At 42.5% G+C, this 234,104-nt stretch overlaps 1 protein-coding gene, 2 long non-coding RNA genes and 1 pseudogene across 11 annotated transcripts; 1 reads left to right on the top strand and 3 right to left on the bottom strand.

Moving 5' to 3' along the window:
- Positions 1-3,218: 3,218 nt before the first annotated feature.
- On the bottom strand, positions 3,219-16,857 carry LOC137764958 (5-hydroxytryptamine receptor 5B-like; annotated as a pseudogene).
- A 14,886-nt stretch (positions 16,858-31,743) lies between these two features.
- Positions 31,744-36,784, bottom strand: LOC137764959 (uncharacterized). The gene is made up of 3 exons (XR_011074088.1): positions 36,485-36,784; positions 34,133-34,239; positions 31,744-32,980 (listed from the first exon to the last, which is right to left on the bottom strand). It is a non-coding gene; the product is annotated as an uncharacterized lncRNA (long non-coding RNA).
- Positions 36,785-40,480: 3,696 nt separating this feature from the next.
- Positions 40,481-56,931, bottom strand: DDX18 (DEAD-box helicase 18). Its single transcript, XM_068545260.1, has 14 exons — positions 56,775-56,931; positions 54,906-55,289; positions 52,257-52,397; positions 50,684-50,819; positions 50,224-50,324; positions 49,904-50,103; positions 49,696-49,810; positions 47,411-47,550; positions 46,496-46,657; positions 46,012-46,164; positions 45,251-45,364; positions 43,739-43,795; positions 43,238-43,415; positions 40,481-42,183 (listed from the first exon to the last, which is right to left on the bottom strand). Exons 1-14 carry the CDS (start codon positions 56,857-56,859, stop codon positions 42,041-42,043), a joined length of 2,109 nt encoding a protein of 702 aa, XP_068401361.1. The 5' UTR covers positions 56,860-56,931; the 3' UTR covers positions 40,481-42,040.
- A 138-nt stretch (positions 56,932-57,069) lies between these two features.
- LOC137765427 (uncharacterized) lies at positions 57,070-152,046 on the top strand. 9 transcript variants are annotated; one of them, XR_011074156.1, is made up of 12 exons: positions 57,070-57,259; positions 58,574-58,697; positions 61,328-61,393; positions 79,015-79,160; positions 97,442-97,659; positions 107,566-107,672; positions 112,652-112,810; positions 127,544-127,863; positions 129,661-129,731; positions 130,284-130,845; positions 150,506-150,687; positions 151,951-152,046. It is a non-coding gene; the product is annotated as an uncharacterized lncRNA (long non-coding RNA). The 9 variants fall into 9 exon arrangements; XR_011074159.1 differs by lacking the exons at positions 79,015-79,160; positions 97,442-97,659 and adding an exon at positions 69,561-69,610 and having other exon boundaries at positions 58,584-58,697; XR_011074161.1 differs by lacking the exons at positions 79,015-79,160; positions 97,442-97,659 and adding an exon at positions 69,561-69,610 and having other exon boundaries at positions 107,598-107,672.
- Positions 152,047-234,104: the final 82,058 nt, after the last annotated feature.

The following is a 234,104-nucleotide window of genomic DNA, read 5'->3' as shown; positions in this document are numbered from 1 at the left end:
TACAGCCTCCCAACCCTGTCTCCCTCATGTCCTATAGGCAGAGAGATTTGAGGCAGAACAGAGACATTAGGCTTAAGGGAGTTCCTGCAATGTTTATTGTAAATCCATTAGTTTGTCTATAGATTTCTATTTCTGATACTCTGTATTGAAAGGAATTACAAGTACATCCTTACATAAAGTTAGTCATCAACTGCTCTGTCTCAGAAACTGAGCATTTTGTAATTATAGTGAGTAGTCAGGGAAGGCCTCACTAACTGAAGAAAAAGTTCAACTCTGAAAGGTCCAACAGAAATTGCCATCAAGTTAGCCGGCCAACAGCTCCCTTTCAAGAAGAACATAACATAAATGATTCCTGCTGCCTGGGATGCTTCCATAATGATCCTGCATTAAGTCAAAGCCCAGGCCAAATGAACACAGTGATAAAGCATCCTATCTAATAGTGAGAGTAAACCAAAAACTTGCATTCCCCTCCCCACCCCCCAACCTTACCTAGGCTCTTCCTCTAAGGCTCCTGCCTGAAATCCAGCCAGAACAATGCAAGTGGGGCCACTACACCAGGTGTGGGTCCCGTGCTGCGGAATGCAAGCCAACATTGAAACGTGGAGTCCAGTCAGATTTCTGTTGTGTCCCCTTCACTTTCCCATGTTTGGATTCAGGCAGACTTGAGTCCAGGTACTGTTCTACCATGTGCTGTGTGACCACAGGCAAGCTTCTCACCCTCTTGGAACATGATTAAATGAGGACAGTACCTACCTTGTAGGATAGACGTAGGATTAAACGAGTATTTGTATATGAAACCTAGTACAGCAGCTGCACGCGGTGGGTGCTCAATAAAGAGTACTGTTAAATGTATTCCTGGTTGTGTGTTTTATGAAGGGAGGGACGGGGAGCAGACCATTAACACCACCTAGCGTCTTTCAACCAAGAGGGGAGGATCCTCACTAGCCCCAAGCTTGAGCTATAGCCCTTAAAACCCACCGGTGACGATGTTTGAGGACGCCATTTGATCAGTAATGATGTGCCCACCTTTTCCACTGCATCCGGCTTGTCAGTCATCTCCCGGTCCTTTCTTCCCTGTCTCAGTTCACAGAGGATTTGAGGCAGCCTGTAGGAAATACACAGAATATGATGGTAAAGTACAAATAAGACATAAAACGCTAGAATAGGGAGAACCTAAATAAGAATTGGGATTATAGACTGGCTAGGAACATCAAACACAAGTAGGTTACCCCTTCCTACATAGATTCCAAAGTTAAGCCATAAATTTGGTTCTGCCTCCTGATCAGAATAAAAACGGAAACGTGGTCAATTAAAAGTTCCCATTATCATAAGAAAACATGCCTTCACAAAGAGTGTAATCAGATGACTTCAACTACAGCTTTATGTGAAAGGCATTGATAAGTGTCATAAGACTATTTCTTGAAACACCTTCAATGAAAGAGAAGAACATATTTCCAAACTACGACTCCAAGAAGGCTGTCCTAGGGGCCATGTCCCGTCCTCTAGCAACAAAGGAATGGTTGGACCACGTACTCTTCCCAGACTCCCTGCAGAATCCCTCCTCTCAGCAGGGCTGAGCAAGTTTGGGACTTCAGATGGCTTGAGGTTATACGGGTCCTCAATAGCAAAGCACAGAAAGCTCAGGAAACAAAGGTTGTTTCTAACTCATTTGATGATAAAAATCTGATCTGACCCAGTGTGAGGTTATTTTTAGTTCACAGTGTAAATGTTCATGCATTTTACTGCAGAAGTACCCATGTGTTTGATTAGAGGCTGCTGGCCCAGAGGAGCTGGGGGTATTAATTAATCTATGGATTACACACCATATTGCATTTTCTAAAACTTAAAAAGAGATTCTATCTGTCCCAAAGATTTTGGAAAAGGCCCAGTGGACCTATATTCTGATAAACTCCAAAGTACAGATACTCTGTACTGTAAGTTGAAAGATGGTCTGCATACCTCAGACATCAAGTGAGCCAATGGTGGGGTGAACTGTTTCATGTAAATTAAAACATCTAATCAATAGGCAGCCAGCCACCTCCAAAATCAGGTAGACTCTGGCCAAGATGACTTAGTCCAGGCACCCCCCCTCATCAAGGTCCTTGGATTCCTCCATACCTGGGCCACAGTTAATATTTTCGGGAAGGCCAAGATTCACTGTGGCAGTTTTGGGGGGAGGGGTCGGTGGTGGTGTTTGTGTTTTAGTTTCACAGCAGACATTTTCCCCATCGCAGTGACGTACACGTGAGTGTATGTACATACGAACATGTATCCGTGTGTGTGACCAATCACGTGTGAATGATTCTGAACCCAGAAATGAATGCTTCAGAAGTACTTTATTACGTCTACAAGTCAGAATGTTGAAGTAATGGAAGCATTTCGCACAGCTGCTCTCCCTTGCACAGAAGCAGAGGAAAGGCCTCACCAGGGGTTCCCAGTGCTGGCTGCACAGTGGAATCACCCAGGGAGCTTTAAAAAGCACTACTGCCCGGATGGTACCCCCCAGAAATGCCAATTTAATTGCTCTAAAGAACAGCCTAAGCATCCAGCAGTGTCTCTCACTGATTTAAAAAAAGATCATCTAGAGAACTTAATAAAATATAAATTACCAGACCTCTTTGCAAGTCTGATTCAGTAGATGTGGGTTGAACTGGACAAATTTTTTAGAAAACAAAAGTTCAGATGCTCCTTGTCACCCAAATTGGGATACACTGCCTTGGAATTTGGGAAAGATAAGTTGAATTGGGTGGATAAGGGTGAGGGGAGGGCTGTTTCACAAAGAAGACAGGCTCCTGAGTGGGCCACCAAACAGGCCACTGGGGCCCTGTGCTGAGGAATATGCTAATTAGATAAAGGAAGGGCAAATCAGCTTTGACTCTTGTATGAATTCTAGCCAGTTTGCAGTAACCGCCTGATGTGCTGTCTGAAGAGGATTCTGAGGCCAGGTTCCTCCTCAGTGGGGAGATGTGCCGAGATCAATTAGCAATGTCTGCCACATACACAGCAAGAGGACATAGCTGCACGCTTGCCAACCATTTGCTGTTTTTCTGGAGAACCTTTGGCACTGCTGCTCCTATAGTCCAGGCCCAAGTGGTATGGTTCCCAAACGTCATTAATACTCAGCTGTGGGGAAGGCTCCCACCCAGATCTCGGGTGAAGGGGAGAGATCCCAGTTCCCTCCCCACGACCCTACCTGCGTGTCTCTCCAAGCCCTGGCTTTACCTCTGCTTGGTGAGAAGTTTCCTGAAGGCATTGTTGTAGTTCTTGTTCAATGCCGTGTAAATCAGGGGATTGAAGAAAGAGTTGGAGTAGCCAAGCCACAGGAATACACTTTTCCAGATGGGGGGCAGGCTGCAGGCACAGAGGGGGCTGATGAGCTCCGTCAGGAAGAAGGGGCTGCGGCACAGCACGAACACGCCGATGAGAACGCCCACCATCACGGCCGCCCGCTTCTCCTCATGCTTCCGCCACGAGGCTCTGTTCATCTGAAAGGCCACCCGCGTGAACACCATCTCAGCCTCGGGAGGGGCCTCCTTCACCTGGGAACAAAGGAAACGTGGAATTCAGAAATAAAACGTATCATCGGATGGTACAGCGACATGAGGCCGCTCCAGCCTTGGCCGACCCCTCCCCTCCAGCCTCACTCAAGACGCATTGATCCCATGCTCCATCAGTAAATATTAGGCGGAAAAAGTCCTTGAAACCGTAGGTTAAAATAAATTCTGAAGGCTCTTCAGGGAGTGAGAGTGGTGGTCCCTACAATGTCAGATAATATGATCTAAAAAGCAGGGGACGGGGAGACGGTTAAGAGCCGGCCCCTTGGTGTCACACCCTGGCTTGAGCCCCCGCCCCGCCGGCCGAGGCATTCCCCGACCTGCGAAGCCGGGCGACCAAGTCCCCATGGTCGGGAACTGGGAACGCGTTGGGTGCACAGCACTCACCATTCAATACTCGTGGAGGCGGGCGGGGCTGGGACTAGGGCCCCGGAGAGAGCAAACCCAGGCCTGCCCCTCACAAAGTTCCCGGGAGAGGCAGCCTGTAAACATCAATAGTGCAAGAAATTATACGCTCCTGTGCTAAAGGGATTCACTTTAAATTGGGAGATAATTTTGTATTGCTTAGCTTAAAATAAACAAGCTGTGAGTGCCTTTGTGGTGATAATTAGCTACCATTTCAGGAGCCTCAAGCACACTATCCACCCTCTCACCCCCATTCTTTTTTTTTTTTTTTTTTTAGCATCTTTACTGGAGTATAATTGCTTTGCAATGGTGTGTCAGTTTCTGCTTCATAACAAAGTGAATCAGCTATACATATACATATATCCCCATATCTCCTCCCTCTTGCGTCTCCCTGCCTCCCACCCTCCCTATCCCACCCTTCTAGGTGGTCACAAAACACAGAGCTGATCTCCCTGTGCTATGCGGTTGCTTCCCACTAGCTATCTATTTTACGTTTGGTAGCGTATATACGTCCATGCCACTCTCTCACTTCGTCCCAGCTTACCCTTCCCCCTCCCCATATCCTCAAGTCCATTCTCTAGGAGGTCTGTGTCTTTATTCCCGTCTTGCTACTAGGTTCTTCGTGACCTTTTTTTTTTTTTTTTTCCTTAGATTCCATATATATGTGTTAGCATACGGTATTTGTTTCTCTCTTTCTGACTTACTTCACTCGGTATGACAGACTCTAGGTCCATCCACCTCACTACAAATAACTCAATTTCGTTTCTTTTTATGGCTGAGTAATATTCCATTGTACCCCCATTCTTTGATGAGTCTCAGCTTAAAGGCCACCAGCCCTCTCAGAGTGGCCTTCCTGCCCCTACAAACTGGCACTTGCCATCTACCTCTACAAGGATTAAATCATGAGCCGCTGCAGCGGCTGACCTTCAACACCCCCTGAAAGGCGTTCAGGGTGGAGAGCAGGAATGAGGCCGTCTTTGCTCTGGGAAAAACTGGCGGAACAGGTCTTCAGATAGTTAGATATTTTCAGGAGAGGATTTTATGAGCCCAGTTCTCGCATTGCCTCATATATAGAAAAGCACTAGAATCCTTCGTGGTGACGAGTGCTCCTCGTGACTAGCAGAAACCTTCTGCAAAACTATATGTGCTTGATTGTATGTACTCCCCCTTCACCAAAATCACATACATACTGCCCTCCCCCCCTGCCTCTTTGGAGCAGTTTCTCAGAGCTCTCTGAAATGCTGTCTCCCAGGCTACAGTCCTCATTTTGCCCCAAATACAACTTAAGAAGTCACAAGTCCCACGTTGTACTTTTTTTTTCAGTCAGCACCCCTCTAAACTCAATCACATCTCCCTGTGATTCGGTATCATGTTCCCCTCCTTTGTAGCAATGTGTGTGATCATGGGTGTTATGTGTGGCACCCCTCTGGGCCAAGCTGAACAAGGGCACGCCTGGGTCTTCCTTGTACGGCACCTGCCTGGCAACACCACCTGGCACCTGACAGGTGCCCAGGAAACAGCTGCTAAGTTGACATTTCAACAGCATGGTCTGCACCTGCAGTTCTCTTCCTTCCCGGAATGCTGCCAGTCATGATGCTGGAGAAAACTCAGAGGCAAGGGGCTCCCAGGCAAGGACTGCATCTAGTTTCCCTCCCAGACACAACTGGAAGCAGGCATCAGGAGAGCCACCCAACCGCGGGGCACTTCACAGTGTCCACAGAGGGAAGAGCCCTGTCTCCTCTCGCCTGGGGCAGGACGGTGGGAGCCAAGAAGGCGACCACGTGGTCTGACCTGGCAAACCTGGGGCTCCTCATCCTCAGCTCTACCTTCAAATTCTTGGTCTCTGCTACTCCTCCCCACCCTCATCTCTATTTATTCAGAAAATCACTAGGTCAGCCTGAAACAGATCATGGCGATATGGACAAAGTTGAGTCCTTTCCTTTGTTAGTGTAAACCTAGCATCTTCCCGCTGCCACTTGGAGAGGGAGAAGGAAAAGGTCTCTAGTGGAGACCAACCAGCACTTCCCTCCTCTCCATCCCTCTGCCCCTTACAAAGGCCTGTCTTGGCAAACACACACCCTCTGGGGGCCAGCGGGCACCCCCTCTTTAATGAGCCGCCCCAAGGTTTCTGGTCCCCCCAAGACAGGTGGGAGTTGCAGGTCACCTCTCCCCTTTAAAAGAGATAACACTGACCAATTCCCTCATAGTAGACCACCATCATCCACCAAAGGAAGCCTGGGGGATAAAACGTGTCACCCTGAAATCACCCCGTGAATCGTAGCAGTCCATGTTCCGGAGGGAAAAGTAGTGTCAGAGCACAAGAGGAAGTGTCAGGTGATGTTTGTCTTTCTCCCACTCAGCTCATTAATGGGCACTTTCCCAGCCATTTCTCCGCTGACCTCAATGACCTCCCAGGCACTCGAGTTCCTCCCTGGGTTGATGCAATTCCAAATCCTTGTTATGCTACAGAAGTAAAGACATGGGGTCAGTTCAGTTCAAAGGGATCCTGGGGGAAGAGAAACAGAAAAGGCAGTAGAAAGAAAAGGCGGTCCCCCTGGTTTGCTAGGAGACTGACAAGGTTGGCTTTTTTCATTTGAAATGTAATATCCGACAGTAAACCAAAAGACACTAAGAACAACTCCAGAAAAGCCACTGTAAAACAGAGACTATGCTAAACACTTGTAACGAATGACTTTGATTCATCCTCACACCAATCCATCGAGGGATTATCTCCATTTTACAGTTGAGAAAACACAGAACCTATCTTAGGATCACATTTGTGCTTGGGATGCTTTCAGAATGGACATCTACGGCTTCCTAGGAAATGTCTAGGAGCTCTAGCAACCAGCTCTGGGGCCATCCCTGAGCTTCTCCGTCTTTCCTCTCTGGCTGGGTGTCTCCTCAGCCTCTTCGCCCTGACTTTCCTCTGTACACCTGTGGGAAAACTGACCATTCAGGTTTAAGAAGCCTCTGACGCTGGCTTAGAATCCACTAATCTGAAGGCAAAAATACGGACTGTTGAAGGCACACAACCAGTAGCACCTGCCACTTCTTGGTCCTGCTGTAAAAGGACAGGTGCTCTGGACACACAGAAATTTGGAGACATCAGATGTCATGGCCAAGGCCACACAAGCAGGGCAAAGCAGAACCAAGGTGCCTGCCCAGCCTGTTTGGTTCCAGGCCTGTATGGTTGCTTTCTGCCAGGGAAGGGAAGGGAAGGGGAAGGGGACATGACCTAAAAGATGCGTTCACCTAAACATCTCCATAGAGTCTGAGGCTTTTCCACCTAAAATTAATTAAGGACCAAATCAGCCAGACAATATATTCTCAGAGATTTATGAATCACCTACTGTGGATATAGGGACTACATACCGGAATTCCCCATCAAGTCCCAATTTCAAATATTCTGTCCCACCATTCCCATAAGCACTCTGATATCAGGGCATGGATTCTGAATCATCATTCTGAATATTGTGTCACGATCAACACTCCGGGAGGTCAGGGACCACGTGTGTCCCGTCCACTGAAAAGTCCCCAGCACCTTGTTAATATATGGCCTACAGTAAAATCTCAATAAACACTTACTGACTAAATAGATATTTGGGGGAGAAAACTCTAAGTCTCTTGCATTTCTGCACATTTTGCTAGCAAAGACACTGACAGCCCTTGTTTTGGACTAGCTTGTCAAGGACGTTTGAAGAGCAAAGAGCCTTGGAAGATAGAGGTAGTGTCTCCCAGTAGAAAAGAAGGCAGGTTTACTTGCAACCCATCATAAAAGATTCATGTTTCCTAAGAGCAAAGGGCAGGTTTACTTATTGGCCAACCCTGGTCAATACAGACTTGGGCTCCCTAATCTGGGAGTTTCTCTACTATTTGTGATGCCAATCCAGTGGGCCACTCCACGTGACTCCCATGGAACTTTGAAGGAAAGGGGAACAGACGCACACATGAAGCTTGTGCTGCCTGTGTACCATGAGTAATAAAGGCCTTTGACTCTGATCTGGGGGTCTCCTGCCTTCTTCCAGGGTCCAGTAAACTAGGGTAGGCCGACTTGTTTGCTTGCAAACAGGCTAAAATCTCAGACCTTCACAGTTCCTGAGAGTCATTTAGTATTTGCCATGTGGTTCCACACACCATCTTCCTCAGTTAAAACAGCAGCCAGTAAAGAAGGAATGAGGAAACCAAGGCTCAGAGCAAGTTAGTGATTAGATAGGATTCCAGTCGGAGCCCCCATTTCCACATCTCCAACCACGAAGAACCTTATCTATACGCTGGGCTTCCTGAAGGATGACAGTGAGACAGTAGTACATGGCAGGACCTCAGAAATGTCAGCTTCATATCCCCTTGTCCCTTCCCCCCCCACCCCCATTAAAACAACAAAAATTCCAGCTGCCACATATGTAAACCTCTAATGTTGTCGGATGAACAACCTAATGCGAACTAGAAAAGGAAAGCAGAAAGAAGGAAGGTTACTAATCGCTTCTGGGACCAACCAGTTTGCATTGTGATGCATGGTCAGGCACCCAGTACAGGGAGGCTTTTCACAAGGCTGGTGTGAGGAGACACACTAACCCTAGTGACTAATCAAGCCCTGCAACATCTGAGAGAGGGCAGAGGGCAGAGGGCAGAGGGCACTGAGACGTTTCCGATTTTGGTTGAAGACAATCTGGATTATCACTGGAATCCCCCATTTCTAACCAGAGCTCGGAGGGTCAGGAGTTGGAATATCCAGAGCTCCATTCTCCCTGCCCAAGGTGCACTGAGATAACCAAGCTCCAAGCTGCATTTCTAAAGGCATCTTGAAGAGATAACTAACCAAGATAGCCCCTCAAAGTAAACAGGAGCTGTCTAGCTAGTCTGACAAACTAGACCAGGAAATCTTCTCAGCTGCTTCTCTTGTGCAAAAGAAGCCAGAAAATAAATTAAGGACGTTTTCTTGTAAAAAAAAAAATAAAAGCAGAGCACTGCTGGGCTTGAAAAAGATTAATTTTCCCTTGAGGGTAATTATATACACCACAGAGTACAGTTTTGCTAAACTTTTGGGTATGATGATAATATAAAGTACAATTACTATTATTCTTATATTTGGAAAACATGGATTTGGCGGGGCTGTCAGTCACCCTGGAATGGCTAAGGCACCACTGGAGTTAATGCTGAGAAGGGGAAATTGTAATCAAGTGTGTTAATTAAAGTTACATGACATTTGTTTGTGCTCTTATGTCCTCTGATCTAGTCACCCCCCCTTTATGGGTGGAGGCCAATGGAAGGTCGTCTGTTGAGGCAAGAGCTCTTACCCCGAGGTGCCTAGACTCCCAGGCCAGAGAGTCTGTGCACAGAAGGAGGGTGTCATGGAGAGAGGGGAGGTTTTGCCTTTTGCACACGCATCGTCCAGCCTCAGTGTTCTGACCGGCCTTCTTAGGGGGCCATGGCTCCCCTGACCACCACGGCCCTGCCTCAGAGAGGCCCAGTTCCTGCTGCACTGGGGGTTCCATCCCTTGGGAGAGCCAGTAGGAGGAAAGGCTGAGCGTCACTCTCCAGAGATGGGCTTCAGGGAGTGCCCTAGGCACGCTGGGCAAGCAAGTGCCTACATGCCTTTCTGGACAGCAAGTCCAAAGGTTTGTTCAATCTTCAACGAATTCTGTGACTTACCAAAGGGTTAATAACCATGGAGTCTGGATGTCATTCTACCACTGAGAAGCTCAATCTCTTCCAAGGACTACATGGATTTAAAGGTCATCGGTGAAAACACATGATCCCTGCACCATGCCATCTACATCCCCCTTCGTTTCCCCTGCCCTTTCCACTCTTCCCCAACAGTCCAATCAGAGAAAAGAGAAACGGAAGCAGATGTAAAGAGACAGAATGAGCATAATGATGTAAGAGAACAAGGGAGACGTTTATAGAGAGGGGAAAGCCAGGGATGTTTCTAAAAGTATAGAGAAAACGCTCCTTCACCCACCCAAGTAGTTCTGGAAACTCTCAGTGCCAATCTTAAAAGAATCAAACCATAAGCCAGATGTATTGTTACCACTGATACAATTTGATTAATACAATTTATTTTTCTAAAGTTAAAATAACCCTGAAGTCTGGCATGGGAATGTGTTTCAGTCATATTTCTTTTAATAGATGGAATCAGAACAAGGGTGATGATTTTCCAGCATCCTCTTCCCATATCTGAGCTCTGACTGAAGCCAGGTCCCACACATGGTTCTGTACACAAGCCCACCAGCCGCTGGTCTTTGGAGAGGAACAGATGACAACTAAACATTGGAAAAGTGGGAAAAACGTCAAGGGCTCTGTACAGATTTCAGGTCACTTAGGGCTTATATACTGTATGCTCGCAACACAGATCTACTAATGTGGAGAAGTGGGCTGGAGAGCCAAATATTTTGTAATATGACATTATCTAAAATTCAGATCCAAGTCATCGTAAATGCTCTAGCTCAATACTACAAATGTATTTTGACCTTTACAGGTTCCAAAGTGCTTTCCCATACACTATCATCAGTCTTTTGGGATCACTGCCGTCTGGACAGACTTCTAGAAAAGCACCTATAAGAATTTATTATTAATTCTGTAATTGTGGCTTACTAAAATTAATCCCTTGAGAGCAGAGACCACTTCTATGAAACCTCAAAGGCTACTACACTGTCTGATGCATAGGTCACTACAAGTCAGCCAAGTAACCTTGAACCCATCTGCGTGTCCTTTTGAAGGGGTTTTAAAATACGTCCACGGGTTCATTGACACGTTTCCCAAAGGCGGAGCCTAATTCCCCCTCCCTTGAGTATGGACTGGAGTTAGTGACTCACTTCTAAGGGATAGAATATAAGGGAAGTGATGGAATATAACTTCTGAGACCAGATCATAAAAGGCACTGACTGCAGTTTCCTCCTTGCTTCACTGTCTCAGACTAGGAGAAGCCAGCAACCATGTTGTGATGACACTCAAGCAGCCTTGTGGAGACGTCCTGCTAACAGACATGCAAACAAGCCACAGCTACAACCACAAGAGACCTTGTGCCAGAACCGCCCAGCTAAGCCATTCCCAATGCCTGCCCCACGGAAACTGTGAGTTCATATGTGTTTGTTGTCTTAAGACACTAAGCTTTGCACTAATGGTTAAGAAATAAATAACAAACCCACCTATAATGGTAAGAGGTATAAAATAATAGTTTATTACTTATAATTTATAAGAAGAATTTCAAAAAATAATAATGAAGATAGTGCAGCAGCTATCATTTAGGGTTTTACTATTTTAGTCACTCCATATACACTATTATCTCGTCTACTCTTCACAAGAATTTTAAGAGGCAGATGGCAATATTTCCATTTTACCTACAGGGGAATGCAGATGGAGATGAACTCACTCGGCTGAAGTGCTAATAAGTGGCACAAAAAGAATTGAAACCCAGGTCTCCTTGCTTCTAAATCCCATGCTCTTAACCACTGTGCACACTGTCTCCCAACACATGTTTATTGATTGAGTGAATGAGTGGAGGGTATCAACCAGGGCCACGTTATAACCTTCACGAGCCCGAGGCATCCTTGCCTCTGTGGGTCCTTCCTCCATTAAGAAATATTAAAAATTATATTTTATGACCATATTACTATAAAGACTAATATAATCGAGGCTGGGCTCATTATTACATATTCATTAACAATTATATTCATTTTTTCCTCTAAAAGAAATTAAAATTAAACTATTTCCACAGGCCCCTATAAGGATGCTGGCTCTCGGTAGTGTACCCATCGTGCCTAATGAATAAAATGGCCCCAGTATCAACTTGCGCACGGATATCAGATAATTAAAAAGAACAAAATGTTTGATGTTGCATTTTAAAAGCCAAACACATCATCTCTATTGGCTTTGCTTGCTTCTTCTTCTGAGCAGTAAAAGGCACAGGGCAGAAGGAAACAGTCATAACCCATGGGAGGTGCGGGCAGAATATACTCTATGTGTCCTGCTCAGTCTATGAGGCTGAAAAAAAGGATGCAGGTGGGAATTAAGCCCATCTCCCAAGAGAAGCTGGCAGTACCTCTGGGCTCAGCTGTGTTCAGCTCTCCTGGAAAGGTGTTCACGGGCATAGTTTTGAGATCCTGCTCTCTGTGCATGAAGAACGTCGCCGGCCATATCAGTAAACAGAGGATATTGCGGCCCTCAAGCCATCAGCCACTGAACTGTGCACCCTGAGGGGATTCAGGACAAAGAAAAGCAGGAGACAGGCCCCAGATAGCTAGCGTGCAAATCAAAGGGATGATTTCAGGGAGCCCAGACTCTTGCATCTTCCCATACATAGACAAGCGCTAAATTCATTAGCTTAAGATATCTGGGGCTTCCCTGGTGGCCCAGTGGTTAGGAATCGCCTGTCAAGGCAGGCGACACGGGTTCGAACCCTGGTCCGGGAAGATCCCACATGCCGCGCAGCAACTAGGCCCATGCGCCACAGCTGCTGGACCTGCGCTCTAGGGCCCGCGAGCCACAGCTGCTGAAGCCCACGCGCCTAGAGCCCGTGTTCCGCAACGAGAGAAGCCACCACAATGAGAAGCCCGTGCACCGCAGCAAAGGGTGGCCCCTGCTTGCCGCGACTGGAGAAGGCCTGTGCGCAGCAACAAGGACCCAACATGGCCAAAGATGGATAAATAAATGAATAAATTTATAAAAAAACAAACTTAAGATATCAGGTTTTCTTTAATTAACAGTAATCTTTTGAAGTTCCGACTACCTGCTTTCTCTATATATCCTGGCTCCTTTCTTACCTCTTTGGAGCCATCCCTCAGAGCAACCTGAGAGGCTGTCTTTGGGTTTAAGTCCTCAGAAAGTCCACTGAATAAAACATAATTCTCATCTTTTAGGTTGTGCTTTTTTTTTTAATTTTTTAAATTTATTTATTATTTTTTATTTTTTGGCTGTGTTGGGTCTTCGTTTCTGTGCGAGGGCTTTCTCTGGTTGCGGCGAGCGGGGGCCACTCTTCATCGCGGTGCGCGGGCCTCTCACCATCTCGGCCTCTCCCGCTGCGGAGCACAGGCTCCAGACACGCAGGCTCAGTAACTGTGGCTCACGGGCCCAGCCGCTCCGCGGCATGTGGGATCCTCCCAGACCAGGGCTCGAACCCGTGTCCCCTGCATTGGCAGGCAGACCCTCAACCACTGCGCCACCAGGGAAGCCCTGTGCTTTTTTTTTTTAGTTGACATCCCCATGACCCACCTTGACTGCGATATGACTGCCTCTCTCCCATGCAGGTCTAGATGCTTGTGAGATGCTTGTGACAGTGCTCAGAAGTTAAGTTCCTGGAGAGAGCATGGCATACTGAAAAAGGAGTAAAAAAGAACAGTGACCTTTAGATCCAGGACAAACTTCAGCTTTTCCACCCCATAACTGTGTGGTTGTAGATGAACTCACCTTATGGCACTTGAGTTTGGTCATCTGTAAAATGAGAGCTGTGTGGCGAAGACCGTTAGTGTTCACCAAATAGCCAGAGGCTCCCCAAGTTTTCACCGTGTCTGGCCAACGGACTGTGACCTGAAGGGCCACTTCAGGGTAAAGCAGGTAAAAGTTGCTGTATCTGCACGTCTTGCTTCCCCTTCCACAGCAACCTTGGAAGCCACATGTTCAGGACAGCATAGCTAAAGGATGACAAGGAGCCTGGATCCATGAGTTACCGCCTGGAGGAGAGCTGAGCAGGAGGAGGGCCGGCAGACCCACACTGAACTTTGAATGAGAGTGAGATAAACCGTTAGTCTGGGGGTTCTATGTTACGCAGCGTATCTTAGCTTATCCTGACGAACAGAGACTGTAGTGCCAATTTGTCTGGACCCTGAGGATTAAATAAGAGGATGTAGGTAAAGTGGCACAGTGCCTGAAAGAGGGAACTCAGTCAGCATTGCTTTCCTTCTCTACTTTAAAAACTTGAGGCACTGTTGCAGATCCCTTTCTGATACTATTTTAGTGTTGGGACCTAGTCACAGAATCCTGAAAATAGATGAAGGGTGTGCACAGCCTCATGACCAGAGGCCTTCTGCCTTCCTAAGTGCTTCCATCACCCGCAGAAAGCAGTAAAGACACTTTGCAGGACCTAAATGCAACTTGACTCATTTCCCCGGAGGGCAGACAAAAGCAGGTGGGGGAACGCATGGAGAGAGTACTCCCGGCACATTATTTTAAATTTCTGTCTGGATGTCCTGTGGTCAGCAAGCTTGCAAATGCTGACTCAGCAACAGTACCCAGGAGTTTGAGTGACAGCTTGCTGGAGCCTAAAGAAGCAGGGTGTTCTCGAGCCCCGTCTCATCTGTAGATGTATCTCAGCATCATATGAGTAAGGACTCAGCCTGACTTAGACGAATGCTGTGTCCTAGAGCAGAGACTTGCAGCACAAGGTGCGGAAGGGGCTCGCCCCAGCAGGTGGCGCCAGCGGGTGGCTAAATCAGGGCACCACGCTGCCCCGCCTCCTACATACAGCTCTTTCTCCCTGCCAGTGGCCTCCCCATTGGCCAGGCTCCCGACCAGGCACATCTGCTTTGTATCACCTGCCTGAATGGGTTCTGTCAAAAATGAACACTCAACTCAGGCTTGGCAAGCCTTTCTGGCATCCGTTTCACCAGGATTTCTCTGGGTGTGCACCGGATTGATGTAGCCAGTAAAAGTCAGCCCTACCTCGGCCAGCAGAGAGAAAAGCGATGATCACCCCAGGATTTCCGAGGGACCTTTCAAAGGACGTCATTAATTCTGAATAAAGCTCTCCCCTACCAACACTTTCCAGTTGACATTCCTATTTTATCCTACAAAACTCCTCTGCCATTTAATGAAGGGCGTGCGGGTTGGCGAGACGCCTGCTTTTAAAAATACACACGTTTGAATAACCTAAGTATCGGAGTTAACTTTCAAAAGTAAAACAAAACTAACAACAGAAGAACGTACCCCGTCTCTTTCCCTCCCCCCTCATGCCCCCTTTCCCTGGTCCATATATTGTATTAGGAAAGGGGCAATAAGTCCTGTTATTCTCTAGGACTGAGAGCCTGAAACCCCCATTCACTCAAAAGGAGAGTTTGGGGCTTCCAGGGTGAGGAGGGAACTGTCATCTGTTAGGGTCTGGCCAAAAGGCAGAAGAAAGCCCCGACTCTAAATACAATGGAGAGAAGTTCTGCCAAATGCAGGTTCCTCCATCTCATTCATTTCCAGGCTTATGCGCGGGCCCATTGTAGATTGCCAGGCAACGCGCTGTGGATCTCCTTCCTCCAGCCAGCTCTGCCCCCCATTACCCGTTTGCCAGGCACTGTGCTAGGTGCCTCGCATGCTTCATCTCACGTAAACCAACAGCCCTATGAAGTAGGAATTCTCTTATTTAAAGTTGAGGAAACAAAGCCCACAGAGATTAAGCAACTGCCCCAACGTCCCCAGCTGGCATTTCAACCCACGGTTCTATCTCGTTCCGAAGTCGCTGAAAGATAGCACTGAGGTTGGGACAGTGAAAGCGAAGTGACACTTGGATTCATTTTTATCCTCACTTCCCCCTTGGCAGGGAGCCGGCCGATAGGGTTGGGGAATCGTCTCTGGACAGCAGGGTGTGGACGGGGGCGCAGTGGAGACACTAAATAAGGGGCGAACGGTCACAGGAATTCGCTCCTCTGCAGGACGTATTCCCAGCCCCCTGCAGTCGCGCTTGGTCTAGCCGGGACTAGGAAGTTGGCGGCGGAAGACTCGAATGGACACAATAGCTCCAGGGGAAAAGCAACAGAGGGCGCAGCGAAATCAGACGTGCCCTCACCGCTACCGAGCAACGCTGCCCCTGTCGCCCCCTTCAGCCGCGTGGTGCAGCGGTGCCGGGTCCAGCTCCAGCCCCAGTGTGCACGTGCTGGAACCCCTTCTCCCGCGCGCACCAGCTACGCAGCTGGCGGACCCTTCGCGTGCGCGCCAGGCGCAGGTGATGCGCCCCTCGGTGTGCGCTGCAGGAGAGCAGATAGCAAACTCCCCGGCCGCTCCGGCTCCGCTGGGGGCCAACCTTTTCGCGCGTGCGCCAAGTGCGCAGACTTTCACCGCCAGCTCTCCCTTTCGCCAAGCTTCCTCCTCCCGCAGCGACCCGCTTCCCCAAAGCCCCATTGCTCAACCCGCGCCTCACCTGCACGGTGGCGGGCAACGGCTGCACAGCCCTGCGGCGGCGACCGACGCGAAACTTGGCCGCCTTGTATATCTTCCAGTAGACAGATAGCACCACGCCCAGAGGCAGGTAGAAGGCGCCACAGGTGGAGAAGACGGCGTAGGAGGGTTCCTGGCTCACCTAGCAGCGCCGGAGCCGAGCGTCGTTCGCCTCGCCCCAGCCGAAGAGCAGCGGCGCGAGGGCGATGAGCGCGGAGAGGGCCCAGGTGAGCGCGATCACGAGCACCGAGGCTCGGCGGCGGGTGCGCGGCGTGTACGGCAGGTGGCGCGTGATGGTCCAGTATCGGGCCAGGGCGATGGCCGCCACGTTCCAGATGCTGGCGGGGCAGCGCAGCACGTCGAAGGAGATCCACACGTGGCACAAGCTCCGGCCCAGCCGCCACCGTCGCCCGGCCGACAGCTCGCTCGCCAGGCTCAGGGGCGTGATGCACCAGCGCTGCCACGAGCTCGTCCGACACGGCCGTCGAGGTCACCACGTTATGCGGCACACGGTGGAGGGCGCGGACGCGCAGGATGGTGACCAAGACCATCAGGTTCCACAGGAAAGTGGCCGCGACCAGCCGCACCAGCTGCGTCACCACCGGCGCCGTGAAGACAGAGAAGGGCGGCTCTCGACCAGGCAGGGCGGCGCCGCCTAGGGTCAACTGGACGACCCCGCCGGGGCTTGGGCTGCTGCTCTAGGCTTCGGGTCCCAGGCGAAGGGCGCGACCCCGGTGGAGGCCAACGAGAGGTTAGCTGCTTCCATGGCGCGCGGGATCCCGGCTCCTCGGCGGGGACGCATGCGCCCCTGGCGCTCAGCGTGGACAGGGAGGGCGCGGGCGTCGGAGGGGGGCCCCGTGTGCCCGGGGAGGGCAGAGGGGGTCCAGTTCGTCCTACCACGGTCCCTCATTGTGCCGCAGCCCTCCTTTGGCGCCTCTGCTTGGAGCCCTCGTGGACCTCTTTTCCAGTGGAGGAAAAAAAAAAAAAAAAAAAAACAGAGTGGGACCCCTCAGGAGTCCAGCTGCGCCGGGCGCGCCGGTGCTTCCCGCGTCTCCTCGCCGTCCCCGGGGCAGCGGGCTGTCGTAGGGCTGGGAATCCGCGAGCACGCGGTGTCCGCGCGCAGGGCGGGCTTGGAGAGTGGACACCACCACGAGCCGGCGGCCCCTGGAGCCGAGCTGCGCCCGGGGTGCGCGGGGGCGGGTGGTCCGGAGAGCCCGCCGACTGGAGCCGGGCCTTCAGGCCGTCCCGCGAGTCTCCCCGCCCCCGCCGCGCCGAGAGAACCGTAACGCGGGAGTCCGCAGAGAAGGTTCACAGTCGCCGAGGAATCCCGTGGCCGCCACCTTCGCGGATCCCTGGGACCAGCCTGGGGCACAGTTTGACATCCGGAAACGGAGGGACCGGCCCTCTCCCGGACCGAGAGATTCTGGTTTCCTCGATCCCCATCCTAGGTGAACTAGGAGACTCAGGTGTTGGGTATGTCAAACGGGAAGCTCCTCAACCCGGCTCCATCCTGCCTGCCGCACCTCGGCCCGGCGAGGCTTCTGGCTGCCTTGAGAAGTTCCCTCGCTGGCTCTGTGCAGAAAGAAGGCGGCTTCTAGGCAGTCTGGCAGCGGCTCTGACGCGGGAGGGTTCGCCACCTCCTCGCCATCGCTAACCCGTCCCATCACATCCCACCTCGCATTCCCACCCCGCCCTCCCTTTGCGGTTGCGGAAGTTCCTGACCCGAGTGTATGTCTTCCAGTTTTTCACATCCAGGGTGAGGATCGGCTTATATTTTGTGGACCCCTGGGCAAAGGTGGAAACCAGTGAGAAGAGAAATTCCCCTAACCCGCCGCCCAGCCCCCATTTTCAGTCTCTTACACTTTAAAAAATAGTTCAGTCAATTAAATCGGCCTAAAGCTGCAATACTTCTGTGCCTGGGAGTAGACTAGAAACCTAACGAACACAGAGCCCAAACCGCCCCTTCTCTTGTCAGGGCAGCCGGACTGGCGGCCATTCACTGGCTTTTTACTAACACCCCGGGAACAGCCTCAGGCTGAGCAGGGCGCCCAGAAGAGGCTCTTTCTGGAAAGGTTCCCTGGGCTGCAGCGGGGGGAAGTGTTTCTTCCCTGGTCCTCTGCGCGTCCCACCCTTGGCATCTGGGGCAATCCTTGGGGATCTGGACCCTGCAGGAGGGACACAGAGAATGTCTGTCCTCCTTACTCTCCCTTCCTCGTCCATTCACAGAGTGGGGACTCTTGCCTTCTGCATCCTGTGTGGGACTGGCCTTGCTTACACACACAGACTCACCCCTGGGGCATAAGGAGAAACAGGCAAAGGAGTCAAGATAAAAATACTTGGGCTTGGGCTTCCCTGGTGGCGCAGTGGTTGAGAATCTGCCTGCCAATGCAGGGGACACGGGTTCGAGCCCTGGTCCGGGAAGATCCCACATGCCGCGGAGCAACTAAGCCCGTGAGCCACAACTACTGAGCCTCTGCGCGTCTGGAGCCTGTGCTCCGCAACAAGAGAGAGGCCGCGACAGTGAGAGGCCCGCGCACCGCGACGAAGAGTGGCCCCCGCTCGCCGCCACTAGAGAAAGCCCTCGCACAGAAAGGAAGACCCAACACAGCCAAAAAAAAAAAAAAAAAAAATACTTGGACTTGCAGGCGTACGTGTCAAGTGGTTGACAAAAAAATCTCAGAAATGATAGGTTGTTCAGGGATCACAGAGATGGGGGGAGCTGTGGTCGGAGAAGCCCTTGGGCTTACTGAACTGTCAGGAAGGCATTTAGATGTTGGATGAGATGAATGGAGGGTGGGACCTGGCCAGACTGTGAGTAGCTGGGGCAAAGCCACCAGGAGATGGACATGCAGAGTGCAAATGCCAAGCAGCAGGGTTTGCACTCGATCGTGGAAAACGCTGGATTTGGGATGAAAATTGACATGACAAAGACCATCCTTTAGAAGGAAATGGTGACTAGCGTTTGAAATAGTTTCACAAGAATTTCCTCCCTAGTTTATTGGGCAAACATTGTAACGAGAGCAAAGAATATCAAAAATGTAAAAGCATTCATCTTGCCCCAGTCGGATGCAGGACATGCTTTTATTTTCCCGTCTTTGCTTCTATCCACATACATTTTTCATGCCTAAAGTCAATTTTTTATTTTCCAGATTTCTCTGAACATGTTTCGTGTTGCTATATACTCTCTTCATAGTTACACTTTTTATATTGTTCCATGTATTAGGTGAGAAACTTTGAGCAGCTTCAGCTTTCTAAGACTCAGTTTCCTCATTTTAGAAATGAGGATAATTAACACCTGTCAGGAGATTATTGTAAAAGTATGGTTTCATAGTTGACTAAGTGTTCAATAAATGATGACAATTGCTACTATTTTTAACTTCTAGTTCAGAGCTTAGATTCCATTCTCTTGTGACGTTTGATGCAGATCGAGTTATTACAGTTTTACTCTCTCAAATATTTGTAACTACAAAATACATTCACACATTTTATTTCACTTGATCGTACCCGCAAGCTTTTTCGGCATTTTTCCTATTTGCAGATGGAGAAACAACGAGAGGTTTGTCGCCTGGTGACTGATGCGGGGTGGGGGGGGTGCTTAGCTCTTCCGACCCCCATCCCCCATTTGTCCATGACACCAAGTGGCCCTCCATTCACTGGACTGGGGCTTCAGTCTGATGGTTTTCATTGACTTCTTCTGTATAAATTGTTTTATGTAAAAAGTCTGTTTGTCACTTTAGAAAATTATATTGTCTCCATTACAAGTCGTTTTGGGCTTTTCTACTCTCATCTCAGACCACTCTCCCCTGCTCACCACACCTCAGCTGCGCGGCCTCCCATTCCTCGAACGTGACAAGCACATCCCATTCTCAGGGCTTTGGGGTGTGCCTGGGATGCTCTTCCCTCAGGTGGGCGTGTGGCTTATTCACTTCCTTCTGGTCTCTGGTCCAGTGTCACCATCTCAGGCCTTCCCTGACCATCGGATCTATAGTCCATCGGTCTGTCTGAAGACGGCTCTATCCCCCTCCTCCGCTTTATTTTTCTTCACAACAGTTCGCAGAGTGCCATCATGTTATTTAATTCCTTTTGGATACCTCCGTCCCCTACTATATAAGCTCTTCTCAGGCAGGAAATTTATTCACCGCTGTATCCTTAACCTCTACAGTTGACCCTCGAGCAATGCCGAGGATTAGGGGTGCCGTGCTGTGGAAAATCTACCTATAACTTTAGTCAGCCCCTCCTATATGTGATTCTGCATCTGCTGATTCAACCAACTGCGGAGCACGCGGTACTGTAGTAGGTATTTATAGAAAAAAAGAATCCGTGTATAAGTGGACCTGCACAGTTCAAGGGTCAACTGTATTTCAGTGCAAGGCATATAGAAGGTGACGATAAATTTGAATGGATATGTTGAATGAGTAAGTGAGTCACTATTGGGAGAGGTGATCCGGAAGCCCCGAGCCCCCCTGCACATTCATGTAGGGCAGGCCAAGGTTACAAGGCCCTGACTCATTATCTAGGCCATCTCTCAGAGTTGTGTGTGCAGCAAGCCACCTTAAAGGATGAAGTAACCTCTCCCCCTGGGCAAAAGGCAAGCTTGCTTCCATTACTATAGCCGTGGTGAGCCCCCCAAGCTCAGTGTTCCTCTCCTGTAACAGAGACCCCTGCCTGTGCAGGATCCAGCCCAGGCCCTTTCCGTAACCCCCATGGGACTTGGGAAACGCGGGGAGCCGGCATACATGAACCTGGAGCTCTGGCTACAGCTTTTCCCCAGAGGAATAAAGTCCTCTGTCTCTGACCTGGGGGTCTCCTGTCTTCTGACAGCATCTTGGAAACAGTTACAGGGTAGCTTGTTAGCTTGCAGGCCAGGTAAACTCCCAGGCCCTGCACAGTACTTGCCAGGCCTTTTTGGTTTGCTGATTTTTAAATTACAATTCGCAAAATTCTTTCGCCCCTTTGAGATTATTTCCTTGATACATTTTCTCCCAAACCTAATAACTGAGTTGAACTGTAGGAACTGCGTGATTGTTCTTTTTACATACTTTCAAACTTTACCTTAGAGAGATTTACTGGATTCACTGTTGTGTTGGCCCTGGCTTTGGAGAAACAAGAGAGAGACTGACAGCCTTGACAAAATCAATTTTTTTATTCGAAAAAAAGTTTAATTGGTGTATAATGATCTATTTTAATTGTTTTAATTTGCATTTCTTCAATGGCTAAAAAAGGCCCTGATTTTTCCACATGGTGATTTATTGTCTATATATTCTTGTGTAGAAACCGTTCATCTCCTTTTAACTACTTTATACAGGAATCTGGGTACCGACCTTATGACTATTGATCAATTTCAGTGTAATTATAGAGCAGATTTTCATCTGTGTTGTTGTCACATACTTTTTTCTGTCATTCCTGTGTTCATATTTATAATTTTATTACATTTTGTTGAATAATTTATTTGCTTTACATAATAGGACTCATTGATCTTGTCTCCACCAATGTCTGCAATTTACTTTGCAATTGTAAGTTGCTTTGCTGCCCTTTATTTCTGTTTCTCAAGTTTATGGATGGATTTGGGAATTCAACTCCTTGATTCCTCTGGAGTCGTTGTGTGTGGTGCAGCAGGAGATGGTGATCAGCCTTCTCATCCCCAGGCCCTGTGTGATCGTCTGCAGCGAAGCCCAGCCCTGACTGTTGAGGGCAAGACATTGAGGTGGTACAGATGCAGGTGAGATGTTGTCCTGGCCCGAAGACCCTTCATCCATCTGTTGCATGACCGAAACGCAGCAAAATGTGCCAACCGCTGATTAGAAGTAGAAACAAAGGTGTCTGATCTTGCTGGGGGAGAGGAGTCACCTCCCATGGGAAGGAGCAGAGGGGGAGGCAGCCTTTGACCTGGACATTAAAAGATGGAGGACTTTCCCTGATGGAGGTGAAGGAGGAGGGAGGCATAGCCGGCTGGGGGAAGAGGGTGAGCAAAGGCTTGGAGGCCAAAGAAGAAGAACAAAAACAACAACAAACCCAAGGCACCGGCAGAGAATAATCAGGAAGTGCCTGACATTGACTGAACAGCAGTTCATTGCCTTCTGGTTTGTCAGGTCTTGCTTTTAAAGAAAACAGAGGTAGAACATTTCAATCATCTTTAGTCAGCTGATCCCGCTATTTCTCTTTAGTGTTTCCATGCATCTCCCATGATTACCTTCTGCTGCTGTTATTAAAAAAGCATTTGTTCTTTGATATTATTGCCCTTGTGTTCTCCCAGATGATTTTTAATGTTATTTTATTGGGCTCTTTTCCTATTTGTTCATCGTCTCAGACCAAGTGTAAGTGTCACCTGCTTTGAGAAGCTGGTCCTGGTCCCCACCTCTGCCCCACCCCCAGCCTCAGCAGTACTCTTGCTCTGGCTGGACCCTGAGGCCAGTCCTGGGACAGGGCAAGTTTCTGCCTCTCCCATGGAAGGCAGCAGGATCCCTGAGGTTATGGCTGGGTCGCTCCCTGCCCTTCCTCCCAGCATCTGCACAGTGCTGGGTATGGCTCAGTGAGCATGCATGCATGCATGAATGAATGAGTGAATGAATGAATGAACGAATGAGTGAGTGAATGAATGAATGAGCGAATAAGTGCATGAATGAGTGAGTGAGTGAGTGAATGAATGAGTGAGTGAGTGAATGAATGAATGAAGGGAGCCAAGAACCAGCTAACTGAAGGTAGAGAGCAGTTGAGGGTGTGGAAGGGTATCAGGGAAGATATCTGGTCGTGGAAGGTGAGGAGAAGGGATCGGTTAAGCATGAAGCCAAGCAAAAGTAAAGAAACAGCAAAAGAGAAGGGAGGAAATATAGAGTTTCAAAAAAAACTGCAAAAAAAAATAAAAGTTTGTAGTTGGGGAGGAAGTTAGGATCTAGTGGGGAAGCACCCCCGTATCACAGCCCAAACACCACCGCCTCAGACGGGTCTCATGCATTAGTTCTGAAACCTCAGCGTGCATCAGAGTCACCCAGAGAGCGTATTAAACCCAGATGGCTGGGGCCCAGCCCCAGAGTTAGGCCTGAGCTGAGGGCCAAGAGTCTGCATTTCTAATGAGCTCCCAGATGTAACTGCTGATCCTGGGTCCACACTTTGAGGACCACTGGTCTAAAGCAGGTTTTCAGCTATTCTCTCTCTACTTTCCACTTTCCTTATACGACTTATTAACCCTCACTCTGTGCAAGCGCTTTCTATCACTCGACACACTTAATTTTCACAAAAACCTTCTGTGATACTTTTATTATCTCCATTCTACACATAAAGGAAGAAGCAAGAGAAATTAAATTATGGTACCAAAATCATATAGCTAGTGAAGCTCTAAAGTCTGTTTGACAGTAAGAGCAATTTTAAATGCTGTCAAGATTGGGACTCACTGTCAGTGGTGGGACCCTGGACAAGGTGCTTACAGTCTAAGGCCTCAGTGTCTTTTTAAATGAGGTTATTATAGTAGCACATATTTCACTATGGGTTGTTGGGAGAACTCAATGTGTTAATTCACAAGAGCTGATAGCATAATTATGATCTGAAGTGTACCCGATTCTTAGGGGCCTGCCCTCCCAACTAGAATATAAATTCCATGAGGACAAGATGTTTGTCCTGTTGGTTTCTGGGACCCCAGAACACATAACAAAACCTAACACACACTAGACCCTCAATAAACACATCTCGTTGTCTTGTTTTTGGCCAGACAACTACTGAAGTCCGTGTGCCTAGAGCCCATGCTCCGCAACAAGAGAAGCCACCACAATGAGAAGCCCGTGCACCACAACGAAGAGTAGCCCCCGCTCGCCACAGCTAGAGAAAGCCCATGCGCAGCAACGAAGACCCAACACAGCCAGAAAGAAATAAACTAATTTAAAAAAAAAACAAAAACCTTTTCTTTTAAAACCAACATTACTAGTACCCTTGAGACAGAGCTTTTAGTATATTTGCATATGAACATCTAAGTGCATTTACTATGTCCATCTAGGTCAGAGTTCCTCAACCTAAGCACTGTTGACATTTTGGGCTAGATATTCTTGCTGTGGGAGAGGAGAAGTCTGTTGCCGTAGGATGTTTAGCCGCATCTTTGACCCCCACCCACTAGATGCCAGCAGCACCTCCCCAGGGCTGACAACGAAAAAACGTCTCCAGAAACTGCCGGATGTTTCCTGGGGGTCAAAGCCCCTGAAGTTGAGAACCAGTGACTTAGGTATTTCAGACATGTCTCTCTGGCTGGCCTCTCCCCTCTCAAATGTCCTGCTTGACCACAGAAGGCTTAGTCCTACTAGTTTCCCTTCCTACGGCTTCCCAGAGAAAGTTCCTCCACATTGGCATGGCCCCTGCCTTAGCTCCTCAGGAATCAGACAACAGCACTGGGGGCTGGATATGGCTGTTCCAAATCACCATATTGTAGGTGATAAGGTCCCTCCAAGGGTGGGCCCCTGAGGAGTTCTCACCCGTCTGGAGTGCCAGCCTCAATCCCTCAGTCCTCACGGCCCCACCCATTTCTGGGGTGTCTGGCCCTTGGAAGGTCCCATCAGAAACAGATGTTCCTCCTAAGGCCTTTCCTTAGTCGCTCCCCTCACCTAGACAATACCAAAACCCAAAGAGGTACCTTCCCTGACAGCAGAGTTATTTAATCTGCACTGACGCCTGGTGTGAAGCTTTACAAAGCAAGTGTGAAATGAAGACATGTCACTGCATCCTTCCAGCTACCATCCCAGCTCCTTTTTGCTCCTAATACAGACGGTTAAATTCCTGAACAAGAATGCTTCTGCGTGAACGTGCACACACGCACACACACACAAGAACAAAGAAATTTTAAGAACAGTATGGTCCAAATCCACATTTGGAGGAATTTTTTTCCCCTAAAGGAAATGTGACCCGTATTTCACACCCAGTGAACATGCCCTTTTATGGAGCCGTGTGGACCAGTTTCCTTCCTTGTGGTTCCTGAACATCTCTATTCCAGAAAGGACTGCACCCCTGCCTTGGCATAACCAAAATGCTCAAAGGAACTGCCTGCCGGCAAAGGTGAAATTCAGGTGTCCACCTCCAGAGAAAGCAATAGCTGCCTGTGACTTTAAAATAGCCATCTCTCCTCCTCACACCCACTGCTTGTCTTTATCAAGGTTTTAAAAAGCACAAGGACTAGCCTCAGGCAGGTACCCCATTGCATCCATAGTTAGAAATAAATCTAGAAATGCATCCTCTATACATTAACATATGTCATAGTGTCATCTGCCTTTATAAAACGATTTTTAGCCACATTTCCTCAATTATGATTTACATCGAAATTTAACAGTTAAAGCATATTCCTCTCCTACGCTATGAATGTCTATAATTAGCCCTCAGCCACCCAGAGATTTGTGTTCTATCTGGAGTGGAAGAAGGTGGTCTTTTTCTCACCTCACACACAGGAAGGAATTGATCTGGGTTTGGTGTTGGTCCCAGCCTCCCCACTCCTGTGACTCTGCTTTAGAATAAAAGTGGGCAAAAATAATTTTTCCAGATAAGCAACGAGCTTATCTGCAACTCACTCTCAAGTAACATTAATGTTCAGGTGGTGACGGGGAAGAGGAAACACGTTCAAGGAAACATCCAGGCATGACTGGCGTTTGTTTATCCACGGTGTGGGTGTTGAGGCCAATTTGTTTGCAGGAATGTGGGAGAGATAGTGCCTTAGAGTAATCGTTCCTCCTACAACTCTTGGAGTTTTAATTAGCAGATGGGTTCCATTTTTCTCCCCAGCTACTTTCTTTTCCAGGACCAAAGGTAATTTTTTTTTTCCATGCATTCAAACCTCAACCCTTGAAAATCCCTCCATTCTTACTAAAGCAAAGACCTCTAGCAAAGACTCTTGGCCTACAGCTGAAAGTTCTCCAATGTCAATGATGATAATAAAGCCTATCCAAGAGCCGCCAAGACCCTGCATCAATAGGTTACATCCCAGGGTGGCTCCACTGAACGGAGGGCCCTGCCTAGTTCAGTGTTTCCCACGCTCAGTGGTCTCTTCCCACCAGTCAGGGAATTAGCCAGTCTAATTACCTCTGGCTCATCTTCCCACATGTTGCTTCCCAGCATCAGAAGGGGTTAGAAACAGAATAAGGAAGACGAGGGGGTGCATGGAAGAGAAGGGGTGTCTCAGTGGACTTTTCCCGCATTTTAAGCAGTTCACAGGAAGGCAAAATTGGAAAGCACGGCTGTAATGAGATCTGGAATTACCCACATTCCCCCTGCAGGCTAATTTGCACCCTGAACCCTATCTGAGCTGTTGATTTAGCCCCAGATCCTGTAACTGAAACATCAGCCCTAGAATGACTAATAGTTGCAATTTCTAACTCCAGAGGAGCAAAAGAGAGAAGTGCTTAGAAAACAGAATAAATCCAAGATCTCTTAAGTCTCTTAATTTGGAGAGGTCAATTAGGAAACACCTCACTGAGAGAAGTACAGATTAGAAAAATCGATCAAGACCAGATGATACTTGGTATATTTAATGTATAGATTTATAGGATGAATACAGAGAGCCATAAAGAAATATCCTACCAATCTGTTGCTTGTTGGTGAATTTTAGCGATAAGGTGTTAGAGAAAAGCATTAAATATTTTGAAAAAGGCATGGATTTAAGTACGGATTCAAGGAAAAATTCCTCACTCACTGTCTTGCCTCACAGTCTTGGATGAAAACCCCAGTTTGGCCCAAGATCCTTGGGGGCAGAAGGTATTATGATTTCTAGAAGCCTTGGACTTTCATTCCTCCTGGGGGGAGGGAGGGTGTTCTGAGATGACTTCAGATTCTTGAGCTGCAGGAAAGGCCTCGGTGGTTCCTATTTCCCTGCTGTGATAACTGGTTGCTAAATGAGCTTCAGAAGTTGGAAGCGGGAATAATACCTTCAAGTCGCCCAAGCCATGCCAGTTGGGCTCACCTCTGCCTCCGCTTCTCCTCCCTGCCTCTATCGTTTTGATCTTTCTCTTTCCTGGAATTTGATTTTCTGCGGGTTGTAAGAGGGAGTCACTATCATGCCTGCGCCGTGGACTTTCTTTAACGTTTATAATTTCAGATTCCAACACATTCCAGGCACACTCTTTTATCTCCAAAAGTTTGAATTCCTTTTTGGGCTTTACAGAAAGTCTGGTCTCTGGATACTCTTTACTTTAGGCAAACTTAACTTTTACCTTAAAAAAAAAAAACCTTTATTGTGCACGGAATTATTTTCCTTCTATGAAATTTTTCTTTCAGTCTCTAAGGATTACAGAGAAAGCAGAGGGCTTTCAAAATTCTCTTTCTTGGTTTTGAGCCCGCTTTTCCTTCAACATCTCCAGATGCTTCCCAAACGATGACGTGACCAGAGGCTCAGTTTGCCAACTGAGAGGACAATGAAGGGGGACCCTGGAGCCTGACACGCGTGGGTGCAAACCCCAGCTCAACCGGCGGCCAGCAGAGCCCCTTGGTCAGGACACCACTGCTCTGCATGGCCGTCCTCTTGTCTCCTTGTAGCTTGTCGCCCTAATAAGGGAGTGACTATCTTGTCACATCCCGCTCCAAACAAGACCCAGGGTAACACGATGGACCCCTCCCCTTCTTCCCTCTTTTCCATCTCCCCCTTTCTTTCCTCACTTCCTTTCAAGCCCTCAGAGTTGACAACCAGCTCCCCCTTTAGGATCAAAGGACTTGGTCCCCTGGCAGCTGGGGGAGCTGCCACAGAGAGTCCTCCACCCCTGGCTTATTCTGGAATTGCCTCTGCTGAAGGGAGCCCCTGGCCCAGGTCGCAGCCCCTCCCAGGACCGCTCAGCCATGACCAACACAGAGTATAAAGTCTCAGCCCCCCTTTCCAACTTGAGAGTCAGAAGGATCATCTCAGCTTCAGAGCCCCCAGTGGGCTTAGCTGTGAATTTTTGGTGACTGTGTCCCAGCTCAGCTTCTCCCTCAGCCCCTGAAGGTGATGTTTTCCCCTGAGCCACACCCCAATAAACTTCCTGCACACTAATCTCCATCCCAGCATCTGTGTCCTAGGGAATTCCACCTGCAACAGCTGTGATGAGGTAGGATACCGAAGACACAATTTGATGGATGAGGAAGTGCACATTAAATAGGTTGAGAGCAATACAAGGTGACGGCTAACGAAGAGTCGTTAAGTTACCATTCAAAAAACACATTCACAGGAAAACTTCAATGCGGTGAAAATAGTGAGGGGGGCTTCCTGGAGGAGGTGTTGTAAGTGTTGGGGCTTCTTGATGGGTAGGACTTGAAAAGAGGAAAGAACAACACAGGATGCTTTTGACAGAGGCAATCACTCAAGCAATTTGAGACTGAACATCCCTAGTTTGTGAAACAGGAGTTCTAGGAAGGCAAAGCAAACACCATTTGCTGGGGGGTGGGAGGGAGCTAGATATAGGGTATGCTAGACTGTGGTTAAATATTAGATTTGGAAGAACTTTGACAGCCAGGCTGTGACATCCAATACCCACAAGCAGTGAGGAGCAATTAGGCATATTGGAGCAGATGAGGACACAAGGAAGCTTATCTAGGTATTGGTGACACTGATTCATTGTTGGGGCCAGGTGGGCAGAGATTTCATAGTAATACTTGATGCCAGTTATTGAAAATCACTCCTAATTTTACTTATTTTAACAAAAATCCACTATTTTTTACTTGGTTGTAAATGACAACCTGGATCCAAATTTCACTACATGTGTAGCTGTTTTATCAACCTTTGACTGTTCCATTGCAATTACACTTTCCCCCCTCCTGGGATGTTGGCACATAGCGTAGGGAGTTTGAGAGAGGTACCAGGGCGTGTACTGCCATGATTTCCCCCTCCTGGGTTTCTGTGCTTAGGAGTATTATTGATATTTTGCCAGCAGTTTTTATGACGGGTTAGCATTGGGACTAAATTGGAGGAAGGAAAGCAGGTGGGTGAAAATTCCACTGATGCAAGTGGCGTGTGAAGGGAGCTTGGCATCTGGGCAGGAACAACGTGTAGCATGTATCAACATCTCATTCCTTTTTATGGCTGAATAATATTGGACTGAAGTGTATAAACTACATTTTGTTTAACCATGTATCTGTTGATGGGCACTTGGGTTGTTTCTACCTTTTGGCTATTGTGAATAATGCTGTGATGAACATAGGCATGCAAGTAACTGAGTCCATGTTTTTGATTCCTTTGGGTATGTACCTAGGAGTGGAATTGCCGGGTCATATGGCAACTCTATGTTTAACTTACTGGGGAGCCACCCCACTGTTTTCCACAGCAGCTGCACCATTTTACATTTCACCAGCAATGTGTGAGAGTTACAATTTCTCTACGGCCTCACCAACACTTGTTATTTTCCATTTTTAAAACTATAGACATCCTAGTAGATGTGAAGTGGTATATCATTGTGGTTCATATTTCATTCTTAATTGCAGAAATTATTTTTGTGTATTTCTTTTTTCTTACTTTGCAACAATTTTAATAACCTAGCTCTATATTGATTTTTATTGTAAGCCTTTTAGAAATAGATACACTGGACTTAAGCTGCCTTAAAAGAGCTCACGTTTTGTGTTACGAAGCTCTCCATTCAAATTGCTTTTCACTTCCTAGATGATCTTGTCATGGAGGATTTTCTTTCTCTGTGTTTCTTTGTCAAGTCTCTAGTGTTATGCCTGTACGGTCCAGTGGAGATTCTTCTGTTTCCTGAGCAATTTGACAGTTGAACTCATCTAGTCAAAAGAGCTGATAGTCCTTGCTGTCTCTTTTGAGTAACATTTATATTCTGTTGGCAAGATACGAAACTCCCAGTATCAGAGTGTTCTTTATTGAGGGTGAACTGATACAGGACTATGGAAGTAGCTACAACCAGACCCACCCCTTACCCTGCCATGATTGACTTCATGACAAATTCTGAAATCCTCAGAATGTCTTTCTTTAAAAACTTCCCCAGCCAAATACTAGCCATTATTTTCATTAATGACTTTGAGAAGGGCTAATGGCAGTCAATCACAAAGGAAAATAAAACTCTCTTTTCTTTCTTTTCCTTATATGTTTTGAACATGAAATAGAGGAAAAGTATAAGGTAATCTTTGGGTATTGTTTCCAAATCTTTAAAAATTATGCCTGCATGTGAAAAAGCATTTGAGGAATCTATCACCCTTTGAAGATAAAGCACTAGATAAACTCGGAGTAGAAGGGAACTTTCTCAACCTAATAAAGGATATAAATGAAAAACCTATATAGCTAATATCATGTTCAGTAGTGAAAGTCTGAAAGCTAAGATTAAGAACAAGACAAGGATACCCACTTTCATCACTTCTGTTCACCATGTTTATAGCCACAGCAATTAGGCAAGAAAAGAAATAAAAGGCATCCAAATTGGAAAGAAGGTACTAAGACATGTCACAGGTGACATGATGTTATATGAAGAAAACCCTAAAGATTCCACAAAAAACTGTTAGAGCTAATAAACAAATTCATTAAAGTTGCAGGCTATAAGATCAACATGCAAAAATGAATATTTCCATACACAAGCAGTGACTAACCCAAAAAGGCAATTAAAAACAATTTCATTTACAATATCATTAAAAAGAATAAAATACTTAGGAATAAAATCAACCAAAGAGGTTCAGGACTTGTAAATTAAAACTATAAAATATTGCTGAAAGAAATTTTAAAAGACTTCAAGAAACAGAAAGACATCCTGTGTTCATGCATTGGAAGACAATATTGTTAAGACTGAAATACTCCCCAAAGTGATCTATAGATTCAATGTAATCCCTATCAAAATCACAATGGCCTTCTTGCAGAATAAAAAACCTGATCCTAAAATTTATACAGAGTCTCAAGGGACCCCCCAATAGCCAAAACAATTGTGCAAAAGAAGAGCAAAGTTGTAGGACTCATAATTCCCAAATTCAAAAGTTACTACAAAGTCACAGTAATCAAAATAGTGTGGTGCCGGCATAAAGACAGACACAATAGACCTCTGGAATAGAGAGTCCAAAAATAACCCCATATATTCATGGTCAGTTGATATTGACATTGATACCAAGACCATTCAATGGGGGAAAGAACATCCTTTTCAAAAAATGGTGCTGGGACAACTGGATATCCACACGTAAAGAAATTATGTTAGACCCTTACCTCACACCATATACACAAATTAACTAAAATAGATCAAAGACCAAAATGTAAGAGCTGCAACTGTAAAATTCTTAGAAGACAACATGGAGGAAAATCTTCATGACATCATTAGTTATCAGAGAAATGAAAATCAAAACCACAATGAGATATCAGTTCACACTTACTAGGATGGCTACAAGCCACAGTCAGACAATAACCAGTGTCACTGAGGATGTGAGAAATTAGAACCTTCATACACTGCTGTTAAAAATGCAAATGGTGCAGACACTTTGGAAAACAGCCTGGCAGTCCCTCCAAAAAGTTAAACATGAGTTACTATTTGGCCCAACAATTCCACTCCTAGGTATGTTCCCAAGCGAAATGAAAATATGTGTCCACACAAAAACTTGTACACAGATGTTCATAGCAGCATTGTTCATAACACCCCCAAACAGAAACAATCCAAATGCCTGTCAATGGACAAATGTTTAAATAAAATGTGGTATATTCATACAATGGATTATTATTTGGCCATAAAAAGGGATGAAGTACTAGTTCACGTGACAACATGGATAAATCTTGAAAACATGCTAAGTGAAAGAAGCCAGGCACAAAAGGCTTCATACTGTATGATTCCATTTATGTGAAAGATACAGAATAGGCATATTTATAAAAACAGAGAGTAGATTAGTGACTGCCAGAGGCTGGAGGCAGGGGGTAGGGGCTGCTAATGGGTACAGGCTTTCTTTTTGAGGCGGTGGAAATGTTCTAAAATTGATTGTGGTGATGGTTGCAGAACTCCCTGAATATGTGAAAAAAACTTTCAGTGGGTGAATTGTATGGTACATGAATGGTATAATAATATATATTATATCTCATTAGAGCTACCAAAAAAGGGTTCAAAGGGATTGGACTCCTCCAGCCCTTCCAACCTTGCCCTCACTCACGATAGAGTGGGAAAACCTCCAGTTTCAGCTGCTGGTCTCAAATTGGCCCCCTGTTTGTTCTTTTTGGGCTTCTCCTGTTCTTAGATCCATCAGCTGCTGCATTATTTCCCACTGTTTCCTCCTGCACTTTGCCAATAACCAGCAGGTCTGTGGCTGTTTGCTGCTTTGTCCCACTCACCTGTGCTTTGGGATTCAACGGGACACTCTGCAACCTACGTTTTGTTGTAATTATTGTCTGTGGTTTTTTTGTTTTGCTCTCTGGCTGCTCTGTTTTGATGTAATTATTGTCTGTGGTTTTTTGTTTTGCTCTCTGGCTGCTCTGTTTTTAGGTGGGGATTCAGAAAAATCAAAAACTTATTCTGTCAGGGTGACCACCATCTTCCTAGGAGCCCTGTAGGAGAGCTTTGTCAAGTACCCCTTTTTGATATGAATTTCAAAGATTCCTCCCCCCAACCTGTTTAATTCGTCTTTTGTCATTTGAGCTTCGTGGATGGGTCACTTGGAGATGAGGAGGTGGGAGTTCTGAGGGTGACCCGTAGCTGCCCACACTGCACTTTAGATGACCTGGGGGTCGCACCTTTCTGATCCATCACTAGGGAATCCATTGAGCCCCTTGTTTTAACAGCCTCGAGGCTCTGTAGCACGCTGGACTTTCCCAGGTTGTTATTCCTATTTTCTCTTGAGCTTCTCCAATAGTGCAATTCAGCCCATCTATTGCTTAGAAAATATTGCTATGGTAACCTATTCCGGCATGTAAAGCTGTTACTTAGAGTTGAGGGAAATGAAGGTGGACGAAAAAACTGAGTACTCCAACCGTTCCAGCACCGCTTATTCCCCAAAGGCACCTGAAAGAGTTAAGGGAAACAAACATGTAGGTATTGAATACATTGCGGCACTCTGTCCATCACAGATGCGGAAGGGTTCAATCCAGCTGGCGTTCGCAGAGGACACTTCTCTGAAGCAGAGAATGTTGGTGAATTTAATTCCTTGCCACACTGGGGTTTGCAGAAGAGTCTGTAATAAGACCGCCAGATGTCTAATTTGGGGTCAAAAGATAGCCTGTTTTAAAGCGTCTTAAATTCCTGTGGAGTTCTATTAAGATTTAAACTCCAGTTTCCACAGCTGTGAAAGTTGTTCCAAGGCTGAATGCAGAAGTCCAGTGTTTTACAGCCTGTGTCTTCCAAATGGTTGCCAAGGATCCCGGGAAATGTGCACAGGTACAAAGAAGTCTTTCAACTCGAAATGGGGGAAAGGTGCTATATTAGTTTCCTACGGCTGCTGTAATGAATTACCACACACTTAGTGGTGTAAAGCAACACAAATTTATTATCTTACAGTAATCGGAAGTCCAAAGTGGGCCTCCCTGAACTAAAGTCAAAGTCTCAGCAGAGCCTTTTGGAGGCTCCAGGGAGAATGTTTCCTTGCTTTTCCAGCTTCTAGCGTCTGCCTGCATTCCTTGACTCACAGCCCTTCCTCTGTCTTCAAAGCTGGCCAGGTAGTATCTTCAAATCTCTCCCTGACTCTCTGATCTCTGCTCCTGTTGTCACATCACCTTCTTTGAGTCTGACCCTCTTGCCTTTCTCTTATAAGGACCCCTGTGATCACAGTGAGCCCATTTGGGCAATCGAAGATATCTTTCCATCTCAAGATTATCACTTAATCACATCCACAAAGTCCCTTTTGTCACGTAAGGTAGTGTATTCATGGTTTCTGGGGATTAGGACATGGGCATTATTGGGGGGGGGCATTATTTTGGCTGCCACAGATCCCAACATATCCGAGGTACTCCTGCTCTAACCAGAACCTGGTCTTTTCACCTGGGTCCCTATTGAGCTGAAACCCTCCAGGCTCTGGTGCCAGGGGAGCTAGAAGGTCACCTTACACCTCAAAGCCAAGGATGCCCAGGGATGCTGTTAGGAAACAGACACTTCTTAAGTTTTACTTAGAGTGGGGAAGACATCAAACAGGAAAGTGTCCTGCTTAAATCAATTACTCACCTGCCAGCCTTCTCGGAGACTCTGTTTCTTCGACTACCCTCACTTTCTCTTTTCCATCTTCAATGTCTCGCTCCTTTGCCCAAGGATATGTTTAAGCCTCTTCTATCCTAAAAAAGCAAACAGCATTACCTTCCCAGGACACCACAGCGGCTCTTGACCTAGGCAAGGTGGCAGTTCAAGAACCCTTTTACTTAACAGGAAATGAGAGCTTATTACACAGGACACCGTGTAGCTGCTGTACAGGACTCTTCACCACCCTCTGTCTTTGTGTCCACCTACAAATGCTTCCTACTCTTCTCCAAATACAGAGCCCTGGCTCACCTGCTATTCCCCACCACACATCACTCCTCACCATCCTCTCATGCAGCCCTGCCCCCGGCGTTGCCACCAATTTCGCTTGGCACGAGCAGTTCCCACCACCCGGAATATCTTCCAGTCCTTGCTCTTCTTCTTTACCCAAGAGATCTCTCCCGGGCCCTCCTGTCTCTGGTCAATGCTCGCGTCATCCATGAATCCCCAGGCAGCATTAGCGGCCCATCCTCAGGGCTCACACGAGGCTCTGCTCATGATGGATTTACTTCCGAGTGTCTCCTCCTCCCGTGGACCACAAGCTCCTAATGAGTAGGGATGGAGTTGCTCCCCTCTGCTGCTGCAGCGTCTAGCACAGCGCCTCATCCAAAGTAGTTACTCAGTACAGTTCTCATGGGTGACGGAATGACTCCAAATGTCCTGCTGCAAGTTCTCTTCTGACTTCTGGTCCTTCTTGCCTCTTCCCTTGGAGATCCTGCTGAATTCTCCACGTTGACTTGCTCCGAAGTCCCTCTTCTTCCCCAGAAATCAGCACCTCTTCCTGATTTCTTTTCTGTTCAAGCCCTGTTTATTAAACTCTTAAGTCTGTGTGCTAGACACAAGGGGTACAAAGAGAAATAAGGCCCAGAGCCATGCCCTCAAGGAGGGTCTAGATCAGGGTTTCCCATTCTTGATGCCGCTGACGTTTGGGGCTGGATCATCCTCTGTTGTGAGGGCCCGTCCTGCGCCCTGTAGATTGTTTAGCGGCATCTCTGGCCTCTACCCGATAAGTGCTGGGTACGCATCCGCCTCCCAATCATGACGACCAAAAACGTCTGCAGACATTGTCAAATGTCCCCTGTGAGACAAACCTGACCTCCGTTGAGAACCACTGGTCTAGATGCAGAGACATCAAGAAACAGAGAGAGAAAAATTTCCAAATGAGGTAGATGTAAGCACAAAGTACAAAAATGATCTGTAAGAAAATTAAATCGGAGACTTGGAAAATACTTGTATGTGCACTGATGAACTGGCCAAGAATCTAAAGCTTCGTCACATGAAATAATTAAAAGGCAACACAAGACAGCATTTTCATGATGGGAGACGAGGGGGTTAAAACTTGTTCAGTCCTTGCTATGCAGAAGCTGCTTTGCATTTGTTGACTCATTTCATTCTCACGACAATCCTGCGAGGCAGGGATGGTTTTCCATTAGTTAGAGGAGGAAAGTGAGTTAATGAGTTAAGGTTACATGCTCAAGGCAACACCTCGGCTTCTTTGTATTTGCTAATGGCACCACATTCCTCTCCGCCCCCCGCCCCCCCCCCCCCCGTCTTTGTGGTCAGCACACTGTCTTCTTCGAGCCACCCCAGTGTCACCCCCGAATCCATCAGTGTCATGTCTGGAGGACTGCAGCATCACAATGTCTCATATCTGCTCTTGTTTCCTTCTCTAATTCCCAGCTTTCCCCACCTCCAGTTTCACCCTGGTCCTCTCCACCCTAAACATTAGCCAGCATGATTCCTAATGCACAATCTGACACTGCACCCGCTTTCTTTCCACTGAGAACCAAATTAAAGTCCAAGCTTCATGGCTTGGCTTTCTAGCCTCCTTTCTCTGAGTTCCACCTAGGTTCCTAGCCCCGTCTCTCACTGCCTCCTAAAGTACACGTCCTGCTCGGCTAAGAAAGAGCAGCTAGTATATCTCAAGTGCTTATATTGGTTCATAGACCCTTACAGCAGCCCAGTGAGGTAGACAGTACTGTTCTTGTTTTACCCAAGCTGCTTCATTTTTGCCTTTGCTCAGGCTGTTCACATCGTTGCCTGGACACCTGGTTCCTCCCTTCCGTCACCCCCTTCGCTCCAGGTAAAGCCTCCTGCAAGACTCCGCTCCTTCCCAAAGCTACTCTCTATCATTTAACCCTCGGAGATGGTTATTCTCTCTGTATAGTACATTGTCCCTGTATTAATGTCATATCCCTCTCACAGTAAGCTTCTAGAATGGCATCAGAACCGCCCCTACACTCCTGGGGTTCCACCCTTAGTAGATGCTCAAACACTCGTTACCTGAACAAAGTTGAGGCCCAGCGCTCACGTGGTTTCTGACCTTTAACATTTTTCCTCTATCACAGCCGCCCTGGTAGCCCTGTTGACCGGAACATCAGGGCTACGAGGCACGGCTCCTGAGCCCTCGGCCAGCATCGCCCGCTCTGTCAGGGCTCAGGGGCTCGGTGTCCCGTCTGCATCTGGGGACACCCGCGCCAGCCCCGAGCAGGATGGAGCCTGGCGAGCGGGCGCCCCTGCTCTCCCCCTACTCGCCCCGCCCCCTTTCCTCTAGCCTGGGGCCGGGGGAAGGAGCTCCCTAGGTCCCTCCTCTGCCAACAAAAGGAAGACCGATCAGCCCGCGGATTCTGCGCGGAGGGGCCGCGGGAGCGCAGACGCAGCCGCAGACGCCGGTCGCTCCCGCTCGGCTGCCGCGCCCCCTGCTGGCGAGATGCGGAATCACAGAAAGCGCACGACACCTCCCGGGCTTTAATGGCCTAGGTCCGAAACCATGACGTTTTGATGGTGGGGAGAGGGTGTGAGAAAGCAGGTACGTCCGAGGAAACATTGTTTTGTTTCTGACCCACCCTAACCCTTTTCTGATATTCTCGGTAGTAGCTTCAATAGCTGTCATTTCCAAGAGCTGACTCGGCTCCACTCGGTGCTCAAGTTTTCCTTTGCTCTAATGCGTTTAATCCTGCGGATGCCGTGACTTCCTCCCTTTCTGTGGATGAGGAAACTGAGGCACAGAGAGGGAAGTCGCTGTTCAAAGCCTCACGGTCCGTGGTGGAGTCGGGATTCACACAGGTTGTGACTCCAGAAGCTGCGGCCCTGGAAGGTTCGATGAGGGCAGCCCGGTCCGTTGCCAGCGCCAATGCTCCACACGAGGCTCTGAGAAATGCGAAGGCCCCACGTTCTCCCGCCCCGCAGGCCCCCAGATCCAGAGCAGTACTCCATGATCTTTCCCTGGAGGTGGTGAACTTGCCGCTTGTTCCTCCTTTGATGCGTCCTTGCCTCAAGGATGTTTGCATGTTTCAAGTCCTGGCTTTGCTCCACATCAGCCATTTTCCCTGTGTAGGAGGCAGGAGTCTGCGCGGGGAGAGCCTGGATGGTGGGAAGCAACCTGGACTTTCTACCCTCCCCCAACAGAGGGAGAGAGAAACCAAATCTGAGAGTCCCTTGAGTGTTGGAGGGGCCTTAGAGGTTATTTCTTTAGGTTCTTTCTTATAAGCAACAAAGAGCCACTCAATGATCTAAACTGAAAGGAATTAATGAAAATGACAGTGGATGGCTGGAGACCCCGGCTTGGAGAAGAGGCAGAAATAGGGGTTAGGTCGATAATGGGCAGGACCACAGCCAAAGTCACGTCCCACAGTCAATCTGGCGTTAAGTCCTGCTGCTGCCTGGACGCCACAGCTGGAGGCACCTCTGCTCCTGACGCAGCTGCCTCTGGAAGATGGATGAGGAACCCGCCACTTGCTTCTGCTTCTTTTTTAGTACCTGATTCAGCATTCTGATGCCTTCAGGTTACACCTAGGTCACAGCCCTCCTGACTACAGGGGAGGCTTTCTGCTTTCCGATGGGAAGTGATCCTACCTGCACACCAGGACTAACATGCCTCGGTCTCTGAACCCAGGAAGGAGATTAGATGCTGGGCAGCCCCACAAACCAAAGATGCCCACTACAGCGGTCATCTAGTTAAAATTTGTTTGCATCCCCTCCCCTCCCCCTGCCTTAAATTACAGATGAGATGCTGAGTCCTAGAGGGGAGAATGCCTTTCTTAATGACATCTCCTGTGCTAACGCCAACCAACTGGATCCCAGTTGAACGGAGCACTGTTGGGGGATCTCGGGGCTTTGGCTGGCTGGGGCAGGAATGGGGGCCAAGGTTGCTGTGCTGTCCTGCACTGTGCTTTCCCACGTAAGGCATTCAGACAAAGGCACAGCTGTTTCTTGCTGGAAAGCCTGAGTCTTAGGTGTCTCCTCTGGCCACCCTGCTTTGTGGATGGCTAAACACACTAACGCCATTTCCTGTGTCTGGTAATTTTACTTCACAGGATGAGAACATTACAAGGTTTAGCAAGAGACTGTGTTTGTACTCTAGACTGGATGTTCCCACACCTAGCCTTGCTGAGAATCATCCAGAGTCCTCTGCCCTGCTAAAGGCCTATATGGACAATCTCCTGGGCATGGGCAAGAAAAATCTTAAAAAAAAAAATCTCGGGGTTTCTTGTGTGGCACATTTCTTGTGTGGCATTTGGGAACCCACTTCCCAGAACAGAAGGCTGTCTTCCATAGGTAGAGAAGGTTCCAACAGCTCTTTATCAGCTGAAGTCCACCCGAACCCAAGGATGCAGAATTTCCAGGCTTAGAAATAGCTGGGACATTTCTCTATATATCATCTGCATGTCACATGACTTGGAAAACAATATTACAATTGCTTACGACATCTATCTTCTCTAGACCTACCAGGCTCCTAAGAGGAGCTCAGCCACACGCATCTGTGTCCTCTGCAGTTCCTGGCACCTAGCAGGCTCTTGATTCATGAACATTTAGCATTATCCAAAGTCATTGTTCCCTCCACCAAACCCCCCGATACAAATCAGCCTTGACAACTGCATGAATCACCTTGACAGTTGCCTTAGGAAGGTACTGCAGGATTGGAGCACTTCCCAAAACCTGGGTCTGATCAGAATTCCAGGGGACCTGGGCTGTCAGAAATCCTTGGCCTGTTCTCCAGAAGGCCCAAGATAGCTCAGGCTTCTCAGTGAGTCCTTGTGCCCGATTCCGCTGGGCAGCAGGCTTTTGGCGTAGGATTTAGGTATTCATAAAGACCGCTAACAGGTACTTCGTACTGTCCTAGCACCTTACATGTTAGTGCATTCAATTCTTACCACCTTACAAAGTAGGTTTTATTACTTCCTTTGTTCTACTCACTTCACAGGCCCAGAAAAGAGGCAGAGCTGGAATTTGAACCCAGGCATTTTGGTTCCAGAGCACTCATTTTTAACCACTACGATTTTTTTTTTCTTAATATAAATTTATTTTTGGCTGCGTTGGGTCCTCGTTGCTGCACGCGGACTTTCTCTAGTTGCGGTGGGTGGGGTCTACTCTTCTTTGTGGTGCGCAGGCTTCTCACTGCGGTGGCTTCTCTTGTTGTGGAGCACGGGCTCTAGGCGTGTGGGTTTCAGTAGTTATGGCACTCGGGCTCAGTAGTTGTGCCTCGTGGGCTCTAGAGCGCAGGCTCAGTAGTTGTGGCGCACGGGCTTAGTTGCTCCGCGGCATGTGGGATCTTCCCGGCCCAGGGCTTGAACCCACGTCCCCTGCATTGGCAGGCGGATTCTTAACCACTGCGCCACCAGGGAAGTCCCACCACTATGTATTTTTGAATAAACAAATCCTTTTTTGGATATCCCAAATTCAGCTTTAGCTTGGGCAGCTAAGACCAAAATGAATTTAGAAATAGCAGTGACACACGTGCAGCCCAGAGGACCCAAAGGTCTCTACTTGCTGGCAGTGATCTGCGTGGCTTCAAGTCCACGCTGCCTGGCCTTCCTGGCTGAAGGCACTTAATCCCATTTGTCAAGTTAGTGGCCGCACACATGCCGCCAGCAGCTGCGTTCTTAGCACAGGAACCTAAGGGGGCCTTCTCTCTGTGCAAACGAGCCTTGCAGATGGTGCTGCCCTGCCCTCGTATCTGGTTCTAGTTACCGCTCCCTCACATGTGAATCCTGGCCAGGTTGGTCAAGTGTGGTTGCCTGGATGTCCCGAGGCTGGACCAGCCTGCCAGCACAATTTCACATAGGACTCCCAGCAAGTCCTGAAGTAAGCCGTTATCATAGTAAGAACAATCTTTCCACCTCCTGTTTATATACTTTTCTCACAAATGACAAAACAGGCACTAGACACACTGAGACAAGGAGAGCCAGTGTGGGACATGCAGGCATCCAGAACTCAAATCCAGGCAGACCAGGCAAGGTTAAAGCATAGTAATAAATGAGATACAAAGTTGATGTAATTATTTAATGACACAGGAAAATAATGTTATGCAACAAGATGGTTACAAATAGTGGGTAAGGATGACTTACTACACCTTTGATAAAAAAAATGAAAAAGTATGTGTACAAAACACTGGAGGGTTATGTATCAAAATATTGGCAGTATTTACTTCTGTTCAGTGATTAAATATTCTCTTTGCTTTTGTGTACTTTCTGAAACATGATTATTTCTGAAACAAAAAAGAATAGTTACTGGAAAGAGAAACAGTTATTAAATGCCAGAAGTCCAGCAGTCAAGGTCTGAAACCCAGGACATGTCTAGCTAGGGGGACAATGGTCGAGCCCAGGTGTGGAACAGTGTATCATTCTTTTCTTTTCCTACTGCAGTGCTGTTTACCAGACTGTTTCTTCTACATTTGATACTTATATTTAATAGGAATCTATGAACATGAACTGGTACAACAGCAAAATGATGCTGGCAACTTTGGTTTTAAATAACTACAAAATGTAATAACCATTCTGTAGTTACAAAACACACTAGAAATAAAACATAAAACACACCAGAAATCAAAAGTTCCTACAACAAAAAACCGCATCTGACTAAACCACTGACTTTGTTGCTCATTCTGATGTGTGTTCATTTTCAATTTTCACCATAAATCTATTTTTGTTTCATGGATCTGGAAGAGGCAATTTTTCTCAAAAAGATGCTTTGCCTTCTAAGTACTATGAAGAGTTGGAAGGGCTCACCAAAATCCAAACCACTTCAAACAAACAAGTTTGACTGAGGAGTGTCACCATTCTCTGTGCCTTAAAAACAAAAGTCTGCTAAGTTACCAAATGGAGAACAGCAGAGTATTACACCTGTAAATGAGGCTCAAAACTCTCAGCTCTCATCCCCACCCTGCCCTCCATGTCAGGACTGCTGGGGCACTTTATTCAAATAACAACGACAACCCGTATTTCTTACCCTTAAAAAAGTAAAATGGAGAAAGGATCGTTGTTTTAAAATCCAACACATAAAAAACACAGCGCCACCTCTAACCGGAGGTGCGTCTTAGGTATTTCCCAAAGCTCTCTGCCCTTTTACGTGGCAGCATTTTCAGGAGGGGTCAGAAAACTACTGAAGTAAGGTCCAAGAAACAACGAAAGGTCCAAGAAACAACCAAAACCAAAAAAATAAACTGAGATAATTTCAGCTGTCCAGTGTCAGCTGCCCTGTGTGGCACCTGCCCCGTGTGGCAGGCTGACACGGCACCCTAAGCCATACACATCTTCAGACGCCAGGAAGGAAAGGTGCCAAAGGAGTTACACTACAACACTAACCAGTCTGGGGAAGAAAAGATTTAAACTTAAAAACATTCTATCACCACACAGACTAAGAAGGTCCCCTGCTTCGTCCTTGGCCAGTCAAGAAATACCGAACTGTTTCATATCCCCAGAGAGGAGACCCACTGGAAATGTCAGTGCCGGCACCCCAAGTCCATTCATACTCGTTAGATGAGTCCCAAATCCTACGGCAACAATTCCTTTGTTAGAGCAAGAAAAAAAAAAAAATCCGTTTCAGGACAAAGGCGTGTCTTCAGTGAGAGAACTGCCTGCTGTCAGATGGTTTCCTGCTTATGTGCTTGAAGATCTTGGACTTCTCGACTTTTCTGGCTTTCTGGTAGCCGAAGCCACCGCCGCCGCCCCTTTTTTTAAGTTTGCCGTCGTTGCTGTTCACGTCTAAAGGGGGACGTTAAGGAAATCAAGCAACACAAAGACAAGGACTCCAGTCTACCGTCTGCAGAAGAACCAGCCAGCTGTACCCCAGGGGCCCCACCACCCCTCCCCAGGCCACGAACACACGCGAACATTCCAGACAATCAGGAGTGGCCACGTGACTATGGAATAAAACTAGCAGGATAGATTTTTAAGGCCAGTGTAATACCTGCATTATTTTTCCACGCAATGAAGCCAAAGAGGTAAATCGGTAAGTGTGTAGGAACATTAAAAAATACTCCCAGTGTCAAAACAAAATGACTTTCACCTCTGTTGGGAGCTGATTCAGAGGTGCCTGACCGAGTGGAGCTGCTCTTCCTGTCACACGGGGACTCAACATGTGTTCACAACAGCAGACACTGACTCGATGCCCACGATGCAGACGGCCACCCAAAGGTGGTCCTCCAAGTCCCCGTGGGAGTTACTACCACGGTGTTAGCGAGCAGGCCTCACTCCAGCTGGCTGCTGCTTCTGTTGAAAGCGTGTAATAAAACACATATTACATATCACAACAGAAGCAACTGGACGTGTTCCCTTTGCCTTTTATCTTGAGTAGCACTTAGGCTATTTTCTTTCGCTGGTCTTGCCGTTTCCTTGCACGAAATGCTTCAATGACTGAGAGGATGAAAGCCCTCTGAGAGGTTCCATCTTGTCTGCAGCTTCTTCAAGGTATCCCGCTCCTCTGTGTACCCTGTACAGTGAAGTCACACACCGCCAAGCCCCGCCTCTCTGAGCTTCTCCCCACAACGTACAACTCCCCCTGCTGTCTGCCACTCAAATTCGGCTATCTTTTTTAAAGCCATGAACTGTCTCGCTTCTGTAGTCTCCACCCTGACAATTAACCCCTGCCCAACCCACGTGAGCACTGACAAGAGGTCAGTGACCAGCCTGAAGGCCTGGGCCCTGCAGGCCTCAGCCAGAGCAGACACACCAGCCCAAGTGCTAAGCCCCAAGGCCCCCGGTCACGCTTCTGTCCCATAGTGCCTGGACGAATTCATAACCACAAAGAAAAGGATACTCAAATCAACAAAAGGAGGCACCTTGAAACCAAATGACAGAGCAACCTGAGGCAAGTTTAAGTTATTAACATTAAAGATCTGTTTCAGCGAATGGGAATCATACGCTCGAATGTATGACTTATATGCTTCCTGGGCTGACTTATGAAGGAAGTAGTTCTTTTCAATCAGTTTTTCAAGCTGAAACAGAAAGAAATATTGCTTTTAATGAAATAAAAAAGCACGTCATATAAAACATTTGTTCCACTACACTTGCTCCAAGCTTTGTAATATCTGCAAAATCAGGCTGCAGTTATGAATGACGACAAAATTCTTGTAAGATACGGACGGAAACAAGGTAGAGAGCTCTGGAATGTGGTCACCAGCACAACAAGACACGGAAACAATCGCTTGGTCCGAACTTCTCACTTTATGAACAGGGAGACTCGGAGGACAGTGAGTGTCAGTGAGACGCTACGAAGGTGGTGCTGGGATGACCCTTCCTCCCCCTCTGCCCTGCATACCTGAGACTGAATGTCAGAAATTTTGGACCAGGAAAACTCAAATTCACTTAAAGGAACCTAGAAAACAAAAGCATGCAGGTTAGTAAACCAGGATGGCTCTGATGCAGCTCATCAGGCACTGAAGAGATGGAAGGGGAACAGGCCTGTGGAATTCCCACGGGCCAGACATCTGCTCCCTTGTCTCCCAATGCCAATGGGAAAGGCTTAACCTCCCTCTGCTGACTGCACATGAATCATGCTATGGAATCCTCTTGAAAGAAAAGGCGAGAAACTGGCAGGGGCAATGAATCACTGAAGCCCTTTTCTCTAAATAAAGATCTCGGTGGATGCAACGTGATGAAGCAGCTTGAAGCTTCCAGCTGAAAGAACCACTAGCCCTTCTCTCCAACACCACACTGCCCTGTGACTGGGGTCTGTGACACTAGGTCACAGTGATCACAACCTCCTACAGGAAGGATATTTCTTACCAGTCGTAACTTATTAGATGACTGGGAAAGTGCGAGACCGGTGCTAGATGCTGGGGGAAAAGAACAGCTGCCCGAGTCACAGGCCCTGCCGTCAGGGAGCCTGCCGCCTTGGGGGGAGACAGGTAAGTGATGAGACAACTTGCCGAGCACCTGTGCTGGGGGGACATGAGGAGAGCAGGGCCTCCCAGAGGAGACAGCAGCTAGCGGAAGCAGAGGCTCTCTGAGAGCCAGCAAACAGGCATCTGGAGAGAAAGTGCGAGGGCTGATGGCAATCCCTAGGAACTGCTCCACGATGGGGGAGTGGGGGAAGGAAAATCCACCAGGCGACACTGTGCCGTGAAGAGGCAAATGTTAGGCAAGACAAGGCCCGACAAGCATTCTCACGACCTGGCAACAGAGAGGCCAAAGCCAGATGAGGGCGGACTGGAGACCAAAATCAGGAGTTGAAATATAACCCACTTTTCAAAACGGCAGACTGAGGAAAGGCGACAGGCAGTAGCCACGCTGGACCTAGTGAGAGGAGAGCGGGTTTAGGGTTGAAGTTATTTTTTGGTCAGAGACTTGAGATGGTAAAGAGCTAAGTGCCAGGGAGGGACGGAGTCAATGAAGAAGGGCCCGAAGGAGGAAGAGGTAGGAGGGAATGGGCTCCCTGGGCTTGGGGCGAGGTGCAGACACGTGGAGAAGGGCTGCAGCGGGGGAGCAGGGGCAGAGATGACCAGCGTGAGGCAGCTCGCTCACAAGGAGTGGAGACGGTTTCAAACAGGGCTGCGGGGATGAGAGCGGAGACTGGGGACAGGGACGCACCCTGCGCGACACAGAGCTCAAGGACGGGGCCTCGGGGACAGTCTCCCACTCACAGTTCCTGGGGGCGACCACATAAATCTCATCCACTAAGCTGCTCTAACAACTGTCCGAACAGCATGGCGACATGCAGGAGTCCTCGGACACACCGAGAAATGGTGCTTAAGGCCATGTGCACCGGTAACCAGTTCCTCCCGAGAGCAATCTGTCCCCAGCTTAAGGTTTTCCAAGTGAAGGGCTTTACCTTGGATTGCTTCAAGTAGCGAAGGAAACCCAATTCTTCAGGGCGCAAAATGAGCAAGGCATGCCCTCTGCCGTTCAGGCCTCTGGCTGTTCTACCCACACGATGAATGTATTCCTTTGATGGAGAGAGAAAACCTGAGGTAACACACTGGTTTCCATGGCAACCTGTGGCGATCTGCACGTCCAGAACCTGCACGGTAGTGGACGGCAGTGTGCCAGCACAGCAGTGTGAGACGGCCCCCACCTCCACCTAGTGGCGCCACACAGCCCGTGACCAAGCTCCCCAAAGCTGGCCCCCCATTCCTTCTGCAGGGAGCGTCCCCACAGAGGTAACACAGCTATGCCCGGGGCCAAGGAAAGCTAGACAGAACATTCACATTAATTCTATGACCTAATCAGATGACTATTAAGTGTGCTTCAACTTCAAAAGGGCTTTGGGAAACACATTTAAATGCTGGCTGATAATTTATATAATCTATTGTTTGTTGAAATACCCAATAAAACTTATTTTACTACGTATAGTAAAGAATGGTATCTATCTCTGTAAGCACATTTTATTTCCTTCTGACATCTACTGCTCTTAACCGATCCTTCCAAGCGTGTAACATGCCTAACGTAAGTCCCACTGACACCTGTCGAATCTCCCTGCACACACCCTCTCTGGGTCCTGCAAAAGCCCTGAACACTATCAGCCTCAGAGAAGTCCTGCAGTCACTGCACACTAGAGGGGTATTCTGTGGAATGCGGTATTTCTCAGGGAACCTTGGGGTCATCCGGAGGGTCATACTGAACAATCCAGTCCACTTCAGGAATGTCCAGCCCTCTAGCTGCCACGTCTGTACACAACAAGATCCCCGAATCTGCATTGCAGAACTGGAAGAACGTGGTCGTACGCTTGTTTTGTTTCTGCCTTCCCTAGAATCAAAACAGAACATCCATTGGAACAGAAAACTTGAAGTTGCTTGTGGGAGGTCTCGATATAGAATCCCCAAACTGTGGAACTATTACCCTGCTTTACTTCAAGTTCATAACCTGTCCTATTTCCTCAAGGGATGGCGTCCGCTCCTCCTTTCTGGTCCCCGCCCCTCCACCCCCAGCAAAGCTCCCTCCACACAGGACCAGTCACCCACTATTGCCCAAACGACTCAGAACTATGTTTGGAGGAGACAGCAATACCTCAATCCCCATGATCTATATAACTTGATGAGTGTAACCTGTTTTTAATAAATCCATCATAATCACTTACATGAATGGCCAAGACAGGCAAATCGATGTAGTTCAGCAACTCATAGTGGTATTTCACGGACTTACAGGACGAAAAGAAGACCATCAGTTTCTTCTTCCGGTTCTTCTTAAGGAATGTAAAGAGGAGGAGGAATCTCTTTTCGGAAGGACAGACAACGTATCCCTAGGAGAGGTGCAAGTGGACAGACACAGAAGAATCAAATGGACATTTTCAGCTTCGTCAACTAATATAATTTGATGGATAGCACAGATTAATACAGCATATACACGGTTATGCCTCACAGCAAAATTACTGCCTTCATTATAACAATGCATTCCTAAAATAAGACTAATTTTAACTCTTTTGATTCCTTTTATTGGCTACAATCACTGGATACGAAATACTTCCCATATTTCTGAGACTACTGGTTATTAAGTTCTTGTAATCATAATGTACCAATACCTCCATTAACTGGAACCCTCAAAGTGTATCAATGTTTCATTTTTAGAAGGTCCTTAACAGCAAGACCTCAAATAACCACAGCTTAAGTGCACTGTCCTAAACATGATAACAAAGCTGGGTGAATATATTTTTAAAAACTCAGCAACCAATGAAAGGTTTTTAAGCTGAAGTGTTACAGGAAACATATCATTCAGCGAAAGACTCAACCTTACAGCTGCTCTATTTTTAATCAACCTAGTCTGGATCTCTGTCACCTCATTTCCACAGTGAGGCGCCTGAAACCAGCCTCTCCGCCTTCCAGCTCACCTCACATCTTAGCGCAAAAGATTATTACACAGCAAAATGTTTTTTACTCCTCTAAAATTGGCAGTGATATATTCAGTTCGTTAACCCATTTGCTTTCTAGATGATCCTCCAAACACTTGCAAGGAAACACCAACGATCCTTAAAATTGAAGGTACTGACAAAAAGTACCTGCTCAAGACCGTCCACGGTTGCATGAGCTTTATCGTCATCAACACCAACATACAAGGGCTCCTTTTTCAGAGAAATCCTTGCCAGGTCTTCAACTTTTCGAGTTTGTGTGGCAGAAAAGAGCATGGTCTGTCTGCGGGCTGAAACACACCCACATAAACATGACCCAGATCCTTCAGGGAACCCTTAGAATTGCTTCACAACTAAAAATGCTCTCAGTGGAACTATCAGAAATGAGAGACATGGTATCACTATAAATAGTAAGAAAGGAACATCATGGACAACTTTAGACATTTGACAACTAAGATGAAATGGACAGTTTCCTTGAAAAAGAAACTGCTAAAGCTTGCTCAAGAAGAAATAGAAAACCTGAATAGCCTTGTATCTATTAAGGAAATTATAGTTAAAATCTTCATGTAAAGAAGACTCCAGCCCCCAATGGCCTCTGCTGTTGAAGTCTATCAGACACTTATGAAAGAAATATTATCAATATTTCATAAACTCTCCAGGACATTGAAGAGAGCTTACTTCCCAACTCACACCTTTCACAAAGTTTTAGCAAAGTGAATCCAGAAATATATATGAAGGATAATGCATCATGACCAAGTGGGGTTTATTCTAGGAATGCAGGGTTGGTTAACACTTGAAAATTAACCAATATAATTTACCATATTAACAGACTGAAGAAAAAACATCTGATCATTTCAACAGACACAGAAAAAACATGTCAGAATTTAACATTTATTTCTAATTTAAGAAAAATCTTAGCAAACTAGGAACAAAAGGGATCACCCTCAGTCTGATATAGGGCATATAGATCTAGAGCATCTACAGCTAACATCATACTTAATGGTGAAAGACTGAATGCTTTCCCACCTAAGATCAGGAGTAAGACAAAGATGTCTTCTCTTGCCAGTTCCATTCAGGATTATACTGGAGGTTCTGGCCAGCTCAATCAGGCAAGAAAACAATTAAGTGAAAAATCTTATCTCACAAAAGATATGAAAAAACCTGTACACTGAACTCTGAAACACTGCTGAGAGAAATTAAATGAAGATCTACCTCATTCACGTGTTGAATGACTCAACATTGTCTTCCACCAATGATCACTATTCAGTACAACCCCAAGATCCCCGGAGATTAACAAACTGATTCTAACATTCATATAGAAATGCCAAGGACAAGACCAGCCAAAACAATTTTGAAAACGAACAAAGTTGGAGGGTTAACACTACCTAATTTCAAGACTTAACAGGAGGAACTGGAAATCCATACACTGCTGATGGGGATGTAAACTGGTACAAATTAAACATTCACCAGCCACTCCATTCCGAGGTAATCACCCAACAGAAAAGGAGAAATATGGCCACAAAAAGAGTTGCAGATGGATGTTCATAGCAACTTTTTTTGTAGTAGACCGAAACTGTTAACAACACAGTGGTCCATCAACAGTTAAATGGATAAACAGGTTGTGGCATATTTATACACTAGAACGTCACTGAGGAATAAAGCAAAGAACTACTGATATGTGTAACGGCACAGACGAATCACAGAAGCATTTGCTGAGCACAAGAAACCAGACAAAAAGAGAGTTACACTGCATATGAGTTCATATGAATCCCTGGAAAATGCAAACCGATCTACAGTGACAGAAAGCAGATCCACAGTCACCTGTGAGAGAGAGGTGCGTGGCAGCTGTTGGAAGCGGGGGACAGTGAGAGGGAGGGATTACAAAGGCGCACAAAGAAAGTTCTGAGGGTTATGGAAATGTTCACTGTATGGATTGTGGTGATGGTTTCGAGGTGTAAACAGGACAAAAACGTATCAAAGCATACATTTAAAATATGTAGATTATGTTAATTATACCTCAATGAAGCATTAAAAAACTAATTGTATAATGCACTGAACCATGGTGTTTTTATAGATATAAGCAGTTTATAATGTTTCAAGTACTATAACCAAGGTATGTACCACTCAAACATAACACAGAAGGCAGCAAGTCGATGGCTACCCAGGAGCTGTGAGATGGGGTGGCGGGGACGGACGGGAACGAGACGTACGTTAAGACTGTTCAGCTCGCGCGGCAGCCTCTCAAATGGCAAAACCACTGCGTTAAGTCACTAGTGAGAGTGATGCTTATGTTGCAAACTACATCTGAGGGTGACCGGCACAACCACTTCACTCGCTAAATTAAAATTCTGACATTAGTAGTTTTCACACAGGAAAAACTCTCATCTACTTCCAACAGCTACTCGGCAAACCACACGCAGATGCTACCTACTTACTTGGCAGAAGTTTAATAATTTGCTTTAATTCTTCTTCAAACCCAACATCCAAGATACGATCAGCCTCATCAATAACCAGACACTGTAGGTTTTTATACATAAACCCTGGGGTATTCTGACAAGACAAAGGACAAAGAAAAACTGTTAGCTGTCAAGTTTATGTTTCACACAGACAAAAGATGGGGACCACACAATAGTGTTCTCTTACCTGCATATGGTCCAGGAGACGGCCTGGTGTGGCCACAATGACGTTGATCCCATTGGCAAGCTTCTGTGCTTCAGCAGATCTGTTACTGCCCCCCATTATTAACCCATACGTGTGAACATGGTGTGTCATCAGCTCCTTAAGGACACCAAAAGTCTGCATGGCCAGTTCCCTAGTAGGTGAGAGAATAAGGACTCCTGTTCCTAAAAAGCAAAACAGGATATACAGTGAAAGTCCAACTGTAGTTATCACCAGGAGTCCACCAACAGCTACAACAGACTTCCAGTGAGATACTGGCAGAAACAGTGGGACCACAGACTTACCATTCCTGGGCATGAACTTTAACTTAACAACGAGTTCAACTGCAGGAATGAGAAATGCCAGGGTTTTGCCACTGCCTGTTTTTGCAGCTGCTAGAAGATCCCTAGAAAATAGAAAGGAAAAGGAGAGACGTTTAGTCTACTCATTCAACAAGTACTATGTACTATCACACATGTTGTTTTAGGCACTGAGGCTAGATCATAACAAGAAAAAAGTCCCCACCTTCTCTATCACTGAAATCAATCATGTGGGTTAAATACTTAACTCAAAAATAAGAATTGTGCTAAAAACAGAAGTGAACAATTTTCTCCAAACCTAAGTAAATAAGCTAAAGCCTTTAACGAAGGTTGGGTATGTTACCCAACACGGCGCAAGATCAATAGAACACACTGGTATTTTCTTTCCAAACTACTAGCACTAAAAATAGAGATAATAATGCCCAAACCTCAATGTTAATCATACCTGCCTTCCAGAAGTGGTCTGATACTTTTATGCTGAATTTCAGTCATGTTTGTAAAGCCCATTTCTTTTATTGCCTTCAGAGTGTTCTCATTGACAAGATTAGTCAGAGAATCAAACAAAGTATCCTCAAAAGCTCCTAAGGAGAAGACAGTTTATCATTAGCAAATTTATCTTTTCTTAATAGTTAATATTGTTAGTTTCCTAAATTAGTTTTGCTGATTGAAAACATTACTGGGTTGGTGTCAAGCTTAGAAGAGCTTCTTCCAATAAGAACAAACCCCAACCATTCCTATAGAATATCAAGAAAAAAACCTTATACTTTTGAAGTTTCTCCACTGCTAATGGCTGTGTGATGTAAAGTCCAGAGCCTATACTGTAACAAAATAACAGACGGAGAGGTGGTACAGTCAAGGGACTTGTATGAAATGAAAATGCCAAGGTGGCGGGAAGGGGAGAGGGAGAGACGGGGGTGGTTTGCGGAGGGAGAGTCCAGAGGGAAATGAAATGTTTAAGAAATGTGAAATAAAAACTGAATATGAAATCAATCAAAATAGTAACTCTCACTCCAAAAAGACAACTGGGAAGAGTCAGATGTAGCCACAGATGGTTAGACTGTACCCACAGATCAGGTGTGCTGTGGCTCTCCAGCAGGGGGAGGCATCAGGATCACCCGGGAGCTCCCCGCCCCACACGTGCCCTGGCTATAACCCAAGTTTTGGCAACCTTGACAACACTGACATTTTGGGATGGATAATTTTTTGTTGTGAGAGGCTGTCCTATGCATTATAGGATGTCCTGCAGCATCACTGACCTCTGCCTACTGGATGCCTGTAGCCTGCCCCCAGTTCTGACAACCAAACATATTGGTGGCCAACCCTCATGGTTTGCCTGGGACAGAGGTTTAAGGGATGCAGGACTTTGAATGGGAAAACTGGGATGAGCTGGTCACCCTACCTGGGAGGTAAAATTACCCTGTTTGAGAACCACTGCCATAACCTTTGCAATTTTGATTATGGAGATTGGGTGCTGGGCCTCAATTATTTTAATAAACAAAAAAACCTTAACCAAACAACCCAAGCAACTGCTAGATATTTCTGGTTAGGAGCAACTGATTCTAGCCTAAACGCTTGACTTTACAGGTAAAGAAATAGAGGCTAAAGGAGGTGACTCTGGCACAAGCCCCTCTATAATGTTAATTTCACACTTCTCTTTTAGTAATGGAGCCAGTATTGAACCTCTGGGCTCCAGACTTCCGGGCCAATGATTTTCCTACTACAACATGCAGTGAGCTTTAGAAAGTGACAAACCAAAGGAACAGAGGACCCCAAGAGCTATTCGTGTGCATGTCAAAATATTTAGTGTTAGAAATAAAGAAAAGGGAAAAACAGAGAAAGAAACAACAGGAACTAAGGCACACAACGTGGATGATAAAAATAGTTAGCTATAAATCCATTTCTTGTCAATACTTATCTTTTCCAGGTAAATTAAATGCCACAACTGAACCTTTAGATACTATAATCCAAGGAGGCATGACATTTTAGAGAAGACCTATCTGGAAAGCACTGATAGCTACCTGTCAGTCCCAGGGGCAGGCTGGGCACCATGCTGTCATCGTCCTCATTGTCTGGCTTCTCCACACTGTCTCCTGTTTCTTCAGGAGCCTGGGCACCATCTTCAGAGTCTCCTTTGTCTTCAGTTTTTGCTTTTTTGGAATCTTTGTATTAAAGGACAAACCCCCCACAAATTTTTTTCTTAAAATAAGAATACCAAATGAGACCACAAAATAAAAGATGTGTGATGCAAAAAGGCGTATTTTCAAAAGCTTAACATATTTTCAGTTTTAATTTGCTAAGAATCTCTTTTTCCTGATTAAAAAATCTGGCTATATTAAAAAACCCAGTGGGACACACAGATTTGCCAACAAACTTTATGTTTTAGGCTTCTTCATACATATTCTTTTACTGAAGTATAGTTGATTTACAATATTGTGTTGGTTTCAGGTACATAGCAAAGTGATTCAGTTCTACATACATATATGTATATATTGACATTCTTTTTAAAAATGCTTTTTCATTATATGGACTACAGTTCCCTGTGCTATACAGTAAATCCTTGTTCTTTGTTTTATGTATGGTAGCATGCATCTGTTAACCCCATACTCCCAATTCAGCCACCCCCCTTTCCCCTTTGGTAACCGTAAGCTTGTTTTCTGTCCGTGAGTCTGTTTCTGTTTTGTAAGTTCATATGTACTATTTTTCAGATTCCACATATATGTGATATCATATAGTATTTCTTTCTCTGACTTACTACTTATATATTATACCATCTTAAGTGAGCAAGAAATTTTTTATAAGCTGAACTAAACAATTTAAGTATGTTAATCACACCCAGTTCTATAAACTTCACTGAGAAAAACAAGGGCAAGTCATTAACGTTTTTTAAAAAAACTTATAACAAGCGTGGTCTTTCCTCCTATGCCATTAAACATAAATTTTCTATAAAAGCTAATTTTGTTTTAAAGGGGAACAGAAACACAAAAGGCTCTTCATGGTACTAGAGGCAGACTACAAAGCAAGAGCAACAATCTACTTAGCTGGGCGACAGAAACTGGCCCGTTCCTTGAATGTAAGTGGTGAGGGGAGGAGAGGGAAGGCCTCCTGGCTTTTCATTTCTACATCCACAACTTTCGTAACATAGCCCCCTAAACTACCTTCCCAGTCTCACCTCCCATCATGCTCTTAAATGTTCCACTCTGGGCCAAATGGGTTGACTACCATGCTGGGCTTTTACAAGTTTATGGCAGTTAGTGATGCTAATTAGAACAGAATTGACCTAAACCAGAACTCAGGACTCTTTGTAGCCCAGGACTGGCCTCTTCTTTGGACCTTACTACCACCCTTCTGGGAAATGGTCAACACTGCAGGACCCACACGTTCAAAGGCCATGGATATTATCAGCTGGTCTTCAAGGCTTATTACTTCTGTTTTCCTTAAAACAGTTCTTAAAGGTTACCAATAGGATTTAAACTCCCAGCCCTGTGATTCAATGCTTGAGAGAAGAAATAATATCACTTCCTTAGGCATACTCAGAACAAGAATCCTAAGGGCACTAATAATTTTAGAATAGGATTACAATCACTTTAAATCAAAACTGTAACGTCTAATCCTCATGCTTTTCTCTATCTTATTTCACTTTCTGTTTAAACGATTTCCCATAACTTACAAATGTATTATAGCCTGTAGGTAGTAAAAAGACAGCCATGCGTGTTTGGAAAATTCAAAGTGTCCTTCTAAATGAAACCTTTATTTCAGACAAAAGATGAATAGGATATGCTAACACAAGTGCTGGCAAACTTCTATAAAGGGCCAGACTGTAAACATTTTAGGCTTTGCAGGCCATATGGTCTCTATCACCACAAAGGCCAAGTAAAAAAATGGGCATCTCAGTGTTCCAATTAAGCTGTATTTGCAAAAATAGGCAGAAGGCTGAAAAGTTTGCTGACACCTGTTCTATCCTGTCTTGAAATCTCTGCTTGCTCACATTTCAATTAAAATGCCTATTCTTTCACCTAAGCTTATTCAATCCAAGAATCTTGCAAAAGAAAATAACCCTGCCTCCCCAATCCTGGCCATTCTACTCACTTGGAAATTAACATTCCATTTATTCAGAAGTTTCCTAACTGCTATTTTATATACTTTGCGTATCCAAATTATCACTAAGTTGCCTTTCGAAGGTAGGAATTTATTGTAGGAAAAAGGAATGGGGCAAAAAAGACGTAAATGAAAAGAATCACTAATGCAAAGTCCTTGACACATAAAGACCCAAGAAGATAGATTATACTACCAGCCCAGATTTCTTTAGTGTCAGTAATTCCATAATTCTCTTTGGAAACAGGTAAACCTAAAATATTTTCCATAAGATCTTATGGAAAAACCCGAATGAACTTTTTGGCCAGCCCAATACTATGTCATAGTACGTTCTGTTTATCATAAAAAGCTCAGATAGTTAACTGCCAAAGAAGAGCAGTATTTTGAGAAACGTTAAACTGCAGCCCCCACCCCCCCGCCCCACCACCAACGTTTGCTTTAGCTACCAGGCTAGTTTCTCGTATGCCAGTAAGTACAGAGGAGTCTTGCATGTCATGTGGACATAAGAAGAAGAGAGGAAAAGCAGAATGAGAACTTGAAAACCTGAAGAGCTTAAGTTCAAAGAAAATACATACCAGGCCCAGCATCATCCACTATTTTTCTCTTTTTCTTCTTCTTCTTCTTCTTCTTCTTTGATTCTGAATTGGGAGACTGCAATGCTGCTTCCCCACTGGTCAGTGTGGTAGATTTCTTGGAGGATTTTTTAACTTTTACATTTTCCACTGTTTCTTTAGGTAAGTCTCCATTTTGGGCTTCTGACCAGCCTGCATTCATAGACTGTTTCAGGAATTTTTTAACTTTTCCACCTACTACTGCTTCTTCAGAGATGTCTCCATTTTGGGTTTCTGACAAGCCCACAGTCACAGACTGTTTTAGGGACTTTTTAATTTTTCCACCTCCCACTGTTCCTTCAGACACATCTCCGTTTTGAGCTTCTGACAAGCTCACAGCTGAGGCCCCTGTTTAAAAACAGAGCACACACAGTGACAAAGAAGGAGAGGTTTACTTAGAAACGCTCGTATCCCAAATGAGAAATGTCACGGCTTCCAGGACTGAAATGATTTAGCTTCTACTTCCCTGTCATGTATATTAAAACAGCTTCCAATTTTACAGTGTTCTACTGCAGGACAAATAAATTTAAAAAAAAAAAAAAAAAAAAAAAGGGAAAGCTGCATTGATTTTTTAACTTCAAAAACCACATCTCTGTCTGTAAGAAGTTAAAAGTCTGGATCAGGAAAACTTCAGTGAGGTTAAATAAACAAATGGGGCCAATGTTACTTACAAAATATACATTCTAATATTAGGTATTTGATATACTTTCCTAGACATCAGTGAATTGAAAACTCTGTTGATATAACCACTTATTTGTCTTGATATTTATCATATATACATGCCTAAGACTGTCTTTACAAAAGTTTCTGTTTATACACAGAAGCACCATCTTTTTTTTACCTTTAACTAAGAAGTAGTTAGCAATGCTTTGTTATTCTATAGGAAATGGAAATATAAGGGAACTTCAAAAACATTATTCCTAAAACCCACACACCTCTTCTCTCCTCCAGGATTTCTTTCAATCAACTAATCTCTACAGAAAACCAGCTAGTGTAAGGCATTATGCCTCCAACACTGCCCTAGGGGGCTTCCGTATTATACAGGACCGAAAAACGTTATCATAACTTCAGGATGCCTCACCCACTGTCAGGAAGTTAGGACTGCAAATGAGGTAGGTAAAGAAAAGTGACATTCAGGGAAAATGCTTTTCATGGAAGTCTTTAAGGATGCAAATATGTAGAAGCTCTTAAGAAATTTATAACCTAAAGTTAGGGGTGACAGGAAGACAGGGCACGAGATTACGCACATGCGTATGATATGTGCAAAAAGACATTCTGGGAGCCGAAAATGATGAAGTTCTTCAAGAGTCGAAACAGAGGGCAGGTGGGTAGGGGAAGGCAAGGGTATCAGGAATGTTCTGTGAAGAGTGACACCCAGCTTGTTCTGAAGCGACAGAGACATGAGATACATGATGTGAAAGGAAAATGCGTGGAGATGAGAAAGTCCCACGTGCCTGATTGGAAACGGGGGTTGGGGATGACCCTAGAGGTAGTGAGGAAGTCAGAAAGGGAGGGTGGAAGTGGGGCAGGCTGGAAACGAACTCTAGAGGCCTACTGCACGAACTCTGTAGGGACAAACTGCTGCTCAGAAAGGGCAGATCTGGGGCCACGCGCAGAGTCGGCATCTGCGCGGGGCCCGACGGGAGGCCGCCCCGGGTGGCCTTTCCACGCTCCGCAAGCACGCGCGCTCTACGGGGACGCTGCCAGCGCTACATCGGGGCCGCAGGGCCTCCCCACCAGCGCCGCTCGGCCCCGCGGCCGCCGCAGGGCGCCACGGCCCACGTGCTGGCTCCCTCCGCAACCCAGGCCGCCGCGAAGCTCAGCGCATCTCACCCTGGAGCTTTAGGTTTCGCTGTCGCAATTTGAGGTTCCGCTTCTCGATCTTCTTGCGTAAAAGTTTCATCGGTAAATGAGACATGTTGTCGGTGAAGCGCCTTCACGGCCGCGCCGCAACCCGGCTTCTCTGCTCTCCCCGGTGACGTTACTTCCTTTCCGGCCACACGAGCTCAGTTCAGCCAGCCGGAAATACGTCACAGGAGCGCTCGCGGTCGGCGGAGCGGAAGTGGGTCCGTAGCGGAAATGCTTCCGGGCGCGTGCGCCGTCTTACCCTTGGAGAACGGATTCTCTGCAGCGCCTTCTAGGGGAACGTAGGCCTGGCTCTGCGCTGTGTTCCTTCCCGTTGTGCCCGAGCCAGCAGAGCACTGGGGACATTTGGTAGTTTGAGCTTCTCCGGGGGAAGTGGGAAAAATCAAGGCCGAGGAGAGGGCCTTAGGGAGTCTCCATTCTTATGTTCCTACCCTCTTTGGATCCTGGACGATGTAAGTTGAGTAGTACCTGAATTTCGTATATGTGTGTTTTCAAACTTGTTTGATCGCTCTCCTTAGTGAGAAATACACTTTCCATGTCACTTGCTACCCAGTAATCCACACATAAATATAACATTTCTCAAAGCAATACCTTAACTCTTGTTTCACTTTGATGTTTTTCCTTCGATACCATTCATCCCATCCTAAATTCTGAGTCTGTTAAATATTCTGATTAGAATGCATTTAAATTGATTTTACTACTCTATTAAAGGATTGGCTGCAGTTTGAAAAATGAAGGTTTATAATCCCCAAAGCTCATACCCACAGACCCTTCAGAAGTCAGGACAGAAATTACAATCTGGCTGGCCAGTAGACATTTTTGTGTGCGTGGAAGAGGGTACGTTAAAAAAAAAAAATGTTACCAACATTAAAAATTTGGGATAGTTCTTGTAGAAATTCACATTTTTCTTTAAAAATTGGTCCTAATGGGCTCAAATTCCCCTTGGCAATAATCAGTTTGAGCTGAACGATAATTGGAAGGGTTAATGAAATCTAGAATAATTTGTTCACTTGGAGTGGCAGAGCATGAGCTCATAGGGATTAGACATAATCATAGGGAAGAAGAGAGAGGGAGAAAACTTGGGAGGGAGTTTAAACAGAATGTAAATAAACTGACTGAGAAATCACATTGAATTGGACTAGAAATTGAGACAAACCGTGATGTGCTTAAGTTGTTACTAATTCGGTGGGTTAACGGATGAGTCAGAAATTTAAACTGGCACACACGCACAGACACACACACAGACACACACACATAGACACACACACCCACAGACACACAGACACACACAGGCACACAGACACACACACACACACACAGACACACAGATATACATACATGCATACATACACACATATCTCTGTTTAAATATATATGTGGCAGTTTTAATTGATATATATCAGTTTATATATTTGTCTGTATACATTGTATTTTTTATATTTAAAAATGTTTTTGTATATTGTGAAGTTTTGACATCTTAAAAAACTCTGGCTGGAGAGAGATTGCTCCTCCAGGGACTAGCCAGTTTTTAGAGAGAGCAAAAGACTCAGCCAGGAGCATGCCTTTAATATGCAAACTAAGTAATGCGGAGCCATACCTCCTCCATCTGGCCCGTGTACCCCAAGAGGCAATATTCCTCTGCCTTAATCATCCCAGGGCCAGGTACCAAGCAACTATGGACCACTCCTATGGTTTACAGCCCACCTAAATTATTTAAACCAGTCAACTGCAAACTGTTTATTTTGCCTTGCTTTGCTTTTCCTGAGGAACCTCCAGTAAAGGCTGTGGCCTAGGCTCTCCCTTTGGTCCTGCCGCTTCTGCCTGTATGGGATGCTGGTGCTTTCCCATGTGGCCCTGCATGGTGTGGCATGCCTCCTCCTTCTAGTACCTGTGAGTATAATAAACTTTGTTTTCTTGAGCCTCTCCTGTGTCTCCTCTTGTGGTCATACCTGACGATCACATGAAAGAGCACAGAATATACATACATATCTAATTCTCTCTCTATATACATAAACATATATTCACATGATTACACACCTGAATATTGGGTCTGTGACTTTGAAATTCACATCCATCACTCTTAGGTGCAACAACTAATATCTTCCATATTTTCTTAAGGTACATGGAAGTGCTTAATTTTAGGGATTGGCAACCTTTCAGTAGCCATATATAAGGCTATTGATGCCATTTTTTCTAGACTTTTAGGAAAGGGATGAGAGGTGATAACCTTGCATCAACTCTCAAAATTGGGGGTAGGAGTTTTAACAGAGTGAATTTCCAAGACCAGGTCTGGTAAACAAATAAGTATCACTGGATTGGACTTCAGAAAATATCTGTGAGGTTTGGAGAGGTGGCAATTAAAAACATGTGCCTCTGAAAATCCTTTTGTCTCTCACTGCTAGAGCCTATCTTAATATCTATTTAGTATATGTTTGTAAATGTCTTTAGAACTTTTTGCCTTGGTTCCCCATCCCAGATGTCTGTCTCCCCAGAATATATTCATTTCTCAATTATTAACTCATTTAGCAATTATTTTCCGAGCATATCTGTGCTATGAGTATGTGATTGGTGTGTGCTAAGTTCTGAGAATAGAACTGTGGGTAAGATCGATGTGGCTCGCCTTTGTGGAGCTTACAGAACGTACATGGAAAACAACCATGGTAAACTGTGCAGTGAGAAGGGAAGTACATGACAGGAAAAACACCCTAGTCTGGGAGTGGAGTTCTTCATTCAGTACCCACTGTGCATGTGCACTGGGCTAGAGGCAGGCAGAACAGGGCGTGGAGATGATGTCTTTTACCTGCCTACTATAAATATTTAAATTTAATATGGACCATATTCCTTACCCATACCATTCTTTCAATTTCATTTGAGATCCTTAAAGCTTAGACAAGTGTTTGTATAATAAAAAGCAGATTTGTCCGTGCAAAATTTCTTCTCATTCAAAAAAAAAAAAAAAAAGCCTCACTTCACTGGGAAAAGAAATCAGTCTATTTCACAAATCCCTTAGAATTTGTCAGAAATAACTGACTCACTCTCTAATCACTGCATTTGGATGCTTGAAACGTTTTCCTAGGGACTTTCAAATGCTATTTTCTATAAGGTTAACCACCCTTTAGTGTGTAGGAAAGTGCTACATTGCTGTAAGTAAGTGGGGTGTTGCACCCTTCATGTGGCTTGACCCTGGTTCTCGGTATTGTCTTAAGCAGATGGCAGGTGCTTGAGAAATGTCTTCTTCAATGAACTGACAGATACGAAAATGAGAGAGCATTTTAGGGAGCATTGCCACAATTCTCCAAGTCATGATTATTGCAGTGGTTCTAGGGACTAGAGTATATAACCTTTCTCTAAGTGTATTCATTTGTTATTTAAAAAAATCTACTCTATTCCAGGTACTGTTTCGGGCCCTGGGAATCAGCAGTGAACAAGACAGACAAGGTCTTTGTTTCCAGGGAGCTTAGTGCCTAGAGAGGGACTAAGTGCCTAGAGAGGTACTACTGTACAGTAGTACAGTAGAACAGATATTAATCAGTTAAATAAGTGAGCGAACAAGGTAACTTTACATGGAGCTAAATGCTGGAGAGACATTAAAACAAGATGATGTCATATAATAGAGAGAGACGGATAGGAGGCCAGGGCAGCATGCTACTCAGGGTGGGAGGTATTTTTGTGGAGCCAAAGTCAGCCATGCAAAGATCTGAGGCCAGAGAAAAGGCTGGCAAAGACAAGCCTTAGTATTTCATTAAATAACAGTACAGGACCACAAGAGCAGCTGTGCAGGGGAGAGTCCAGGGCTTGGGCCAGGCTTGGGGAGGGAGGCTTGAAAAGGTATAGGGATTGGTGGGGGAAAGTGAGAACTTCAAAAAGACACCTTCCTTTGACTACCTGCCCCCTGAGCCCTCCAATCTGACCACTGATGACAGAATCATAGACTGACCTTTGCTCATCCAGTACCTTGTGGAAATAAGAGTTCAGAATTGGGATTTACTTTAATACACTTTTTATTTGGCATGACTTTATTTATTTATTTTTAAATTTTATTTACTTATTTATTTATTTATTTATTTATGGCTGCATTGGGTCTTCGTTGCTGCGCAGGGGCTACTCTTCGTTGCGGTGCGCAGGCTCTAGATGCGTGGGCTTCAGTAGTTGTGGCTTGCAGGCTCAGCAGTTGTGGCTCGCGGGCTCTAGAGTGCAGGCTCAGTAGTTGTGGTGCATGGGCTTAGTTGCTCCGCGGCATGTGGGATCTTCCTGGACCAGGGCTCGAACCCGTGTCCCCTGCATTGGCAGGCGGATTCTTAACCACTGCACCACCAGGGAAGTCCTGGCATGACTTTAGACTTACAAAAATTTTGCAGTGATAGTACCCACCACTCAGCTTCCCCTTATGTTAACAGCTCATGTAGCTGTAAGACATTTGTCAAAATTAAGACATTGAGACTGGCAAATTACTATTAACTGAATTACAGATTTATTCAGATTTCACCAGTCTTTCCACTAATGTCTGTTTTCTGTCCCAGGATTTTTGCCATTTTCTAAATAATCCATGTGAATAAATGAGGATAGTGGCTACCAGCCAGAACCTGGTAAGTTCTACATCTTATTTCCTAACATGTCATTTTTACTGGTTCTTTATTTTACAACCGAAGATCTCTCCTCCTCCCATGCTTACTTACCCTATCATTCCCAGAGTAGTGTTGTCATAGTAATTTTAACAACCACCAGGTCACCTTATTTCCTTAAAAAAATTTTGAAAATGGGCCACTTTCAGGGAATGAGTTTAGGGAAGCAACTGCTACCCCCCAACCTTCTACCTAGCTGCTTTACTACAGTGAGAACTATGAGAAGTCTGACCCTTCACCAACTGATTTCATGCAATTTATCAAACTACCTTCCTATATTACACCTATTGTCTGGGTCTTTACTTCACAGTTAATTTTCCTTTCTTGAAGACAGGAGTGTTGTTTCATTCATCTTTAGAGACCACCGACATTTAGAACTTTCCATTCATTCACTGATTCTTTCAAACTAGCATCTATGAATCCATGATGATGTGACAGGTAATTGACTATATGCTGGCAATATAAAGTTAAATTAGCCAAAGCTCCCTCTGTCAACATGCTCACACTTTTGGAGGAAGTCAAAGAAGTCTCCCTTCCCATTTAGACTTCCCATGCCAGCACAGTGCCTGGATTTATGTAGGCCCTCAATAAATGTTTGACACCCTGTTTTGAGAAGACTTCTCTGACAGCAGTGGAGAGAATAGAGGTGAGATGATCAATCAGGTGGTGTTGCAATGGTTCAGTAGGGACATTATGAAGATCATGGGGCTGGAACAGAGTGAGTTTTAATATATTTTCTGAGAAAGAATTAACGTAACTGGGTGACCAGTTGGATGAGGGAGTTAGGCGAGAGGGAGGAGTAGAGGATGCTTCTGAATTTTCCAGCTTGAGATGTGCTGTATAGAATACAGGAAGAGAAGAAAGCTTGGAGGACAGTGGTGGAGAGGAGGAAGGGGAAAGGGAAAATGAGCTTAGTGGGAACATTTAGTTTGAGAAGAAGTACATATAATAGAGGGCCCACAAATACCTCTTGAATGAGTGAAGGTAGGGATGGATTGCTGCTTGAATGTCAACGGAAAGATGGGGAAGATGGACTAAATGGGGCGAATGTTTTTTCTGTATAGAATTCTGAGTCTGTGATGCCAATTGCCCAGTATTTTTGGCAGCCGGAGCAGGTAAAGGAGGAACAAGAACAGGTGGCACAGGACCTGGGTCCTAAGCATGGATAGAATTTGGTTGTGGAATGGCATAACAGAGGTCTAAGGTGGAGTTGAACCGCCTGTCGGCAAAGGAGTAGAGTCATTAGAAGTTTTTGAGGGCATTTGGGTAAGTAATAGGGAAGATAAGGACATGTGGAAACAGATCGTAAGGTCCTTAACTAAGAGCCTGAAGTTTAGGCATAATGTATGACAATATAGGCTCTTAAGAAGGGCAGTGGGGATGACCAAAGTTACGCTCTTGGAGGACTTTTTTGTCAGCAATGTTCAGGAGGAATTGGATACGGGAGAGAATTGAGACTGGCTGGTGGCTGTTTTGCTAGTCCAGGAATAAAGTGATGGGATTTCATGGTGCTTGTTTCATGCCCCCATGTGGTCTCCATTGCTTGGCACACCTTCCCCTCCTTCCCTGCCTCCACTTAGTTTTGCCCCCCCCCCCCAGTCAGCTACCTTCTCATCATCCTTCAAGACTCTGCTTCAGCACAGCCCCCCTCTGGGGAGCTCCCCCAAACCCCTGTGGGCTGAGCTGCTCACTCCCTCCTCCTCACTGCCTGTGTATTGTGTTTCTACTGATGCTCCTAGATGGTAATGTGTTCTCTGGAATATCTTTCTTTCTAGTACCCTGTGAGCTACTTAAAGACAGAGATACTATCCTTCGGTTCCAGAACTCTGCCTAGCACATAGTAGGCACTCAGTGAATTGAATTAAATTATGTTGGATAAATTAATGACAGGGAAAATGGAAAGAAAAGTATGGATCAAGGGTAAATTTGGAGGATAAAACTGGAGAAATTTACTGATTAATCAAAAGAAGAACTGTCACCTATAGAGTTGATGTATTCATTGAGGGTAGAGCGGGGGTGGTGATCTGTAATGGGAGTAATAAATTCAGTCTGGAACATACTTATTGCCATATACAGTAAGTCCCCTGCATACTGACCTCCAAGTTGCGAACTTTCAAAGATACGGACGTGAACTCGCATGTCCAATTACGCAAGTTAGTTCACATGTCTGGCGTACATTGTCATGTGTGTGCATCCACTACAAGTGGTTGTGCTTTTGTGTACTTTACAGTACTGTATAGAGTACGTAGTACAGCATCTTTATTTCAAGCCCAGGATGTCCAGAAGCAAGGGTAAAAGCAGCGATAATGTAGCTGGTACTGCTAAGAAGCACCAAGCAATAAGGATGGAAACAAAAGTGAAAATAGAGAGTGGAGCAAGGCAAAAAGATGGTAGACATCGCTCGTTCTTATAACATGAATTGTTCAACCATCGGCACGGTTCTAAAGAACAAGGACAAGATTGTGGAACATGTGAAGTCTGCTGCGCCGATGATGTCAACAATAATATCGAAGAAGCGTGGAAAAGTGAGGGAGGAGACGGAGAAACTTCTCAGTGTGTGGATGCAGGATCAGCATCAGCATCGAGTCCCCCTCAGCTTAATGCTGATTCAAGAGAAAGCTAAAAGCCTTTATGAAGACTTGAAAAAGAAACATGGCAAAGAATCAAAGGGTGCATCTTTTAATGCCAACCATGGCTGGTTTCATTAGTTCAAGGCTAGAGCCAACCTTCACAAGGTAAAAGTAAGTGGGAGGGAGCGAGTGTAGGTACGGTAGCTGCCCGGGAATATCCTGAAACACTTTGAGAAATTACTGATGAAGGCGCGTACTTACCTGAGCAGGTTTTTAATGTGGATGAGACAGGACTGTACTGGAAGAGGATGCCAGACCAAAGTTACATCAGTAAGGAGGAAAAGTTGATGCCAGGCTATAAAGCAGCAAAGGATAGGCCAACTCTGTTGTTTGGTAGCAATGCTTTGGCCATATGAAGCTGAAGCCTCTCTTAGTTCATCATTCAGAGAACCCAAGAGCCCTTAAAAATATAGCCAAGGGTTCTCTTCCTGTTGTGTGGAAGAGTAACCCCAAAGCCTGGGTTACACAGACCATTTTCCAGGTTTTTCCACCACTTTATCCTGGAGGTAGAGAAATATTGCTTGGAGAAGGACGTCCCATTCAACAGTCTTTTGCTGTTCGACAGTGTTCAGGGCCACCTCCCATTCATGGATGACTTGCATCCCAACGTCAAAGTAGTGCATCTGCTATCGAATACTACGTTGCTCATCCAACTTATGGACCAGGGGGTTATAGCGACTTTCAAGAAATATTATTTATGTCATACTTTTTGTCAGGCAGTAAAGGCAAGTGACAAAACAGGAACAACCTTGCAACAATTTCGGAAGGAGTATTGTTGCTCATCCAGAAGGCCATAAAAAACATTGACTTTGCTTGGCGTGAGGTTATGGCCATCACCATGAATAGGGTTTGGAAGAACCTTTGCCTGCAGTTTATTCATGAATTTGGTGGATTTGAGAAGGTGGATGAGGAGTCCAAAGAGGTCTTCAGCAGCTTTAGTGACCCTTGCCAGAAGCTGGAGCTAGATTTGCAAGAGGATGACTTCATTGAACTCCTTGCTGTGCAACATGAGGAGCTTACTAATGAAGACCTGATTGAATTGGAGGCCCAGAGAAAGGACGAAGAGAGACAAGAGGAAGAAGAAGTAACTGAAGAACCAAAGAGATTCACGACACAGGAAATGGCAAGGGGATTTTCTTTATCTGAGGAGGCCCTGTTAGTTTTTGAGTCACAGTACCCAAACATAGAATGGTACCTGAAGGTTGCAACAGCTGTTCAGAATGCAATCCAGTGCTACCGTGTCATCTGTGACGAGAAAAAAAAGCTGCCACCCAGACATCACTGGATCGTTTTTTCAAGAGCGTAGATAGAAGTGAATCTAGCAAGGAACCAGAACCTGTGCCATCCACGTCAGGCGTGAGTGACATTACAGCTTGCCCTCTGTCTCCTATTGCTGATGATCCTTCAGCTCTACCATCTCCCACCTCCTCTCCCTCCTCCAGTCAGTAACTCTTCTTGCATGTTCACTCGATGCCAGCCCCTGGATGCCAGCTGTTGTACTGTACAACTGTACTTTTCTTGATTTTCCATGGTGAGTTGGTTCTCCTTTTGTTGTTGTTGTTGTTACTTGGAAGTTCTTTCTTCTTAGGCAAACAATCACATATTGGCAATGGGGACGTTACTCTACCTATTTTTCTAGTCACCATCCCTTGTCTAGCTCCTTACCACAATGCCGGCACAGGGGGAGGCAAACTGCCCCAGCAGCTTCCATGGACAAGGAACTCCCTAAAAAGTTCCCATAGGCATTGGTGGTCCTTCTGTGATGCACGCGTATCTTCCAGTTGACCCCTAGGTGGCAGCCTCTGAGTATCTTCCTGTCAGGCGCATGCCCCATTCATTGTCCCATGCAGTAAACCTCTCCAGAACATCTACAGCATCAATCTCATCTACGTTTTGTGGACCCTTTAGTCCCTGCATTGGTTTATCTTCCATCAATTTTCTTAGATAAGGCATTGCAATGGAGCTAAAAGTGCTAGAAAAGTATACATGGTTAGTTATTTTCCCTTGTGCTCTACATTTTTTTCCTCTTCCTTCTCCTCACTGTAATACCAAAGGAACAAGCACAAGAAAGAGGAGGGAAGAAGAATGTAGCAGACAAAGGCCTCATTCCTCCTCTTCAAATCTTTGGAGAGGAACACCTAGACTGCTCTAGAGGGAGGTGAGAGATTTGAATTGAATAAGAGGTTGACATATTCAAGAGCTAGATTTTTAAATAACTGAAGATGAAAAGTTATAGAATCAAACTGAAATATTTTTAAGAGACCTCACAACACAACAGATACAGGGATCTGACAGGACAGGGTAAGAGTTTAAAAAGTCAAACTCAAAAAAAAAATTAAAAAAATTTAAAAAAATAAAAAAAAAAGTCAAACTCTGCAATGTTTACACCCCAATGAGCCTGGAGAGTACAAGCTTAACTTCATAATTCTTAAGGAAAAATGTATTAAATGTAACAGATGTTATGGACTGAATGCTTGTGTCACCCCCCAATTCTTATGTTGAAGCTCTACCACCTCAATATGATGGTTTTAGGAGATGGGGCCTTTGGGAGGCCATTGGGAATAGATGAGGTCACGAGGGTGGAGCCCTTGTGAATGGGATTAGTGCCCTCATAAGAGTCACTGGAGAGCTTTCTTTGCTTTTTGCTCTCTGCCATGTGAGGCTACAATGAGACATCCTCTATCTTCAACAAGAAGAGGGTCCTCACAATGCTAGCAACCTGACTTAGACTTTCAGCCCCTAGAACTGTAAAAAATAAATTTCCATTGTTTATAAGCCACCTAGTCTATGGAATTTTGTTATAGCAAACTGATCTAAGACAACAGGAAGCATACACATGAACTCTAATAATCAAGGCAATAGTCCTGTTGGCTGTTCTGGACTCCCATTAGTGCCTTTTCTGACTCTAGTACACAGCCATGCATGGAGCTGTCTGCTCTGTCAGCACTCAGCACCAGAGGAATCATGTTCAATCATTCATTCAGCAAAATTGATTGAGTGCCCACTGTGTGCTGGCACCGTGCAAAGCACTAGGAACACAATGGTGAGCAAAATGCAGACACAGTCGCTGTTCTCTTGGTGCCCTGAGTATGAAGGTGTCAGACATTAAGCAAATATTTACATGTGGCTGTATCATTATAAAGGAAAAGCAGGGTTCTATGAGTGCACACGGCGTGTGTAAGTACTAAAGCCAAAGGCTGTATTACCTGCCTCTTGTGGGGGCAGTGCTGCCACCTAGGAGGCTCTTTGGAAATCTGTGGGAGCATTTTTGTTTGTACCCCAAAATAGTTGGAGGCGTTTAGTGGGAGAGGAACAGAGGGTTTGCCTACAGCTCACAGGACAGTCTTCTATACAAGGTATTATCTCACTTCACACATGACTTTCATATATACTTATGTGTTTAATTATCTGAGCTTGGCACTGAACTCCATTTCACATAGAAATACAAAGTATTTTTGCATGATTTTAACATATGTAGAATTTTCCAACAATGTAACTTTAATGTAAATTGCGGTAAGATTATGCTTTATTTTGTTTGCAACTTGAATGAGAGAAATGACCCTTTGTAGTCTGGACTCAGCCACAGACAGACATGGGTGCAGCCTGACTGACTGCCTAGCTTAGAGCCCCTAGGAATAGTGCAGTGCTTCTCAGCTCTGACTGTCCTTAAGAGTGACCCGGGGAGCTTTTATAAAGTACTCACGTCCAGACCTCACTCCAAACCAATTAAATCAGAATCTCTGGGAGTAGACTGGCTTCCTCATTATAAAAGATTTCTCAGTTGATTATAATATTTGGCCAAGTGTTGAACACCTTGTGCAGGTTCTTTGGTGAATTCTGTTTCTACCAATAGGACCATCTATCTCTCTGGTAGATTTAGAGGACTGGTTTATTGGATCAACCTCACCTGGCCAGGTAGAGCATTCCAGACTTTATAGGCCATTGATTAGCTCCTTTTTTTGGGTTGTAGTTCCTGGTGAAAATCAGTTATATACTCCTTTCTATCCTGTTAAATCCACCGCTCTTAACAACATATTGACACTTAAAAGATTTAAGCCGACAGTAATTCATTTGCCAGTGCTGAGAATAAGTAGATTCCATGCAGATTTATGAGTTTGTATTGCACAACACTTAAGCACAGTGTTGTACAATATGCTTTTTGTTAAAATTATCTAAAGAGGGAGACAGGGAGGGTTATTTGTGTCAGGGTACTAAATGTTCTTTTATTTAAGTTGTAGCAAATTGAGAGGAATGAAAAAACATTTTTCTTGTGGTAGGCTACATGTAGAGAGATTGAATCAACTCTGGCTGGGATAGACAAACTATGCACACAAAAATGCTAAGCGTCATGTAGAGGAGATACTAGTTTGTAGAACCTGGTCTTGGGCCCTGGCTGCTTTGGTTTATTTGATTCAGGGTCATTTGTACCTGATGCCGGAGGTCTATAAATCACCACCAGGGGGCCCTGAAAGCGTTTCTATCTGATTTCTAGGACCGTAGTCTCTTTCAATGAGCAGAGCTGATAAAATATCCCTGGTGCAAATTGGAGGGGTGCCTTGGACCCTATTTAAAGTTTGGCTTTCTCCCATGGATATTTTTGCCCAGAATGTAGCAGCAGCTGCTGAAATAGCTTTGATGTACTCTGCGTTTTATCAATTTTTTACTGTAATGTTGAATAATCTTTTATACCTTGGCTTCTATTTGATGAGCTAAGGTTTTGTGTAAATTTGATATTCGCTGTGGTAAGAAAAAAAGGTTTATTTCTTTTTAAATTAGAAGCAAAAAAGAAAACAGCTAACTTTTTTGTCCGTCTTTTTACTGAGCTAAAATAACTGGGGGTTTGCAAAGTCTGTTCTGAGTGTATGGTGAGTTTTCTTAACACCCCATCCTTTGCATCAGATCTATGCTGAATTTTCCTTTAGATCTATTTCAAGAACCTTGAATTATTTTCAAATGAATACTTAATTGTGTTACCTGAAAGATAACTGTTAATTGCTCAAAAGGGATATGATTTGTAGCCTTAAAGTAATTTTATTAATCTGGGCAATCCATTTAAATTTTTAGAGAAATATTTCTCACATTCAGATAGTTATCAGCAGACTTTGCATCATTTCAAAATATTGCTATTTTTATTTAAATAATCTCCTTTGGGGAGGAGGGATTCATACCACTAAAAACGAGATACAGGAAGTAGGGCTTTATTATTGTGAAGAAATGAAAGATTATCTGTTTAGTCTGCTTATGTTTTGAACTGACTTTTGCAGGTTTAGCATTACGTATCTGAAGTATGAGTATTCTCAAGTATTAGAAAGAATTTTATAGTTTTAATGAAACCTACATCGAATTCAAAATTAAAGTTGTACCAAATACAACTATTTAATAATAAATGAATATATTCTAGTAATAAATATATAAATAATAATGAATAATTTATAAATATAAATGAATAAATATAGAACTAATCCAGAAAGTTCTCTGGCCCTGTATTCAACGATAAACAGATAACCACTTGCCAAGAATCAGAAGGAGAGATTCAAGTATCACAAATCTGGTGAGTAGAGATGTCCTTTAAGACATTATTCACATTTTAGATTTTATACATATGTGAAATCAGATACTACATTCAGTTCTATTAAAACTGTTGTTTCCTCAAACTCCACAGTTTCTATATAGACCAAATGTTTTTGTGATATGAAATAAAGTTGAAGGTGAATTTGCAGGATGCTTAAGGCCCATAGAGAAACATATATTCAGGGTTAAGTTATTGAACTGAATTTGTTTCTGTAACTGGTCATTGGATATAACTGAGTCTGTGTGCCTTTATGGTGTGCTTGCTCTTTGTCAACTTGTATGTTTTAGATTTTCACCTTATAAATCCATTTGATGCGTTCTTTTACCCAGTGCTCTCATAATACCAAGAAATTATGTCAGTTTGCTAAGACAGCTGCCGTTAGTAGGGCTCCAAAATGCCAGGGGTGAGCATATCATCCTAGAATGAATTTAACAGTTTATTTCTGGCAACAACTTCTTTCATTCAGTGAACTCCAAGACTGTTGGGTTAAATGAAGGGCACAGATTTTGTGTTTATGTACGTGTGTGGTGCGGAGAATAATTTCTTCCCCAGTTCTTATAGATAAGTATTTTATATAAGTAAATTTAAATGTACAGGAGTCAATCCAAATATTTGCATTTGAAAGTTACTAGTAGACATGGTTCTTAGAGATTCTAGAAACATTCCTCAATTGAGAAAATGGAATTACTATCTACAATGCTAATTCAGTCTCATTGAATTGATGGTAGAGAATTTCCTTACTTAACTAAAGGTCACTTATCTTCTTTTTTTATTGAGGCATGGTTGATGTACAATATTATATAAGTTTCAGGTTTACAGCATCGTGATTCACAATTTTTAAAGATTATATTCCATTTATAGTTCTTATAAAATATTGGCTATATTCCCTGTTTTGTACAATATATCCTTGTAGCTTATTTATTTTATACCTAGTAGTTTGTACCTCATAATCCCCTACCGCATATTACCCCTGTCCTCTTCCCTCTCCCCACTGGTAACCACTAGTTTGTTCTCTATATCTGTGAGTCTGTTTCTTTTTTGTTATATTCACTAGTTTGTTTTACTTTTTAGATTCCACATATAAGTAATATCTGTTTTTTAAAATATTTATTTATTTTAATTATTTCTTTTCTTTTTTTTTTTTTGGCTGCGTTGGGTCTTAGTTGCGGCATGCGGGGTCTTCATTGAGGCGTACGGGATCTTTCATTGAGGCGTGGGCTCCTCGTTGTGGCGCTCGGGCTTCTCTCTAGTTGTGGTGCGAGGGCTCCAGGATGTGTGGGCTCTGTAGTTGTGGTGCATGGGGTCCAGAGTGCATGGGCTCTGTAGTTTGTGGCACGCAGGCTTTCTAGTTGAGGCGCACGAGCTCAGTAGTTGTGGCGCATAGGCTTAGTTGCCCCACGGCATGTGGGATCTTAGTTCCCCGACCAGGGATTGAACCCGCGTCCCCTGCATTGGAAGGCGGATTCTTTACCACTGGACCACCAGGGAAGTCCCATAAGTCATATCATACAGCAGCAGTCCCCAACCTTTTTGGCACCAGGGACTGGTTTCATGGAAGACAGTTTTTCCATGGACGGGGGTGGCGGGATGGTTCAGGTGGTAATGCGAGTGATGGGGAGCAGCAAATGAAGTTTCGCTCGTTTGCCCACTGCTCACCTCCTGCTGTGTGGCCCGGTTCCTACCAGGCCGCGGACCACTACCGGTGGTTGTGGACCCCTGTCATACAGTATTTGTCTTTCTGTGTCTCACTTATTTCATTTAGCATAATACCCTCCAAGTCTATCCACGTTGTTGCAAATGGCAAAATTTTATTCTTTTTTATGGCTAAGTAATATTCCATTGTATTTTATATATATATATATATATATATATATATATATATATATATACACACACACACACACAGAATATATATATATATACACAGAATATATATATATAAAGAAGATGTGGTATATATTGGGTTGGCCAAAAAGTTCATTCAGGTTTCCCATTGCGGAAAAACCCGAATGAACTTTTTGGCCAACCCAATGTATATGTGTATATATATATTCGTCTGTTGATGGGCACTTAGGTTCCTTCCATATTTTGGCAATTATAAATAATGCTGATATGAACATTAGGGTGCATGTATCTTTTTGAATTAGTGCTTCTTTTTTTTTTTTTTTCCAGATAAATACCCAGGAGTGGAATTGCTGGGTCATATGGTAGTTCTATTTTTAGTTTTTTGAGGAACCTCCATTCTGTTTTCCATAGTGGCTGCACCAATTTACATTCCCACCAACAGTGTATGAGGGTTCCTTTTTCTCCACATCCTCACCAAAAACTTGTTATTTGTGGTCTTTTTGATGATAGCCATTCTGACAGGTGTGAGGTGATAACGCATCTTGGTTCTAATTTACATTTTTCTGATGATTTCATGTACCTGTTGGCCGTCTGTATCTCTTCCTTGGAAAAATGTGTATTCAGGTCTTCTGCCCATTTTTTTAATTGGGTTATTTGTTTTTTTGATGTTGAATTATATGAGCTGTTTATATATTTTGGATATTAACCCCTTATTGGTCATATCATTTGTGAATATTTTCTCCTATTCATTAAGTTGTCTCTTTGTTTTCTCGATGGTTTCCTTTTGCTGTGAAAAAGCTTTTAAGTTTAATTAGGTCCCATTTATTTATTTTTGCTTTTATTTCCTTGCTTTTATTTCCTTTGCTTTAGGAGACAGATCTAAAAAAATACTGCTACAGTTTATGTCAAAGAGTGTTTTGCCTATGTTTTCTTCTAGGGGTTTTATGGTTTCCAGTCTTACGTTTCCATTTTTTTTTTTTTTTAATTATTTAATTATTTATTTATTTATTTTTGGCTGTGTTGGGTCTTCGTTTCTGTGCGAGGGCTTTCTCCAGTTGTGGCAAGCGGGGGCCACTCTTCATCGCGGTGCGCGGGCCTCTCGCTATCGTGGCCTCCTTGTTGCGGAGCACAGGCTCCAGACACTCAGGCTCAGTAGTTGTGGCTCACGGGCCCAGCCGCTCCACGGCATGTGGGATCTTCCCAGACCAGGGCTCGAACCCATGTGCACTGCATTGGCAGGCAGATTCTCAACCACTGCGCCACCAGGGAAGCCCACGTTTCCATTTTTAATCCATTTTGAGTTTATTTTTGTATATGGTGTTAGAGAATGCTATGATTTCATTAAAGGTTACTTATCTTCAAGTATATATTTGGCAATCTGGAAATTAGAAGAACAGATGTGTGACTGTCAAAATAGATCGCTCAAGGTCCAAAATGTAAAGCCCATGTCTTTTATTCAAGAAAGAGCCTCTCAAGTCCTACTAGTCTCTGGACTCTTGATCTACCCACATTCCTATGAAGATTGGTGACTTTGATTTCTCATCTGCAGAAACCACAAACGTTGGGGGTGGGTGGGCGGAGGAGAACAGATACAGAGCGCCATGCTGATAGGCAGCAAGAAGCGATTGCTGACATTGAGAAGGACACTATAAAACACATTCAAACTTAAAAAAACGACAGAAATTTTGGATCGTACTTTAGGATTATTGAGCATAGGAGTAGCCTTCTATCTTTCAGCAGCCTTTGAGAGTGTTACTATGTGGCACCGGAAGTTTCTAATGATGATTCCTGGAGTCTTAGTTTTCTGTGTTGTCCCAGAAATACCAAGTGGGTGGGATTCTGCCACACCCCTATTTCTCACTTCAACCGTTCTTTTTATCTATTTCATATGTTAGAATTGTATAATGAGGCTTCTCGCTTAAAATGTATAGTATTTGAAAGCCAACAGTTTAGAGTATAGTTTGGTTCCATGGTGAGGCTGAATCATTAAGAAAAGATTAAATTATGCTCAGCCTTCTTTGTGTAAAAGGCAGAGAAAGATATAAAATATTTCAGAAATATTTGCATTAAAATGGTGAAAATAAAAGTTTTGGCATGGTAATCTCTAAGTAAATATTTGTTGAATGGATGAATTACTAAATGCAAAAGAGAGAAACTCAATGTATCATAAAAGTTGCCTTCCCTCACATCACTGAATAAATAAGGCAGGACTGAATGTGGCTCCTTTATTGAATTTTGTTGTGTTTATGGATACCTGGGTTCAGTCTTCTAAGAACAGCTCAAATAGAGAGGTGACAACATTTGGCAAGGCACTTGTCGGAAGTGCCTTCAGGTATCATCTGGAATCTTTAAAATGTCTTTGAGAAATACATCATCGTGGGGCTTCCCTGGTGGTACAGTGGTTAAGAATCCGCCTGCCAATGCAGGGGACACGGGTTCGAGCCCTGGTCTGGGAAGATCCCACATGCCACGGAGCAACTAAGCCCGTGTGCCACAACTACTGAGTCCGCGCGCCTAGAGCCCATGTTCCGCAACAAGAGAAGCCACCGCAATGAGAAGCCCGTGCACCACAATGAAGAGTAGCCCCCCGCTTGCTGCAACTAGAGAAAGACCATGCGCAGCAATGAAGACCCAACGCAGCCAAAAATAAATAAATAAATACATCATCGAAGTATTTGGAGTGAAAGCTGATGAGCCATTCTCTTGCAGATGTGGAAACTGCGACTGACATCAGCTCTAGAGGAAGTACAATTTATTTTATTTATGTAATCAATATAGTTAATTAAAGAGAAAGGTACTTACTTTCTTAAAGGTAATTGATTCATTTGTTATTTTGTGCATTGAGTATCTAGTGCCAAGAATGAGGCAGAGCTAAACATGAAATATATATATATATATGAATATATGTATTTTACAATTTTAACTATATATATATATACACACACATATATATAAAACTAAAATTGTAAAATACAACATGTATGTATGTAAGCACCACATATACATACATGTATGTGTATATATCCTTGGTTTTATCTCTTGACTGCACAGCCTAAAAATTTTAGCATCTGGCACTTTATAAGGAGGGTTTGCCAACTCCTGTTCTATAGTCTCACCAACCAACACTTGGATGTTGCCAGTCTTTAACTTCAGCTATTCTGATGGGTCTGTAATCGTATTACACTGTCATTTTAACCTTTATTTCTCTAATTTCTAAATTTACTGGGTACCTGGCGATTTGGATGTTATCTTCTAATGAATGTCTATTCAGGTCTCTTGCCCATTTTTCTTTTAGGTTGTCTGCCTTTTTCTTACTGATAGATAGTTCTTTACATGTTCTGGATGTAAGACTTTGTCAGTTTTGTGTTGCAAGTTTCTTCTTCCACTGCATAGTTTGCCTTTTAACTTTCTTTGCGGTCTCGTTTGATGAACAGAAGGTCTGCATTTTTATTTACCCATCTTTTTCTTTATAGTTATGTTTTGTTTAGGAAGCCGTTTCTTACCTTGATCATGCAACTAGTCCCCTAACTTAGCATCTGAAACAGTGACTCTCACACTTTCCTGTGCATCAGAGTCACCTGAAAGGCTTGGCTGAGACCCACTGCCACACTTTCTGGCTGAGCACATCTTGGGCGAGGCTGGAGAGTTTGCATTTCTATCAAGTTCCCGGGTGGTGCTGATACTGCTGGTCTGGGGTCTTTATACCTATGATCCACCAGAAGTTATGAAGGGTCAGTTTTCATTTCTTTCCTATGGAAATCCAAGTACCATTTGTTGACAAGATTCTGTAAACCAAGTGTCAAAAAGTACATGTATTTGTTTCTGGGCTCTCCAGTCTACAGTGGTCTCTTTGCCTGGCCTGGGCCAGTACCACTGTCTTGATACTACTGTAGCACTATCTTGAGTCTTGATATACGGTAAACTGCCCATCCTTCCTTTCCCTTCAATATACATTTATGACCAGCTTGTCAATTTACTGTCTCTCTCTCTCTCTCGGAGTTTTCATTAGAAGTGAATTAAATCTATGAATTGGTTTGGAAGAATTGATACATTTACAATATTGAATCTCCTAATTCAGGCTTCTCAACCTTTTTTTCCCTAATATTCCTCCAAGGAGTCTTTTTTAGACTTTTTCCCTCTAATTACCCCCCTACCTCCATGAAATGTTAATGCCACAGAGATACCGTATATCTGTGCCTTACACACAGATAAGGACAGTAAGATTTTTCATCCCCCCAGAACCAATTTTTATTCCTTCTGGGGGAGATTTCAGTCCTGTTGTGAATATGTATCCCAATCCATAGTATAGCTTTCCATTTATTTAGATATACTTTGACTTCTCTTAATAATGTTTCTAATTTTCTATGTAGCAGTCAAACACACTTATTTTTAGATTGATTCCTAGGTATTTTGGAATGTAGGGTTCATGCCCTCCTGGGTTGGCTGTGCAGCTCCCAGGCAGGCTCAGGTGAACAGGTGTGGTCACTGCTGTGCAGGGCCTCCTGGCTCCCCACCTCATTAAATCTTGATTTGAGGCACCATTTTTCAAGACCTATGGTTGAAAGTCCTAGTGTAATTCCAAACTCATTTGTCATTTGCACTATAAAAGAAAATAATATATATGGTTATAAGTGCAGAACAGACATTTGGAAAGGAGGGCGACATCTTGGAAAGCGTTCATAATTAAGTTGTAAACAACAGTGATTATTTGTTTCATGGTTTATATGAACAGTGTGAGAATGTATCAGTAGATGGCACTGTTTCTTAATAGATAAAGAAAGCCCTAAACTGGTGGAATAGGTTTGAGGAAACTATTTTTTTGTTAAATCGGAATTAAGAATAAGATAAATAAAACTAAAGAAAGTTCTGCAGAATCCCCTGTGATCTACTTCTCTGGTGAGCTTAATTGAAGTCAATGAAGACGCTTAAAGCTCTTTCACCCCCTCATTTGTGGTGGGCGGTTGCTCTAATTGTGTCTTTTCCCAGGCCAGGAGAAGTAAGTGACAGCGTATTGTGCAGTTGGTGTGGCCAGAATAAGATCACCCAGACGGAAGCGCCACGTGCCTTGCTGTGTGTGGCCCTGTGTTCTGCACAGAAGGCAATGCCGGTTTTCGTTTTCAGAACGATCTGTGTGGAAGACAGCATGAAACATGAAAGGAATAAAACCCAAGCCTCCCATCACTGTGGTTTCTGTGCAGCAGAGTGGAAGATCTGGTTGCAGACCCTGCCTCTGCCACGTACTAGTTATTTGACCTTAGCAAACCATTTAATCGCTCTGACCTCAGTTTCATTACCTGAAAAACGGAGGTAATACCTACACGACACAGGGTGTTGTGAGGAGTAAATGAGGCAACATCTGTAGAGCACTTAGCCTGGCACCAGAGAGTGACAGTGTGCTATTGGGATTAGTCCATGCTCTTTGGAGCTTTGAAAGTGGCACAGAAAGTAGACCTCGTGGGATGTCAGTGATAACTGTCGTGTGCCCGGGTGACAAACATCATCGAACCTGGCTACTTGCATCGGTCTCAGGTTTGAGCTCTGTGACCCAGGCGAATGGACTTAAGCAGTAGAACCCAAACCTGTTTGCTTCCTGGTTCCCCTGAGGAGCTTCCAGAAAGCAGCAGTGCCTCGGCCCTAGAGATTCTGACTTAACTGGTCCAGGGGGGTCAGGTCTGAGGACACTTCAGTGGGCAGCTGCGTTGAGATGCCGGTTTACAGTGAGCCATCTTTACGTGGTGTCACCTACAGAGGGTCTCAGGCCTGGGGTGTGGCCGCAGGTTCGTATGTGAGTATCCGGGAGGTGCCGGAGCCATTCCTCTCCTCCCGGGCGCTGTGCGGTCCGCTCAGGCAGCTGGCTCACAGGCATCTTTGACAGCTGGTTCTGACTGGGCAGAGGGGCAGTTAAGATATAAGGGGCATGTTTCCCCCTCAGATGTACTCCCGGAAATAGAGAAATAAAGCTCCGTGAGCGAATCAGAGAGAACATACTGAGGTATTGTATTTTTTCTCACCTTTTTCTTATCTTTGTACTTCTGTGCCTATGTATGTCTGTGTGCATACCTTCCTGCTTTCTTTCTGTCATGTGTGTTTGTTCTGTTTCTTTCTATCTGCCTCTATCTGTGTGTCTCTGCTCTGTACCTGTCTGCATCTGTTTGTCTCTCTCTTGATTCCTCTGTTGGGGCAGGGTCTGATTTATGCACCCCGTGGTTACCAAGTATATTAGTCAGGGTTCGGCAGAGAAACAGAACCATTAGAAGATGATGTATGATTATATACATATAGTTATATATGTGTGTCATATAATGACATACATATATAAAGAGGTTTATTATGAGGGATTGGCACACACGATGATGGAAGCTGACAGGTCCCAAGATCTGCAGAGGCAAGCCTGAGACCCAGGAGTGCCGATGGTGTGAGTTTCACTTTCAGTCCACGTCCAAAGTCAGGAGAAGACTAATGTCCCAGTTTGAAGATAGTCAGGGAGAGAGATATTCTACCTTACTCAACCTTTCTGTTCTATTCAAGCCTTCAACAGATTAGATGGGACCCACTCACACTGGGGAGGGCAATCTGCTTTAGTCAGTCTACAGATTCAAATGTTAATCTCACCCAGAAACAGATACACCTAGAAAAATGTTTGACCAAATATATGGACACCCCGTGGCCTGGTCAAGTTGACACATAAAATTAACTGTCATACCATAGAAGTCCGTATGTCCACCATCCTAGAATTTCTGGGTCAGAAAAGTCTTAAACCAGATGACTAAGGGTCAAATCAGGCATGTCTTGTTGGTCTCCCACCCTCATGCCTATGTTACATCCGATGATAATACACCCAGGAAGCTTCACTCTGTATGTTACCTACGTGACCACTTTTTCTAGGTCATGACAAGGTATGAGGTCACTGAACATGAGACCCCTTTTCTATCTATTCTAATAGAGTATAACAGAACTAGGTTAAACATGGTTTATTTACATCACTGAGAAAATCTAAACACATTTCCTACTTGCACTGGCGATATTACTCAACTGAAAGAATTCAGCAGTTTGACTATGCAACTGCCTGAACTCACTTCTTTTTTTTTTTTTTTTTTAAATTTATTTATTTATTTATTTATGGCTGTGTTGGGTCTTTGTTTCTGTGAGAGGGCTTTCTCTAGTTGCAGCAAGTGGGGGCCACTCTTCATCGCAGTGCGCGGGCCTCTCACTATGACGGCCTCTCTTGTTGCGGAGCACAGGCTCCAGACGCGCAGGCTCAGTAGTTGTGGCGCACGGGCCTAGTCGCTCCGCGGCATGTGGGATCTTCCCAGACCAGGGCTCGAACCCGTGTCCCCTGCATTGGCAGGCAGATTCTCAACCACTGTGCCACCAGGGAAGCCCCTGAACTCACTTCTTGATTAACATCTCTGGAAAAAAAAGAGTTTCAGTCATTCGCACCTTGTTTGCCAGGGTGAACCCCAGGGCGTTTTAGTTGTCTATCAGGAAAGAAGGTTTTCCCCAAACTCACTGTCTCCCATCCTGACTTCTTTTTTTAGGTTATCTCATGCTCCTTCCTCACTGGAATTTTGCCTGACATCCCCAAACATCTAAATGCTTTATCAACCAGAACATATACCCCCAGGCTGCTCCAGATATAAACTGTCTTGTGGAAATACCTCGGAGTTTGAATATGTCAATACAGGTTTGTCAGTATATAAATTTTATGGCGTTTAAAACAGAACTTTTAAAAAAAGGTTTTAAAGCAAACTGTTCTGTCCAATGGGAATAAAACAAAAGGCAGGTCCATAACTATATAATAGAAATATAATACCCTGAGCTAAAGACTATGTAATTATGCCAGTGTTTTATATTCTTTTCTGAAAATCTTTGGGACAAATTATTACAATTTTCTTGTTTTACGTGGAACATTAAAATATTTCCAACAGTGCTGTGTTTTGGAAAGTGTAGGGAAAAAAGCAGTTTCAAATATTAAAAATTGAAAACAATAAATGATAATTTCTGTGCTCTTGCCAGAGGCTAGAGGCAGAGGTGAGGCTCTGGCACAGAGAAGGCTGAAAGAGATGCAAGTGTAAGAACTGATGGTGGAGGAAGCAGAGAGGGCGAGGCGTGGACCCCAGGAACCTCTCGAGGCTTCTTCCCTCAGGATCCTCTTGGCAATACTGGTCAGCGCTTAAACTATCCCAGAAAGCAACTGTGTGCCTCCAATCTCTAGGAGCAACTTCAGAATCATTCCGGGCCATTTCCAGTCAATCTGGCAGTATATCCAGGTCTGCGATGGGAACTGGGATAAACCGGGGCCGTTAATTCTGCTGGAGTTCTTAAAGCCTCCCAATCAGTTTAGGGGCAGATTCTTTTTGCCCTGCAAAGGAATCCAGCTTTTAAAATAAAAGTTGAACCAAGAGGCAAGGATGATCCAGTAACATTCTGTGTTTTCAGTCTGGCTGAGCACAAGTCAGGAATTTGGTTAGTGGCACCAAGGAAATAGATGAGAAGGAAAACCAAAGACTGTGTCACGGAGAAACGACTGATTTGCTCTGAGGAAACCTGTGTAGGAGGCCTCTAGGGATAACCTGCTTTTTGAAGCTATTGAGTGTCAAAAATAAGTGGAGCCTGGTCCGTGGTTGAGATCACTTCCAAGTGCTTCTAACTTCTGTGAAGCAGCGTCTCACAGTCGTGGCATCTCTGGCTTGGCTTCAACAGGGGCACACACAGCACCTCCTGCACTTTTCTCTGCCAGTTTCAAAACCAGAGTATATAGGTGCAAATACTTATTTCTGAGAACTGGAGGAAGCCTAGTGATTTGCGTGGTAAGAGATCCACAGAGTTATCTTGCCACACGGCAACTGCTGACTGGCGTCTTTCTCTTCATTGAACTGTAAACTCCTTGCAAGCAGGGTAGCAAAGACTCTCTCCTTGACCTGACTTTAGTCAGGGTCCTCTGAGCCCTCTTCTTGACTAGATCCTGATTTGGATGCTGTCCTTAGCCCGCTTAGTCCAATTTAAGCAAAAATCCTGCTGGGTCAGTTTATCAAAAAATCCCCTACCCTTGATATCTAATCAAATCCCTCACCCTCAATATCTTATCACCCTTGTCTGCCTTCAGCAAGAATACTGTTGAGTTGGTCTAGCAAGAATTCTCCTTATTCCTACTGTTTCCTCCTAGTAATTTTTCATCCACCGTAATAATTTTTCATCCACTGACCTTCACCGTGCTCTTTGGCTGTAAACCCCCCCTTGTCCTTGTTGTATTCAGGGTTGAGCCTGACCTCTCTCCCTTATTGCACCCTCCCCCCCCCACCCCAAATTGTGGTAGTTCCTTGAATAAAGTCTTTCTTACTGTCTTAACAGGTGTCAGAATACTTTTTTTTCTGCAGCTTGACTTTGCATCTCTAGGATCAAACACAGGACCTGGATCATAATGGGTGCTCAATAATTTTTGAAGGGACAAAGGAATGAATGAAAGAAATAGGTAGCTTGGTTTAGCATTGCAAGCAGGGGCTTTGAAGACCACAGACCTGTGTTCAAATTCGTGTTCTGATATTTCCCAGCTATGAGGTCATGGATAAACTATTGAACTTTCTTATGTTCAGCTTCCTCAGCTATAAGAATGAAGAAAATAGAACCTATTTTATAGAGTTGTTTTGAGGAGCAAATGTGATAATGTGAAATGTTGGGTACTTGGTTTTTGATCAATAACGATTGTCATTGTTATTGTTATTAGTAACAGTGATGGCAAAATGACCATCCAGCCTGGGGCATGTAGGGAAGGTGTAATTCTCCATTTTTTCCAAGGATTTCCCATTTTGTTATAGATGAAAGTGTGTCCCCCTCCCTGCCCCCCCGCCCAATTCATCTGTTGAAGTCTTCACTTACAATGTGACTATATGTGGAGATAGGGCCTTTAAGGAAGTAATTAAGGTTAAATGAGGTCATAAGGATTGGGGGCTGATCTGATAGGAATGATGTCCTTATAAGAAGAGAAAGAGACATCAGAGCTCTCTCTCCCCCAGCGTGCACAGAGGAAAGACCATGTGTAGATATAGCGAGAACGTAGCTATCTACAAGCCAAGAAGAGAGGTCTCACCAGAAACCTTCGCACCTTGATCTTGGACTACCAGCTTCCAGAACTGCGAGAAAACAAATTTCTGTTGTTTAAGCCAGCCAAGTCTGGTATTTTCTTATGGCAACCGGAGCCAACTAGTGAATATTCTAAGGCCCACTGCTGACACTTAGCTCCTCACTATGTAAACAACCCCCTTTACCCCCTCACGTTGTAATTTCTCCATCCATCATTGCATTCTTTACTTACTCAATCTGATTTTTATCAATTCCATCTAAGCCTTTGTACCCTTTTCCAGAATTTGGCTCTTCAAAGACTATTATTATCTTCTCATCAAAGTATCTTTCAAATGAAAATTGATATCCAAAATTTTGAGTTCATAATTTTATGTGACCAAAGTGCTAATTAATTTTGTAAACAAGACTTGAGATGATTGGAAAAAATTACAGAGAATTAATGCAGATTGGGAAGGCTTCATGGAGGAGCTATATCGTGTGTTAAGGAGGGAGAGGAATTTCATTATTTTGGCCAAAGAGAAGGTGGAAGCCTGCATTTTTTGAGGCATTGAGCCCATTAATGCTTGTGATTCAACTTTTAAAAGAGCAATTCCCTTTCCTTGACACCATCTGGGGGAGCAGTTGTTCCAGTTATTTATTGCCTAACAAACCACCACAAATTTAATGGCTTAAAATACTGATTATTTATTTTGCCCATGAATCTGAAGTCTGGCCAAGGCTTGGCAGGGACAGCACGTCTCTGTGATGAAATCTGGGGCAGGTCTACTGTGGGCTGGAGGAGCCACTTCCAAAGTGGCTCATTCACGTGACTGGAAGTCTGGTTGCTCAGCTAGACTCTGGGTCAGCTGCTTGGGCTTCCTCACAGAATGGTAGCTGGATTCCAAGAATGAGGTCTTAAGAGACAGGAAGGAAGTAGAAGCTGCCAGTTGCTAAGGACTGGTCTTGGAAACTGGCATGGTGTCACTTTTGCCTTAATGTATTGGTCAAGTTGTCATGGAGCCCAGATTCTAGAGGAGGGACCCTAGACCTCTCCTCCTAATGGGAGACCTGTCAAAGAATTTTGGGTCCATGTTTTAAATATGGCACAGCAGATTGTATATATCAGGGGTTCTCCAATCCTGGCTGTATTTTAGAAACACTTTGAAGTTAAAAATAAAATACCAGTGCTTGTGACCACCTCAAGAGATTTTGGTTTAATTGGGCTAGGGGAGGCCTGGGAATCTATATTAAGCAAAATTCGAGGTGATTCTGACATGCAACTTTGGTCTGTGGGCCAAAGTTCCTGTGTGCAAGGATTGGCAAAAATGAGCCTTGAGTCAAAGGGTGAGAATGAGACTCCTCTGGCCATCCGGAGCCTGATGCAAGATGACACAGCTCAAGAAGTTTGCCCAAGAGTTATCCCAACACCACTGCCTACAAGATAAATTGCTTCCAAATGACTATGGGGAAAATCTTTCAATTAAAAGGACCTGCCCTCATCATACATGTTTTTTCTCATTTCACATTTTACCTGAAGATTGTAAATATTACTGAAAAAATCAACAATGCTGCCATATTGCCATGATCTAATTTGTCTTTTCTGATTGTGTGAAGCATGGGTAGGCATCTGGCATCACATTTCCAGACCACAGAGAACGAACGATGTTAAACATTTATAGTGTACTTAATCATCTGTCAGAAATGTACAAAAGCATAATGTCTCATTAATAATTATTAAATCATTGAGTCACACAGAAGGAGATGTTCCCCTCTTTCCTTACATAATGACCAGTAACCACTAAAACATAGGCCATTTGTGAGGCATGACCAGCATATCTGATAGTGGAAATCTGCTTGAGGAAATTAATAAAAAATCTTATTAAGAGATAGACTTCTAGAAAGGAAGAAAACATGCATATGGATGCTGTAATATTCAGCCAGGGCAAATAGATGCTCCCTCCCTGTTTAGAGTCAGGTTAAAATTCAGTCAGGTAATTGCTAGGAGTGAAGAAATGTGACAGGAAATGATCTTATTTGCTTTCTGAGGTTAGATAACTCATTTCAAAATGCCCAGCTTTGGGCTTTTATTCATAAGTATATGTATCATTTTATGAATAAAAGAGATACATATTTTGATTTGGAATGAGGCTGGGCTGGAAGGTGTAATTTTTCAGGACTTGGTTTTTATTTCTGATGCTGTTCATGAGGATTTTTTATTTTATAGGAACTTTTAATATCAGGCAATGTCATTTTAGCAACATATAATGCAAGAATTGAATTACATCTGTTGTAGATTCCACCCCCCATCTCCCAATATTCAGCCCAGAGAATTTAAAGATTTAGCCTTTAAAAAATTTGCAAGCTATATTTTTCTTTACAGCAGCTGATATGATCAACTCTTCTTTTTTTAAAAAAAAAAAATTAATTAATTTTTATTTATTTTTGGCTGTGTTGGGTCTTCGTTTCTGTGCGAGGGCTTTCTCTAGTTGCGGCAAGCGGGGGCCACTCTTCATCGCGGTGCGCGGGCCTCTCACTGTCGCGGCCTCTCTTGTTGCGGAGCACAGGCTCCAGACGCACAGGCTCAGTAGTTGTGGCTCACGGGCCCATCCGCTCCGCGGCATGTGAGATCCTCCCAGACCAGGGCTCGAACCCGTCTCCCCTGCATTGGCAGGCGGATTCTCAACCACTGCGCCACCAGGGAAGCCCTGATCAAGTCTTCTTATTTTTTCATTTTCAACCTTAAACTTTCTTCATTCTGAGTAAAAATGAAGCTTCCTAATCTATACATGTGACAATTGCATGATCTGGTCAACCAAGGTGGTGGTTCAAGGTTGTGTGGAATTGTTATGGGTATCGCATGCTGTCTGTTTTGGCCTGATGTGGCATTCTGTGCTACCAATATTCCTTCAGTCAAACTTTTGGAGTCTTTCACACATTGCTCTTTACCATGCTAAGGCTGGGCTTTGGCTAAAAGTATTAAACACACAATATTTGCTTTTGGTGCTCATCTTCGCAGTTCTGGGCCAGTAATCAGTAACCACATTCCTTCCCGCCCTTAGTTATCCCTCTGCACAGTTGTTAGACACAGCCTTCTCGTAGACCTTTGAACCACTGTGGATTGAAGCACTTGTTAGTTGCCACTTACCAGGAAATCGTCAGAATGTCTTGTGTGTGTTATCACGTCTCCCAGAGGTTTTGGGAAGGAGGACCACGTTTAAAATGCCTCTTAAAATTTGGTAAGATTTACTTTCATGTTAATTTGCCTGAACAAATAAATAAAAGTCTTCCCCTCCATTGTCCATAAATGATTTAAAGCATTTATAAGGATACATTTAATTTTTTAAAACACCATAAATAGGATTAGGTGAGAAACAAGAAAGAAATGTACTGGTGGAGATATGAAAAGGGGCCAGGAATGAAGGCAAAACAAAAATGCAGACTATACAGTCTGTTACTCTTGAAACAGATGGGCCTCAAATTGTTCTGTAAGTATTCTAGAGACTAAATGAAAAGGAACATTTGCTTGGTTGTACTATTCAGAGTACATGAGAATAAAAACAAACCCATCCCTAAGGAGAGGCACAGTTCATTCTGATATTATGGCAAGAATAACATTCCTTCTGGGATTCTCTCTAATGAGCACACTGTATAGTGCAGCAGTGTCCTCAACCTCCTCCGTGTAGACACCTGAGGCTCCACTGGTGTGTCTCTTGTGTTTCTCAATGTAGACTGATGGCGTCACACCAAAGCCCAAGTCAGTGAAAGCCTTTGAGAATATGAAAGGGAGAAAGGCAAAAGACAGTCTTAGTTCACAAATTCCTGCTGGTCTAGCTTAATTCAAGAGTGGACCTTAGAATATCTGGATGGAAGGATAGATTTTACACATTCTCCATCATAATTTTTTCTCTAAACTGAGCTTTTGATAAATACAGAAGGCAGCAGCATGTTTAATGTTACACTTGCTTAAGGTGGGCGCATTTTGTGTCACCAATTAAGTATGGACCCAAAGGCCCTAACGGACAGTGGCTGGGGGTAAAAAGTTGACACACCCTGTGAAAACAGGTGCTGAGAGAGGGCTTACCTGAATCAATGTCCATTCCACTCTGGTAAGAGGTCAGCTGAAAGAATCTCTGTGTGCAAGGCCCGAGGGCTGAATTGTGTTTTACTATCTCTAAACATTTTTGCAATTACTGTTGCAGGAACACGAGAATCAAAGAAGTAGGGCTGACAAATGATAATAGTCAAGGTGAATCATTGCCAAAGGCAGAGGGAGTGAGGAAGTAAGATGGCTGATTTGCGCAGATTCTAAGATGCATCTAAATGGAGCTTTCTGGCAAAGCAATTGATTTACTTGTCCCTTTATTCATGCAATACATAAAAACACATGGTTTAGTTCTCTCTGTCTATGTTTTTCATTCTCATCTTCCATAGATAGATCGATCTCCCTATGCCTTCCACTGGAGGTTTTGGAGCTCACTATTTGTTGTATGGCTTCTCAGCGCCAGTTACCCTCAGAGAGCAGGGTGCCAAGCCTACTCATATGGTCATATAAAGACTTCAGTCCTATATTCTGTTGATGACAGAGGTCCTGGTGTCAAGGAGAGAATTGTTTCCATTTTCTTGTATTTAAATTGAGTAATAAGATAATGGCTAGGAATTACCATTAGCAACACAGATATGAGAGGTCATTCTAACTTCCTCACTAGAATAATTGTTGGGAAGCCATAGTTTTATGCTGAATGATTTTGGGACCTAATTACTGAATCTGAAAGGCTGTTTTTAAAATGTCAGTAATGGTAGAAAAAGATCCTTTATTCTTAAAGACCAGCCGGGAACGAGCAGTACAAAATGTTCTCATTAAAATTTCCCTTCTCTTTTTGAAATAGATGATCAAAGATCCTGGCATTTCTATCATTTTAGGAGATGTATACATATATGAGGAATGGCACATAGGAAGACTCAGATCTTTACGACGCGTGGAAGTTCACAGAATAAGAGAAAATTCAAAGTGGAAGGCAATGTCTAGCCCAGCCTCCTCATTTTGCAGATGAGGAAGCAGTGATCTACAAGGGGGGCATTACTTATAAATGTCGTAAGTTTAATGGCAGAGCAAGTATTGGGTCCAGGGTTCCTCTTTCTGAATCTGGTGGCCTGTCAGTGGTGTCTAGGAGATGCTGGCTGCCCCATTCCTCCTTGCTCCTATAATGTCTACTTTGTTGTTGCCATAATATGCCCAGCCCCAGTGAGACAGTTGGTGACTATCATGGTAATGTTGACTGAAAAAAATGCACAACCTGTAAGTGGAGAGTTATGTTTTATTCGGCGAACTTTCTGAGGACTTCAAGCTCAGGACACAGCATCTCAGATAACGCTGAGAAAACTGTTCCAAAGAGTCAAGGGGGGAGGGGGAATCAGGATATACAGGAGTTTTTGCAACAAAGGCCAGGTATTCGGAACATCAAAAGATTACTGTTAATTAAAGAAAACCAGACATCTCAAGTTAAGGAATTTAGCTCTTCTCTATGTATGGGAAGATGCAAGAGTCTGGGCTCACTGAAATCATTCTTTTGACATGCACCTCAGCTATCTGGGGCCAGTATCCTGTGTTTTCTCATCCTGAGTCTCCTCAGGGTGCACCATGGGGGTGGTGGCTGCAGGGGCTGACTGCTAGATGGGCTTGGCAGTGGGCAGCCCGTTTGTCTCCATCCTGAGTTCCCTCAGAGGTCACCATCCCAGCAGCTGAAATGTAATGGCTTGATGGCTGCAACAGCCTTTGTTTACTGGTATGGCAGGCAATATTTTAGTTCTCAGGAATCACGTTCCTCTTTGCTAGTGGGTATGCTGTGGACTATGGTATATGAGAGGCACTTTGCTGGTGTCCTTTGGAAGAGTTTTACCTCCCTGACAAGATGAGGCACTTGAGATTCGAGCCCTTTTGCTAATACTTCCCTTGCTTTCTCTTTCGGACACTCTCATGGGACGATGCAAGGCTTAGAGCTGTGACAACTACCCTTGCTTTCTCTTTCGGACACTCTCATGGGACGATGCAAGGCTTAGAGCTGTGACAACTCCCCTTGCGACCATAAAAGGAGATTGTTGCCTCTGTATTGAAGTCTGCAGACTAGAAGGAGAAAATTAGTCTCATCCTTGTGGACATAACTGATCTCTGAGCAAGCCTGCGACTGACTCATCTTCTAATTAGGTTAGCAGAACATTCCTTTGATTTAGGGCAGGCAGGAGGGTGCTTGAATAGACAAGAGGCCCATGTGTTTGGAGAGCAGTGAATGAGAGGGAGTATAGAAGGAGGTGAGGTTAGGAGGTAAGGGGAGACCAAATCAGGTAGCGTTTTGTAGCTTGTTAGGCACTTTTAGCTTAGTGAATGGGAAACCACTGGAGACGTGTAAGCAGAAGCATGCTGTGTTCTGACTTATGTGTAAATGAATCCCTCAGGCTGATATGTTGAGAATAGACTGTTGAGGTCAAAGATAGAATCAGGGAAACCTACTGGGACTCTATTGACATAATCCAGGGGAAAGATGGAGGTAGCTTAGGCTAAGACAGTAGTGGTAAAATTGTCCAGAAGTCATCAGAATCTGGATACATACTAAAGGTAAATATAATAATGAATCTTGACTTAATAAGTAGAGAGAGAGAGATAGAGAGAGATAAAGACAGAGAGATAGAGATAGAGAAAGAGAGAGAGAGAGAGAGACTACAAGATTTTGGGCTTGAGCAATGGGAAGAGCAAAGTTGCCATGAACATGACCTAGTTGGGGTAGACAGCAAGAGGAATGAAAGTTGGGGGGATGATCAGAGGTTCCATTCTAGACATGTTAAGTTTGAGGTGCCTGTTAGACTTAATGGTAGTGATGTTATTTATTTATTTTTTTTGGCTGTGTAGGGTCTTCGTTTCCGTGCGAGGGCTTTCGCTAGTTGCGGCAAGTGGGGGCCACTCCTCATGGCGGTGCGCGGGCCTCTCACTATCGCAGCCTCTCCTGCTGCGGGGCACGGGCTCCAGACGCACAGGCTCAGCAGTTGTGGCTCACGGGCCCAGCCGCTCTGTGGCATGTGGGATCCTCCCAGACCAGGGCTCGAACCCGTGCCCCCTGCATTGGCAGGCAGACTCTCAACGACTGCGCCACCAGGGGAGCCCCCGGTAGTGATGTTAAATTGGCTGTCAGATCATGATGTCTGGAGTTCAGGGGAGAAATCCATGCTGGAAACGTAAATTTGCAGATTTTTATCATATTGATTGTATTTAAAGCCATGGAGCTAGATGTGATCTGTAAGGGGCTAAGTATGGAAGGGAAAGAGAAGAGATGCAGACATTGATCTCTGGGGTGCTCCAACATTTAGAGGTGAGGAGAAACTGGAGTCTGAGAAGGAGTAACCAGGAAGCTAAGAGGAAAACCAGGATAGAGGGTGATCCTGGAGGGCAAACCAAGAAAGTGTTCAAGGAGGAGGGAGTAATCACCTGGGCCAACAAAGTCAAGTTGGCTTAAATCCCCAGCCAGGGTATAAGGGGATACTCAGGGTCTCCTTCCAATATTTTCTAGTGGTCTTGGGGGTGGTGGGGAGGGGGAGAAGGAATACTTGCATGTCTTCAAGTTGCCTCTGACACCACAGTCTTCTAGTTTAGACTTCTTAATCTCTACTTGCGTTTTGACCACGCCGTACACTGTCCCATTTTGCTACCACATCACTATACTGGGGACTTCCTTGACCATCTCCTCTCTCCAGTCCGCGTGTGTGGCAGACTGAATGGAAGATTTAGGGCGTCTGGGCGGGTGACATCACAGGGCAACACAACATTCAATGGAATGAATCAGCCGGGATAGGGTGGGTTATGCTATGGTAACAAACGACTTCAAATATCAATGACTGAAACGAAGAAATAAAATTCTTCAGTTGGGCATGTAAGATTTGTGCATTTCACTTTCTGTGCATTTTGCCAAAAAAGAACTGCAAACAAATATTGGGCTCTACTTAGCAACATGCATGCTGAAGTTTTTAGGGATGATATGTATTGATGTCTGCGACTTACTTTGAAATGCGTCCAAAAAATAAAATATATTGATGAGCGGATAGAAGGATGAAAGGACGGCTAGGTATGTCCTTTATAACCTAACTTGGAATCTTACGGAGCACTGCTTTCATGCATTCTGTTTGTGGAAACTGTCACAGAGACTTGGTCAAGGTCAAGGGGAGGGGAAATAGATCCCAGCTGTCAGTGGGGGGAGTGACAACACACTGGAAGAGTATGTGAAACTAGAGATATTGCTGCGGTCATTTTTAGAATATGCAGTCCGCTGCAGCTGCCTCTAATCTTTTTCTTGATGGGAATGTGTATAACAGCAGTGCTAAGGAAGCCTCCAGCAGCTGAGGTGATGCTTGGCCGTGGTGTAAGGAGTGATAGAATCGGACAGTCTGATTAGGTAGGCAGGACATATTTATTATTCCCAGTTTGCATATGGGGAAACTGAGGCACAAGAGTTGACAAATATGCCCAAGGTCATGTGCTTTCATAAAGGAAATACTGGAAGTGGTTTCTAGTCTCCTGAACCTCAGCTCAGCTCCTGAGACAGCCAAGAGATTCTCACCCAGGCGTGAGGCATTTCCTCAACCTGAGGCAGGAGACACAACAGAATCTCCACGAGTGGAACCTGAGAGCTTTTATCTATCAAATGGAAAGACGCTTTTTAGAAATGGTGAAAAATTCTGTATTAGATCTTACTGCTGCAATTAACTGTAGAACGTTTTGTTGAATTCTTTGATTCTAAAATCTATTCATTTAACCAAGAATCCTTAATATAAAATCCCAGATTCTGAAGATTTTAGGAAGTGTACTTGAATTTAATGAGGGAAAGAAAAACCTTTACTTCTTAGAGTTAATTCCTTGAGGAGTTAGAGGTGAATTGATGAAATGAGTTAGTGACTTACTGCTTTCCCCTCGTGTCTGATTTCTGTAAACCTTTAGCGATTATTGAATGAGAAGAGTACTCTCTTTCCTTAGAGATCTTCAGGTCAATAAATGTTTATTGAGAACTTTCTATGCGCTAGAAACTGTGTTATGTATTGGGGGAACACAATACACACACCGTAGTATCTCCTCTGAAAAAGCTTACACGTAATTTATTTGAACGCCAAACAAGAAGTTCTATGATATTTAGATATGTACGCACTGCTTATGCTGGTATTGAAATTAGTTTGGGAGGGAAGGGGCAGCCTTGCAGTAGAGGATGCTGGGCAGAGTCAAGAAGGAATTGTAGGAGTTCCCCAGGCATAGCTGGTGGGAAACAAGCAGAATACAACTTAATCTTTTGGAGCTTCATGCAATCCAAGATGAACTGGAATGGTAAAGATGATGAATAAAACGAATTTCCTCTCCTTCTGGTGTAGTAGGTTCCATTTGTCCACATCAGTGGATTTTCTTAGCCAATGTAACCCTCCACCTTCATGGACTGGATAGGGAACTAATCTGTTTTCTCATTTGTTTAAAATGAAGAAAAACATTATAAATACTTAAAATGAGTAGCATCTTTCAAAACCTCTTTGTTTGGTTTGTAGAGCTGAAATTTCCGTACTTGATCAATATTAACCTTTCAAGTTGGTTTGGGTTTTGGATGCACGGATTACTCAGTCTTTAAGGACTAATTGCTTTGGTTCCAGGGAGGGATTTGATTCTGCTTTTAAATGTGTTTCTCTTTGTAGTCTCCTCCTAAACTGGAAGATGGGCTGTGTCTTGCTTTAACAGTAGTAACTTCTCAGTTTCCAACAAATTTGATGTGTAGCCACTAGGGAAAGCAGGATGAGGATCTTCAGACAGAAATTCCAGAGCCTCAGCTTCAGTTACAGGCTTTGCATCCCTCTCTCCTGCGGTGCTTTCTGAGCTAATTCTCAGAGGTCTGGCCTATCTCAGGTTCTAAAATGTGCCTGGATCACCACCACATGTCATGGCAAGATTGATACATAAAAAAAAGCCAGTCACAACTAAAATGCCCAACCAGAGGGGAATGTCTTCGTAAGTTATGGCACTGCCATGCTATTAAACGCACTGCTGTGGCTAAAGCGAATGAAGTAGTTCTGGGTCTTCTAACAGAGAAAGATCTCAAAGATGTACTGTTGTGTAAAAAAAGTGAGCTGCAGAGCAATCTATGACACCATTTAGGTGAGAGTTACTCCCATGAAACCGTACTGTATGTTTCATGGGTCCACATACGTGGATGTAAATGCAAGGAGAAGCTCTGGAAGCAGAGATGCCAAAGGGTAGCAATGGTTGTCTTCAGAAGACAGGATTGGGGGTAATGGCCAAGTAGAAGTTGGAGCTTATTTGTTATAGTTGAGAGTTCTTGTTACTCAGGGAAGAGACCATACTCATGAACTACCCATGTGACCTTAAAAACTAAATAGAGGTCAGTTGGAAGTGACTGTTCTAGGCAACGGTTGCCTTGGAGGGGGTTTAAATTAATTAAACAAGGAGGCCATAAGACAGATGTGGCTCTACTGCTGTAGTGCTGTCTGTGAGGAAGACGTTTTTCCTCTGCCCCTCTAGGTCTTCTGGCTGGTCCAAGATTTAAAGTGACATGAGACAGATTAACAGGAGAAGATCAAACAAAGGTTAGTAACACGTATACATGTTACAATGAGTAACTCGCCCAAAGGGCTGAAGCCCTCATCTTAAATACCATCTTCAGCTAAAGACAAAAGAGGATGCTGGGGGTAGGGGGTTGGGACTTCAAAGGGGAGGAAGGCAATTCACAAGGAGATGGAATAGCAAATGTTTGGTAGATAAAGGTCTGCTAGACTGGGCAGAGACAATGGGACACACAGTGGACTTTGATCTCTAGGCCCTGTTCCACCCCCCTAACCTCGCCCATATTCCTTGCAGATCTCTCTGGTGATGGATGTATTGGGGGGAACAGGCTCTCTGTCAAAATTCTTTTTGGCAGTTAGAGGGCAGGTCAAAGTTTCTTCCTCAGTCTTTTGGGCCTTGATTGTTTTCAGCTTGAAATAGCACACATGCATGCCAGAGACATTTTAGGGTGGCAAGTTTTGCTCCCCTTCAACAGCAAACCGAAATCTGAGCTTGTAAATGCCTCAAGGTTATGAAATCAAAATGGCTAAATGCTAAAGACAACCAATCACAAACGGCCAACTAGGATTTAAGCTTTAGCCAATCAAATAATTTCCTTTCTTTGTTCTTGTACTTTCTCTGTATAAATCTTTCCCCTGGCTCTTGTTGGAGGAGCTCTTTTAACCACTTCTGGTTTGGCACTATCCAATTTGAATCAATTTTTGCTTAAATAAACTCTTAAAACTTCTACTAAGTCTTATTTTTTAATAGAGGAAAGGTTGAGACCCCTCTCAAATGCTGGTTCTACTGCCCATGGCTGTGTTAATTTAGCAAGTCACTTATCTCCCGAGACCAGTAACAACAAACTTGCAGGCTTGTTGTGAGAATTATGTTTGATAATTTATGGAAAATCACCAGGTTCTTTTTCTTTCTGCTCATGAATTTTGGATCCTGGCTTCATGGCTCCATCTTCGGTACTGGCCTTGGACTTTTCAGGGTTAGATACCCACCTGGAGTCTCCTGAGTTCTGTTGTTTTCAGTTCTGGAAGCCCGTGCCTCTGGTTGAAGGTCCCCTGGAACTTCTGTCGAGAGAATCATTCTCCCAGTTCCCCTCCAGTCACATAGAATTCTACCTGCAGGGTCATTACCTCCCTGGGGTAGAGGAGGTAGCCTCACACATTGACATCCTGTATCATTTATAGTCTCACCCATTAACACGAAGAGGGATGTTTTCAGTTCTCACACATTCTGGGGCATAATTCTCCTCTTCCAGCTGTTCTTTGTATGGGAAGTGGCATTTGTAAATCAATGGCAGTTTTGCCCGAGAGCAAACAGCAAAAAAAGAGCCAACAGTGCCTGCAGATTTGTTGGGATTAGGTACAAAGAAGGCAGGCTTTTCTGGGGGCAAGTTGTCCACAGCGACTTCCAGTAAGAGGGGGCTGCTACCTCTTCCTGTGAGAGAGGAGACACTCCCAAGTTAGAACACTCGACTGTCAGTGGGACAACACCGCCTGCGTAGGACAAGAATAATTTAGTTTCCTCCTTTATACATATTTTGTTGTTTTACAAAATCATTTCCCTTTGGAACTTTCCAGGATGATGGGAAATGTGGATTTTTAACCCCTTTTTTTTTTTTCCCTTACCCTACTGCTCTCTGCTTGAGAGCCCCCTTTCGACACTGCCAACGGAGCGATTTTGCTGCCGGCTTGCTGATTTATAGAATATGTTTGAGACCCAGGTTTCTTATTATCTTTATTTATTGTTAATAATATGAAGAATGTGAATTTCCTGTTGTTGATTAAGATGAAGGCTTTTCTGTGGATGTCTTTGGAAAAATGAACACTCAGCCCAAGGAGGTGTCCACCCTGACTTCTAGAAGGGTTGGCTTCATCCACAAATGGTCCAACAGCTGTAGAACAGTAGGAATTTAGAAAATCTGATCCAGGAATCGGCACTTCTTCCTTATTCTCTTGCTCTATTGCCTGAAACTTCCACTGTTAATGAAACCGTGCACCTCAGATTGGGACTTGAACCTATGTTCCAGGACTTAGTTTGGAACTTGAACCCACAGTCTTTTAACTGAGATCACACACCTGGTCTCAGGACTTAATGAAGCTCAGGTTCTTAATGTCTCATTGCAGAAAGAATTCAGTGAAAGACAAAGTGATAGGTAAGAAGTGGATTTATTTAGAGAGATACACATTTTATAGACAGAGTGTGGGCCATCTCAGAAGGCAAGAGGCCCCGAAATATGGGTGGTTAGTTTTTGTGGGCTGCGTAATTTCATAGGCTAATGAGAAGGAGGATTATTCCAATTATTTGGGGAAGGGGCAGGGATTTCCAGGAATTGGGCTATGGCCCACTTGTTCGCCTTTTATGGTTAGCCTCAGAACTGTCATGGTGCTGGTGGGTGTGTCATTTAGCATGCTGATGTATTACAATGAGCCTATAATAAGGCTCCATGTCCACTGGAAGTCGAATCTTCCACCATCTTGGACCGAGCTGCGTTCTGACCAGTTTTTGTCATGTCCTATGGTTATGTCATTGCTTTAAAGGTTGTGCCCTGCCCCCTTCCCTCCTGTCTCATTAAGAGTCTTACCCAGGGGTGATTCCAGTAAAATGGAAGATGTGTTCCTGAACAAAACTTGGGTCCACTCACCCATGCACAGCAAAGCCAATCTACTGACACCAGGCTGTGGTGAAGGAAAGTGAGTTTGCTGCAGGACACCAAGCAAAAAGTCCAGGCAGCTAGTGCTCTAAAAGCCCAAAGTCCCCAATGGGTTTCAGCAAAGCATTTTAAATGCCAGGTGAGGGAGGGGGGTTGCAGGGTATGTGATCAGCTCGTGCACAATTCTCTGATTGGTTGATGGTGAGGAAACAGGGTAGTGTCACAGGGGTCAACATCATCAATCCTCAGGTGCAGGTAGGTCTGGGGGCTATGCGTTCATGGTCATCAAGTAGTTAATTTCTTTCATTCATTGGGGGTTTTAGCATCTGTAAAACAACTCATGAAATGTGCATCAGATACTATTATCTGGTACTTCAGAGAGGAGCTAAAGCAGAGGATATGGGGGTGGGGTCTGTTCTGGGAAGGCCCCAGAGGGTCCTGCTCTGTTACAGATGGTCTAGGAAGGGGAGTTGATCAAGTCAGAAATCTGCAAATGGTATTTGTGTAATTCTAGTTCCCAAAATGTTCTTTAAAAATAATGCCTGAGAGACATGGCATTAAATATCACCTGTCAGATATTAATAATATAAATCTGCACAGTAAATGTTTAAGATATTTTCAAGTAGAGTTGCTGACATTTATTTAAGTACATGTTTTCCACAATATACAGTTTTCAGGTAAACTCTTCCATCGTCTTGAAGGATCAGTGTTCTCAGAGAATATGTTCAGTGACACTTGTCAACAACCTGGTGGAATTTTTAGGGAACCGTTGACCAAAACTGCCTGCCTCCCCAGCTCAGCCAGCCATGGGTCATGCTCAGTCCTGACTGCCCTCCCCAACTTGGAAGCAGGCAACACAAAGCCCTAGGCAGATGGCTGAGGGTATCATCTTCTAAGACCTTTTGACTTTTCGATCCCAAGGATTTGCTGGGAGAAGTATGTGGACCTCAACTTATACTACACTCTACTGCATGGGGAATAAGGTTTCAGCAACATTTAGTAAAAAAAAAGAAAAAAAAATTACAAATTCTGTACTGGAGAGCCTGTGGAAATAGAAGAAATGGTTCTAATGGAAAATCATAATGCACCTAGCACGCCATATGGCACGAGTCACACTCTCCCCCACCTAGCTCCCACCATATTTTTAAATAATATCAAGAAGTTGGGGCTTCCCTGGTGGCGCAGTGGTTGAGAATCTGCTTGCTAATGCAGGGGACACGGGTTCGAGCCCTGGTCTGGGAAGATCCCACATGCCGCGGAGCAACTAGGCCCGTGAGCCACAACTACTGAGCTTGCGCGTCTGGAGCCTGTGCTCCGCAACAAGAGAGGCCACGATAGTGAGAGGCCCGTGCACCGCGATGAAGAGTGGCCCCTGCTTGCTGCAACTAGAGAAAGCCCTCGCACAGAAACGAAGACCCAACTCAGCCATAAATAAATAAAATTAAAAAAAAAAAAAGAATAGCTCATTTACAAGAAAAGCATCTTGTGAGCAATTCTAGCTGCTTTAGCCTTTAGCATTTATAGCCTCCATAACAGAGTTAGATGAAGGATAAGGATGTTGGAAATAGAAATTGGATGAGCCAGCCTGCAGTGTCTACTGCAGCAGAGTCAGGATTTGAACCTGGGCTATCTGACTCCAAGACCTATTCCCTTAGTCATGATTTCTACAGACTCTGCTTTATTTGAAAAAAAAAAAAAAAAGGTCAACCAATGAAACTTTAAAAGAGCGAAGTTATAAGACTGAAGTTGAGAAATGAATGGACTATTCAAACTGGTTAATTGAGAAAACTTCATAAGGAGGCAAATGGGGGTCTAGATGAGAAAAGGACTGAGCCATTTAAGGAAAGAGAAAAGGAAGGAGGTGAGGTGGGGAAGGGGAGGAGAAGAAGAAGAGAGAGAGAGAAGAAAGAGCAAAAGAGAGAAGGAGAAAGAGGGAGGATGAGGAAGGGGAGGGAAGGAGGGAAGGAAGGAAGGGAGAAAGGAAGAAAGGGAGGAAGGAAGGAAAGTTTGGGTTTAGTGTATAATTCCATTCGGAATTTATTCTATATAAGTAATATAAGGATCCAAGCTTGCCAGAAAACTCTGAAACAATTTAATAGTTGTCTATGGCTTGAAGGGGAGTGGATTTCACCACCCCAAAATATGCCAAAGATAATATTTGGCATGAGGATTATTTTGAGCTTATCAAGGTCAATGTCTAGAGGGAACAAGGTTGTACCTGGAGAAACAGGCAAAGTGTCGAGGCTGAAGAACAAGATGAGAATGGAGAACAACAGGTCAGCACACCTGAGAATAAAGGCATAGAGAGGGCCGGGAGGCAGTGTATAAGTGGCGACTATGCATGGCACTCCAGTTCTCAAATGGCCCTCATGAGCTATGTTGAGTGTGAGCAAGGCACTGGCTCACAGGAGGGATGACGGAGCAGGCAAAGGCACTGACCTGATAACCCTGTTTCACTGAGATGGATTGTCACCATGGGGCATCCACCAAAAGATTTTCTCTATGGGTCTCAGTTTGTTGACAGCACAAACATATATTGTCTGCTCTCCTTGCCTATTTCCCTGGATTCCTTTTTCCAGCTCTGCAGAAGCTGGTATGATTAAATGTACCTTGGCTTCACCATGCACCCCCTCCAGGCATTTGAATGGTCTTTTTATCACCCCAGGCCACGGAGCATGGCTCCTTAACCCTCTGCCAAAGATCACTCAGTGAATGAAGCCAAATGCAGTTCTTTTAGAGCTGTTGTTGACGCAGTGTGGGAACCATTCTCTGAGCACAATGTATGGAGTGTTTTCCTTATCACTGGGCCATGAAGGCAGCTTAAGTGGAAAGCTGGCACTTGCGGTTGGATGACTGGCTTCTGGCATCTTTTCTCCCCACAAGGTAAGAACTTGGATACTTTGAAAGATTAAGAGAAGACGTGCTCCGTTATTTTTCGTATTCATACTGGAGGCCTGTGGTCTGCATTCTGCGTACATGCATCTCAGAGCAGACTGCCTGGTGCATAATTCAAATTTGGAAACAGGCACTGTGAAAGCCATAGAGAATGCGTGCATTCTCTAAGCAGGTAGAACGTTCAGCATCCTTGCCCTCTTGTACTGTGTTTTATTTTGCATCCTGCTTTTTGCTGTTTGCTTTCAGAGCCTCCATGTACAGTTGTAAACTAGGCTTATAAGTTGTGCAGGTTGTGCACTGCAAAAAGGCTCCTTGTCTACGGAGACTCCGTTATGTTGTATACATTGTGGCTTTGTGTACTTACTGCACAAAACCTGGAAGACGGCAATAAGTGTCTTGTTCTAAAACACATGGAAAATATTCTGACAGATGGCAGTGATGTGTGATGTGTCTTATTTGTACAAAGTCCCTAGATGAGTAAACTTTAGGAAACTTGAAAGGCAGAGAGGTTTTCTCCCTTGCTTCAGTATGTGAAGGTAGCCAGGTGTCTGTGTGGCCCTACCTAGGTATTATCTGGTGGTAGCTCATCGAAATGATGGGCAGAGGGTCTCTTAATGGGAATTGAGGAGGCAGCCCTGGCTTGGCTCTCTTGTTCCCCAGAAATGTGAATGGCTTTCCTATGACCAGGGAGAGATTGGGAGTGGTGGTGGTCTCCATGAGAAGTAGAGACCCAGGCCCTGATTGTCCACAGTACCCTGGATGGAACGGTGGCTCCACAGAGCCAAGGTTGGGTCGGGGGGAAATGGAGGTGCTTGGAAGTCTTGGCAAAGGATCTCCGAGGCCCACCTTGGTACAGACCAGGGACATTCCACCTTCTAAACAAGTCTTGCCAACCCGAGCACTGAGCATCTTAGTAGTGTTAAAAGAACAAAATTCAACTGAGTAAATTTTAGGATCTAATTGGCTTTATTCAACAAGTCACAAGTCAGGCAGCATTCCATCTAGTAAATAGAAAAGGGGCTCTGAGGAACTGTACAAAATTAAGGCTTTTATAGAACCTAGAGGGAGAAGGAGGTTATTAGCTAAAGAAAAGAAAGGATTGTTTCCAGCAAGGTTACCTCACTACTGCTGATCAGGAACTGCAATTAAGTCTTAGTTTGCAGTACTGGGGGCAGTGGCCCCACCTTGGGCCTGTTGTTTCCTTCTCTCCCTCCTTCTCCCCCTCCCTCTCCTCCTCCCCCTCCCCTTCCCCTTCTTCCACTTCCTTTTCCCCTTCTTCTCCATCTCCTTCTCCTCCTTCTCCTTCCTCTTCCTCTTCCCCTTCCCCTTTTTCTTCTTCTTCTTCATCTAATTCATCATCTTCTTTTCCTCCTCCTCCTCCTCCTCTTCTTCTTCCAGCAGCAGCCAATACGGACGTAAGAACATGGATCCCTTCCTCAAATTTTCTGCTCTGTGTAAGCCATTCCTCCCTTCCTAGGACTTATGTATGAATTTACATGATATTAGGCACCTTACCAAATTAAATCTAAACAAAAAATAAAGCAATGTGATGTTACTTATACCCAAGTCCAATGGAGCAAATTTATATGCGCTACACCTGAAAACAGATGGTGCATTTAGCTCAGAATCACAGTATTTCCAAAGCCAGTGCCAGTCACTGGAAGCAAGTGTGACTTTGGTAAAATCTGTCTTTAGCGTTCTGTTTCTTTCCTTATGAAACACCCTCTCTCATTTAGCTTCATTCGCTTCTTCGTCCCAGGAACCCAGCCTGCCTCTGGTGCATGTTTGCTGCCCCAGGTCCCCCTTCTTGCAGGAAGCAGCCCACACTCTCCTTCTTGCCTCAGTCCTGACCCTGTGTAAGCGTACGTGTCCTGTGACAGACACATCCCTTCCAAACTTACCCTCTGACAACAAATCAGGGGAGAGGCATTAATGACTTGTGGTGAATTAACAGGTTACCCTGCTGTCAAAGACAAAAACAAACCAGAGACCCAGTTAGCAAAGGCCATTTTTTCCTAAGCTAACAGCAGCACTGTCACTTTCCTTTCAGCAGGGGTTTGAAGGGGCTGTATAGGTTTTATAGGACAAAAGGAGATGTCTTGACAGTCTCTGACTGGTGAGCATTCAATCGGCGTGGCTTTCTGATCGGCCTTTAAGTATATTTTGGTGGCCTTTAAAGAGTTCACTATCCGTTTTTACACGACTGGGGAATTTTCAGGTTGGGCAGAATTGGAAGGGCTTTTCTGCCTTTCCAGGGCTATCTAAAGATATTTCTTAACTCTGCAGGGCAGAGTGGGCTATCTGGGTGTTGGTTGGTGGGAATATGGAATAATATCCTCCGAAGTGAGAAAGAACTTTGAGACCAAAAAATGAAGCAGACAACTCCATAAAGTGTAATGATGATTTTCATTGCAGGTAACTTCCATACAGGCAGGACCGGGCAGGGGATGATTCAGATGCGTTCACAGCTTCACTCCACACCGCCCAAAGGGGTACAGGGGATTTAAAGGGTCCAAAGCTAGAAATAGAACCTGACTACCAAGGGAGAAACACATCTGTGCCAACAGGAACCAGGGTTTTTTTCTTCCCCCCGGGGTCTCATTACCATTATTCCTCAAGGACCATTAACCATCTGCATCTGTAAAAGGCATTCTTCCAGTTCTCCTATCAGGGGAATGCAAGGGTAAAAGTTGACTGGGAACTTATCTGCCTTGGGTGCATTCCTTGTGAGTAGGCTAAAGCCCAGTCACGCAGAAAGGGGAGGGGGTAGGACTGCGGGCCTAAGATGGAGCGGACAGAATAGAGTCAGTGTGGTTCAGCCACACACTGGGCCTGACAGAGACCAGGCGGGGCTTCTTTCCTTTGTGCGAGAATGTGTCTTTCTTACTTCTCAAGAAATAGTTTCTCACTACTGGGATTCTATCCCTTCCTTCTGTCATATTTCAACAGCAGCAACAACAGCAATGATCATGAAAGAAAAAAAAATCTACTGAGTACTTACTAAGTACAGATACTACGAGGTAAATGTAATGATTCCCGTTTTAATGAAGGAGAACCTGGGTCTCAGAGGGGTTGAGTGAACTGACCAAGGCTCTTCAGCTATGCAGCTAGCCAGAGTCAGAACTGAGACTGAAGCCTGTTTGGCTCTGAATACCAAGATCTTTCGACTGTACCATCTCCTCCTTGGGTAAAGCCAACCAGGAGAATGATGGCAGCAATTGGCGGAACTGTCCTGGGTAAAGAGCTCCACTAACATCTTCTAGATCAAACCTTCTCTTTGGGCCAAACTATAGCAGCCTGCACATAGCTCTAGCTTTGCATGTACAAAGTGTCTGTTCTGAAGTTTAGCATTCTTCGATTTCAGCTGTGGTTGAATTAGCGAAAATGCCCAAAGTTTGTTTAGGAAGAGGTGGAGATAGCTAGAGGGCTCTAGGGTCTGGAAGGGACAAGTAGACTGTGGCAACCCAATTGTTACTAAGTGCATTTGCTACTGGGATCTGCCACCAAAACCTTACATCTTGAGATAGAGGGTAGAAAAAAAGGACACTTTTCTTAAACTTTCAAAAGGAAAAAAAAAGTAGCAGTAGGGAAGAGTACCAAGCTTCAGACATTTTCTCCATTACTACACAATTGAGTGCATTTCTTCTAGAATTTTCAGCTCAGTCACATGACTCCACACCGTCCTTTTATGGACCTATTGCTGCAGTAATTTGACATTAATGTGAGATGATAGGGCACTATGTTGAAACAGCCTCCATGGAGTGGAGAGAAGTGATAGCAACCATCCAAAAGAAGATAATGTTCTTTTTAAGTGTGTGTCTGATGGGACTTGATTGTACCGTACATGCTGTAAAAATTTCTCCTTCTGCCACTCTTGCATCCTTGGGCACCTGATACCCTTGGATCTCAGGTGTGAAAGCTTTACTGAAAGCTCCCTTCTTCACACCCCTTAGTGTGCATACTTGGAACGGGGTGGGGGCAGACACTGGAGGATACTTTCAGGAACTCTCTGGCTTTTCATCCACCACCAGGATAACTCCACCTGCAAATGGGGTATGCCATTAGTACTTAAAAAACACCCACGGAAACTGGTTTTAGTTACAGCTTGGTAAGGGGCACCTCTGGGGGCAAGAAGGGAAGTGGAATCAGATGTTCAGTCAGGGGAGGGGTAGAAGAGTTAGAAGTTCCTGCCACCCCACCCAGATGCCTAATGAATGCAGATGGGAGACAGGAGACCAATAAACAGACGTCTCTGTTGTTTGTGAATTTTATTGTGGAGGAGAAAAAGGTTACCATGTAAATTAGAGCAGAAAGCCAATACAAATTACTCATTACTTTTTAACTGCCACCAACCAATTAATGTTCTTTTCTCATACTTAAAAACTTGTACTTCCCTTCCCCAGAGCTTTTGAGTCATACTAGGAAGGTGCAAAATATATTCATTCTCAAAGCATGATGACTCTCAAACTCTTGGGCATGAGCCTTCATCTTAAAGATACTCAAGGTGTACAGAACTAGGGACCCCCATGTTTCTTAGCCCACTTGTGCAAAGCAATGCAGGAAGGAGGGCTCATGGTTACATTGACAACTATCTGGTGGTTCCTAACCTAGAAAGCTGAGATCTGCTCACTCCTACAAACTACTCAAAGTAGTTTTGTATTAGCCAGATGTCTGCTGAGGTCTCCTGACCACTGAGATTCAAGTGAAGTTGGCTCTGATCTTGTTCCAAATTCAGTAGGAAGTCAGAGTCATTCCCAGTCTTTTGAGGGATTCTGGGAGAGGGTGGCTTACATTTCTGCTGGTTGCCTGTGGCTTCAAGCCTCTGTTTCCCAGAGTAATTCAGTTCACAGAGCATGTTTCTGTCCTGCTCACGCTGTCATGTTCCAAAATTCATCATCTGAGCTGTAGAACTTGGCCTCTTTCCTTGCTTTACAACCCTGTGCCCCAAAGCCCAAGGCCTTGAAGTGGTAATTGACTTCAGTGAAGATTTGGGAAAATAGAGAGAACTGGTACTACAAAAATCCAAACAACCTAAAATTGGACAATATTCTCTATAACCCCTTCACCATTTTCACCAACCCGAGCTCCAGCTTCACAATGTGTTCTTTGGCGTTTCTCACTCGTTTTTTTGCTCCCTTCCTTTATCCTGTTTATTTCTCTTCCCTCCTCAACTCCTGTCCTCTTCCCACTAAGGAATAACAACAGGAGAAAGTCCAAAGCGCTTAGCTCAGCCCCGGGTCTCTTTGCACATCCAAGGGCTCACAAAAGTGGTTTGCAGCTCAGTGGACCATGAACAATGGCCTCAGACTTTCTCCCTCCCCACCGGTGTCTGCTGAAAGGGAAAAAGAGTAGGAGAGAGATTTTAGGACTCACTGATATGGTTAATGACACTCCCCCAGCTCCCTCCTTAGAAGGCAGAAGGCTTGCAGTCCATTCGGTTTTGGTCATTTTCCCCTGTTGATTTGTTGCACTCCTTCACTGCATCATAAGTCTTCCCTAGTGGAGCTAAGCAGACTCTTTATATGCTAGGATGTGTCCCTTACGGGAGGTCTCCAAGTATCATTCCTGGACCAAGAGTACCATCTGGGAACTTGTTAGAGATGTAAAGTCTCAGGCTCCATCCTAGACCTAGAATCAGAGATTCTAGGGGTGGGCCCAGCAGTCTGTGGGTTCACATGTGCCCCCAGATGATTCTGATTTACACTCAAATTTGAGAACCACTGAGCTAACAGATGGGCTTAAAAGACATCCGGGCAGAGCACGCTGTCCACAAATGCCAACAAATCAGTAACTAACTAAAGTACATGCAAAACACTACATTCTTCCTACAGGGTTGATAATTGTAGGGAGGCTGAGGGCCTTGTGGGTTGTACCAAGTGAGGACAAGGAGGAACATTAATGGAAGTTAACATTTACTGGGAACTTACTGTGTGCTGGGCACTGTTTTGTTATACGATAACTCATTTATGTCTCACAATAATCCTGTGATGTAGGTATTATTATCTCCATGTAACAGATGAGGAAGGTGAAGCACAGAGGAGTTAAATAACTTGCTCAAAGACACACAGCCAAGAAGGGACAGAGCCCACACAAGGGCTTTGTGGCTCCAGTCTTCAACTCTCACCACTTTGCCATATGCCTTCTTTTCCACCAGCCTTTCTTGAAAGGGTACTTTGACGTCCTGCTTCCACTGGTAATGGAAGAAATGGATTCAAAAGAATATTAGCTACTCTGCTTGGAAAGCAAGCAAGCCAAGAAGCTAGAGTCATTTCTATGGCTCTCTTCTTATTTGTAAATAGGAAAAAAAAAACAAAAAAAAAACACATTGGGAGGCAATATACTAAAGGGAAATCTGAACTTTGAAATGAGATGGCCCTGGGCTCAAAGCACTGCTCACTGTAGGCTGAGTCTCTGGGGAAGTTACTCTCCTCATCTGTAAGATGGGTATAATAATTTACATCTCAGAGTTGTTGTGAGAATTAAAAAGCCTACATATGTAAAGCTCCGGGGTGAACAATCCAAGAATGTGCATCCCTAGCTTGCCCCTTCCTTTCTTCTGCATAGAATGATTTCCATAGAAAAGTAGAATTTAGGAATAGGTCATAATTTTGCAGGGTATTCCTAGATACAAACAAATGAAAGCAGAATTACTAATTCTATACACTTTTTTTTTTCTTCAGATTTTATTCTTCTTTTGCAAGGGTATTTCAGAGCGTCTGATTACTAGTACACCTAGAAGGGTGCCGAGTGAGATACCTTTTGATTAGGTGAGCAGAGGTAAAAAACCACTGGTCTTGAACATGGGTTACCGGGAAGCAGAGGGGGCTACTTCCCTGTACCCTGGGCCTGTGGGTTACTGTTTATCTCCACAGTTGGTCTATGGAATTGCTCTTGGTAGCAGCTGGATCCTGGATAAAACCTTCACCAGCAGACCAAATATTGCCTGCTCCTCGAGAGCCCCCTCACTGGCCTACTTAGAATCTGCACCTTCTAAACATCTCAAGGCCTCTCAGCAGCAAAGATCAGGAGCAAGCATTCTTGAGATAAAATGTGCGAGGGTGATAAATTCACCATACAGTACTTTTCCTCTTCAATAATCTCACTTCCAAATCCCTCCTGACCTTAAAATGATGAAGATGATAAAAAAGCTTTGTCATTTCATTGACTTACCATTGGCCCTCATAAAAAAGTCATCATGAACTTCAAATGTTAGTTAGTGTATGGTTACTAATATCATTTTAACTTTTCATATTTTTACTTTCTCTCATAATTATTTGCATTTTAAGAGTTCATTCACCTGATCAAAAATATTTACTAAGTATTTAGATATTTATAGAGAGACAGCATAGCCGAAGTTGTGAGGTGTGGGCTCTGTGGTGACAAACTGGGTTTAAGTCCTTACTAGCTGTGTAACTTGGTTAAGTTGCTTAGCTTCTGTGCCTCATTTCAACATCATCATTACTGTGAAAATTAAATAATTTAAATCATATCAAGCTCTTAGAGCAGTGCCTGGCACATAGTGAGTGCTCAAAATGTTCTTTGAGAGACAGGGAGTGATAGAGCAGACACATATTCTCTGCCAGGCACAGGTATGCACAAAGTCACATGAGCTCAACTCAGCTCTCTAACGATATCATGTTGGCTACTTCAGAAATGATTTTTGGGGCTATAACAAAACTGTAATGAAATAGCTGAAATGTACAGGGTACTTATTACATGCCAGGCTCTAAGCTAAGAGCTTTACTTGGATTAGCTCATGTAATCCTCAACAACTCTGTGAGGAGCCATTATCCCCCTTTTTCAAGGAGGTGGTCTGAGGGGTAAGGCTGGGATTTGACCCCATCAGTGTGGCTGCGAGCCCACCTGTACGGAACCTCCGATCCTTACTGGGGTGTTGGTACTTGATGACCGCCTGTGTTCTCTCTCCCTCTGTCAGAATCTCTCATCCTCCCTGACGTGCTCTGGCCTTATTGCCCATATTAGTTCACAGTGATGCATTGCCAACTAGAAACAGACTTTTTAAAAACCAGTGGGCCTGTATTTTAAAAGCTTTGTTTGCAAAATCAATGGGACAGCTGGCTGGGGCTGCCGTTTGCAGGAGAGATACAGAGGGAGAAGGTACAAGGAATTTGGCCAAATGAGAATATTTATATTTTTCCAGATAATTAACTATGGCAGCTTGTAAGTGAAATATTTGCCAGTGCTCATGAACATTATCCAGGGTAATGTTATCTTTTGATTAAACAACATATGTTCCCTAATAATACGTATGCATGAGGGATAAAGAGGAAGGTGCCAAGATGCTCAGAATTTCTTAGATTTGGTGGGTGTCAGCCAGATTCTCATGTAGTTCAAGACTTTCGAGGAAGAAAAGGAGACTAGGATTCTGTTGATTATGCATTGTTCTTTTTCTAATCCACCTACAAACAATATTGTGCATGTTAATAACGTGAGTAATAATACATGCAAAGATAACTGGATTAAGTTTGGTAGTAGTAAGGAAAATGAGCAATTTTATGAATTACGGTTTGATTTGATTTCTCCATGAGACTCATTTTCTAGGTCCGTGGGTCTCAAAGGTTAGCTGCATCAGCATTACCTTGTGGCCTTTGAGAACGACCGACCTAGGTTGAGGTTAGATTGTGTGAAGCAACACAGGAACGTACTGAATTGAGCAGGGGTCCCGCTGTGGTATTCGAGACGGGTCTATTCCAGCGTGCTCTGAGAGATTCACATACATTTTCGTTTATCAAAGTATTCGTGATTTGATGAAATGGTGTCTGGCATAAAATCCACTTGGGTTAGCCAAAATTGTAACCTGGACCCTAATTATAAACCTGCAAGTTATTTTTCTTGCTGTAGACATCAGCACATCTTCAGGAATACACACAAAAACAGCATCAATGAAAAGATGTCTGTCTGCGGGCATCACAGTGCCCAGATGGGCGCTCAAGTGCTCAGTCACTGGTTGGTTCATTGGTGATGCATCTCCACTCAGTACTTTCCTCAGCAGCTCCTCAGCTTCTCGTAGGCTTAAATTCTCAGGATGTACACTTCAGAAGAATGGGACCATTGCATGGCTTTTTGCATTATTTTGAGTAATATTATTAATATCCTAGCACAGTTACAAATATTAGAAAATATCTAACTCAAACCAAATCAAATACGAAAATATGACAACCAGATTGTCTGTACCATGACTCATTGCATGGTGTCCCATGATCAACAAGTATTATTTCTATAAGTGAAGTCAGTCAGAGAGAGAAAGACAAATATCATATGATATCGCTTATGCGGTATGTGGAATCTAAAGAAAATGATAAAAACATTTATTATCTTATTTACAAAACAGAAACAGACTCACAGATTAGAGGAATGGATTTATGGTTACGGAGGGGTGGGTGGGAGGAGGGATAGATTGGGAGCTTGGGATTGACATGTACACACTGCTATATTTAAAATAGAGAACCAACAAGGACCTACTGTATAGCACAGGGAACTCCACTCAATACCCTGTAATAACCTAAATGGGAAAAGAATTTGAAAAAGATTAGATACATGTATATGTATAACTGAATCACTTTGCTGTGCAGCTGAAACTAAAACAACATTGTTAATCAGCTATACTCCAATATAAAATAAAAATTGTTTAAATTAAAAAAAAATAAAAGTGAAAATAACAAAACAGAAAACCAAGTATTTCTAGAATAAATAGAGTCAGGCTCAATTTTAATTGGGTGTTAAGACTGTGGTATGTCAGATCCAGCGTGGTTAGAGAAAGAATTCCCCTAGAATTCATGGACTTCTCTTATTTCAATCTAAGGTGATTAACTCAGAGTCTTCCTCCTGGTCTCTTATATTCCATTGCAACTTTAATTCCCTTTTCTGGTCTAGAGCACTATGAAGAATATGTCAACTTTAATCAGCAGGTGAATCGTCCAGGTTGTTGGATTCTGAAGTGAGGGCTTTGAATAGCTGTGGAGCGACGTGAAGACACTGAGGTATCTAATTAATATATGTCAGTGGCTCTCAAGCAGGGCCAATTTTGCCTCTCTGCTGGGGACAGATTGTCTGGAGACATTTTTGAGTATTACAGCTGGGGAATTGCTACTGGTATCTAGTGCATAGAGGTCAGGGTTGCTGATAAATATCCGACAGTGCACAGGACAGCCCCTCTCAGCCAAGAATCATCCTGCTGCAAATGACGATTGTACCGAGGTTGAGGAAACCCTGGCCTGGGAGCGGAGATGCCCTCAGTTCACTGGATGTATTAGGAGGGTAAGTCATTGCAGCCTGTGATGCCTCAGTTTCCTACTAAAAGATCCGAGAAACCTAGAGTGTGACTTGGGAGCACCCAGTCCTGTCAAGCCAGCTAGGAGGAAGACGTGGACAGAATGGAGCGTCTGTTCTCGTCCTTTCCAGAAGAAAGGCTGCAGCTCTCATCCAGCAGCGTGGAATCCGGCTCTTGCAAGAATGTGGCTTTCACTCCAAGACTGAGAAACAAATAGGTGTTTTCCTGTTATCCTCCTGTGGAGCTGCGCAAGTCATTACATGGCATTTTGAAGGAAGAATGATCGGTTAATTTATTCTGGCTGGATGTGGAGCAAACCAGTGCCGGACACTGGGTGGAAATCGATACCTGTACCTCATTATCTCTAATGGGAGTTTCAAAGGCGCTGGCGGATTTAGTGTGCTATTTGGTCTGAGTTGTATAACACCTGTCAGTAGGCTGCTTCCTTGCTATGTCATTAATATTTAAATAATGTGATTTAAAGGTCTGTCTGCACCTACAGCAATATTAAAATACATCATTCAGGTTTTCTAGATGGTTATGCAAAGGACTAGGAGTGGCGACTCGCAGGAGACAGTGAAAAGTTAATGGCCCTATCTAGAAGAGAGAATTAGCCACAGATATTTTTATTGTATGGATATAATTAATAAATTAAGAAGGTTGCATCTTTTTTTTTTTTTTTCCTGGTCAGAAATCTACATCCTTGTATTGAATTGTTGCAAAGATGAACTACAGGGGATGAGTTCTGCCTAGACTAGCTGGGAGTGAGCAGCAGAGGTTGGGGGACTTGCCTTCCCTTTACTGTCTCCCTTCTGAGGTTTCCATCCCCTTTACCTCCGCGGTCCACCCTGGCCGCCTCTCCTGGGAGAGGCCTCGGCTGGATGGCTCTACCACCTTTGCCTGCAGTGCACCTCATGCCCAGCAGAGAGAGCTAGTCTCCACCGTTGTTGCTTTGGAAGGAAGCTCATTAACAGATTTACCAATGATGTTACTAAGGAAGGGGTAGTAAACATTTGCCACTTTTTGGCCCCTAGCATTCACCTGCCGCCCCCTCCTTCTGTCATGTCTTTGTTCAACTGTAAAGCCAGGTGCCTGGCTCCCACCATGGGTGACAGAAGCCCTGAGTTTTTCCTCTCTAATTGAGGAGACAGTATGCAAGATAAACTCATCTTAGGGTCCTCATGCTGAGCAGGAGTTTCCTGCTCTTTGGAGCTCTGCAGCTTTCTTGGTTCTCTCTGTAACCAACCCCGCTTTTACAGTGGTCCGTAGACTCGCTGAGCTTCCTACTGCTGTCATGCTGTGGACAAAGAATTAGCACATTGAACGGCCTATCAGCAGAATCCGTGCCTGATTTAGGAATGAGCCTTCCTAACAATGCAGGACAAATTGGTCATGAAATGCCTTCCAAACTGTGGTCAAATTTACAACCAAGAGGAGGTGCTTTGGACAAAGAACGTAGTTCACCATTCCAGTAAGTGAATGTTGCCCACCATCAAGCCATGAGCCACTGCAGGCACCTTGATGGTGCACCCTGAGGGGAATACAGGATGGAGAAAAACAGGATGCTGGCCCTAGATAGTTAAAGTGCATATCCAAGGAATAATTTTAATGAGCCTAGACTCTTGCAGAGCGCACCCTCCTTACCCCTTTCTGTCTACAGATTTGTGGGTCTGCCCTGTGTGTGGGTGCACAGAAGCTCAAACAGGGGTGACAGATGGTCCTCCTTGATGGTAGCAAATTGGATTGTACTGCTTATGCCTGAAGGTGACACTTCATCAATACTGGAAGAAGCAGAAAATCTACAGGAGCTGATCTGCCCAAGTTGTTGCCAGGGATGGGGAAGGGAACCCTGAACAAGGATGTTTGCAGGCAGCAGTGAGAGGAAAACAAGCTTTTTCTTGCTTGTACCCTACCAGTTATTATACTGGTTTCACTTAATTTACCCGTATGAGTTAACAGAGTCAGTTTCCTACTCTTGAAACCAAAGCTCTGTACACACTATAAGTGTGTCATGCCTCGCAGAGGTATTTGTGTTGCAACGCAGGATAACTTTTTAAATTCAAGGTTAGATTTTTCTGGCATCACAGGTAGGAGTGTGGAAAGAGGAGAATGACATACTCCTTCACGAGATGAAACACAGTGAGTTCCCCCAGGTTTGGGCTGCATCCTTGCTGGATGCTGTCAGACAGAGGGCCTGGTGGGAAGGTCCACTACCATGGCCACCTGTGGCCATCTTGATGGCTTTAATCATGACCCTGTTTTCAGGTCACTTAATGACTCCAAAACTAGTTCTCTTATCTATAAAGTGAGAATAATAACAACTCATAGAATTGTGAGAATTCAATGAGGTGACACATGTGAAATAGCTTTATAAACTGTAAAGGGGTGTACAAATAGGAAAGATTTTTTCTTAATTTAATTTTTGAATAGATAACACATTTATAGCATATGTGGTTTAAAATATTTTAAAAGACATAAAAAGAAAGTTCCCTCTTACTCCTGCCCCTCAAGCACCCAGGTCTCATCCCAATCTCTTCCAGGTCTGCACTGTTTTTAGTTTCTTTATGCATATGCAAACAAAACCCAACATATATTCTTATTTTCTCCCTCATTTTACTCAAAGGTAGAGTTATTCTTCTGTAACTTGCTTTTTTCTATCTAGTTAAATATATATCTTTTCACAACCTGGCAAAAACACTTGAATTTGTTTCTATACCAATATATAGCTCATTCTTTTTCTTTTTTAACAGCTGGTTTAGTGAGTCCTCTATTGATACATATCTGGGTTGTTTCCAATATTCTTCTGTTCAGATAAGTCTGCAAAGAAGCATTTGTGTGTGTGTGTGTATGCACGCGTGCACACGCGTATATGTATGTATATTTACATATTGAAATTCCTCTGTCAAAGAGGGAAGCGTTTTTCTTTCTTTGCTGGTGCAGGTGCCCTGGTTAGAACAGGAAATCTTAGGCAGAGCTCTCCTTCTGTAACTCTCACCAAGCTCTGATTATTTGGCCCTGGACAAGAACGGATGGAGCCAGAGGTCAGTCCTCTGTAGCTTTTAAATTTGAGGAAAGAGAAGGCCAGCGGGAAGCCTGGGTCTAGAGTTGGATTTCTCTCCTCAGGACGTGATGACTTGCTCCTATGGAAGAGGGACCGATGTTGCTTCTTTTCCATATTTTGGAGCACTTTTCTCAACCAAGGAATGGGGATATGAGCCCCCCAGCACCGAGCTCCCAGCACAGCTCACTCCGTAACGTTAGCCACGCGGCTGTCCTGTCAGCGGCGTATCTGATGGACCCTCGCTCCATTCAATTCACTGTTACAGAGTGAAATACGACAGGTGCCAGAGGAGAGGGAGCGGAACAAGTCCATGTGTGTGTGGCCATCGTTCACAGTTTGTGGTCTCAGAGGCCCAGTGACTGCACTTCCTAGTGGTCTCGGTGGGTGTCATGTCGCAGTGATGCTGAGAGAGCATCAACCCGCCCCCCCGCAGCTGAGCACAACCTGGTCAGACACTGACCCTTCTGTTGCTTGTCCGAAGGCAGCCGCTGCGAAACGGCAGAGCGTGTTCGGGGCGACGTGGAGCAGTCACTGTGCAGAGGAAGTGCTGTTTGTAGAGACGGGCGGAGGTAGCTGCTGAGAAGAGCCAGGCGGGACTGGATTGTGACAAGTCTTGATCGCTAAGTTCAAACTTTCAAAGTATTCCAAAAGCTACGGGTTCCGTTGGGGATTTTAAGTAAGAGTGTAACCCCAAACGCGCTTGCATTTGCCTGTAGAAAGAGCACTCTGGCACCAGCGTGGCGACGGATGGAAGCGGAAGACCCTGGGCGGGGAGCGCGGTGAGGGCGCCCCCCTAAGGCGGGAGCTGGCAATGCAGGCTGCGACCCACTGGGAAGCCCAGGGCGTGGGAACCGTGAGGGGTAGGAGAGGGCAGAGGGCGGGCTCTGGGATGACCGCCCAGTTTCCGGCTCTGTTGGCCACGTGGATGGTGGTGCCGTTTATTGAGCTGTACGCCCAGGAAAAGAAGCCGGTGCTGCGTGAGGGCGGAAGGTTCCGTTCGGCGGCGAGCTTGAGTTGCTGGAGAGACATCGAAATGGAGACGTCCAGCGGGCAGTTTGACGTGCGAGTCTGGCTTGGGAGAGAGAGCAGGACTGGCAATTGTACGGATCAGCCTCCTCTACACTTTTTTGCCCCGGTTATTTATTTTTCTGGGAATGTTCCTTTCTTTTTTTCCTGTCTGCATCCTCTCTCGCCCCCTCAAAACTGCCTTTCCCTTACAGTGGAGACCATGCCACCCAAGATGTAAAACCTCCTGGGAGGCTGTTTCTCAGCTAGTGGGCCCTTGGTGACGGTAACCACCTGCTTGCTGAAATGGAGCCTGGCCTGCACATTTGAAAGTAATGTTAGCAGTTCTAGTCTCTGACGGATGCCGAGTCCACTACTTACAACCGCAAGTAATGAAAAGATAGATTAAATGTTTCTTCTTCTGATTACAGGAGTAATTATGCCGGTGTTTATTTGATCAGCCTATCAGTCAGGAGACTGGAAATTCTTAAACTGCATCCTTTCAAAGCATCAGTGGCAGATTGCGGCCACCCTCTCACTCATGCACGCCCACTGTTTCTTGTCTAATGGAATTAATTAACCATTGTTCCTTCCTTTCCATGTGGATGTCTGCAAACCTCCAGGCAGATGCCCTGGTAAGAAACCCACTGGTAGAGAAGAAAGCGAAAGCCCCTTCCATGTGTCATCTTCTGGAACACTGCAGAAAAAGCACCGTGGCATAAATCACTCCAAATTCATCAGCTCTGGCGCACCATCAAAGAAGAAGAAAGACTTCTAATGGGGTGAGTGAATCTTTGTAAATTCAAGAGCTCCTTTGAAAAATCCCTGACATTTCCTGCTGCCATAGAAACCATCTTTTTCAAGTGGACTGTAAATAAAAACAGGGCCCTCTGGCTTCACATTTATATTATATGTCTATGGTCTTTTAAATATGGAAAAGTATGCTTTATTTCTCTTGGAGGTGTCTGGCCTGTTGATCTCATTTTCATTGTATCTGACTGTAGTCATAGGGAAAGCTTATGTTAGCCTTTCTGGGTTAAGAGATAAGAAATTCACATAACTGATAGATGCCGATATTCGTTTTAATGCAACAGGAGGTTTTGTGTTCCCGAGAGCAGATGAATCCTGGAAAAGGATTTAAAAAAATCTCTCCCCCAGCAAGGGTAAAATAGTGTCATAGATCTGTGTGGAATTGCTCACAGAACTCCTGTGACATGAAGGCTGTGACTGTTTTGAGACATTTCATTTGTTTATCACAATTCACTTTGTGAGGAGAACCCAGTATTTCACTGGGGGCAGATATGCGCCCTTTGCGTATCCTTCTCGAGTTTTGACTGGCAGTCCCGCGGAAGAGGGCCTCTAAGAGTCTGCACGGAGGATGAGAGAAGAGGGGCTGGGAGTCGCTCGTGCCATTAGCTACACCTGCCAAACACCGAGCGGGCAGGGAGGCATTCTGGGAGACGCAGGGCTTGAAAGCTTTCTTTGCTGACCTTGAGTTAAAGCAGAACTGATTTCACACATATAAAATGCACCCCAGGAAAAGTCCTCCCTCAAAAAGCTGCCTGTTTACCCTTGATTTAGCTAAATGTTCCTCTTTTGCATTCCCCTAGCCTCCATCTTGTCACTCAAGAATATTGAAATTATCTGTTTCTGTTTCACCCACCAAACTCTCCACTTTTTAAGGGCAGGGACAGGGTTTGATTGATTCTTATGCTGCAGTGTCCAGCCAGCACCCTGCACCTAGTAGGTCCTCATGAAATATCTTTCAGACAGAACTGACATGAGTTGAAAAGCCGTATCTTGTAACTAGGAGTGAGCTTCTCCAGGGTGGGTACCATGTCTCATTTATTTTTGGAATAATAATGAAGATAATAGCTTACATTGATTGGCTATTTGCATGCATTATCATTTCTAATTGCCTCATCAATTCTATAAGATACCTTCTGTTATTGTCTCCATTTTTCAGATAATGAAACTGAGTCAGAAACGTAATTTGTTTGACCTGGTGCAGCTAGTACGTGGTGGATCTGGGGTTCTGACACATACCCTCTAATTCCAGAGCACGTGGCCAGTGTCATGATGGTCTGCTGCCTCCAGGCCGAAGCATAGTCCCTTATTTAGAGAAGATATTAAGAGACGTTTGTTGAATGAGTAAATCTCATAGGAACTCTGGTAGCTGAAAGTTGTCACGTGCCTGGCTCACTTTTTAGAAGCAGTCAACACCTCGTTTCTCACGGTGCTGCTGGTTGATACTTAGGAGATTGATCTCATGACCCAATCATGAGAGTTCTTCACAAATATTTTGTTTCTCATCCTTCCAGGCACAGTAGAATTCACTTCCTTGTTACTTCCTGTTAGCCATGGACTTGTGACTTGCCTTAGCCCATGAAATATGAGCAGAAGTGATATGTGTCACTTACAGGCGGAAGCTTTGAGGGCCAACGTGTGCTTCACCATACACGCTTTCCCCTGCCATGGTGAATGTGGACATAAAGGCCAAGACGGAACAGAGCTCCTTGACGATCCATGTTGGTCGTGTGTAGTGCGAGGGAGAAATAAACCTTCTTTTGTTGTTAGCCGCTGACATGGGGGCTTGGTTGTAAGTGTAGCATAACCTCACCCATCTTGCCTAGTGCAAATATCAAATGACTGCTTCTCTCTCATTTCAACCATCTGGACATCACTGGCAGTGATGGTCAAAGTACAAGAGGTCTTCAGAAGACCCCTCGTAATTCAACAAATATTAAATTACTCCTCCTACCTTATCCTTTTAGACGTCAAAGGCACAGAGTCCTGTCTTAACCTGGAAACTCTTGATGGTACCCACTAGATATAACTCCTTTTGAAAGTTTTGTTAGTTTGATTGCTTTTATGGATTTGGCTATGTCTTAGGTCGGGTTCTGCAGAAACAGACCCAGAAATGAGAATTCCTGTACAAGTGCTTTATTCAAGAAGGGCTCCCAATGGAGACCAGGGAGGGGCTGGGGGAGCAGGACAGGAAGGGGGAGGGAGCCAAGGCAGCACGTGGTCTCAGGCCAAGTCTTCAGGAAGGTTCCCAAGGAAAGGTAAGTTACACCTCAGTGTTTTCTTGCCTGGAGCAAGGGAGTTAGGCTTCCCTTCTCCCTTGGTGAACAGTTTTGATTAACGGTTACCCTGTAGAAGGTGGGATGTAAACCCCAGGAGCTGACCTCCTAGTAGGATATTCCCAAAGAAGATACGCAGGTGCTGGCTGTTGAAAACACACTGAAGGGGGAGGAAGGGTGTGCACAGAAAAAGTTAATTAGGGGACATTTCTTAGTTTTGACCTATTTTAAACACTCTTTGCTTAGACACCTGTCAGGGAAAAATCAAAGATTGGCCTCCCCATTTCTGTGTGACAATGACAGACAGGGGGACCTGGGGGTGCAAAATGACCTTCCTGTCATCAGGGAGGCAGTCGCGACGAAAGATGATGTTGGCACTTGTGACTTCTGAGTCTGGTGCCAGAGAATCGTGCACCGGCTCTGGGGCACTCTTGGCATGAGAGCTGATTGTATCAAACTCTAAGTGGGCCCTACTTTAATACAATCTGACGTGCAGACTTCTTACTGGCCCACAAAGACAAATTAAAGTATATCTATTTACATTACAAAAGCATTTAGTGAAGCTGAAAGGTTAAATGCCAGCATTCCTGGAAACAGTTTCCAAGATAGCAAAAATAAGAATCTTACTGTGTAAATTGTTAAAAAAAAGTTTACTAGAAGAGTTTGCAGGATCTCTTTCTTCTGAGGTTTTCAACAAGGACTTATCTAGGGGCATGGGAGTATTATCCTGGATGGGATGGGAAGGGACCATGGGAAAGCGACCTTTCAAAGTCGCTCAGATGTTGTAATCACACTGCAACAAAATTGGGATTCCACGTAACTGATCAGAACTGTTTATGCACAACACCAGACACTACATGAACATATGGCAGGAACACAGACGCTATGGAATGTATACATTGCATCGTTATGTTTGTGTGACTTCTGATTTATACATCTGTCACAAGGAAGGAATGAAGCCTGTGGTTATCTTTCTCTTAGACTGGCAAATGAATGTTTAAAAGTTGGAGAAAAGACAGACATTGTATTTACCAGAAACTCATAAACTACCAGAAGCTGTAAGTAAATGTGTGAGAATCAATTTCTCCGTGCTTGGGAATATTACCAGCATTTCAGTTGTAACTGCAAATAATGTGAGATTTGAAAACAAATACCAAATATGTTCCTGTTTGGAAATGTTTTAAACTTTAGTCTTTATCAATAAATCTAAATCTCTTCATTCCACCTAAAGCTCTGACATTTTATTTTCAAAATGTTGTGTTTTCCTTCTGGCACACACTCTTCTGCTTCCGTTACCCCTTCTATAACAAACAATCATACAAACAAACAAAGATCGCCTCAAACCTTTAGAGTTCATTGTGCTATGCTGGCCCCAACTCAAAAGTTGTCTGAACTTCTTAGCAGAATCATTTCAACGTGTTTTGTTTTACTGTCTAGCTATAATACTTATCAGATCTTTTTTTTTTTTTTTTTTTGAGAAAGGGGAGGAGCAGAAATGAAATACACCTTTCATTATAATTTATTTTAAGCAGGAAGGGAACATGGCTGTGCAATTGGCTTTTTCTCCCTTGCAGCTCTTGGATCCCCTGACTCTTTGTGGAGTCTTTCTGGGTGACTCTAGGTTACCTGCTGCAGCAGAATTGTGCCTCTTGCCTCTCAGTATGGAAGGTGCATGTATAGCATGATCTGTGGCAGGTAGGATCAGCAAGAAGTAAAACACTAAAGCTTATGGGTACAGGTAGATGTGGGTACAGTGCTTTAAAAGTGTGTCCACAAATTCTTTAAAATTCTACTGGCACCCCATCTTCCTCTTTTCTCTGAATCTGATTTTACCCTCATCATGACCCTGAACCTTAGCTTTTTCCTATTCTTTTTCCTTCTATCTTTCTTTGGGTTGGGTTCTCTTATCCTTTTGTCTATGCCTTTACAGGCACCCAAGATTTTCTTATTCCCTTACCCTTTCATTTTGCCTGCTTTGACCGTCACTAACCACACACAGCTCCCCAGTGTCTGTATTCTGTTTCCAGTATCGTCATAGGTGTGCATTGTCGTGGAAAACTGGTATGAGACTGTCTGTCTAGTAATTATCCATGCCCCCCTTTCTCAGCGGGGGCCTCAGTTCAGCAGGAGACTCCTTTTCGTTCTATTCTGTTGGTTCTCTCTTATGTCCTCCTTTATCCCACTCTGCCGTACACAAGCCCTCACCTCATCTATTCCTCATTCTTTTCTCTCCACTTATAATCTTACTTTCTGCTTTGCTAAGAAAACAAGTCTTTCAAGGTGAGCCTTCTCAAATAATTAACTTCCTTACCCTCATGTTTGTAAGGAAACATCCCCTGAAATAGCAGTGGCTCAAACAGGATAAAATTTATTTTCTCTTATGTATAGTTAAGAAGTGGGAGGTTCGGGGCCCTACTTTCATGATCCTCAGGAACCCAGATACCTTCCAGCTTAGTGCTCTCCTGTACCTTGGGTGTGGCTTCCATCTTCATGAGCCACAATGGCTGCTTGAGATCCAATGATTGTATTCACATTCCAGGAAAGAGGATGAAGAAAAGGAAGAAAACAGGTGTATCCCTTTGTTTAAGGACACACCCCAGAAATCACATACAACACATCACTTTACAACTCACTCAAGAGTTAGTTAGCCCTCTGGCTTTAGTAAGTCTGAAGAATGCAATCTTCTCTAGGTAGCCATTTGCCCAACTAAAATGTCAGAGGTTCTTTTTCTAAGGAAGGAAGAACAATGCCACTTCATGATATCTCTGTATAGTCACCATTCTCTGCCTTTATTTGTCTATCCAAGGAAATTGAGTCCTGTCTCCTTTCTAAGATGACAACTTCTGTATGTTCCTGTGATCCCACACATTTCATAACGATGTGAAACTGTATACTTGTTTTCAGAATTAGGTTAACTGTGTTTATTTGTATTTCTGACAGTGAACATTTTTCCTGCCTCTACCATTTATCACATTTGATTCTTTTTGAAGATGAAGTTATTCCAGAGGTTTAGTCACTGTATTTAATAAATAACATAAAATTACTCTTCTGCCTGCCTGCTACCCTTTTGTATCTTTTGAACTTGCTTTAATTAAAAAAAAAAACGTGACTGTGAATATACATATGCATATATATGAGCATGATATATATGCGTATATATGCGTATATATGAGCATGATATATATGAGTATATATGCGTATATATGAGCATGATATATATGAGTATATATGCGTATATATGAGCATGATATATATGAGTATATATGCGTATATATGAGCATGATATATATGAGTATATATGCGTATATATGAGCATGATATATATGAGTATATATGCGTATATATGAGCATGATATATATGAGTATATATGCGTATATATGAGCATGATATATATGAGTATATATGCGTATATATGAGCATGATATATATGAGTATATATGCGTATATATGAGCATGATATATATATGTATATATGTGAGCATGCTACTCATTTTCATGTCATTTTAAAATGCTTTATTAATGTTTCATTTAAAAGTTAATGTATTGGTTATGAATACATTATTGGTCTCAGGAAGTATTAGCCTGCTCTGTTATTTTGGCTGGGCTATTCGGATCTAAGAGATTGACTGTAATCTTGTACCAGAGAGGATGCTTTGCAGGTAAATTTTCATTTCATGATAAAATGTTATCTGGTCCCATGATATGTGACTCAGTCTTAATTTGTAAAGCTGACCGAGTGATGACACAGAGAAGCCAATGCCATTGAAAGAAGAATTTTTATTATGTATATTTCTTGAAAAAAGGGGACACACATGCCATGCAGGGTCACGCGGGGAGGTACCAGGTTTGGTCAGGAGGTGGAAGCAGGAGTGAGGGGAAAGCCTAGCCCACAGGGAAAGAAAAGGCAGGGCAGGGTAAATGCTTTAGGATTGGGTAGTTTGAATGATTCCAGTGGGCTTTGGGGCATAGGGGCTGTCTCTAGCTGTCTGGTACCTGGCCCTGGGTGATTAAGGCAAAGGAATATAGTCTCCTAGAGTGCATGAAGCAGATAGAGGAGATGATTTAGAATGTGGGCTCTGGATCGCATAGTTTGCCTGTGAAAGACTTGTTCCTGGCAGAGCCCTTTGTTACCTCTAGGAACTGGGTAGCCCTGATGGGGACAGTCTCTCCCTGCCAGCGAGGTATTTAAGATGCCAAAACATAAGAAACAACACCAAAAAAACCCCATGATTACTCCAGCCCGCCATCACTTTCTTAGTTCTCGTCTTGTTATCTCACCACTCCATCTCCGTTTCCTCTTGCTGTCGGATTATGTTCTCTCCTAACATTCAGACCTAAGTCATCCACTTCTCTTGCTTTTCAATCTGGTGCTGTCCTCATGCACTTCGGGGCCTTAATCAGTGCCTCTGTCTATCAGGGATAGGGGTGTGGTCTTGGAAACTCTAGTTAGTGTTTCTCTTTGGACCTCTGCTTCTTTATGTATAAAATGGGAGGGGCTGGGGAGTGGAGGAAGGCTTCATTTTTCCTCCCATCTATGCCTTTTTTCTCAGAGGCCATAACAGCCCCTGAAAAGGGGCCTCTTCCTGAGATAAGGTGTGGAGGATATTCTCCATCACCATGGTGTTTATTTACCCGGGAGAACAGAGGAGGGGAAGATGGAATATCTCTGGGTCTGACAGGAAAGGAAGGAGTAGGAACAGATTTCAGAACTCTCTGCCATCCAGTTGAGTATACGACACTCTAATTCTGCTTGTATATTCATCCTGGTGGTTATTAATTTTAGGCACCCATAATATGAATGTCTGCTGTTTCCCAGCACAAGCCATTGTCTGCAGCCTGACAGGTCTTTGTTAATTGTCTTATTTCCACCAATGTGTCTTTCTTCATCCTTCTCCTCTGCCTTGCATGCCCTCTCCCCTTCTTTCCTTTTATGTTTGCTCTTCAAGGCCTAGGGCTTTTACTCCTGATTTTCTTCTCTGGTTTTTCTGACCTTCCTGAAGCTCTTCTGCTGGGTTTAGGGTCAGCACCATACAAGGATCCCTTAACTAATCCTAATTGTTACATATGTGTTAGCTTTTTAAATTGGACCCTGAGCTTTGGGTGGTCGGAGGCCGCTTCTGGATGAATGTGGTCACCGTTTACATAGTACGTTTTCTCCATGGATCTCCCGATGGCCTGCTGTTCTTCTTCCTGCATCAGCTGAATGCTCTGCTGCTTCAGAATTCAGTGCTTTTACCCATGTAATGCCCTATATTTGTACACTCCCTCCATCTACACTACTGTTTCATTGGCCTCACTATGACTGCTTTAAACCTCAGTCAATTCTATAAGCTTTGGTTTGCTTATCTGCCACTCCCTAGGCTGTGAGCCCCTGGGGGGATGTGACTGGCAATGCTTGGCACACAGTAGGTTCTTAAGAACTGCCCTTAGTATAATTGAGGAAGAGGCCCAGCTGGCTTTTCCCATTTTATACTCTTCTCCACCCAAGGCCCACCACCTTTATTTTAGTTTGAAGGCTGATATTTTACCAGCACAGAGAGGGACAGAACGTGCCATGAATTCTGACTTCTATTTGACCCTGTAGAGACAATCTGAATATTTCCCCTGTGGGTGCTTGAGGGAAGCAAATTAGCCCCATGCTTGTCAGTTTCCCTCCTCTCTTCGTGCTGTAGATGAAAGTACAAGGAGTGAAACTGGAACTCTCTTAACCTTTTCAGGTCTTCAAATAATGATTTTCTAGACAGATAAGACTAAATTGGTGTTGGATCTCTGCTCAGGAGCAGGAAGGATGGCTGTTGACAGGCTGCATGTGTCTTGCTCTCAGCTTCATTGCCTTCCCTGCTTCTCGGTGGAGGAAATTAAAACTCTGATGGTCAGATTAGGTGGTTCTTAGCCTCTGGCCCTTGCCTGCTGCCGCCGATGTGAGAATTAGGCTTGTCTACCGGTTCAGATGAGGTGGTCAATAATTTGAGCACTTGAAGAAATGATTGAGGTAATAAGATCCTTAAACGAAAGGGCTCGTGAAGTGTTAAAAAAAGCCCACAACCCAAAGCATACAAACGGCAGTCCTCCCCCTCGGCTTCCCACTGAAGAGCAGAGGGTTACCTACCCAGAGTAGAGGACAAGGTCAAAATTGCCTACTTCCTAGGACTGCTCTGAACTGCCTCTATTAGTCATTCCTTTGAGTGTAGGCATCCGTCTAAAATGGAGCTGCCTGTTAACCAGGAGACATCTGCTGTTGACCTGTGTTAACAAGACTTTCATCCAGGTGTTCAGCTGGTCTTGGGGGAGCTGGACCATGGGTCAGGTGAGTCTTTAAGAGGAAAGGAGGTTGGCAATAATCCAGAGGTCGGGGTTTGTTTTCAAGGCCCATTTTCATTACATCCCACAGAGAAGGTAACTGGTGGGCATTGGCTTCTTCCCTGAAAAAGATACATCAGTGGTTGGGAGGAGAGGTCCTCAAAAACACATGTGGCTTAGGTTTCAGTGTTGCCAAAACTAGCAATGGCTTCTTCAAAGCATCCTTATCAAGGGCCATGAGTCAATCCACATTTATTGGGTGCCTTGACTCTTGGAGGAATGAGAATTGGAAGGCCAGATAGGAAAGTTGTCATCAGACATCTTTCAGTTTAGTGGCGGGCACCATTATAAAATACACTTTTTCTGTAGCTGCTCCTTTCTGTTACTAATCCTTTTATGGGATGGCTTTGAATCTCAATCATATAACTCTGCACTGTCTGGGATAAAGCGTTAGGAGAAATGGGCCTGGATAGTCATTCCTCTAAGGTTTAGCAGAAATCAAGCTTTATTTATTATTTATTTTTCATGCTCTATAGCTAAAGGATACAGAGTATCATTGCATCTGACTGTCACAACAGTGCGACTTTTCTTCTAAAACCAGTAGAGCAGGATTGGTTTTGTGCAGTCACACAAGTAAGGAATCTGAGAGTCACAATGAACCACTAAATAAAGCCTAAATAAGACTGTATAAAAAGTACTAATAAGAGGCTGATATTTTTTCTCTCCGTCTTTTAGTCTCTTGCTCTCTCTTTGTCTCTAGCTCTCTTTCCTTGTGTTTATAGAAGGATGGGAGCTCTCTAGATATTACATGGTCATTTTTTTCCTGTGACCCTTTAATTTCACTAAAACATCTCTCATTATTAGGTTCAGAAGAGCATTTACTATTGTTCTTTGGTTTACTTAGTGGAAGATGAAATAGTTACTTGTGTGGCGTTTATGTGATATTTTTTATAGTCCCTAAACTGAATATTATACAATGGTATGACCTTTTTATCAAAAAGCTGAACAGTTCTGGCCTGCAAAGTGTCCAGGGCATAGATGATCCAAGTCCCTTTCTCTGTGTCTTGATCAGACTTTCACCAGGTTCATTCTAAGCCACATTTCTCAGAGGCCAGTGACGAGGCCTAGGGTAAAGTCATACTGAGAAAACATGTCTTATGAGCTGAAGGAGCCGGGGGAACTGTAGCCTGGAAAAAAAGACTAAAGTGAGACTTCATTTGGTGTTTTGAGATATTTATAGTGGTGTCCTGTTGCAAAGGGGCAGAACTTGGCCTGATGCCTAGGAGTTCAGGGCAGGGAGACCTGAGTAACTATTCCATCAGAATTGCTAAAGTCATGAGACTTCTGTCACTTGAATTATTCAAGCAAAGGCTGAATGCTCACTTGTGGGAATGTTGTAGGTGAGATTAGGCTGAGTTATCCCGTGTGCCTGCATCTCAGGTGAGGTCTTCCCCAGAATAACCCTCAAAAGAGCAAGAATTCTTTTATATTTGAATTCTTACACAGGGAATACAACAAATGTCTAATTGGGGAAGACAAATAAGCTTGGAGATTCTTTACATACTTTAGTTGATGCTACTTTTAATGCATTAAGTTTCAAATAACAGAATCAGTAAAAGATGAAGCAAAGGAATTTCTGAAAAATTTAGTAATGGTTTCTGGGTATTTGACCTTGCAGTTCAAAATATTGAGGTTGTTATAAATAAATAATTTAAAAATAATATAATACAACAGTACAGTAAGAGTTTGCTCTCTGGCAGTGGTTCTTATCTGGGAACGATTTTGCCTCCTGGGGGATATTTGGACATTTTTGGAACCATTTTTGACTGTCCTAACTGATAGGGGTTGTGCGTGCTACTGCCACCTAGTGGATGGAGGCCAATGATGCTGCTAAACATCCTGGTGCTCTTAGGACAAGTCCCCACAGCAAAGAATTATCCAGCCCAAATGTCAGTTGTGCTCTAGCTGAGAAGTTTTGCTTTAAGGAAATCAGGAATATAACTACAAGACTAATAAAAATCATCTCAGTGACAACATCATGTGGAGTCACAAAATCCTATATTTTAAACAACTATTATGGGAGTAAAGATGATGTGTTTTGATGAACCACGTTTTGTGTTATGCGGCTCAAAAAATGTCTTTGGTGACAGCAGACATTCTGTTGTCAGCAGTGTATGTGAAGAGTTCCAAGAAAGCTGTTTCATAAAATGTGTGAATGAAGAAAGCAATATTTCTTTTTTTTTTTTTAATTTATTTATTTTATTTATTATTTATTTTTGGCTGTGTTGGGTCTTCGTTGATGTGCACGGGCTTTTCTCTAGTTGTGCTGAGCGGGGGCTACTCTTCGTTGCGGTGTGTGGGCTTCTCCTTGTGCTGGCTTCTCTAGGCGCGCGGGCTTCAGTGGTTGTGGCTCGCGGGCTCTAGAGTGCAGGCTCAGTAGTTATGGCTCACGGGCTTAGTTGCTCAGCGGCATGAGGGATCTTCCGGGACCAGGGCTCAAACCCATGTCCCCTGCATTGGCAGGCAGATTCTTAACCACTGAGCCACCAGGGAAGCCCCAAAAGCAATATTTCTAAATCAATATGTTATTGTATATAATATGTGATTTTAAATATTTATTTGTAACAATTTAATAAACTAAATTTTATAGTCATTTGGCAATGTGATTTGCTCTAATAGTTGATATATTGAAGAGGGCCTGAAACAATTTTTTGTCCTTCTCATTGGGAAAAATGGCTGCATGCCTTGTATTCAGGCGAGCCTTGTATTTGGATGTGAACAGAAAATCTAATTCCAGGTCCTCCTAAGCTCTATGTGTCTGTGTTTGGTCATGGCATACATTTTTTGTCATGATATGAAATTCCTTCCTCTTATGAATCTGGAAATAACTTCCAAAGGTAATCAAATCTTTCCTACTTTTATTTGCTTTAAAAAATTACACACTGTAAAATTCAGCACATTCTATGAGTTTTGACAAATGCATACAATTGTGTAACTACTGCCACAATCAAGATGCAAACCAGTCTATCATCCTCCAAATTTTCTCTTGCTTTCCCTTTGTTATCAACCCCTTTCCTCCATGTTCCTGGTTTTAAAATTTACTCTTACACAACTTACAAGTAGAATGCTTATTTTCAAAATAAACTCTTCTGCAGAGACCCAGCATCTAAATCAGACCCACGCAGATCTTCTCTGGGCAAAGTGGGTCATGGGGTCCTGAGTTCACCTACTCTGCCTCCCTCTGGCCCCAGCAAGGGCCTTGGGGACTTTTTTGGGAAACTGGTGCTCTGTAGAACAGCCAGCTCCACTGATTAAATTCTTCCATTGATCAAATGTTAGGTCAGCCCTTACAGTGTGCCAGGCTGGTAGCTGGGGATGGAGAGAAGGATGAATCAGATAGATATGGTTCCTCCCTTTAGCAAGCTTAGACTCTAGTAGACTGACATCAATCAAGTGTCAGTGAAGCTGAGGAAAAAATGATGTCTTCTCCGATGGAATTATCCCTGCTCCTGAGCAGAGGAAGCTTCATGGGATCCCTTAGGGGGAAGGTGCAACCATGAGAAAGCTGGTGTGGCCAGACAGGCAAGGAGTTCCTGGAAAAGTCATCAGGGATTAGACTGAGTAAGGGTTTGTTGAAGGAAAGAAGAAAGAAAGAAAGAAAGAAAAGAAAGAAAAAGAAAGAAAGAAAGAGAAAGAAAGAGAAAGAAAGGAAGGAAGGAAGGAAGGAAGAAGGAAGGAAAGAAAGAGGAAAGAAAGAAAGGAAGGAAAGAATAAAAGAAGGAAGGAAGGATATTGAAAGAAAGAATATTGGAAAAATTGAACTTCATCTCAAGATTTGGGGTGAAGGGTGTTACACAAGACAGTGACATGTTCAGAGTTCTCTCTCAATTACACTGGTTACCATTAATAGAACGGATTAGAGTGTGGGATGGGCAAATATGGATGTAGATGGAGTAGTGAAAAAACTGTTTCAGCAGCAACGGGCAGGAGATGATGGTTGGCACATGGAGGTGATGGTGAAAATAAAAACGAGGTAATTCATTAAATATAGGCTTCAGAGGTAAATTAACACTGGCCTATTGCTGAGATAAGGAGAGAGTGACAGGGAGGTTGACCAGATGTCTGGCTCGGGGACTGCACTTACTGAGGTGGTGCCCTCTGGGTTTGGATCAGGTTTAGGAGGGGAATACAGAGTCTACTTCTGAACGTGTTAGACTGTGGGGCATGGGAGATATTCAGAAGGAAATCCAGAAGAGGTAGACCGATATCAAGGTCTGGAGCTCCATTCCAACCATTGTTTACTTATTCTTTGGAAAGGCCCACCACATTCTGGTCCTTAGCTAGGAATTGGGGTGAAAGTATAGCTGTGATGTGGTTGCTGCCCTGGAAGCACTGGAGAAGGAAACAGGATACATTTGGATTAATGTTGTAAAAGAAGTATGTTCACACAGCCATGTGGCTCAGCAGAGGATGTGATTTCTTTTGCCTGAGGGAGTCAGAAAATTTTTTTCCAGCTTTGCTAGACCAAGGGTTTTCCTAGATCGAAAGTGGAAAGAACATCATTCTCAGGACAGAAAGTAAGTACAAAGTTTGCAAGGTATGAAAATTGATGGTCCATGTGGGGACTTTCAGATAGCTGGGTATAGGCAGGCTGTAGAGACTGTGTACTAGGGAAGTGGTTGGAAAGGAAGACTTTTGGGTCCAAATGTTGAACATGCAAAATGCTTTGCAAGGGAGAAGCCAGGCAGGGCAGCAAGGAGGAAGGAGACACAGTAGGATCTGTGGCTGCAGATTGCATTGTGGACTGGAGAGAGAGGGGCTGGGGTCAGGGAGACGGGCTGGGAGGAATCCCAGGTGTCCAGATGGGAGAAGAGGAGGTTCTCAAGGCTGTGGCAATAGGGATGGAGAAAAAAATGATGATTCGGGGACTTAGGAAGCAGGGTCTAGTGGTCTTGGTGAGAGAAGAGATGAAAGGACAGAAGACTATATTGTTTCCATTTTGAACAAGCAGGTTGTTGTGATGCTGTTCACTGCAGGCAGGCTGAGGGGAGCAGCAGTGTTGTGGTCAAATAGTGAATTCCGTTTTGCACATGTTGTGTGTGAGCTCCTGAAGGGCCTCCGTGGACCCCCAGTGGGCAGTGAGGATGATGTGAACCTGTCGTGTCAACTGTGATTCTCTGGCAGGTTGTGTCAGACCCAGCCCATACTATGTTGCATTCCAATGGTTTGTTTTATGAGTCTCTGCTTAGATTATGGGTATTCCCAGGGTAGGAGCTGGGCTGTATTTTCCCTTTCTCTCTAGAGATATGTTGTAGGGCAGTGTCTTTCAAACTTTTTTTACTTCAACCACAGTGAGAAATACATTTTATATCATGCACAAACATCCATCTAAAATATACCTAAAATTTTCTTAGAAAACATTTACCCATAGCAACTGCAGTGCACTCTACTCTCTCCTTCCCTCCCCTCATCTCTCCTCCCCTCTCCCCTTCTTATCTCTCCTAATTTCTTCTTTTCATTTTCTATTCTAATTTTATTTTAAAAAGTTACTCCTTCCTATATTCACTTCAGGACGAGTAGTCTGCTGTCAGCTGTGTGTTAACCACTGACGCGGAGCACAGAGTGTAGTAAAGATCCTGGAATCTGCAGTCAGGCAGACTCAGGTTTGAACTTTACTCTGTCACTGAATAGCTGTATGGCCCTAGGCAAGTCATTTAACCTCTCTGAGCCTCAGTTTTCTCACTTGTAAAATGGAGACAAATGTTTCAGCCATAGTGAAGAGCAAATAAGAAAGTAAATATATATTAAACAAACCTAGTGGTATTAGTTTGTCTTGCTGCTGTAGCAAATTATCACAAAATTAGTGGCTCGAAACAGCACAGATTTTTAAATCTTACAGTTCTGGAGGTCAGAAGTCCAAAATGAGTCTTACTGGGCTAAAATCAAAGTACAGTAGGGCTGTGTTCCTCCTGGGGGTTCTGTGGGAGGATGTGCTTCCTTACTTTTTCTAGTTCCTGGAGGCTGCCTGCATTCCTGGGCTCATGGCCTCTTCTTCTATCTTCAATGCCGGCAGCACAGCATTTTCAATGCCTCCTGGACTAACCTTCTGCCTCCTTCTTCCACATTTAAAGGACCTTGTGGACTCCCTCTTGCAAGACCACCGGAATCACAACTAACTGCTGAACAATCACTGACAAGAAGACACTGGAACTCACCAAAAAAGATACCCCACATCCAAAGACAAAGGAGAAGTTGCAGTGAGATGATAGGAGGGGTGAAATCACAATAAAATCAAATCCCATAACTGCTGGGAGTGTGACTCACAAACTGGAGAACATTTATACCACAGAAGTCCACCCACTGGAGTGAAGGCTCTGAGCCCCACGTCAGGCTTCCCAACTTGGGGGTCCGGCAACAGGAGGAGGAATTCCCAGAGACTCAGACTTTGAAGGTTAGTGGGATTTGATTGCAGGACTTCGACAGGACTGGGGGAAACAGAGACTCCACTCTTGGAGGGCACACACAAAATAGTGTGCGCATTGGGACCCACGGGAAGGAGCAGTGACCCCATAGGAGACTGAAGCAGACCTACCTGCTAGTGTTGGAGGGTCTCCTGCAGAGGTGGGGGGCAGCTGTGACTCACCATGAGGACAAGGACACTGGCAGCAGTTCTGGGAAGTATTCCTTGGCTTGAGCCCTCCCAGAGTACGCCATTAGCCCCACCAAAGAGCCTGGGTAGGCTCCAGTGTTGGGTTGCCTCAGGCCAAACAACCAATAGGGAGGGAACTCAGCCCCACCCATCAGCAGACAAGCAGATTAAAGTTTTACTGAGTTCTGCCCACCAGACTGCCATATATACACTAATATGTATAAAATAGATAACTAATAAGAACCTGCTGTATAAAAAATATAAATGAAAAAAACAACAACAAAGGAACTTGTGTACATTGGTCTCACCCAGATAATCCGGGACAATCTCTTTATCTTAAGGTTGGCTGAATAGCAAACTTAATTCCATCTGCAACCTTGATTCTCCCTTGCCATTGAACATACTGTATTCACAAGCTCTGGGTATTAGGATGTGGGCATCTTTAGGGCCACTATTCTGACCACCACAACAGTACAGTGAGTAGAACCTCATGGGTGTCCAATAAAGACCTGATACATTGAAGTTCCCTTTTAACTCTGACTGTCTGTGAAGTTAAAAAATATGTATAATATGAAACAATGCAACACACACACAAAAAATCTGACCTTTAAATACAGATTCAACTTTGAGCCAGATGCCCATTTAACCTTTGGGAAATTGACGTTTGACGCTAAGTACAGGACTTGGCATTTGACTGTCTTATAGTTTTGAACACAGGTATCAGTATCAAAGACTCTTCTTGATTTGGTGAGCATGCTTTGTTGCCAATACTCAAATCAACGATGAAAATATTGAGCAGGCCAGGCCTCACGTCGAAGTCTTGAAGAGTTCTCCTGGAGGCTTTTCTTGGCCCTGAAACTGATCATTCATCAATACTTGCATCTGACCTGAGAGATAGAAGGAGAGGGGGAAGAGAGAAAGACAAGAGGAGAGAGAGAATGACTAAGAACAAGCTGCACTTCTGAGAATATGACACAAAGCAGATGTTTTTTCTGGGGATTGGTGTCTTGGAAAAAAAATGGAGTTATAATAAGGCCACTTTTTAATAAATATTTGCTATTATTATTATTCTACCTATTTTCAGCATTTCTCATAGACTAAACCTGGAGCTACGTATAAGACTCTTGCTGTTTCATGTTGGAAAATTCGCCTCCCCTGCCGATGAGGTTAAAGAGCTAAACCCCTGGCAACTCAGGCAGCTTGTGAGCCTGCAGTCAGGGCAGTGCCTAGTTCCCTGGCACCTTGACTGCAAGAGATTTGGAAGAAGGGTCGACAGCAGCACAAAAGGATCTGGGAGCTCAGGTCGCATCTTCAGCAGCAACACAGAGGAGGGTGACATAGGGTCAGAGTTAGGGATCATGAGGGTGAGTTTACAGCAGGTCTGCCTCCTCTGAGCTGGGGGAGGGGGAGGTAGTGATAAGGGAGACAAAGCACCACAGCCACATAAGAGAAGGTGAAGGATGTCGCCACTCATTTTAATGTTTGGCCCACATGGCATCAAACATGGGGGCTTTGGGGACTGTCCAAAGGATAAGTTGACTTTTTCATACTCCATTGTCTTTCCGTGCTCTTGAAGAGTTCCATCTTTCTGTTTTCCAGATGTTTTGCCTCTAGATGCATGACTGAATCATGTGGTTGCCCACTGACATCTGAAGTCACATTGATTCAAGGTAAGGCTGTCCCGGAGTATAAGGTTGGTTGTTCTTCTGAAACCATGAGCAAGGGCCTGGCTGAGGACAGTTCTGTAACCCAGTGCCTAATCCAGAGCAGACCCTCAGTAAATTTTTCTTGAATTTGAGAGAGAATGGATTCAAATTGCTTCTCAATAGAATTTTGTATCCATTTTCTTGACTCCTGGTCATTATGCAAATAATTTTGTAACGAACTCTGCCTTTTTTTTTGTAATAATAAGATTTCATAGTGGGAAGAGAACAAACTTGGAATTAAGCCCATGATCAAATCTCCATCTGGGCATTTACTTATATTTTTGTGATTTTGAGACAATGATTTAAATGATCTGTGTTAGTTTGCTCATCTGTAGAATGGAGTTAATAGTATTTCCCACCTTACAGAATTATTGTGAGAAGTACATAAGACTTTTTCTACCCCACGTGAGTCAGGATGCTTTCGGCTCCAGGTTACAGACACTCAGTGAACATTGATCTGATTTATGAAGATGTTCATTGTTTTGTTTTTTTTTTGTTCATTTTTATCTTACAAAGCAACTTATAGGTTGGCAGTTCCACGGTCTTTCGATGGTTCAACAATTTCAGTTGGGATGCAGACTCTGTATATCTTTGTGATCTGCCATCTTGCATTGCCTCTTCTTCAGTTTATACTTTATGGCCACAGGATGGGCGCTCCAACTCCAGGGCACCATGTGCTCACAGCATTGCCCCAGGAACAGTGGCATCAAAACGCTTTCTTCTCAGAGATCTTGTCTTTTTATCCTACAAGTGAAGGCCTACCATGATAGACTTCCCCTTGTGAATCATTGGCCAGAACTACGCCCACCCCAAGACCAATCTCTGGCCAAGAGAGATGGACTTTCCACTGACTTAGAATGATCATGATTCACACCCTGGATGGTGGGTGGGGTTGCTTGCTTTCGTCTCTGTGATCCAGGCTTCTCTGCCCCCAAGCAGGAGGATGGAGAGGACTGCCTGCTGGGTTGACCACGAGCGACATCCAACACGCCTCCTACGCACGCTCCCTTCCCTGCCTGCCGTCTCCCCACATGCCTCATCTGCAACCTGTGCCTCTGATCTTTGTTTTCTTCCAGAGGTCAGAATCCCCAGTACACTGGTAGTTCTAAAGGGTTAAGAAGGAACCCCCTACAACATGTTTTCTTTGTTTTATTTGCATCTTCTGTCTTCCCCAATACGGCATGAAGTCTTGAAGAGTAAAGATTGTATCATATTCCTTTTTGTCTCTAGCGTCCAGCACAAATCCTGCTTGATGGTTTCTGTTCACAATAGGTGTGTTAAATGAAATAAGTGCCTGAAACCTGAAATTTAATGAGAAAATCATGCAGATTGGGGTAGGAATTCAATAAAAAACCTGTGTTCAATAAAAAACACAGGTCCAATAAAAAACCTGTGAGTATAGAGTAGAAGAGTGATTGACCAAAATGCCTGATAGGTGGAAAATCAGATATTACCACCTAACTTGCTGTTGATTTGCAAAGTAATCTCCTGTGTATCTAGAGGCAGCATCTTCCAGGGAAGGGAGAAAGAGCTGATAAATGGTGTGAATCAGCTGGGTCTAGCACAAACACAGCTGTGTGCAAGTGTGCGAACGTGTACCTAGTCAAGTGGGACTTTTCAATGGTCTGTAACCTTCAACTCCAGTCTTGTGTACTGGCCTTTTGTCCACCTTCGCCTTGGGCCTTTGCCTTTTTTGTGTATTACCCTCCTCTTCCACCCAGTGTACCCACAGACAAGGTTAGTGTCACGCTCATGTCTGTATTCCCTGCAATAAGAGTGCTGGGCCATTGCACAGGAGAGCTCAGTAAATACTTGTGGCACTGAATTGGATTTTCTCAGGAGAGGAGGAAAACACAAGTGGTCTCCAGCCGACACTAAGGCTTGCCTGCATGGGGAATCTTTAGCCAGCTTTTGGAGAGGTCATCTAGCATTGCCTGAAACTTCAATTCTTATTATGTGGTTCTTCTTCTTTTTGTTTTGTTCTGTCTTTTCTACCTTCTACACCATTGATTCCTTAAGCACGCTGGCATGTATGGAGCCATAGGCAATGATTATTGCCCAGGATTGGGGAATCCTTTGAAAAGGTTTTTTTCTTTTTTCTCATAGAATGCAGTAGTTAAGGCTGACACTCTCATTAAGCCTATTTCCTCACTCTCTGAATTGCTATATGCTACATGCTCCTGAGAATGAACTGTCAAAACCACATTCAAAACCACACACTGTACATTCAGTCCAATTCATTAGATTCCCTCCAACTTGGGACTCTCATGTGCCTGCACATAGGTAATTAACACCAATTTCCCCAAGAATGAGGAAGGTTGGAACCATGGGATGACATATTTATTTGATTTATAATGTGACTATCTTATAAATTGCATAAATCTTTGGTATTTGTGGATGGAATATCTCAAGGTTGACATTATTCTAGGTGTACAGGAAGTAGATGTCTGACTAATGGACCTCACAGAGATCAAGACAGAAGGGAGAACAGTAGGCAAGTGGGAAGAGGTCAAACATGGGACAGCAAACTTTTCATCCACTCCCTCTACCATCCCCCTTAGGTTTTTCCATGTGCCAAGGATGGATAAGTCTGAGGGCATCACTAAGGCAAGAGCCCATGGAATTCATGGTTCGTATGAGCACTTGATGAGATTGAAAACAATTAGACGGAAATGCAAGAAATGATTATTAGACCTTCTATTACTTGGAGCCTAGTGATATTTATACATTTCTAAAATCCAGTGAAGATCATTAATTCTGATAATAATTCTAATATTAAGCTCACATTCATTGTTATAGCTTTCTGAATATGTCTGGTGCTGAGAGGATGGATTGGTGCATTGGGTATATTTGCTTGAGACGGACAAAATGTGAACCACGTGGAAGAGAATGCTGTTGTGAAATACACATCTGGATTCTGAAAACCTGACTCTTTCCCTAATGAACTGACCTTGGCCAATGTATTTAGTCTCTGAGACTCAGCTTCTTTCATGTGATAAACTAGGGAATTACCACCTATATCTTACTCAGCATTCGTGTGAGGGTCAAATGAGGTCACACATGTAAACAACATGAAACAGTGCCTGGTATCTGGTAGAAGCTCAATACATGTTAATTCTCTTCACTGTATGCAGTAAGCTTTTAAAGTGTTAACACAGTGTAATAGGATGTCTTAATGGGTCTCTTTCTGTCTTTATTTTGGCTGATACCCAAGACATTAAGTGCCAAAACCTCCCATATAACAAAGCAAGATGCTCTATTGTTGAAGAAGGACTTGCAAAGGAAATTAAAGTCCCTAAGCCCCTCATCCATGTTGGGGGATGTGGCTGAGATAGGAATGCTCACCAGTATCTCCTGTGCTCCCCTTCATTTCCTGGCCTCCTTGCAGGTAGGCGGGGCCACAGGACTGTTCTGGCCAATAGGCTGTGAAGGGATGGGACACTTGTCACTTTTAGGCCCCATCGTAGAAGAGTGGGTGTGGCTTCTACATGCACTCTCTTCCCTAGTCTTGGTGTTGTGGCTAAGACACAAAACTGAAATTGCCTGGAATCCTGGGTCACCTAATAAGCAACAGCCCTCACAAGACATCCCGATTCTTAGCAGGCTTCTCCTGAGAGTGGAATAAAGTTTTGTTAAGCTACTGACATTTGGGGGTTAATTTGTCATTGCAGCTTAATCTGTCTATGTAAGGAGAAGCTGGAAAGTCAAGAGAAGACTTCTTTGAGGAAGTTGTCAAAATATTATAGTGTGTTCTTTCCCTTGTCCTGATGGGAAAGGGGAGGTGGGTACTTCCCTTTCACTTCTACCTAGTGAGAGGAACTTCAGAGGGAACGTGCAGAGAGCTGGACCTTTTCATCTGGGGACCATGAGGAGGAACGGAGACTGTGTAGGATCCAGAGTTGGGAGTCTGAAGGTGAGATCCTGTGGCCAGTGGGAGAGCTGGTTGCTTTGGGAGCAGGCTATGCTTCCAGAATTTGTGAGACAAGGATGAATGAGATGAATTAAGAGCCAAGTGGAAGAGAGCTGGCCTAGAGGGACTTTGCTCAAGCCGACTACTTGTAGGGGCATTAGGACCTAACAGAGTCAGGCTGTGTCTGGGAAGGCTGCAGGGGCAGGGCTGAGGAGGGAACTCCAGGCAGCCAGTTGGAGGAGAGGGCACCAACCATCGGGCTCTGAAATACCCGTGCAAAAGGGCCCCGAGAGGAAGAATCAGCCTTAACCCTCTGCCGCAGCTGGAGGTCATCCTTTCCTGCCCGTGAATTCTCCTCCGTTCTGCCCCTGGAGGAAACAGAGATGTCTTTTTGAGTTGAGGAAAGGGCCAGATGCTCTAGGTGGGGAAATGGAGAATGTGGCCTTGACCCCCTCCTGGATGAAGAAGCAGCATTGCTATTAAGTACCGATGAGAGTTTGACTCTTGCTTGAGACTGAATAGTTATATTATGAAAAAAGATTGGGAGTCTAAAACTAGAGAATTTTTTAAATATATAAGAATGACAGAAAAAATAGAGAAAACGTTTTTAATATAAAGAAGAATTAGTCTCACAGAGCAGATTTGAAAGAGCAGAGTGGAGAAAAATGTGTGATTTAAAAAAAAGTTTTGTTTTGCTGCACTTCCTCTTTCAAAGATATGGTTTCACAAGCATCACGTATTATACTATTGATTACATTAAAAACAAAACACCCAAAAAACAAAACAAAACAAAACAAAACAAAACACCCGAAACAGAGCAGAAATCTGAAATACCTAATAGGAGAGAGGTCTTTTCTTGAGCGATGTCACAGAGTATGACAGTGAATAAGGTATCATTCTTCTAATTATAGAACATAATCTCCTAATATGGGATAGGCTACCAAGAGCCAAAGGTTCATGAGCCTTCTGTATAGTGTCTTAAACACTTAAAACAGTGTCTTTTAAAAAGTCAATTAATTGTAATCCAAAATTGCTTGATAGTTAGAGCTCAGAGAAAAATTTAACAATGATTTTCCTAAATGCTCTTTATTCTCTGCAGCGATAAAAACAGCAAAACTAGAGATTATACTCTACAAACATGTTCCATGAAGAAACAGGTACTACAATTCTTGCCTTTTTAAAATGGTGTGTTTTTTATCCTCCTCTAAAATGTTTTCCATTATCTACTGTTCCCCTGTAAGAGCAGCAAATAGTGTGGTGATAAGCTCAGTAATTATGGACACTGTAGGTTCTGGAAGATTTTTGTAGGTGGAGTCAATGGGCAGCACTATTATCTGAGGCCACCACACTGGGTTAAGTGTCCTTCAGGATGAATCTTCAGAGGATCTCAGTGTGTCTTCCGTGTCATCAGTAGAGCCTAGTGGGGGTAGTGTTGGATAATGGGTAAATGAAGGGCTTTGAAGATGGCTTTGGAGATGGCAACCCCCAGACCAGCCCAAACTGTTCTCCCTGTTGACTGTGCAATTTTGGGCAAGTCACTTCACTTACTTAAGGCTCAAGTTTCTTCTTCAATAATATGGTTATTACCTACCGAGGGTTACTCTGAAGGTTAAATGTAATAACACATGTAAATCGCTAATACAGTGCCAGGAAAATAGGGTGAAAAAGATTAATAAAATAAATAGAATTATTTCAGGCTGATTATACAGTGACATTAACTAGAATGATAAAAGAATGGATGATGCTATAGGGATAAACCAATAATGATGAAATGAAAATTGGATAACTGTGAAAGGAGACAATGATAAACAGTGTAAAATTTATCCAGTTATAACAAAATGTGCATATGTCACAGTCCAAAGATACACAGTTTCCCTCTTTCAAATTATTTTATAACTATGAGAGACCTGAAATTTCCTTTTAAAATTCAGGAAAGAATTAATTATTTAACCTATTTAGGACTATTCCTTCTACATTGATGTACGGAAAGCGCTTCACGCATTAGAAGAATCACCACAGTCTGCTTCTGTCTTGTTTTGTGGTTGTACTCTGCTTGGCTCGCATCAGAGGATTCTCAAAGGCTTTGTTGATAGTCTCTTCCAAATGTGTTACTGGCTCTCAAGCTGTAGTTGAATTACCTTAAAAAAGCGGGCGCGTGCTTCTCTGAACTGAACTCATTGCCCCCTAGGGCCTTCTGTTTCTAGAAACATAGATACGTTTTTAATCTCTCTCACTTGCATACAAAGATGGCAGGGGATTGCTCCTTGCCAAGCGACTGGGTGTTTTAACCCAATGGAAAGATTGCAGATTCCTAGGAATAGCCAAACTGCTGCTTTTCCCTCCTGAGCCCAAGGATCTTGGGTTCACGTCTGTGGCCGTTACTTGCAGAATTGGACACTGTCTGCAGCTTTGAACTTGCTGCCATTTGGCCTGGACTCAGAGCTCTGGGCTTCTGCAGAGGCAGTGGTGTGTGTGGGGAGGGACTCGGCCGTTTGGTTTTTCCCGGGCATCTGCTGGAGGAGATTCAAGGTGGAAGGAAAGAGTGGAAACAGAAGCTCCCAGTGACACAGCGCGCCCATCTCCATTCATGCCCAAGTTTGTGCATCTAGGTGCTCTCTGGCTTACAGATTATTTAGACCCTTACTTTTTTTTGCCCTTCCCTAAACGGGGTGCCATCTGACCCTCCTCTATGGGTGTTGCTTCTCAGACAGTGACAGTGACAGATAATAAACATAAACCATCCATTTCCTCCTGCCAGCAGCTCTCTAATGCTCAGAAAGGCATATGTGTGGCCATAATACATGGTGGCACTCTCTCTTCTCTCATTTATCTGCTGCAGCCCTTATTCAACTGCCCTGTGTTTACCTTCGTCATTAGTAACCTCCCAGAGGTCACAAACAGGACTCATCTCTTTTTCTTTTGTTTTCCTCCCGTTATAAAAAGAACACGTCAATTTTTGACTCTTTGGAAAATTTGAAAACAAGTAATTAAAATGCTATTCTGAACCCCACCACTGAGAGATACTAGGTATTTATGTTGTGTTGTATTTCCATCTTGGTTTGACCTTGTGCATGTAAACAATTGAAATCACACTACATATTAAGTTTTATGTCTTGTTTTATTTCACTTAACATTATATTGTGAGCATTTCCTTAGACCAATAAGCATATTTCTCATAACTTGAGTGGCCAATACTGTTCCACTGTACAGGTATTTCTGATTTATTTAACCTTTCCCTTGTTGTATGTAATTTTTCACTGTCGTAGACGATGCCACAGTGAGCATCTTTCCCATAAATCTTTGCTGTTCCCACAGAGGATGGGATACACAGTGCTAAACACTTTCCAGAGAACTTGTATGCATTTACAGTCCCTTCAGCCATGTCTCAGAGTTCCATTTCCACCAAACTCCCTCCATTGCCATGAAGTGTCATATTTTACTGCCTATTTTAGAAAAAGGAAATGACACTCCACTGTTATTTCCATATACGTTTCCTGGATAATGAATATAATCTGTACAGCCTGCTTTACTTATTTGGGGTACAAATGTGATTATATTGCTCTAATTACCCCCAAAGGATGATTTCAGCATTTATAGCCAATATGAGCAGGGAGTTCAATATGTCCTCTTTTTTTTTTTTTTTAACATCTTTATTGGAGTATAATTGCTTTACAATGGTGTGTTAGTTTCTGCTTTATAACAAAGTGAATCAGTTATACATATACATATGTTCCCATATCTCTTGCATCTCCCTCCCTCCCAGCCTCCCTATCCCACCCCTCTAGGTGGTCACAAAACACCTAGCTGATCTCCCTGTGCTATGCGGCTGCTTCCCACTAGCTATCTATTTTACGTTTGGTAGTGTATATATGTCCATGCCTCTCTCTCACTTTGTCCCAGCTTACCCTTCCCCCTCCCCATATCCTCAAGTCCATTCTCTAGTAGGTCTGTGTCTTTATTCCTGTCCTGCCACTAGGTTCTTCATGACCTTTTTTTTTTCTTTCTTAGATTCCATATATATGTGTTAGCATATGGTATTTGTTTTTCTCTTTCTGACTTACTTCAATCTGTATGACAGACTCTAGGTCCATCCACCTCACTACAAATATCTCAGTTTCGTTTCTTTTTGTGGCTGAGTAATATTCCATTGTATATATGTGCCATATCTTCTTTATCCATTCATCCGATGATGGACACTTAGGTTGCTTCCATGTCCTGGCTATTGTAAGAATGCTCAACATCATTAATCATGAGAGAAATGCAAATCAAAACTACAATGAGATATCATCTCATACCGGTCAGAATGGCCATCATCAAAAAATCTAGAAACAATAAATGCTGGAGAGGGTGTGGAGAAAAGGGAACCCTCTTGCACTGTTGGTGGGAAAATAAATCGATACAGCCACTATGGAGAACAGTATGGAGGTTCCTTAAAAAACTAAAAATAGAACTACCATATGACCCAGCAATCCCACTACTGGGCATATACCCTGAGAAAAGCATAATTCAAAAAGAGTCATGTAGCACAATGTGCCCTCTTGAGGCCTCGCAGCCAACATCCCCATCCCTGCCTCATCTGAGAATCCACAGGGAAGAATTCGTCTGACTTCTGAATGCCTGGGAATAAGGTAACTGGAAAGCCTGATCAGTACCTTCTGTCAGAGGCTGCAGAGGGGGTGGCTATTGAAGGCTTGCCCTGAGCAATTCAGGTCCTTGTCCACATGCCCCACACATACTCACTCACTGTGTTCAAGCTCAGCCATGGTGTCAGGTTGGCTGGCTTGGGGGTGAGAGTCATGCTTAGAGCACTGTCCCATGCTACCCCAGATCTAGCCTGTGAGCTTCAGGGACCCTATAGTGCCTGAGCCATTAGATGCCTCCCACCTTTTGGTGAGGTCCTTTTGGTGCCCTGAACATCCTTTCTCTCCACAGACTTTAAGGGCCAGGAACACCTGGTCCAGCCAAGGTGCTAGTTTAGAATCTGGGAGCTGGGGAGTGGGGGCCAAGACTGTGATCTCAGAAGGCTCTTGGGCTGTCCATGAAGCGGATCCATTCCTTCCAAGATATCTGTCTACCAGGTGGAGGGAGCTTCTCCTAAAACCTGGGTGTGAGAGTATCCTCTGTGGGTTTACTGCCTGACTTTGAATCCTGGCTTTACCATTTCTGAGCTGGGTAATCTTGTGCAATTTGCTTAATCTCTTTAAGACTCAAATTCCTCATCTGTGAGAGAGGATTTATTTAAATACCTTCCTCTTAGGATCCCTGTGAGGATTAAATGAGATAATCCATGTGAAGTGTATAATGTCCCTGGCACAAAGACACACAACATAAGTTAGCCACAAAATTATTATGCTATATAAAACTCAAAAGGTCCTGTTGCACCCAAATGAAAGTTTTGCTACCAGGGGACTTCTTCTCCATTATGTGGAGAAACTGCTGGAAACTTATTTCTTGTTTTAAAAATCTGTCTTAAATTCATTGATTAGTAAAGTTAAACATCAACCCCCCACCAGCCCCGGCGTTGCTATATTTATTTGCTCTTTGGAGAATTGTCAGTCAAAGCGTTTCCTGTTTTCTGCTTTCTTTTTATTTTTTAGTTAAACTTTTTATTTTGAGATAACTGTCTATGCAGTAATACGAAATAAGACAGAGAGATTCCATGTAACCCTTGTTTCAGTTTCTTGAACATCTGTGCGTGTGTGTGTGTGTGTGTATTTATTTTTTCCAGCTTGTTTCTGTTTTTCAGATTATATCATTTCTATTTTTCTATCTTCAAGGTCACTAATTCTTTCTTCTGTCCTCTACATTCGATGTTGAGTCCATTCACTGATTCTTATTTAGTTTTTCCATTTTCTTATTCTAAAATTTCCGTTTGGTTCTTCTTTATATCTTCTGTTTCTTTGCTGAGATTTTCTGTTTCTTTGCTAAGTCTTTCTATGTCTTCATTTGTTTCAAATGTGTTCTTAACTGTTCATTGAAGCATTATACGATGGCTGATTTAAAACCTTTGTCAGATAATTCTAACATCTCTGTGTGGGTATCTATATTTTCACCATTCTAGCTGAGGTTTTCTTAGTTCTTTGTGTGATGAGTGCTTTTTGATCAAAACCATTTGGGGTATTATGTTATGGACTCTGGGTCTTAGTTACACCTTCATTTTTAGCTGGCATTTGTAGCATCGCTCCATCCGAGGAAGGGAGCCCACCCTCGTTACTGCCAGGAGGGGTGGGAATACCAAGTCCCCTATACACTCTGTTGACCTCCAAGGGTGGTGAAGCTCTTCCTTACTGCTGGGTGAGGGTAAGAGATTGGCTCACCACGAGGTCTTTACCCCACCCTTGCCTGCGAGGGCAGAGATACATTGTCACTGATCCCACATAGCCTCCAGGGTCAGGGGGCAGGGTGGCCTCATTCACACTGGGTGGTGGTGAAAGTCCTGACTCAATGCCGGGGGTCTTCTGAACCCCAGCATGGTGCCTTATTACTGCTGGTAGGTTACTTACTTGGTGCTGTTATATTGCAGCCTTCCCACATAGTCTCCATAACATGGGGGTGGGGGACCACATTACTGCCTATTACATGCCTGTTACTGCAGGCAACTGTACTGCTTGTCCTGCTCCCTACTCTGCCTTTTCTGCCATCGCCCTGGTGGAAGAGTTCAGAGACCTTCTACCAGACCAAGGAAGATGGATGTCTAAGCTCCCCACCTGGCCTTTGCTGGCATGGGTGGGGTGGGCCACAGTTTTATCTGTGATGTTTAGCTGGAGGAGAGCATTATGGTCTAAAAGTTATCTGTCTTGCTAGGTTGCTCCTTGCTAGGCTTTCCTTAGGGAGAGAAGACTTTTGGGGGATCTTTTTTTGGGTCTGCATCCATTGGCCTTTCCAGGTTGCCAGCTTCTGAAGCTCCAAGTCTGGGGTATGTATATGGGGCAAAAGGAAAACCCGGGGAGCTCACCACTGTGTCATTTCTCAGGTCCAAGGTTCCTAGCTGGTCTGCCTTCTTCCCTCCATCTTTCAGAGTATTCTTGTTTGTTTTACCTATAAGTTCAGGGGTTTTAGCTGTACTTAGTGGGAGGATTAGGGAAACGTATGTTCCCCAGAAGTGAAAGTTTCTCTCTGCCTCCTTTTCAAAAATAAAGTCTTATTGTTTTCCTTATAAACTTTTCAGAAATCGAATATTAAGGATATCAACCTTCTGAATGTCAAAACTGTAAAAAATATCTTTTCCTATATGTGGTTATTTGTATGCTTGTTCAAGACCTGTGCTACATTCACTTAAAAAAATCATATTGATGTTAGTGGTGATGGTGATGATGATGAATCAGAAAGTATTGGCTAAAATCAAGTGCTTAGATCTTTAGCCAAATTGAGTTCTGTAGGTGGTCTCCTGTTGCCATAGATAATTTTGAATTAGCTGCAGGGGAGTGAAGTCTTGGTAGCAGATTCAAGGTTTGGCATGTCCCTGTCCTCCAGGAGGAATTGAGACTTTCAAGGGACTGACCAGGAGGCTGCTGGCAATTTGGCCTCCAGGAGGGCTGAGAAAGTTCCTATCAGCAATCCATGCTGGCTCTGCCGAAGGATCTTGATGACACCTTAGTGCCTTTACAATCAGAGTGGCAGTGGACAGCTTATTCCCTTGGCAAAATGCTGGAGATCTGCCCTTTATAACTCCAATGCTGCAAAATTGAGACTCTTGGACTCAGCGACTTTGGGGACATTATTTATATGACACTTCTACGAACCTGCTGGGCTTTCTGGTCCCTCCAATCAGGGGAGACCCTCAGGAAAAATGTGACCCTTGGGATGATGGTTTTGGGTGATTCTAACTCCATTTTTGCCCTTCATTCATTTATTCATTCATTGAACCATTGTTTATCTACTTATTAGAGAACTCCCTTATTTTCAGGAGGCATCAGGGAAACAAGTGAAAAACATCCTTTTTGCTGATAGGATGATCATAAGTAGGGAAGACAGTGACCATTACATTTACAGCCATGATGGAAAGAAGTACAAGGTCGTCCCAGAGTGCAGAGCAGGCTAGGGATAGACTGTCAGAAAGGGCTTCTTGAAGGAGATGACACGTGGGGTGAGTCTTGTTGGGGAAAAGGAATTAGCCAAGTGAAGAGGGAGCAGGCGTGCAAGGTTGACCACTGAAGCAGAGGGATGTGGTTCCAGGATGGTGGGACCACAGAGTGGGAAATGCCAGGTGTGTGAGAGGTGAGCCTGAGAGGCAGAGGGAGTTTGGTGCTGCAGGGCTTTATTGTCAGGCTACCGCGCCTGGATTTCAGCCTAAAGACAACATACAACCATGAAGGGTTTTTATGCAGAATAGTAGCACAATATTCCAGAAAGCTCATTCTGACTATCATGTGGAAGAAGAATGGATTGGAGAAGGATGGGCCTTTGTCTTGAATATAATCACTGGCCACTTCAGTCTTGGAGGAAATCAGTATGTTCATTTGTACCAAAATGTGAGTGATTTTACATGATCTTAAGAACAGTATTTTTGTTGTTATTGTCGTAAATGAGGATTGGCAGAATCTGATTTTGTGGTGAACCCTCAAACCATACCATGTGGGTGAGCATACATTTGCTGAGGTTTGAGGTCTGCTGGCCAGTCCTTCGCATAAACTGCAGGTAACCGAGGGCTGTTATCATCGGATGAATTCCTTTCCATCCATCTGTTTATGTAAATAACGAGAAGGGCCTTTCTTGTGAGCTGTGAAGATTGTCCTGAAGGAGAAAACAGCTGCTTTTCCGTGCTTTGGAAGAATGATAGGAACTGATGGTAAAAGAGGGGAAAATGAAGGCCACTTCCCATTCATTTCCTTCCTTCGGATCAGAAACTATGAAAATGTAAATGGAACCTTGAAACACTCAAGCAGAAATGGGAAAACAGAGGACAAAGGCTGTTTGAGACATAGCTAGTGAGTTTGGGGAGGCTGGGAGGTGGGGGAGATATTCGCTGTCCCCAGGAAACAATATCGCTTTCATCCAAAGGAAGAAAAAATAAGTTCTCTGGTTTCCTATGTCCTGAGGCTGAATTTAATTAAAGCAAGAAAGGGCAGAGAGAAGTGATAAATAAAACAAAACCTAGATCTGTAGGAAACTGCCCTAGAGAAGTTAGAGGAGAGTGAGGCTGGTAATCATCATTACATGAGGGATGAGATATGTCAAGGGTAGAGGATGTCATGTGGACAATATAATGAAGCACCATATGGGAGGAGATAGTAAAATCCAAACACCTTTTATAATAGCAGAACTAAGATGCAGGGTGCATGCATGAGCACTGGTTCTTTTCAGTTTGACAAAACGGATCTTTGATGTCTCCCTCTTTATCAGCCTGGGCTATGAAAGCAGTGGTATCTGCAAGGTGATGCCCTTGGCTGAGGGCCACTTAAGTTTCACTGGAGAAGTGAGAGAGGAAAACTGAGTGGTGGATAATTTGTATGGTAAGGATCGCATTTCAGATGATCTTGGGGAAAAGGTAATATACGCCAAAACATAACCAACGGTAACGGGAATGCCTGGAGCAATTGAAAATCCAAGTTCTCAAATGCGGGATGGCAACCCCAGGTTTGCCACTTTTGGGCTGGGTGACTTTGGGCAAGTCACAACTTCGCTATTCATCAGTCAGTCAAGGAATGGGGCTAAGGTGCAATACCTCATTTTAGCTATTGTTAAAAGGATTAAATGAATTAATATGTGTAAGGCACTTAATTCCTGGCACACAGAAAATGCAATGTATAAAAAAAATTTAAAAACTATTGGATGAGGACTGTCTGCCCAAGTTATTGGGGTGTCTGGGGACTCAGTTTGAGACAGTATAAAAGCAAAAATGTCACTTGGACGCTCTGAGCCAACTTGTGGAAGAGTCTAGAATCAAGAGAGTGAGAAATCGGGCTTCCCTGGTGGCGCAGTGGTTGAGAATCTGCCTGCCAATGCAGGGGACACGGGTTTGAGCTCTGGTCTGGGAGGATCCCACATGCCGCGGAGCAACTAGGCCCGTGAGCCACAATTACTGAGCCTGCGCGTCTGGAGCCTGTGCTCCGCAACAAGACAGGCCGCGATAGTGAGAGGCCCGCGCACCGCGATGAAGAGTGGCCCCCACGTGCCACAACTAGAGAAAGCCCTCGCACAGAAACGAAGACCCAACACAGCCATAAATAAATAAATTAAAAAAAAAAAAAGTTCAGCTTAAAAAAAAAAAAAAAAGAGAGTGAGCAATCAATACTAGCATCCTGTGGGGAATGGGAAAGTTCAGGATCATAAATGGATGGCGGAGCCGTGAGTCAGGGGTGGGCTGGAGAAGGCATGGAATCAGAGCCAGCGTAGAGCGAGCTGACGGCAGTCTGTAAGCAGGGATTTGTGTCACTTTGTTCGTTGCTATAAGCCTAGTGTCTAGAGCAGCGCCTGATACATAGCTGGCCCTCCCTAAGTGTTTGTTGAGTGAATGATTGAAGTGTTGAAAGGGCAGTGGGCATGTTGGCCTGGTTTAAAGGAACAGAATCAGGATGGGCAGATGTTACAGGGAAACAACCTTAAAGGCCACAGTAACTCCCACAGCAAGAGTCTGAGTTCTCTGGGGTGTCTAGAATTAGAAAATCCTGAATTTGAGTAAGGAAGGCTGAGGAACATCAATTAATGTCTTTCTCTCTCTCTCTCTCTCTCTCCCTCCCACCTGCCTTTCCTCCTTCCTTTTGGATCTTTGTCTTTCATCTGCCAATCTACCCTGATATAAAGGAAGTGGTTGCCTTCTAATTTTTCTCTCTTCTGTGGATGGAGCAAGGACACAATCAAGTGAGTTTAAGGAACAGTTAAGAGATTTCAGTTAGGTTTAAAGAAGAATTTCTTACCAGCAAGGAGTGCTCAATCCTGAAATCTGTTACAGAGGCAAGTGGGGGAAAACCTTCTGGTCTAAAAGATCTCTGCCAGTAGCATAAATTCTCCATTCTCTAGAAAGCTCTGTGATCCTACATGAAAGAGAATGAACGAGGAAAACTCATGAGGGATCTCTGCCCAGGAGGATGTGGAAGTGAAGACGACCTTAAAGATGACTCAAAGATTTGCAGGCTTGCAAAATGGAATTGGGTGATGGGAGGGAAAGGCATGATGTCCAAGGACCAGGCCAAGGCAAATGGCAGCATTCTCTTTTCAGCAGGTCAAAGAAGAGAGGGCATGAATCCTTGGTGTATTTATGGTTAGTTGCTAATTCTGGGGTTTTAGCCTGTTTGGGATATTGTGATAAGGATGTGTAGGATTGTGGTGGTGGTGGTGGTGGTCTTTGTGTAGGTGTGAGTAGGTGGTATATGTATGAGGATCTGTATGGATGTGTGTGTGTGTGTGTGTGTGTGTGTGTGGATGAGAATGAAAAAGAGGTGTCTATATTTTCAAATGCTGCTAAAGTGCTTAGAGATCCTCATTGTGGGTTTCCATGGAAACATGAGATTTTATCTCAGAAACAAATGGCAGGATCCTGGAGAAAAGGGCACGGAAACTCACATTTAATATCTTTTTGTAATCTACTTATTTTTGTGCATTTGTGAGGGCAAGTAAGCTAAAGGATTGATCAAAATATTCAGAAATATCTTAGTGGTTATTTTAATAAAAAAAGGAGGACATTGGTCATTCGGCTTTTGTTTTACACAGCTTTCACATAACACAGAGGTTGTTTCTAAGATTCTCTCTTTGATTTCTTACTTTACTTCAGCTTGTGTACCAACCAATTCTTGTTAAATATTTATGGACAAGATTAAAGACTATAAAACTTAGCAGCTGGCAGCTGTCCTCCCCTAAAGGATAAAGCAGAGAGTTTTCATTTTAATTGGATAACTATGTGACAGAAATATCTAACCCCTAAGGGAAATACAAGAATTAAAATATGTAAAGCAATTTTCAAAAGAGAAAATCGCCTTTTACATTTTGTAGTTTTTATTTCCGTGTGTAGTTTGTGTGAAGGTGAAGTTACGGTGTCGTCTTTTAGTTTCCTAAGGTTGAAGACATATTTCAATGTTTCAGAATGTTTCCTAATAAGATTCAGGCAGTGAAAAGACAATTTTGGTCCTTGATGTGACACAAAATCACTCATCATACTTCACTTCTAAGAATCTTTAACACAGCTGTCTCATGACCAAGTTGTAAAATGAGAGAGTAAACTGAAAAGTTCTGGGGGATGGAGGAATCCATTAAACTGGCGGTCTGACATTGAACGTAACCAACAACAGTTGAAAAAGTGTTTTTTCTTTTTTTTCCATTATTAAGCCAGCAATTGCCTGACGTTGAATAACCAAACTGTTTGTATTGAGCTTCTGACATTGATCTCATACTGTTTGAGAGATAGAAAGACATTCATTGATGTTCCTCAGCTGATCTTGGACAAGTCACTTCCCCTCTGTGGGTCTGATACTCAACCATAACATATGGGGCTTGGACAAAATATTTCCTAAGATTTTTTTTGTTTGTTTTTGAGGGCCTAAGTGTCTAAGTCAGGGTCAGCAAGCAAGGGACCATGAACCAAATCCTGTCTCCTGCCTGTTTTTTTATAACCCTGAAAATTAAGAATGACATTTTAAAATGGTTGGGGGAAAATCAATAGAAGATTAATATTTTGTGATACCTAAAATTATATGAAATTCAAATTTCGGTGTCTATAAAGTTTTATTGCAACAGATCCAAGCTCATTCATTTACATTGTTTTGTCCACGGCTGTTTTCACACCACAATGGCACAGCTGAGTACTGTGACAGAGACCCTATGATCCTCAAAGCCTAACATATTCACTCTATAATCTTTTCAGAAAAAGGTTTCCAACTTCTACCTAAATGATTCTCAATCATTTAAAAGAATCGGTCAAATCATCTTGTTTTGATTGTTTGAACAGTAATGTTCTTAATAGAACGGATTACGTTTGGAAAAAGTTTTGTTAGATCTTTTCTCTGTGTCTAAAAGGGGGAAAATGTGGTTTTCTTCAAACAAACCGGGTAACTTTTTGACATGAACCAATTTCTCTGGGTAATTTTTCCTCTCTCAGCTTCATGTGGGGAGTGTTAGCTGCATTCCTGTAGGAGTGGGGGAGGTGGGAGAATGTCACCTATGGACCAAAGGTTTCAAGAGTCCACTCCTTCAAGGTCTCCCTTGTTTACAAGGTCTCAAACCCAAGCTCTGAGAAAAACTCTTGACTGGCTGAAGTGCAAATGAAACCAATCACTAGCAGACCTGGGGAGGTAACCTTTATTGATCCTTTGCTCTCTGCCAGCCTCAGTGTTAGGCAGTTGCATGCATAGTTTTTTAAAATTCTTTTTAATGACCTCATCTCCCAGGCGGGAGGGCCTGGGGCCTGGAGAGTTTAGACAGCTGGTAAGTAGAGGAGTGTAGATTTGAGCCTAGGTCTGTCTGACTTCTAAGCTCAAGTTCTTACAAAATCAACTTCATATTTACAAAAACTCTCTTCCCAGTAAGGAAGTAACCCAAAGAAACCACAAATAAGTCCAGAAGTCCTACATTTTTATATCATAGACAGGTCTAGGAACTTCTGTCAGTCTCTTTGGATGTGTCAGAACTCTCCCTAAATAGCTTCCAATCTCTGTTTTCAAGTGTCAGAGCTCTCCTTGATGAGACTTTGTTTGTTTTGCATGCTATGGCTTCTGTTGTTGGCATCCCACTGTTTTTAAGGGCTGACTCCCAGTGTGCAGAGCTCCCAGGAGGCCTGACACTTTGCTGGCCGTTGGCAAGTGGCACCTCGTCTATCCAGTCTGCTAGGAACCTTCCTACACTGGCTGATTACATCTTCCTCTGAGCCCCCCCGTCTGTCTTTTCCTTCATGTCCAACATTCTGCCGTGGAGCCCCATTGGACTGTAAGCTTCTTGAGGGAAAAGATGCAGGAGAAAATCTGAGAAGTCCTATTTCCCCTCCCTGCTCTCTCTGCCTTCCCTGCCTGCATTCTGCCCCTACTTCATGAGCAGTGGCAGAAGCATCTTCCATTTGTTCCTTTAGTTAAGCCTTGGCCACGTTGGGATGAGCCATTTCCAGCATCCAACTTTGGCAGCCTGTGGCAGTGCTGGGTGGATGGACCCACATGTTTATGAGCATAAGGTGAGGCCCAGGCCTCTCTCACAGTCCTTCGCCCTGATGCCCACCCAACCTGCAGGGTGGGCTGAGTGGTTAGGCCGAGGGTCCCTGTTCTCTGCAGCTGGGCTCTAGGCATAGAGGAATAATGCAGACCGTTTTGAACATCTACTATGTGCCAGACATTGTTCCAAGCACTTTATAGGTATTATCCTACCTAACTCTCAGAACCCTGCCCATTTTAGAGGTAAGGAAAAGGATGGAGAAAAGTTAAGCCACCTGCCCAATATTATAAGCTGGCAGAGCCAAGAATTAAATCCAAACCTTCCAGCTCCAGAAACCAAGCCGAGACAAGCTGAGTGGCTTGGTGTTTTTCAGCTACCAAGAGTTCATTCCAAAATCTCTGGCAAAAAATGTGCAGCTTCAATGAATACTTTTCACTCAGGTGTTGTTATTCAGATCCCCAGCTTTGTTTTCTTAGGGGAAAAAATCCAACTGAGAAAGGATCATACTTGGAGTCATCTGAAAAACAATTTGATAGCTGTGATTGTTGTTTAGAAATGAAGCCCTTTCTCACTTTGTGCTCCTGGAGCCTTTATTTCTGTGTGTGGAGGGCGGGGGAGGTGGGGAGTTGGATGAGCTGTGAAAATAAGTGGATTTTCTCTGATGTCTAATCCACTAATTATGCAGAGCAAAATTGGATCACACTTGTAATTCAGTTTTTATTGTTTGCATTAAGAAATGCTATTGGCAGAGCTGTGAACAGGAAAAGGGAGAAGGACGTTGCAAATCATTACTTAATGTGAACAGAGTGAATGGTAATTTTATGGGGGGGGTTTGGGCAAGGTGTTGCGTTTGGACTGCTCGGTGTAGTTAATGGAGCTGTAGCAGTGGTGGCTAAAGTGGCAGCAGAGAATATTAAGGAAAGTAAAATGGAAAGAAATTTGAATATAAGTCATAATGACTACTCTATGTTTGCATACAGGATGAGGAGTAAAATGCAATGCATGGATTCTTTGTCATTGAGTTTAAAGGAACTGTCACCCCCAAATTGGCTCTAATGATAGAAATTTCAGAAAGGTGATAAACTTTTGGGTGAAAAACTCAGGGCTCACCAGTATTTGGACCTTTCTTCAAGTTTGCTCAGAGCCCAAGGCTACCACCTCCTCCTTTGTGTGTAATAATAGTGCTCATCTCTGTCATGGGATTACTTTTATGCCCCAAACATCTTGAAGCTATTGGGGGTGTACCTCCCTCCAGTCTTCATGGCTTACCAAGTGCCATCAAACACTAACATTCTAAGGAAAACATCAAGAAGGTGAATTTTGACTTAGAAAAGAGAAAGACCCAGAATGAAAGTAGCCTTGGGTGGAATGTATGTGGGGAAAGGAAGGTTTTCTAGAAAGTTTTTATGGTGTTGAGCTGGGATTGTCTCTGCCTAGTACTTTTGCTCACATCTCTCTCTCCCTCACTCTCTGTCTACCTGTCTGTGTCTTTCTATCATTTCTTACTAGGAATGATAAAATTATCTTTCAGAAAGAGGCTTGCTTCAAAGCCTGTAGTTCAATTTGGGGTCCAGTTGACACCATTCTCCACTTGGGACAGTGTGTTTCTGCCATGTGCCCACTGGGCAGGTACCACCCCATCTCCCAATTATGAGAATGAAAAATGGCTCCAGACGTTGCCAGATATCCCCTGCTGGGAATGTTGCCCTTGGTTGAGAACCACTGGGGTAGCCCATCTTTTTTATTCACTGTGTTAAACTCACCGATGGAGGATGGAAATTGAGGAGAAAAGAGGAAGTCTAGTCCTTGTGGATTTTCCCCCCATGACTTGCCCATCCTTCCTTAGAATTGGAGTTTTCCTAGACGTTTATTCAGAAGCTGACTGTGTTTTCATTCCTTCTTCAGGAAGGAGTTGCCTATGGTAACCCTACATTTAACCTTTTGAGGACCTGCCAGAATGTTTTCCAAAGCAGCTGCACTCTTTAATGCAGGTTTTGCAAATGCAATTTCCTGTGACCCCCTTCTCCCATTTCCTCCTCTTTTAGAGCTTGTCTCAAATATCACCTCCTCAGGGACACCTTAGCTGACCTTCAAGACTAGTTCAGGCCTCTTTATTACATGCCCTCATCACAACAAAATTAATTTTTGTGTAAAGTTTTATTAACTTTGAGACTCTTTGTGCCTCAGTTTATCCATTTATGTATTTATTTGTAAAAAAGGGGTAATGCTGTCTAAATTACACATGAGAATACTAGAGTTAAAATGTCTAGCATCTCAAAGCCTAGCACATAGTAGGGCTAAAAATGGCAGTTATTATTTTAATATTCTCTGTATGGAATATAAGATCAGAACCATGACTGCACATTCGTTAAGCATGAACCAGATATAACTTGTTTTCCCACAGTTTTTTGTTCATAGCTAGTTGATACTTGCTTTGTGTTTTGTTGCTTAGAAATGTTCACCAGCAAACAAACAGGTGGCAGAGTTGTAAGAGAATATAATAGAAAGAAGATGTAAATAGAAAAAATTCTATTTATTAATTTATTTGAATTGGGAAAATGGCTAATATTTGATTTTAGAAGGAAAGACGTTAGTTTAGCTAAAGGAATCCCAGCATTGGGTGGGGCATATTTTATGAACCATGATTCTTAACAACATATACAAAGATTTTTTTTTTTTTTTTCATTTGCACACCATTAGTCCCTCAGACTCCTGAAGAGCCAGTCCTCACATTTCCTTCTGCTTTTTTCCCCTGAAGCTTGGCCAAGGCAGAAGCCAGTTCCCCAGTATGGCAGTGATACTCTCCGGCTGAGAACTGGGCCACTGGTCTGTTTCTCAGCAGCTCCCCAAGGCTGGCTATGCTGAAGAGAAACCACAGAGAACCATCTGGAAGTGAGGGTTGGCGGCATCTCACCTCCTGCCCACATGTGCAGCTATAATGTAAGTGTCATGCGCCAGGCAGTGCTGGCATTGCTAGAGATTAAAGGGGAAAATGCTGGTCAGGGACCAGTAGTGGATGCAGGGACTGTTGGCAGCCCTTTCCAACCTGGAGAGTGAGGAGTTGGGATCTTGCAGTCACAGTTGAGGCAAGACAGATCAGGGCTTTGGGGTGCCTCCCATTGCTAGATTCTAAGGCTTTTCTAAGCTGAGTGTTGGGCAAGTGCAGAACAAGGTGGGGGAAATAACTCCCTTCTTTCAGGGGGCTACCAGAGGAGAAATACAATTTATCAAGAACTGTCCTTAGGAATCTCCCAGGTTGATGGAACTTTCCTCTTCTGGCCTCATTTTCTTCTTCGTCTTTCAAGTCTTCTACTGAGTGCCCTGGGGATGCTGGGCACCCCAGGCTCCCTGCTGGTCCCTGGCCTGTATTGGATGCTGTTGGTACATTCCAGATGCCTGATGGGCATTCATCCCCTGTTGTGAGGTGTGGTTGATAACCACTCCTTGCTGTCTCCTTCCCAGACAGTGGGAGCCTTCTCAAAAGAGGATGTCCCCCACTGTCCCATCCTCTCTTCCCTTCTTGCCTCCAGGTGGGGCCAATCCTAAATTACACTGAAGCTCATCTCCAGCTGAGACCACATCCTTGCTCTTGTTCCCCTGTCTTATCCTGCTTCCCTCTCTCTTCTCCTGGAAGCATTCTTTCATAAACCACTTGCATAAGAATCCCTGTCTTAGGCTGTGCTTCTAGGGAAGCCAAGATAGTGCCCCTACTCAAGACTTCCTTCTGTTTTCTTTTCAATTAGGACCTGTCTCTACTAGGCGAAGATGGGTCATATTATTAATTGATCATAAGTAAACCCTCCTAGTATATTTGTAGGCTAAATGTGTTACTTTTCCTGAAAACATAATACCTTACCACCAAGAATTTACTTTTAGGACTTCTTAAGTAGCAATCCCAGTGGGCAAATGTCAGTGGAATTGTAGGGGTATGGCTGACAGTGTCTGCAGGGAGGAGAAGGAAGGGATGCTTCTGAAGAGTTGGACCTTTCAGCATCCATTCCAGAAAGACTTTCTGAATCACCCTCACCATCTGCAATGGACTGAATGTCTGTTTCCCCCCAGATTCAAATGTTAAAATCTTAGTCTCCAGTGTGATGGTATTTGGTTTGGGAGATAACGAAGTCATGAGGGTGGAGCTCTCATGAATGAGATTAGTGACCTTATAAAAGGGACCCCAGAGAATTCTCTCTGCTCTCTACCAAGTGAGGATACAAGGAGAAGTCGACAGTCTGCAAGATGGAAGAGGGCCTTGAGCAGAACCCGACCGTGCTAGCATCCTGATCTTGGAATTTCAGAATTGTGAGAAATAAATTTCTGTTGTTTATAAGCCACCTAGTCTATGTGACTTTGTTATAGCAGCCCAAACTGACCAAAACACCATCCCTGCCCACCAGTGAATTGAACGCTCCTTCCTTGATCTGATGAGTACCCCTTTATTGCACTTATCATATTGCATGGTGATTATTTGTTTTCCTGGCTCCCTCCCCCACTAGACTAGGAGTGTCTGGAGAGCAGGGACCTTGTTCTATTCATCTCTATATCCTCAGTGCTCCTCAGAGTGCCTGGAACCCTGTGTGAACTCAATAATGCATGTGACTGATAGAAGCCCACCTCCTTCTCCTCCGCTTTCATGTATATTGGGACCTGGGCACACATGACATTTTGGGTGGGATAAAATCTTTAGAATATTAATCAATTGTCTTTCTTCCCAGTATTTCCCAGATTTTGAGACTGGAAAATGTTACCCCAGGCTGAGGGAAAGAGAAGAGAGAGAGGTGATGAGAAATGGGAAGCTGATGGGTCTCCGAAATAGCCTGGGGGTGAGGTGATGGTCAGGCAGAACCCAAGATAGACTTACAAGGTCCAAGAACAGAGAGGACCCTTACTGTCTTTCCCTAGTGGGTCTTCTGTTAGGAAGGAAGACCCAGGGGAGAGGAGGGCACATGGTGAGTCTAAGCAGAGGGGCCTTACATAGGAAGTCAGTGTTTCCTGGGAACTAGGCCAATCCAGAGGCGATAGACTTTTTCCTATATACCCAAGGGGCCCAGGAGTGGCTGGAACTGAGGGGCCAGTTGGTTGGGTAAGATATGACTCAGCATCTCCCTGATCCTACAGACTGAGGGCTAACCAGATGGAATAACGCTCTGGAAGAGGGGCAACTCCCAGCCCACAGAAATTGTTCTGCTATTTTTGTGGATTAGGGAGTCAAACAAAAGAATAAAGTTGAGTCATGGAAAACATTTTAAAGGCTACTTTTAGTGTACAGCTCAACTCCAGACTAAGACTTTTATTTACTTTATGCTAAGAAGTAAAAGTGAAAACCCTAAGCAAACGAATCAATACTATTGATCAACAGTGGACGTAGGAGTCAGGGAGATGCAAGCTAAGGAGGGCCTGGGGTCTGGGGCGTGGCTCACGGGATTTCAAGGACCCAGTGGAGCGATATACTGGTTGCCAATGAGGACAGGAACAAAATGATAGGTGATCTTGGGCTTTTTCAATTCCAAGCACACCACCCATGAACATCTTGTAAGCATAACAGGGAGGCCCAGACATTTAAAAAAGTCAACCAGAGGAACTCCGACAAAGAGGTATCCCCAGGCACTGTTGTGGTGGGCATGTTGAAACTGCTGTGGCTGTGAAAACTGAAACCTGTGCCAAATGCTCACTTGCCTGGAGTCAGAAAGGCAGCCTGGAAAACTTCGCTTGACAAATCTAATCATTATTTTTTCCCCTGGATATTCTTGGGCAGACTCAAGACTGCTTGGAGAAATGGATATCCATACATAGAGATAAATATCCATATTCAGACATAAATGCCTACAGATAAACACTCCTATGCAGACATAAATACACAGACATCATCACTTATTGAATACTTACAGTTTGGGGGGTTCTATATATGATTTCATATATATTATCTCATTTTTTTTTCTCCCTTCAGCAACGAAAGGTGGATGATATTAATCTGTTTTTACACAAGAGGAAATTGAGTGGTGAAATAACTTGTCCAGGCTCTCAAAGCTAGAAAGGGGTAGGGCCTTCCTACATGATTATGCATAATCAACACTGACTTTTCTCTATGTAGTTATGGTGGATGGATTTATCTGAATGACCATCCCCTGCTCCTCAACCCTCATTATTCAGCTCATCCTATTTATCAACATTATTGACAAGAGCCATATGTGAATGATCCGAACACAATTGTATGAAACAGAGAGATAGTAACTCTGGAGAAAGGTCGTGTGTGTGTGTGTGTGTGTGTGTGTGTGTGTGTATGGGCACACATACATACACACATATGCAGGTACACATGTTGTGTTTCACACGTGTGGAAATAGAAATTCAGAGAAGAAAGTGACTTGCACAAGGGCCCACGAACCAAGTCTAGAGGAACCCTGGGGTGCTTCTGCTTGAGACATGGAGAGATGGAGTTGTCGGTCACCAGCTCAGCCTAGAATTGGGAGGCTGCCCAATGAGAGGGAAAGGCACTAGCCACCTTGCTAACTCTTCCTAAGGCAGCTCTCAACTTCAGAATCTGACCTCAGTGTGATTTTTCAGAACATCAGATATCCCTGCCTTAAGCTGAAGGCATGGGTATATTTTCCTAAACCAAATTGAAATGGATTTTGGATTAGCTCCTATTGTTCAGAAAGATCCTCTCTGCACTGGTTGTTCTGAAGTTCCCTGGCCTCCCAGCACCCTGAGTCTCCTCTGGGAGTTGTGTTGGAGGTTGTTCTGTTATCTTCTTTCCATTCCTGACCAGGCAGGTCCACGAGCTGACCTGTCCCTTCGCCAGGTCTGCACCAGGCCCTAAGGTCCAGACACGACCCACTTGCTGCCTCAGACCATCAACCCAGCCCTTGCTTCTCTTGGAAGAATGAAACTTGGAAGCATTTATATATATTTTTGTTACATAAATTTTTTTAAAATAAAAAATATTAGAAATAGAAATATAACAAAACATCCATGTACCTTCCACACAGATTTATTTATTTTTTAAGAAATAAAACATTACAAATATAATTAAAGCTCCTTCTGTATCCTTTCTGGCTCCCATGTTCTCCCAGAGGCAAGTACTATGGCAAACAAATATAACTATTCTACATGTATTTCACATTTTAATGATATATTCATATTCACATAAAATATTATAAACTTAAAAGACATAAACTCACACTGTATATGAATTAAGTTTTATATTTAATATAAACAATTTATATATAACATAATTATATAAAATTATATTTATATACTGCATAAACTTTAAGCTTAAATTAAATATTATAATAATTAAGAATGAAATTATTTATTTCTACAAACATAAACTAACATATTTATTTATGTAAATGCTGTATGTACATTAAAATTTATACTGTATATAGTTTATGTAAATTAAAATTTACAAAATTGGTATAAACTCTTCACATCATAGTATAACTTGTTTTTTCTTTCAATGCTATATTTTCATTTCTATCTATTTTGATGTATGTTGTGTCCCTTCATTCTTTTGAACTGCTGTGGAATATCCCATTATAGAAACATGCCTCAATTAAATTATGATTGTTCTGTGGTTTGCAAAGTACAGTTGTTTGAAATTTCTCAAAATTACAGACATTGCCCACATTGATAGGGACAGAGTAAAGGGACAAATTAGGTAATTAAATAGTTAATCCCACTAGGGGATTTTAAGTAAAGAAAAAAGTATGGGAGACCCCTGTAAGTTAATGATCATTCAAGAAAGCAGGTTTGCTTAACCACAAAACCAAGCAGGCCTGCTTAACAAAAAAACCCATGCAGCAGAAGCATGAGACTTGTCCCAAAACAATAAAACAATGGTGGCATGAGACCCACATCCTGCCCAGTGAGCTCAGTAAGTTAATGACCCCTAAGACATGCTCTCAGCACACATGAAAAACAACAATTTATGGAAAGGTGACATTTCAAAGTGAAAGACCCTTATTGTACTGAAACCTAAAATAATTTTTCCATAGTGCCATGACAGTCCTGGCTTGACCATGTAGGGACAAGAAAACTCCCCTGCCCCACCTGGAGGAGGGGCTGATGATGGAAGCATGATGTCTACTCAAGAATGAGGAAGAAGGTGGCCTTCTCCCCCTCCCCACTTTCCCTTTGATTATAAAAACGTAGCCCACTAAGTTCTTGGGACACAGCACCCTCTCGCCCGCCCACCTGTAAGCTTCACAAGCATCCTACTCTAATAAATCACTTCTTATCTACCTCTTTCCCTCTAGCTGAATTCTTTCTTCACTGAGACATAAAAGAACAGAGCTCCTCGGAGCCCCCCCCAAAACGCCACTTAATGGTTCAGCATTACCCACATTCTTGGGGATAGACATCCCCTTGTGCACACATGTGAGTGATTTTAGGACAGATGCCTGGATGTGGGGTTGATGGGTGTTGTCAGATTATTCTCCAAAGAGGTGTGCTTGTCCCATCACCTCACCTCCTACCAGAAGGATAGGAAGCTCCTATCTTCCACACCTTTGTCAGGACCAGACTTGTGAGCCTTGAGCTTCATTGCCGATTGGATGGGTGTGATCTGGTTTCTCATTGGTGCTGTCAAAGAGGAAGAAATTTTCCTCTACCCTTCTAGGTTCTTCTGGCTGGTCTAAGAATTAAATTGGCATGAGACAGATTAACAGGAGAAATTTAAAAAGGTTTAATAACATGTAAGCATGGGAGAGACCAAGGAAAACTGAGTTGAGTAACTTGCCAAAATGGGTGAAGCCCTCACCTTAAATACCATCTTCAGCTAAAGACTCAAGAGGATGCTGAGGGTAGGGCTTTGGGATTTCAAAGGGGAGGAAGGCAATTCACATGGAGATGGAAAAGCAAATGTCTGGTAAACAAAGATTTGCTGGGCCAGGCAGAGACAATGGGACACAGAGTGGAGTCTGATCTCTAGGCCCTGTTACTCCCTCACACCTCACCCACATTCCTTGCAGATCTCGCTGGTGATAGCTCTATTGTGGGAACAGGCCCTCTATCTAAATTTTTTAGGCAATCAGAGGAACATCAATTTTCTTCCTGAGTCTTTTGGGCCTTGATGGTTTTCAGTTTGAAATAATTTGCATACCAAAGAGACATTTTGGGGTGGCAAGTTTTGCTCCCCTACAGTGCTTTATTCATATCTTCCTGACTGCACAAGAGGTTGACAGTCTTTTCATATGTCTGTGAAATGCCTTTTTATAGTTTGTCTATTTTTCTCTTGGGTTATTAATTTGTAGGAGTTTTTTATATTCAGGATTTTAATCCTTTGTTAGCTTTGAACATTAACAGTGCTTTTTCTGGTTTATGACTTATCTTTTAACTTTATTTATTATGTCTTTTGTTATGTAAAAGTGTTAACTTTTATGTAGTCAGATTTACCAGCTGTTATCCTGATGATATGTTTTGTGTGCCCTATTGAAGAAATCCATCACCTACCTCTCACTACTGACATTGTTCCATTGGTAAGATGACCTCTGTGAGTATATATGAGAAGTGAGAAGGGGCTTTTCTTTTGCTTTCTAAGTTCTTAATTACAACAGCAATCCAATGATTAGGCAAGTTCAGGTTTGCTCTAATGATTTCAGATTATTTTCTACCATAGGGTATAGGGCAGTGCTTCAAGGTATGAGTTCTAGGGGGAGAATGCCTGTGTTTGGATCACTTACTTTGGGCAAGTTACTTAAACTCACTCTGGGGGTGATACTATAGTATCTACCTTGTAGGATTGTTGTGGAGATTAAATTAGTTACATATGCAAAGTACATAGAACAGTTTCTGGTACACCATGAGAGCAAACTGTTATCTACTACTATTGTTGTTAGCATTATTTTCTCATTATACTTCCCAGTTTACCTCTGGGCTGGATTTCTAGAGGCTACCCTGAGACATTAAATCTCCATTCTTTACATGCTTTCCTGTGCCTAGACTGAAATCACCTTGGTGTGCTTGGCCACATGCCACTTAGGGGATTTATCCACTGGGAGGTCAGGAACTAAAAATGCTCATGGTCTAATCATTCCAGCTTGTGCCCCGGTTTGGTGGTACCAGACATTTCATCTCATATAGTTTTCAGAAAAAGTACAGAATTAAAGGTTTCAAGGGGTCAAGTACTATCTGAGTTCAGACAGAGTCATCATCTATTTAAATCTCCAAAGTGAGACATGCATTGACAAAGGTGACTTGCAAGGACTTCATAATGTGCATCTCGTGTGGTTGTTTGCTCAGCGCCCCTTTCCTTTCTTCTGGTTTGGTCTCCCTTCATTCCTGTGCTTCTCAAGCAAGCTGCCAATCAAAGCATCACCTCTCTCCCACCCCCAGGGATCGAGATGTTACCCAAATTGAATTACCCCTCTGGCTATACTAATTTTTCTAAAAGGTGGACATGCAACCCAGCTGACCAATCAGAGACCTATGAGCACTAGATTTGCTTGGCTGGTTCCATATTTTTCATCTCATATATCTGCTTGCATGGAAAGGCCTATCAGAGAAGAGGACGCTGGTCTCAGAGAAGTGATGTAATGAGATAGACACAGTCCTGGGGTGGTACCTGAGTTTTATTCCATGGAGCTGGATTTGGAACTGGGCTGGTGGGGGATTCAGATGTTTAGATCCCATGATTTCCAAACCCAGGCTGTTAAGCACATGTTTTGATTCTGTGAGCTTCTGCAGTATTTTATAACCTCATTTTACCTTTAAGCAAGATCCAGTTGGGTTGGTGCCACTTGCCGCTGCAAGAGTTCTGTCTACTGAAGACATAAATAAAAGGTATAATGAAAACATTAATGGCTTTTCTATCAGTTCTGGGTCCAGATCATGCTTCTGCCACGTAGTAGATATGTGGCTTTTACTTATGATTCAATTCTTCATCTGTAAACAGTGGAAAATAAATACTCTGTAGGGTTGTGTGAAGTTAATAAGACAGTGAGTATAAAGGGTCTGGCATAGTTCTTTGCACATAGTAGACACTAATACTTTAGCTATTGTTATTATTGTTTTTATTACCACTTACGACTACTACTACTACTATTGCACTAAGGAAAATTTGATTATTCAGGTCTTGCATGCCAGGCATCTCTATAAACTCACCAACTTTTCTCTGGATCTATGTGCATGAAAAAATAGCTAAAATATGTAAAAATAATATTGATTACTTTGCCCATGCAGGGCATATTATGCAATGGCAAGGAGGAGCGTCAGCCAGGTTACTGATAGGAAACAGAAAGGGCAGACAGAAGGTTTAACTGAAGATAGCTTAATAAAAGGACTTTATGGGCAAGTGGGCAAGATTAAGGGGATTGACATGAAATGGTGATAGGCTCAAGGACCAGCATCAAAAGCTGGTGTAACTGTTGGGAAGGCTGGAGGAGCGGCTCTGGGCTTGGCATCCAGAAATAGCTCCTGAGACAAGTGGCTGCACTGGCCCAATGGGGGAGCACCCACCGCCACCCCAGTGAGGGAGGAGGGGGATCGGGGCGCTGCCACTAGCAGTGCTTCTGCCATCCAGGTACTGCCACTGCACAACTGCCTCTCCAATCCACGGGGCTGCTGACTGCTCAAGGTAAACCCCACGTCTCTATGACCCTGCAGCCAGAAGAAAATGTCTGCCTTCCTTTTGCCTTCCAAATATCACACATGTGAATCCAGAACCCTGGCACAATGGGTCTGGGGTTTTTTTAACCTATCAAGGGAGGGCTTTGGGAGCAGTGGTTGGGAGAATGGAGTAACTCAGTAGAAACCTAGTATCTGGAGGGGGAAAGGGCTCAAGAGACATGGTTAGCACACGCAAGCTCCATGGACTCAGCGGAAATCCATGTGCTACAACCCGGCACTAGCCACTGGCTCTGTCTGGGAGTTTGCTTTCATTTAGACAGTGAGAGGAACGTCTGCATCAGGGAATAAAAGAGGAAGAGTATGAATACTCTTTTATTTTATTTTATACTGCCATGCATTTACTTTATTTATTCCAGGGTTTCTCATCCTTAGCACTATTGGCATTTTGCATCATATATGTTTCTGTTGTGGGAGGGACTGTCCTGTGTACTGTGTACTGTGTCCCGTGTACTGTGTGCTGTGTACTGTGTCCTATGCACTGTGTCCTGTGTACTGCGTACTGTGTCCCGTGTACTGTGTGCTGTGTGCTGTGTACTGTGTACTGTGTACTGTGTGCTGTGTACTGTGTACTGTGTCCCGTGTACTGTGTGCTGTGTACTGTGTCCTGTGTACTGCATACTGTGTCCCGTGTACTGTGTGCTGTGTGCTGTGTACTGTGTCCTGTGTACTGCGTACTGTGTCCCGTGTACTGTGTGCTGTGTGCTGTGTACTGTGTACTGTGTACCGTGTGCTGTGTACTGTGTCCTGTGCACTGTGTGCTGTGTACTGCGTACTGTGTCCCGTGTACTGTGTGCTGTGTGCTGTGTACTGTGTACTGTGTACTGTGTGCTTTGTACTGTGTCCTGTGTACTGTGTCTTGTGTACTGTGCACTGTGTGCTGTGTACTGTGTCCTGTGTGCTGTGTGTTGTGTACTGTGTGCTGTGTGCTGTGTGCTGTGTACTGTGTGCTGTGTGCTGTGTACTGTGTCTTGTGTACTGTGCACTGTGTGCTGTGTACTGTGTGCTGTGTACTGTGTCCTGTGTACTGTGTCTTGTGTACTGTGCACTGTGCGCTGTGTGCTGTGTGCTGTGTGCTGTGTGCTGTGTCTTGTGTACTGTGCGCTGTGTGCTGTGTACTGTGTCCTGTGTACTGTGTGCTGTGTACTGTGTACTGTGTGCTGTGTACTGTGCGCTGTGTACTGTGTCCTATGCACTGTGTCCTGTGTGCTGCATACTGTGTCCCGTGTACTGTGTGCTGTGTACTGTGTACTGTGTGCTTTGTACTGTGTCCTGTGTACTGTGTCTTGTGTACTGTGCACTGTGTGCTGTGTACTGTGTCCTGTGTACTGTGTGCTGTGTGCTGTGTGCTGTGTACTGTGTCCTGTGTGCTGTGTGCTGTGTGCTGTGTACTGTGTCCTGTGTGCTGTGTGCTGTGCTCTGTGTGCTGTGTACTGTGTGCTGTGTGCTGTGTACTGTGTGCTGTGTACTGTGTGCTGTGTCTTGTGTACTGTGTGCTGTGTACTGTGTGCTGTGTCCTGTGTACTGTGTGCTGTGTACTGTGTACTGTGTGCTGTGTCCTGTGTACTGTGTGCTGTGGCATATTGTATACTGTGGCATATTGAGCCTCTACCCACTAGATGACAGTTGCATCCCCCCATCCTAGATGTGAAGACTAAAAAAGTCTCCAGACATTGCCACATATGTCCTGGGGGGCAAAATTGAACATCACAGGTATATTCAATCTTTATGTATATGATATTTGAGCAACTGTCATCACTGAGAAGAGAGGGAAGGAGACAGCTAACATCAATGAAGCATCTGCTCCATTCCAGGCACGGTATTAGATGCCACCTAACCTTCGTTTGCTTTCAGGCACCGTGCTCTGGCACCAGAATGGCCTGGAGAGGCAGGCAGACCTGGGTTCAAATCCTGGCCCCCCCAGTATCGGCCTGGCCTTGGGTGAATTAATCTCCGTAAACTTCTGTTTTCTTTTCCCCCTGTAAACTGGAGCTAAACTTTCAGGGCAGCTGCAAGGATGAACAGAGGTGAATTATGGCAAGTATTATCAGTGATTATCATGCAGAATTTGCCCATGGTGGGGCAATGTGCCCTTTCATTTGCCTCCAGCACAGCTTTCCAGTCTTGTGGTCAGTGACAGCATGATGCCACTGCCAGTCCTTCTTTCCCTCTCTTACTCACACAGAGACAGTTGACCAGCAAAAAGGGACTATGTCTTTAAGGGCAAAGGGGAAAGTGAGTAATGCAAAAAGCCTGGCACTTCTAAGTAGCTGAGTTTTCTTTCTCCTTGACGGGGCTGCTGACAGGCCCGTTAGCAATACAGAGGCTAATTACTTGCCAGGAGTAAAAGAAAATATGTCATTTGGTTGTTCTGGCTTTTCCCAGTGCAATAAATCACAGCCACGGGACTCTGGTTTCATTTGATTTAATAAAGATTTTAAAGAAAGAAAAAGTTTTCCTTGTTTTTATTGAGGGTTTTTATAAGGGGTTTCTATACAATGGTGTTGACTTTTGATTCCAGCCCTCTGTGTGGTTGAAAGTTGACGAGCAGGTAAATTCTTCCTTTATCCTGGGAAACAGTGCTTTCTGGCTTGTGGGTGAGCTAACCTCAAGTGTGAGCTTAGACACCAATGTTCCTATGAAAACTTCATACTGCTCCCTGATACCAGCACCGCACCTCTCTCTTATATACCCCCATCTTCATGGACAGTGCCTCAACATTTGAAATCATCTCATAAATTAATTCATTCTAGAGATGTTGATGGCTGGTAATTGTTTTACTTTTCACTTCTGCTCAAAAGTTTTGCATTTCAACAGGGGAATTTCTAGTACTGCGAAGCTTTGATAGAAGAGTTCTCAACCATGGCTGCACATTAGAATTAGCTGTAGAGCTTTATCAAACTCCTGGAGCCTGAGGTCCTTATTCTCAGATATTCTAATTAAACTGGTCCTGAAGGGGCCTGGGGCAATAGTAATTTTTTAAAAGCTCTTCAGGTGATGCCAAAGTATAACTATTACTGAAAACCCTTGCTTAACTATGAAGGATGACATTCCCAAAGCATTGCGGATTCCTATGGCTACCCGGAAGATTTGCTGCAGTGAATGCCTCAGTCCCTTCCTAAAACAGAGCACACAGCTATTGCTGCCGCATCTCTGTGTGGGGTCCAAGGAAGTCTCAGGGAAAGTGGAGTGAACAGCAGTTGACCAAGGAGGCAAGGAAACTACCTGGGACAGAACATTTTCAGTCAGTCTTGTCCAGTTTGGTCTTAGTTAGGATGTTTAGTTTCACCTAAATCTCTCCAACTAAATAGAGATTAAATTGGACATTGAAAACTGGCAGTACGTGGGCCAATTCTGACCCACCCATGTTGTCACAAATAGCAGGGTTTCCTCCTTTTTATGGCTGAATAATATTCCATTGCATATATATATATTTTCTTTATTAGTCAGTAATGGACGTGTATTAGGTTGTTTCCATGTCTTGGCTACTGTGAATAATGCTGCAATGAACATGGGAGTGCAGATACCTCTTCAAGATAGTGATTTCTTCTTCAGATGTATACTCAGAAGTGAAATTGCTGGTTCATATGGTAGTTCTATTTTTAAATTTTGGAGGAATCTCCAAACTTTTTTCCATAGTAGCTGTACCAATTGAAATTCCCACCATTTTGCACCAGGGTTTCCTGGTGCCTCCCTGTCTTTTTGATAAAAACCACTCGAAAAAATGTGAGATATCTCATTGTGGCTTCGATTTGCATTTCCCTGATGGTAAATAATGTTGAGCACCATTTCATGTACTCACTGGATACTTTTTCCTTCTTTGGAAAAATGTATATGCAAATCCTCTCCATTTTTTACATTGAATCATTATTGGTTTTTTGCTATTGAGTTTATGAGTTTCTTATACGTTTTGGATATTAACACCTTATCAGATACATGGTTTGCAAATATCTTCTCCCATTCCAAAAGAATAGATACTTGTATACGTATACTGAATCACTTTGCTGTACACCTGAAACTAACACAACATCGTTAACCGAATATACCCCATAATAAAATAAAAATTAAAAAATTTTTTTCTCCCATTCTGTAGGATGCCTTTTCATTTGGTTGATTGTTTCTTTTGCTGTGCAGAAGCGTTTTCATTTAATGTAGTCCCACTGATTTATCTTTGCTTTTGTTACTTGTGCTTTTGGTGTCATATCCAAAAAACTCATTGTCAAGACCAAGGTCAGGGGTATTTTTCCTTGTGTTTTCTATTAGAAGTTTTACAATTTCAACTCTTATGTTTATGTCACTGATCAATTTTGAGTTAATTTTTGTGAGTGGTGTAATATAGAGGCCCAAATTCATTCTTTTGCATGTGGGTATCTAGTTTTCCCAACACCATTTGTTGAAGAGACTCTCCTTTCCTCATTGAGTATTACTGGCTCCCTTGGCAAATATTAGTTGACCATATATGCCAGGTTTTATTTATTTTATTTATTTTTTATTTTTTATTTTTTATTTAACATCTTTATTGGAGTATAATTGCTTTACAATGGTGTGTTAGTTTCTGCTTTATAACAAAGTGAATCAGTTATACATATACATATGTTCCCATATCTCCTCCCTCTTCCATCTCCCTCCCTCCCACCCTCCCTATCCCACCCCTCTAGGTGGTCACAAAGCACTGAGCTGATCTTCCCGTGCTATGCGGCTGCTTCCCACTAACTATCTATTTTATATTTGGTAGTGTATATATGTCCATGCCACTCTCTCACCCTGTCACATCTCACCCCTCCCCTTCCCCATATCCTCAAGTCCATTCTCTAGTAGGTCTGTGTCTTTATTCCCGTCTTGCCACTAGGTACTTCATGACCCTTTTCTCTTTCCTTAGATTCCATATATATGTGTTAGCATACTGTATTTGTTTTTCTCTTTCTGACTTACTTCACTCTGTATGACAGACTCTAACTCCATCCACCTCACTACAAATACCTCCATTTCATTTCTTTTTATGGCTGAGTAATATTCCATTGTATATATGTGCCACATCTTCTTTATCCATTCATCCGATGATGGACATTTAGGTTGCTTCCATGTCCTGGCTATTGTAAATAGAGCTGCAATGAACATTTTGGTAGATGACTCTTTTTGAATTATGGTTTTTTCAGGGTATATGCCCAGTAGTGGGATTGCTGGGTCGTATGGTAGTTCTATTTTTAGTTTTTTAAGGAACATCCATACTGTTCTCCATAGTGGCTGTATCAATTTACATTCCCACCAACAGTGCAAGAGTGTTCCCTTTTCACCACACCCTCTCCAGCATTTATTGTTTCTAGATTTTTTGATGATGGCCATTCTGACTGGTGTGAGATGATATCTCATTGTAGTTTTGATTTGCATTTCTCTAATGATTAATGATGTTGAGCATTCTTTCATGTGTCTGTTGGCCATCTGTATATCTTCTTTGGAGAAATGTCTATTTAGGTCTTCTGCCCATTTTTTGATTGGGTTGTTTGTTTTTTTGATATTGAGCTGCATGAGCTGCTTGTAAATCTTGGAGATTAATCCTTTGTCAGTTGCTTCATTTGTAAATATTTTCTCCCATTCTGAGGGTGGTCTTTTGGTCTTGTTTATGGTTTCCTTTACTGTGCAAAAGCTTTTAAGTTTCATTAGGTCCCATTTGTTTATTTGTGTTTTTATTTCCATTTCTCTAGGAGCTGGGTCAAAAAGGATCTTGCTGTGATTTATGTCGTAGAGTGTTCTACCTATGTTTTCCTCTAAGAGTTTGATAGTGTCTGGCCTTACACTTAGGTCTTTAATCCATTTTGAGTTTATTTTTGTGTATGGTGTCAGGGAGTGTTCTAATTTCATTCTTTTACATGTACCTGTCCAATTTTCCCAGCACCACTTATTGAAGAGGCTGTCTTTTCTCCACTGTATATGCTTGCCTCCTTTATCAAAGATAAGGTGACCATATGTGCGTGGGTTTATCTCTGGGCTTTCTATCCTGTTCCATTGATCTATATTTCTGTTTTTGTGCCAGTACCAAACTGTCCTGATTACTGTAGCTTTGTAATATAGTCTGAAGTCAGGGAGCCTGATTCCTCCAGCTCCATTTTTCGTTCTCAAGATTGCTTTGGTTATTCGGGGTCTTTTGTGTTTCCATACAAATTATGAAATTTTTTGTTCTAGTTCTGTGAAAAATTCCAGTGGTAGTTTGATAGGGATTGCTTTGAATCTGTAGATTGCTTTGGGTAGTAGAGTCATTTTCACAATGTTGATTCTTCCAATCCAAGAACATGGTATATCTCTCCATCTGTTTGCGTCATCTTTAATTTCTTTCATCAGTGTCTTATCGTTTTCTGCATACAGGTCTTTTGTCTCCTTAGGTAGGTTTATTCCTAGGTATTTTATTCTTTTTGTTGCAATGGTAAATGGGAGTGTTTTCTTAATTCCCCTTTCAGATTTTTCATCATTAGTGTATAGGAATGCAAGAGATTTCTGTGCATTAATTTTGTATCCTGATACTTTACCAGAATGACTGATTAGCTCTAGTAGTTTTCTGGTAGCATCTTTAGGATTTTCTGTGTATAGTATCATGTCATCTGCAAACAGTGACAGCTTTACTTTTTCCTTTCTGATTTGGATTCCTTTTATTTCTTTTTCTTCTCTGATTGCTGTGGCTAACACTTCCAAAACTATGTTGAATAACAGTGGTGAGAGTGGGCAACCTTGTCTTGTTCCTGATCTTAGTGGAAATGGTTTCAGTTTTTCACCATTGAGGACAATGTTGGCTGTGGGTTTGTCATATATGGCCTTTATTGTGTTGAGGAAAGCTCCCTCTATGCCTACTTTCTGCAGGGTTTTTATCATAAATGGGTGTTGAATTTTGTCGAAAGCTTTCTCTGCATCTATAGAGATGATCATATGGTTTTTCTCCTTCAATTTGTTAATATGATGTATCACGTTGATTGATTTGTGTATATTTAAGAATCCTTGCATTCCTGGAATAAACCCCACTTGATCATGTTGTATGATCCTTTTAATGTGCTGTTGGATTCTGTTTGCTAGTATTTTGTTGAGGATTTTTGCATCTATGTTCATCAGTGATATTGGCCTGTAGTTTTCTTTCTTTGTGACATCTCTGTCTGGTTTTGGTATCAGGGTGATGGTGGCCTCGTAGAATGAGTTGGGGAGTGTTCCTCCCTCTGCAATATTTTGGAAGAGTTTGAGAAGAATAGGTGTTAGCTGTTCTCTAAATGTTTGATAGAATTCACCTGTGAAGCCATCTGGTCCTGGGCTTTTGTTTGTTGGAAGATTTTTAATCACAGTTTCAATTTCACTGCTTGTGATTGGTCTGTTCATATTTTCTATTTCTTCCTGGTTCAGTCTCGGCAGGTTGTGCATTTCTAAGAATCTGTCCATTTCTTCCAGGTTGTCCATTTTATTGGCATAGAGTTGCTTGTAGTAATCTCTCATGATCGTTTGTATTTCGACAGTGTCAGTGGTTACTTCTCCTTTTTCATTTCTAATTCTATTGATTTGAGTCTTCTCCTTTTTTTCTTGATGAGTCTGGCTAATGGTTTATCAATTTTGTTTATCTTCTCAAAGAACCAGCTTTTAGTTTTATTGATCCTTGCTATTGTCTCCTTCATTTCTTTTTCATTTATTTCTGATCTGATCTTTATGATTTCTTTCCTTCTGCTAGCTTTGGGGTTTTTTTGTTCTTCTTTCTCTAATTGCTTTAGGTGTAAGGTTAGGTTGTTTATTCGAGATGTTTCCTGTTTCTTGATGTAGGCTTGTATGCTATAAACTTCCCTCTTAGCACTGCTTTTGCTGCATCCCATAGGTTTTGGGTCGTCGTGTCTCCATTGTCATTTGTTTCTAGGTATTTTTTGATTTCCCCTTTGATTTCTTCAGTGATCACTTCGTTATTAAGTAGTGTATTGTGTAGCCTCCATGTGTTTGTATTTTTTACAGATATTTTCCTGTAATTGATATCTAGTCTCATAGAGTTGTGGTCGGAAAAGATACTTGATACGATTTCAATTATCTTAAATTTACCCAGGCTTAATTTGTGACCCAAGATATGATCTATCCTGGAGAATGTTCCATGAACACTTGAGAAAAATGTGTATTCTGTTGTTTTTGGGTGGAATGTCCTATAAATATCAATTAAGTCCGTCTTGTTTAATGTATCATTTAAAGCTTGTGTTTCCTTACTTATTTTCATTTTGGATGATCTGTCCATTGGTGAAAGTGGGGTGTTAAAGTCCCCTACTATGATTGTGTTACTGTCGATTTCCCCTTTTATGGCTGTTAGTATTTGCCTTATGTATTGAGGTGCTCCTATGTTGGGTGCATAAATATTTACAATTGTTATACCTTCCTCTTGGATCGATCCCTTGATCATTATATAGTGTCCTTCTTTGTCTCTTGTAATAGTCTTTATTTTAAAGTCTACTTTGTCTGATATGAGACTTGCTACTCCAGCTTTCTTTTGATTTCCATTTGCATGGAATATCTTTTTCCATCCCCTCACTTTCAGTCTGTATGTGTCTCTAGGTCTGAAGTGGGTCTCTTGTAGACAGCATATATATGGGTCTTGTTTTTGTATCCATTCAGCCAGTCTGTGTCTTTTGGTGGGAGCATTTAATCCATTTACATAAATTTAAGGTAATTATTGATATGTATGTTCCTATTCCCATTTTCTTAAATGTTTTGGGTTTGTTATTGTAGGTGTTTTCCTTCTCTTGTGTTTCTTGCCTAGAGAAGTTCCTTTAGCATTTGTTGTAAAGCTGGTTTGGTGGTGCTGAACTCTCTCAGCTTTTGCTTGTCTGTAAAGGTTTTAATTTCTCCATCAAATCTGAATGAGATCCTTGCTGGGTAGAGTAACATTGGTTGTAGGTTTTTCTCCTTCATGACTTTAAGTATATCCTGCCACTCCCTTCTGGCTTGCAGAGTTTCTGCTGAAAGATCAGCTGTTAACCTTATGGGGATTCCCTTGTGTGTTATTTGTTGTTTTTCCCTTGCTGCTTTTAATATGTTTTCTTTATATTTAATTTTTGATAGTTTGATTAATATGTGTCTTGGCGTGTTTCTCCTTAGATTTACCCTGTATGGGACTCTCTGTGCTTCCAGGACTTGATTAACTATTTCCTTTCCCATATTAGGGAAGTTTTCAACTATAATCTCTTCAAATATTTTCTCAGTCCCTTTCTTTTTCTCTTCTTCTTCTGGGACCCCTATAATTCGAATGTTGGTGCGTTTAATGTTGTCCCAGAGGTCTCTGAGACTGTCCTCAGTTCTTTTCATTCTTTTTTCTTTATTCTGCTCTGCAGTAGTTATTTCCACTATTTTATCTTCCAGGTCACTTATCCGTTCTTCTGCCTCAGTTATTCTGCTATTGATCCCGTCTAGAGTATTTTTAATTTCATTTATTGTGTTTTTCATCGTTGCTTTGCATCGTTCATCCTCTTTAGTGTTTCTACGTCCTTGTTAAATGTTTCTTGCATTTTGTCTATTCTATTTCCAAGATTTTGGATCATCTTTACTATCATTATTCTGAATTCTTTTTCAGGTAGACTGTCTATTTCCTCTTCATTTGTTAGGTCTGGTGTGTTTTGACCCTGCTCCTTCGTCTGCTGTGTGTTTTTTTGTCTTCTCATTTTGCTTATCTTACTGTGTTTGGGGTCTCCTTTTCACAGGCTGCAGGTTCGTAGTTCCCGTTGTTTTTGGTGTCTGTCCCCAGTGGCTAAGGTTGGTTCAGTGGGTTGTGTAGGCTTCCTGGTGGAGGGGACTAGTGCCTGTGTTCTGGTGGATGAGGCTGGATCTTGTCTTTCTGGTGGGCACGTCCACGTCTGGTGGTGTGTTTTGGGGTGTCTGTGAACTTATTATGATTTTAGGTAGCCTCTCTGCTAATGGATGGGGCTGTGTTCCTGTCTTGCTAGTTGTTTGGCATAGGGTGTCCAGCACTGTAGCTTGCTGGTCGTTGAGTGAAGCTGGGTCTTGATGTTGAGATGGAGATCTCTGAGAGATTTTCGCCTTTTGGTATTACGTGGAGCTGGGAGGTCTCTTGTGGACCAGTGTCCTGAAGTTGGCTCTCCCACCTCAGAGGCACAGCCCTGATGCCTGGCTGGAGCACCAAGAGCCTTTCATCCACACGGCTCAGAATAAAAGGGAGAAAAAATAGAAAGAAAGAAAGAAAGAGGATAAAGTAAAATAAAATAAAATAAAATAAAGCTATTATAATAAAAATAAGGAAAAAATTATTAAGAATAAATTTATTAAGAATTTTTTTTATTTTGTAAAATAGATTTATTAATTTTTTATAATAAAAAATAAGAAAAAAATTATTAAGAAAAAAATTTATTAAGAAAAAATTTTTTTAAATTTTTTAAAATAAAAAATATGAGAAAACTTATTAAGAAAAAATGTTTTTTAATTTTTAAAAATAGAAAATAAGGAAAAAATTTTTAAGAAAACATTTATTAAGAAAAAATAATTTTTTAAGTAAAAAAAAAAAAACAACAAAAAAAATGGACGGACCGAACCCTAGGACTGATGGTGAAAGCAAAGCTATACAGACAAGATCTCACCCAGAAGCATACACATATACACTCACAAAAAAAGGAAAAGGGGAAAAATTAATATATCTTGCTCCCAAAGTCCACCTCCTGAATTTGGGATGATTCGTTGTCTATTCAGGTATTCAACAGATGCAGGTACATCAAGTTGATTGTGGAGCTTTAATCCGCTGCTCCTGAGGCTGCTGGGGGAGATTTCCCTTTCTCTTCTTTGTTCACACAGTTCCCAGGGTTCAGCTTTGGATTTGGACCCGCCTCTGCGTGTAGGTCGCCTGAGGGCGTCTGTTCTTCGCTCAGACAGGACGGAGTTAAAGGGGCAGCTGCTTCGGGGGCTCTGGCTCACTCAGGCGGGGGGAGGGAGCGGTACGGAGGAGGCGGGGCGAGCCTGCGGCGGCAGAGGCGTCGTGACGTTGCAGCAGCCTGAGGCGCGCCGTGCGTTCTCCTGGAGAAGTTGTCCCTGGATCACGGGGCCCTGGCAGTGGCGGGCTGCACAGGCTCACGGGAGGGGCGGTGTGGAGAGTGACCTGTGCTCGCCCACAGGATTTTTGGTGGCGGCAGCAGCAGCCTTAACGTCTCATGCCCGTCTCTGGGGTCCGCGCTGATGGCCGTGGCTCGCGCCCGTCTCTGGAGCTCGTTTAGGCAGCGCTCTGAATCCCCTCTCCTCGCGCACCAGGAAACAAAGAGGTAAGAAAAAGTCTCTTGCCTCTTCGGCAGCTGCAGACCTTTTTCCGGACTCCCTCCCGGCTAGCTGTGGTGCGCTAACCCCTTCAGGCTGTGTTCACGCTGCCAGCCCCAGTCCTCTCCCTGCGATCCAACCGAAGCCCGAGCCTCAGCTCCCAGCCCCGCCCGCCCCGGCGGGGGAGCAGACAAGCCTCTCGGGCTGGTGAGTGCTGGTCGGCGCCGAGCCTCCGTGCGGGAACCTCTCCGCTTTGCCCTCCACACCCCTGTGGCTGCGCTCTCCTCCGTGGCTCCGAAGCTTCCCCCCTCTGCCACCTGCAGTCTCCGCCCGCGAAGGGGCTTCCTAGTGTGTGGAAACCTTTCCTCCTTCACGGCTTCCTCCCACTGGTGCAGGTCCCGTCCCTATTCTTTTGTCTCTGTTGTTTCTTCTTTCTTTTGCCCTACCCAAGTACGTGGGGAGTTTCTTGCCTTTTGGGAGGTCTGAGGTCTTTTGCCAGCGTTCAGTGGGTGTTCTGTAGGAGTTGTTCCACATGTAGATGTATTTCTACTGTATCTGTGGGAAGGAAGGTGATCTCTGCGTCTTACTCTTCCGCCATCTTGCCCCGACCCCCTGCCAGGTTTTATTTACAGACTCTCAGTTCTGGTCCATTGTTCTGTGCCTGTTTTTATGCAAGTACTATATTGTTTTAATTACTGTAGATTTTTAATATAGTTTGAAATCAGGAAGTGTAATGCCTTCAGCTTTGTTCTTTCTCAAGATTGCTTTTTAGGATTGCTTTGTCTATTTCCGTGAAAAATGCCATTGGAATCTTGATAAAGATTGATTCGAATCTGTAGATAGCTTTAGGTAGTATGAACATTTTAGCAATATTAACTCTTCTGATCCATAACATGAGATATATTTCCATTTATTGGTGTCTTCTTTAGTTTCCTTCATCAATGTTATAGTTTTCAGTATGTAGATCTTCCACTTCCTTGGTTAAATTTATTAAGTATTTTATTGTTTATTTTATTGTTTTTATTATTATTCTTAATGGGATTGTCTTCTTTCTTTTTCAGATAGTTCATTTAGTGTACACAAATGTAACTTATTTTTGTATGTTGTTTTCTTATCCTGAAACTTTACAGAATTCATTTATTATATCTGAATTATTTTGTGTGTGGAATCTTTGGGATTTGCTATGTATAAGGTCATGTCATCAGCAAATGGAGACAATTTTACTTCTTCCTTTCCATATTAGGTGTCTTTTATTTCTTTTTCTTGTCTAATTACTCTAAGTAAGACTTCCTGATACTATGTTGAATAGGAATGGTAAGAGTGGGCACACTTGTATTGTTCTTGTTCTTAGAGAGAAAGTTTTCAACCTTTCACCCTTGAGTATGTTGTAAGCTGTGAGTTTGTCATATGTGGCCCTTATTATGTTGAGGTATGTTCCTTTTATACTCAATCTGTTGAGAGTTTTGTTTTTTTTTTTAATCAAGAAATGATGTTGAATTTTGCATCTGTGGAGATATTGTATGATTTTTGTCTTACATTTTGTTAACATGTTTTATCACATTTATTGATTTGCATATATTGAACCGTCCTTGTATCTCAGGGATAAATCCCACTTGATCATAGTGTATGATCCTTTTAATGTGCTGATGAATTCAGTTTACTAGTATTTTGTTTAGAATTTTTGCATCCATGTTCATCAGGGATACTGGCCTGTAGTTTTCATTTCTCGTAGTGTCCTTATCTGGCTTTAGTGTCAGGGTAATGGTAACTTTGTAAAATGAGTTTGGGAGCGTTGCTTTCTCTTCAGTTTTCTAGAAGAGTTTGAGGAGAATTGATATTAACTCTTTTAATGTTTGGTAGAATTCTCAAGGGAAGCCGTCTTGTCCTGGGCTTTTCTTTGTTGGGAGGTTTTTGATTGCTGATTCAAAATCCTTACTTGTTCTTGTTCTGTTCAGATTTTCTATTTCTTCATAAATCAGATTTGATAGGTTGTATATTTCTAGGAATTTATTCATTTCTTCTAAGTTGTCTAATTTGTTGGTATTTCTGTGGTATCAATTGTAATGTTTCCTCTTAAATTTATAATATTATTTGAGTTATTTCTTTTTTTTTCTTGTTAAGTCTAGCTAGCAATTTGTCAATTTTGTTTATCTTTTCAAAAAACCAACTCAATTTCTTGATCTTTTCTATTGTTTTTATGATCTCCATTTCATTTATTTCTGCTCTGATTTTTGTTATGTCCTTCCTTTTGCTAACTTTGGGCTTAGTTTTTTCTTGTTTTTCTAATTCTTTAATGTGTAAGGTTAGGCTGTTTATTTGAGATTTTTCTTTTTTCTTAATGTAGACATTCATTACTGTGAGCTTCCCTCTGAGTACTGCTTTCCAAAACTTAAGTTTTGGTATGTAGTGTTTCCATTTGTGTTTGTTTCAATATATTTTTTGCTTTCTTTTTTTATTTCTTTTTTGAGCCATTGGTCGTTCAGGAGTGTGTTGTTTAATTTCCATGTATTTGTGAGCTTTCCAGTTTTCTTTCCATTATTGACTTCTGGTTTCAAACTATTTTGTTCTGAAAAAAGTATTTGTTATAATTTCAGTCTTTTAAATTTTGCTGAGAATCATTTTATCAACTAACATATGATTTATCCTGGAGAATGTTCCATGTGTGCTTGAGAAGGATGTACTCTGTTGCTTTTGGATGGAATATTTCGTGTATGTCTGTTAGGTTCACTTGGGCTAAAACATAGTTCAAGTCCAATGTTTCCTTATTGATTTTCTATCTGCATGATTTATCCATTGTTGAAAGTGGGGTATTGAATTTCCCTATTTTTATTGTATTGTTGTCAATTTCTCCCTTCAGCTCTGTTAGTATTTGCTTATTATGTTTAGCTACTGCAATGTTGAGTGCATATAATTATAGCTGTTATATCCTCTTGAGGAATTGATCCCTTTATCATTATATAATGACCTCCTCTGTCTCTTGTTACAGTTTTTGACTTAAAGTATATTTTTTTCTGGCATAAGTATAGCTACTCTTCTTCTGTTTTAATTTACATTTGTGTGGCATATCTTTGTTTGCCTCTTCACTTTGAGCCTGTATACGTCTTTGAAGCCGAAGTGAGTCTCTTGTAAGCGGTAAATAATTGTGTCCTTTTTCATAATTTTATTTTTTAATTTAAGTATAGTTGATGTACACACACACACACACAGACACATATTCTTTTTCGATATAATTGTGTCTTTAAAAGAAATCAATTTAGCCACTCTATGCCTTTTGATTGGAACCTTTAATCCATTTACATTTAAAGTAGTTATTTATAGTAAAGGACTTGCCATCTTGTTAAATCACTTTTCTGGTTGTTTTGTAGTTCTTTTTTTTCTTCTCTTGCAGTTTTCCTCTGTGAGTTGATGATTTTCCACAGTGGTATACTTTGATTGCCTTCTCTTTATCTTTTGTGTATGTATTATTGTCTATTTTTTTTGTGTATGTATTGTTTTTATTTATTTATTTGACTGCACCGGGTCTAGTTGCAGCATGCGGGCTCTTAGTTGTGGCATGCGTGATCTAGTTCCCTGACCAGGGATCAAACCTGGGCCCCCTGCATTGGGAGCGTGGAGTCTTAACCACTGAACCACCAGGAAGTCCCTTGTGTATGTATTGTTGTCTAATTTGTTTAGCTTTTTGTTTTTTTACCATGAGGCTTACTTGAAACATCTTATAGATATAACAGTCTACTTTAAGCTGATAACATAACTTTAATCACATACACTACACTTTTATTCTCCCCCATCAATATTTATGTTTTTGTAGTCATTCTTTGCATCTTTTTATATTGTGTATATTTTAGCAAATTTTTGTAGTTACAGCTATCTTTAATACTTTTGTCCTTCAACTTTTATACTAGTGTTAAATGATTAACATACCTCTATATTACAGTATTAGAGTATTCTGAATTTGACTATATACTTGCCTTTACCAGTGTGTTGTTTATTCATAAGATTTTATATTAATAGTTAGCATTCTTTCAGCTTGAATAAGTCCTTTCAGCATTTCTTGTAAGGCAGGTCAAGGAAAAGTAGCGGTAGTAGTTAGAGCCAGTGGTGTGTGCATGCTTGGCTACAGGGACCAGCTGCAGATGCACATGTCATAGCAGGGCTGGTTGCAAACACACATGTAGTGGTGGTGGCCAGAGAAGGTAGCAAGGCCAGGGTCAACAGCAGGACACTGGCAGCTGTGGGGACCCTGGCTATCAGCATGCACTCCTGTGGCTACTGGGTCTTGCTATGAGCACACAGAAGTAGAGGCTGCTGATAGGTATCAGGCTGGTGGCAGGCAAGTACACAGCCAGAGTGTCTAGTCCTGACAGCCTGCATAATTTTAGGTGTCAGTTGTGGGGGTTTAGGCTGGTGTCTTGAGCTCATACAGCCACAGAGGCCTGGGATGGCTGCTGGTATAGTTCCCAGACTCTGGCAGGGACGGAGAATGGGGGCGGGGGGGGTGAACAGGGACTCAGGTAGCTGATGATAGTGAGTGCAGATACCTGTGAAGCAAAAGCTGCCTCATATTCCACCGAGAAATTAAAGTTATGGTGGTTTACAACAGTGGTTTCTCTATTTTTACTAAAGAGAAATTTTTGTTTCCTGACTATAAACTTCATTTCTAAAAGCAGTTATGTCCAATCCACCACCTTTTTTAATTGAACACCTATTATGTATCAAATACTACAGAAGGCATTTTATATATATGTGGTTTTATTTAATCCACACAACAATCTATTTAATCCACATATTTTATGAATGAAACGGAGTCTCCAAAAGGTTGAGAAAATTGGAAAAAGCCATACAGTTACTAGACAGTATGTCTCCAAGCAGGTATCTTACTAGTGGTCAGTCAATTAGTAGCTTGTCATCATCATTAAATAGAACAAAATACCTTAAATTTATTATTATTGAAAAAAATTTGAAAGTAATATATTTATTGTTTAACTTTAGGTAAATTCAACAAAAATCAAAGAAATAAAGAAAATAACTCTACCTCCCAGAGACACTGTACCATTTTGGTGTATTTTGGTGAGTGTTCATGTGTGTGTGTGTGTGTTTGTGTGTGCGTGTTTTATAAAGTATAGTTACTTCAAATGTATTTAACAATTGAGAAAATTCTTGAATGTTGACAGTGTCATTTTAAGCTTCTACTTTAAAAGAAACTTTAGTGAATTTTAGATTAATTCATCAACTATTTACTGAATATTTACTGTGTGCTAAGCACTGAAATTTCAGCAATTAAAATAACCATCAGGGAAATATGGTGTGTGTGTGTGTGTGAAATAAACAAGTAAATGCAAAATTATAATGCAGTGTGATAAATGCTTGGATAGTGATAAGCCCTGGGAGCTTTGGAAATCACAGGGAGACTGTTCACTTGGCCAAGTGAGAGAGTACAGGTGACGTCTTCATTACTTGGAGCAGGTGACACAGTATTGTAGCAAGAGTTGAATATACCTAGGTGAATAGGTAAGAGAGGGTATTCCAGAAAGAGAGATCACATGTGCAAGGCCTCTGATGTCTAAGATTATTTCTGAATGCAGTCCTCTTGACCTCCATTTTGTCTAGGAAAAACAGCAAACTGACTATATATTTCTTTATGCCAATAGAAACCGCAAATTATAGACCCATCAGCATAATGGCTTTCTCCTCTACTATCCCACTGAGTCACTTACAATGCTAGGCTCATTCTCCTGGGAGAAAGTCACAGGGACTTTGCTGTATCTAGTGGAAAATATATTTTTTACCCATGGCAGAAAATCTGTTAATCATTTTCATATAATAGACCATATGGTGGTGCAGGGCTGGGAGGTGACAAGATAAAGGCAGAGAAAATCACTTGCCACAGGTTTGGGTGATGAATGTATCAGGTGGGTCTTTGCCCTGGGAAAGAACATAGATTCAACTGTGCTCAGGTAGGGTGGAATCTTCTCCCATCACAAGTGCCATGGCAGTTATTACAGAGGTTGTGTAGGGCAGGCACTTATCTTGTTTAATGAAACATTTAAAAGGGCAAAGTCCCCGCTGTAGTTTTCTCTAAAATCGAATAGGGAAAGAACCAAAGTTTTTTTTTTTATCTGACCAGATCACTTGAAAAAATCATGAAGCCATAAAAAACTCTCTTTGGTACATGGGAACATCACGTGTTCATAGACAGTAATGCTCTTTCCCACTTTTCCTCCTGCCTCACTACGCACTCACTGTGCCTAGAAGGCACGGAGTTAAAAATGCATGTGAAGGAGAGTAATTGATAATTGTAATAGTTAACCTTGCAGGACAACATACCATATGCTTTTGCACATGTATCATTTCTTTCTCTCAGCAACTCCAACGGGCAGAGTTATAAAAAGGAGAAAGCTTGGGGGAGGTTAAGAACTCATCTCAGGACACAGAGCAGGGATTCAAACCCGGTCTGTCTGACTTCAGACTCCTAATATTTTTCTCTGTCTCACTTTGTCTGCTAAACTTTGTGGATCTAGGGTGTAGTTGTTGGCGCAATGGATGTCCTGAAAAGATAGAGGTGAGCATGTGCTTAGCTTGTATATCAGAGGTATAAAAAGTAAGCGACTGAAACAGAGGGAGAAGGGAGAATGGGCCTCATCACCAAGCATGGGCTTGGACTATGGGTCCACCCTTCCCACCTCATCAAGGACACCTCTCCACTGGTTGTCCTTGCTCCTTTCCTGCATCACCTCTTCTCACTTTCTACCGTAGCATTCCCGTCATCATCATCTAAAACTCTGTAATCTTAAAATTAACCTTCTCTGAATCCCACATACCTCCTCCACGTAATACTCCACTTTTTTCCTTCCGTGATGGCCAATCCCAAGAGTATCTCTGCCCACTCCCTCCACTCTTATTTTTTCTTAAACCTACTCTATTCAGACTTTTGCTATCATTTCTCAACAAGGTCATTCTTTTTATTATTAGATGGATATTTTATTTTATTTTTTATTTTTAAACATCTTTATTGGAGTATAATTGCTTTACAATGGTGTGTTAGTTTCTGCTCTATAACAAAGTGAATCAGTCATACATATACATATGTTCCCACATCTCCTCCCTCCTTCATCTCCCTCCCTCCCACCCTCCCCATCCCTTCCCCCCCAGGCGGTCACAAAACACAGAGCTGATCTCCCTGTGCTATGCGGTTGCTTCCCACTAACTATCTATTTTACGTTTGGTAGTGTATATATGTCCATGCCACTCTCTCACTTTGTCACATCTTACCCTTCCGCCTCCCCATATCCTCAACTCCATTCTCTGGTAGGTCTGTGTCTTTATTCCCATCTTGCCACTAGGTTCTTCATGACCATTTTTTTTTTTATCCCTTAGATACCATATATATGTGTTAGCATACTGTATTTGTTTTTCTCTTTCTGACTTACTTCACTCTGTATGACAGACTCTAACTCCATCCACCTCACTACAAATAACTCCATTTCATTTCTTTTTATGGCTGAGTAATATTCCATTGTATATATGTGCCACATCTTCTTTATCCATTCATCCGATGATGGACATTTAGGTTGCTTCCATGTCCTGGCTATTGTAAATAGAGCTGCAGTGAACATTTTGGTACTTGACTCTTTTTGAATTATAGTTTTCTCAGGGTATATGCCCAGTAGTGGGATTGCTGGGTCGTATGGTAGTTCTATTTATAGTTTTTTAAGGAACCTCCATACTGTTCTCCATAGTGGCTGTATCAATTTACATTCTCACCAACAGTGCAAGAGTGTTCTCTTTTCTCCACACCCTCTCCAGTATTTATTGTTTGTAGATTTTTTGATGATGGCCATTCTGATCAACGAGGTCATTCTTGTCAAGCTCACCAATGGCCTCTGTGTCACAAAATCCAGTGACCTTTTGTTAGTCTTCCTTTTACTCAGCCTATTAGCAGGATCTGACCAGTTTCCCTCTTGAGAACACTAAGCCTCTAGGACCCACTCTCTTTCTATTCTGCTACACTTGGCCAATTCTCAAGCTCCTTTGCTGGTCCATCCTTGCATCAGTTAAAGTTTATGTTTGGCTGCTAGCAAGAGATTTCAGAAAAATAGTGACTTAAACAACGTATGTGTTTCTCTCTCTCATGTGACTTGAGTGCCACAGGTAGACAGTCCAGGCTGGTAAGGTGGCTCATGCGTCATCAGTGTCCCAGCCTCCTTCTATCTGCCCCATTTTCCCTAGCCCATGGCTTCTCTTCTCCATGTTTCCTCATGGAATTAAAATGGCTATTGCAGTGCTGGTCATCATAAACACTTCTAGACAGAAAGAAAAGGGAAGAGGAAGTATAAAAGGGCACACTTTCAAGCTGAGTCAACATCCTTTGCAAGGTTACCTTAATACACTCTACTTTTCTGCAAGGAAATTCTAGGAAATGTAGGTTTTTATTTTTAAGCTTGGAACATTGCAGCTTTTTTTTTTTTTTTTAATTTATTTTTGGTTGCGTTGGGTCTTTGTTGCTGTGCACGGGCTTTCTTTAGTTGTGTCGAGCGGGGGCTACTCTTCGTTGCGGTGCGCGGGCTTCTCATTGCAGTGGCTTCTCTTGTTGCGGAGCATGGGCTCTAGGCAAGCAGGCTTCAGTAGCTGTGGCACGTGGGCTCAGTAGTTATGGCTCGCGGGCTCTAGAGCTCAGGCTCAGTAGTTGTGGCGCACGGGCTTAGCTGCTCCGTGGCATGTGGGATCTTCCCAGACCAGGGCTCGAACCTGTGTCCCCTGCATTGGCAGACGGATTCATAACCGCTGCACCACCAGGGAAGCCCACATTGCAGCTTTTCAATAACATCAAGGTTCTTTTATTCGGAAGAAGGGTAAAATGGTATTGGAAAGGCAACTAGAAGTCTCTGCCCATTCATCGTTATTATGACCTCTCAAACTCACGTCTTCAAACTGCTTCTTTTCTCGATCTGTACTAGCTTCCCAGGTGTTCTCATCCACTAGATATACAATCCTCATTCCCTAAGTTATCTCTCTAGTCCTAATCTTTCCTCTAAATTCCAAAATTGGACATTTGGTTATCTGCTTTATGTCTCTACTAGGTGTCCAATAACTATCTCAAACATAACAAATCTAAACCTGAACATGTGATTCCCTCACCAACTTCCCCATCTCAATACACAGCAACTTTGTACCTACTGGCTACTCAGACCAAGAAGGAACCTTGTAGTTTTCTTTCTGTCATAATGCAATATAGAGTTAGCTTTATTTAGGAAATCTGTTGAGAATCCAGCCATGCTCACCTCCTTGACTCCTATTTCCACTTCATTTGTTGTCACCTCCCACCTGGCTTGTGGTGGTAGCCCCTAACTGGTCTTCTTGTTTCCACCGTTGTTCATCTACTTTATTTTCCACTCAATAGCCAGAGGAGTCCTCCTAGAAAATAAGGGGGATCACGTTTTTTTCTCTCTGTTCAAAGCCATCCAATTTTTTCCTATCAGAGTGGTGTCCAATTCCTTACCCTGAGCCTTCAACGTCCTTAATTATCTGGCTTCACTTCTTACCTCTCCTCCTTCTCCACCTTCTTCACTCAGCTCCACGTGCTCTGGCCATCTTGCTGTTCTTTGTACACAGAAGGCATGCTACAGCTTTAGGGCCTTGGAACTATGTCTTTCCTCTTCCCAATGCATCATTACCCCAAATATCTTTATGCAGTTATTGCTTCAATATTGTCTTTTAGGTAAGCCTTCTCTTACCACCTTATATGAAACCCCACTGTGCCTTTACAATATGTTCTTATTTTTCTGCTCTGCTAAATTTTTTTCATCGTACTTATTGGCACCTGACATATTCCTTATTTGTTTATTATCTGTCCTTCCCTCCTCCCAATAATGTAAGTTTCACAAGAACGGTGATCATGACTGTTTTGCTTCCTGCTGTATCTCCTCCTTCCAGAACAGCACATAGCATAGGGTAGCTACTCAGTAAATACTTATTGAATTAATGAATGAATAATCATCTTGACAATGGCATTACAAAAATGTGAGGGTTTAGCTCCCCTACAGAGAAGTGGGCTGTCAATCTGTTCTACTGTTAATACAAAATACTTCTTCAATTCTTGGAGCTGTAGCTTATAGCCAAACAAGGCAGCAGAGCCAGTCTGCTTCAATAGAGCTGTTGAGTTTAGATTTTGCTCTGCATTTACCTTGACTGATGGTTTTGTTCAAGTTATGCTTTGTGGGAAATTTATTCCCTCCTGGAGTTTCTTCTGCCAACAGAGGGAAGACAATCATTTCTTCTTGGCATGATTTCCGGCTCAGTCTTCTCTGTCTTCGAGAACTCAGTTGTAATCATACAACTGTTCCAAATCTCATCTTGGTCAAATCAAATGCTGTGCTGCACTTGTAATTTAACCATTCTCCCCCTACTGCATCCTGTTCTCCTTATTTTCTCAGCTCCCTTACACAAGATTGATTTGCTTTGCTTTCCAGTTAGATCTTTAAGTCTTGCTTTGGAGTTCTGGTTATGAAACGTTTTATTTCCTCATGGTATGTGTGTTTGTGTATGTCTTAAATTCACATATATGGAATAACTAGAGCAGGGATTTTTGTACTTAGATACAAAATATTTGGAATAAAAACATCAGATGTAGTTTAAACATTTTGATTTATATGTTCATCCTGGTTCTGGTTCCAATATGACTGACCATACCTAAAATCCTTGCCCTTTCTGAGGTTTTTAATAAATGACCCATAAGAAAGTGTTCAGTAATTAGATTACTCAATCATTTTAAAAAGCTCCCTTTACAGACAAGAGAAAATGGATCATTCTTTCTTTGCAGAAATTTGTATAAAATAGTAGAGAAAATTCTTGATTAAATGAAAGTAAACCACAAAATTTTATTTCTATTTGCCACTTTTAAGGGAAGCATCAAATGACCTCTGCACCCAACAAGAGTAATTCTTGCTCACTTATTCACTTATTCAATTATCAGACATACTATATTTCCTGTTCATAAAAAAACTGCTATGAAAAAATTGCAATTATAGGATCTAGAGTTGGAGGAGACCAGTCCTGGTTAGGATTAGAGTCAGATGTAATAAAGAGGCAAAACAATAGCTTAAACAAGACAGAGACGTTTCTCCCTCACAAGTTGTTCTCCAGGTAAGCAACATGGAGAGCTTTGGCATTCTATGCTCTCAGGCACCCAGGTCTCTCCTCTTTTCCTGTTCTACCAAATCTAGAATGTTGTGCTTGTCCATAAAGTCCAGCATTTCTTGCCATCATTTCTGCATTCCAGCTCTCAAGAAGGAGTAAAGTGACCAATAAGGGCATGGCCAGTTCCTTTAAGAATGTGACCAGAAGTTGTACTTATCATTTCTGCTCACATCGCATTCGTGATTAGTCATTTGTCTTAGTCACATGGCCATGCCTAGGTGCGAGGTAACATGGGAAATATAACATTTATGCCACATGCCTAGCTGAGAATTGGAGTCCTAATACAATAAAAAAATGAGGGACAGCTAGTAGTTTCTGCCACAGATAGGAAACCTCTAATTTTAGAGATTCATAAACTAAGGCCAATAGAGGTGAAAAATATGGTCTCAGGTGTTACAGGCCAATCATGGTAGAACTAGGTGTAGAACCCAGGTTACAGTGGCATGATGGAAAGAGCATGGATTTGGAGTCAGACGGGCCTGTGTTAGAATCTCAATTTTGCCTATTACTCACTGTGTGATTTTGGGGAAAGTTCATTAACCCCTCTGAGCTTTGACTTTCTTATTTGTAAAATGGGAATAATTTCTCTCTCAAAGATTATCTGGGATGATAAATGAATTAAAGTATTAAAGCACCTGTCAGGGTACCCAAGCACATCATAAGCACCAAGTAAGTGGTAGGGTTTTCCTACCTGACCTTCCTGGTAAAATTTCATACTGCATAATGTGATAGATTTAAACATACACAGGTATGACCCTGTGGAAAAGCATCATGCTCAACCCAAATCTTTTACTTTTCTATCTCTGTACAATTTGAGTTAATATTCAGTTATGATTTCAAGGTACTTTAAGAGATGGGCACAAAAAAATGGAAAAAAAATTTAAGGAAAGTTTCAACTATCTAGAAAATTTAAGTTGACTAGACTCTCTCTTGCTCTGAGCATACCAGTTAATTAACTGAATATTTAGCATTATTTCAATAACATATTATATCCTGCCCATAGGCTTTGTATTAATGGCTTTTGTCATTTTCACTTTTATTTCCATTTCTGTGTTCTTATCTCCAAATCTTAATGTCAACATCTGAGCTTTAATTTTCTTTTAATGATTTTGGATTTTAAGTGAATTAGTGTCCAAAGTTTGGGAAAAAATTAAGTTGGCTCTTTTATAAATCTGAGTGAAGAAATGTTGTTTATATCTAGTTCAGATATTTTTCCTGGGTTACTTAAACAAATTCTTTCTAGACTTTATTTTTAAATAAAAATATCTAAAAGAACATGTGTAGATTTGTTTGAGAGAAATTCCTCCAGTCTGGGGAGAAATCACTCATATCCAAACCATATGTGATATGTAAAGTAGCATTTTGAATATTCATATTATGGTGTGAAAATCAGATCCTCAGAATGGTAGGTCTTACAGAATGAATTGAAATGAAAATAGCAGTATGAATGTCACTTCCTTAATGCCAATATTGCAGTTTTAACCAGCATCTTTTTTCCCTTAGATTGGATCACTAGAGAACAATCATGCTTGCAGACATGGAAAACATACCCTCATTCTAATTATATAAGGCACTTTGGAAGGAAAACAAAATTTAGCTCAATATCTTTTGAATGAATTCTAATTCTGGTAATGTGACACTGTTATTCTTGTCCATTTCTCTTGCTTAGCTTGTTTTTGAAACATCAGCATTTCATTATGTTTCTACTAATTTTTGAGTCCCGGTTGAAATCACCTCTGAAATGTATTGGATGTTTGTTTGCAGCCTGCAAATTCACATTTTTTTAAGCTCCTGTTGTTTTGCCAAATACTTCTCTCTCTACTTTCATTCATCTTATTAGTGTCCCTGTCAACAGATTTGTCTCAGAACAATCTAAATCATTTTCAGTTATTTTTTAGTAGAGGGGAGAAAAAATTGGACAGCTTATGGGGAGTATCTTACTTCACTTTTAGAATGCATTTCACATACTTATTTTGACATATGTGGTCAGTACATCTTAGCATTATTCATCACCAATTATGCTGTTAATGGATTTTCAATTGAAAATTATCCACAGAACATGCATCAGAATACTTTTTACAGCTGTATGAATTGATTCATACACCCATAATGTTCAATCAGCCTTTGGCTTGTATCAACACGTTGTTTAATGTAAGGATTCTTTTCCCCTTTGGAAGCATTTAGCTATTAGGGAGTCCCAGCAGATTGGTGGTTAATCATGATTCCAGAATATTCTCTGCGTAGGTAGAACTAGATGATGCTTTTGCCACCATCAAGGGTTACACTTGAGTAAGAGAACTAGAAGGTGGAAAACTTGGGAATTTTAGGAGGAAAAGCTTCATAAATATTTTAGTGTTCATAAAATGAAAGAATGGATTCCACAGACAAAATTGAGAGAATGTCAATAATCTTGATACTATTATGTAGTTAAACACTAAATGTCAGTTCCAAAGAGAAAGTAAGAGCAAGTGCCTTTTATTTAAACCAGTGCTACTCTACATGTGTCCAAGGACCACTGTGTAAACTTTTCATTCCCATGAGATAAGTACAGAAATTAAGATTACTTAGAAACTGTCACAGTGATCCAATGTTGCTGTGACATCAAAGTGCATGACCAGTGGACTTGTCTTATTGAGTAGGATGTACACTAGTTTGGATGTTGATGAGTTCCTATTGTGTCCTGTGTTTAGTCATGTTTAGTAAGACTATGTATCAGTCCAAGGTGGATTTGAAACAAGCAAACAAAAAGTCCATCCATATCCACATAAAATATGAGAAGTGCATCTCTAAACAAGTTGGGGCATTACTGAGTAAACAAAAGAAAGCTTTGATGTTGCTCTCAACTTCCCTAGAGGTGGAGAAGGGAAGAAAATGGGGGTCCCTGGTCCAGTGAAGGGTAAATGTTATAGTTCTCACAGATACAGACAAAGTATGCAAATCCTGATGATGGAGGGAAATGGGCTAGCATCATCTAGGCATCTGTTGAGTTGCTGTGGTCAGTCAGCCCCATTCAGTTACAGAAGAACAATAGTTCTGGCTGGCTGCAGATTCTAGCAGATGTGATGGCAACTGCATAGACCTGAGCATGCATCTTGTCATTTAAGGCTGGTCTGAAGAGCATCATGGGGAAAACTTCCTGGAGCCTCCTGGAGGGAGCTTCACTTTCATGGGGGCAAACTGTGTGTGGTCATGGTTTTCAGCAAGAGCAGCAGACAGACAATGGGACAGCTTAGTCACCTGTCAACTCATCAGTTTTTTCAATGTATATTGCTAAAAGCCAGTCATTCTTCTTACAATTAAAACATTGTATTCTAAGCTAAATTTGAATGCAACACAAGAATACGTTTATCTTATAAGGCTTAAACTTAATACCTACAGACTTCCATTACATTAAGATAGAGTCTAACGACCAGAGAGAAAGTCTTGTACAAGTGACATTATTTGATTATGTAAAATTAATTCCATTTGTTTTCTGTATTCCTCTAGAAACTTTTTAGGACCTCACTCTTTGGAAATTTTAGCATGAAGCTACCTAATTTTTGTTTTAGGATAATATATAGATCCATCAAATGGGTAATTTTTTTCTTGTGTATGGTCCTTCCTATAAGTTCCATACTCTAAGATCCCACTGTATTCCCAGAGGTGTTCAGTAACTTGAATGTATGAGATAGAAAATGTTTTATAACTTTTATTTAAATATCTCAGCTGTCATGATTGAACAGATATTTCTCAAAATTTTACCCTAATGTTATATGGCTTAACCTTACTCATGAAAACTGTGGCTAATACTGTTAATTGGCTCCCCCCAGCCCATTCTTCCTTGGTACTTCTCAATATAGAGGGTGGACACTGAAATATTTCTTTACCTAAGTCTTCTTTGCAGCTATAGATGGCCGTGGGACCCATTTCTGGCCACAAACTTACACAGAATACTGCTGAGGGCACTTCTGGGGAATCATTTGCTTTTCTGAAAATGTAATAGAGATGGGTTGGCTAGTACAGCACTTTGCTTCTCTCCTTTGGCTGTGAGTAAGGACTGGATGAAGGGGGCTGCAGCAGCCAACTTATACCCATGTGCTAAGAAGAAAGGAAACCCTTATTTGTTAGAATCATTGTGGTCCAATCCCTGTTACTTGCAGATGATTGGCTTCTTAAGTGATAGGGAAACCTTATCCTTTGAATAACATATTTACAAATATCCAAAGCGCTTTCCTCAAGTTTCATTGCAGAGTGCATTTGAATGTATTAGAACACGTGAACCTGGCTCTGTTAGGTCCTAACCTAATGTGTACTTTAACTCCAGCCAATTTAAAAAGTGTAGGAGTGAAACTCTATGGTTCAAGGTTAATTTCTTCCAATTATTCCAAGGCTATAATATAAAAAATTTCTACTCTATCACTGATATGCATTTTGCTTCCCTCAATTTTCATTTCACATCTCTAGTGCTCTTTCTCTTTCTTTTTCTCTCTCTCTCTCCCTCTTTCTCTCTCATTTTCTCAACTTGAGATATCTGATGTTTGAGTTGAACTAAATAACTAACTTAAAATTATTATTGTCATTGTAGAAATACACACAGAGGTAAGCCATTTATATTAGAATTTTATGTAAAGGGTATTTGTATATGACAAAGTTTATTGTACTTTTCAAAAGTTCTTGTTCCCATATTGGGAATAAAAATTCAGAGATAGCAGCTGAAGCATAGTAGTTCTTGAAGTGGCTCGAAGTGGCTCAAAGTGACAGAGTGGAAAATAAAACAGAAGATGAGATGACAAAACTATTTTGTGAACTTGGTTGGTTTAGTCAGCACATTCAAGGTGTCTCAGTGACGTTTCCTAAATCACCTTGTGCAGCTATCCGGGCTGCTCCTCCTCTCCACTCCCAAGGTGCTGTGTGTTCGCCCAGTAGAGCACTTACAACCAGCTGTATTGTATTTGTTCATAGGTAGTCTTTCCGCCTAAGCGGTGAGGCCCTTGGGGGTAGCAACTCTGTCCCTGCATGCCCAGTGCAGAGGTGAGCCTGGCACTTCCTGGGATTTCAAAAATGATTTAAGGACAGATGGAAAGAATGACAGAACCTCATAAAAATATTAAAAATCAAGAAATGTTTATCTGAAGTAAGTTTGGACACAGAAAATCTGGGGGGGAAGGTCATATAAGTACCTTTGTCTGCAAGAAACATGTTCTTTCTTTTCTTTGAGGGAGAGGATTGAATTCATGGATATTCATCTTGATTTTTTTCCCCACAATTGAGGAGAGGTTACCTATGATGAAAGACTGAAAGTCTGTTATAAAGCATTCCACTCTGGGCAGCTTGCCTTCCCTTCTCTGTTTCTATCATTGCTTCTTTCTTTGTTTATTTTTTGAACTTTATTTTATTTTTTTATACAGTGGGTTCTTATTACTTATCTATTTTATACATATTAGTTTATATATGTCAATCCCAGTCTCCCAATTCATCCCACCAGCACCACCCACCCCCCTTTCACTTTCCCCCCTTGGTGTCCATACATTTGTTCTCTACATCTGTGTCTCTATTTCTGCCTTGAAAACTGGTTCATCTATACCATTTTTCTAAATTCCACATATATGCGTTAATATACGATATTCGTTTTTCTCTTTCTGACTTACTTCACTCTGTATGACAGTCTCTAGGTCCATCCATATCTCTACAAATGACCCAATTTCGTTCCTTTTTATGGCTGAGTAATATTCCATTGTGTGTATGTACCACACCTTCTGTATCCATTCGTATGTCGATGGGCATTTAGGTTGTTTCCATGACCTGGCTATTGTAAATGGAGCTTCAATGAACATTGGGGTGCATGTGTCTTTTTGAATTATGGTTTTCTCAGGGTATATGCCCAGTAGTGGGATTGCTGGGTCATATGGTAATTCTAGGTTTAGTTTTTTTAAGGAACATCCATACTGTTCTCTAAAGTGGCTGTATCATTTTACATTCTCACCAACAGTACAAGAGGGTTCCCTTTTCTCCACACCCTCTCCAGCATTTGTAGATTTTCTGATGATGCCTATTCTGACTGGGGTGAGGTGGTATGGCATTGTAGTTTTGATTTGCATTTCTCTAATAATTAGTGATGTTGATCAGCTATTCATGTGCCTCTTGGCCATTTGTATGTTTTTGGAGAAATATCTATTTATGTCTTCTGTCGATTTTTTGATTGGGTTGTTTGTTTTTTTTAATATTGAGCTGCATGAGCTGCTTGTATATTTTGGAGATTAATCCTTTATTCATTGATTGGTTTGCAAATATTTTCACCCATTCTGAGGGTTGTCTTTTCATCTTGTTTATAGTTTCCTTTGCTGTGCAAAAGCTTTTAAGTTTCATTAGGTCCCATTTGTTTATTTTTGTTTTTATTTCCATTACTCTAGGAGGTGGATCAAAAAAGATCTTGCTGTGATTTATGTCAAAGAGTGTTCTGCCTATGTTTTCCTCTAAGAGTTTTATAGTGTCCGGTCTTACATTTAGGTCTCTAATCCATTTTGAGTTTATTTTTGTGTATGGTGTTAGGGAGTGTTCTAATTTCATTCTTTTACATGTAGCTGTCCAGTTTTCCCAGCACTTTGCTGGGAAAAGACAGTCTCTTATTGAAGAGACTGTCTTTTCTCCGTTGTATATCCTTCCCTCCTTTGTCATAGATAAGTTGACCATAGGTGCATGGGTTTATCTCTGGGCTTTCTATCCTCTTCCACTGATCTATATTTTTGTTTTTGTGCCAGTAACATATTGTCCTGATGACTGTAGCTTTGTAATATAGTCTGAAGTCAGTGAGTCTGATTCCTCCAGCTCTGTTTTTTTCCCTCAAGATTGCTTTGGCTATTTGGGGTCTTTTGTGTCTCCATACAAATTTTAAGATTTTTTGTTCTAGTTCCATAAAAAGTGTCATTGGTAATTTGATAGGGATTGCATTGAATCTGTAGATTGCTTTGGGTAGTATAGTCATTTTCACAATATTAATTCTTCCAGTCCAAGAACATGGTGTATCTCTCCATCTGTTTGTGTCATCTTTGATTTCTTTCATCAGTGTCATATAGTTTTCCAAGTACAAGTCTTTTGTCTCCTTAGATAGGTTTATTCCTAGGTATTTTATTCTTTTTGTTGCAATGGTAAATGGGAGTGTTTCCTTAGTTTTTCTTTCTGATCTTTCATTGTTGGTGTATAGGAATACAAGAGATTTCTGTGCATTAATTTTGTATCCTGCAACTTTACCAAATTCATTGATTAGCTCTAGTAGTTTTCTGGTGGCATCTTTAGGATTATCTATGTACAGTATCATGTCATCTGCAAACAGTAACAGTTTTACTTTTTCTTTTCCAATCTGGATTCTTTTTATTTCTTTTTCTTCTCTGATTGCCGTGGCTAGGACTTCCAAAACTATGTTGAATAGTAGTGGTGAGAGTGGACATCTTTGTCTTGTTTCTGATCTTAGAGTAAATGCTTTCAGTTTTTCACCATTGAGAACGATGTTTGCTGTGGGTTTTGTCATATATGGCCTTTATTATGTTGAGGTAGGCTCCCTGTCTGCCCACTTTCTAGAGAGTTTTTTTTTTTATCATAAATTGGTGTTGAATTTTGTCAAAAGATTTTTCTGCATCTATGGGGATGATCATATGGTTTTTATTCTTCAGTTTGTTAATAGTCTCTCACATTGATTGATTTGCATATATTGAAGAATCCTTGCATCCCTGGGATAAATCCCACTTGATCATGGTGTATGATCCTTGTAATGTGTTGTTGGATTCTGTTTGCTAGTATTTTGTTCAGGATTTTTGCATCTATATTCATCAGTGATATTGGTCTGTAATTTTCTTTTTTTGTAGTATCTTTGTCTGGTTTTGGTATCAGGGTGATGGTGACCTCATAGAATGAGTTCGGGAGGGTTCCTTCCTCTGCAATTTTTTGGAAGAGTTTGAGAAGGATGGGTGTTAACTCTTCCCTAAATGTTTGATAGAATTCACCTGTGAAGCCATCTGGTCCTGGACTTTTGTTTGTTGGAAGATTTTTAATCACAATTTCAATTTCATTACTTGTGGTTGGTCTGTTCAAATTTTCTATTTCTTCCTGGTTCAGTCTTGGAAGGTTATACCTTTCTAAGAATTTGTCCATTTCTTCCAGGTTGTCCATTTTATTGGCATAGAGTTGCTTGTAGTAGTCTCTTAGGATGCTTTGTATTTCTGCGGTCTCTGTTATCAGTTCTTCTTTTTCATTTCTAAATTTACTGATGTGAGTCTTCTCCCTCTTTTTCTTGATGAGTCTGGCTAATGGTTTATCAATTTTGTTTATCTTCTCAAAGAACCAGCTTTTAGTTTTATTGATCTTTGCTATTGTTTTCTTTTCCCTTTGTCACATTTGGGGACAACTCTGAAAGGCCCTCCTAATGGCAGAGCTGCCTGTGGGCGTGGCTGTGATTGGTGTTCCTGATGCATCGTAGCTCAGCTTCTTTCTGTTCAACTGGCTTCCTTCATTTCCTCAGAGGTTTTGTTGCTAAGCACACTCCTCCATCAAACTGCTGTATGTAAATCTTGGACCTAAGACTGTGTGTACCAGAAGTGATCCTAGGGAGCAGTCTCTCAAATGGGATTTTGGAACTAGGTCCCTCACTGGCTGGCTGGCAAGGAGGAACCCAAGGTATGTAGTGGGTACAATCCTCAAAGCTGGGATAGGGTATCACTGGAAGATACAATATCTCAGATGTTTGGAAGGCAGAGGGGAAGTAGTGAATCTTAAGAATATGTAATCAGATGACTGGTGCTATTGGTGCATTGGAGAGACATAACAAAAGGCTGAAGGTGATTCATCACCAATTTAGGGTAAACTGTGACAGTGAGAGAACCTCCTTGGTAGCATAAAAGAGACTCTAAGTCTTTTGCAGCTGGAGAGCAGAGACACCTGAGATTAATTTTATTCTTTATATTTTTCAAAAGTTTCCAAACTTGCTAAAAATAAATATGTCCTTCCACTTTGGTAATTGGAAAAATAAATAAATAAATTTTATTTATATAAATTTGGTACAGAGATCAATTGGGCAATTCAGTGTGTCTACCCTTACAGGAATGCTAGCTCAAGTCACTAAAAATGTTTAGCTGAGGATCAGGCCCAGGGTTGTGGAAGTCCAGAGAAGGTTAAATTCTAAGCCTCAGCAAGTCTTCTGTGACAAAGACAGCACTCTAGTTTGGATAGAGTGGGACTTGAAGTCTTGGGACAGTGACATCTGTGTCAGCAAATTCAAGAAGTTTGAGATCGTCTCTCTCCCTGTACCCTCTGGCTTGCAGAAAGGGCAAACTCCTTCCTTTGAAATATCAGTTTTCCCTCCCTTGCTTGAAGACAATGCAGAAATCTCTGCCTGCAAGACGCCATGTGCTGACCTTATGATGAAACTTCACTCCCCTCTCTCGGCCGCCAGACCCATAAATATTGTCAAATCACAACATAACTTGGCCAGTCAGGTTCTGAGTCTGCTGAGGGAAAAACAAACCCTATGCCAAAGGCACTGCAGGACCTAGCCATTACATACCTGCAGAGCTGGGATAGCATTTATGGGATTGGATCCTAAAGGTGCTGAATCAAGTAGTGATAAAACATAAAGTCGGCTAAGGGAGAATTGATGAAAATGAGAGCCCTCTCCTGTGATACAGGATTCAACTCTCCCATGATACAGAAAAGGACCCTGGGAGGCTGTGCTAACAAGCTGCTGGAATGACTCTTGGAAGCTTAGAGAAAGCAATGAGAAGTAGAAACACCACAACTGCTGTGGCAGACAATAGAAGAAAGGCACAAAAGACTTAGAAAATGAGGCGTGCTACTGTGGATATGCTATGAAAAGGAGGAAGGCTGACTGTTCTTTAGGAGGGTCTGCAGGACACTCCATTTACCAAAGCAATTAGGGACGCTGTGGTGAGAGGGGACCCAGCAGCACCGAGATTAAACCAGGGCTGAGGGTAGGAGGTGCTGTCACAGAGGCATGCTCCCTTGTTTCAGTGGGGATGATCAGATCTTGAAATAATAGATGCTGGCTGGTGACACTTAATCAGAAGCAAAATGGGTAAAATTGTAATGAATGGCAAGGTTGGAATGGCAGCCCTGGGCACAAGCCACAGAGAGTTCTAGAGATAGTTAAGAGAACATGGTGTCCCTAGGGGCAAGAGATATACACTGAAAATGAACTAATACTACACTTCAGCCCCATTCAAGGCTTTCCTTAAAAGAAACAGCACTGGGAAAACTTTTCAGGGGCAAAGATTTGGGTGTTGTAATCAATTATCCACTTTTTTGGAAATAAAATTGGCCCTAGGTAAGAACATGCGTAAACTCATAGCCATTGATGAATGTCTTGGCTGGTTGGTAAGGGGTCTGGAATGAGTAATATTGAAAGACTGGGAGCATGAAGTCATGTGAATGGACATAGGGGAGTGGGCACAAAGGGAGATCTTTGTAAGTCATGTTCATGCCCATCAGTGAACATCTACCATGGGAGAGACACTAAATAGGTAAAGAGAGAGATAGTCCCAGACAGTTCATGTCAGCCAGCCTCTGTCATCAGACACTGCAATGCAGGTGCAATGGGCTCACAAATGAGCGCCCTGATGGTAGGGGTGGAAGCCGTGCATAAGGCTGGTAGCGTGGGCTTCCTCTTATCAAGGCTGATATAAATGTGCTGCTGGTGTGTGTTCAACCTTCCTGCAACAGAGTCAGATCCTGCGCCCCTGCTCTAACACCATCCCTTGAGGAAAGCAACCGCCATTTTGTGGTATATTGATTACACTGGAGCCCTTTCACCCTTGAAGGACAGTAATTTGTCCTGAGTGAGGTCAGTGAATATTCTGGGTACGATTTTTCTTTCTCTGTACCCAGTGCCTCATCTAGCACTAGTATCCAAGCATCTACAAGATGTGATTCAATGACAATGGAATTTGCATAATATCCAAGATGAAGGGTCCCACAGCAAAGGAGGTGAGGCAGTGGGCACGTGATCATGAGATCCTCTGGCCATATCATATAGCACACCCCCCAGAGGCTGCCAGCTTGATAGGATGATGAATGGCTTTTGGAAGGTGAAGTTGTAACATCAGCTGGGGGACGCAGTATACGTTCTAAATAAACAACCTTGGTTAGATAGGTTACAAGGGTCTGAGAAACATGGGGTAGAAGAAGGAGTGGTGACCCGTTTGGGGAGTTTGTGCCTCCTGTCTCCTCACTTTGTAAGTCTAGATGTCTTGATTCTGAGAGAAGGAATGCCTCCATCAGGGGAGACAGTAAGGGTCCATTAAGTATTAGGCTACTGTTGCTACCAACCTACCTTGTGCTACTCATGTCAAGAGGCCAGCAGGAGGAGTCACTTGTTGGCAGGGATCATTGATCCTGATGGTCAGGAGGAGGTGGGCTTGCTGTTTCACAATAGGGACAGAGAAATACTTTGTTGCCCAGGTGATCCACTGTATGTGGATGGTCCTCTTGATAATCTCTTGCCCAACGTGACATAAATGAATATGTGCAGAGCTTGAGAAGGACATAGTGACTAGGGGCTCAGGCCTCTCAGGATGAAGGTCTCAGACATGCCACTATGTAAGCCACCTAAACCAGCAAGGTGGTAACAGTTGGAGATGGAAATCTAGGATGAGTAGCAGAAAAGAGAGACAATGAGTATCCTTTAAGGCCTTGAGAGCAGGTATAGCAGCAGGAGATATGGTTCATCCCGCAAACCTTCCACCTAAAATTTACCTGAGAAACAGGACCAGCATGGGTCCTGGAGAAGCTATTCCCAAGTGGGAATAGCTAACAGATGGAGCAAGTAGATCCAAACGTAGTGACGTAATGGAAGCTACACTGCCCAGATGCCCACCCCCCCACCCCACTCCACCCTCCACTTATGATGGACACATTCATTCCTTAGCTACTGAGATTGTCAACTGTTGATTGCTCTAAGCTGCATCCTTCTCCTGGCATTGTCTTTGCCCTTTTGAAGCTGACTCAACCAAGTTCATGCCCCTTGCAGGGAGTTGTTTACATCTAATACTGGCTGACGCTGGGGTATAAAGGTCTAGCTTCCTTACCTTAACTGGGGATAACTCCGAAGATCTATACAGTTCCAAAACTCCCTGTAGAATCACCTGAAGCCTCTTTAGAAATTGCACTGTGGTTCAACTCCTCCCTCTATCCCAACCCATTCCTCACTCCCTTTACATGTACTGTTCCTGAATATACTCCCCCCAGACCTCCTACATACAAATCTTTACATCAGAATCTTTCCCGGGACCTGGGCTAAGACGGAGTGGTTGGGATATTTTGAGAACAAGTAGAAATTTCCTTCAAATCTTACCATATACGTAGGTGGTGCCTCCCATTACCTTATGCAGGGTTGGCCCTCACTTAGGGAAAGGTTTTTCTTAGAAGAATGGAGATGAAGTTCTAGGAGAGAAAATACCTCAGTAGACATGAGTCAACAAATGGGTACCGTCTTAATGATTATTGTTTACCCTGTGTCATCTAGTCAAGTTGAAAGGGTCTAAGAAGTAATGTTTACTTTAACAAAATCAATGATTTATGCTTTGAATCAATTTATATTAATTTTAACTCATAGTTTATGTATAAGTTGGTGAGAAATCATGATAAAATGAAAAGAACTTGACCTCGGAATCAGAGAAGACAGGATTTAAATTCCAACTGGCCATTTACAAAATGCATATTATACAAATGATCTTTTTTGAACTTTAGTTTTGTTAATTTCTAAGAAGGAAGTAATACTTACATCATGTTTTTTTTGTGTGTGAGAATTGAAGAAAGTAATGTCTACGGAGTCTCTAGGTCTGTAGCTGTGAAGCATGATGCATGGACTCATCCTTTCACTCAACAAACATTTACTCAGCAAAAATCTTTATTAACAACAAACATTTACTATGTGCCAGGTCCTATGTTAGGTGCTTGGGGTAGACAAATGGACAAGCACAGTCCCTAATTGAAGGGGTTCACACTTTGGGCAAGAGACATACACATAAAGAAGAGGGAGCTGTAGTAAAGACTGTCTTAGTCCATTTGGGCTACTATAATAGAACACCATAGACTGAGTGGCTTACAAACAACAGAAATTTATTTCTCACAGTTCTGGAGGCTGGGAAGCCCAAAATCAAGACAGCAGCAGATCCAGTGTCTGGCAACATCCCACTTTCTGGTTTTTATAAGCAACTGTCTTCTTGTTGTGTTCTCACATGGCAGAAGGGGAAAGACTAATCTTATAAGGACACTAATCCATGCATGAGAACTCCGCCTTCATGACTTAATCAGCTCCCAAAGACTCCACCACCAAATACCATCGCATTGAAGATTAGGTTTCAACATGTGAATTTAGGGGGGGACACAAACATTCAGTACAGCAATTTGTTCAACTTGATAGGTGGTAATGCTTTAGATCTTCCAGTAATTTTTGAAGTAGGCAGGACTGATTAAGCATGTGGTAATTAGGTGGGTTTCCAGGAAGTCAACCTGTGAGGTATCAAAACATCCCTGGGTGAGAGGGAGAAGATCGTATTTCCTGGAACCCCTCCTGGGGGGAGTGGATTTCACGTGCTTCGGCCCAGAGCTGTTGTTGATAATGGAGACACAAAGGACTGCTGTCCCTATTCACCTCCTTTGTGCTTCTGCCCCATGGTGGTCTCCAGGCCCTTCTCTCACCATGCCTTGGAAAAATATTTTAAAAATATAGTTTGGGATTGACATGTACACGCTGCTATATGTAAAATAAAATGCCTTTCCATGAAAAAAAATTGTTTTGAAGGAGCACCTATTTTATCAGCCTGTCATGGTTGCCACGTGTCTGAATCCAGGCCATTGCATTATCATTTTTAGTAAAGAAACTGAGGCTGAGAAAGAGTCAAGGTTGCAACTAGTGTGTAGCTGGCAGAATCACATTAGGGATTTAATCCTTGCAGACCCCAGCTTGTTTCATCATGCTCTCCCTCAGCATTTAAAACACTGGCAAAAAATCGAGGCCTACGACAGTGACATAAGCTCTTAGCATAAATTTTATTTCAACAACCTTTGTAGTGGTCATTTTGTTGTCATGCTTGCCCCAATCAGTGAAATGGATATAGGGTCTTGGGGCTGCAGCTGTTTGTCTCATCATTTAACCTTCGGAAGCAGATTTTGTTAAAGTGTTCCTGTTGCTGAAAATGAATTACAAAGCTTTCCCTTTTCTGTAGGAAATAAGAGTGCCCAGATGAGATTACATGGCTTCCTATGATATCTAAATAAGATTAGTTTGCTGAAGATCACATTAAAATCCCATTAAAGAGATGGTTCCGCTCCGGGCCCCCTTCTCCTCAGGCAAGTTCTGAGCAAGCTGATGAAAATTTCTCAGGATGACACACAGGCATTGCGCACCCTGTGGAGACATGGGGGTGGGAGTAGAGATAGTCCCCGTTCATTGCAGGAACAGGATCTGCGTACGTGGCCCATTACTTACAGCTGACAGTTCCTGACTCTAAGGAGGGAAGACTTTAGGGAGGAAATGGTAATAAGATGAGCAAGGGATGGAGGCACTGAGGTCATCCCCAGAGAGGATCCAGGAAATCATTAGTTCTTTTTTTTTTCTTTGATAAGGGTAATAACATTAATGCTTAAGTATTTATAGCCTTCCCTCAAGCCTGCTCTGAGGAGAAAGGATGCTTTGCTCTCAGGAGGGTGCTAGGCCTGGATTTTTGTTGTGTTGCTCTAAATAATCAGTGTAATTTTAGACTGGTGCTGAGCAAAGTTAAGTTATTAAGAAGAAATAGGGCAACTCCTACAATGCCCAAACAGGAGTTTTGAGAGAGCAAAGGAGAAGCCAGGGGAGAGAAAAAGAAGGGGGAATTGAGAGGAGCTATTATGGTAGCTGGACCTTTGGGGGAGTCAGGAAATGATGAGATCTGCCATGTAATTACCCTTTTCATCTCTTCAAGGGGCTTCTTTGAAGATCTAAGGTGCTTTTCAATGATGTTTTGGATGTAGAACTGAGATTTATGTGAATGACAGTGATGTACCCTTAAAATGGCCAAACTTCATTTGTTCATTAATTTAATTATCAGATTTCCTTGAGTGCTAGGTGTTTATTAGAGATACAGAGAAGATGGATATAGACCCTGCTGCTCAGGGGTTCATAGTCGAGTTCTGCAGATGTGTAAACAAACACAATTTGATGTAGTAGGTGCTTCAGTAGAGCAAAGGCCATGTCTCCTTGATGTGACAATCAGAGAAGGCTTCACAGAGGAGTCCTGGGCCATGTGAGAATTTGAAGGGGTCAGTCTGCCCGAGGCTTACTAGAGGTCATGCTTGGGTGTTTTCAATTAGCTGCCAAAGCATCTCCTCCTGTCCTGGTTCCTGGTCTCATCCTGGGGGCGGGGCTCCGTGCTCAAACTTTATATGACTTTCTCTGCTGATGGGAGAGAAATAAAAGTAAAGAGGGACAGTTTTCAACATTTGGTGACCGTACTGACATTTGTTTTGAGGGCCTTCATGAAAACAGCACTGATAGAAATTGTATTAGATCTTACTGGGCCCTTATCTCACTTCTCAGCGTACCTCTTTATTAATACTATGTAGCTTTTTTTTTTCTTGTTACTAAGATGAAAAATGGAGTCAGATCCAGTCATTTGGAATCCTTTGCCTCTTTTTTTTTTTTCTTGAAATGAATATAATCTGCATTGCTAAAAGTTTTATTAAAACACTTGAGGCCACTTACTTTTTATAGCAGTAGGAGCACAATTTAATGAAATATAAAATAAAAAGAACGAGATGGAATGGGCCAGTCAAAAAACTAGCTCTTTAAAAATACAGATAATTCTTACAAAAATACACCTCAAGCTGCACAAAAATAAAATGAGCTCTCGGTAAAAACACCAGTTTGCTAACAGCACTTTTGTGGGCGGCAGTATTATCAGTTGGGGTGGAGATTAATTTTATTCTCCATATCTCTCAAAAGTTTCCAAATTTGCTAACAACAAATATGTCCTGCCACTTTGGTAATCAGAAAAATAAATAAATAAATTTATTTATATACATTTGGTACAGAGGTCAATTGGTGTCTACTAGTAAGAATTCTAGCTCAAGTTACTAAAAATGCTTAGCATTGTTAATTTTTTCATAGACGGTTTTTAAAAGATGAAAATAGGCCTTGCATCTTTGCCATTTGTGTTCAATTAAGTAACAGTTAATGAAACTGTGGAAATAGGCTCACACCATTCTTTCTCGAATGGTGGTGGTGGTGGGTATGATGAAAATGTTGGTGATGATGTTGACTTCAAAAAGCTGCTGATTCCTGTAGAGTTAAATGGGGTCAGCTATGTACTCTATTTTACAGGTAAGGAAACAGAAATTAGATGTTTTTTCAAAGGTATTTATCTTCCCCAGGTCATCTACCACAGATGGAAATGAACCAAAACCCAAATCTTCAGATTTCTAGTTAGTTTCTCTCTCCATGACACCATGCTATTATTGTTATATTATTGTTAATGCTTCTTTGCCTGCCAGAAACTACAGAGATTAGTTTTCAGTGTATTTATTCAAGCCTTTTTAGACTTTAATGTTTTTGTATGCTCATGCATGAACTTAGGTGGTTCGTCCTAGAAAATGAATTTCTTTCTTTCTTTTCACTTGGGGGTAAGCACTTGGTAGTAGTAGTTTTCTTTTTAGCTTTGATTTGATTGGTTTGAATGAAGACTGGGTTTTTGTGTTTGCTTTTTAAAAACAAAAGCTTATTTCAGTCAGCTCAGTGGAAAAAAAGAAACAAACCATGGCTCTGTGTCATTTCATGGAAAATGCTGTTTGAACTTTCCATTTTCAACTAATTGTGCTATTATGTAGACACTATTTATGTGCAGAACTTTGATCCTATTTGTACTGTGAGGTTGAAAGTAGTACTTATATGATGTGGGAGGTGAATGTCATTGACTCTAAGTCACAAAGGCGCTTTGAACAAGAAGGATAAACATAATCAAATTTATTCAGAGAATTTAAGGTCCCCAGATTTCGTTTTTGGAGCAACTAAGAAGAGGGCTAACACAAAACTAATCAATTTTCTATTTTGTAATTCAATTGAATAAATCCTTGTGGTTTGAATGACAAAGTGTAAGCAGTTTAGATAGCAATCTTCATCTTGCTTTATCCTTATTAAAGAATTTGACTTTGGCAAGGATGCATGTCAGGTACCTTCTGTTTTCACTAGCACCTCACAGTTGATTAATTTGCTTCATCCTCAATTTTCTTTTCTGTGTTTATCTTAAGGCAGATTAACTTTGGTCAGATATTCCACCCTTCCCATGTTAAAATGGACAAACAGTGATTCACTTTCTGCTATTTGTTTTATTTATGAAAATGAGTTTGACCCAAATGTAAATGCACTGTGTGCATTTGACTTTCTGGGATACTTTAAACTTCAGCTTCAGGAAAAAAAAAAACAAAACCCTCAGCCAGATTAAATAAGGGCAAATGAATGATAAGTAAATACCTTATATAATGAAAGTACAAAGGAGTATTTTCTTTGGAATTGAAAGGTAACTTAGCTGACTTCCCTACCAGTGAGATGAAAAACAAACACATTTCCTCCTGCATCTATAGGTGTCACTGTTGAGATGCACTTACTGAAATAAGCTCTATGCAGATCTGAATCTCAGAAAGGGCTTCCAGGATGGATTTTATAGAGTTCTTTTGACTAACTCTTGTAATATATATATTTTTTCATATAAGCATAGTACTTAAGTCTGATTTCCTGGCACAATTAAAGCAACTAATTGAACTAATTGAATGTTCTATTCTTTTGGAACAAAGAAGTCACTTTGGGCAAGGACATATCAGTGCAGAGTGGAGTAAAAGGTAGGAATTACTCCTCAGATTTTGCCTCAATACTCCTAGATTAGTAATTTGGGGAAATTAATGTTTTCTTGATTCCTTTTTTTCCCCTTCCCACTGTCAACCCACAGCAACTAGAACCTCTGACCCTGTAAGAACTTCTGTGCGCAGGGCTTCACTTCCAGATGATATGTTTTCTTCATCAGGACACTAATGAGAGAATCAAAACAGTGTTTAACTGATGTCACTGATTTTCTGAAAGGGATTCCTAAGTTAGAACCAGGGTAAATGTTAACACATTAGGATTCTAAGAGTTTGACTTTATAAGAGTTTCCTTATCTTTTTGTTCACAAAGTGATTTGAGAATTTGGGGAGATCTCTTGGCAGGACTAACCTTCAGGAAATTGTTAAGGAGTGATCTGTGTTCTCTGCATATAAGACTGCTGCTAATTTCCCTATTTTGTCCAAGTACCCCCTCCTAATCAATATTTGAGTTAATTAAATTATTAAGCAGTTATTGCTGTTCTATTATGTATGTTTCATTTTTCTAGAGGTTAGTGATACAGAGAAACATTAGGGACAATCCTTTGCCTTCAAGAATCTCAACATTTAACAGAAATAAGAGACAAGCAAGTGAAGTGTAAGAAAGAAAGTTAAGTGTTTAGTTTGTGCGGAATGTAAAGTGGAGAGCTGTCAAATTTGCTTGGGGATCTGGGAGTGTTTCAGAAAGAAGTTTATTGAGTCAAGTTGAATAGAGTGTACTGTGAAGAAAGGGCGGTAAGGAGAGATAGAAATATTTGATGTGGATGAAGCATGACTTATGAGGGCCACAGGCACAAAACACTGGGTGTGTTAGGGGATAGTGAGTAGCCAGACGTGGCTGAAGATTAAGGATGAGTATGGTGGGGGGAGGCAGTGCTCCCATTATGTCCCTTTTGTTGGACGTTCTGAGCTCCTCACTGTGTTTCACCAAAAGAGACTGGCCTCACATACTAGTACCACAGATATTCTTTTTCTTTTCTTTTTCCCAACCAACTTAACTGCTCATGTTCAACTCCTTCAAAACAGAGTAAATAAGTTCATTTGTACCATTTCTTTTTAGATTCCACATATAAGCGATATCATATGATATTTGTTCTTCTCTGTCTGACTTACTTCACTCAGTATGACAATCTCTAGTTCCATCCATGTTGCTGCAAATAGCATTATTTCATGTTTTTTAATGGCTGAGTAATATTCCATTTTGTATATTTACCGCATCTTCTTTACCCATTCCTAGAGTTACAGATGTAGAAAACAATCTTATGGTTACCAGCGGGGAGAGGGGAGGAGGGATAAATTGGGAGATTGGGGTTGACATACACACACTACTATATATAAAATAGATGACTAATAAGGACCTGCTGTGTAGCACAGGGAACTCTGCTCAGTACTCTGTCATGACCTATATGGAAAAATAATCTAAAAAAGAGTGGATATATGTATATGTATAACTGATTCACTTGGCTGTACAGCAGAAAGTAACACAATATTGTAAATCAACCATACTCCAATAAAAATTAAGCAAAAAACAAAAGCAAAGACCAGAGTAAGACAGGTTTCTTAATGGACAGTTTCTATGTTAGAGCTGACACCTATCGTTGGGTTTGTGTTAGGTAGTAGTTGTTTCAACTACTATTGGTCTTGGCAGATGAGGAGGTCAAATGGAAGGATTGTGTCGATGGGTTTTCTGTGACTGATGTAGTTAACTAAACTATTTCTGTTACAGATGGGCATTAGACATCTTTTGCTTTGCACTGAACATTAGCTAGCTCTTTGTGGCTTAAATAAAAATAGCCAGTACTTATATAGTTCTACTGTGTGCTAAACACTATTCTAAATATTTTACATATATTAATTCATTTACTTTTTCTAACCACTCTGTGAAGTAGGTAACATTATCATCTCAATTTTATGCATAAAGAAATGAGGTGCAGAGAATTAGAAGACTTGCCCAGTCATACAAGTAATAAATGAAAGAGCTGGGATTAGAACCTGGATAGTTTGGTTAAGGTTACATATTATGTAGTAATTGGATATTTCATTAGCTTAATTGTACTATATAATAAGTTACTTTTAGTAGTTTTTATTTTATGAGAAATGAGGGATAAGTGTAAAGCTTTAATCTGGGTGGATTTCTGTAAGAGCAAACAAGAGAGATACATGGTCAGAAAAAGTGGAGTTGGGGGGACTAACAGCTTCTCTGATCAATTCAGAAAAGCTCTCTGGATGATGAGTGATTTCTCTATTCTTGGAGGATGACTAAAACAACAAGCTCTGGAAAGAAAGAGAGAACTTTCTGTCATCTTAGAAATTAGTTTCTAAGCAGCTGCTAGGAGAAATCCCAACTGGATATATCAGACTCAAGAGGTTTGCCAAATGTACACAGCAAACTCTGAATATTACTATTTTATTTCATGTTTATAGAGTAACAGCAGTATCCTTGGGGCTGTACGCATTCAAAAAGACATCATTCCTGCCCTAAGGGTTTACAATACAAATAGTCAGACTTGCAATATTTTACCAGAACCAAGTGTTTGAGTGTTGCACACCACTTGCCCCTCTCCACTTCTCTCCATTTTTAAGTAGCATACACTCCCAGGGCAACTGACACTCCACACTGAATTTACTCAATGCTTTAGGCAGGGGAAAAGCAGAATGTGCCTAAAATATTTTTTCAGCAGTTATAATACATCAGAAATGATATTCACCAATTTTTATGTATATGGCAATTAGTTGTTCCATTAACTTTCCCTGTCCAGCTGAAATATCCGATCAAGAATTAAAGGGATGAGAAAGAAATGCTAGGAAAATCCATTCACCTGTAAATTCACCACTTGCAGTGCTGGCCATATAGGCATGCACAGTAGGTGATTTAAAAGTTCCTGGCATTTCTTGAGAGTTTGTTATGGATAAGCAGATGTTTCAGTGTGGAAGAAGGAGCTCACGATTGGTGAGGCTTCATACGCCCAGATGCGGGGGCAGTCACTAGGCACATCTCTTTGCATATTTTATGTTATTTAATCTTCCCAGCTAATTTGGGGGATAGGTACTATTTTACAATCACGGAATTTGAGTCTCAGAGAGGTTACATTGTAAGCAGCTCTTTGCAGGAAACCATCCTCAACAGGAAGCCCCTTTCCTTGTCACTTTAGCAAAGATATACTGTAACTAACTTTTAACTAGGTACCCTCATGCTCTACAGGAGCACACCTTTCAAATCTTTTAATCACACAATACCTTGCCTAAGTTGTCGGTTCTTTCTGTAGATCAAAGAAGTAGAAATGAAGAATAAGTAATTAACAGGTGACCAGATGGCTTCCCCTTCAGTAATCTCCTGAACAAACTGTGTGACCAAACTGTGTGAACAAGATAACATGTAGAGGAAGATCACGAGGAGTTGACAAGTCTGCACACAAGGCTGCACGCAGTGGGGGATAACGACGACTCTGACCCCCCGTCTCAATGATTAACTGAGATTACTTCCCTCCTTTCCTTTAAAACTTTCATGGCCAAGCCGAATCTTCAGAGGTGGTTCTTTGGGGACACTGAGTCCACCATCTCTCCAGATTGCTAGCATTCTGATTAAAGATGGTATACTAATGTTGATGAGTTTGATTTTGTGAGCGGCGAGCAGCAGGGCCTGATTCGTTCAGTATCAACATGACTGGCTGAAGGTCACACAGCTAAGAAAGTTGAGACTGTGATTAGAAACCTTGTTACTCTCATTAGTTGCCCTATTACACTGCTTTCTTTTTTAGAGACAAGACATTAAGATTACTCTTGTAGATTTCCCCTAATTGTTTTATTAAACACTTGACAACTGCAACATTCTCATTGAGATTTACATTTAAATTCAGTGTTGAGATTTAAATCCTCATTTATACCCTTTTTCAAGAGTAGGTGAGAAGATGGCAACATAGGTTGTTCCTAACGTCAGTCTGGCTCACAAAGAGACCAATTAGCAACTCTCCATAAACAAGACACCAATGTGATAATCCCGGAATCCAAGAGCGAGGCTGAAGCAGCCCCCCCGGACCATGAAGACTGAGAAGGATGTATTAGAAAGGTAGGAGGAGCAGTTTCACTTTGACTGCATCACTCCACCCCCAGGCTGGCACAGCACTGCACCAAGAGGGCCCCATGGACCTATCATTTCTTCAGTGAGAAAAGAGAGCCCAAGGTGGATAATGCAGTGTCCTCAGCATTGTGCGACACCTCCCAGATGGCCCACTTGAGTCCTGCCTCATGAGGGTAACTGGGGAGGTCTACAGGGTTCGACCACTAGGAATCAGATAGAGGTGAAGGGAGGCAGGGCTTACAATAGCTCAGATCTTGGCCAATTGGATTCCTGCTTTCAGGGGTACCTGAGGAGAGATCCCAGCCAGTGGTTCTGTCCATCTGCAGAACTGAGCTAGCGACCCAAACTATCCAGGGAGCTTGGTTTGGCAGTCCTGCCAGTGGCTGTACCAGCCATGGAGCCTGTTCTACAGCCCTGCCTGGGGAGGGAAGCAAATTTCCAGCCCTGCCTGACAGCTGAAAATAGCCTCCAGTCCTCCCTGACCAGGAAGCCTGGCCAGAGAGCCTGGACAGCCGTGGAGCTCATCCTACAGCTCCATTTGGGCATGGATTCAAGCCTGCAACCCTGCCCAACTGTTGAGTATAGAGCCTGTGGCCTCACATAACCAGGGAGACTGAAAATTTGGAGCTCAGCCTGTGCCCTTGTCTGACTGCCAAACACAGCCTGGGACCTCATCCAGCCATAATCCAGCCAGTGACTCTGCCTAAATGTGGAGCATATCTTGTGTCTTCACCTGATCAGGGAGTTCAGACAGTGACCCCCCCTGACCACAGAGCACAGTTTCTAGTCCCATGCAATTGTGGAATACAACTAGAGGCCCTGCCCAACCAGAGAGCCCTAGCCAGTGACTTCACCCAACAGTGGAGCATAATCGGTGACCTACCTTATCTCAAAGCCAAGCCTATCGTCCCATCTGATCTCAGAGCACAGCCCAACCATGAAACCTTGCCTGCCTGAACATGGAGTCCTGCCAGTGGCAACATCTGAGACTCTATCCAAAAGGGAGTGACTGTGGATGCCAGCCCATAGCTCTGCTCAGTCCAACCAGTGGCACTTCCCTGATCTGCCAAAGAACACATCCAGTGACTTCATCTGACCAGAGGCATTTGCAGGGCTCAGCTAGTGACTCCACTTGACTTCGAAGTGCAGTCAGCAGGTCATCCCAATGGAGGTCAGCCTGCAGCACCTCCCCCACCTCAGAGTAGAGGCAATGGTCTTCCCCAACTAGAGACCCTGATAGGAAGCTCCACTTGCCCATGGATGCTACCAGATGACCTGTCCAGTACTGCAATCTGAGCTGACTGATGAAGGACTATCCCTGCTGCTGTGAGCCTACAAAGTCTGGAAGAGGAGACTGCTTACTTATATGCACAGACAGTAATGCAACAAATCAAGAGTCACACAAAGAATCAGGTAAATATGACACCACCAAAGGAAACTGATAAAGCTTTAATAGTTGATCCTAAAGAAATAGAGATCTATGAATAAATAATTCAGAATAATCCTCTAAAAGAAGTTCAGTGAGCTATAAGAAGACACAGACAACTGAACTAAATAGGAAAATAAGGCATGAACAAAGGAGAGTTCTACAAAGAAATAGAAACCATCAAAAAACTGAAACAAAATACCAAATAGAAATCCAGGAGCTGAAGAATACAATGATTGAACTGAAAAATTCAAGAGAGAATTTTACCAAACAGACTCAACCAAGCAGAAGAAAAAGTCAGTGAATTTGATGATAGGTCATTTGAAATTATTCACGCAGAGGAGAAAAAGGAAAAAAGAAGAAAAAGATTGAAAAGAGAATGAAGAAAGCCTAAAGAACTTATGGAATATTATTAAAAGAAACAGTATATGCATTATGGAAATCCCAGAAGGAGAAGAGAAAGATAAAGGGACAAAAAGTCTATTTAAAGCAGGAATGGCTAAAATCTTCCAAACTTGGGGAGATAAACAGACATCCAAATTCATGAGGCCAAAGGATCCCAAATAGGTTGAATCTGAAAATGGTTACACTTAGACATATTATAGTTAAATTGCCAAAGTCAAAGACAAAGAGAATTTTGAAAGCTTCAATAGAAAGGCCACTTATCATGTACCAGGGAGCCCCCATAAGACTATCGGTGGATTTCTTAGTAGAAACTTTGCAGGGCAGGAGAAAGTGGGAGGATGTATTCAAGATATTGAAAGAAAAAAACTGTCAACCAAGAATACTATACGCAGCAAAGCTGTCCTTTACAAATGAAGAAAGATAACAACAAAACAAATAAAAGCTGAGGGAGTTAATTATCACTAGAACAGACTTACAAAAACTGTCCCTTTATGGCATTCTTCAAACTGAAATAAAAGTATGCTAACTAACATCATAAAACACATGACTATGTAAGACTCGACAGTAAAGTTAAATATATAGCCAAAGTCAGATTCTCTAATATTGTAATGTAGTATACCAATCACTTAAAAATCTAATTTAAACATTAAAAAACAAAATATTAAAAATAACTATAACTACCATAATTTGTAATTGGCAGAGAGAAGTAATAGTATGAATTCCTGCATGCTATCAAAGTTAAGTTCTTATCAGCATAAAATAGAATGCTACAACTATAAGATATTTTATGTAAGCCTCATGGTAACCAAAAAGGAAAAAATCACTAGTTGATACACAAGATTGTGATAAAGGAGTCACTAGTTGATACACAAGATTGTGATAAAGGAGTCAAAGCACACTACCACAGAAAATTACCAATCACAAAGGGAAACAGCAAGAGAGGAAGCAAGAAACAAAATAGATTTACAAAACAGTCAGAAAACAATTAACAAAATGGCAATAGTAAATTCTTATCTATCAATAATTACTTAAAATATAAATGGATTACAGCCTCTAATTAAAAGACAGAATGGCTGGTTGAATAAAAAAAGATCCAACAATATGCAGCCTACATAAGAGTGAAAATATGGAAAAATATATTGCAAGAAAATGGTAACAAAATGAAAGCAGGAGCAGCTACACTTATATGAGCCAAAATAGATTTTAAGCTAAAAATGATGAAAAGAGACAATGAAGGTCATTATATAATGAGAAAGGGGTCATGAAGTTATAACAATTATAAATATTTATGCACCCAACATCAGAACCCCTAAATATATGAAGCAAAACTAACAGAACTAAAAGGAGAATTAACAGCAATACAATAATCTTTGGGGACTCTAATACTCCACTGTCAACAATGGATAGATCATCCAGAGAGAAACTCAATAAGGAAACAGGGGATTTGAACAGCGCTATAGACTAAATGGACCTATCAGGCATACACAGAAGATTCCAACCACCAGCAGTAGAATACGTATTCTTCTCAAGTGCACCAGAATATTCTCCAAGATAGATCATATGTTAGGGAACAAAAAAAGTCTTAACACATACAAGGATATTGAAGTTATATAAAATTTTTTACCTAACACAACGGTAAGAAACTAGAAATCAATAACAGGAATAAAGCAGAAAAATTTACAAATATGTGGAAATTAAACTATGTACTCCTGAATAACCAATAGATGAAAGAAGAAATCAAAAGGGAAATCAAAAAAGTGTCTTGAGACAAATGAAAATGGAAACACAACATACCAAAACTTATGAGATACAAAAGCAGATATAAGAGAGAGGTTTATAGCTATAAATGCATATATTAAGAGAAAGAACTCAAATAAATAACTTAGCATTACACCTCAAGGAACTAGAAAAAGAGGAACAAATTAAGCACAAAGTTAGTAGAAAGAAGGAAATAATAAAGACTCAAGTAGAAATAAAAAAATAGAGAACAGAAAAACAATAGAAAAGATTAACAAGACTAAAAGTTGGTTCTTTGAAAGAGAAACGAAATTGACAAAACTTTAACTAGACTAACCAAGGAGGACTCAAATAAATAAAATTATAAATGAAAGAGAAAACATTACAGAAATACAAAGGCTCATAAGCGACTACTGTGAACAATTATAAACCAACAAATTGAATGACCTAAAATAAATGGATAAATTCCTAGAAACATACAACCTATTGAAATTTAATCATAAAGAAATAGAAAATCTGAACAGATCAATAAGAAGGAGATTGAATTAGTAATCAAAAACCTCCCACAAAGAAAATTCCAGAACCAGATGGTTTCACTGGTGAATTCTACCAAGCATTTAAAGAAGAATAAACACCAATTCTTCTCAATTTCTGTAAAAGAAATTGAAGAGAAGGGCACACTCCAAAACTCACTTTACAAGGCCAGTACTACCGTGATACCAAAGCCACATAAGGACACTACAAGAAAAGAAAACTACAGGTCAATATCACTGATGATAGATGTAAAAATTTTCCACAAAATTCTAGCAAACTGTATTTAACAGCACAATTAAGGGATCATACACCACGATCAAATGGGATGCATCACTGTGATGCAAGGATTGTTCAATATAGGTAAATCAATAAATGTGATACATCACACTAATAGAATGAAAGCTAAAACAATATGAACATCTCAAGAGATGAAAAAAAAAATGTATCTGAAAAAATTCAACATGCTTTCCTGATAAAAACTGTCAACAAATTAGGTATAGAAGGAATGTACCCCAACATAATAAAGGCCATATATAACACTCCTACAGTGAACATCATACTCAGTGTTGAAAGACTGAGAAATCTTTTGCCCTAAAATCAGAATCAAGACAAGGGTGCCCCCTCTCACCCTTCATACTCAACATAGTGCTGGATGTCCTAGCTAGAGCAATTAGGCAAGAAAAAGAAATAAATGGCATCCAAATTGGAAAGGAAGAAGTAAAATTGTCCCTGTTTGTAGATGACATGATATTATATACAGAAAATCCTAAAGACTCCACCAAGAAACTGTTAGCACTATTGAATGAATTAGGTAAATTTGCAGGATACAAACTCGATATACAAAAATCAGTTGAATTTCTATATTCTAACAACAAACTATCTGAAAAAAAAGAAAACAATCCATTTACAAAAAGATTTAAAAAAATAAAATACTTAGGAATAACCAAGGAGGTGACAGATTGGTGCACTGAAAACTATAAGATATTAATGAAAGAAATTGAAGAAGACATAAATATATCTTCTGGATACATGTGTATGTGTGTGTGTGTGTGTGTGTGTGTGTGTGTGTGTATCTATATATATCATACATATATATATATCTCATCATCATGGATCTGAAAAATTAATATTGTTAAAATGTTCATACTGCCCAAAGCCATCTATAGATTCAATGCAATCCCTATCAGTGTTTTAATGGAAATTTTTACAGAAACAGAAAAAAATTACAAAATTCACACGGAACCACAAAATACTCTGAATAGCAAAACCAATCCTGAGACAGGAGAGCAAAGTAGGAGACGTCATAACCCTATTTTAAACTATATTACAATACTAAAGTAATCAAAACAGCATGGTACTGGCATAATATAATAGATACATAGGCCAATGGAACAGAATAAAGAACACAGAAGTAAACCCATGCATATATGGTCAACTTATATTTGACAAGAGAACCAAGAATATTCAATGGGGGAAAGGATAGTCTCTTCTCTAAATGATTCTGGGAAAACAGTGTTCACATGCAAGAGAATGAAACTGGACCTCTATTTTACACCACTCACAAAAATTAACTCAAAATGGATTAAAGACATAAACATAAGATCTGAAACCATAAAACTTTTAGGAGAAAACAGAGAGAAAAAGCTCCTTGACACTGGTCTTGGAAACAACGTTTTGGATATGAACCCAAAAGCACAAGCAACAAAAGCAAAAATAAATAAGTGGGACTACATCAAACTAAAAAGCTTCCACCCAGCAAAAGAAATGATCAACAAAATGAAAAGGCAACATACGGAATGGAAGAAAATATTGCAAATCGTAAGTCTGATAATGAGTTAATATCCAAAATATGCAAGGAACACATACAAGTCAATAGATAAAAAGACAAATAATGTGATTAAAAAATGGGAAGACCTGAATAGATATTTTCCCAAAGAAGATACACAAATGACCAATAGATACATGAAAAGATGCTCAGCATAGCTAATCATCAGGAAGATGCAAATTAAAACCACAAGGAGATATCACCTCACATCTGTTAGAATGGCAATTATCAAAAAGACAAGAGGTAAGTGTTGGTAAAGATGTGGAGAAAAGGGTACCCTTGTACACTGTTGCTTGGAATGTAAATTGGCACAACCACTGTGGAAAACAGTATGGAGGTTCTCAAAAAATTAAAAATAGAGCTACCATATGATCTAGCAATCCCACTTCTAGGTGTATATCTGAAGGAAATGAAATCACTGTCTCAAAGTAATCTCTGACTCCTTGTTCACTGCAGCATTATTTACAATAGCCGAGACATGGAAACAACCTGTGTCTATTGACAGATGAATAGATAAAAAAATATAGTACAATGGAATAATATAATTCTGCCCTAAAAAGAAGGAAATTCTTACAGTTTCAATCATATGGATGGAACTTGAGGGCATTAAGGTAACTGAAATAGACAGAGAGAGACAAATACTGCATGATCTCACATGTGAAACCTAAAAAACCGAACGCATAGAAACAGAGTAAATTGGTGGTTGTTGGGGGGATTGGGTGAGGACTGTCAAAGAGTATAAACCTGCAGTTATAAGATGAGTAAGTTCTGGAGATGTAATGTGCAGTCTAGTGACTATATTCTAGTCTATATACATATACTGTATTGTATGCTTGAAAGTTGCCAAGAGAGCAAATTTTAAAAATTGTCACCACAACAATAACAGAAAAATAACTATGTGAGATAATGGATGTGTTAACTAATCTTATTGTGGTAATTATTTTGCAGTATATATTTATACCAAATCAGCACGTTGTACATCTTAAACTTACACAATGTTATATGTCACTTACATCTTAATAAAGTAGGAGTAAGAAAAGAAGAGCAGGTGAAAGCCTGTCCTTTGCCCTGGACATCGCCCCATGCTGTGTGCAAGAGTTGAAGGTGACATGCTCCCTAACTACAGAGAAATGAAAGGTTGCCTACACCAGGGGAAGGCTGGCAGGGAATTCACAACTTGATAATCAGTTAAAACAGTAGCAAGGATTGGTGGGCAACCATCTGAGTTTAAGAATGGCTCAGGAGCTCTTTAGTAGGACAGAGTTTGGAAAGTGACCAGGTGACTTTCCTACCTAGTAGGTGTCTTCTGTGCCAAGCACAGGTCCCTCAGGTGCCACATGGAGCTTGCATGTCATAGACCTTTGATTCCTGGTTTGTGATATTCTGCTTTAACTGTCCTGGGGTTAAAATGTTTTTTTCCTGATGATATAGCAGTTAACCCCTGTCCCTAGGGCTGGATGTCAATCATTGGGCCTAAGTAATTTGAAATTATCTGCCTATGCATTTATGGACCATTACAAGCTATTGCAAGCTTGTAAGCTATTACAAACTTCTTGCAAAGAAGAGTAAATAAGGATACTATCATTTACTCTTCTTTGCAAGATGGGGAAACTGAGGCATTGATGTCACGTTGTTTTCTGAAAATCACTCTGGTAGTGAGTAGCGAGAGGCTGAGTGGACGTAAGCTCGGGTCTGTATTCCTCCTGAGTTTATTACGTGCCTTTCAGTGTAACCAGACGACTTCCTTCAGAGAAGCTCTATTGTTTAGATCAGTGTTTTTTGGAATGTGGGTCCCTAATGAATAGCAAGGGAATCTCCTGGGAACCTGTCAGGAGTGCAACTTCTCGGGCCCCACCCTAGGCCTGCTGAATCAGAAACTCTGGGGTGGGCCCAGAGTTTGTACCTTAACAAGCCCTCCAGGGCTTTCTAATGCTCAAATTTGAGGACCCCAAGTTTACGCCCTTCTCCCGAGACTGTAATTCTCTCCTTCCTGTGCTTTGTTATCTTTATCTTTTCCCCACATATTAGAATTTTCTATATTCCTCGAAGCCCAATTCAAGCCCTTCCTCCTTCATGGAACTACTCTGCCCCCTCAGCCCACAAGGATCACCTCCACTGATGGCCCTGCATTCCTGGATGGTTTTTCTCTCCTGGGTGAAGGTCCTTTGTCTCTAAGCTATACTGGAGGCTTCTTGCTCTTTGTTATCACTTATTTGTAGTCCTTAAAGTTCCTTGTACATAAGAAGGCACAACAAATGCCTTGTGGTGACTGATGGAACATTGAGTCTAAATATTTTATTTCTGACTATCCATCATTTTACGTGCCTGTGTGTAACATAAAAGGGGAAGGATTCTTCTGGTAACAAAGGGGAAATCTGTTTTTATTTTGTTATATTGCTTCTTGTTCCAGAAAGGATTTAAGAAGGCTTAAAATGGAACAAAATAATATATGTTAAAAATAAGAAAGAAAAAAAAGGCAAAACAAGGTTAGGGACATAAAATGGATCCAGGAGTGAAACCAATACAAAAAAAGCTGTTACATAGTACAATACATTCACTACAGAACTACCAAATATTGGCCCTTAGCTTTCTTGTCAGGGTTTTGGAAAATAAGGGCTTTTAAGCCCCATACAGAAGTCTGAATGGATTTGCCTTTCACGAAGTCACATAAACTCCAAAGTTATTTCTTAGTTCCTTTCCCTGCTTTTGGGTTGGACAAACAGCTGCAGGATGTCCAGAAGCCATCTTGGATCTTTTTGAAAGAAGATTCCAGAACGTGATGGTCCTCATTACTGCAGATGGCAAAGTGGTAATTATTGTGAATAAACACACCCTCTCTACCTCTGAGGGGCTGGGAACCGTCCCAAGGGAAGTAACTGGACAGAGGAAGAGGGCCATGGCCTCCGTGGAACTCCCGCAGAACAGAGAGACGTGGCCTCTGTCTCGTATATTGTTTCCATTGTCAGCAAAAGCATCTATTAAAGTGAGTTGGGTACCTGTATGCTTTTTGGATTACAGTGACGGAGACTCATCTGAACTAGCTGTGGCACAAAGTGGGGCTCAATATAAGGACAATGGAGTGTTTCAGGGAATGTCAAAGGCCTCAGGAATGGACAGGCATCCGAACATGGGAGCCGTAGGGAGGGCTTTTATTTGGCCCTGTCATCTTTGCTTCTCGCTTCACGGCTGTTTCTTCTCTCAGAAGTCTGGCTTTCTCAGCTCCTCAGGCCACGAGACGGGGGATGGTGGCCACCTTAGTAACCATGCGACAAGTTCTAGTCACCGGAAGGACCTGGAAATCGCTCTTGATCCCAATTCCAGTCTCCTCTGGAAGGGACCCTGGATCAAGTGCCCACTCCTGGTCCAATAGATAGAAATGGATAGGAACGCTCTGCCCAGTAATCTGTAAACTGGAAGCCTAACTCCTAGAGAGGTTCTAGGTCCTGAACTTAAATCAGGACAGCACCTCCTAGTTCTACTAGAAGTGTACAGCTATTTTCCCTCACTTCACTCATATTATTCTTACCATACTTCTCTAGAGGTAAGGAGCCTGGAGTTCTAGCTCAACTGTATATATGAAATGAAAGCCCAGAGAGTCTAAGTGATTTTTCCACAGTCACACAGCTGGTTACCAGCAGGAATGAACTACGAGTCAGAAAACCATTTTGGACTTGTCTCTACCACTCACTGGTTTGTCATTTGGTCAAATCTTACCCATCTTCACTTTCCTTGTCTATGAAATGGATTAATTATTCCATCTGAAGCCAGCATGCAGAGTGATTGCAAGAATCAAATGAGTGGTTCTTGAATCTGATGGATCATTAGAATCATACAGGAATCTTTAAAAAATATAGATCCCGGGACTCCAGCCCTGGATATTCTGATTCAGTAGATCTGCAGTAGCACCCATGAATGTGTTCTTATAAAAGTCTCCGGGAAATTGTGATGATCAGCCTGGATTTGTTCATCCTAAAACAGAGTGAGAAAATGGTCCATAATTTGCACAGCCTGGTGTGAAATACATTATGACCCAAGGGACAGAGTCAGAACAATCTCTTCTGTGTGATGTCCTGGACTGGGCAGAAACTGCTTTCTCCTCCAAGATCATTTAGGGGGATTATCTAAGGGATAGTGTGGGAGAACAGCCGCCCATTCTAGGCCATGAATTTGAATGTGTGTGTGTGAGTCTGTGTGTGCCTGTGTCAGTGTGTAAATGTGTGCATGAGTATACGTGAATGTGCCTGTGTACCTGTGTGAGTGTGCATGTGTGTATAAGCATGTTTATGTAAATGTAAATGTGTAACTGTGAATTTGTGTAGCATGAGTGTTTGCATGTGTGTTTTTGTATATGTGAATGAGTATGTGTGTTTAAGTGTGTGCATCTAGGTGAGTGTGTGTATAGGGAGTGGGCAACGGCACGTTGCAGGACGCACTTCTGTCCAAGGCTGAAGAAGCTTGCTGGGTTTAAAGAGACAAAGTATTGTGATACTGGTGGTGTCCCTACTGTACACCAGGCATTTTAGACTTACTGCATGTAATTTCTCAAACAACCATGTGGTGTGGGTATTATGATCTCCATCTTATAGAACAAGAAGTTGAAACAGAGTTTTCTTTTGTCTGAAGTCAGACAGATAGGAGGTGGTGGAGCTGGGATTCAAACTGAATTCATAGCTTTTGATTTGGAGAACTTTTTGAGTGACAAAGCTTTTTGAGTGACAAAGCTTCTGATGGCATCTGAATGGCCAGAGAGTGTTAATAGGAAAGACTTAACATGACCACCTGGATCACTAAACAAAGGATTCGCTTCTTTCTGCTCTCACATTATTTGCCTTTGCCTTGGTCTAATGTTGGCTGTCTTGGGTACTAAATAATAATGGGGTATTGTTGAATCAGGCTGATATTTTAGCCTGGCTAATGATAGGAGGAGTAGTAGCAGCAGTAAAAGCTGTATTATCATGGTATCTGCAGTTTCCTGCTGACACTAATTTATGGATGTGGCACCATATTGGAAGACTATCACTGTAATAGACAGCAGCTCTACAAGGCAGCTATCACAATCCCATTTTACGGATGAAACTGAGGCTCAGGGCTAAGTAGCCTAAGACCAGGAGTTTCTCAAGTGCCAGAGGGAGGATTCATTAGAACCCAGGTCTGTTTGGCTCTCGGTGTTAGGCAGAGCTGCCTCTGTCTTTTTTCCACAGCTTCCACTTCTCCCTTGGTGATGGGTCCCAACCGATTGTATTTCCATCTGCTTTTCTCTGCCTCAACAAGACTCTTCCTTTCTTCCCTGCCTGGCATTTTTGTTCCTTAATTCAGAAAGGGAAAGAGACATCAACTGTACTCGTGTGGGCCCCTTTAGAAGCAGAGAGTTTCAAAATTAATGTCTCTTGGAGTTAGTCAAGGAAGTAATTACCACCGGGGCACAGAGGGGACCCTCAGCCTCCAACGTCTGGCTCCAGGAAAGTCGACTGTTCACTATTAGCACATGATCAAGTAGTTTATCATGTGAAGGTAGTGCTTGTGGAGGGTATGCACTTACTTGTATTTATTTGAGGACTGCTTTTGTTCTTTTTTTCTCACAAAGTCTAGGAAGGTGGGTGAGGGGCTGACCACACAGACAGGTGCAGGAGGGAGGTCTCAGGTCTGCATGGGGTCAAGTGCAGGAGCAATAGGGGTAGAAGGATGGTATCATTTATTGAGAACTGTGAATGGGGAGGTAGTTTCATCCTCATTTTTGTCCTCGTGAGAGCTAAAGATCAGAAAAATGACATTATTTGCCTAAGGTTGTATAGGAGCAAGAAAGGGAGAGTATTTTGCTTCAGTCTGACCTCAAATTCAAACTCTTACACCTTAAAGCTATTGGCAGGACACTGAGGCAAACATCAAGACCTGGGAGTAATCAGAGCAGCATTGAAACTGAGGTGGTACCAGAAGAGGAGGGGTCCAAAGATTGACCAAAGAAAAAAGATAAATGTGGCAGGTGGTATTCCTAATGATGGCCAGGCTATGCTATATCTGTCTCACCTCACTTACTCTGTTGACAGTGTAATGCTGAACTTCACCCTCAAGAGGTAGAGTCTATTTTCCTCCCTTCGAGCCCTGGCTCACTCACTCTTGGAACATGCACCTTGGAAGCCCTTAGCCAACAGGTAAAAAGTCTGACTATGCTGAAGCTGCCTAGCTGGAGAGACCTCATGGATAGAACACATAGAGATAAAAATTCTAGAAAAGCTCCAGCCGTCCAGCCCCCAGCTGTGTGAGTCTCCCCAGCCCAGACACCAGGCATGGGAGCAAGTGAGCTTTCAGAAGATGATTCTAGCTCCCAACTTGAAACTGCCCCACCGGCTGCAAAGAAAAATGGAGAAACGGACTCACGTCTTCCCCGCTGAGTCCTGCCCAATTTGCAGATTTGTGAGCAAAATAAATGTTGTCATTGCTTAAGCCACTACATATGGAGACAATTTATTAGTACCAAGTCATGGTAATTGCTGAAGCAGCACTTGGTGAAGCAGATATTTCAGGATGGAAGTCTTTGAGATCTGAATCTCTATCTGGCTCTCTCTTTTAGGCTGGCTCAAGCACAAAGTCTTACATGAGCCAAGGAGGCCACTTGATTTCTGATATTCTTCTGAGGAGTATCCACGAAATAGCTGTCTTCATATGACCCCATGTGTATCCTAGCAGTGTGTGGTTTTAGGCTTGCACACATGAAATATCACTGTCAACACAAGACAATGCATTCCGAGGGCAGATTCAGAGAAGCTGAGTTGGCCTTGGGCTGGGACACTTGGGGAAGCCTGCCAGAGCAGGCTTCGAGATTCAAGCTAAGTCCTGAAGGATTTTGTGTGGTACAGGATCAACAGGGCATCCCAGCCAAGAAGCCAATCCGGACAAAGGCATGGGATGGGCAAGCTTATGGTAACCCTGTGATCTGAAGGACCAACCTGGTCAGAGTGAAGGGTCCAAATCTGGGGAAAGGCCGGGGCAGACTTGGAGGATTAATCTGCCTGAGAGGATTCCAGAGAAGGGCACTGAGAGCTGGGCCTCCAGGATAAGGGAAAGCGCAAGGTCTCCTGAAGAAGGAATATGAATTCTGTTACATTCAGTCATTCATTCAACAAACGCCCCCCTATGATTACCAGGTTCCCATAGCCTGCTCTGGAATAATGGCAGATACCCTTCTATTTCTTTTTTTTAAATCTGTATTTTAATCGCTACTCTTTTTTTTTTTAAAATTTATTTATTTAATTATTTTTGGCTGTGTTGTGTCTTCGTTTCTGTGCGAGGGCTTTCTCTAGTTGCGGCGAGCGGGGGCCACTTTTCATCGCGGTGCGCCGGCCTCTCACCATCGCGGCCTCTCCCGTTGCGGAGCACAGGCTCCAGACGCGCAGGCTCAGTAGTTGTGGCTCACGGGCCCAGTTGCTCCGCGGCATGTGGGATCTTCCCAGACCAGGGCTCGAACCCGTGTCCCCTGCATTGGCAGGCAGATTCTCAGCCACTGCGCCACCAGGGAAGCCCCAGATACCCTTCTATTTCTGGACATTAGTAGTCAGCAGAGCAGGCAAGGAAAGGTCTGAGGCTATTGTAACTTCTCTACTTAGGCTCTAGAGGGCACCCTTTCCAGGGTCTTCCAGCCTCTTGCTCTCAAATTAGCACTTCTTCCTCTGGCCCATTTAATCTATCCTACTCCACTGCCTTTAAACACAGATATCAAACCACAGCTAGTATTTTTTTTTTCTTTTTCTTTTACTTGCTTTCTTCTTGAACAAAGGCATCTACTGAATTTACTCTTCAAAACAGCTTCCTTAGCTCCCTTTAGTCCAGCACCAACCATCAAGCTTTTCTATTGCCTACATATTTCCCATGGCGATGGTGATCTTCAATGACGTTCCTCCTCTCTGCTGCATTTGAGGATGCCAGCCACGTTCTCTGAATCAGCACTTTTCCCAATCGTCTTTCTACATCGTTGCCTACCGCAGTCTCCTCTTGTGCTTGTCTCTGTCTCTCGTGCTTCTGCTTTGTTTTCTTCCTGAATGCAAGTGTTTTCCAAGGTTGTTAGACGATGATCTCTGCTTTCCCTTAGGCTTTCTCCATCCCCGGGTCCATTTAACTATCACTTCTAAGTGACAGTTCAATGTTCATGACGGTAGCAACTGCCGTACTCCCCAAGTACTGAGCACTAGCTTGGGCTGGCTACCATGCTAAGTACTTTATGCCCTGTGAGATTGTTGGTAGCATCATTTAACAAGTAAGCGAACTGAGGTTCATGGGGGTTAAATAACTGGTTAATCAGAACCTGGCTTTGCCTGACTTTGAAGCCAGTGTTCTTAATCCTTGAATTGGATTGAGTCTTTTATGCTCTCCTGCGCACCCATGTATCAACGGTCACTGGATAGTTTCACCTGGCTGGTTTTCTGTCATTTCTAGCTTTTTTGTTCAAAATCTCAAAATTCTCTTTTTCAGAACTGCCTCAGTTCTCAAGACCAGAACTGCCTATAAATGTCTTAAACATTTTTGTTAACTATTCTTCTATCGCCCCCACCCCCCCCCCCCACCCCCCAAATAGAAAATACACGATCAGGACAAATAGGTCAGTTTGAGGACCTATGATCACCGTGGGTGTGGGCACCAATCTGCCCCTCAGGAATGGAAACCATTACATGAGTTTGTGAGTTAGAACACAGGCTGCCAGCAGCAGAGGACAATTTTTGCCTCTGCAACTTTGAGGATGTACATTCATTTGTTGAAAAGAGAGTAGAAGATTGCAGTGTGCAGTTTACAAACACGATTATGGACTTCTCTGATGGACACTCTCAACAATCCCAGGCACCCTCCTCTTCCTGTTCTCACAGCTGACCCAGGAAGAGTAGCCCCTCAGTCCTGGACTATTGATGGTGGGACGTCTGAACTGTGGGCAACCTTAGCAGTTATTTTAGGCTAATTGCCTTCTTTTACAGATGAGGAAATGGGAATTCAAAAGGTGAGGCATCACCTCCTCCATGAGGTCTACCCTGATCACTCTACTAAAAATAGCTAAAGATTTCCCTTTATCCACATTCCAGACTCGCCTCACTCTGTCCTGCTTTCCTTTTCCTAAGGCTAGCATGACCCTGCACCCACATTTGCCCAGTACACTTGTGGTTCATAGCTGCTGTTTCAGTATAATTATTAATAGTGCCTCCTTTCACTGTCAAGTACCCCAGTTTGGAGGATAAATTATCTGGTGACCCTATCCAGAGGTCCAAACAGCTATCCCTCTCCTCCCTGGAACACTTCCTTCCATATTGGCTTCCCAACCGCAGACAGAACCATCCTTTCTTGACAGAAGTCAAATTATTCCATCCCTCTGCCCAAATTGCTCCATCTCTTCTTCCAGACAATGTGATCCAGACTCCTTAACACCTTCTAGCACACCATATCATTTACTTGTTTAGTGTTTCTCATTGACTGTGTGACCCTCCCCCTAGAATGGAAGGTCCGCGTGGACAGAGATCTTTGGTTAATTGCTGTGTCCCCCATAATTAGAATAGTGAAAACATATAGAAATAAAACTGATAAGCAGGCTTCTGATCTCCTCCCTTCCCTCGCCCCAACTCTCCCCAGCACCGGGGCATGGTGGGCTGGGAGGTGAAATGAAGTAAATGGCGTTTGGTCAAGTACAAATCCTGTGCTTGAAAAGTTCCAGAGGGTGAAGGGCAGGGTGAGATGTGTGACTCCCAGCTCTGCAAAGTCCCCTTATTTCCCAGCTCTGTGAGAGACTCAAAGGAAGTCAGGGATGCAGGGACAGAAAGATCAACCTTCTAGGAAAACTATAATTCTTGCTCATTTTGCTCTTGCCCGCCGGCTTCCCACAGTTTCCTTGACCATACTTGACCTTGCACTTACTCTCCAATTTCACAATTATACTTCATTCCCCAAGTTCGCTGTGATGTAGGGTCATCAGTTCATTGTAACAATTTAAAAAATCTGCTTTAAAATTATCTTAAGCCTGAAGACGACTGTCATTTATTAAAGTGGCTTATCTTTTTCTTTTTTTTTTAAGGAAGAATGAGCAAGAGTGACTTCTCGCTTCCCCTGCTCCCCTGACTGTCTCCAGAAGGCTGCAATCTGTCCCAAATGGGAGGAAGGGTTATGTTTGCCAGAAACATGGGTTTTTTGCCTTTATTCCATCCTGCAGCTCACATGCAGGAGCGGTGGCAGATTACCAGTGGTGTCGCAGGCTTGTCGACCCACAGCTGCCAGATCATACTTTTTCATTTAGAGTCAAATCATGGAAAGAATCAGAAAGGCTTATATTGTCAGAGGTAGCAGGAAGGCAGTAAACAAATGTCTTATTAAACAGCCTCTGTGAAGCCTCCAGGTTCAGGCTGATTTCCCGGTCGAGGAGATGGAAATAAAATCCCTGGCATTTTCCGCAAGACCCTGGAGACAAGGTTGCTCTGTTATCTGTCTGTGCTCTTGCCCAGCATGGCCACGGAGTTGGCATTACTGACACGTGTATGGTTCCTATGCAGCCCAGGCCTTCCCACGTTTCTAGAGGTTCCCAGTGGGGGAATGGAGGCTGCTGCAAGCAGGGTGATCGGAGGCCTTAAGGAGAGAATCCCCAGGCACCAGGCACCAGGCACTGTTTCCAGTTGGAGGGACAAATGGAATCTGGGCATCACAGCAGCTGCAGAACAGCTTCTGCAAAGAATAAGGCAAGGGAAGGGTGGGGGAAGAGGTTCTTTCTCAAGCTGGGTGTGTTACTACTTATTACCTAAATACCATGTGTGTTCTCAGCCCTGTGCTTCTTCTAGAAAGTCCTTTTCTGCCCTCTTCTGATTCTTTCCTTCATGGTCCAGATCAAAGCCCACCTTGTCCTGGGACGCAAAGGCCTCTGCTTTATTGCTCCTGCTTATACAGCTTATTTGTCAATGACAATAGGTGGCCCTGGATTCTGACCTGCGGAAAAAAAATGAACAACCTAAAAGTTGAGAAAAATGTTTTATTTGGCTGACAAAACTGAGGACTTAAGCCTGGGACACAGCAGCTCAGATAACACTGAGAGACTGCTCTGAGGAGGCAAGGGGGGGTGTGCCGCTATTGACACTACAATAAAAAAAGAAAAAAAAAAAAAGAGACAACAGGAGTTTTTGCAACAAAGACTAGGTAGTCTGAACGTCAAAAGATTACTGTTAATTAAAGAAAACCAGATATCTTAAATTAAGGAATTTAATACTTTTCTATGCATGGGAAGATTCAAGAGTCTGGGCTCATTGAAATTATTCCTTTGATATGCATCTTAACCATCTGGGGCCAGTATCCTGGTTTTCTCCGTCCTGAATCCACTCAGGTGCACATTTGGGGGTGACTGCAGCGGCTGAGGGTTTGTCTCCATCCTGAGTTCCCCCAGGACTCACCGTCGAGCATCTGTAATGTGATGGCTTGATGGCTGCAACATCCTTTGTTTACTGATATGGCAAGCAATATTTTTCATTCACACCTGGAAGAGGATGTGGAGACAGTTTTGGTCAGCCTCTTCTTTTACAGAGATGAGGATCAAGAGCCAGACTTAAAATATCATGTTCAAATTTACACAGCTGGATAGTGGCAGAATAAGGAGTACCACGTAGGGTTTCCGTCTCCCAGGAAGTTTTCCTTTGTTAGGCCATCCTGAGCAGTGCTAAAAGTGCTGAAGTTTTTGAATGATTCGGGCTCATTATGGACAGAGAGTACCCTGTGTGCCTAGCTGTGTGTGGCTGTCTAGGTCACATTAAATTTTTTTTACCTTTTCTGTGTATTAAAGTACTGTATTTTGTGCCTGTATCTTTCTTTATTTCATCAATTGTTGTAGGCCTTGTGATAACTACCCATCATTCATGTAACTACACAAATATTGAACACCTATTATATGTGAAGAAGGTACTAAGTGGTAAGGACACTACAATAAAAAAGAAAAAAAAAAAGAGACAAAATTCCTGCCTTCTTAGAGTTTAATAAATGGAAACATAGAGCTGTGACAAATGCTAGGAAAGAGGGGTATGGATTGCTGATTGCAGGTGCATGAAGGGGACTCAGCTGGTAGGGGCTCAGGAAAGACTTCTTTCAGGAAGTGATATCTGAATTGAGATCTGCAGGATGAAAAGGTGAGGAGGAAGGGTAGCGACTGCTAGGCAGGACCAGGAATGGAGAGAAAGCCAGAGAGGCTAGAGCATGGAGAGTGAGGGGGTGAGTGTCTGCAGGGGCAGGAAGGGCCAGGCCATGTTAGGTCTTGTAGGTCATTTAAAAAACTGTGGTACTTTTAAGTTTTAAATGAATTGTTTTGACACAGGAGACGTGAGTCTGGGGACATATCAGACTTGAATTTTGAAACTCTTTCTCTGCTTGTAGTGTGGAAGTTTGATCAGAACAAGGCAGGTGTGCCTGCATTCGGGCAGTCTAGGCTTGGGTGCTCGTGGTGGAGATGGAGAGAAGTGGGGGGTTTCTCTTAAGAGAGCTTTAAGGGTTAAAATTGACAGGAACTAGTGATGGTTTAAGTGTAGAGTGTAAAGAAATGTCAAGAATGACTCTTAGGTTCTGACTTTTGGTTCTGACTTTTGGAACTCAATAAATGGTTCCCTGAAATGGGGAGCTGTGGAAAGAACCAGGTTTCTGGGGAGAAGATCACTGATTTGACTTTGGAAATGTTGAGTTCGAGATGATTGTGAGCTATTCAAGACGAGATGTCAAGGAAGCATGTGAATGTATGGTCTGAAACTTTAAGGAGACATTATACCTAGAGACATAAATTTGGGGGTCAAAAGCATTTAGATGGTATTGAAAGCATTGCTAAGGTAATATAGCCTATGAAGAAATTATAAAGGGAGATTAGATGACCCTGCACAGAGCTTCTGACTTCCAGGTAGAGGACGATATAATGAAACAGGAAGAGGTGCCAGAGACATAGGAGAACCAGGAGAGGATGGAGTATGGAGCCAAGTGAAAGGGTGCCACAAACCATATTCCCACCTATTCCTACCATCAACTTGATTGAATCTATCCCCAAATATTCTGCCTTTAGTCCTGTTATAACAGATTAACTCTCCACCTCCTAGCTAAGACTAGCTCCTCCCCTTGTGCCTTGTACCCCATCCCCTGTCCACTCTTGCTCCTGAAGCTGCTATTGGCCCCATGATTGTTTTCCCTAACCATGGTATCATTTCCATAAGCATAGAAGCATGATGCAATCATTCCCATTATTAAAAGCAATAATAATGGCCCACACTCCCTTCCAGATTCCCCCATCCTTACATTTCTTTTCCCCAAATAAATATTTGATAGAGTTAGAGTCTTGTATGTTCTTCACCTTCTTTACTTTACCTCCTTTAGTCTTTTTTGAGCCTACTCCAATGAGTTTTATCTCCACTACTCCACTGAAACTGCTCTTGTCTAAGTGACTCGTGACTTCCACACTGGCAAATCCTAATAAATTCTCAGTTCTCGTCTTATTTGAGTTGTCCTTCTGAAACACTTTCTTTGCTTGGCTCTGTAAATCACCTCTCTTTTGGTTCTCTTCCCGGTCTAACAAGCTGCTTCTTTTCAGTATCCTTCTCATCTTCCGGGTGTCTAAATGTTGGAGCGCCCAAAGGCTCGGTCCTCAAAACCTTTCTTTTTCTCTTGTTACATTCACTCCTGAAATCATCTCACTTAGTCCCATGGCTTTAAATACCATCTAAACACTGATAACGCATGTAATCTTATATCCAGTCCAGGGTTTTATAAACTCCAGATTTTAAATCGATTTGATAAATGATTTGCCTACTTGATAAAATGACTTGTCCAAAATTGATTTCACCACCCCTCAACAAATCTGCTTCAACTGCAATCTTCCCCATCTCAGTAAATGGCACTTTCATTTTTTCAGCTTTTAGACCAAAAAACTAAAGCAATGCTTGACTCCTTCTTCTGTTTCTCCCATATTCCACCTACTCTACCAGCAACTTTTGTTGACTCTTCCTTTGAAATATATCACATAATCTGATCACTTCTCATTATATTCTCTTTACTTTGATCCAAAGAGTTATCTTCTTCTCTCTGGAATGTTCCCTTCCATATTGGTTCCCTGACAGCAGACAGAAAAATCCTTTTTAAACAGAAGTCAAATTATGTCATTCCTCTGCCCAAACTGCTCCATCTTTTCTGCCATAGAGCGTAATCCAGGCTGCTTACCGCGTCGCCCCAGACTCTATACAATCTGGCCCCCACTAACTCTCTGACCTCATCTCTCCCACTGTCCCCCATGCCAACCACATGCCAGCCACACCTGTCTCCTTGTTCCTTGTTCTTCTTAGAACACAAATGTCCCAGCCTCAGGATCTTTGTACTTGATAATTCCTCTACTGAGAACTTTCTTTCCCAAACATCTGAGGAGCGGGCTGTCTCAATTCCTTTGGATTTCTGTTCACATGTTTTGTAGAAGATAACATTACAGCCTTCTAATCTGGGCACTCTCTAGCTCTTTTATCTTACCTTCTTATATTTCTTTCATACTCATTACTCCTGACATATTATACATTTATTTGCTTTGTTCATGGAATATCTTCCCCTGCCCTCATATAACTGAAACACTGGAGGTCAAAGATTTTGTCTATTTTGTACTCTGATATATGTCGAGGGCACCTAGTAAGCGATGATTAATTATTATTTGAAGAATCAAATGAAATTATTTGCAGGAGGACAAGTAATTTGGTTTATAAAAAACAATCATTAGAATTAACTACATGGATGTCACTGGAGTCTTTAGTCAGAGCTATTTCTGTTGAATCAGTTAGGAGTGAGTGAGTGATGAGAAAATAGAGAAAAATAGAAAATACTTTCAAGGAGCTTGACTTTGAAGGATAAAACAGGGTGATATTAGAGTAGAATGTGAAGCCAAAGTTAGCTTATTTTTAAAGATGGATTAGACCTGAGAATGTTTAAATGTTTATCTCTGAGAAGATTCACTTTAGAGTAAGATGTTAATTATACCTGAATGGGACAAATAGCCATCAGTGAGATGTTCCTGAGAAGAAGGGTAGGTCTACTATCTAAATACAGATGGAGGTTCTGGTCTTTGAGAGGAGAAGGGGTACTGATGGAGTTGGGGTTGGAAGTGCCTGTCTCCAGGATTCTTTCTTCTTAAGAGTAGATGTCAGTGTCATCTGAGGGTGAGTGGGTAGGTGGGGTGAAGTGGTAAGGGTAGGGGTCTGAGGAAACTGGAGAATGTACATAACAGTCATCGAGGAGAGTGGGAGCGTGAGTTCACCAGGGCAGAGTAGCTGGATTGTCAGACAAGGGGAGGGTCCATTTGAAGTTTGTGATCATGAATTTATAAAAACGTTAATCTAGTCTGGTATTTCTGGCATCATTCAACTGTTCTGGTAACGGTGTGCAAACAATGGAGATAAAGGGATGATGGGGGAGATGATCATCTGGGATGAGGAGGTCAAGAAGTTGAGACATTTGGGTGATATGTCATTTATACACATAGTGAAGTCATCCAGGGTCATGTCAGGACTTGTATGGAGAGAGACACAGAGCTGGTAGACTAGCTAAACTAGACTGCAATGGATGATCTGGGCTTGAAGTTGTCTAGAATGATGCCTTGGATATAATTTCTCCTGAACCAGCAAAGGACATGTGTGAAGTTGAGGGTGTAAACGAGAGGCTGGGGATTCTTGATGTCTTCCTAATTCTTCACGGAGTTATGGTGAAAGCATAGCAGCCTCACAACCTGATCAGAGTGAGGATCTACCTGGACAGAATTCAGATTTCTCTGCCTTTTATATTGTCACCTTTTATTGTCATTCTTCTGCTTTCTGTGTCTCGTCAGGTCTTAGCAAGCCTGCAGATAACAGGTGAAGACATGGAAATGGAGCATATAAGCAAATGTCTTATTTTTCAAAGGAGGAGGCTTAATTGTTTGGAAAGGCAATGGGGAGAAGAGGGGACTGTTACACCTGGGATGTGAGAGAAACAATATCCACCCAGACAAGAAAAAGTCCTACCTTCAGTAAAAGCCAGGTTACAGTGAATATGAATATGTAGGGATTTCTCTGGGAAGTTGTTGAGGAGCTGGAGAATCAGCTGTGTACATAACGAGTTGTGTTGGAGAGTCTAAGGGTTCCAGAATCAGACTGCTTGGTTCGAATCTCTATTCAGTCATTTGGTACATGTGTGACCTCAGGCACTTCATTTAACAATTTTTTTTTTTTTATTGCCTTAATAGAAACAACAACAATAATAATACCTAACATTTCAGAAGTACATTAAGAGAAAATAATGTGAGCAAAGAAACCTGTATATTGTTTATTCTACTATATGTTATGTTCCCCTGAAGTCTGTATAACCATTACGACAAGTTTAATTCTTATTCCAACAAAAGATCATTTAACTACTTTGGTGGTCGTTCTTGAGGGCACAGTGAGAGGGTCTGGGAAGTAAGGGAGGAGTGGAGAGCTGGATGAAGTCAAGGAGGTCCTGGGCATTGCTGGGGATGATGATAGAGAAGAGGGGTGGCCAAGTGGGCTTACACTCCAACCAGTGACTGATGGAAAGACTGATATGTGGCCTTGTGCAAATGGTCTCAACCATCTTTTTAAGAAGGATGGTCACTGGGTCTGATGGCTAGAGGATTTAGTGTACAAGTCCTCAGATTGTATCTATTCTCGCAGCTCTCGTCCAAATGTATAGGACAGTCAGAGAAAGCAGATGCATGAGTCAAGGGAGATAGTCATAATGATAAAAAGTCGTGATGATTGAGAAGAAGGAAATCAGGGATTGATTTTATGCTTTTTTTTACGCAAGACCATGCTCAAAACAGCTGTAAAAACAAAGATATGGTCCTTTTACAACCATCTTGATTAAAAAGGTTACTTTTGCTAGAATTTGTCACAAAGTGTTGCATATGTCACTCAAAATTTTAAAGTACAGTTAATGTCAAACTCTTCTATTTTTCTCCTTACCAGTGAGAGAAAAATCTCAATTTATTGCTTTGCAATATGAGACTGTGATATTTAATTTCACAGCAAATGGATTTTCTATTTTCAGATAATATTCTAGTTATTTTATAGAGATTTTCCTACTAAAGACCATGTTGCAATGTGTTTTCCACAGTAGTAATGAAATGTGCTTCTTAAACTGAGTCCACATGTGGGAAGGAGTTACATAGAGGAATGAGGTCTCCCTGCTTTGCATAATAGGTATTGAGACTGCCTTTCAGAATTCACAGATTTTCTGGTTCAGCAACTTTGCTATTTTACTGGACATTGGTCAAAACTATGGCACTCACAAAAGGAAAGATCTATGCACACCAAAGATTGGTTCATTGAAATACTATTTACCAGAATTGTTAGCATCTTTGCACATCTACAAAGTAAATATAGTAACTATTATAGTAAAAATAATTGACATTTGTACTAGCTTTTGAAGTTTTCCAGTGCTGTTATATGTATTGTATCTTATTTGATCTTCAGAAAACCTTGCGAGTTAGGTGAGATTATCTTCTTAGTTTTAGAGCAATCTGAGTTATCTACTTCAGATGACTTGCACTGTCATATTGCTAATGAGTAGTAGGATGGGAATTCCAACTCAATTTCTTTTTTATTATATAGTTTCTTTTGAAATATTGATAGAGATTAATTGGGTATAATTTTATCATTAAGATTAAATGTAATATTTTTGAAATTACTTTGATATGATGGTACGGATAATGTGTTAAACCAAAATATTTAATTATCCATTCTCTACTCTGACAAGTAACAGAACATTTGCTCTGTTATTACATGTGAATTCAGTCAGATTTGTGACAGAAAAGTCCCTAACATGTCAGGCTTTCTTGGGCAAGCAATTGGCCTTTGGATATTTCCTTTTGCCCAAGTGCTGGGGCAAAAAACCAAACAACAAAACAACAGCAACAAAATCAAGAGGATTTGGCAGCTTGTAGAAATTATTTATCTGAGACAGAGCAGTTACCCAAGCATATTAAGTGAATCAGTGTTCTCATTAACATTTGGGGACAGGTTCAATATGCTTATTGGGCCAACAAGGACCTTTGTTTCATTCATAGAGGAATAAAGACACTAACACCCAGCTGCCTTCAGCAAAATTCTTAATAAAACATAATTTGGTCATTTAAAAGGATAAATTAGGTGAAGTTACAAAATATTACAATACTCAAACACACACACACACACCACACACGCACACACATTCTCTAAACTCCTGTACATCACCCTTTACAACACACAAAATTCTGCCCAACAAATCTATCTTCAGGATATATAATAGAGTACTATTAGCTCCCATGTAAAAACAGACATACCTAGACTCAGACACACAGGTGTATAAACCTCCGTAACACACCCATATTTTAAACACATTCACTGCCATACCTAATTCCTAGTGTCATTCACATGAACCAGTTAATGTTGGATTTCAATTCTCGGGATATGTACCCTAACAATTCCCACACATGTAGCACAAGCACCCTCACATGCAAAATATTCAATGATTAATACAAACAGCAGAAATGCTGTTCCTGTTTCCCTCCCCCATACACTGATATAGCACCGTTTTTAATTCCTGTGTCTGTGAAATTGTCCTCTGCCTAGAAGATGCTGGTGCTTGTTAATGCATTTCATGCAGCTAATTTTCTATTTGCAAGCACAAATCTCACTTGATCCCTGCTAATCTAGAGGATGCTGTTATCAGGTAAGAAGGAAAAAAAAAAAGTATAACTAAATGTCTCCTCCATTTTTCATTCATGATGGTAGTCCATGTTCCTAAGTAAATAGACTAGTGGAGGAGTTTAGCAGAGTCTTGAAGGAGAATGGGGACACCAAAAGGCTAGTTTGTTCTCTGTGTTGTGCACCAGGAAGAAAACACTATTTTAGCAAAGTTCTTTTTTCAAAATTAGTTTCTGATAATTTCCGAAGAAGGTATGTAACATATATGTAAATTATAAGTATAGCAATAATGCACCATCCAGCTTAAATTCCATAGCATAACCAATACTAATTCTTTGTTTACTCAGTCCATCTCTTTCTTTTTTTTTTTATTGTAGTATAATTGCTTTACAATGTCATGTTAGTTTCTGCTGTACAATGAAGGCGAATCAACTATATGTATACATAGAAGCCCTCCCTCTTGGACCTCCCTCCCACCCCCCCATCCTGCCCATCTAGGTCATCACAGAGCACCGAGCTGAGCTCCCTGTGCTATACAACAGGTTCCCACTAGCTGTCTATTTTACACGTGGTGGTGTATTTATGTCAAACCTAATCTCCCAATTCATCCCACCCTCCCCTCCCCCCACTGTGTCCACACATCTCTTCTCTATGTCTGCATCTTTCTTTAAAAACTCCTTTGATAGAAGAACTTCAGAACACTTTAACTCTGATCACACACCCACTCCTAATTTGTAATTTCTGTCCAGTATTCTATTTCTGTCCTTTATGTCCCCACATTTGATATTATTGTTATTTTTAATATTTTATAAGATAATTTTGGATTAGATTTATACGTGTTAACAATTTTATTGCTTATCTTTTTCTTATCTCTATGATCACTTTTTAATTTTAATTTTTATTAAAATATAGTTGATTTACAGTGTTGTGTTAGTTTCACATATACAGCAAAGTGATTCAGTTTTATATATATATATATATATATATATATATATATATATATATGTTCTTTTTTAGATTTTTTTCCATTATAGGTTATTACAAGATACTGAGTATAGTTCCCTGTGTTATATAGTAGGTCCTTGTTGGTTACCTCTTTTATATATAGTAGTGTATATATTTTAATCCCAAACTCCTAATTTATCCTCCCCACTTTCCTCTTTGTTAGCCATTTGTTTTCTATGTCTGTGAGTCTAGTTCTGTTTTGTAAATAAGTTCATTTGTATCTTTTTTTTTTTTTTTTAGATTCCACGTATAAGCACTATCATATGGTATTTGTCTTTCTCTTTCTGACTTCACTTATCATGATAATCTCTAGGTCCATCCATGTTGCTACAAATGGCATAATTTCATTCTTTTTTATGGCTGAGTAGTAGTCTATTGTATATATTTACACCACATCCTCTTTATCCATTCATCTGTTGATGGACACTTAGGTTGCTCCCAGGTCTTAGCTATTGTAAATAGTGCTTCTATGAACATAGGGGTGTATGCATCTTTTTGAATTATACTTTTGTCTGGATATATGCTCAGGAATGGAATTGTAGGATCATATGGTAACTAATTTTAGTTTTTTGAGGAACCTCTATACTGTTCTCCCTAGTGACTGCACCAATTTACATTCTCACCAACAGTGTAGGAGGGTTCCTCTATCATCACTTTATTTATTTATTTAGGAGTTTTTTATTGGAAGTCTGAGTGTGCAATTCTAGGTTTAGTGATTTTCTTTCAGCCCTTTTGAAGATATTATTCCACTGTTTTCTGGCTTCTGTTGTGGTTGAGAAGTTTGCTGACAGCTTTGTATGATCTTTTGTCGATCTATGTGTTGTTTTCACTACAATATATCTAGGTATAGATTTCTTTATTTACCCTGCTTGGGATACATTATATTTCATGTTAATCAATAGTTATCTCTTCAAATATCATCTCTGACCCATTTTCTCTATTCTCCTCTTTTTGGGAATCTGATGAGACAGCAGTAAGACCATCTTATTCTTTTTTCCATATATCTTAACCCCCTGTTCCTACTTCTCATCTCTTTGTGTTGTCTTCTTGGCCAGTTCTGTTACTATACTATTTTACTCTTTGTTATGTATAATCTGATATTTCACCCAAACTTTGATTTTTTTTAAACAACTTTTTTTTTTCAATTATAGAAGCAATTACAAACATGCCTGGTCATTTAAAATATTTTCTTACTTCTTCTTATTTTTATGATTCCAATTTGTATTTCTTTATGTGTTATACTAATTGTATGATCGTCTATATTTGGTCATTTCAGAGTTCAGAGTCCTTAGAGATCTAATCCTATTTGTTTGTTATTCCTGTTGCATCTCACTCATGATGGTTTGTTTTCTTGTCTGTTTTGTGATCTTTGATTGTATTGTATTTGTTTGATTTTAATTTCTGGGAATCCTGTGGGCCTAAATTACAGATGATTTCCTTCGGAGAAGATATGTGTTGGCTTCTGTTGGAGGATTCTCATAATTGTCTTCCTTTGACAGTCTCTTGCTTTGTTGTAAGTGTTTCAGATTCAGTTCCTCCACTTTGCTTCTGTCCCCAGAAATGGTCTCTAGATTTCAGTGTTGCTGTTCACATTTGCTCTTAGGGCAACCCTACCTTTAAATTTGCTGACTACTCCCAGATTCCCTTTCAGCTTTGATGGAAGGGTAAGGACCTTGGAGACTGCCATTTCTTCTTGGAGCCCTAGCTATATATTAAAAAGAATATTTTATGTGCAATGTACTTGTTTTAATAAAATAGTTCTTTGGATTATGTGGTCTGTGACTCTGCTAAAAATGGATTTGCAAACTCTGATTTTAATTGATAATCTGCTTACTCTACTGATATTGAAAATCTCCCAGTAGGATCTCTGCTTATAAAAAGACTTTGAAAAATATTTCGGGGGGTATGACCATGGGAGCTTAGAGACTGATGCTGGAAATAAGCCTCGCAGGCATACTGAAGAATAAACATGTAGCCAGCAAAGATATAGTCATCACTGCAGAAGACTGAAAACCGGTTTATGCCTGCAGCAAGGAAAAACAAATGTCCAATTTTTGATGAATGTTGTTTTTCACTTTCATTGTTAGAATATTATTATAACCTCTTTAATTAATGCTTCTCTGACCTCCCCTAAGACCTACTCTCCTGCCAGCCCCAGCTCCGCCCCACTACACTCTGTGTCTCTCTGTGCATGCATTAGTAGTCCTAGGATAGTCAGCAAACTCCCTGAGTTCAGGGGGTGTTTCACATGTTTGTCACATCATCCCAGTACTTGGCATAATGCCTGACAAATCATGGATGCTCAAACCATATTTGCTGAATGAGTTAACTCTATGTTGAATTGTAACCATTTACATTGTGAGTACCTAGACTGGGTCTTATTAATCTTTGTATCCTTTCAACATTTAGCACGGTCTTAAGTAAGACAGGCATTGGAAAATATAAATAAGTGAACTAGGTAAATGTTAAGTAAATACGTACTTGAATGTTAATTATTTTAAGTCCTTATGCTTTTATTAAAGTTATCAGTGCCTACAGGTAAGTGAAAAGAAAGTTTGCATTCTCATAAGTACGTATGACTGTCTCATCCTGCATTTCCTCGTGAAGACTCATACTGAGCCACTCTTTTATGTGCTGACCCTTGTACTTTGTACCACAAATGATTATTTTCCCAAATATACGTGTAAATAGAATTTGGGATTTTAAATTTCCTATTGTTCTTTCTTTTAATCATTATAGATAATGTAAAATGTCATAGCAATTTACTCCTCATTTTTTTACATGTCTGAAGGATTGGAGTGGCTACAGAATGGAGCGAAAAGGAATAATGTGAGATACCTCCTGAGCAATCTTTACTTGCATTAAGTTTTTTTTTTTAATTTTTATTGGAGTACAGTTGATTTACAATGTTATGTTAGTTTCAGGTATACAGCACAGTGAATCAGTTATACATATACATATATCCACTGTTTTTTAGATTCTTTTCCCGTATAGGTCATTACAGAATACTGAGTAGAGTTCCCTGTGGCATACTTGCATTAAGTTTTAAAGGAGACTAACAATATGGTTTATTTGAAGAGGGCATGTTAAGTTAAAAAAAAATATAGACTGAGTTTATAGTCGTTCATTTAATCACTAAAGAAATATTACAGATCTCCTTCTGTATGGAAGATCTACTAGATTCACAACTAAAGGGAACAAGCTACACAAAATAGTTCTTCAGTAAATTCTGAGACCATCAAAGATCTGTTTTTCCCACTCAAAGAAATGCATTCACCTTCTTGGATGGGCACTTACTAATCTCCTTGACTACTTTGGGTGGAAGAGGGTGCATGGGAGGAAGCCACTTTACAAATTTTAAAAATTTCTTTATTATATGTTAATCCCTCGTTTGCGGTCACACGCTTAAGACTGGTAGCCAACCTGTAGATTTTCTTTGTGTCACCACATTCCGTGGTCCTTCTTGCTCTTTGGTATGGATGAGAACCTCCACCTCGACCTTGGACAGTTGTACAAATTTCATGTGGGGCTGTCTCTTGAAACAATAAATTGCTTTCTTCTCTATACTGAAGTATAAAGCTTTCTCTGACAAATGAAACCCACCAACTCTCATCTATCTGGAACTGAAAAAGAAGGGGCATCAGATAGCTCCAGAACTCCCTTTGAGAAGGATCACAGAGATAGACCTTCTGCGTGTGTGAAACTTAATGACCATTCCTAATAGCTTCTGTATATTCCACTAGATGGTTTGCAGAGCAAGCCTGTTCTGTTGTCATTGATCTTTACTAGTTAGACTTCACAAAGGAGCCAAGTGTGAACATGGACCATTCATGTGTCCTATATTAATGCTCTCTTTTGGACTGCAGAAAAAGCAAGGCTGCTGGCTTTTTGGAGATTTAAATAAAGCAAAAATTTATTTCCATCTAGGAGCAAAAAGAACTATGTTGTCCTGCATTTGGTGTCTTCGTCCAGATTTGAAGTGGAGAAACGTAACCGGCTTGATAACTGGCATCTATTTCAGAAAGATTTAGAGAATTGTCTCTGTTTCTTAAATTGTGCTAGGCAGTGTGAAACAGGTGAGAGAGGTTTACAACACTGTCTCTGCGCTCTGAAACTTTCATCTCTCGTTCTAGACAGAAGAAACAGATAAAACTAAGAAATGGTGTGGGCTAAATGCTAACCTTATTTAGGTTCTAGAAATTTGAGGGCATTTTCTTTGGCATAGTTGGTAGTGAAAGACCATAGGGTGCATCTGTTTTGGAAGAAAAACAGACCTTGACAATAATCTTTCAAATGCTGTCTGATTTTAAAGAGGAAATAGAGTGGCTGAACATCGAAAGCTATCTTGGAGGTGAACAAAGACTGCTTTCATTGAAGTGGTGTCATTCTACGATGGTCTGGTTTGCCTTTGATTGAGCCCCCAGGACACCTTGGAGCAATGTGCTAAGGCTACAAGAGCTCTCATTGCTTTTTATAACCGCAAAGAGAGACTTTTTTTGTAGAAACATTATGAAATATAGGAAGGGAGAAAAATAATAAAAATCACCTGAAATTCCACTATCCAGTGAAAAATTAACTTCCAATTTTTTCAGATTTTTATTTTAAACATAGATAAATAGTTATGACTAAAATTATCTTTCAAGTTTACTTTGTTTCATCTCATCCTATTATCTTTTCAGGAAACACCAGTGACCTGTATTTTGTATTTCTTGTTTTGTTTTTTCT

This window comes from Eschrichtius robustus, chromosome 5 (assembly GCF_028021215.1).
Source record: "Eschrichtius robustus isolate mEscRob2 chromosome 5, mEscRob2.pri, whole genome shotgun sequence".
Lineage (NCBI taxonomy): Eukaryota > Metazoa > Chordata > Mammalia > Artiodactyla > Eschrichtiidae > Eschrichtius > Eschrichtius robustus.
This window is presented reverse-complemented; position numbering and strand designations above follow the sequence as displayed.

Excerpts from the sequence above, each read along its gene's own strand:
- DDX18 (XM_068545260.1), bottom strand. The coding sequence starts at position 56,859 with ATGTCTCATTTACCGATGAAACTTTTACGCAAGAAGATCGAGAAGCGG. Across the intron at positions 45,365-46,011 it reads ACCCTCCGGATGACCCCAAG|GAATACATTCATCGTGTGGG; the intron begins GTTCCCTGAGAA and ends TCTCCATCAAAG. Across the intron at positions 43,796-45,250 it reads GCTACTTGAAGCAATCCAAG|GTTCCTTTAAGTGAATTTGA; the intron begins GTAAAGCCCTTC and ends TTTGTTTTCTAG.